This window comes from Chionomys nivalis, chromosome 5 (genome assembly GCF_950005125.1).
Source record: "Chionomys nivalis chromosome 5, mChiNiv1.1, whole genome shotgun sequence".
Lineage (NCBI taxonomy): Eukaryota > Metazoa > Chordata > Mammalia > Rodentia > Cricetidae > Chionomys > Chionomys nivalis.
In genome coordinates, this window is record NC_080090.1 from 5,898,349 (window position 1) to 6,186,706 (window position 288,358).

The window sequence follows — 288,358 nt, forward strand, 5'->3', positions numbered from 1 at the left end:
TCTCAAGTGTCCATTTCCATGAACCTCTGTTGGAGGCCAGCAAGCATAAATTTCCAATAGCTAAAGCGCTTATCCATTCAGAAAGCCAGCCTTGCGAGTAGAGGCGGGGTAGAACTCAGACTCAGCTACTGAAGTTACCTTCGCCTGAAACCTTAGCTCAGGCCTCCAACAGCTTACAACGAAAATCCTTCAAAACTAAGAGTCATAAGGTTTGCAGCTGATAGACATTTTCCACACAGGAGATGAAAGAGCAGGTACAGCCAGGGCTTCCTTCAAACAGGAGGAATGGCAATTGGCTGTGGTTGTAGGCGAGGGGAGAGGGATAAATGCGCTCTAAAAACTTAAATTGTACCGAGCAGATCTTTTTCTGACCCCCTCTCCCAATGGAACTGTAAAGTCTTCCCAGGCAAAGCCAGGCGGAGTGAAAGAAAGAGAACAAAGCCTGAAGTAGCACATGGATGAAGTTACAGGCTGATTCCAGCTCATGTGATGAGATTTTATTACTGCGGGAACAAGATGGAAAACATTTCTCTGCAGACATTATTTCCTGCCGCTGGATTACAGTGGGCTGTTTCTTTCTTTTAGACAATGTAGCCTGTCAGTGGGCTTCCCTCTGCTCACCTTGGTTAACCAGTCGTTCAGTGGTGTGACTCGGTCGCATTATCTGTAGGCTTGCCTTCTGGCGTGTTCTTGCTGCAGGGGGTTTGCTGTCATTTGCAGAATTTGGAGAGCATTCCCTGAGAGTTTGTTTAAAGATAATATGGGAAGGATAATAAGGATTGTTTAGTAGAATTTTTTCAGTAGGAAAGCTGGAGATAGTCTCAAGAGAGGAAGCACTACCTGTGTTCAGATGAAGCATTTCCTGTGTCCACATGAAGTACTTCCTGTGTCCAGGCAAGTGCCAGCTTGGGGTCAAATGAGGAAGCCCTTGAGTGAGTCTTGAGAGCTTATTACTGCGAATATGAAGTGACACAGAAGGCTGTAGACAAGTCTGGCACTTAAGGACTGATGGTATAGCTCCTCTCATGTGAAAGTTTAGACAATTCTCTCAATTATTCAAACCAAAGAAAGACGACTGGGGAAAGAAAGCCTTCATGGTGGTTTCCTTCAGGGCACACCTAGTTACTCGTTTGATGAGATTGAATTCAAAATGCTACAGAGCATCTTAGTTGTGTGGCTCATAGTTCCCTGGCGAATGAATGAATTGGAGAAATGGTAGGATTCTATTTTGTTGTACTCTTTGGCTGAGTCCACAAACCCTTAGCACCTAAAATGAGAGCCATTGTAATGAACATTTCTCCCCAAAATATTTTACACAAAACTTCAAGAGTCCCCAGCTCTTTGGAGACTCCCGGCCTGCTTTCATGGCAGAAAGGTTTTGCAGAAACAAAGCCATTTCTTGGCGTGATGGTGGAGCCAAAAGGTCACCTACTCTTCGTTTATAAACACTGTCAAAACTGGGGGGGGGTCCCCTGAGAATTAAGATGATCTCTAAGAGAAACACACTGGATGAGCATCAGATGAAGATTAACTAAAGGAGAGGCATTAGCATCAAGTCAAAGAGAGCGCTGGAAGAAGCTATATAGCGGCCTATAAAATCATAATAAATTAATCACTGCTTTTAAATATTTTATCATCGTTGCCTCGAATGATGGCGGTCTGAACTAGCTTTCCATTACTATAACAAATACTGAGAGAATCTAGGAAAGGAAACGCTTGTTCCGGCTCACACTTTCTGGCTTTTCCTTTTGGCTGTGGTTAGGCAACATCTGATGGAGGTGGTGGTGGAGGAAGCCACTCACCTCAGGGCCTGGACAGGAGGAAAGAGGGGACGACACCGAGATCGTTCTATCCCCTGAAGGCCATACTCCCGCAACTTCAGTCCTCCCTTTGGGTCCCCGCCTCTTAGAATTCCCATCCCTTCCCAGTCACACCTTAGGTCCTTCCTCTTAAAGTTCCCACCGCCTTCCAATCCCGCCACTCTGAGGTGTGATTGCACAAAGCAGCTTCGGATGAATGGGCATTTGGTAGATGTGCGCAATCAAGTCTGATACAGTGGTAATCTAGCTACGGCAGCCTGGTTTTTCTATATTTTATTTTCTCCATTTAGAAGCCAAAGTTCTTGGAGCTTTGTGTTCCTAGAGCAATGTATACAAGGGGAAATGGGGACTGTACAAGGATCAAGAGGCAGGTGGTTTTGTATAACTTTTCTTAAGGTTGCCTAAAGATATTTGTTCTCCCCACTGCTGTCGGGCGTTCTGACCCATGTATCTCCTGCATTAGTATAATTTTCCCAAATTATGTGTAAATAAAGGACAAACTCCCTCCTATTTGTAACCTAATTGAAATCAATATGTTTTCAGTTAACTGAGTCTGAGGCATGTTAAATCCAACCACAAAGGCCAGAACCAGGTGAGAGCCCACTGGTGGGGAATGCCAAGGTTCCCAGAAGATGACTGTCTAACCCAAGTGACCTGAGGAATTTGCCTGGCCGGTCAATTATAGTGGGTAAAGTGATACCGTGTTTGTACAGATTTAGAGAAAAATCAAGAAGGTAGATTTTCTTTTGTTTGTTCTTAAATTATGGTAAAACTCACCATCTTAACCAATGCTAAGCATGCCATCCCATGGTGTTAAAAATTTCACAGTATTATGCAACACTCTAGAACTTTTCCTCATCATTGAACACTGACCATTTTGACCTGTATCCTAGGCTTGTGGCAACCTCAACTCTTCTCTCTACGTCTGCGACTATAGCTAGTTTGGGTTGCTCATATAAGTAGACCACACAATATTTGCTTTTTTTGTGACTCTGTGTACATGGTTTCAAGATTCACGTGTACTGTGCTGCATATCACGATCCCTTCCTCTTTAAGGCTGAATGACATGCAGGCATATGTCCATACTACATTTTGTTAGTCATTCACCAGCTGATGGCCTTTGAGTTGAAACTGATCTGTTGACGGGCAAGTGGGCGAGTTCATGCATGGCTGTCATGAAGACTACCTCTAGGAATGTGAGTGTGAAAATGTCTGTTTGAGCCCCAGCTTTCCATTCCTTTAGCCATCTCCCCAGAAGTACCCTGATGTTATATGGTGGCATTACATTTAATTTCTGAGAAATCTTCAAACCATTTTCCCCAGAATTGACAACACTGCCATGAAAATATACTGTCCTTATATTTTACATCAGAAAGGGCAAATTGGAAATAAGTAGCCATACTGAATTTTCTAAGAAATGACTTGGCATGGCCCAACTAATATGTGTAAATACTTTGACTTTTCAAAACTTCAGATATCTACTTCATTAAATTCTATTCCCCAACTGTATGAAAATGAAATGAGTAGAACCCTGTTTGTAGGCCAAATTCAAGGTCCACGCATCTACAAATCCAGCTTATAATACTAGAGAGCTAGTGTTTAGGCAGAAAGTTGTGAAAAGAATGTGCCTTTTATATGTTTTAACTCTGCTCTGGATCACTTCGGCCTTTCCTCCTCTGTGTTCCCTTCCAAAAAGCCTAAGAAATTTTGCAAGTTCTTTATTCTCCATACATAATCTGTTATCCCAAATACATCCTAATTAGCATAAGAGGTCGGGGTGTGGAAAGGCACTAAAGAACTCAAAACTCACAAAGTTGCCAGCACCATGCATGGCACCTAGTTAAACTGAATTTTAGATAACAACAACAACAAAAAGTATATTGGGTTAAGTATGCTTCCTGCAACAGTAGAGACATATTTATGCTAAAACATTCTATAATGTTGATCTAAACTCAAATTTAACTATGTATTCTGTTTTCGTTTTTGTTCGCTAACACACCTAGGTATTTCGCAACCAAATGGAAATGTGTCGTCACTAGGGGACGCTGTGAGAAGTTAGCGTGAGGCCATTCTGGAATTGAAGAAAACCTCCAACCCTCCACCACACTACAGAGAGTGAAGACCACAGGGAGATGTGCCAGAGGCTCAATCAGAGCCCCAGAAGTAGTGGGGACCAGCAAGCACCCAGGGCTATGGCATATAGTCAGGTTCGAGTTCGACAGCCCAATCCACAAAAGCAGACGCTATAGCTGGCTGTTTGGACACCGACCACAACAACCACAAGGAGAGTATGACAAGCTTCCAAGGACATTGAGCTTTCCCGGTACCCTGCCAAAGAAAGAAACGGTGGATATTTGAAAGCGAAGGATCTAACAGTTCAGGCCAGAGCCTCGTTTAATCTCATTGCTACGGCTCATTTGTTGCCCGACCACCAGAATGCATACATACACAAACACATACACCGATTCCCAGGGAACATTCCAGGTGAACTGGGATTCTCTAGGACAGAAAACACACTGCTCATGTGCTCTCTTCAACTTCCCAAAGTAACTGGCCACATGTTCGACGGTCTTCTTTACAGTTTGCTTTCTAACCCAGACATCATTGACTTGGGCATCTCCCTGAGAACCCCCAGTCTTCCTGGTATCAAAGGAAATACTTCAAAGTTAAAGACATCACTTATCCCAAAACAATAAACCCAGTCAGTGCCAAAATCTAAAGTACAGATAAGTCTTGATAAACACCGAGTATCCATTCTGAACCAATGTGGTAGTTTCTGGAATTTCCCTCTGTATTCTTTTTTTTGTTTTGTTTTGTTTTTTGAGACAGGGTTTCTCTGTGGTTTTGGAGCCTGTCCTGGAACTAGCTCTTGTAGACCAGGCTGGTCTCGAACTCACAGAGATCCGCCTGCCTCTGCCTCCCGAGTGCTGTGATTAAAGGTGTGCGCCACCACCGCCCGGCTCCCTCTGTATTCTTAAGAGAAGTAAGAAACTTGAAAAGCTAATGATCGCTTCACATCTGGCTTCTGGCTACAAACTTCATTCATTTTCTCCCCCAAGAAGCTCCATGGCTTGGAAATGGGGTACAGGAGGTCTGAGACATTGTTTACCAACTACACCTACATTTCCTCACACAACAGAAAACCCACCGGAAGTCAGGGTGACATGATTAAGCAGGCCAAACCCTTTCTGCACTGGGGTCTCTCTCATTAGAGGAAGAAAACATAAAAACACAAAATCATAGGCTTATGGAGTGATCTGAGCCACATGCTGGGCACAAAACCCCAGGCTTTGGGTTTATCCGGCAGAGGACAAACGCTGGCTGCCTACTGTGAAAATGGCTCGCAGTGCATTGCTCAAATTTATTATTCTTGGGAACAAAACCAGAAAGTGCACGCTGAAATGGGCTTAAAAAAATATTTAAGACTGATTCAACTCTCCACTGAGAGGGCTGAGAATTTATGGTAATAGAGCAGACAACAGTTGTCCAGAGAGGTTTTATAACCCTGTCCATGTGCGGTGATTGCCGATATGATGGGATTTGGGGACAGCTTCCACTAGTGAGCCACTTGTGCCAGATGTTGAATTAACAAAGACATATATGAAATTTTATGAGGAAAAGAAAACACACACGCACTTAAATGTGCCATGTCATTGCAATTTGTCTCTTAGTTCAGAAGTCTCGCTGTACTGCAATGTTAGTCAATAAGATAACCAGGAAATGGTTCTGTTTAAAAATCCTCTGTGCTGTTGGAAAAGAGACCCAATTCTTTAGGCAACCCCGGAGCAAAGCTGGTTAACTTTTGGGCAGTGGATTTGTCATTAGAAACTGACCCATGTGTGTCACATCCTTCACAGCTTGGACCTGGAATCCTGACTGGGTTGACAAAGGACTGAGGAAAGGACAGACATTAGTACAGAAAAGCTAGGGTTAGCTGGGGCACATTCACTGGGATGGTGCAACAGCAACTGTGCAAACACCCAACCCGGAACCTCAGCCTACTTCTTCCGTTCAGCCCAGGGGAAGGGGTTAGCTCTTCTCCGTAGAGGGTCTCTGCAGGGGAGCAGTCTCAGGCTGCAGACATCCAGGAGGAGGAAGCTGCAACTGCTAGTTTTTGCACACACTGATCATACATGTTTAAACACTCACACCTAAGCTGGCCTGAGGAATGCTTTGCTGATTCCCATGTGTCTGAAGCAGCGGTCCTTGTCAATGGTATAGATTCACCCAGGGCCTCATCCATTCCTTACACTTCCTTTGAGGTTTCCCGAGTTCCCCACAATTGTCCACATTTCTTCTCTGAGTCTCAGGATATACATTTTGAGGAGGACATCATTTTTGCTATTTTGTGTTTGAAGCAACAAAACAACTCTCTCTCCAGACCCATTCCCACCTCATTAGTCGGATCTCAGTTGCCCAGTTTCTCTATCCAACTCTTCTCCCTTACACTAAAACTAAACAAACAAATAAAAACCCCTGAAATTCTCTAATTTGAGTGATGTGATCTGGCTAAGTTCCCTCCTAGTGGAGGGCTTGTTCCCCATGGAGTTCTTGAACCTGTTAAGTCTCAACTAGAAGTGTGAGGAAACTTTATCTGACCTTTCAGAACACATGCATCTTCTTTTCTACACCAGCATGAGTTCCTTCCTGTGTGTCCCCTAAAATAGCATTATTGCACTTGGCGGTAATAACTTCCTCTGTGGTCTGTCTTCCCTGCTAAGTTTTGGGTCCCAAGAAGGAAGAAATCATGTCCAGTGCTGAAAAGATGTAGGTGCTTAAGACATATCTGTGAAGGGGATGAACAGGGTGACTTCCTAGGCTCGCAGAGGGCAACTGTTACACATGGAACTCAAGTCCTTGCCTCAATAAAGGGTCATTTATTGGTAGGGCTGACTAACATATGTGTTAAGGTGAAAAGGAGTAATAGCCATGTTAGTGGCCATGAAGAAGTCTCAGGAAAATCATTAGTCAATAAAAGGCTAAGTTCATTAGATAAAGTTGGTACGGGCCATCATACTGCTCACAATACACTAAAGTCACACTTTTAACCTCATCCCTGTGTAAATGCATCTCTGACATGGAAAACACATCATGCAATCCAAACATCAGCTACCACCCACTTTAACAGGCACCAGACTGAGCTTGGGTTCCATCTCTTTCCTCAATTAAATATTGTGCGCAAACATAAAAACCACACGGCTGCTTCACACACCAAATTCCGTGCAGTCTGAACACGTGTGCTCATCCTCCAACAGGGAGACAAGTGTTCTGATGTGGTCTCCTCGTGCAGGTCCTACCAAATTAGCCGACAGTTTCTAGTAAGATTAAAGGTGTCTTTAACGTGAGACTTTTTCTGTAGCTATGATACCATCTCTTTCGATATGTCTCCTCTGTGTTGTTCCATGTTCGCCTAAATTGATGTCCTCCTCTCGAACAAGGGTCCTGACTGATTGTCCCTTATTCTCCCTAATGAAATGGAAATATGATTTTTCTTTAGCCTTATCCTTCTCTTTGGTTTTATGTCCCGTTCAGTAACTAGCTTCCCTTTGTCCCAGTTACATTCATGTTGCTGAGATAAAAACACCCTGACACAAAGCAGCTTAGGGAAGAGAGGATTTATTTTAGGTCACAATCCCAGGTTATATTCTCTCTTATAGGGAAGTCAAGGCATCAGGGATTTGCAAGAGTTGGTGATCCCACATCCACAGTCAAGAGCAGAGAGAGAGAGACTAATGCACACGGGCTCACCTACCTAACTTGACTTCTCTGCTATTACACAGTTCAGGGCTCCCTGCCTAAAGGATGGTGCTATCCAAGTGGGCTGGGTCTTCTCACACTGGTTAACTTAAGCCTATCTCCCATAGACTGCACACAAGCCAACCCAACTGAGACAATTCTTTATTAAGACTCTTCCTTGGTGATGCTACGTGTGTCAAGTTGAGAAGTAAAATAGTCAATATTTCACTTGCTGATAGCATGGAGTTGTCTCCCTTTGAGCAAACGGGCCCACATCTATTTGGCTTTCATGGGTAGCTGACCTACTTCTAACCACAAGATCCCCCACCTAAAACAAGCCCATCAGCCAGACAGGATTCTACATCTCCCCTTCAAATCTGAAACAGAGAGTTCCGAGAATGCAGTTTCTCTCTTTCGTAGGAAACAAATGCTAAATCTCCTGGTGTCCTTGAAAGGGAGAAGCATTCCATTATACTCCTAAGGAAGTAAAAATAGGAGGGAAAATGGCTTTTCTGTCCTTCCCTCATTTCTTAAACCCTGGAGAGTGAAGTAGCGGACTGGCAAGAATGGAGGAAGGAGCTCAACACCACAGCTCTGACCTTTCAGCGGATTCTGGTCACCTCCATGGCTGCTCAGCTCTTCTCCATGCTCAGTAAACTTGGTCCTGAGCGCAGCCAGGCAGCCTCCTGGTGCTGTCTGCAGCTGGGTGAGGAAATTAGCTCCACCCATGGAGAAGCAGCTTGAAATCTTGATTGCAGCCAATCTCTCAGCCATGTTTTCCAGTAGGGGCAGGGAAAGGACCTGATTGCTCATTTATCTTACCCCACTGTCCATCTGGCTTGGAATTCAAAAGGAAACAGAGTATGATTAATTACCAAATTTCAACAAATGTCTAATGTTCTGCTTCTTCTCAAGGCCTTTGGCTGGTTACACAGCCTACATCTTAATAAGCCTTTGAAAATATTAGAACGGAGCATGTAGGCATTGGTAACACCGCACAGCATAGTATTAATTCTGTTTACAAGGCTGGCATCAAGCTAAGCAAATTAATTTCCTTTTGCATCTGTTCTCTCCTTTCAGACCAGAGTCCCAAATTGCTACTCCATTGTATCTCCTCGAGAACATAGTGAGTTTTTTCCAGGCAGCTTCCAGCATGAGATCTGATGTAGCTAGATGGATCTTTTACTTCTGTCACTAACAAGCTTGGCTATGACCTCTCCAAGTACCCATAAAGATGGAGCCAATGAGAGAACAGAGTATATTCCTGCAAAACCATGCAGCGTTTTCCCAGTAGAGAATGTTATTGTCTTAAGGAAACACGCTAGGTGGTTCAGATTCCCCAAACATGGCTCAGCCTCATCTGTCTTTCCTCCTGGGGTCTGCTTCCATGATAATACCAAGGAAACTGTTAATCTCACCTTTTTATTTTATTTTAAGGAAAATGAAGTAACACAACTCCCAAGCCACCTGTCCCAAAAGTAAATGCACCAAGAGTGTGTGACCATCCCCCAGGCTACAGTGGGAGTCTCTTGAAAACACCACAAGTCCTACCTCGGTGATTTTCAGCTCCCCCTGACAAACCTAAGGGCTCTCTGGAGCCTAGATAAAGAAGAAACTCTGCCCACGTGAGGTCCCTTGTGTTTGAACAGCCACCTTCAAAAGGCAGAAGTGTCCCTGGCATATTTTCTCCTCCTAGAAACTGAGCTGACGAGTATGCGGGATTTTTTTTATTCTGCCTCTTGTGCGAGTTCCTCTCTGCTTGTCATCACTCCGTGTCCTACAGACGGTAAAAGCGCTCCTTTGTTCCTACTATTTTGAGCTCTCCCTTATCTCGAGACTGATATTTGTTCCTTCCTTGCTCTGTAGTCTTAGCATCAAGTTTGAAATCCCTAGACACCCTGGAGCCAACCTGTTGAATCCCAGGAGCGCTAAAAGGGTCCTTTCTCTTTCTTGCTGCTGCTTTCTGTTGCTCTTTTGAAGTTCAAATACTGAAGACAAAGGAATTATTTCCTCTAGAAGAGCTCAAAGAACATTTTTACCCTAACCAAAATGCTATATCCTGTGAAAGGAACCGGCTGGGCATTGTAAAGCATCAACATTAAGAAATAGGAGTTTCAGGGCTGGAGAACCAGCTCAGTGATTTTTGAAGAGGATCCAGACTCAGTTCCCAGCAGACACAAACACCTCTAACTTCAGTTTCAAATTCTATGCCCTCTTCTGGCCCCCTTGGGCTCCGGGCACAAACAGAGTGCACAGACATATGTCCAGATAAAACATTCATGTGCATACAATAAAAATAATAAAATTAAAATGAAAAATAGTAATCTCAGTATTCTTTGAATGTAGAACTAATTTCATCTGCACGTGCAGTTCTACATTCAAAGAATACTGAGGATGAGTAATCTTTCTCACTTCTTTCTTACTTAGTCTTTTCTTACTTATCTTAATGATGCCTGCCATTATCTAGGTAGAGACGGGAGTCTTTCCATCCCCAGTTCTCAATAAGATTTTCCATGAAAGTACAGCTAAAGTCACACCTTGACGAAGTTAGCGTTTCCCCACCTAGCGTCTGTTTCCACCAGACACACCCACAGAGAACACCAGCCACACAATTTCATCAAGTCAAAGTTCATTGTACCATGGCAACTTGCCTGGCATGTCTGTGTAGAGCATTCAAATCACCAGCTTTCCTGCATCAAGCTTTCATTTTGTATTGATACTAAAGATCAGCAGGGCCTTGTGCCGGATAGCCAAGTGCTCTACCGTGAAGCTGCATCCCCAACACTCCATATCTACCCCTAAGTGAATCTTGTGAAGCCACCCCTGGCTTGGCAGATGCATGAACTAGTTTTCTTTGCAGAGGATGGAGACCCCAGAAGCGTACTTCTTAGAATCTGCACTGAAGAGATAAGAAGTTACAAAGTGGGAACCTAGGCATCTTTCTACAAGAAATACTGGGTGCCCCACACTGAAGAGGGATTTTTACTTGAATACATTCTTAGACATTCTTGGTGAAGATTCAGTGTATTGTTTTCTGCAAAACAGAGGCTTAGTTTGCTTAAACAATGTGATCTCCTAAAGTTCTTAGTTCTTGTCCAATATCCTTTACCCCTTGTTTTTCCAGTCCTAGAAATAAAATGTGCAATAGGCACAAACGATGCCCAGCTCCTGGTCAGATGAATGGTTCCAGCTAGAGAGTGCTACATCTTAACCTGAAGGCAACAGGAAGTGGTCTGAGGGGCACACTGAGCAGAGCTTGAGCAAAAGACCTTAGAGCCCCCTCCCACAGTGACACACATGCTCCTTTGAGGCCACGCCCACTCCAACCAAGCCACACCTCCTAATGGTACCACTCCTTCTGAGCTTATTACATTCAAACTACCACAAGTCCTTTTCACGTATAGTTTTGTAATGACTGGGAGCCCCATTGTGTCAGGGACACATGATAGCAGACATGGCAGCAGGAACGAGAAACAGAGAAAGAACATCTTCAGCTGCAAAGATGAAGCAGAAAAAGCCAACTGGAGTAGGCCGAGGCTACGAGCTCTCAAGGTCTTGCCCCAGTGACATACATCCTCCAGCAAAACTGTGCCACCTCCCCACACAGGGCCCCCAACTGTGAACCAATCGGTCAAATACCCAAGCCTATGCGAGGACATTCCTCGCCCAAACCACTACACATGGTGACTCTAAATCCCATCCAGTTCACAATGGAGATTAACCGTCCCAGCCCCACAGATGGAGGAGAAGGCTCCGTTTTTTGGCATGAGTCGCCTTCAGAAGCTTGAAGTTCAACGTTATCTTTTCTGTCAATCAGCCAAAGGAAAAGCTGGATTTCGAGGGCAGATTTGATGAGTGATTTTCTACGTGTAATCCTCGGAACAGCAGCAACACCACCTAAACACGTACAAGAAATGAAACTCCAGACCTACCGAACCAATTACTCTTCTGACAGAGCAATTCTAAGGCACACTACTGTTTAAGAACCACTCAGTTTCAACTCCATTAACCTGAGGATTCCAGCTCTTACTAGTCCAATCAGTTATTGAGGTCACAAGGTCTGAGTTGTTAACCACAATATTAAACTTTGTAGGAAAGCAGAAAAACCTTCTCCATTCTTAGGCAGTTAGACACAGACAGCAATCACTGGCCAGTTTGAATTCGCATGCAATACCCTGCCTCACTGCAGAGTCCAGGCACATGCAGAGTACCACATGGCCATTCCATATGGTTCACAGATATCAGCCCATTATAATTCAGGTGCGCAGAGAAAATGCATATTCAAACACCACTTCAAACTGCGCAAAAGATCAATGGATTGCTGAACAGCTATGGCAGCCAACAGCTGACCTGATGCTAATCCCTTAGAAAGAGAGTAGAGAGGCATAGAGGACACAGAATGAAACCCAGACTCACAAACAACTCCAGATTCTCCACGTAATAGCCCTTTGGCTGCAAACCAAAGGCTTGCGTGCTCAGTGTGGGAAGTACTTTAGGTCATGAATCAAGCCATATTTGTGCCCAGAGATACTGATCTCCACATTAAAAGATTCCAGCCATGGGGTTTGGGCAGAGAACACCACGGGCCAGAGGGTGCAGCAGATAAGAGCTGCATCTTGGACATGGCATGGGCAGAAATGGTTAAAGGTTCCACTTGGTCCCCAGGACACTGGTTGTCAACTAGCCAACTGTTGAGTGGCTTCTGTGCATACCAAACTTCGGAAAACTCAGGGTGACTAAAGCAGCCCTTCTTTTGAGAAGCCCCAAAAGAAGATGCCAAGAGCAGCAAATAAGCAATCAGCAAGCACAAAAGACAGAAACATGTAAATACGGATGAAAATGTCTTAATGAGCAGAGTTCTCCAAGAAGTGACTGAAACCAGAGCATGGTAACAAAAGAAAACACAAGGAAGTTGGGAAATCCACCGAGGGTGAAGGATGAAATACTGCGGAGAGGAAAAGAGAGTGGAGATCGCTGGAGGCCAAAAGGACAAAGGGCTTAACGACCAATAAAACATGGCATAAACAGCTGAGAAAGTATGGGGGTGGTTAGTGAATCAGGGTTGGGGCTCAGGAGCTTTATCTTCCTTTTGCAGGCATTCGGAAGTCAGGGAGAATTCTGGATAGAATGGGGCCCAGGTGCAAAGGGTGGCAGCACATGATTTCCTGTTGTAAGGTCCTGTAGGAAGAACTAGAGGAGACCCCAGCTCTGCGGGAGGGTCTCCCCTCTCCCCCCTCATGCCAAAAGCCAGATCTCACCTTCTTGCTTTGTGGTTGAGGAGTGGAGACAGGGAGACTGAGGAAATAGGCCAGAGGAGAGGAAACAGGCAGATGGGGAAGTGTCAACAGTATCAGGATTGATGGGTTTTCCCAGCCCTTCTTACACAGGCGTCACTAATAATAAGGAGCCCAGATCAATTGCAGTTCAATCTCACCCAGGTAACAGGATATTAGGTCCTTGCCAAAAGTTCCTCAAACACCTCACTGAGCAACCAGTCACCAACAATACCGGCACCAGAAAAACCACAAGGATCGCCGAGGGGCTAAGAGTCTTGGAATGGGTACAGTTAGTGAGCTGGAAGCAAGTTCCTTCAAAGCCTACTTTCTGTAGGGAGAAAGAAACATGGAGATTTAGGACAAGAGACAGCCATCAGCATTTAACACACAAAGTGTCTGCAAAACTGTGTGAGCAAGTGTGTTTCCAAGAGCCTGCAGCTTCAAACAACAAAATGGAGATCTGGGTAATGTTGCTTTCGTGATTTCTAAGAACTGAATGAGCTGTGGCTCAAAGAACTGGATGGTCAGTGAACCAGGATGAAAAGGCTGAGGTGGCCCCTGGCCAACATGGAACCTTGCCTCTTGTTTTCCTTCCCTGTCTTTCTGGTGAGCTGAGCTTTACCTTCCAGACTTTTCACACCCACATTTTCTGGTCTAACTTAAAGCTTGCAAGTCGTGTTTTTCTCTGCCTTTGCTCTACTTTAGACCAGATGCATCCTCCTGTCTTGTTCCCAATGACTGCATAGACAGCTCAAGTCTGGCTTGCCCAATGCAATACACGACAAACACCTGGTGAGGTTGGTGGCGCCAGTTATGGGAGGTGGTGCAGTCTTGTTGGAGGAAGTGCACCACTGGGAGAAGGCTTTGAGAGTTCATAACCTGATGGCACTTCCCGTCCACTCTCTCTGTTTTATGTTTGTGACTGAAGATGGTACCTCCCAGCTGTCTTCTCAGACTGCCTGTACCATACTTCATCCGCCATCTGGACTCTCCCTTTGGAACTGTAAGTCCAAATAAACCCTCTGTAGACTGCTTTGTCTCGTGATATTTATCACAGCAGCAGACAAGCAACCGTTATACCTGGGATAATTTTTAACCACTAAAACGATTAGATTTGTATTCACTAAACACAATAAACTGAACCTATCCTGGATTTAATAGACAAGGTGAAATTTATCTTGGTGAATCATGTCTTCCTTTCAGCATTGAGGCAGAATTCTCAAAGGCTGAAGATCTTGAAGTAAGACCCTCTCCTATATTCATCTCTTAAATTCTATTTAACTGTTCTTAACTCCAGACATCCTTAAAGAAATAAGCAGTAAGAGGAAGAGATTGCATTGGTGGGTTAAGATTTACGCTGGGCAGTGGGGAAAGCGGTGGCTCATCAACTACAGTGGTGGCTGTGGTGAGCCTCTCAGATACTCCTGGTCTAGACCATGCTTGATGGGGCAGGTCTCCAAGGTCGCCTTCACTGACTTCATAAAGCTCTTTAGATTTTACAAGCCTCATTTCTCTCAGTATTTCTAAGGGATCATCAACATCCAGGAGTTAGTAATACAAAGTGGGCTTAGATGGGCACGTATAGAAGATGTGAGACACAGAAGCTGAAGTTACTGTGTGGAGAAAAAATGGGGACCCCCCAGGTCACTTCTGCATGTCTTCAGTTCATTGGGGAATACATGTGCCTATTGATCACCCTGGCCTCCCACCATTAGGGAATACATGTGGCTATTAATCACCCTGGCTTCCATCATTAGGGAATATGTGTGCATATTGATAGCCCTGGCCTCCTGTCATAAGGGAATATGTGTACCTATTGATCACTCTGGCTTCCCGTCAAAATCATGTGGCTTTTGCAAACCATGCTGTCATTTCTGGTAGAAAATAAGATACTACTTTGTCTTATATATTTTAATATTTTCACGTATACATATATAATTAGTTCTCTAGCTGATTTCTTCAAGTATATCTTTCTAGTACGATATCTGCTTGAAACAAAACACATGAGTCTTTTGAGATAAAGTACTGATCAAACAATCACCTTGCCTACACACATCAATGGCCTCCCATTGCTTGTAGGACAAAAACATACAAAGTCAACATGTGGCCGACATCTGTTGCCTGATATCATCCATCTTCCTCTTAATAGTCCAGAATTTGGAGATGCCTCTGAAATAATTTTTTTCGCTCTAGTACCTATTTTATTTTTTTAGAAAATATTTATTTTATTATTGCTTGAGGCTAAAAGATGGGTCAGTGATTAAGAAAGCTTGCTGTTCTTTCAGAGGAACGAAGTTCAGTTCCCAGCACCTGCATCAGGCAGCTCACATCTGCCTGTAACTCCAGCTCCAGGAAATCTGATGCCCTTTTCCAGCTTCAGGAGACCCCTGCACGCATTATACATATTGAAACATGATTATTTTTCTTATTTTACTTTGTGTGTGTGTGTGTGTGGTTTATGTATGTGGTATATGTGTATGTGTATATATGTGTATTGTAGTGTATGTGTGTATATGTGTGTGTGGTGTATGTATGTGTGTATGTGTGTGTGTATGTGGTGTGTGTGTGTGTGTGTGTATGCAGCATGGATGTGATCATGTGTTGTTGTGTGGTTCCATTACTCTGTGGAAACAGCCGGAAAGCAAGGACTTGTCTTCTATTTATTACCATGTTTATGGCATGTCATGTGGGGTCAGAAAAGTCACATATCCTCAGGGAACCCCTGCTGAGTGAATGCATGAGATTTGTATTCTAACCTCTTCCAAACCTTGTTGACGTTTCTGCTCTCCTGAAATGGTCACAATTGCACGTCTCTAGTTAGGGTAATTCCCACAGCCATCCATGCTTAGATGTATGTCCTCACAATGGGTGACTTTCTGAATGGGCTCTAACAAACACACTTGGCCTTCTGTGTGCGCCTGGTTTTCCTCCGCTCGAGAAGCTGTAACGAAATAGCACAAACTGAGTGTAACGGAAATTCGATTCTTGCTTTGGAGGCCAAGAAATCCACAATTCAGGCAGCAGTGAGTCTGGTGCACGGTGCAGGCCTGCTTCACAGCTCAGAGCCAGAACCCTCTCATTCTGTCTGCTCCTGGTGAGAGGGGCGAGGCCGCTTAGGCCTCTGATAAAAGCTCTGATCCAATTAGGAGAGGTCAGCTGTCAATCACCTCATCACATACCGAAGACCTGCCTCCCCAAAGCATCACATTGATAGCTCAATTTCAACAACAGATTCTGGTCCTAACGAGACAAGTATTTCGTCCTTAGCAATGTCTTAAAGCAAGCTTCAATACTGCTCTGTGCGTTCTTATCTCTGGTGCGAGATCAGTGTCCTAAAAGCCAAAAGAATAAAAGTCATCATGAACGAACATAGCAGCTCTCTGTGTGGAAGAGTGTCTGGAATATTCTTACCCTAGACTTTGTAATGTCCTCATTTCGACTCCTCTTTTCCAAGACTAATGACAAGCCCAGAATATTCATTTGCTTCACTAAACAACCCCAGCTGTTTAACTTCAAAACTGGCATTCTACAGTTTCCTGATAATAAATTATGGTGATGGTGGTGATGATGATGGTGGTGATGGTGGTGGTGATGGTGACCATAGTGATGGTGATGGTGGTGTTGATAACGATGGTGGTTGGTGGTGATAATGATGGTGGTAATGGTGATGATTGTGGTAATGACAGTGATAGTGGTGGTAATGATGGTGATGGTGGTGGTGGTGGTAGTGGTTATAATGATGGTGATAATGAAGGTGGTGGTGATGATGTTGGTGGTAGTGATAATGATGGTGGTTGATGATAATGGTGGTGGAAATGATGGTGATGGTAGTAGTGTGGTGATAATGGTGGTGGCGGTGGTGATAATGAAGGTAGTGGTGATTATGGTGATGGTGATGTCCATGGTGATGGTGGTGATGGTGATAATCATGGTGATGGTGGTGGTGGTGGTAATAATTCAGATAGTGGTAATGATGGTAAGGAGGAGGAAAATAACAATGATAAGCACTGAGATCATACTATCTCTCTGGTGGATACCTGAACTATCAATCAGAAGATTTATTTACAAGTGTGGGTTGTAAATGCTCTGACAGTGGGGAGTCAGTCAATATGTGCTGATTAGTTTAATATTAGTTTGTGCCTTCACTATGTTCTTCAGCTCTTCTTTGAAATCTTATTCTAAGTCCAAAGCACATTTCATAAAAATTTTTATTACAATCTCATGAAAATATTTAATGTCACAAATCAGGAATTTTAAAAACAGATAATAAAAGAAGCACAGTAACACTTCAAAGTTTAAAGGAACTGGGAAATTGGTTTACTCTACTGAAAAGAACATCTGTGTCCACTTCAACACAGAAAGGTAAAAAGCCATCCAGTAAATCTCTGCAACCAGCAGTCTCTTTGGACTTTGTTAATTCCAAGAAGCCTGACTGGAGTGGTTTTGTCCAACGTATTTTGAGTGGATGATATAAATGACGGTTTGAGCCATGAAGGGGTTGTGGCTGCCCACTGGCTCCATTCCCATTCTCTCATTCCTCACTACTGCACCCAGACTTTGTCTAAGGCAGAAGCAATATTCACCTTTCCAGAATCGCTCTCCCCTCGATGGGGCTTTGTTGAAGGAGGCAACAAAATGACAATGACAGCCCACAGGATAATTTTTTTAATACAAAAGCCAAATTCACTTCGCCTTTGCATTACCCTTAGCCCTTCCTTTCCCATCTGGAATATGCACACGATATAATGCCACATGGAGAAAATGACAGGCTGAGAAGATGGAGGAGGACCGTGCCCTTAGGAGCATCCTCTTATGGTTCATGAGCTCTGAACTACCAATTCAGGCACCCCCACACTGCTGCAATTGCTTGTGCAGTCTAACATGTGTCTAACCAATATTGAAAGCTTCCAATGCCTCTTTTATGTGTAATTTGATATAAATGTCATTGACAGATTATAAGTGTAAGCAGAGATTTCACATTCATTTCCTGGCTGCCCAGATCCAAATACTAACACAAAAACTATATTAATTACAACACTGTTTGGCCAATGGTTCAGGCATAGTTTTAGCTAGCTCTTACATCTTAAATTAGCCCATTTCTATCCATCTATGTATCACCACAAGGGTGTGGCCCACAGGTAAGGTTCCATTATCTTTCTCCTTTGGAAGCTACATAGCATTTCTCTGACTCTGCCTTCTTTCTTTCTGTATTCAGTTTAGTTTTCCCCACATACCTCTATTCTGCCCTGCCATAAATCAAAGCAGCTTCTTTATTAACCAATGGTAATAAAACCATATTCACAGCATGCAGAGGGGAATCCCACAACATATAAGTAATAATTTTTTTCTAGGTAGTTGTATATTCTAGGCTTTACCCCTCTAATTTGTTAGCATGGTTATTATTAACTTTAAATTTTTCTTAAAATTTGCATAATGCCATATCTTTACTGGTATAGGCCACATGAATACAGTTGTAGCATCCCTTTCATCATCTTATAATCTAGACACTATTGACAGGCTTCCTATTAAATATGATGGATAGATTAGAGACAATTGCTTGTCTCCATTTGTTCATCTATAATTATGTGGGGACATCGGGATCTCCTGTCCCATTGAGGTTGCTAACTACTATGAGACAGTATGTAGGAAGTGATTTGGACAATGTTTTATCTAGTAAGATTTCAGCACTGACAGCAGGGATACTGTTAACTGCCGTGTCTCCATCCATGCCTAGAGCAGCTCCTTTTCAGTGCTGTCTTCATTCACCCTGTCTGTCCATCCCTGAAGCAGTGACTATCTCCAGGCAGCCTAGGGCTTACTGTTTCAGAGCAGCTTCCCCTGCAGCTACCGGGTGAAACATCATCTCTTCTCTCCCTTTTCTGCAGGTACCACTTTTCACATCGAGGCTTTAAGCATATGTGGCCCATAACTTTGTGACACTAATGTAGGCGGTATCAGCGTAAACTATGGGATTCTGCATCTCTATACACCGCCTAGTCCCTAGAGTCCCCAGCAGTTGGAATGGAGAGGACAGAAGCCAAGTGTAAGGACCATAATGATTTCTAGCTCCTATGACTGCTTTGGCTCACCCTGGGTCTGAATGCCTCTGAGTAGCCTCTTGCATTCCCCCTGCCTGGCAGAAAAGTGAACCAGAGACTAGCAGACACATGGCCTTCCCACCTGAGTTGTGATGCCGTACTACGTTGGTGAAGCCATCTCCAGTTAGTCACTCAGTTGCCCTGGCAGTCGCTTTACAGTCCCCTTTCTTGTCTCCCAATTTTCATCTCCTTTACAGTTTGTGTCACATGTAGACCACTGATGAGTTGCATTTCAGAATTACATATTTATTTGTGATCTCCTCTAGTTGGTAGGTAGTGGGCTAGATGTTGGGAATTCTCCCTTAAGACACTACCCTAATTTTAAAATGTTCACAGGACTGTTGTGAAGAAATATAAGTAAGTTAACAATTAGAGTGTGGTGTAGGGTGATGGGCTGTGATGACTGTGTGAGGAGGTTGGGGGAGACACCTGAGAAGTTGACATATCCAGGGTCATAGAGTTTCTAAGAGTGGGGAAAGGAGCCTTGACTGGCTTCCAAGACAGTGAAGTTTATGTAGTTAGAAAATAAGATACATTCCTGTTTCTTTGGCTGTGTACTTTATAGTATTATTATATATATTATTTATTAACAATGTGGGAAGTCCTTCAGTCTATGTGTTGTTTTTATTGGTTAATAAAAAAAGAAGCTGTCTGTGCCTGTGATAGGGCACAGTAGACCTAGGTGGGAAAACTAAACTGAATGCTGGGAGAAAGAAGGTGGAGTCAGTGGGATGCCATGTAGCTGCAGGAGAAGAGAGGCATTGGAAACTTGTCAGTAGGCCACAATCTAGTGCTGACCCACAGATAAATAGAGATCGGTTTATTAAAGATGTAAGAGCTATAAATATGCATAAGCTAATTGGCTAAGAAGTGTTGTAATTAATATAGTTTCTGAGTGATTATTTTGGGTCTGAGTGGCTGGGCAACAAACGAGCATGTCTCCGCCTAGAGAATGATGCTCACAGTTTGGGGGGTGGGCATAGATACACATAAGACCTGAAAAAAGCTTTAAAAAAAGAAAAAAGAGGGCTTCTAAACCCAGAGAAATGGGAGTCAATTGGAGCTTGTTGGGAGCCACATATTTTTAAATATGCTTTGTTTGTTGATGGCAGGCAGAGGCATGGCTCCTTTAAGAGGTTTCCTGACTCAGCTTTAGTGGCAAAAGCTGAGTAGCTTCTTTAAGGGAAGGCTTCCTGATTCATGCTGGCAGCATGAACTCTGGCTCTTTAAAGAGGTACTGTACTTAAATGGGGTTTGTGAGCAGAGTGCTACAACTTGCTTAATGGCAATATAGACCAGCTGTGTGCCTGAAAATGGGGATGTGAGCATGACTCGCAGAGCTGGCACTGAATGGCCCTCTGCCATTTTTGACTGGGCAGAGCCAAAAGGCAAAACAGCCTTAGTCCTAGCCACACTGCTTAGCATTTTAAGAAGCACTCTTGGACAGAAAAGGATTACAGATACACAGTAGGACAGATTCAGACATAAAAGACCCCTAAACGAGGCATAGTGTGTTCAAAAAATGTATGTAGGCTTGAGAGAGAAAAAGAATATATAAGGTTAAAAAAAGTAAATGCTTTTAAAAAATAAAACAAAACCTTTAAAGAGACAGAATACAGACAGTCATAGATTAAAGGAGTTAACAAAATAAGCCATGTAAAGATGGAAAATACACAGAGGATCTGGATTATGTATATTTTTCTGTTTTCTTTTAATTTTTTGACTGTGGATGAGCTAAGTATAGAGAGACATTTCATTTTACAGGCTGCTAAGCTAAACCAACATATATACTTTAAAGGTTTCTTAACTTCAAAATTTGCATCTATATGTTGCTTTCTGCCAGATGAAGCAGAACATGTCAGATGGGGGACAGTGAATAAAGGAATCCCACATTAGTTCTGAATAGGGTATGCTAAGGTTTTCTTTATTAAAAGGAAAACTCACAAATCACAATGAGGAGACAGAAATGGAAGCCAACATCCAGGTGTGGTGAGTGGGAAAAGGCCAAGAGGGTGGTCCCACTGACCTTTTGGTACCCAAAGTCATGCCCCACCTGGTCCAACCTCCCAAAGACCACTGGCTGAAGGAGGTTTCCCATCACATTAATAATGTTATTTGTCCCTTCCAAACACATCCATAGGCTAATAAGATGCAAGTAAATCCTCCCCAGTTGAAGTTCTTTCTTCTTAAGTACAACAAATTGGCAATCGAGATTAGCCATCACGTACACAGAGATATATTATATACATTGTCATTCCAATATATATATACATATTCATACATACACAAGTCATGATGCACACATAAATATGTTGTCATGTACACATACAACATATACTCACATATGCACATGTATGTTTACACCTACTCGGATAGGTACCACTGTATATAGCACAGTTACACTCACACTCCACATATAATCATCTATGCACAAGACAAAGCTTGGGCTGGTCACACAGAGACATTCCCCATGTTCTTGCTGATGTGATAGAGTACCTTGTTCCCTCCAATGCCATATTTTCATGGCCCATCCTCTTCTTTTCCCTCCAACTCCACAAAACAGCCCTTGGAGATAGCCATGACCTTTACTTTACAATGTATTTGCTTAATGTAAATTGCTTAAATACATTGTAAAGGGGGCTCCAAATGGTTTTTCAGCACACTAGGTGATATTTCTGTGCGGAGATCTTTAAATGACAAACCTGACACCTGTCGATGAGCCTCCTGAAAGCATTTTTTTGAGCCAGGACAGTTGCTCATCTAATTCAGAGGTTCTTAGCATGTGGGTCACAACTCCTTGGAAAGCCTCCATCTTCAAAAATATTATTATGATTCATAACAGTAGCCAAATTATAGTTACAGAGTAGGAATGAAAATAATAGTTGGGGGTCACCACAGCATAAAGAATGGAATGGTGCCAGTGTTAAGGAAAGTTTAGAACCACTGCTCTAATGGGTCTTTAATGGGAATCAATAATATATAGGCAAAAGAGTGGCCTTTTATTTCAGGATTTTTTTAAAAAGATAAACCACTGTGAAGGACAGACCCCATGCCCAGCACGAGATTGCCAACACTAGACAAGCTCAACGGCGTTTTGGAAGGATCCTTATCTCATAAAACTTTGGGCATACTTTTGGGGTCTTGATATTTTGTTTTGCTTTTGTTTGTTTGTTTGTTTTGCTTTGTTTTTCCTTACAGGTCTCTTGTTTATATATGTTGGTTTCTGGAGTTGTGTTGTTATGAAATTTCTCTCTGTGTGTGTATGTGTGTGAATATGTGTGTCTCTGCTTCCACATGTGTGTGAACAAGTGTGTCTCTGTTTCTACACATGTGTAAACATGTACATCTCTGCTTCTACAAGTGTGTGAACATGTGTGTCTCTGCTTCTATGCATGTGAACACGTGTGTCCATGTTTCTACACATGTGTGAACATATGTGTCCTGGCTTCTACATGTGTTTCCAGGGCTTTTTCCTTCATTCTTTTCATTTTGGAAACTAGTTCACTTCATCCTATTCCTATTCTGTCTGTTTTTATTTTATGTTTTATTGTTTTATTATTTTTTAGATGCCTGTTTATATTCTAATGGGAGAGAGTGTATATATATATATATATATATTTCGGTGGGTGGGGAATTGGGGAAGATCTGGAAGGACTTGGGGGAGAGGAAACTCTAATCAGAATATATTGTGTGAAAATCTATTTTCAATTTTTAAAAATTTGAAAAAAGATTGGATAAAAGATAAAATAAACATCCTATTTTGTGCGCTTCTCCACCAAGTAGCTCCTACTCCCTCTTTTGTTACACCTCATATCTCAGACAGCTGGCAAGCGATCCCTTACCATCCCCTGCTTGAAGCGGGCCAGCTAAACGCTGAGCACTGTGCTCTGTACCCTTCCTCACATTCTGGTTGTTCCCACTTTTTTTTTCTTTCCCACGGCCAACACGAGGAAAATGAACTTTGGGTCAGGTAGTGTAAGCAACAGAACACAAGATGATTGCCAAATATGTAACCATCCAATCCGCTCCACAGGAAAAACTTCATTAACGTTAACGTCGAGTGCAGAATGCTTGTTTGGACGTCCAGATGTTGGAAAGTGCCGTATCCTGAGTAGCTGAGATCGCTAGGCTCTTTCCCATCGTCCTTCCTGATTCTGACTGCAAGTTAAGTTTCGGGGAAATTCTTTCCCATTACTGTCTACTGATCACATCACGAAAGCATTTAAAAATCCAACTGGTTTCCTATACGAAGAAAGAGAAGGCACAACCACAAAGATTTGTGTAAATGTCGCCGCCGTTTGTTATTGGAAGCTGTGCTCGGCCGGTTGGAGGATTACTGCAGCAAGTCGCTTCCTCCACAGACCACGGACACCCAGACACGCCCACACACTCACACCCTCTCAGGTCTCTAGAAATAAAAATGATTTTCCACCATTTCTCTCTCTCTTTTTACTTCTGTCTGTGGGTTTACGTTCTTGAGCGTTTTCTAGTCCTGGAAAGCACAAAGGCAGGAGAACTATCCTCTCCATAGAAGGCTGAAAGGGAAGGCCAGAGTCAGGAGGCACCCCACCCCCCAGCCAGCCCCCAAATGCAGCAAGTTTAAGCTCCTGTCCCAAACTGTGGCTCACTGAAAAGAAAGAAAAGGGTGAGGCCACAATGCTTAGCTTTAACTCTTTCCTGCCAAGAGCTGGACCAGATGCCCATGGTTGCATTTTTATGGACTTAGGTCATAAATGGGACACGGCTCACTCTTTAGTCACTTGTCACTAAAGAGAAGGAATGTGGTGTCCTCACATGGAAAGAATGCCATGCCCTAAACATTTATTTCTGGCCATGTCTTTCCCAGCCTTGAGATCAAAACTTGAACTAACAGATAAGCCTAGGTCCTGGGCCCTTGCACTAATCCACTCCTTCCCACCCGCGGCAGCATGGTGCTTGCCCAGCTTGGCCTTCCTCATGCTTTGCCCCAGCTGGAGCTCGAGCAATCTTTAATTTCTGTCTAGGTTCAAAATCTCCACGTTTTCTCACACCTACTCATTTCTCTGGTAGGATTGGGGTTCCTTTACCATCTCCCTCTGCTTTGCCTGGGTTTCTAATGAGACAATTCTGCTGATTAAGGATCTGGCATTCCCACAACACTGCCTCTCATCCATGGTTGTTTCTGTATGAGGAGTGTGTGTGTGTGTGTGTGTGTGTGTGTGTGTGTTGGCAGATCGCATCCGAGTAGGTGAATCCTGTGCATTTTCTAAGCTAGTAGATGCTAAACCAGCATCCTTGGGCAGCATCCCTGTTGGAATTGGCCTTTCCCCGTGAGATCTGAGCACAAAGGATGGTCACCACATCAAAGCCAACAATTTCTTATCCAATAAGCAAATCCTCTGGTGCCTGCAGAGTTCATTCTGTATCAAGGGGACAATAATTTTTATATGCAGATAAGAATCTAGATTGGCAGTTTCTCTACATTCTGTCGAGGCACACTGACCTCTTTCTCTGCTCAGGCCTGCCATTGGTCCCAGGGTCACACAGCAAGAATGCAGTGTATGTATTCAAAACCAGATTTTCCCAAACTTAGAAAACAAAAACACACTGAAATGCTTAATGATAGAAAAGAAAATGTGCCAACATCAAGGGCTGGAGATTCAAAGTAAGGGTTAATACACTCATTTTAGCCATATGTTAACTGCCCCAAACTATTTATACAGATGTTGCTTTGTGTCTGTTGGGGAAAGGTGGGTACAGGGCTAGCCTGTGTAAAAACACTCTCCAGTTCCATATCTTAATAAATGTATGACTTGGGGAAGTTGTCAAGCTTTTTAAAACCCCAGTTTCTGAGAAGTGTGGCCCAGGGGTGGTACCTTCTTCCTACACCAGAGACTTAGATGAGAACCAAATGAGTTTTAGAAAGACAAAAATCACATGTCTCTCATTTATCAGTTCAAGCTTTTAGAGATACGTAGAATCAGATCTGAGCAGATGACATGAAAGCAGAGCCAAGCTGTCTAGAGGAAAGAAGGAAAATACTGGCTGGGCGAGGGAAAAGACAGAGGAGGGAATCGAGGCATGGAGGGATGGGCTCACAGGGCATCATATATTTTCATGGCACTGGCTTTCCACAATCCTGTTTAAAAATCTTTTCAAAGAAGGGAAAAGCTTGCGGCAAAATAAATAAATAAATTTTCTTGTTCAAATGAACTATTTCATACATAAACCTTAGCTCCATAGCTAGCACAATGGAAAATGTTTACAGATAATTACTGTAATTGATACTACACAGCAAATTCAATTATAAGGAGTCAATGAACTTGCTATTTCATTCATTTATGGGATTTTTGAGAATCATTTTGCAAAGGAAAAATTGTCATCAAAGTAATAAATTGTAAGTCTATGGAGTTGGGGGTGGGGCAAAATATCTTTGTACCATACCAAGTTTCCATAAGTTGTATGAACTATTTACACACATGTGTGTTTATATTCATACGTAGAGACATTTGTAGGTATTGTGTGAGTTGGAGACATCTTTGCCTTCTTTCTCTTGGATCGAATTTCAGTGTTCCACAGATCAGAGGACCTTGTAAAGATACACACCAACATTTTCTCCTTCTTTTAACACCACAAGAGGTGGGGCAGGGGAGGGGAGGGCACTAATTACCAGCAGACCTGCAAACCGCAGTGCTTGGGAGAATATATTTTGTCATTAGTCTTTCTCTGCCTCAGCCTCCAGCTCCCTTCAAGGAGACTTGGCCTCCCAGGGTTACAGAGAGATGCATGGAATTCAGCTGCCTGAAAGTTCTGGGTATAAGTCATCCCTGATGTTGGCTGAAACTGACTCACCCTGCTTAGCACTTCTTCCTTGCTGAGTATCAGTCCTTCAAAGGACTGAATGAGGTCATCTCCTCTTCACTTCCTTCTCTTTTAAAATGCAGAGGCAGGGATCCTTTTCAAGCTCCAGGATCCTGCAATGGTTTTTAAACACACTTTGTCTCATCTCGTTCTACCCTAACCAAAGCATATCAAATTGTTTTCTAAGTCCCCCACCCAAAAAGGAGGTAGAGGTATGTGAAAGGCAAAAGGGAAAATTATAGAAAATTTATAGAATATTTTTTTAAAATACCTTTTCAGCACCAATTACAACTTGGCTGGTTTGAGTTTCACTCAACTCTCATCTTCTTTTCAAGATGATTGGTGCTGACTATGAGATAGAAGATATTTCTGAGTATCATTCTGCTGCCCCTTTCAGGTCTGGAGGCAGGGATCCACTCTGTATCCCAGTCTAGCCTTGGACTTGTATTCTTTCTGATTTTTCCAACTTCCTGGTGCTGGGATTCCAGGAGTGTGCCACTCTGCCCGGCTTTGTTTTTTAAGTATTCTTTTATTTTCTATTTTTTTTTAATGTTTCTATCTGTATGTGCATGCCAATATATGGGAAGGTAGGTGCCCCTGCCATGACACACGTGTGAAGTTAGAAGACCACCTTACATGTCGGTCCTTGTCTTCTACCTTTTTGAGACAGGATCTACTGTTCACTACAGGATATGCCAGACTAGCTAGCCTGTGAGCTTCTGGGGATGCCCCGTCTGTCTCCATCTTCCTTTTGTCTCCACAGTAACTCTTAGTTCTTAGGTGTGCCTTGTCTAGTCTTCCGTGGGATCGGAGGTCACAGGCCAGGTCCTCATGCTTGCACTGCATTTGATTTATCCAGTGAACCATCTCCCCAGCCATGTTTTTAAGTATTTTTTAAAGTCCCCAGGTCTGAGAGAATTGCAGGGTTCCGTGACTCAGGACACGTGGTTGTCAGCATTGGTGTCCTTTGGCAATAAAGCGGTTTCAGAGGAACAGAGGTGGTCAGGCCCTGTAACCTCTGGGGACACAGAGAATGCAATAATACAAGCAGAAATGGGCATGAAATAAAGTAAACTAACAGTTTTTAACATGACTGATGATGTCTCAATAAGATGGTAGCTTAAGAGGGAGAAATAATAATAATGCATACACAAAAGAGAAACTATGTTAAACACATTATCAATCATTGTGTGTTGAAGGGATTGACAAAGCACGGATGAGGGACAATGGTGACAAGGTCACTAATACCCCACCCCAGGCTTACAGCCCACGTGACTAGAAGGAGGAAATAAACCAATGGCAAACCTTTCTTCTGTTACTATGGTAACTGGGGTAACCTTTCCCTGTTACTATGGTAAGACACCATGACCAAAAGCAACACAGAGAAGAGAGGGTTTACTTAGCCTTGCAATTTCAAAAGAAAGAATCTGTCTGTAATAGGAAGATACAGAAACAGACCGGGAAGGCATGGTGGGAAAAGCAGGAAGCTGACTGACCCTATTTGCATTAGCACACAGGAAACAGAACAAGAGGACAGGAAGTGGGGTTATGAACACTCCCACTGTGCGTCACTGATGTTCTTCCTTCAGCACTGCTCCACCTCCTAAAGGTCTCTTAACTTTCCCAAACAGCACCACCCACTGGGGACCACAGGTTAGAATTCCTAAGCCTGGTGGGGACTTTCTTTATTCAAACCACCATACCTAGAAAGAAACTGTGGGGGCAGACAACATGAAACTCCCACACATTCCACCTGTTGTCACTCACCACCCTGCTGGGGTAACAGGATGTCTGATAGTCACGGTTTCTCCATCGCTCCGTATCTCCTGCTCACTGGACTAGAACGTATTCAGAGTGGGAAGATCTCCCTGAATGTCACAGGGGTCACCTGCCTTGTTCTCTGTCCTATCATCACACCTGACACGTAGAAGTGGCCCTGCAAAAGTCACTGGATGAATTTGCACACTGTATAGGCATATAGTCATTTTTCATCTTTTGTCTTCATCCATTTCTTCACTATTCATTCCTGCAAACTCAGGACACTGGGGGAGCGCCCACTCTGCTCCAGCAAAAGACACAAGCATTAAACAGATACCTCAGTGCATAGAGCAGTAAAATGATGGTGCCGTGGAGAACAGGGGAGCCAGATGAGGAGAAGCTCTGATTCCGTGCTGGTTGTATTATGGCCTGTTCTGGAAGTTTCTGTGAAGCCACGACTGCTGAACTGGTATCTAAATGATGTATCTGAGCAAACATGGCAAAGATGAGGGAAAGCCATGCAGATGTATGGAACAGTGAGTGGTCCGGAGTGACTGCAATGGATTAGAGCAAGAAACGCTAGAAATGTTAACAGAAGCTGGATCACTAAGCTGCTGACTGCTCAGCAGAGCCAGTATGCCGGACGCTTTTCTATCAGTCAAGTGTAGCCAGCCAACTCAGCTCAACCAAACATAACTATGGTCTGCGAGCATTGGAGGTTTTTGCATTACTTTAAAAATGGTTAAGAAAGCCCCTTCTGCTGGGGCCAAGTGAGTGGGTCTCAGACATGGAGAGCAGTGAAAGTTCTCTGGAGGCCATCCCAGAAGAAGAAGGGCTTGACCCAGACACGTGGAGAAGACTGGGCCTACCTAACACAGGTTCCAAATGAAAAGATCCAAACCGGCAAGGACATTCTTAGGCAGCTTTCCAGGTGCCTTGACACCATCCGCCTGATGTGCAAAGTCACACTGAGATTGAGATTCAGATAAAACTCTCACAGATGTCCGCCCACACCGAAGGCCAGAAAGAGTGACTGCACCTGAGGTTTCCGGTGCATTCCTTCAGATCAGAACAGATGGCATGCTAGTCATTTGCTCCCTGTGTGTGCTCCGAAAATATTCTTAAGCAAAGGCACAGGCAGCCTCTTCCATCTGGCACAGAGAGCCACTGTGTCTATTCATACCAAGTGGCTCAAGATTCAGCAGAATGAACCAGAAAAGGAGGGCAATAAACTTGATCGCTTCTTACATACATTCCAGATGAACTGTTCACACATTCCCGACTCTTACATTACCTACAGTCAAGTTTTCCCAACACAATTACCCTCCCACCATGCAATTCTATAAAGGGTTGAGTTTCTGGACAGTTCTGGTTACTTAAATCCTTATTAATTCACACTACTGTTGTTTCATGGTCGAGAAAACTGAGACGCACACACAGGGAGAGAGAGCGAGAGCGAGAGAGCGAGAGCGAGAGCGAGAGAGAGAGAGAGAGAGAGAGAGAGAGAGAGAGCGAGAGCGAGAGCGAGAGGAGGTGACTTAGCCAGCGCCTCAGTTGGATTTGAACCTGAGGTATCTGACTGCAGAGTACTCTCACACCTGTACGTTGTTCTGCCCTCTAAGGTATACAATAACCCAGGACTCACTGACTTATATCCTGGGAGATATCAATGTGTTCCTCTTCATAGGGTGGGCACCATCTCTGTGTGAGCTTACCCCTCTGGGTCATTGCAATACAAAAGTTGACACAGTCTATAAAGAGCAGAGACAACAATTGGATTTGACCTGACCCACCCCTGATCTCAGCTGTCAGTTGCATATAAAAAGAAGCTCACTTGCCCCAGAATTACCATGAAAAGCAGCTTGTTGACTGGTGTATTTTAGTTTCTATTCATACACATTAATTGATCAATTCGACAAGTGTGGATTGAGCCCTTATTCCATTAGGCATGAAAGACTGCCATCAGGAAACCAGGTCCTTCCTATTGTTCTTGAAGTCACAGACTAGTGAAAGAGACAGATGAGAGGTGTTAGAGATAGACTTGGTATCTAAAGGACAATCAGGTAGTGGCACGTGTTATATGAATGAAAGAAAAACAAAGAAAAAAAAACAGGACATCCCTAGGTATGGTGGAGGAGAAGGTTTATTGTAGATGAGGGAGACAAGAGAGGCATCTGGAAGGGTCCAGACTGAACTAAGACATGAGAGGAGGAGAGGAGATGGGGAAGAGATGAACAGAAGAGGGCAGAGCAAGAGACAAAGAGAAGTACAAGGGGAGCAAGTGGACCAAGAAAGGAGCCGAGAACCAGTGGCCAAGAGACGGCATAGTCCAAATGGCTGAGGATATATAGGGAAGAGAAGCTGGGGGAAGGAAAGGAGGAGCCTAGACCCTGGGAGGGAGAGGTTTGGGGTGGGGTCAAGGTGACAGGTTCTGAGAGGAGCCACAGGTACTAGGTGAGGCTTGGCCTGGGTTTTTTTTTTTGAGCTTGTGTGTGTGTGTGTGTGTGTGTTAAAGGGACAATGAAATCTCTTGTGAAACTACTTTCTGCTGAAATTGGGGTGTCCCTGTCAGGGTGCAGGAAGGCAGGAATGATGGTCAAAGAAGGGAAGGGAGGAGCACTAGGCAAAAGATCCCCAGGATTCTATTTTTACATATAAAACGAACTAACTAACAAGACAGCTATAGTCTTGAGGAAGGAGCTGGTTTGCTTGTCTCTGTTAACATAAAGTCCCAATTAGCCATCAACATCACCAGAGATCTGAGAAGGATAAATCATAGCAGGAAGTATAATTCAAATGGCCTTGTGTCCATCAAAAAGGCAGAGACAGAACCCTAGGCTCTCATGGTCTCCACGACTGTGTTAGGGGTCAGAGGTCATATAGGCCTTCCGCTCTCATATAGGACAGCATTAGATTTTCAGCTCTTGCACAGGACAGCAACTGCCTTCGGCTGCCAGACCCAGAAAGCCTGAGAGAGTTTCCCGTGAAGGAGGAACCTGGAAAAACTGAGCTGCTGTGGCAAGGCAGAGCAGGATCGTCAACCCAACAGTGTGTCCATGTTGTAGGCAGGGCCATGGTGGCAGGTGAGGCATAGGGTAGTTCTTTCTTCCCAGTGGCTGGTGTTACCATGATTCAGATGGAGTTGTTTGTGCCCCATAGTCTTCGGAGACCTTATGCTCACCACCAGGAGCTGGCATTTCTGCCTATCATGAGAAGCTTTTTATTAAACATTTTAAATGTCATATTCAGCAGATCTATGAAGAGTTTGAGGACTATCATTTTTAAGAATACCTTATTTTGAAATAAACTTGACTTGTTTTTAGTTACTAGCTTTAGGTTTAAACTTGGAGAGACATACAGGAGGCTCAATAAAGTTCGTGCCTGTAAATGAATTACATTTGCACTTAGCATGACTGTGAGCCTCGTTCTGAGTGAATTAATGAATTTGGTCTTGTGTGAGGTGACTGGCCATTAACTTGCATGTCTTAATCATCTTTAACAGTTTACAATGGTAGTAGCTTTTATAGGACTTTACAGCTTTATCCCTGTTAAGTTTGAGCCTTAAAACTATGAGTTGAAGATTTAACTGAAGATCCTTTAGTATCAAAATAAATTTGAACCATAAATACAGTCCCTAGGGAGACTTGGAACTTTCCCAATCTCTTTTATAGTGCACCATTACAGAATATCAGTTTCTTGTAAATATCTGTGTTTTTCAATAGTTGTAGGTGACCCTGTGAAAAGTCATTTGACCCCATATGAGTCTCTGCCCACAGGTTGAGAACCACTGATCTTAAGATATTTTTGTTTGGTTTGGTTGTTGTTGGTGGTGGTGTGGAGAGCAGAGAAATCATAGAGATAAAATGTCTTCTTAAGAGTGAAAAGTAGAGAGGCCTTAGACATAAGAGAACTTTGGAAGTGTAGAGCAGAGAAAGTTGAACTATGAAAGATTTGGGGTCATTTGTTTGTACAGTGGCCGAGGTTGTTACGATATGAGGGAATCTGAAAAGCCAGTGTGTCATCCTCAACCAATGATTGAGCTGCACTGAGGCCAAGCCATTTGTGGCAGGACAATGAGGCTATAAGAACATCTCTGAGTCCAGGCAAGAGAAGTCTGTAAAATGACTTCTGCCCGAGGGAGGGTTTCTCAAAGAGGGAGCTGAGAGACAGAGCAGCTCAGGAAGGCTGAAAGCAGCTGCAGGACTTTCAGGAGGGAGATGATGGGGATCAGGAGAGCGAAGAGTAGGAGCTCCACCTGGAAGAATTTCAATATTGTAGGGCCCAGAAGGATTTGAGGAAATGGCAGGAACAGGCACCTCCTAGTGGGAGGACAGGTTAGGCCCAGGAAGGCACAGGAGAGCTAGAGCAGGTGGCTCTGAGAAGAGCTTGCAGGCCTGGAAGGAGTTTCCGGGAGGGAGCTGCGAGAGGCAGAGGAGAAAGTAAGTGCCATGGTAAGTAGAGAGTTACCCATGAGTTGGGGGCTCCAAAGGGCACAGTAGGCTTCAAGAGCCAGAGCTATATGCTCAGGCAGGCCTAGCAGGCTGCAGAAGCCAGAGAGACACCTACAGAGAAGATGAGGAGAGACCAAGAGTTAGAAAGGTGCTGAAGAGGCAGACTCTAGAACTTGGAGTCAAATTCGATGGGTAGCAGAAGCCAGAAGAAACAAATGATCTGTACATACCCTAGCAAAGTCAAATCAGCAGCTTGGTTCAGAGAGGCCAAATCCCTTGGAAGGGAACTCATTGATGCCAATCTTGTGGTTTCCACATTAGATGAGAGAGAGAAAAAAAAAATGAGGTCATGACACTCTTAGGTACGGTGGAGGAGAAGGTTTATTGTAGATATGAGGGAGAAAATAGCTAGAAACATCTGGAAGGATCCAGACCAAATGAGGCCATGGTGGGGGGCAGCATGAGAAGAAGAGAAGATGGGGAGAAGAAGAGAAAAGAGAGAAGGTCAAGAGGACCAAAAGAGGAGCCACGGACCAAGAGACTGCATAGCCAAAATAGCTGAAGTTGTATAGGAAAGAGAAGCTGGGGGGAAGGGAAGCAGAAACCCAGCCCCTGAGAGGGAGAGGGTTAAGGTAGGGGACGGGTGAGAAGCACTGGGAGGAACCACAGAAACTGAGTGAGATTTGTCCTGGGTTTCTTGGAGACACCTAACACCGTGAAGAGAAAAGCAGGACAGACAAGCAGTCAGAGGCTTGTGGAACAGGCACAATGAGAACAAGGTCACCTAGAGTGTGTGCACATGGTGGGAAGACAGAAGCGTGAACGCCTCCAGCACTGAGGTGGACTCAGGCAGCACTGAGCTGGGGAAGGAAGGTGAAACCAGCTGCAACGGATGCTGCCCACCTTCCCAGGGAATGCCCAGCTGACCTGGCAATGAGGGCATTCTCATTGGCAATCCCAAGGGTATTTTCAGAAGGAGAAAATAGGACTGGAGAGTTAACAGCAAGGGGAGAACACGAGAAAGCAAGGCAATGAGTGTGGGGAAAATAAGAACAAACGAAACCTGTTAAGGAATTTTCTATAATGGAATAGGATACATGGAAGCTTTCAGGGCTGACTTTATTTCTTGGTTTGTTTTTGTTTTCGTTTTCTGAATAGAAAGGCATCAAACCACATGTTTTTATATTACAAGAAACAGTCAAGTAGAAGAGAGAGGACAGATAACATGAAACAAGAAATGGTCTTATGTTTGAAGGTGATGCTCATTTGTATGAACGCAGTCAACATAATTAAGGTAGGAGACATAATGCTGACATTCACCTGCGTAAGGCGTGTCAGTTCTGCAGAAAACAGACCAACAAGTGCACCATGGGTGCAACTCGGCTGCCAATACGTGCCAAGGCCAACACAGCAGTTGTATGCGGTCAGTGGTCACTCTGAATACTTCGTGCGATTCCAGAAAAGGACTTTGATTGTCATCCCGGGTCAGAATTCTTTACTAAATACTCAAGTTTAAATTTCCCCCAAATCTTTGATTTTTCTACCAAAGTCATCTCAAAGAATGATATTTAAAGAGGCTTGGAAGTTGCTCAGTTGGTAAAATAGTCAACACATAAGGAGAAAGACTTGAGCTAAAAGTTCAAAATTCACATAGAAAGCAGACTATACTCTCAGCTCTGGGAAGGAGGAGAAAGGCAGGTCCATAGAGCTTACAGTCCAGTCAATCTAGCTGAATCAGTGAGCCATAGGCCAATGAGAAACCCTGTCTCAAAACACAAGATGGAGAGCAACTGAGGAGAATGCCCAAGGTTGATCTCTGACCTCCACATGCACGTATATACACACAAAATAAAATAAATAACATAAAAATCATACAGAGTATGGGCTACACATTTTCTGATAGGTAGATAGGTTTAGCTAGAACAGACACCTCTCAAAGTCTACCTACATTTTGGATATTATTTCAAATTGCTTCTTCTGGGCATATTTACCCCTCCCTAACCACTCAATAAAGAAAGACATCTCATATCCAAAGCACCGTGGTTGTGGGTTTTCTTAACTGATCTGAGAGTAAGGCAGGCACAGAGCAAATCAGCTTCTACCCATGTAAGAACTGACTAGGAGCCTTGAATATGCCTGGTCCCTGTGAAGATTCCTGCTTGTAGCATGAGAGCTACTGGAGAGATGGTCCCCACTCAGCTCACTCCTGAGACGCACACTTACCTCAGGAGGAAAGCCAGAGTCAGTTCCAAATGTGCAGTCTGTAGCAGGAGGGGGTGCTTGTTGGGGTTTCTGTCCTGCAAGTTCCCACAGTCATTAGGTCCCAAAGAAAATCACACAGAGGTCTCCATAAGGTTATAAACTGATTGGCCCATTAACACAGGCTTCTTATTAGCTCTTGTAGCTTATATTAACCCATTATTCTTATCTATGTTAGCCACGTGGCTCGGTACCTCTTTCAGCAGGGCAGGTCACATTTTGCTTCTTCCGTGGTCTGGGCAGGACTGCCGAGGGTAGATGATTCTCCCACACTACCAGTCGGGGAACAAAATTATAAATGAAGGGGACAGAGTCCTCAAACTCTTTAAGAACACTAAAACATCAATGCCAACTTGATGAAAACACTTTTGCATTCATCATGTTCTCATCTTGCTTTATGAAACAGAGTGCACAGATTTAGGGTAAGAGAAGAGAAATAGCTAAATGTATTGGCAGTAGTTTTCTGACTTCCTTAAAAGTTGATTTGTTGCTGTAGCCTAGCAAATGACACTAATATAAGTATTATATGAATAAATAAGAGAAATAAAAAAATGAATGAATGAATGAGCAGACACATGGCAAAGAGGCATGGGGAGATCATGTCTGTCTCACATGTGCTCTCCTGTGCTCTGTTTCTTCCACGGTGTAATTCATTCATCTTCCCCTTGGTTTGTTTTGGTTTGTTTTGTTTTTAATATCTAAGTCCAATTGCTCAAGCCACGCTAGTTCACTGTGCCTAATGATACCTCATATGTTTATAATTCAATATCAGAAGTGTGTGTTAATATCTGCATTTTGTTTTGTTGTTTGTGCCCCTGGCCCTTTGTCCTTAGCCTCTGTTCTCCCATCAGACTATTGATTTATCCAGCACACATGCAGAAATAGGTTCTAGAGAGGGCTACTCTTTCTGGAGATGGCATATGGAAGCAGGGACTCAACATCTCTGAGCTCACTGAAGAAGCTGGGATGGGATGAAGGATACGGCAGTGTGAAATCAGCTCCCTTATCCATAACCCTTCTGGGATATGCCTGATGGTCATCTTCAAAGCATTCAGTTCGAGTCAGCATCTGAATCATTCACCTATTTCTTTAGTTTTTTGTTTGTTTGGTTTGCTTGCTTTGGTTTGGTTTGGTTTGATTTTTTGAGACAGGGTTTCTCTGGGTAGCCTTGGAGCATGTCCTGGCACTCAATCTCTAGACCAGGCTGGCCTCGAACTCACAGAGATCTGCCTGCTTCTTCCCCACGCCCCCGAGTGCTAGGGTCAAAGGCGTGCACCACCACCACCCAGCCTTCTTTAGTCTTCTGTGCTTACCCGCCCATGGGAGTGTCACTAGCACAAAACCCTCATCAGGACAGGACCCAGGAATCCTTCATTTCCTCTGGCTTTTCCCCATAGGTGATAATAACTCCACGCCATCTTGGAGGAGTTTCTCCTCTTGCTGCTGATGGTAACAGTGACTTAAGAAACTCATGGCCTTGACATTGGGGGTTGGCACACACACCTGTAATGTCAGGAAGCAGAGGCTAAAGGGTCCCAAGTTCAAAGCCAGATCAGGCAACATAGTGAGGTGCTGTAGAAAATAAAAAAAAAAAAGTGGGGCTGGGGGAGAGGAGAGAAGGAAGGAGAAGAAAAACAACAGCAGCACCATGGCCTCTTTAAGATTTTGTTTCCTTGAATGTTGAATAAGATCCCTGGGGTTGATAGTGGTAAGATGGAGTCATTCCCTGGCAAGGAAATGGTTTTTCACAACTAGAAGGACACTCCAACCCTTCCCGGGTAGAACAAGGAAACTATTAGTGATGAAATCTGAAGACTGAAGTGCCCTGGAGAGTTCAGGACCTACCTTCAGATGCAAACCTCAACTTTAATGCTCGCCAGCAACAGTGAGCGCTCCCGGAAAGATTCACAACCAAGAGAAAAGCAAAAGGCACCAGCTGGCACTGCTTCAACTTCTCTCAAACCAGGTGTAAGTGAGGATGGGAATCTGGCCACAACAGTTTAGTTTTGTGTTTTAATATATACTCTTACTTTTAATAATAAAAGATCAAAGAAGGGAATGTCCTGGGACAATAAAGGCATTATATCAAAGAGATTCGGGACACGCTGTCAAGCCTCTCCCCACCCCCTGTGTTAGCAGTAACATTTGGGGACCACCAACCAATCCCTCATGACTCTTATTTCTTTACCTTGTGTCAGAGATGCTGCAAACAGTATAAAAGTTTACTAAATTTACATGGGCTGCTCACGACACCTTCACAAACAAGCTTTGCATTAGATTTCACAACTGCAGGCCCATATAAGTGCTCTTTGGGACACTTAATACATGCCAGAGAACCTGTGGTGCTCAGTGGATTAGAAGCCAAGACACAGTAAATTCTTTCTTTTTGTTTTCATTAACCAGAGTCTTTCTGTACAACACTCCCTGGCCCTGAATTTGTGGCAATCCTCTCAGCTCAGCCTACAGAATCCCGAGATTAAATGTATTTTAAACTTCAAATAATTTCAATTTATGGTATTTTTATTGGGATGGAAACCCATCAGAAATTGAATATTATCCATACCAACTTCATAAGACTCTTTAAGGACAAAGTAGCTAATTCACTCTCGAATTTGATAAAAATGCTTTCCAAGTAGCAGGGAAGAGGCTTTGGTAAAGACTCATTGGTATTATTCTATTATTATTATTATTATGCTTTTTATGCTCTCTAAACAGAGATTTAATGAAAATGGAGGTTAATGAATTCTCTTTGACTTATCAGGGACAGGGAAGGAGAGAGGAGGGAAGGAGGGAAGAAGGAGAAGAAAGAGGGAGAGAGAGAAGAGTAAAGAGGAGAGAACAGAGAGAATGTCAACATCCAAGCAAATGGACCAATAGAACTGCTCCCCCTCGTGCCCACCAAATAAAAACAACCAGAGTTCCTGTCATCCACGTAACCAGGACTGCTTCCATGGCATTGGTGCTTTTGAAATAGAGCTTTATTCTCTAGCTTAAGCTGACCTTGAACTCATGATCTTCCTGCCTTGGCCTCAAGAGAGCTGGAATTGAAGGTTCATGCTATCACACCCAGTTTTTGGCTGCTCTCAGTAGCTCTTGGCTGCACTTCATCTTTCTCATCCTACTCAAAGGTGGCACTTGAGAGGCTGCTCACCAATCAGCCCATCACCATGAGTGACCACATGAATGTGACTTGAGTGACTGACTGCTCATTGACCAACCCATCCCCATGAGTGACCATGTGGGTGTGGCTTGAGCAACTGCTCACCAACCAACCCATCACCATGAGTGATCACATGGATGTGGCTTGAGCAGCTTCTCACCGACCAACCCATCACCATGAGTGGTCACCTGCACCTATTTTTGCCTCCATTTGTCCTTCGGCCCAGGAGGTGGTATGCAGGGGTCATAGAACTGGTGCTTCAGAGAATTTCCCAAGATGCCAAAAGGAAGCAGTATTCTTCCTTTAGGGACTACTTGCATGACAATGCTCACTTCAAGAGTTAAAATAGAAGCTTGGTTTGTTGTAAACTAAAGTGACCAAAATGAAATATTGCCTTTTGTGCTGTGACTTTTCATAAACTACTCTTTGTTATCCATTCTTACAAAAGAGGCATTCCTGTCATTAGTGTTGGCGAGTTTTCCAGCTTTCCTCCAAACTGTTTTATTAACCCCCATTTACCTAAAGGGGAAGCCGGGACATTTTATCTCCATTTTAACTCTTCATCCCCTTATTCTATCCTTCCTCCTAATCTCTCACCTAATAAGAAATATTGCATAGACATAAAGGGTTATCAAGTGGTAAAATAAATCCACGGATGTGTTTAAATGAGATCCACATATTTGCATATAAACCCACACAGACAAATATTTAGATGAATTATACAGCTCTATGTTTAAATTTTGCTTTCTTGAATCAACAGATAAATGTTTATAGAGATTAAAAAAACCTATTATTAATCCTATTATCATTACAGTAGGACAAGGCAGTACAAGAGCCAAGAAGGGATTATAAGGGGCCTCCCTGCTTATCTTCCTAATCGTTTCTCCAGAACATCCCCTTTGGAGCAAAAACAAAATGTCCAAGCTTTCCTTGGGAGCCATGGGTTTCTCTGGGTACATTTATTTTGGAGTTATTCTGGAGGCAAAAGCATCAGAGACACATGTCTATCTGGTTGCTATTAGTGTTTTGGAAACTCCAAATGAAATGCTTCAGGCTAGCAACTAGAGGTGTTGATCAAACAATAGTTTCCCAGCCAACGTCCAAACTGGGTGTACCCAGATGACTTTGCACTTAAGCAGTGGAATTTGGAATATGTGGGTAAAGCTTGACTAATTATAGTGTTGACCACAGTAAAACCATGAAGCATCCTGGCTTATTATGCAGAAAAACACATATAGAAATGTTTATGCTGAATGCACAGTGCTCCTGAGACAGCCATTCCACATGCAATTACCAACTTCATATTCCAAAGAAACCCTGGACCAATAAGTACACTAAATCATTAGAGTTCATGGTGGCCTGCTAGACTACCTCATAGCTTCTCACACTGCTTTATACAAACTAAGAGCATATTCTAGGCATGAAGATATGGGGGAAGCATCCAGATATGAATTACTGAAATAATTACCAGAAGATTCTGCTGCACACATCCAAGGTCTGTTGACATGGTCGAATATCTGCCCATCAGCCTGAGTAAGCTATTACATAACAGCTAAGCTATAATAAAATCCTGATTCCAAATCAAATAAGTCTCCCAGACTTCTAAAATGAGTCACCAACAGCTCTATAAACATACAAAGTACTTGACAAGGAAGTCTCTGATAATTTTTTAGTAATTATGTCTGCAAATTGTTCCTTGCTGACATCACCAGCAGCAATGGTTTCCCATAAGGTTTGCTTCCCTCCTCACATCTGCTTGTTAATCACCGAGGCTTTGACTATTTCTATCATTATTAGGTCATTTACAAGGTCTATGTGATTATCCAGGACTCTCCTTAGTGGAGTTCTTAATTAGTGGAATCTGGGTGATCAAAGCTAGGATAATTAGGGGCTTATCGTTCCTTGCAGTCCTTGTTGGGTGCACACTCACAGAATCGTCATACCTGGATCGTAAAAGCACATTACTCTCTCTCTCTCTCTCTCTCTCTCTCTCTCTCTCTCTCTCTCTCTCTCTCTCTCACACACACACACACACACACACACACACGACACTTTGCAAACATCTTCAAATAAAAGCAATGGAGAGAGAGCGGGGTAGGGTTGAGGGGTCACTGAGTTGACCAATCTTGTGTTTAAAGACATTCCCAAGCACTGGCATCATCCTTATTTGTGTTGGACATGAGATTTCACGTTCTGCTGACATGTGATCCATAAACCAGCTCCGAGCCAAACACAAGTGTCAGCTGCTGGGTCCTGCCCTCCGTGCTATTTGGTGATAAGTACAGGAGAGCCAGGAAAATGGTGAAGAGCGAGCGGGTCTGCTGATCAGAAGAAAGGAGCCGACACGGACAGGGCTCTCAAGTTCATCCCAGGAAAGAGGTGGCCCAACAGGAAAAGTTAGTCAAAGGCCTAAAAAAGTGGTTGACAAAGGGACTACTTGGCTTAAGCTGTGCCATTACAATGGACATGACCCAGAATCAACCAAGCCCTTGATCTCTCTATAACTGTACTCATCTAGTGATAAACACTGGCTCTGTGGAACCCTGAGAAAGTGCAATGTTTAAAGTCATTCAGAATGTGTCTAGAGTCTGGATTTCTCCCGGAATGACCTGTGGAGCTGGCGGGCCAGAAACTTTACCACTGGAATGCAGGTGGCTGAATAAGCAGAGGACTTCCCACTGAAAACAAAATCTCTGTCGGCACAGTGTTGAAGTCTTCAGCAGAACACTTAGAGTGCACACACACAGAGAGGAAGGTGTGTTTCGTGGGAGAAGGGAGTTCTGGAGATACTGTCCAATTGATCGCGGAAGAAACGCTTTGTACCAGTCGAGCACCTAAGCGAGCAATGAGCTGACTCAAAGGCCTACTGTGCGTGCAGTGAGAGACAGCCAAGCAGAGGCTGCACGCTAAGTGATTCTCTTCACTCATCCAAGCGTTTGTGAGACTCTATGGTGGAGCGCCTGCCAAGCACAGGGTACTGAGGAGGCAAAGATGAACAGAATTGAGTCCTTTGTGTCCAGGAGTTCATAAAACAATGGATAAAGTACACCTCAAAGTGGAAATTCAGAATCTAATGCAACGATCACATCACCCAGCTGTGGACAGACATCAGGCCTACCCTCGAAAGGAGCTGGAGCAATGGCTTCTCCCACTGGGGCCATTCAGTTGCCTTTCTAGGCTTCTGAGGGAACAGAGCTTCAGACTCGTTGACTGTATTCCTAGAAAAGAGGAGGAGGCCTGCTTCTTTATCTTAAAAACAAGCAATGGAAGAATGGGTAGGAAACAAAAGAAAGAATGATTTTGTTAAAGAAAGTGAGTCAGTAAGGGAGGAAAAAGTAAAGGAAAAACAAAGTGACCCTCAGAAACGGCACTTTCTACAGGAGACAGGGTGTTTTCTCTCCGCCTCCTCAGGAAGTAAGAATTTTGGCATTATACTTATCACAAGAGTGCACACGCGCTCGTGCATACACCCCCCCACACACACACACACACATACTGGATTCTGTTTCCATAAGATAATTTTTTAAACTAAAGAGTTAAGCTATTTAATCCATTCCAGAAGATTTGTGAAGTGACTTCGGCTGCTTTACACAGAGTCCACACAGACAAACAGGATCAGTATCGAACTAGGAGGAAGGTAGGCGCCTCCTCGTACCCCAAGACCCCTTTGGGATGAGGAAATCAAGTGATGAGAAGCAGGAACCCTGTCAGTTATGCTGAGGAGCTATGAAGGGTATGCAAGGTGAGAGAAACCTGAGAAAGAAACATGTGGCCCTGAACCAAGTCCGCTCTGGGCTCACTGAATTCAGCGAGAAATGTTAAGCTTGCTTCCTGTTCTGACAGTTGAGAACTTGACTGGACAGGACGGCTGACAAGGTGAGTCACGATGCCCTGTGGAGCAGGCGAGGAAATGTGAGCTACAGTGACCCCCTCAGTGGGTGACGGTGACCTACATGGGACGACTCTGGAGGATCCAGACTCTTAAAGGGCTGTCCAAGCAAGCCGAGACTCTAGACTGCCCCACGTTAGATTGACATACTTATCCCAGAACGAAATGGAATATTGGTGCTATGCTAATCTCATACATGGTAACAGCAAGCTACTGGGGAGAATTTTATTCCAAAGGGGATTTTGTCCCTTAAGACATGGCCCAACTAGTTGAGTGAAACACCATCGCTCAAAATAGACTATTCTGGAGCTAATTTTTTAAATACAGTGAAAGTAAAGAGTAGAGAAATATTTCAAGAAAAAAAATTCTTAAAAAGGCAAAAATAAGAGGTAGGCTATGAGGGAAGGGGAAGAAGATTGAGGAATGGTATCCGAGGGGAAGGCTGGAGATGATATTGGGGATATGCTAATCATGATATCTCTGTGTGGCATGTCACAGCAAAACACACTAACTTGTACAACCAATATGGCTGGAAAATAATTTCTGATTTTTACAAAGGAAAAGGATGCCAATAGCCATTATCACAGAGACCCACAACTGCTCAGTATGCAGAGAATAAGACTGTGCAATCCATCCTTACAAATATGACAACTTCTCACACTCCCTCCTCCCACGGTAGGCAAATGTAGCAGCTTCTCCTTGGAACCTCTTTATGCCCAGGCTGCTGTTGGAAGGTGACATCTATTCCAGGGGAGGGTCTTCCCCTCTCCACTCGTCCTTTTTGGAATACCCTTATAGTTCTGCCCTGAGGCAAGACTTGTATTTGAATCCAGACCCAATGGAGTCAATGGCCAAGACTAACCATCGCAGAGGTTGGGTAAAAGCAAGGGGGCATAAATTGTGATTTTGGTGCAATACAAGGAAGAGCTTCTGGTATCAATAGCTATTGAAACATGTTGGATCTCTGGCGGCTCAGAGGATCTCGGAATGAGTATGGTTTTAAGCCTATATAAAACTATGCTGGTCAACCCAAGAGCCACCACCACTGTGTGGTAAGCAAGTGCATGGAGTGTGTTTATCTCAAATTTCAACTCTTCCTTTTCTCTCTGTTCATTTTTCATGTATCTGTATATGTGAAATGCCTGTGTGTGTGCATGTGAGTAGATGCATGTATATGTGGAATACCTGTGTGTGTGCACTTGTATGTACATGACTGTGCATGCAGAGTCCCAAGACTAATGCTAGGAATTCATCCCTCTTCCACCTTATTCACTGAAACCGTGTCTCTCAACCAAACCCAGAGCTTGACAGCATAGCTCATCTCCTGAACCAGCAGGCTCTGGGATTCCTTGTCTGTACCTTCTGAGACTAGAGGCACAGTTAGGGATGTCACATTTGCCTGGCATTTCTGTGGGCTATGGGAGTGGAAGCTCCCCCGACCTTGCATGTATACAGTAAAAGCTTTAACTACTGAGCCCTCTCCCCAACCCTTGTTTTATTTTCTTAATGTGGCCACTAGAAGTTTTGGTCACATTTCCGGCTCGCATCCTCTCCCTGGTGGTCAGCAGCAACATGGTAGCAGGCTGACAATCACTGGCAGTCTACGACTGAGGGCTGGACTTCACCTCCTCAGACTCCAGTTTTCCTACTGTAGGGAGAAGAATTTCCAAGTGGAACTCCAAAATAATGTCTTCATTGTTAGATACAAATGCCTGTTTAGGGCCCACACCACTGTTGTTTGAAAAGGTCTGCCTAGGTTAAGACCATTTATGGAAGGAGCTGAACAGCAGCGATTCATCACACAAGCGTTTCTGGAATTTTCTGACAGTACCATCATGTCCGTCCACACTGACTAACATGGATTCTTTGTTTTGTTTTGGATTGGGATGTTTGTTTGTTTTGATTTATTTGAGCTCAGGCTGGCCCCAAACTCAAAATGTAACTGAAGATAACCTCGAACTCTTGATCTTCTGCCTCCTCCTCTAGCGTTCTAGGATTACAGGCACGTGCTCTCTTACCCAGTTTAATACAGAATCTTAAATTAACTCATCATGTTCCTCAGAAATACGTACTTAATAACGGTGCTCAAGAATATTTTAAATGAGGAGATAGTTCTTCAGCACCATCATCGCAGGTGAATGCCCTAATTTTTATTTCTTACAGCATTATAGCTATAGATATATGCAGATAGATATATATAGATACAGAGTGTGTGTTTAGAATTTCAATAAGGAAAAACAAGCTTTAAGGTTTCAAACAAGAGCAAACCAACTCAACTCTGTATGCTAAGGAAAACTAAAGGGGTTAAACACAATCTGTGTTCATAAAATCTTGACAATGAATGATCAAATCATCTCTTTGAACCCTATGACCACAATCACCCTGAGGTCAGCACACTGGTCATTACCTGTGAAGTGAGATCTTTATAGGAAAAGAAAATTCTTGGGTAGCAGGTATATGCAGCCTGCATCCACGGGCTACCATACAGTGCATTCTTTTCATAGAGGAATGGCTCTGTAGGCAATCCCTACAGAAGAGAAACCACTTAACACTGCATATTATAACCCTCTCTTTCTCCTTCCAGAAGTCCTGTACCATTCAAAGGGGGTAACACCAGTAGCCAAGTTTGCAGTCTTTAATATTAGGATACAATAACTGGTTAAGCACCCTGAAATCATCCCTGACTCTAGCCCCAACCTCTCCCCTGTCCCTTACTATCTAGAAATCTTACATCACCTGAAGAGTTTAGTCATGGGGAAACAGAGTGCTGAGGGGGTGAAGGCAATCGGGGCTGAAAATAAAGCTTGGGCTGGGAATGGACTGCACTACAGTGATGTCGGTGACTAAGGAGCTAGGAATTCTGATGAAATTCCAGGGTTCCAACATTCTGCTGAGACCATCTATGTCCTGACTAGAGCTACTGTTTTGACAGCTTGTGGCTTGATAGAATGCTGGTGATGGGCCTGTAAGAGTCAAAGGATACAAGTAATTAATACCAGTCAGGAAGGATGATGTCAGGGCATCTCCATTTCAGACGGGGGAAGAACATAGCACGGCTCTGCCTCATGGATCACGAACAAAAATAGCTGCCATCTGCTGGTGCCAGGTACTTTTCATGATTCCCTCAGTGAGTGCTCACAGCCAATTTTACAAGGCCGTGCTAGATTGTTCTCCATTCGTGCTTGGGGAACCCAAGGCCACATGTGGTTTCGTCACTTGTCAGGGATTGGTGTTGCTGAGGTTGGAACTCGGTCCCACTTTGATCTGATTCCAAAGCCTCTTTCCTGCAGTGTGGTGCTGACTTCAAGGACACTGCTTTTCCCAGGAAGCACTGCTACCATCTCAGGTGAGGTTTGCTTAGACCTCATGACACTGTTCAATAACGGTGGCCTCCGAGGGGAAAGTAGATGCTTCTCACAGAGCACAGGTGGGAGGGGAAGGGTGAATGGCCAGGTCAAGGCTCCATGTGCTGCTAGAGCACAAAGTGGCCCTGGTGATAAAGTAGCTCGCTTTAAAGAATTCTGTGGGAGTCACAGTTGCGTGCCCACTCAGTATTGCAACTAAGGAAAAAGACACCTAAAGTCAGACCTGAGCACTATTCAGTAACAGCCCACTCTCTGATCCCTGCAAGAAATAGGTAAAGCGATGCCCCTTATTTCTCACAAAGCCTTGGACTCTTAATCACCATTTCACTTCAGTGGAGCTTGCTATGACATAATATCCCTTATGAACTCACTGTCTTTGTTTTCTGATCTCAGTTCAGTCCCAAATCTAGGCTCATTTAGAGGGCAAGAAAAGCGACAAATACACGCACACAGTTACTAAACCTGAGCATCTTATCCCAATGGTGTTGGGGATGGGGGGGGGAATAACAGAAACCAAGAAAAGATCTTGCAGTAGCAATTCTCTATCAGAGATGATCAGGGAATGTGCTGGAAAAGTGGACTGACCTTAATTTGCCTGTAGAGGGGAAAGAAAGTAGACTGATCCTCTCGGAAGGAGGCGGGGAAGAGAATGTAGCGTGGCTCGGAAAGCCAAAGAAAAGCAAGAGCAAAGCTGGGGGAACATCAGGGCATTGGCTGTCAGCTCCACAGACCACCCACAGACATCAGCCTCAGCTGGGATGGAAAGGAATGGGACGAAGGAAGAGATACACTGTTGGGTTGCAACCAAATGTGAACAAGAATTGGCCATGCAAAAAAGTGACATTCCATGTCCATGAGAGGATGGAATGTTACCTTAGAAAATGACTACAGACTGTTAAAAAGGAAAAAGGCCATGGACATTCTGTGAAATGTATATGGTTTTATATGTATAGTTTTATATATATAGTTATATGTAGTTATAGGCACTATTATGGGGAAAATACAGGGGCAAAGAGGGAAGGTAAGAACAGGCTGATGACTGGATGAAAAGAAAATTTGCTCCCCTAATTTTGAAGCATTTATGCTGGTCTAACTTTTACTCACTAGTTTATTGGCAATTGCCAAACAATTAAAGTTGTAATAAACATAAGACTGTTCTGCGTGGCTAAATTATACGGTGGTTAAAGAAGAGGTGAGGGAGTGCTGTGATGGTCGGTTTGGATCTTCCACCAGACCTTATAAAGATTCATCAGGAGAGCTGGGATGCACACATCTCAGTGTGTCCATGAGGGGATTTCCAGAGACTGACAGGTGGCTCAGAGCACCGAGTGGATGAGTCCTCCTATGAGAGGAGTTCCATCCAGTAAGCTCGCAGCCCAGCTGATTTGACACAGTAGAGAAGGGAAGCCAGCTCTGGCTTCTGTTTCTTCCCCTTGGATGTGGTCTTCTGCTGCTGATTCAGGGAGACATCAGACCCTAGGGTTTTTGACCTTGAACACAGACTCGCAGCAGTGGATTGCAAGGACCTTTAAGGCCTTCGCCCTCAGGCTGGGTCTACGACCACTGGCTCCTCAATCTGTGCTTTCAAAGCTTCTTGTTCTGAGTTTCCTCGCTGACTCCCCAACTCCCCAACCTGCAGAGGATCATTGTGGAGTCAAAGAGTACTCCAGGCTATTAAGTTCCTCTTGTAACCATATACATTCCTTTCCCTGAATAGTCCCAAGGCAAGAAGGAATTATCCCTTTTCTCAAATCCATCACAGTCTGTCCAATAACAAATCACGGAGCCTGAAAGAGAACCATTTTTATAAGAATAGGCAATTAACCCCAAAGGTAGGGATTGCTTAGTGAGCCTGTGCAGGACTGTGCAATTATCACCTTCTACTGAGTTAAACTCCATGCCTGCTCTTGCCAATAAGGAGGCAAAATCTAACAAATCAGGCAGGTGTTAATAAGAAAGAGAAAATGATTCCACATTTAAGGTCGTGTAATGATAATGGTTTTATTACAAGAATATTAATCAACCTTGTTACAACTGTTTATTAATAGTGGCAGGGTGGAACCCAGGTCCACGGTGGCAGAGGTCAGTCTTAAAGGGATGACTCATGCCCAGGACCGATCTACATAAATAGCATGTGCTAAGATTACCATCTGGTAGAACAATCTACATCACAAGACTCCACGTTTCCTGTTACCCAGGGTAAGTACATTTCAAGCATGAGGGAAAACTTTATCAAGTTTCTCCAAGTCCCTCTACTTTGAGGCTAAAGCGGGAGCCTCACACAGGGAGGAGGGGAAGGGAAATTATGAGACATGGGTCACTCTCTCATTCCCCCAGATTTCCTCTTCACATGAGAAGAGAAAAACCACCTTGGATATCACACCTATTGCACCGTCAAATTTGCCTAATGGCTCTTTAACAAAGCTCTTGGGGCAAGAAAACAGGAATTTGAGATAACCTTAAAAATGAATGTGTTCATTTGAAAGACTTTGTCCCATCCCTGCTTCCTACTTCCCCTCTCTTTCTCTTCTTTTCTTTTTTCCCTTTTTCATGTCTTCATGGAAGACATGAATGTATGTCATGAAGTCTACACGAGGTCCACCCTGAGCATAACCCTGCTTTGCACAGCCACTAAGGACATGACATCTGACATAACTCTAATATAAAACTGTTAGATTCAAAGTTTTGCCCCTGTCCTAAGTAGAACCTGCACTAAATCCTATCACGGGCAGAGAAGGACCTGCTGCTCCCATGTCTGCCTGCAGGAAGCAGCCTGGTGCACCATGGCAACTCCATTTCTCTGTGGGGGGTGGGAGTTGGGCTCCAGGTCCACCCATCATCAAGTCCTCCAAAGGGATTTTCTGCGCTCTGGATAAACAAGCATTTTTACACTTGGTCCAGAGTACTTTCTGATGTTTTATCTTCTTCAGATTTTTACAAATTTGGAATTTTGCAATTCAGATTTTTAAAAAATATTTTGGACTATAAGATTTGTATTGTTATTTGGCCTCATAGCAGACAGATATCACCAACTATTTCTTTCTACTTATAAGAGCCTTGTGCTATACACATTTAACTAGGGAACCAAAGATGTTTTCCTGTAACAGGCAGAGCAAACTACTTGTAGTAACTTCACTAATTAACAATGACTGTGCTTTCTACTAGAAATGCAATGCCCTTAGTGCACCACCTTAAGCACCACCTATGTGAAAATTCAGATATGTTAAGCAAAGAGGCAAAGGAAAGGACAGGATTTGGGAGTTTGTTTATATATAAGAGGAAAGAGAAGACGGGGTATGGCCTGAGGGTAGAGTTGCTTAGCATTCATAAGGACCTGAGTTGGACTCTTGGCACCAATCTTCGTTAAAATAGGCTAAAAATGGTGAGGAAGAGAAATAAAAATAAATAAAAATGGTGAGAAAGAGAAGGAGGAGGAAGAGAGAATGAGGCAGCAGCCCAGGCTTAGACATATTGGCCTACAACCCATTTAAAGCTGCGGTATATGTTTGGCATTGTGGGATTATAGGAGCTAAGTGACCTGTTGCTGCATCTGAGGTCAAATCTGAAGACAGAATGGCAGGCTGTCACCTCCAGTGTCGCGTGCTCTCTTCAGAGGAGCCACTATGCTTTACCATGGTGGCGCACTTAAACTTGTCCAGATGGCATTGTCTACTTCATGTGAATGAAATTATTATCGTGTCCACTTCCGTGGAAACTAAGACCTCTAGACCAACAAAGTAGAGACAGGAAGCAGATTTCCGTAGTTAATTGCTTATTACTAAATTTGATAGAAGAGAAGCTAATTGCATAGTTTCTTCTTACGTGTGTGCGCGCGCATGCATATACTTGCATGTAGGTGCCTGTGGAGGCCACAGATTGATGTTGAGGGTTTCTGTGTTGTTCTCCATCTTATTTTTCCAAGACATGGTCTTTTTCAGAACCTGGAGCTCATCGGTTGGCTAGAATGGAAGGGCAGCAAGTCCCAGGAATCCTCCTGACTCTGCCTTCTAGCATATGGACTATAGGTATGAGCTGCCACCCCCAGCCTTCACCACAGATGCTGTGGTTCTGAACTCAAATTCTCTTTCTTGCACAGCACCTTACCCTTCTGTCATCCCCCCAGTCACTTCATTTGTACCTCTTGAATTCTAGACTAGAAAATCCCACCAATTGGAAAAGATACTGCACATAAGTTGGTGATTTAAAGTGTGTTACTCCGGTCTTCCCAAGCAGTTACATCTAGCTGACACTGGAACTGAATCTTCAAAGGCCTTCTCACTGAACTATAAGGACAACTGCTTCAGAGAGATGAGGAAACCAGAAAGACCAGTGAATTCCATGAGCACCAGCCCCTGCTGCACTTAATTTTCTGTACAATGCTGGCTTTGTAACAAGTGAAGAGACTGTAGCGTTCTGCAGGTCCTGAGATGCCAGCCATAGCAGAAGCACTACAGGAAGTTAGGGGAAACCCGCAGCTGGAATTGATGCCCATTCCAATGATTGCAAAGTGTTGATGCCATCCCTCAGGATGAAGCAAAGTAACTCTAGTGCAATCACCCTGTCACCAAGTGACCATTCAGTAGTACATGGGGAGTTGGAGCCACGCTGAGGGCTCGAGGTTGCTCAGTATTGTGGGCAGCCTGAGTCCTTAGCATAGATAAATCAAGCTAGCCTTGATGGGTGGAAATGAATATAACCGAGTTCATTTATGGCATTTGCCTCTACTTTTGTGTCCACTGTATATGTGTGCACTAGAGAACAGGTTAAGCTGGAGTGAGAAACTGACTGAAGTCCCTGTTACAAACCATCCTGTATGCCCTGATCCTTAGATCCTCGTTCCTGAGGTGGCTCAGCTGGTGCACATTCAGAGAGGACCATTCAAAAATCCCTTCTTCATACATAATCATCATTAATTTTCCAATATGGGTCCTTCTAAATCCTGACCATCTAGACAACCTGCTCACTGCAGCTTAAGAATGACCACACTCTGACATTCCAAGTGAAGAGCATGATCTGGTACACTGCTTGAAGTTTTAGCCATTTGTGAGTATTTACCCTTGAATGGGACTTTAGTGTTTTGCCTGTTGGGTTTGCGGAAATACTATCATAACATGAAGACCTATCCACAAACTATGACCAGTGGATTCTTTCCAGAGCCAAGAGATAATTCTCCCTGCCTCCTGCAATAAGGCCATGTATTTGTGTCAAAACGGAAGAGGCTATGAAGCAGGATGAAGGACCAGGAATGTCAGTGTGTTTACACATCCCACACACAACTCCCTTTTGCCTCCAGGAATCTACCACAACCCAATCTCACATATATGACTTCCATCTCATCACCGCGTACCTCTGTCCATGGACAACATTAGGAACCAAATGCAGCTCTCTTTCTCCTATAACTGGAACTATGGTGTCACAATGAAATGAGAGCTCAGAGCAAACAGAAGCCATTGCATTCCCGTAGAGGGAAATAGCAAGTGACCATCATCCACACCAGGTCTACGGGCACATGGTATTGTCCAACAGCCTTGATCTCAAGAATAGTGTGGGTTTGATGAAAGAACTGTGACCTGTGCAGCTCCGGAGAAAATGACAATGCAGGGGATACCTGATATATGCCTCTGGAGATAATAACCTGTGACTGGTAAAAAGCTCTCCCAAATTACATATAATTTACACTGTGTGTAATTTAAGTAAATAGGTACTTCCCAATTTTTTTTCTGTTCATGGTGCATTCATATCGTAAAAACAAAGATCATCCTCTTTGTTGGTTCTTTGTTTTCTCAAGATTTAGAAAAGATATGAAATAAATGATGATAACTACTTAAAGCTGTAGAACCATTTATCCCACCATCAACCTGGAAGGATTCTGCATCATGTTTTGAACAATGTTATAAGTCATAGGTGTACCTCATCATAACTGCTCCTTGATTTAGGAGGAGTCAATTCTTGGATCTATAAAGAGAGAAATTTATAAAGAAAATCAAAGAAGAAAGCATATTTGTTTCATCAACTATAGGAAAATGGGTTTTACTGAAGGAAACAGTGTGGTGTAGCTTCAGAAAAGCCTTGTTTAGATGGGAGTGTCACCATTTCATCCATCATGAACTAAAAAAGAAAATCTCCTCCTAAGGAGCCCTCCCTCCAAGTATTGAATTGACAGTGCTCTAATTTTTAAAAGTAGGTTTAGTGTATAATTTCTCTCACCCTCTATTCATTCTCTCTCTCTCTCTCTCTCTCTCTCTCTCTGTGTGTGTGTGTGTGTGTGTGTGTGTGTGTGTGTGTGTATGTGTGCACATGGAGACCAGAGGTCAACATCAAGTGTTTCCCTCAGTCAGTCCCCATCTTATTCTTTGAGGGTCTCATATTCTTTGATAAAGGTCTCTCACTGAACATCCAGCTCATTGACTCTGCTAGAACTAGAAGCTGGCTGGCCTGAGAACCACCCAAACCTTCCCAAGCACTGGGGTCACAGATGAGTGCCATTGCACGTGGCTTTCTACATCCGTGCCAGAAAGCCAAACTCAGGTCAGAGCTGCTCGTGCAGCAGCTTCAAGAACCTTCTTTCCAGTCTATCAGGTGACTTTCAGTCTCTGTATTCTCAATGGCCTACAAATTCTTACCATTATTGCCTGAACTTCTAAAAACTTCTTGTTTTTCTCATAATGGACATACACTGTGACTTAACAAATGACCAATGGAAATGAAAGAATACAGCCACTTTCAAGGCAGCAGTAAAAGGAGGTGACAGTGACAAGGGCCATCACAGAGCTGTCATTAACATCAACTACGGAGATAGTCCCATCACACAGTAAGTGTGGTTTCAGGGCCTATTTCAAAATTCAGAAGTTCACCTAGCACAGCAGTGCTACCACCAGAGCTCTGAGAAGCCAGCCTACATGTCATGTTTCCCTTCAGCTGACTATAAAGTAGAGGAGCCCACTGATCACTGAAGAATCAATTGTGTGTGTCACACATGGAGCAAGGGCAGCAGGGGAAAGGGAGACAAGGAGCTGGTGCAGGAGAATTGTCTGTATTCTGACAATCATATTTGGAATAAACGCTGATTGGCCAGGCTGGAAGTATAGGTGAGTCAATCAGACAGGAAGTAGAGGTGGAGCAAAAAGAACAGGAGTATTCTGGGAAGCATGAAGCTCCCTCGGCCATTCCAGCCCAGACCACCGAGAAGCAAGATGTAACCTGCCTCACTGAAAGGTATTGAGCCATGTGGCTAACATAGATAAGAATAATGGGTTAGCTGGGCGAAGGTGGTGCACGCCTTTAATCCCAGCACTCGGGAGGCAGAGGCAGGCGGATCTCTGTGAGTTTGAGACCAGCCTGGTCTACAGAGCTAGTTCCAGGCTCCAAAGAAACCCTGTCTCGAAAAACCAAAAAAAAAAAAAAAAAAAAAGAATAATGGGTTAAAATAAGCTACAAGAGTTAACAAGAAGCCTGAGCTAATGGGCCAATCAGTTTATAATCTAATGTAGACTTTCCATGTGATTTTCTTTGGGGCTTGCTGGCTGTGTGGTACTGGGTGGCTGTGGGGTACCCCAACAAGCAGGCCCCTCATGTTGCAAGGAGTGACAGAGCAAGGGGGAGGCTCATTTCACAAGCAACTAGGCCACCATGGCCCATCATCAGATTTGTAATTCTGTCATCCACATTGTAGAGGACACTTATGGTAGACATGGGTCAACACGCAAAACCCTCCATTCCCGCGGCAAGCTGAGCTCGGAAAGAGAAGCTCTGTGCAATTAAGGCTTGCTGGGATTTTTATTTTCTTTTCACATATGGCAATATTTATCTTCAAAGTTCTCCTCTCTGGCTCCCAGGCTTCCTTGTGAAGGGCTGGTCCTGTGTGACCTCACTGTGACATGACTCGTGTGATTCGGTAGCTTATGTGTCCGGTGGTTGGGGGGAACTTATAAACTGCATGCTATGTCCTAAACTGTTTTCTTTTTTAGTAAGAAGCCACGCTTCCTCCAGTGGTCATGCCTGGGATTGGAATTAGGTGGAGCACTCGAGATATTTCTATCCTCACTTCCTCTGCTCAGCAATGACATTAAACAAAACAAATTCTTGCAGTTAAACAGAGAGATGGCAACAGGGCCTAGACAGACAAGCGGGGTGGGGAATTAAGACATGATTAGTCTTTGTTTCATGTAGGAGAGCTCGCTAACAAATGCTCACATCTGACTACTCTGAGCCGCAAGCCTCCTCTAATTAGTCCTGGCTGTGCTCTGGAAAACAGAAAAAAATATGGAGTCTCTTTAAAAAAAAAAAAAAGACCTCTTTGGCTAATTTTGGTCTGTCTCTGGACAGACATTAATAAATGGTCTCCGTTGTGACACTTTCTTTTAATGATGAAATGTCTACAGAGCTGCCAGACCTATTAAAGAACAAAATAAAACTCTAAAAGCAATTTATATCCTCATTTTTTTCTTTTATTAAAAAGAAGTTCCTCGTATGTTTTCTTGTCATTGCCGTTGTCTCCCAATAATAATATTTCTGAAGGGTAAATGGAACTTTCAAAGTACCTGGGAGGAAATAAAAACCCCGATAAATCTAGAATCTTGGATAGGGCTTGAAGTTTCGAATGTTGAGCAATGTGGGGGCTGGAGAGAGGGTTTGGCAGCTAAGAGCGAGTACTGCCCTTACAGAGGACCTGAGTAGAGTTCCCACACACGTGTCCACCTGTAACTTTGGTTCCAGGAAATCTGGCCCCCTCTTCTTGCCTTTGCATGTGAACAAATGCACACAGAGAGCTGGAGAGAAAGGCCTGGGGAGAAACGGGGCAATGGTGAAGAGTCAACATACTAGCTCCATCCAAGCAGTTTCCGTTTAATATTATGTAAATCCCTCACCATTGCTAAACTTCATTCCCAAGGAAAATTTAAACAACCACCTATGACCCAACAGCAACATTAAGAACAAAAGTTTTGATATTGGTCCAAATTTTGGCCTAAGACTCTACAGTCTTCACACGGGTACCAACTAATCACAGGCTCCACCCTGTCACCAAGACTCCAAACAAGCCTTCCAGTCCTTGCTCCAATCCATTTCTTTCTTAGGACATCAGGGTTTGTACACTAGCCAGCAAAGACCACTTCCTGCATGCCCAGTTCTCTTAACAAGGCCCACCCTTCTTTTGCTGCTTTTTAATTCTAATATTCATGGGACCTCAGCTGGAGATAAGCATATGTCCCTAAAGGCTCATGAGCCAATCCACCAGGGATTCCTATCGCCTTTGTCCCTAGGAGGGGAGGGTGGTTGTGTTGTCTCCCAGCTTCTTCAATCTCTCATCTGATTGATTCCATCTTATCCCACGGCCCACAGCTTCACAAGCCAGGGCTCCCTCTGCTTATCTGAAAGTCTCCCACCGCTCCAACAGCTCTGGGCTGCATAGTCTCTGATTACCTGGTCTCCAGCACCAGTCTATTTTAAGACCTCCATCAATATACTGGATCATAGACCTTCCATTTCTCTACATTAGAGGTGGGACCTGAGGAGTATGTGCGGTCACTTCCGCATCTCTGCCTGACTCCTCCCATAAGATCCAGGTCTGCTAGTCCCAGAAGGAGCTCTTGTATTACCGGGTTAATCTGGGTCTTCTTCCTCTAGTGAATCCCTAGCAATAAAAAGAGCAGGTCCACACCTCTATTTCTCCGTGTCTTTTATTCCATTTTCTCTGCTAAGTTGGAGGCCAATACTGAACAAGCCGGCCACACGGCCCTCTCTTGCTGCATTTACCCATTTTTACCTGTTCTCCCCAGGCTCTCCTATAGAGGTCTCCTTCCCCATGTGCTAACTCCTACAGAGACAGACCACGGCATCACAACAACCTCTGCAAACACCACACTCATGCCGTTTCATTTTAGTTGTCCACTTCATTGTCCACCCACACTCCAATACTTATCTTCTGCAGGCTACACCAAGGGTTGCTAAAATCCCTTCTCTGGGGGAGACATAAAAAAAAAATGTTTACTGCCCCCCGCCCCCATTCTAAAGTCTCAACAACAAATCAGTTCTATGAAAGTTCACTCTGGGAAGTCAGTGAATTTATTGGGCTTCCTTACAGAGCACAGGTAAGGGGTAACTTACTGGAGTTGTGGATCCTTTCCCCCATAAGAAAGTCTTTACCTAGCAGAGATGATGACTTTTTCTCATAGCTGCATAAATGGAGGCTCCCCTTTCTTCACCTTCCCTGGTCTCTATACTCCAGCCTCTCTCAAAGGCCATGACAGTCAACTGAGGTCTTTGGCCCTTCCTGCCAGCATGAGGTCGACATGCTAATTCACGTGAACAGTTTTTGAGCTCAGCTGGGACCACCTTTGGCAAGTGGACACAGCTGAACTCTGAAAGATGGTGGCCGTTTAGCTCAAAGAACCGTCCTTTTTCAACACTCATAAACCAAAGTTTGACACTCAGAATTTGAAGTTGGGCACATGGATCTTATCAATAACCCCACATGTGATCTGAATCTTGAGGTGACACGGAGTAAGCTCATGGGAATTTAAGGGTGTAACCCAAAACATTGTCCAATGCCCTGAATCTCACCGCTCTGGTCCAAGCCACTGCTCTCCAAGCACTGTTGGAACCGTTTCCATCTGCCCAGCTGAGCAGCTGAGTCACTCATGTGAACGCTGTCCACTGGCATAGAACTCCAACACGTAGATGGGAAATGTCTCCACGATCATGTCATCCGAGTCACGACAGGATGCCATGAAGTTCCCAACCTCTCGCAGAGAACGGCGCTCCAGAGGCGCCTTTAGTGTCCAGCGCAGGCCCTTTCAACCCTTAAGACTGAGCCTCAGCCGTCGTTCTGACATTCTTTTCTCTCTATGCTGCAAGACTTGCTTTAGAGAGATCTGGAATACTGTCAATAAACATCAGATGAAAGACATGCTGTTCCCTCCCAGTATATGCCTGCTATTTGAGAAGCCTTCTTACCTTTCTCTCTAAATCAATCAGGGAAGCTTGGCCATTACCCTAGTGTGTCATCATCCAGCTTCAGTGAATGATTTCATTGACTGGAATGCACCGAGTGAGTGTGTGCTAAGGCATAGCATGAGGTTGAATACAATTAAAGACACAATAATGAAGGGCAAATACCGAAGGCTCAGGGAACGAGTCACATATACAAATTAAAAAGAGCAATCCCCGACAGTGTGTGATTTAATGACAAATACACAGAGGAGTTAAAGATGGGCGTAAACAGAATAGGTCAGAGAAAGTCTAATAGAAGCTGTGACGTTTAGAAAAAAACCCACGTGGGGCTGGAGAGATGGCTCAGAGGTTAAGAGCATTGCCTGCTCTTCCAAAGGTCCTGAGTTCAATTCCCAGCAACCACATGGTGGGTCACAACCATCTGTAAAGAAGTCTGGCGCCCTCTTCTGGCCTTCAGGCATACACACAGACAGAATATTGTATACATAATAAATAAATAAATAAAAAAAAAAAAAAAGAAAAAAAGAAAAAAACCCACGTGTGTTCCACCTTGGTAAAGGCAGGATTTCTTTTCTAGGCATTATGGACGGAATTGTCAGTGTAATCTTAAGAACCGTGAGATGTCTCGTATCATCTCACCACCAAGTTAGAAAACCAAAAATCGTCCCGTAAAGAACAAGTGGGTAACAATGATAATCACCAGAGTGACTTTCTCGGTTGAGCTTTAGAGAGAGAGGGCCAGACAGCCAAGCATGCATGCGGAGTGCACGCACAAGAATGCACGATGGAAGCGATGGACAGATAACAGCCAGGAGCTGTGTGTGGGGAAATCTAAGAGAAGAGGCGGGCCTGGGGCCAGACGTAACACAACACGTAATTAGATCTAGTTTTGTTTCTGGGCTGATGTCTTGAATGTAAATAAAGTGCTCCCATCTTTAAAGTCGAGGGTTTAGAAAAGTAGGTTGTTTGAAATTCTTCCAAATAAAGGGAGCAGATGGCAGAACTAATTATCACAGGAGACCTGCAAATCTCTTTGCAGACATCCTCAGGTCCTATAGGAGTGAATATAATAACAGGTGTGGAATCGGAGTTCCTTCTTTACCATGGTAGATTTTGCCTATGGAAGCTAACCAGAGTGCCCGGAATATATTGCTAGATGGTACATTTCAAAACAGCAATGTTTTCACAGTTCATCATAAAATCTGTTCCCAGAAGGCTTTTTTTCCCCAGCATGGTTTCGTGTGGGTAAAATCCCAGCACTGCCACTCACAGTCTCTGGTTCCCGCTGAGTGCCCAGGGGAGCAGATCAGCTTAGAGGAGAGACTGCTGCCTACAAACACTTTGTCACTCTGAGTGTGACTCTGGAGGTAGGGACACGAAAGGGCACTACTGAGGGCTGACGCCATAGGGCCTCATCTGTATCCACAAAGGGACAGCTCCAGCAGGCTCTGTGTCTCCCAGATTCCTTCTGTAATGGTTCTGAGAGGCCGCGGGCAACCCAGTGAGTCATGCAGAAACAAAGAAGGACGAAAGAACCCTACTTGACCTCCACAAGTTGTCGAGAAGTAAGCCGCTTCCTGCTTTTGCTTGTTTTCAAGTCTCCAGGCAGACAGGTACTGAGAGGAAAAGGGGGTGTCAGTCAAGGTCACCCATTATAAGGGCATTCCAGGAGCTGAAAACGGGGCTGTGGGCTGTGGGCGGCTGGCCAGTCTCGTTGAATTTGTTCCTTTTTTTTTTTTTTTTTTTTGGATTGGCCTCCAGCCCCAGAGAAGCAGCAGGGCAGAAACAATACTGATTCAGAAAGTCTAGGAGCCAGATGCCCTGCTGGAAAGAGAGGGAGAAAGGGGGTTCTGGCTGCATTGGGTGGTTGGCGGGACACGACTTCAGGGGGTTCTGGCTGCGTTGGTTGTTTGGCGGGACACGACTTCAGCCCTCTAGTTTCACTTGTACAGGAAAAAAAAAATAGCAGAATCTTCCCAAGGGCAGGGAACCCGGATTACTCTTAGGGATGATGAGGGAGGGGGACTTGATGGGGGAGGGGAGGGAAATGGGAGGTGGTGGCGGGGAGAAGGCAGAAATCTTAAATAAATAAATAAATAAATAAATAACAAAAAAAATAAAATATCCAAGTGTTTAGTTAAAAAAAAAAAGAAATAAGAAGGGGAAAATAAAATCAGAGTTTTAGAAGCTTTTGAAAGGGAGTGTTCCTTTTCTTGTGATTTCCAGAGTCTTCTGGTAGCCTCCAATTTGACATGTCATAAGGTAAAATAGTCTTAAGAGATTTTTCCTTTCCTCTCTTGTGAGATGAGACCATTCTGATCCATGGATTGGGCAAGGATACTGATCAATGTTAAGGATTTTGATTCATGATGTCTTTGAAGTTATTAATCAATATTAGGGATGATTTTGCTTTTACTTTGCTTTCAAAGGCACTTGCTTTTTAAAACGACAACAGCAACAATGTGAAGCCCTTTCCTCGGGGCCCACAGTTGACTCCTCCAGGACTATTCTTAGGTTGATATATGAGGAATTCACTCACCACTCCCTGCAGGATTAAGGAGCACTGACCTTTGGAATGAACGCGCTCTTTATGTGCTTGACAGAGTATTTTTAAGAATGGGAAAACCCGGATACAGATAAACAACAACCAGTTCCAATGAGAGTTCATTTCAGACCTTAGATTTCAGAGTCTCTAAAACCACAGACACCCGAGTGGTTCTCACCCCCAATCACATGCCTTCCGGTCTCTTCTGTAGCCTCTCTACCCTTTTAGCATGTGCTCACACTCATGGACGGACACACACACACACACACACAGAAATCTTTGGATCTTTTTGATATAGTCTAACTATATAGTCAAGGATAGCTTTAAACTCACTGAAATCTTTTTTGGTGTGTGTGTGTGTGTGTGTGTGTGTGTGTGTGTGTGTGTGTGTCAAAGGTGAGAATGAAAATCACACACAAACATGTCCCTTTGGAGGCTTAAATTTGTATACGGTTCCTCCGGAGCTGTTTACTTTTATTTTTGAGACAGGGTCTCTCACTAAGTCTAGAGTTCAAATTGATAGGCTGGCTAGCCAGTGAGCAGCCGGGATTCTCTTGCTTTTCCCTCCTGAAAGCTGGCATTACAAATGTATGCCACTATTAGAAGAGGATGTCCACAGTATTGGACAAAGAAACACACAAACAAAGCAAAAGGAACTTAGTAAGGCAATTCTTTCTGTAAAATGGGGGAGCCAGAACCCAAACCGAGCTAGCAACACCCTGGGGCCAAGATGACTCCCATCTTTGGTCTTCGACATAAGTGGCAACCTCATCTCATTGCATTGGTGGGAGGTCAACTCCACAATCCAATGTGATTTGCTACTTAGAGGAAAGAGGAGTGTGTGTGCACGCACGTGTGTGGGGTGTGTTGGAGGGGCGTTCAAGAAACATGAGTCCTTGCCAGGCTAACTGCCTTTGATAAACAACAACTACAACAGGAAAACAGAAGTGTTTCTCATTCCACTATGCCTGACTTGGAGCTGGGGATGAATCCAGATCCTCACATTTTACCAACTAGTTCTTTCTTAAGCCTGGATCCTCTTGCCTCTGCCTCCTGGGTGCTAGGATTACAGGCATGCACTAACATACCTGGCTAATGTCTAGTTTTGATAAGAACTCAATCCACAGGGAGGAGTCAAATTCTATGTTTTCTTTTGATGAAAGCCCCATCTTCAGGAGACTTTCCCACAAACCTTCTGCAAACATGGCCGACTGGCAGCAAGCTCTCCTGTAAGCACTCAAATCTGGCTATTTCTCCTAGCAAGTCTTGACAGAATGGGAAAGTTTGGCAGATGCTGTCCCTTCTGATGCTGTTATTGTTGTCCAGCCTCTGAAAACGTGTCAGACGGCCATTGAGAAGACTGGAGATTCCTTACATGATATGGCTTATGCAATCTATAGTGGAGGGGAAAGTAAGAGCTCTGGAGAGTTTCGCTCACTGGTGCTGACCCAGAGCACTCTACAGAGGCACGCGCGTGTCTTCCCACGCCCTGAGTCCAGCTAAGTACAAAGTGCCGGCTAACAGGTCTCCCACGTCACCCTACAAGAGGACATCTGCTGCCCCTACAGAGCTAATGGACTCTAAAGATAGCATGGACTCCAGCCCACGCTGGAAGGAGCCGCGGGCAGATGGCTCTGGCTCTCGGAAGAAGCTGGTTTCTCTCGCCACCTCTATTCTAGTCATCTTGGTGTGGCTATGCTGCAGAAACGGCATCCTACCCATTAAAAAAAAATCCTGGTCAATTAATAAAAATATCTGGTATTTCTTTCAAAATAACCCAGTGGAAAGAAAGGGACTGTAAGCAGAGATACAGGCCAGTCATAGCTGAGTGGAGCAGGGAGCGGTTTCTGTACCTTTCTTATTCCTTTGGTGTATGTTTGAAATTTGTCATAATAATAAATTTCAAAACTCTTCATGGAGCTATTCATTTATTTTGAGTCCCAATTCTAAGAGTGTTCTCTTTCAAAAAAGGAATATTTTCTTTCTTAAGATACTGCCTCTCTGTGTGTTTACTTTAACAGACAAAGTAATGGATTTCATTATGGCATTTTTATACATAAATGTCATTATACTCCATCCTAATCCATCCCCTCCCCAACTGCTTTCCTTTAGCTCCCCCATATGTAGTTTCTGCTTTCATGTCTCATGCATTCCACGACTCTCTCATTTGAAAATACATTGTCTAAGGCAGGCATGGTGACCAACACCTGTAATTCTGCTGTCCCGGCCCCGAGGGGGTGGATGCGGGAAGCCTGAGTCTGAACTCTCAGAGCTACGCTGAGATACCCTGAGTACAACAGCAATAGACAAATGCGCCGTTTCCTAGTTAAATTCACAACTGAGTTTGGGGAACCTGAAGGAGAGCCTAAACAAGAAGAGACACAAGTGTTAGCTTTACCAGGTACAGAGAGATCTTAGAGAGCTTCTCTTAGCGCCCCTAGATTCAGCCATTTCATATGTAACCAGTGATAGTCATGCCCACTGTACCATACAGCTATGGAAGCTAAGGAATCCAAAATGGAGACCAAGGGCCCCCATACAGTAGGTGCTCAGCAACAAACCTGAGGCTCATTTCTCATACACCCACACACAAAAAAAAGAATCCGTAGAATACACAAGGTGAGTTCCAGGACACGCAGGTTTACACAGAGAAATTCTGTCTCAAAAAAGAAAACAAAACAAACAAAAAAGTTGAATTATATAAAACAATCATATCCTATATCTCCTCCCCTACCAAAAATAAAATAAAGAAAATCAAAACTGAATAGATATTCGCTTAGATATGTATTTGTCCTACATCTATTGAGCACCATTTGTATGCATTTAATGGTGCTGGGTGCAATACAGACTAATAGATTATCATTGTTCTAGGGTTCTGTAATCTAGTGGTAGACATATAAATTTGTGTCCCCTTGGGGAAGAGCTAAAATAGGGATAAGTGTGTAGAAGCCCTGGTGTTCTGGGAGGAAACTGTGAGTTCGGCTGGGAAGGGGTCAGTGAGTGGCTAATCAAACACTCAACTAGGACATCCCACTGGCACATAAGCCCTTCTCCATAGCCTCGCTGGGCTCTCAACCTGTCTTCTGCCTCCTTTGGCCATATCCTAGGTAACCGATGGGAAGCCACTGAAACATATCATCCACAGTGGAAGAAAACCAGAATAGCTTCTGGCTTGCCCATTCGTTTCAAGACAGTTCATCTGAACTGCTAATAAACAGAGAGAAAAGCTGTGGTGAGACACAGGGCAGCCTGGAGAGTTCAACTGAGGGGCCCCGGGAGGCAGCAGAGTAGGGGAGCCCTGGCAAGCCTCCCTGGACATCAGGAGACTGTCTCTTGCAGTTTCTGCCTTCAGTCAGGGGACAAAGAAGGCTTGGAAACTGACAGAGAGAGCTAGCTGGCAGGAAAGCAAGGGTGCGGAGAAAGGCAAGACTCCAAGTCACTGGCCCCTCCTATTTTCTATTGGCACTATAAATACCATTCTAAAATGTTACGGTAACTTAAGGAGTCTCTTTTAGGAAGCATTTGGTAGTGAGTCACCAGATAGCTATGTGTGCACCCCGCTGTGACTCCAGAGCTCTGCCCCAGGCTCTCAGGACAGTTTGTTTTAAAACAGCCCCCCACCCACCCCTCCGGTGACAAGGAAGAACATTTACCTTTGGCATACGAGGTCACCTTTGCTGTCGTGGCCGCACAACTTGCTCTTCCTTCCTTCTGGCTCTGGGAACTTCTAGGAGAGGAAGAGACAGGTCATAAACCTGGATGACCTGAGTGGAATCCACGTTTAGGAAGAGAAGGCTGAAACTAAAAGCAGTGACTGGACAGTTTCCGGAGCAAGACTGCTCTGGCTAGTCTTGTGTGTCAACTTGACACAAGCTAGAGTCCTCAGAGACGAAGGAGCCTCAGTTGAGGAAATGCCTCCATGAGATCCAGCTGTAGGGCTTTTTCTCCATCAGTGATCAATTGGGGAGGGGCCAGGCCACAGTGGGCGGTGCTATCTCTGGGCTGGTGGTTCTGGGTTCTATAAGAAAACAGGCTAAACAAGCAAGGGGAAGTAAGTTAGTAAGAAGCATCCCTCTATGGCCTCTGCATCAGCTTCTGCCTCCAGTTCCTGCCCTGTTTGAATTCCTGTCCTGGCTTCCTTCAGTGATGAATAGCAGTGTTGAAGTTTAAGCCAAATAAACCCTGTCCTCCCCAACTTGTTTTTTAGGTCATGGAATTTTGTCACATCAGTAGAAACCCTAATGAAGACAAAGACCCCCTTTTGGGTCACAAAAAGGAAACTGGGTGCTGGCCTCAGGGCAAGGAAGCTAAGGACCATTCGTTCCCAAATATGCTTGGTGTCGCTCTTACAGCTGTGGCCAAGCCACCATGCTGGCCACATGCCCATGTCAGTTCTGCACACTTCCCCCCGGGAGCCCTCCCCTTAAGAAAGTCCTCCAGTCAGTAGCTACCACCAAGGGTCTGTACTGCAGACACACGTTAGCACCCAAATGACAAAGGAAGGACCTTTGAGTTATATTTAGTCCTGCCAAGCCTGGTGCATTGCTCACTGGTCTTAGGTTGCTACCTTTTAAATAAGATGAGCTATTGTCTACCAGCGACCCATCTACTGCATGGACATTACACAGAAACGGTAATTTATAAGCATGGCTGCTCCATGTCCTCACAGACATGGGGGAGACCAGTCACGTTCAGCACATTGTCGTGCTGACTTAAACAGTGCATAAAGACACAGATCCAAAGGACCATTGCCTGCCTCTTTGTGTGTGCTTTGTTTCTCCTAAGACCTATGTGGCTTAAGCCCTTGACTCGTGATTTTTCTTTGTTTGGCTTGGGACAGAGTCTAGCCTGGAACATTCTGTGTAATTCAAACTTACCTTGAATCTACAGGGCTCTTAGTTTGCTTCTCAATTGTTGTGATAGATACCATGACCCAGAACAACTTGGGGAGGAAAAGTCCCTTTCTGCACTCCCCTCTGGGTCACAGTTCATCCCTGAGGGAAGTCAGGGCAGGGAGCCCCAGAAGAGGCCGCTGACTTGCCTGATTTGCTTCCTTTGGTTTGCTCAACCTGTTTCTTATACAACCCGAGATGGTCTGCCCAGCGGTGGCACCACACACAGTGGGCTTGGCTGTGCACGTCAATCACTAATACAGAAAATGCTCCGCAGACTTGCCTGTGAACCAATATAATGGAAGCAATTATTTAATTGTGGTTCCCTCGGCTCGGATGACCTTAGATTGTCTCAGGTTGTCAAAAATTCTAACAAGCGTAGTCAGCTCAGAATGTTTTCCTTCCTCGCCAATATTTCTATGTAACTGTTCTCTGTGTGAGGAGTAGCAGTACTAGCTCAGCCATTAGCCCTCAGCCATACGTGGTGGCAGGCATAAGCCCACGTGAGTTGTGACGTGTGGAGCACACACCAGATCTTAAAGACAGGACTCTGAAAAGCAAAGGGATGATTTCTCAATAATCAAGATTTACATATAGCTTGTTTTAAAGCAATAATTATTTTTGATGTGCCATATCTAAAATTATTTTTTCTGTGCTTTTTAATAAGGATGCTGGAATGTTTGAAATAGACATGCAGCAGGCTTCCTGTAGGATTTGAGGGCTGAATCTGTAGAGCTCATGCGTCTGTTGAAGCAGCTCAGCCAAAGTCAGGATATAGGTGGCCTCTTCTGGTTTGGGGGCTAGAACCTCTCTGGCTACATCCCTAGGAAAGAGGAATCAACGTCCCCGCACTGTCTTTCCGAGTGGGCTACTGTTTACCGAGACTCTTTCCCATGGTATCCAGGCACTGTGCTAGCTATTCTATAGACGCCTGGATGTAGTCCAGACTATGGCTTTTTGGGTTTTTCTTTTCTTGTTTGACAGCTGTAGGAATCAAACCCAACCTTGCCCTTCTACATACAGAGGTTGTCTTACATCTCATATCCCAAGACTCGCTAACTTCATATCGGTGTTTGTGGGCATGAAAGTGAATGAGTGTACAAGTGTGTACCCTATGTAGGAACACACACATGTAGAGGTCAGGGGTCAGTGTTAGCTCTCTTCCCCAGTCAATCACTCTCTACATTATTATTGTTGTTGTTTGAATATTTGGGGTTTTTTGTTTGATTTTCTTTGCTTTTTTTTTTTTTTTTTGAGATAAGTTCTCTCTCTGAACCTGAGTGGTATTGATTCAGGTATGAGCAAGCAAGCCTTGGGGATCCTCCTATCTAGAATGACAGGTACACAATGCTTCACTTAGATTTCTTTTCTTCATGTTCTGGGGATCTGAACTCAGGTCCTTACTCTTGCACACTGAGTGTTTTCCCGAGTGAACTGTCTCTTCGGTTCGGAATTGTTCATTTTCATAATTGTGTTACTCCTTGAAAGATGAGTCTGGAAAAGAATAGGTAAAGTAAAATTGTGGGACAGGAAGTATAAAAGTGTCAGGAGCCATGTCCCCCCCAAAAAAAAAATTATTATAGGGAGCATTGCCCTGAGAAGTTTGCAGAGGGCTCCACTTCCCAATTGTATTGAGAATTGTTTTATTGACAAAGCCTATCCCACACCCAAATTGTCTGTTAATAGAGAGCTATCTGTTAGCGGAACCCGCCTCACACTCTAACTATCTAGAGAACTAAGTTTGTCAACTTGTGACTTCCTGACCAAGGAATCGTGACCTTACCGATCATAACCTCCTGGCCAAGGACCTCATGACCGGCTTGGACCACGCGGCAAGATCCCGTGCCCCAGCCCCACAAGCTCCTCATCCAGGGGCTATATAAGCTGCAACCATGACTCTAATAAACGGAGGCTTCGACAAATCTGCCTAGCCTCCTTCCTCTCACCAGCCCATGTCTTTCAGGTGGTACCTCTCCATGACCCTGGAATAACTGACCAGTCAGGCGGGTTACAGACCCTAGACAGAGTAACTCGCCAAGGCGGTCGACATAAAAGGGATTATGAATAGGTAAAACTAAAACCTAACTTTTTAGTAGGAATATCTAGTTCGGAAATCGTAATTATTCATGGGAAGGGCCGAGCTATGTACCGCATTCCTCGACAATGGTTTTATCTTCCTTTCATTGGCTTTATTTTCATGCCTTCCCTCCCCTCAGGGAGGGCAGTTGGCAGTGAAGCAGAGTGACAGAACTGGCCCTGATGACAGCGGAGGAGGAAGAAGAAGAGAATTGTTCTGGCCCAAGGAGACTCAGAACATGCTCAGGGGGCTTCAAAATTCAGCCCCGAAGAAGCCAAGATCAGCTATGGGCCACATCCCCCTAGTCTCATTAAAGAAAGTCTCCTACTGTGTCAGGGAAAAAAAAGTATTTTATTTAGTAGTTGACTATAAAAGGAATGATTGTATGGTCTTTTGTACATGAGAGCACAGAGAACACACAAAGACACAGATGCTCTCCTCATATACATTCCTCATCTCTTGTTCATGCTGTCCACACAAAATATTATTTGCTTTCAAATTTGAATATTATCTTTAAGCAATAACAAACTTAAGAAGCTCCCATCCCAGCCTTCCAAGATCTAGGATTACAGGGGTGTACCAGCTTTCCTGTCCATGATGTACATTTTTTAACTGATTCTTTCTTCAGAAAGGGTCCCTGTGCTCTGCAGGTGCAGCTTCAATGGGCCGTGACTATATTGCCCCACTGCCATCAATCACAAGGCAACCCACAGCCCCCGACAAACCACCACCTCCCACCCAGACTCGTGGGCTGGGGGTTAAGCAAAGGGAACAGTGAAGACAGTGGAGGGTCCCAGCGAGACAAATCACTGTGAACCTCTAACCATGCCTCCGGTGGATTCCTTTCTCTGGTAAAGTTTTCCTTTGTGGGTTTCTTTGAGCACTTGACCCATAGCCCATGGAATGTGTCAGCTTTAATTGCCTGTGTGGATTGGCACAAGTCATGCCTCAAAATTGGAATGTTGTCACATATAATGTAGTTTTTCAGAGGGATAGATGTGGAAAATGTTTTACTCGTGCATTCCTTAGAAGCAACTGTGCTCTGCCGTGGAAAGGACTGAGGACCTGGACAGAACCTAATGAGTACATTCCCGAGGTACCCAGGTTTTATTGGCTTTCAGGATGCTGCTGCCTTACCCTATTCCTAGAAAAATGGGGACCCCCTCTCCCCAACCCCATGGACATCATACAGTGGTAATTGCCTACTGGAGTATTCTGACACTGTGGTAGCCTGAGCAGCTTTCCACGAGAAGGGGGTGACTGAGAGCTGAGGGTGCATGAGGGGTCTGAGGGCCTGGGATCCCTTTGTGTGAGACTCTTTTTTTTTTCATTTTTTTTATTCTTTTTTAATTAAAATTTCCAACTGCTCCCCGTTTCCCATTTCCCTCCCCCTCCTCCCACATATTGCCCCCTCCCCCCGCTCCCCTCCCCCTATACCCACTCCTCTTCTCCTCCCCCAGTCCATTCCCCCTCCCTCTTGATACTGAAGAGCAGTCCAAATGAAGAACAAGTCATGCAAGTGTTGCCTGAGGACCAGATAATAGCTGCTAAGGCAATCTCCTTGTGACAGGGTGCAGAATATATGAAATCTGTCTTTAGTGGGTAATTCACTACTAAGAATAATGCGATGAGGTTGGCATCTGAGAAAAAGAAAAGACACTGGCATTGGTCGGGCACCTTTTCTGTGCCAGACATTGTGAACTTAATCTTGGCTTCTAGCAGTCAAGCCCTCATTGTGTATTCATCTAAGGTTTGTTTTCTGGGGGGATCGATTGTGGTCCTCTTAATCAATACAGGACTCTTCAGACAGATCAGTTCTTTGCTCCCTTTCTCTACCGCTGTCCTTATCAGACAGCTAGACACCAGCTAGACACCGGGAGAAGAACAGGTTTGAAACAAACAGCAAGGTAGAGCAAAGATCATTTCATATGTCATAAGTTCAGATAACTTTCTTCATTCTACAGAAACAATCCTCATCCAAGGTATACAGTAAAACATGAACATGCCGTTACAAAAGATTCAAAATATTATTCAGGGACCTGAAGCTAATACAAGTTTCTGTTCAGTTTTGGAGGTAAAATTAGCCAAGTGTAAGTGGTTTCAACCAGAGATTGAGTTAACTGATCACAAGACCAGAACTTTCCATCAGCAGGGAGGGGCAATTAATAACTGCCTCCAGGGAAGGAAGGTCTCTCTTCAAGAGAAGCCAGCATGAAAATTCCCATAGGAAGCGAAGGACCACAGGAAACGTCTAGTTGAGATGATAAATCACAGATGGCCCTGCTTGTCAAACTTCCATTCCCGTCTCTTGCAGGCGCCATCATGTGAAGAAACTGCTTTCAACCTAGGGTACATCTTTTTGGGAAAATAACGGTCTGTGAGCTTCTAAATATCTTGTGATTGATAGTTGACATTTTCCCAAGAGATCGGGCCAGGCTCCCGCCATGCAATGGGATGGAGGCAAAGGATGTTCTTCTTAGATCGGAAAATTGCATTTGGAGAGCTAGGCAGACATACAAGAATCTCCTACTTGAAACTCGAAGCCAGGGAGCCAGACCAACCATCCATCCCAAAGAACATTTATAAGTAAAGATGGATGGACTAAAGGCTATCCCGTGTGATTCACTGGGCTACACGACAGCTTCCATGCCAAGATAGTGTGTATGTTTTGTTGGCTATATTTTCAAATTATGTTTTGTTTCGGGGGGGATTACAAGGGCAGAGGGTGGACATGGAGATGATCGGAATCGGGATGCATGATGTGAAATCCACAAAGAATCAATAAAAAGTTAAAAAAAATAAGCAAACAAAACAAAAAAGAACATAAAGCCAAGATGATTGGGGTTCTTGAACAAACGAACATAAGCCTGCTACCATGAGGTATTATGGATATCCATCATGAGGCATTTGTGGGTATCTGTCTTCAATTTGAGAGCTTTGAGAGTCTTTCAAAGACTAATAGCTGTGGAAACCACCTCTCATTGAAATGGTGCCATTTTGTGAATGTGTTTTGTGGCACAGGACTGCATTGGATTGTACATAAATATGTATAGATACATATAATTTGGGAAAACAAAGAATTTTCAATAAAGATATATAAATGTATACATGTACATGCATATATGTACATACATATATGTATACATTTATATATCTTTATTGAAAGCTCCTTCTGTTTTATTAATTCAACAGGACTAGGTTAGACCCAAGAAGCTGTCATTCCAAAGATATCCCCAGGACTACCAATTACCTTGAGTTTGGAACTGGGAACATTACCCCGTGGCAGACAGTGAGGGTTTTGCCCCTTTCCATAGCTGCAGATATTTTTGGTAGATTGGTTAATGGTGTGGTCTAATTGATTCTGATGTTTACTTATTGAAAGTAGAACTATCTGATTATTAGGAGGTTTGTAAAAACCCATTTTTTAAAAAAAAAAAACAGAATATTATTCCTTGAAAGTCTCTAGAAATAACTAGCCACTCTCCTCGGCATTTCTGGGTTACATTGACAGGGGTGAATGGTATACCCTGCCGTCCTAGCCCATAGAACCTCAGAATATAAACAGCGACAGGCTTGGAGGGATGGCTCAGTGGGTGGAGGCATGTGCCACCAAACCTGGCAACCTGAGTCCAACCCCAAGGACCCACATGGGTTTGAGTGAGAAGAGAGACAAGTGGTACAAGTTGCTCTTTGACCTCAACACACAGCAACTAAAATTGTAAAAACAAACCACCCACCATAACCATGGTTTTTCATCATTATTCCTCTTTGCAGTTCTTGACTTTGGCTGGGCTAAGAAAGGCCGTTTTCACCTCAAGTCCTTTGAGCTGTTCCTGGAAGGGGACCGCTGTGATGTAGGACATGTAAAGTTCTCCCCATCCATTCCACATCTACTGATTCTGGCTTTGATGTGATTGTCCTCTTGGACATCGACTGAGGGATGCTGCCTGGAGTCATGAAACGTGGTTTCTTCGCAGGGCTTGGGTTTCCCATAGCACAGCAGTCAGTTCCTTGAATGCAAGAGAAGCTGGTGAAAACTATATTATCTTTAATGGCTTAACCCTAGGAACCAAGGAGTGTTGCTTCCACTAATTTCTCAAGCCCATTGCATATGGAATGAACCGTCAATGCCATGTAAGATGAGCAAGCAGGGTAAGATAGACACGGAGGCCAACTTTCAAATCATGGTCTATAGGCTTTCCTGCAACTTCAAAAATGTGTCTTCCCCGTCTTCTAGATGCTACAAACACCTGCACTTTCCTTCACGACCTCCTCTTTTTATGCTATAGACCTTAGGACCAGATGGTGTCACCTGTATCAGACACAGGAACAGAAGAGGTGCAAGTGAAATTACATGGGCACATCTCCCACGAGCGAGCAGTGTTTCTGACCCGGAGACCAGGAAGGCACCTCCCCTCCCTGCTGAATGCCCAATCTGGTACGGGAAAAATGTGTTCATCCTGAAAATCAAGTGAAGCTTCCCAAATGAGCATGGAAAGAGGGTTAAAGGCAATTGGGTGCTCTTAGCCAGCTGGTTTCTCTGTCGCTGTGGCCAAACACCCAAGAGAAAGGGGTTGAAGGGGGGGGAAATCATCCTGACTCACAGGTTTAGAGGCATCCGGTACTGCAGGGAGGGGCGGGGCAGAGCAGAACCGTTCACATCTTAAGGTGGTCAGGAAGGAGAGGGAGGGAGAGAGGGGAAAAGGAGGAAATGGGGGGAGAAGGGAGAAAAATGGGACCAATGTGAGCAGGGAGAGGGAGTGAGAACATTCATGTGCCTAGTGTAAGGCTTTCTTCTTTGTTCCCTTTTCACTCCAACCGGGTCATAGTGTATGGGATAGTGTCCCCTATATCAGATATCTTCTCCCAAGGGCAAACCCCCTGAAAGCCCCTCGGTGATACACCCACGAGGTGTGCCTTACTCATTCCCGAGGTGAGTCTGAATCCAATCACACTCATAATCAAAATTAACCACCACAGGAAACAAGGGCTCTCTCATGGGGTAAGTAGGAGGGAGTCCCAACTTCCTCAGCATTTCGGGATATACCCAGTAATTCTATATTTTGCAAGTGAACCAATAGAGGGATGTTTCCTGCTCATTGGTACAATCAGAGAAAGACACAGAAGGGCAACCTAAGAGTCATAAAAACCAAAGCAGCTGTGAAGGACTTTGCTGGTGTCCTCACCCAATGCTTTTCTTTACTGAAAAAGCCTCTTGAGAAGTCAGTTCCAAGGTGATATCACAGCCCCACCTGTGCTTCTCCCCATTTTAACTAAGAGGTTTTTAATATATTTAATTTGCTTATTTTTATGTGCATAGGTGTCTGTGTGTATGTATGTGCACCCCATGCTTGTAGTGCCCCCCCCCGGGGGGGGGACTTGGAAGATGGTGTCAGAACCCAGGAACTGGAGTTACAGATGACTATGAGCCACTGTGTAGGCACCGGGAGTCTGCCCTGGATCCCGTGGAAGAGCAGCCAGTACTCTTAACTACTGAACCATTCCTCTAGCTCCAACAAACATAGGGATGGGAACCTACGTTAAAGAAGCAGGTGTTCAGAGTCAGCAGCACAGAGCAGCCAGGCTTACTACTCCTAGGACGGAGATGTGCCATCCTGGAGACCCAGGACAGCAGGGCAGAGGAAGGGCAGGAGTCACACACACGGCATTTCCGCAAGCATTCCTTTTCCAGACTTCTACTGAAAGCAGTGGTACAGCGGGGCCCCTTCCTGGCTCCCCTGTTTGAACTTAGGCCTCCTTGACCCATTTGTTGTTTGTCTTTCAATACTTTGTCCTGGTTTTTGCTTGCTTGCTATTTGAGACAGTGTCTCACTCACTGATCAGTTGAGACTGGCTTGGAACTCACTATGTGCACCAGTCTGGTCTTGAACCTATGGTGATCTAATCTGCGTCACCGACTGAGTGCTGAGGTTACAGGCATGTGGCACCACGTTCCACACAGGCACCATAGTCGTCGTTAAAGATGCTGGTCACATGGTAGATATTCAGTATCTCTCCTCCCTCTCTTGTCCACCTCCCTTCATCTCTTCTGCCCTTCCATCCATCCTGCCTTGAGGTCGTCCTTTGTCTCATTAGTATAGGTTCCCAAAGGGGAGTGAACAGTTGGTATCAATTTTTAAATCCTTGGATTATAATTATTTCTTATGCTGCACCCTTTAGGACATTAAACATATACACATATATGTGTGTGTTGATACCCATACACATATGGACACATATAGTATATAGTAGATAGTAGATTAATATATACTTATAATCATGCAATAATACATATATACATAAGTGTGTGTATGTATCCTCATACTTTCTATAGTAATTATATCTTCACTGCTTCAAATATTTATAGTAGGCTGTTAGATCTATAAGAAGAAAGTAAATTTCAAAGGTTGCTGGGCCTCCTGAAGGCTCCTCAAAGCTTCCCAATCAGCTTCTTTCTCTGCGTCCTCTCTGTAGGAATCTGAATGTAACCCAAGTTTCCTTGAAATACCAAACCATGAACAAGGGGAAGACACACACATGGCAGTGGGAAACTTGATCCAGCACTGCCATTTGGTTGAAAGTTCTGTTCAGCTTTCTTTGCTGTTTAATTTTGTTTCAAATGAAGAAATACGTGTTCCACCCATACTTGAGATCGAGCCAGGTTGCATGACTTCACACTGCCTTTAGGACAGCCTTGGATTGCATAACTGCTTAGCTTGTTTGCTCCCAACATCCTGATTTGGAGGAGCTGCTATATGATTCCAAATGGAGCACTGGGCCTATGAAGAGGGTCCCTGTCACCACGGCTGGCTGGGTTTGGGGATGTTAAGCAAGAGGCATACATCTATGTTCTTCAGTTGAGCTGGCATCTGCAGCAGAGACAATCCTTCTCTGAGGGAGAAAGCCTGGAACATCATATTGGGCCTTTTTCTTTACCACTGGTTTTTTCTTTGTGTAATTATGTCTGTTCTCTTCGGGTGGACCACTCCTCTACTTGTGATCACACAACACAGAGTGTCCCTTGGTACATTCTGTTCCTTTTATTAGGTCTCTACCCAGTTACAGGAACACACTCAACTCTTCTCCAAACAGCCATTACTTGCTGAAATAAATAAATAAAAAAAAAAAAGCATTTCAGGGAAATAAAGGCTCACTCGGGGAGAAGCCTAAAATCTTTTAAAAATAAGTTCACTGGAAAACCTTTTCTTTGCAGTCTCACATAAAGTTAGATAAGTAAGAGGTAGGTGATAAATAGACAGACAGAAAGATATAATAGGTAAATTTGATGGATGAGAAAGAGATAAATAATGATGATCTATAAACGCCAGAAGATATGGTAATATATAGAGCATGATGATAATTATATGATAGAGTTAAGTGATAGATGTTTACACAAATGATTGAAAATAAATGTACATAGATGGTACGGGACAGATACATAACAGATGATAGATAAATAGCTACCATGATATAATATTTCTATTAATTACTCCAATTTCATAGTATCTCGTAAATACAGCTTCAAACGAGATCTTTCCTCTGTTGCCCTTCACCTGGAATGTTAGTAACTCAGGGTCTTATTTTCCTTCATCGCAGGATGAGACTGTAGAGTCAAGGGAAGCAATGGAGTACAGAGAGGGTGGTTTTGGAGATAAGGAAAGAAAATATGAAGTCGGAATTTTGCTAGAAGTCCAGTTACAATCTTTGATAGAATCAAAGGAACCAGTTGCTAACGATGAGTTTTCCAGGACAGTCTTGCAGGCTTCGTGTCCTGGCTTTTCGTGTCTGTGTGTACCTTGTAATTTCTAGCTTTAATTTGCGAGTTAAGTACCCCAGGGACAGGAAACCTGACTCTGCCCTTTGACAGCCCAATAGATACAGTCATGTTGCTTATCTTCTTTCATGGGAAACTGACGTTGTCTCATGACCGGTGACTTAAGCAAGCACAGTAAGTATTTGGGTTTTTGTTTTTCCCTTGAGGAAGGTAGGAACCATTGCCACTGGAACATTAATGAAGCCTTTATGGGTAGAAGAATTCGGCTCAATAGCTCAGTGTGCCCAGAAAAAGGCTGAGCTGCCCATTCCATTGCAAATAGACAACTACCAATTACAAGGGACTTGGACACTGAGGACATGCTGTTAGGTTGACCCCTAAAGTGTGACTGACCAAAGCTTCCCTTCCACAGGGTAGGTCCTAACACTGTTCAATCACACATCAATTATAAAAACAAAGGCTGATAATACAGTTTATGGGAGTAGCTTAGCCTTTGCTTCCAGACGGAGCTGCTTTCAAATTCTACAGCAGTGCTGGGGGAGTGAGTGGCACACACCTATAAGCCCAACACCAGGGGGCTGAGCCAGCCTGGGACCCATTTCACAAACCAGAGACAATGGAGAATAGAAAAACAAAAACCTACACCAGAATTGTCTTACAGAATGGAACTCAGCTCAAAATACATAATACATGTATGTATTTTAGTAATTATATAAAATAATTTTAAAGAAAACCAGGTGAAAATAATTTTAACCAATGCTTTATTTAAATTGATGCATATCCAAGAATGTTTAGATATGCAAAAAGGATAAAAATGATTATATTGAGACATTTTAAATTTTGCACATGTTCCTACCTAAGTCTTTAAAATTCTAGTGGGTATCTTATACCTGTAGCCTGTCTCAAGTCAGATTGGCTATTTTTAACTTCCCAGGACCCACACATGACTCGTGTATTGGTGATAGATAAGGTTCTAGACCCCCCAGTTGCTAAATATTTGGCTGTGGAGGAAGTGATCAACCCACCGTGAGCTCCCGCTTACTCTCCCATGACACGGTGCTGTATATAATATCATTAGGGGGTAGAGAGCATGCTCAGTGCTTAGAAAAGCAGAGCATACTACCCTTGTAGAGGACCTGAATTCCCTTGGGACTACATACAGTTCCAGGAGGCTCAACACCCTCTTTGGGCTTCTGCACACATTTTACTCACATGTGCTCATACCCATACACACACACACCACGTAATTAAAAATCAAATAAATCTTTTAAAAAAATACATCAACATGAAGGTTAAGTGTGAGAGCAAATCAGCTGAGCACAGACAGGGTCTGACGACACACTGCCGTTACTATTGCTAGGCGGTGACGTTCATTCAACTAGCTACTTTCCAATAATTCTGGACCTGTCATGCCACCAAAAGGTTAGTCTACAGAACTAAGAAATACCCTCAGGGATGACTGATGGCTTGATCCATTTGAGAGGTACGGGTCTGGAGAGTTTTACACATCGATCACCACGATGGAGATGTGTGGTCCCAAGCTACAGTCTGGAAATGAAGAGAAGTTCATGACCGCAAGGCCCGCCATGCCCCCAGCGCAGAACAGGAGTAAGACTGTTGTGCTATGAACTGGGGTGGGTGACAGATTTTGGCTAGCTCACTCTACACAGAACCCAGGACTCAAGTCAGAGAGGAATGAGTCCTCCACTTGAGATCAAACAAGATGTGATGGCAAAAACAAGTGACAAGATGGCAGAGAAGGACCCATTCTCTAGTCTGCTTCCACGCTCAAACTGAGGGCTTGCTTCTGACACGTGGACCACACAGCAGGCACCAGCTAAGTTTTTGCCTTAGACAAACTGAGAAGAACAGACCGAGTCTCAACTACTTTTTCCTTAGTTCTATTTATTAAGAGGCTGGCAACTCACTTGAGAAGTGGGGTCCCATAGGTAAAAACTGAGGAGATCTGAGGGAACAGCAGTGTGTGTGTGTGTGTGTGTGTGTGTGTGTGTGTGTGCACAGTGCTATGGGTAAAACTGGGACAGGCGCAACTGCTCCCAAGCAACGACCCCAAAGTGCACATGGCTTTTGTTATATCTGGCCGGCTCAGTAACTATCCAAGTTATGGGGCGACAGGGGATCCTGTCTAGACCAGTTCTTTTGGCCTTGGGATTGGCAGAACATAGAACCAGAAAGCCTAATCATGGCCCAAATATCTCTGCATATTTTTTTTTTCTGGTAGACAGTCAAGCTGGGTGGAAACTAAATCCCAAACAATCACCAAACAGTAATAAATGAGAAAATAAAAAGACAGTAAAGCCTTTCTCCGGCCCTTGATAGCTATGCTGGCTCTGAAGCTGTGGTGTGGTATTTCTGAAGAGAGCAGCTGAGGGATAAGAGCACAGAAGACAGCTTGAAGCACAGCTTTTCCCATGGACCAGTCATCTTGTGATGTCACATGCGCTTTCTGGGTCTCAAACACGATTCTTTGACAGGAAGAACACAGCAACATACAACTGAAATAATTTATTTACCACTAGGAGCACCACAAAAACCAGACATACATTGTGTTAAAATACAGCATAGTTGGTCATCAAAACACAGAACAGCTATTCTTGTAGTCCATTATTTAAAAAACCATGCCAGCCGTAAAATTGTACTGTTGCTTAACACTTACAACCTGCTGCCCCTCCCATATGCTAATGCACCCCCCTCCTACCACCCTTCCCATGGCAATATTCACTAATGGGAAATAAAGACCTGTAGACCCCACAGACTTTTAAAAAAATGAGAGAAAAAGATTCAAGAAATCTTTAAAAAAGAAAAAAGCAGTCAGTGCATTCAAGGAGAGACAAACTCATACAGAATAAAAACATCATTTTATCTGAGAGGAAAATATCTGTAGAACTAGGGAATTTATATAGAAATAACAGAAAAGTGGAGGGGGAAGGAAAATGAGCACACACAGGCAGAGCTGGGCTTGCGCTGCACCTGTCACATGGGCCGTTCACCAGCGCTTGCTCTGTCTTTCGGCTTGCGAATCCCGTTCTTCATCTTAATGAATATGGAGGAAAACTCCCCCCAAAGTATGTCATATCAAAGAAATTCTCTTTGTATTCACACCTCACCGTGTTGCCCTTCAGGTAAGACCATAAATAATCCATGGTTTTCTGGACTAGTTTGTATTTTGAAGTACGAAACAAGGATGCCCTGCAACGCCCCGTGTCAGGTACTGGCTCTGCAAGAGAGGACAACCTAGCTCCTCAAGCCACAGCCAACCTCAGCTGTAGACCATTCTCACTCAGGTGAAAGGAAGAAGATTTTTACAAGGGAGAATTTAGTTTGTGCTCTTTGAAGTAATTTCTTTCCAAACCTGAACTTCAGGGAAGTTAATGAAGTGATGAATGTGACCTGGGCCTTTCCCCCTTGGGAAAACTCAAAATGGGCATCTCTCAATTCTTCCCCTGAAACCAAAGCCTGACTAAAGAAAGGGGTGCCTTTGCTTTTCAGCTGTCCACTTTTTAACAGTAATAAGATTCCACAAATATATGAATTAAAGGAAGCTACAGAATTTTTTTCCTAGCCCAGTCACGGAGATTCTGAGTTCAGATTCTTAAACCCTCTCTAAAACGACAGCTGTGCTCACACACCTGTCTTCTCAGGAGAAACTTCATCATCTGGTCTACTTAGTACTGACCCAGAAAGATGGAGGGCAAATATAGACCTTAAACATATCTTTTTGGTTCTCTTTGTTTGTTTTTGTTTTATGTCTTTTGGAAAAGAAAAGGAAAGGGGGAAAAATGGACCCAGGTATCTTATGCCATTAAATGGACAAAACATAAAAGCCGAGCAGAGAAGATAATATTTAAAACAATGAATTTGTACTGCGAGCCAAAATCTAGGGGTTTTATTCGAAAGTACTGGCCAGCTAAAGGAAACAAACATACAATCTGAATGATCATTAAAAAAAATTCAAATTTAAGTTCAATCTAAATCACAATCATTATTACAGAATATCAAAAATATGGTAAGGATCTACATTATTACATATAAAGTAGTTAATGTTTTGATTTAATAGTTTGTAAAACAGATCTGCAGGTGTGTTTTCAATTATGCTGGCTTCTAGATCCATCTATTTTAATATTATCAGTGTGATTACATATACCAAGACAAAGGAAAAAAACCTGTATCGGAGCTCTACAGCCACTTCACGGTCCAAAGTCTGACAATACACGTCAAAACAGGTCAACATTTCACTGGCTTGCTTAAACTGGCAAAGAATCATTTACAATAAAAAGAGATTTAAGAAAAAAATCTTCCAGATTCCCACTGACTCCAAGTCTTTTTGTTAACAGGCCTTTTCAGTGTATGGCCACCCGTGAAGCTTCCGTAGCAGTTGGCACACAGCACGTGCTCTGGGGGCGTCTATACTTTTTCAGACTTGCTCGGTCATAGAAGGACTCACGGGGGTCCCATCCCGGCATGAGCTCCTGTATCTCCAGCTGGTTTGAGTTCAAATTCTCTAAGCCGTCCATGAGTTTGTGGCAAAGCATTTGGTCTCCACTTTATACACCTGTTTTGTTTTCCAAGGGCAATGAAAGGTTCATTATATAGTAACACAATAAATAAGCCACTGTTAGCTCAGAGGAAGGGACAGGGAAGTGCCCAATGCAGAGCGATACAGAGGAACCAGGAGAAGCTCGGGGAGAAGTGTGGGGTGGAAACAATACGTACAACTCCACTAAACGGGTTTTCCTGTTTTGTTTTGTTTTTCTTTCACATAATTAATACTAACAAATTCTTCCAGTGTTTATTTTTTCCTTTAAAAAAAAAAGATGTTTTCTTTTTGTGTCTCTCACGAAGTAGGTGAAATGCAGACTGAAGCCTTCCATGGTTTTTTGTTGTTGCTGTAATCTCAGATGCCAGTTTTAACAAACAGAACACAAGCTTGCAAAATGTTTGAACTAGTACCGCTTTTTCTCCAACTTTTATTTTTAAACAGTGATGAATCCAAACTCCCTCGCATCACAGACATCATCATCGTCATTGTGGTTGTCATGTGTCATTGTCACCGTGATTTTCGTGTCGTGGCTTTTCTGAGGATCTTAGCTGCACTTACAAGACTTGACGATCATGTTGGAAAGTTGTTCGATCTTGGGTGTGTTGCCAATATAGTAGAGGATGGTCAGTGGCTCCAGATCTTGGGACACACAGCAAGGGGAAGCAGAAGCTTCAGGATTTATGGTATTGTACAAACTGAGGACCTGAGTGACACAAGACAGGGACACATACAAAAGCAAGTGATGAGTTTCATTTGTTTTTACATTTTTTACTTGTCTGTGTGTGTGTGTGTGTGTGTGTGTGTGTGTGCAGCTACAAGCAAGGTCCAGGGATTGATGGTGGGTGTCCTCCTCAGTCTCTCTTCACTTATCTATCTATCTATCTATCTATCTATCTATCTATCTATCTATCTATCTATCTATCTTACTTAGTCTGGGTCTCTCATTGAACCTACAGATTGTTGATTTGGCTTGGTTGCAGATTGTAGGTTGGCTTGGTCAGCAAGCTCCAGGCATCCTCCTGTCTCTGTCCCTCTCAGCTCTGAGGTTATGAGCCCATCACCACATCCAGCTTTTATGTGGTCAATGGGGCTATGAACTCAGGTCTTTATACTCACAGCATCTTACGCACTGAGTCATCTCCCCAGCTCAGGGCCACTGATTAGGCCATCTTAATTATTGTTTTTCTTACTCTAAATTATGGTCAGATTGGCTTGTGTTCTTAGCAACGATAAATTTAGACTTTTCCCACAAGTTGCCTTGTGTTCTTTTTGCACATATTAAACAAATGATTCCTTAAAAAGCCAGATAACACCAAATTGTTCAGTTAGATTATCTTAATTTTTTTCCCCATAAATTTACTGGCTTTTGCTACACAGAGACCCCGGGCATCCTTCTATTTGGTCTTATTTCTGTATAAATTTGGAACCAAGGTTTCATGAATACCCATTTCATATTCCCACACATTTTAAGAGCTCCTTGGCCTTGGGGACTCTGGTCTCTTTGTTTGCCCTGTACCTCTAGGAAGCCTTGTCTGGACAGTGTGTGACTCATGTGCCAGGGGACAGAATGACAAAAGAGGAATAAAATATTCCATTGACATTCTTGTAAGAACTGTAATCTACCCTCAGGTATAAAAAGGATGCCTGCCTGCGGCAGGATATCTTCCTGTTAAATGTTTTCAGGCTAACTAAATGTCATTTTCATTTTTTACAAAATCCTTTTACTGACCATGCCTTATAATTACAGAGATGTGAAGAATGGAGGAAAAGGCAACATGGAAGCCTCGTGGATTCTGTGTTTTGTTTCACTCAGATACAAAATCTTCCTTGGTAGCCCACACTATATAACAGACCAGGCTGGCCTTGAACTCACCATATAGCTGAGGTTGGTCTTAAACTCACAATCCTCCTGCCTCACTTGAGTTCTGGAATCACAGGCGTGTACTACCCCACCCACCTAGCTAATCTCTGGTTCCAATCATTCACTTTATTCTATTTTGCTTAAAGCAACACTGCTAACTGACCCTGTTAACATTCCTCATGTTGGATGGGGATGAGTAAGTTCAAGAACTAAATACCAAGTCCCACAATAGAAGAGAAAGTGCTGCACAGAGTTCTGCAGTTTTATCCCAGCCTCCATCACAGGAGTGTGCGACTTTTACTGATGGAAGCGTGTAGGTTACCCCGTGATGACAGAGACATTTCCAAGGATGCCATTAATGTGTTAGTCAAACAAGTGACCTTTTCCTCGAGATTCCCTGGGATGTTTTCAGCTGAGGACAAGAGACCTGTTGAGCGCAGCAACACTGGCTACTTTATTAGGCTACCCCTGGCTTCTTGGGGAACTGTCCAAACCACATATTTGTGACCATGACAGTTAGTCTTCCTTCTCCTTGGAAAACAAGCCTGGCCTCAGCCTTCACACACTCCCTCTGTGTATCAGGGAGGAGAATTACGTTTCGACTTGGCAACCGGGCCCTGCCCGCGTTACAGCTACTGCTGCTACAGTCCAGATGAAGCAGGCTGGCCAGAGAGCTCAGACAAAGGGACAGGCATGAGCCAGCTTCCCTCACATGGCCAAGCACGTGGTCAGCCCTGAGTGCCAAGCCTACAGGGGCACTGGGAAGGTGACTGGAGGAGGGGAAGCCATGTTTGTCCATTTCAGTTCAGTCCAGGCAGGCATATACCAGCAAATAGTTCTCATATTCCACTAATACATAATTTTTCATAAGCAGGAAAGAGCCATTTTTAATAACACAGATTGTCTAAAATAATTGATAACGTCCCAGCTCCCGAATTCAGCCAAATGCGATCTCTCTGGCAGCAGATTCGTTTTCCTACCCTGCAGTGAAGGCGATGTTTCTAATCCTTTTTAATAAGGAGATTTACAGAAGCATAAAGAGCAGAACAGAAACCTCTACTTGCTGCCACATTTGAGGAATTAAGCTCAGAAAGATGGAGCAGTGGGGACCAGGTTATAAAACAAACAGGGCTATAATCCAAGCTCTGGGTTGTCACTGGTTTCTCTTTCATCTTGGGCAAGGCACCCACACATTCTAAAACTAACTTCTGTTTTTTAGAAAACTTCTGTTTGAACAAGACCATGTCTGAAGTCCTTCCCATCTCGAAAATCCTACACCATGAGCCACAAAGAGGAAGTCCATGGATGACTATATCAGAAGGTAGAAAAAGTTTATGCTCATTTGGGCTGGGATACACGGCATCTACTCTTGGGTCTTCTTGCTGAGTTATCCTGCTGTCCTCATTGAAAAACTTGATAACATATTTAGCTCTGTGTTCACTTTGGGTTCTAGTCATAAAGATTTAGAGAGACAGATGTGGTAGTGTATACTTGTAATTTCAACACTTGGAGATAGGAGCAGGATTGCCAAAAACTCAAGGCCAGCCCGATCTACATAGGGAGTTTCAGGACAGCTAAGGCTATACAATGAGATCCTGTATCAAAAAAAGTAACCACTAACAAATGGAGTTTTAGAGATAGTCATCTTAAATATATAGGTTATATTTCACAACACCATTGAGGTTGGCATTGTTACTATTATTATTATGACGAACTGAGGCAAGAGTAGAAGATACTTACCTTGGTATGCTGAGTGTCTGAGCTCCATAGATATGGGCATGCCCCAGCACAGAAGTTGGCATTGTACCCTTTGGGCTCATGGATCCATTTCCACCCAAGATCCCGCTTGAAATCAATGTAAAGAGGGCGAAGGCAGCAATTATCCTGCACATTTCTGTTAAAAGAAGAAGCAGTGGGGATTTGGGAGTTGATTTCACATGCATCTTACCCTGTGTCAGAAAAGTGACTCACTCCACTCACGGCAAACACCATGAGACTGGCCTTGCCGGCTCTCGCCATTTCACACAATGCCAACAGTGAGATGCCACAGTGAGTCCCTGAACTACTTTCCTGTATGTACTCTATACCCTGGCCTTCCTGTCTGTGACCTGACAACATTCATCTTCAGGGAACTAAGAGTAAGCAAGAAGACAGGTGAAAGGGGCCGAGTCCTTCCTGCTGAAGAGCTGCCGTCCAGCTGCTGCTGCTGTGGTGTGCACACAATGAATAAAATCTAACAGATATTTTCAGAGAGCCCCTGGAGGCATTCCCCTTCGAGACCGTATCCTGTGCTTTGCCACCTGTTGCTAGATCAAGGAATGAATCAGAGTTCAAGAACTATGGAGTCTTGTTGCCATAATCACTGGCTCTGTCAACCAAAATAGCCTCCTCCATTAGTGACCTATGAGGTGGTGAGTACCTCGTAAGGAGGATCCTGCCCCTGATCCAACATCAATTGACACACCAGAATGAATGGGTAAATGGGATAAGAGGGAGGAGTTGGAAGGACAAAGTGATGTATCGTAATTATGTTTTAATAAAAAAATAAAATAAAATAGTTTTAGAAAGCCTTGGGGAGAATGTCATTACGAGATACAAAATCTTTTCTGTCTATACCTGTCCTTGAGCAATGACTTCAATCCAGGTCAATATACGGAGGGGAAGCAAAGACAACGCTAGGGTTAGCAGAGGCAAACATTCGTTTTTATTTTCATTTCTTTACCTAAAGCAATAGGCGGCATCCAGAGCACGCTTCTTCCGCCGGGTAGACTGTTGTGACTCCAGTCTGTAGGAGGGCAACAACATTAGCAGGAGATGTGGGGTCTTCCCACTGTTTTTTTTCCTAGTGGACTTTATAGTTTTCTGATCACCACTGGTATATGTGGAGGTGCCATCAATACCTTGAAAAAACGCATTTGGGTAATAAACATTTAGCTTTACCTTTGTCAAATATAAGCAGCAATATTTATATAATATAGTTCCCCACGCCTACGGTCACGAACGACAGTGATGAACACCGCGGCTGCCTCGCCTGGCTATCATCATTTCCCACAGACACAGACAGGGCACAATGGGCCTCCCACAAGTGACAATGAACACATCTAAATGGGCCTCTTGTCCAAGGCAGTTTTGGGTTGAAGGCAGGGCTGTTACTGGGGAAAGTCACTACAGAAGAAGTCTTTGACCTATGGTCCAAGGGCAATCTAGGCAGTTTATTTTAATCCATCCTCAGTGTGGGCTGTGTTCAAGCCCTCAGCAACAGAACCCACAGCCATAGAGCACGCCTTGTCGCCTGCTGGTTCACTCTTTCCCTGAGACCATCAACCCAGAAGGCTTTCCTAATGAGCAGAACTTGAGCTGCAGAGAAATGGCCGTGAACTAGGTTCAAGGAAACAGAAGTCACCCTTACCTAATGCTATTTTGGGAAGCTGTACAGAAAGAGCTTTTTCATTCATTTTATGGCATCCTCAACACTTTTCTGATTCCATCTGAGATTTAGAAACCTGAGCTTCCCAAAGCATGCACAAGAGACTGCCAGTTTAAGCATTTAATCTCCACTCAAGAGAATCGTGGCTAGGTTGGAGACCAAAATAAATCTCTACACCTTCGGGGAGTGTTTTTCCATGTCCAAGGGCCACTGAGGATTTCTAAAAGTGGATTGAGGTCCCAGGTGAGGTTAGAAGGGAAGGCTGGCAGATGCCACAACAGCGCGCGGCATGGACTTCCCTTTCACCTCTTCTCCCAACAGTCCACTGTCTCTTAAGTCAAGTGACTTGAACCCTTGGCATCCTTATTTACTCTGTGTGTTGATGAATTCAGCTCAAAGGCGAGCAGGGGAAAGGAGAGCCTACTTCTGCGTTTGTTAGCAGTTACAGAAATCTGGTAGAGTTGCACATAGTGGATGCAGGCTAGAAAAAGGTGGTGTGTCCCAACACCTGGAAGGTGAGTTACAGAAACTGAGACACGAGACCATTCTTTTCTTTGGTGAAATGCATTTGTTGGTGCTTGAAACTTTGCTTATTGGGTTAGAAATGGATTTCCTCAGCTTCTATGATGAAATTTTTAATGTTTTCCCCCTTTTTTCTCTTAAATTTTGTTTTATTTTGAAGGGATATAGGAGTGGAGGGTAGATACAAAGGGACAGGGAGATGAATGAAAGACACATAGAATAAATAAAAAGAAAGATAAAAGTATATTTCCTTGAATCCTTGCTATCTACTTCAATAATCTCAGCAGATAGAAAGCTGATTTGGTTAGGTGAGGAGTAAAGGAACAATTAACAGAGCTGTTGTTCACAGGGTTACAGAGCCGGCTTCATCACTAGGTGTGAGGCAGGGAAAGTCTGGAGTTTACTCCATTCTTCCAATCCTTTCCATTTAAAAGAAAATACCTTTATTTTATTTTTCAGTAATGTTTATTTGTGTGTGCACTCAAGTGCAGGTACCCTTGGAGGCCAAGAGGGGTCGCCAGGTTCCCCTGAAGCAGGAGTTAGAAGCAGTTGCCAGCTCCCTGGTGCGGGTTCTGGGACTTGAACTCAGATCCTTGGAAAGAGCAGGACCTGCTCTTAGTCACTGAGCCCTGTCTCGAGGCGCACTTCCTTCTCCCTCCCACCGAGCAGATCATCGCCCAGATACATGAAAGTGCCCACCCTTCACCAAGCAATGCCATTTTCACATGCAAACTGACTTCAGCCCTCAGAAGAGATTTTCCCAGTAAGGATAAAGCTTCAGTTACCTGCAAATCTCGCTTCAAGCTCTTCACTTTTATTCGGGATAATGTAATTATTAGATGGTACAAAGGTACAGCAGGGGCAGTGTAAACTGATCTTAAATCCCAGGTTCCTGTCTGGAAAACAGCAAGTTAAGGAAGTCATTTGTATGTGTGTCTATGTCTGGAGTCAGCTCACAGGCTGTTGGGGCCACATCTAGGGAGACACAAAGGAGGAGCTTTGTAACCTTTATGGTGAAGCCACTCGTGCACGGCGTCGGTCACGTCGAAGGAGAGCCACTCGCCTTCTGCTCTCGTTTTTACAACCTTGCTGTCGATGTAGCGCTGGGTTGGAGACGTTAAGTCTTTGGATTTGAGGATCTGGAGAGGGGAAAGAGCAGGAGGAATCGCTCAGATGGATGCTGGCAGCATGACCAAACCCAAAACAACCACGCTCTTCCAAGTCATTATTGACACTAGCTCCAAGTCTGTATTCGTGCAATGTCATCCCGGTAGTGCGGTTCCATGCGTGAGAATGCGACACCAGGCCATTTGCTCGGAAAGGTATAGCTAGGAAATCTGCTGTGTGTTCTGATAAAGAACCATAAAGCCACCATAAAGGCCAATGGTGAAAGAAAAGTGACAGCCATTCTGATTTTACTTTGCTGACAGAAACTCTGTAAGAATCCACCATAATTTTTTTCTTTTTTAATATATGAAGCTTGTGGCTTTGTTGCTCTGTCTCCTTGTTTCTTTAATTTGGGGATCTGGAAGATGAGGGCGCAGTTCAGAAAACCCACACCCTCCCTTGCAAGTCCTCAGATTATAAATAGAGGGAGGACGGCTTGCCCCCGTTTCCTTAATCTGCTGGCGTTAAAATATGGGTCCTGCTTTTGAGGTAAACCTCTGGCTGGGATTTTGACTCTGAGCATGATTTGTGATTTATGATGAAATCCTGCATGCTAACATCAAGGAAGGACTCTGGGCAGGAGCGGTCTAGTGCAGTGTGCCATTGAGAGCCTGGAAACGGATCCGCCTGGCACCAAGACGTCAGGAAGATAGTGAAGGAGCTGTGATAACAGGCCACTCTGGGGTTTCATCAGGAAGTGCAGCTCTCTGGTACAGACTTCTACAAGTCTGTTTTTAAACGATCGAGTTTTATGAACTAAACTGTGATCCTAAATCTCCCGGAGCTTTGGTGAATCCTATGTCCCGCTCGTTGCTTGCCTTTCAGCAGTACTGAGGGGCTCAAGCCATACTGTTTTATGCAGATCTTCCTGATTCTCAGTCTAATTTTTGAGGGTATTTCTTACATAGGGATTTGGTCCCTCCAGATCATGGAGTCATGCCATCAACTGGACAACATTTCAAAGAGTAACTCTCCACTGGTTCAAGAGCTACTAAATGACTCTCTAGATATCTAGTAGACATATTTGTTCCCTGGTTACCTGCAAAACCAAAACATGTTACTTTCTAACTAGTTGTTAATGCATCCTCCAACACACACACACACACACACGCGCACGCACACACACACACACATCTTCACAGTTTGCTTGAGCTAATGTGGCAACCAGTGCTTCCTGGGATAGTTGGGGTTAGAGCAGATTCACCGCAGGATTGACCAAGTACTATGGAGAAGGAAGAAGCAAGAGTTGGGTTTGTAGCTCAGGTGAAGAGTGCTTGCCTAGCACCCACCAGGCCCTGATTAGATCTCCAGACTGGAGAAGGAAGGAAAGGAGGGGATAAGGGATGGGAGGAGGGAGGGAGGAAGGAAAAAAAGGAGAGGGGAGGGAAGGACAAAGAGAGGGGGAAGGAGAAAGGAATAAAGAAAGGGAGGAAGGGATGGGGGAAAAGGATGGTACAAGAGGAAATAAAAACTAAGTAATAAAGGAGAGTGGGAAGGAAAGAAGGACAAAGGGATGGGAAAGGAGGAAGGATGAAGAAGGGGAGAAAAACTAAAAAAAAGGAAGGGAAGGAATGAAAAAAACATATTCATTCATTTACATGCTTAGGTATCCTCATGAACTTTAGGCAAATGTAGTCCACAGGCCTGCCCCCATGGACAAAACCCACTAAACGGAAGAATGTAGGGGTGACCATGATCCTGTCATGGGAAGAAGTTTTTTTTACTTGTTAAAGAAAACCAATGAATATGACTTGAGGGCTGGGTACAATGGACTCTGGGCTTAACACACACTTTTGGTGACAATCCGAGTGGGACCATGAGGTCAAGACCTTTTCCATAGGGTAGAAAGAATTCAATAATTAAAGCAAAAGTCTTTGAAGAAGATTGTACTAAACCTTGACGCAGGCGGAATGCACACCTAGCCAAGGCTGACATGAAACATTAAAGACTGTGAGTCCTCTAGGGGTAAGACCTGTCTTGGGCAACTAAGAGACGGCTTAGCTAACTGAGGATAAATGGTGCAATGTGCTCGAAATGGGGTAAGAATGGTAAAAACAATAGTGGAAGTGCGATTCCACCCACTTCCCCTCCAGACCAATGGTTCAGAGCACACCCAGATTCGTCTGCTGGCTGTGGATTTTTCTCCTAATAGGGTTTTCTGTGAGGTAAGACGTTGTCATGTGGTAACTTGAATATTTTCTATGCTCTTAGTAGCATATTCATCTTGGGGATACCCAGTACAAAAACTCATTTTTATAGCTCAAATAATTATATCTAAATTACATATTATATAATCACTTGATACTATGATAGAACAATTTATATGATTATAAATTTTGCATGTAAAATTAAATGAATATCCAAATGTCTATGATATACATGTTACAAGTATATGACTCCATCTCCACACATACACATGCATATACCTAATATCCAATCTCACTAAAGACAAGACTATCATGACCACATTAATCAAATGGATGAAAAATACATATGGGCAAACTGATAGAAAAAATTTTATTCTTATTACATTTCTGTACATGTGTGAGCATGTGGTGTGCTGTGGTAGGTATGGTAGTCAGGGCACAGCTTACAGGAGTTATGTCTCACTACCACGGTGTGGGTCTCAGGGATTGAACTCACGTCAGCAGGCTTGGGGGCAGACATCTTTGCTGAGCCACCTAACCAGCCCATTGATGGTATTCTTTTCCTTACATAGGAGTAAATCTATATTATTCTGATATCAAAAGGGGGGATACAGGCTAGCAAAGGACTCTGGCTTTTTCTGTTGTGAAGCCACTGAAGAGTTAGGGGTTGGGGCTTCCTCAGCCACAGAGCACTGGGGGGCTCAGTCAATGGACAACTCACCTCTTTTGAAACCAGGAAAGGGCCTACTGGATTGCTTCTCATATAGATTTAAGAGTCATGAAAAGGCCACGTGTCAACAACACCATGAAAGACAGGAGGCCACATCATTCTGAGACAGAGAAATGATCACTTCTCTTTCTGCTTCTGTGTCTAGAACTCTCTGGACTACGACTTCTTAAACTTACTTGCAGTCTTAACTCCACTCTTCTCCCGTCCTCAGCAGAGGCAGGAAACAGCTGTTTCTCATCACTCAGTGAACAGCCCTCCTGCTCCTGAAGACTGTAACTAAGTCCCCTCACCATGCATGTTTTCCCTCTCTCTAAGCTAAATAAACGGAGTTCCTTTAGACCGTGTTTAGAGGGGCAGACTCCCAAACCTTTAATCATTTGAGTGGCTAACAAGGACGAATGATGGTTTTTAAAAGGATTCCTCCACAGAATTCAGGATTCCTCCTCAGAACCGTCTACAAAAGTGTCTAGCCACACCTCGCCACGGAATCTTCACTTCAATGCTGTAGGTGCCGCTCCTCCATTCCTGTTTCTTCCCATTTATCAGCATGCTAAGTCAAGTCCAAGGGAAGATGTCTGGGCTGTCAGCCTGCTGCCCTGCTCACTGGTCCCTTTGAGCCGTTGCAAAGGGTGCTAGGGAGGGAGTTCCATCAGTAAAGAGCCTGTCCTGCAAACATGGGGATCTGAGTTCAGAACCCCAGTGCTCATGTAAAAAGTCGGGCATGGTGGCATGTATCTTGTAACTACAGTTTCAGAGTAGACACAGGAGGGTTTCAGAAGTCCACCAGTCGGTCAGCCCAGCCGAATGGATAAGCTCCAGGGTCACTGAGAGATCGATTAAAAGGCAGAAAGCAATAAAAGAACACATCCAATATTGATCTCTGGCTTCCACATATATGTACACACATGCGCATGCATGCGTGTACACACACACACACAGACGTCATACAAAAAGGACTAGACCAGTCAACTTCCCATTATATTTTAACCTTTGCTATCGAGTCTGTCCATAGTTGTCTATGAACCAGGGCATCTAATGGGATCAGCTGCTACTTCCTTCTGGATCCAAAGCCGTTTGTTGCTGTGTTTCTTTCTACAACGTATCACGGCAGAGGTAATTTGGTGGATGTCACAGTTAACCAAGGCTGCCCATTCAGTTCAGAGTCTATCTCAGCTGGCCCAAATCTGCAACATGCTGGCTCTTCTAGGACATTGCTTTCTAACCACTTCTGGCCTTGCCTGGTGAACTGCACGCTTAGCAAATGCCCATTGTGCATGCTTCCCAGCTGGCTAAGGACACCTGGACTTGGTATTGCAATTATGCAAGTTAATTAAATGGCTAGAAGCTGATAATGCACAAGACCAAAAGAAAAGGGAGCGAGTACATCCATGAAAAATCAAAGCCTTCCAGAGGGTCTTCAGAATGATGACTTGCTGTAAGGAAAAAGTGTGTTTTTGAAAACAGTAGGGCAGTTCCCAAAAGAGATCCAGAAAACCCACTCCCACCTGTTACCCAAAAGAATTGAGAACCCAGATGCAAACAGATAACGGAGAGACCAATTGTCTTTGTTACTCTTCTTTTGCTGTGAAGAGAGACCATGACCAGGGCAGCTTATAGAAGAATGCATTTAATTGGGAGTTGGCTTACAGTTGCAGAGGGTTAGCGCATGTCCATCATGGTGCGTAGCATATTGCAGTAGCTATAGCTGAGAGCTTACATCCTAATGCACAGGAGGTAGAGAGGGCGAGAGACCGGACCTGGCATGGACTTTTCAAACCTCAAGGCGCAGCTCCTGTGACACACCTCGTCCAACAAGACCACATCTACTAATTCTTCCTAAACATTCTACCAACTGGAAACCAAATTTGCAACTCTATGAGCCTGCGGTGAGGGGAGGGGGCCATCCACATTCACATCACACCAATGTCCACAGCAACATTGTACACAGAGCCAAGGGGCAGAGAAAGACCAAATGCCCATCAATTGATGCATGGATAAGGGAAATGTAATAAATGCACACAGTGGACTATTGTGTGCAGCCAGGGAGAGAGAGGAAATTCTGACATCTGCTGCCACATGGGTGATCTTGACATTAGACTAAAGAAAGAAGCTGACACAAAATCAAAAGTATCTCACTCACATGAAAAGGAAGACTAGGAAAATTTAAACAGAAAGAAAGTAGGATACTTGTTGCAGGGGTGGAGGGGCTGGGTAATGTCATCATGGATAAACGGATGCAGTTTTGGTTTTGGATGATTAATAACATCACCAAATCTGGGCGAGTGAGACAGCTCAGTGGGCAAAGGCACTTTCTGCCATGGTTGACCTCCATGGTGGAGCACCAACTCCCCAAAGTTGTCCTCTGATCTCAAGTCATTGCACACTATTGCACACTCATGCATTCACGCAGGAACACACTCACAATAACTTCAGCTAAAAACGAAAGGAGGGGTTAAAATGCTGCCAGTGCTCAGTGGTTGCTGACCTTACAGGATGCCCATGGCAGTAAATCGGGACAGCCAAAAGGTGAATTTATATATATATAGAATCATAATAATTATTTCCTGATTTTAGGTGTGAGAGAGACAGCTATAAAACAAATAACAAAATGAAAATTATACTAAAAATCTACAAGGATCCTGATCTTTGGTTTTCAGTGAGTTTCTTGAAACGTCCCTATTTCAAAGAAAGTAAAAATTAAGAATTAAAGACAACAAAAGCTGATATGATTTATGGAAGAATATAACACATATTAGCAATGAGCATAGCTATAGAATGACACCCTTCCACTTCATAACAAATAGCCACAACATGCTAATGTTGCATGTGCTCACATTTCTTCATTTCAAGTTAAGATAAAGTTTCTCTCGTTTTTATAATCCTGTGCATGTGTATGTCTGTGTGTGAGTACATGTGTGTGTGCTCACTCGTGAGTGATACAGTAAACACACAGAGGTCAGAGGACAGCCCTCACAAACCTGACTCTCCTTCCAACATGTGAGTTGTAGGGATCAAACCCGAGTCTTCAGGTTTGACAGCGAGCATCTTTACACACTGAGCCATCTCACAGGCCCTATTTTTGTTTTCCTTTAAAGAGCTGACCAACCAGAGTTCCTCACGGAATCCGTATCGGGGGGGTTCCCAAGAGCTTGAAGATGAAACTTCTCTGTCTCGGGCTTAGCTGCCACCCACAGTGCTGCCTTCGTTACCTGCTATTATGGACGAGTTATATACAACGTGTGCAAAACCCTCACGTCTCACCTTTGGCAAGGCTTTAAGTTCCTCACTGAGTTACAAAACCCCTACACAAAAGGATTCATTCATCCCTCCACCCCTGGAGAGCAGCCAGCTGGGAGTGACTAGAGGTGAAAGTCACCCTGTTACCGAATAGTTTAGGGGCTTACAAAAAAGTAAAAGTATAGTTGAAGATTGCAGCAGAGAAAAATCTTCACTGTGAAAGAACAGGACTGTAAATCAACTTCGGAATTTGGCCCCGTGCCAAGGGTGACATCTCTCCATGACATACCACAGCATCGCAAGAAGGTTGTGGGAATTGGACATTACCATCCACATCCGGACATTAATGACCCTGCCTGAGAACTGAGGGGTCGATTCAAGCAGTCTTCTAAGGGAAAGCAGGCTTTACAACAGGGCTATAGAGAAAACCTGCTCTGGCCTAACGGCTGCCAACCCATCTTGCTGTGACAGTCATAATGTTTCCAGTGTTCCAAGTGTCATTAATGTCTAAGAGTGTTTAAATATGATTAGGGTCTCCAATATTATTAACGAATACCGATTTAAGTGTGTACTCTGTTGGCTGTGACCACGAACCTCTTGGATGTGCTTGACACCAGTCTATGCCCTTCTGAATCCTAAAGCTCAAGACTGGAGAGGCACTTCAGAGACCGGCTGCTCCAGCCCGGCCAGCTCACTCCCATCTCTCCTTTCTTTGTGACTTTACAAGAAAGGCCACCTGCCACCTCTAGACATTTCAAATGCTCCAGATTCTGCCTCATCTGAACATTTCCACCAAGCAGGCTCAGGAAATCATAGTCCCTCTGTCTTGTGGCTGTGCAGTCAAGGGAGCTCTACAAAGGTTTCCGAGTTTGTTTTGAGTCCAACAAAACCCCTGTGCAATAGACAGCATGGCCCTGAATTTCCCATTCTCTAGCTAAACGGGGAAAGCCTGAAGGACTCTGCGCATTGGCAAAGCCTGGGAGGAGGAGCCTGGATGCATAGGGAAGTCGGTTTTCTGATATTGCAATTTGTTTGCTCTAGTAAAATGTGACGTTCTCTCTCTTCTCCCAAGACAGGATAACCCCAGTCACAAGAAGCAGTTTCCTTCAACAGCTTCCTCCAGGTCAAGTTCAAGATGCTTCCCTGTTAATGCCCCACCCCCACCCCTAGTCCTGGGTACTGACCCAGCCTTGTCCTTGTTAGATAAGTGCTCATCACTGAGCTGTCGGTCCCTCTTCTTATCTTTAACTTTAGCACCGGGTCTCACTAGGTTGCTTGTGCTGGCATTGAGTTCCTTTTGGAGGCCAGGCTGACTTTGAACTTGCAAGCCTCCTCCCTCTACCTCCCCTCTTGGGTAGCTGTAGTTTAGCTCTGTGATACCAGGCAAAGCTGTCTTTTTCATGTCTCTCTGATGATTAGTTCTTCAATCAAGTCCATATGTGATCTAGAGCATGGGAAGGACAGAGCATGGTGAACATGGTCTGGGGGGCATCTACATTCCTTGACTGGGGCACACTTTTAATGAAAATGACTTTACTTGGGCAGTAGCCACATTCATCGTCCATTGAGTCAGTAATTTCTATCTCTGTCTTTATCTCTGTCTGTTTGTCTGTCTTTCTCTTTAGCCCCAGCCTCAGCATTTGCAGTTTCATAGGATGAGAACCTAAGAGCCTGTATTTGCATCACATTCCCGCATGACCCAGGAGCATGGGAGCAGGGAACACTCTGGACCTCCCTGCTGTAGTCTACTGTTTTTTTTTTTTTTTTTTTTTTTTTTTTTTTTTTTTTCAAGACAGGGTTTCTCTGTAGCTTTTTTGGTTCCTGTCCTGGAACTAGCTCTTGTAGACCAGGCTGGCCTCGAACTCACAGAGATCCGCCTGCCTCTGCCTCCCGAGTGCTGGGATTAAAGGCGTGCGCTGCCACCGCCCGGCTTGTAGTCTACTCTTATGGAATTTATATTTTGATCACAAATACAGATGTCTTCCTTTCAGCTTTGAACTTGATTATTCTATCCAGGTTTTTAGCTCACTGGATTCTCTCTGAATGCTGTGTGCCACTCACTCACTCACTCAATCAATCAATCAATCAATCTGTCTGTCTGTCTGTACACACACACACACACACACCACACACTCATATATGAGTATATATCAACACATCTTCCTTTTGGCATTGTATCTTCTATTTACTGCTTACCCAATGTCTTCATCATGTTGGTATCAACGCTAACCATCATGACACCCAAACCAGAATTTGTTGCTAGATATACTTCCTTCCTTCCTGGCTGGGTGTCTCTGAAATCACACTTTATGGCGCATTGTCTACAGCAAAGAGAGTGGGATCTCAACAACTGAGAGAGCCGTAAGGCCCTTTTAGTCTCGCTCGCCTGGGTGAAAGGACCCCTTCCTCCCCCACTCTGTAGCCCTGGAGGTTCTCCATACACAGTGCCCTTGAGGGTCCTCAGTGCTGGGATGGCTTCAGGGACTTTCGGAGTTAGGCACCACCAAGCTCTCACTCTCTAGAACTGTGAGGTTTCAAAACCTCATAATAAGTTTCAAAAACTTACATATTAGCTAAAATGTCATGAGCTGTAATTCTTCTGGTGCCTCGGTGATTTTATGTGACCATCTTGTTACGAACACTAGTCAGACGACTATTGGAGACCTGACCTCTTCCATGCGGTCCCATCTTACCTAATCATCCCCGCAGTGAACAACTTGAAAACCAGATCATAGTTTAGGAATTAGTGCTTCAGTATGTCCGGGGCAGGTGGGAACAAACTCACAGCAACAGTGAGATCACACACCATGCTGTGGAGGGAACTCTGAAAGGTGTGACCACACTGTACAATCCTCCAGAGAAAGACTGTGCTTTCTGAGACCTTTTTATTGTCCTACACAGCCTTCCCCTGGCGCCTTACGCAGCCCTGTCCTGTGTAGATTCCCATCACCAACAACCCTAGAAACACTTGGTCAAGTGATAAGTAAGTCCCTGAACAATCAGTCTTTGAAAGTGGCAGATGAAAACTCCCTAGGGTTTTACATACAGTTTCAGACCAACCACAGAGGTGACAAATATCCCAGAAACAGAATCGCTAGGGTCTGTGATAGGATACTGGATGAGGCCCTTTCTGCTGTTACCCATTACTGGGAGAACACGATCAGGGGGAAAGCAGAAAACAGAATTGCCAAGTGATGGAAAGTGGAACTTTCTAGAGAAGCAGAACTAGGCAAAACGAGTTTTTCTTCGTCAGAAGAAAAGCAGTTCTCTTCCTGGCCACACTGGGCCACTTTAGGGGTGACTGACAAAGCAACATTGGCATTATTAACCTTCTGGGGTGGCTTAGCAGACCTGGTACATACTACTACTGCTAACACCATGTCCTGTAATTGTACGGCTCCTTTGTAATTGTACACTTCCAAGAAGTCCTAAGTAATGGATGCCTGGCAAGGACATCTCTGGAGTCAGCAGTCAGCCTGCCACAGGCATCAGCTCTGCAAGAAAGAAGAGAGAGAAGACAGACTCTCTTTGGAGCGCAAGTAACCTGGCCATAGGAGTGCTTTCTCTTTATAGTAGCTCAGCCCTTGACAGACATCTATGGTCTGTAGAATCAAGTGTACCTGAGATCAAGAAGAACACAGAGAATCTATTTTTACACTAATGTCACCAGATTTGTGTTCAGATCCCCCCCCCCACCACTCCTCCTCTGTGATGGAAACACCTTACAATTCTCATTGTTTCTCCTCCTTTCGTTCATTCTAAAGATGGGCCTTTGTGCTGTGACTGCACACACATAGGCATAAAGGAATAAATTCACTTCTCCAGGTCTAAGGGGTGAAAGAGACCTCTGTCACTTGAAATCATCAATGCTGCTGCTCAGGGGTACATGTGAGGCCATCACAGACATCACACAGTTTAGAAGGGATTCTGCCAGACTAAATCACACCAGTTCTGGAGAGACAGATTGTGCAGAGCAGCACTGGACGGTTCAAGGCCACATGTCCTTTGGTTAGCTGAACTTCCTTACTCCCTAAGGCTGTACTACACAGCCCAGTACCTTGCCAGAGAGGTGGATGAGTCTGAGATAGGCCTATGGACTCCCTGGGGCTGTCTTCTGATTTTCTTTTCTGATTCTCTGATCTGACACTGACTAACACACCAGGTTTGGAGAACACATTTCTAACAACGTCTTTCTATTTACTGGTGCTTACTTATGTGTGGCCCGGACTATAATTTATGCACATATTTACATTCAGCTGAGTGTTTTTCATTAGTGGTTGGGGCTATTTAGTCCTAAGCTTAAATAAGTCAAGAATCAGACTGTGTTTTGTTTTAAAAAAATAGAGAGAGTTTAGGGGTTAGCTTCTTAACTGGCTTCCTGTTGCAATGACAAATCCCGGAGACTGTGTTCTTTGTAAAGCAAAGAGCTTTATGTGGTTCATAGTTTGGGGGGCGGAAAGTGAAAGCTTAGGCAGTCAAATCTGTTTGGGTTCTGCCGAGGGCATGTGAGTTACATCACAGCATGGTGACAGTATGTGCCAACGTGGCATGAATGCCCGGAGAAAGGCCAACATAAGGTAGTCTTGCTTCACAGTGTACGAAAGCCACCCCAGAAGTGGCTGCTCCATGATTGGGGGGTGTTGCAGATGAGAGAGAGAGAGAATCCAGAGGGGCCTGGAAGAGTTCAGAGTCTAGATAAAGAGAAACAGACTGGGTATGGCTGGAGCAAGGGAAGTGGGGAGAATAGCAAGGAATAGCAAGAGAGAAAATATCTGGAAAGAAAATAGTAGGGAAAGGTAGAAGAGTGGGGGGGGGTTGCCCTTATAAATAAAAGAGGGGGCAGTCGGGAACAGCCTGGGGATATCATAGTAGAGCGGGAGGTGGAAGGACCATGAAGTTAGTGTGGGTGCTTTGCAAAGTATAACAAGTAAGGATGAGTAGGGACTGAGGAGGCCTGGAGGCCAGCATGGGCTTTGATATGCCAGTAGGTGCCAGAGGTATGTGTCAATGGAGAGCCCCATGGGAAATGACTCCCTTTCTCACATTCCTGAAGGAACGCTGGTTTTCATCTAACCACCAGAAATCCTTCTGTAGTCCAGCTTGAATTGAGCTTAAACTCAATTTTGGGCCAAGTCAGTAGACCTGCCCTTTGGGGGGAAGTTGGGGTACCCATTGGACCTGACACATAACAAGTCACTTTTGGGTAAAGAGTAATTCAATCTTACTAGACCTAATCCCCACTACACCATGGAAATTAACCACTGTCAAGGATCTTCCTTCAAGGCACTCATTTCCCACTCTGCCTCATTTCTTCAGTGCCCCACTTGTCAACACCCTTCCACTGGAGATCATGTCTTAAGTGCATGGGCCATTAAGGGACAAACCATTCCTAAACCCAAGAGTATCAATTCCATTAACTTGTTATAGAATCTTATTTTTTTAAGCATACATTGTTATTATCTACTTTGCCAGTTGCTAAAGAAATAACAGAAAATGGGTAGGTAAGTCCATTTCTTTCTCCATAAATATTTGGAGAGAGATCTTTAAAACCATTGCAGGACATTTTCCAAAGCTAAAGAAGTGAGTAATGGTTCTTAAAGAGCCCTTTATGATGTCACACATTTATTTTAACAATGATCTTGTTATGAAACTTTTCTTGCCTTCATTCAAAAGCACCTATGAAGTATTCATGCAGGCAAGCATAGTGGGGCCAGGAAAAAAACACCTGAAGATGGAGGGACCACACGATCGAGTTCATTTGGTGATTTAGAGCATCAAAGAGGAAAGCACAGTTGAGAGGTGGCTCTGATGGAAAGTTGACCCTGAGGGGACAGACAGGGTAGGTCCCAGCAAGTCATAGACGTGCAAAGACCTAAGGTACCAAAAAAAGCTGGGCACATAGATAGTTCTAGAAGTGCATTGTGGGTAGAGAGAAGAGTAGATGCAAGCCTTGCCAGCGAGTGAGTGGAGAGTGGGTAAGAAAGTCTAGGGACCAGAAGATGGGAAGTTCAGAGCAGTCAAGGCAGAAAGCAGCACGATTCAGACAAGCACAGCCACAGAAGGAGGCTGGAGGGGCCCAACTTCGTATCTAATTGAAAACTGGGACCATCACCGTCTGTCTCATTGTCTAAACTCTCCATGAGAACTGTGGCAGTTGTCAAGGAAAGAGAAGTCAGTAGCACCTTTCAACCATCCAGATTCGCCCTTGAGGAGGCGGCCTCCAAAGCTGTGATCTGAGCCTTCTTCTAGACCAGATGTTCCATCAGCAAGACTACTTTGAACTTTCTCTAAATGCCAGGGTCACAGCGGAAGCACGTGTTCTCCCTTAGAAGAGACTTTGGGCTCGAGGAGGTTATAGAAAAGTCGAGATACTAAACATTTGCAGCAAGGTAAAGAGAACTTTACTGAAAATCAGTTCAGAAGGGGGCTGGAGAGATAGCTCAGCGGCTAGGATCTCTTCCAGGGGACCATGCACTGTTCACAGCATCCACAATGGGAGGTTTACAAACGTCTTTAACTCCAGTTCGGAAACTCTGATTCCTCATCAGGCTTCCACGGGCACCAGGCATATGTGATGGTATACACACATGTAGGCACACACTCATACACACAGATTAAAAGATTAAAGATCAATCCGAAATAGAAAATCTCTGTGTCTGATGATGCAAATAAAATAACATTTGATGGCCAACCCCGTTACCTTACCCTGCTCTACTCATGACAGGAAACAGGTCAGACCAAGTCCAACCAGACAGCATCACAGTGATTTTCTAATTGCATGTTAGTTGGAGAAGAAATATGGCCCCAGGGGGCCAGTAAAACCAGATAATGGCCCACCTCTGCCTCAGATTTGCCACACCTGGAAGGCACATTACCTCTGAGACTCTTTCAAGAAAACCTTTCCCTCTAGTTCCCAAGGTAGAGGCTCAGGGAGAAGAGGTGTTGAACCCAAAAGTTAATATGGAGAAAGTCAGGAAGCAGTAGCAAAGCCAGGCCTGACTGGTTGCGAAGCTCTTCTCTCTGGCTCGTGAGCAGACAGTGTGGGAAATGTTTGTTAGGGAAGCCTTGAGGCAAACTCAAGGGGGAGCAACCCGGAACCAGACTGTGTGCAATAGGGACCACAGGCTCAAGCTTTTGTTATCACACATGGGAACCGACTGTAAAGTAAAGACATTGTTCTGCAAATGTTCAAGAGAATGCTGGGGATTCTACAGTGGTAATTGCTAGGGAGAGGGAGCCTCAGCAAGGCTTCCACGCATGAGCCCTGGCCCATTTCTGACAAGAAAGGTGGTTGTATTTGTATTGTACCAACTTATAATAGTTCTAGCTGCAGGACTGTCTGGGGATCCCCAAAGATCAAAGCTCGGCCTTCAGCACACGGGGTCCCAATGCCACAGCCATATGCTTTCTGCTGATAAGGTGAAAAGGCTGAGAATCTGGCTCCTGTGTGGGAATCCAGGCATGGCTCCTCTAGCCCAGTGGCCAACAAAGTCACTGAAGTTCACCAGGCTCCACTGTCCCTGTTTATACAGGAGATGACATTACCTACCTTTTCTAGGGTTTTTATAAAGAGTGAATGACTCTTTTTAGACACACGCATGCACACACACACACACACACACATACACACTAGGAGAGAGAGAGCACTTATGCAACATGGTGAATACTGTATGTGTTAACAATAATTATCAATACTGTTCTCTTGTCCCTGGGCTATATTATGATAAAGGAATAATAGCACTATTAATAGAAATAGTTACTTTTGCATGATCAGGGATTTTTTTTTAACCCGGTCAAGAAGGATTGGCATCTGTGTGACTCTCTGAGCCCCATCTACTTATGAGGCTAGCTGACGCCGAGTAGCATCGTGACTTAATGGAAATGACAACAATTCAATGTTTTTAGGAGGCAGGCATGCCATTTGATCACTCTGGAAACCCTGAGATACTGATGGCCTTGTGTGGAGAGTATTTTTTTATACATCATGGCTGTTTTGTTTGTTTATTTGTTTTGGAGGGGGGTTGAAATGGTTACTATGCTGTGTATGTCTCCAACGTGGCGCCAGAGGTGAGGTCAGTCTTAAGGGGATTGTGTGCTGTAAAATTTCATACAACAGGAGCACAGTATAACTTTTTTTTTCAGTAGCATATTTTGCAAGTCTAATTTACCAGACAGTCAGGTTTTCTGGCTGACCTCTTTTTTATTTTATATCCCCTTGGGCAATATGAGAAATGAAAGCCGAGAGCTCTCTCTCCCTTTCTCTCTCTCTCTTACAAACACACACCTCTCTCTGTCTGCCTGTCTTACACATACACACACACAGGATGAGAAGGAAAGAAAGAGGCAGTTTTCAAGAACTCCATTAGCACTGTCTCCCTACAGTAGCCAGGAGCCCCCTCTTTCACATCTGAAGAACCCAGGTCTCTCCAAATGCAGGTCTAGGCCATCCAATGTCTGACCTAGCTTTCAACCTAAAGCCTCAGAGTTGCACATTTCAGAATCTTGCATAGATATGTAGACCATCTGCTTAGATAGGGATGACTTCTTCTCACTACTAAAATGGTTCAATTATTTTGATCCATAAACATCAATTCTCCATTTCATCCTCAAATATAAAAGTTTAATACCGTCTACAGTTTGAAGCGAAAATTCAATGGATATAAATGATTTATGGTTGCGCCACTGTTTCATGGCTTTACCACTGCTTTCCTTCAGCAATGAGAGTCCAAGCTGCGGAGAGCTGGATCCCTTTAGGAACTATATTGAACAGAGAAGGAAGGAGGCCAGAGAAAGAGAGGGGGCAGCTTTGGTTTTCCTCTTGTCTAGGTTCTGATGGAGTACACTGGGGAAGGGCACTCTCATGGTACGTCCGTAGAGACAGCAAAACTGTGTGTCTTTGTTCCCCAGAAACATAAATGGTGCCAGGGCCTTGGATGTCCATGATCAAGAATCTCCACTCCTCTTAAACCCACTGTGTTTATTTTATCTCAACACATCCACCACCTGCTGGCTCACACAGGTCTGTCATTAGGCTACCTGGCAGCACCACTGGCCACCTCACACCAGCTCCATGTGAGGAGGTGGCATTTTGGCGGTTTCTCCTCTGCACTCTATTTGATAGGAGCACAGCACATCACCCTGTGGTCTGGCTCCTGCTCCACTAGTCTGCAGCTAATGAGCTAATGTAAAACAAGCTGCTTCCCAAGTGAGACTGGGAAGTGCCTGGTTCCAAGCTCTAGGCTCTCACATTTCAGCCAGCGGGAGAGCTCTGGGAAACCACCTGGGTCCAGAAGCAATTGCCCTTTTCTTTCCCAGGAAGAAGCAGAGTCTCCAAGAAGGGAATCATGGGTACTCCTTCTACAGAGGTCTCAAGGGACTACACACTAGGGAAATGACTGGATCTACATGCAAATTTACACGCAGGTATACATTAGTGGGTGTATGAGCGTGTGGACACATACACAGACACTCACACAGCGCCCTGAGGAATCCCGATATATTGTAATGCATCTTCCAGAAATCAATCTCAGCTGACTCGGAGCTGCTACAAAATTCTCTAGGGAGCAAAATATCAGAAGACCCAGAGGTCAAAGGGCATCCAGAAACTTTAGGGCTTGCTCCCTGAATAACTGAATTTTACAAATAGTTTAAGATTTCCCCATTTAAGCACAACAATTTTGTTTTTTTTAAAAATGATATTTCAATGAGTTTGGATATAAAAGTCATAAACCTATTATATGTGTTCAATTCTGTTTTTGTAAGTTAGTCTCATTGCTGCAGCTCAAGGCCATTGTCATAAACATCAGGGGCTGTGCTAGGCTAGAAATTATATGACCAAAGGCTGCAAAGATACCACCGCCCTCTCCACCCCAGTGACAACTAAAGTGGATGAAAAAACAAAAAACAGGGCTTCCCATAAAGGGTCCAGAAGCAGAAGTCAGAGGGCAGCCAGAGAGTCAAAGGGAAAAAACACGGGTGGGCTTCATACAGGGTAGGTTTTGAATAAATGGTCCTCTGCAGGCCTTGATTCCCTGGCTGGCTGGGCTTTCTGGTCAGCATCCCTGTTACACTGGTAAAAATCCAAATGGCCATCATAGTTGCTGGGACTTCACCCATGCTCCTCCTTGTCTAATTCCGCGTTTCTCATGTATGTTCTTAACTAGCTACTCAGAATCCAAATGAATAATGGCCAAGGCCTCCTTCTGATGATCTGGCTAGTCATGGAGGGGTTTATCTTCTTATTGGGGTTCTGGGTCTCTTTGTTTTCTGGACCTTGGCAGTTTTGGAAGGCAAGAGTTGAGTTCCTGACAGGTTAAGGGTTGCTTCTGTTCCTTACTTCTCTGCTAGAAATGTCTTCTCTGGGATTCCCATGTGCAGTGACTCTAAGGTAACTGTACACCCCACTCACAGTCCTCCCAACAGGAAGCTTCAACTCCCTTCTTGAGCTGTTCCTTTCTATTCAAGAGACATGATGTATTTGCATTGTTCTTCATGTCATGAGCAGCCGATGGTGTGGGAATCTCTGAGAAGGGACACACCCATCAAGAACTTGCTAAGGTCTTCCACATGACCAGCTTCATGGGACATGTCCCTTCATAGAGATGGGATGACCCCTGAGAGAAAAAGAAGTTCTCAGCAAGCCCATTGGCAGAAGCCGTTCTTCAAAGCATGAGGCCTGGGGACCAAAGAATAAATAGCTCAGCAGCTTCTACTGCAGGCAACAAGACATTAAAGAGTGCAACGTCAAGTGGCTGAACAGTATCAAAGAGAATGGTCCAGGATTCCATCCTCAGCACAGCAGAACATCAGAGTGATATAATTGAAAAAAAAAAATAAGGAAGAAAAGAGATGCTAAGAGTATAAATGTATTTGTTTCTTTGAGTCACATTGAAATGCATCTGATGCCTTTAGCGACCTGGCTGCTTTTCACAGACACCAGTATTTGCTGATCTCCTAACGCTCACTCTACTTTCTAGACCAGTTTTCCTTGTTTTGTTTTTTTTTTTCCTCTTCTGGCTCTCCAGTTGTATTAGCTTGATTTCTTTCACTGTGATAAAGACCATGACCAAAAAGAACTTGGAGGAGGAAAGAGTTTATTTCATCTTACACTTCCAGGTCACACTCAATTGAGGGGAACCTAGGCAGGAACTCAAGAACCTGGAGACAGGAACTGAAGTGGAGGCCAGAGGGGAACATTACTTACTGGCTTGCTTTCCATGACTTGCTCAGTCTGCTTCCTTATACCATCCAGGACTACATGATCAGGAGGTGGTACCACCCACACCCATCACTAAGTAAGAAAACACCCCACGGGCTTCCCACAGGCCAATCTTCCAGAGGCATTTTCTCAGTTGTGTCCTCTCTTCTCAGATAATTCCAACTTGTGTCAAGTTGACAAAATCAAAGCAAACAAACCAAATAACCCATCCAGGACACAAGGGAAAGAACAAATCTTTAGGATTTGCCTTGAGCAGAATAGAAAAGACCAGGAGTCTTGAGAGTCAGAACCAGATTCTTGTCTCATGCCAGCTGCTTCTGCCCTTGTACTCTGACTTGTCACTTAATCTCTGTTGTGGAATATTAGTTAAAGATGTGTTACATTTGTTTATGCTGTAGAATATTTGTTTAACGATGCAAAGATGTGTTTCATTCTTTCATGTTGCATTTGTTTAACTCTGTGAAGCTGTGTGCCTTTGCCTGTCTAAAACACCTGATTGGTTTAATAAAGAGCTGGGAGGCCAATAGCTAGGCAGGAAAAAGGCTAGATGGGGCTGACAGGCTGAGAGAATAAACAGAAGGAGAAATCTAGGAGGAGATCTAGGAGCAAAAGAAAGAGGAGGAGAGGAAGACTCCAGGGGCCAGCCACCCAGTTACACAGCAAGCTAGACAGAAAGAGGTAAAGAAAGGTATACAGAAAAAAAGAAAGATAAAAGGCCAGAGGGAAAAGATAGATGGGATAATTTAAGTTATCAATTAACTTAAATTAATTAGAATCAAGCCAAGCTAAAGCCAGGCATTCATAAGAATAAGCCTCCATGTGATTTATTTGGGATTTGGGTAAAGAGTAAAAGAAACAACCAACTACAAATCTGAAATTCAAATTAGTATCTTTCTCTCTAAGGTGGAGAAAGGAAGTAGAAACAATACTAGACAAGGCAAGGGTCACAGTCCAGAGGAGTCACACGACTCGCCTCTGCTGAAGTGGCCACAGTACAGGTGGGACACAGACACAGACATGACCCCTTCCGACGCTGGGCTGGCTCAGTACTGTCTACGAGGCATGAGCTGCGCAGAGTGAGCTCTCAGAACCCATGTGAAGACTCAAACACCCATTCTAACAAAAGGGTCCAGCCTAGCAAATAAGAAAACGCCCTGCCTGCCCACTCCACAGCTAGTTCCTGAGCCCTCGAGAGCTGTTTATACACCCTCATGAACTCACAGACAGCAGCACGTCCAAGTACAGTAGTTTCTCACTTTCATAATGAATATGAGGAAGAATCCTCATCTTGATTATCCAATTTTCCAAATAATTAAAACCCAGGAAGATGAGAGCTTTGCATCTAGATATCAATTGCTTTCTTTCTTCAAGTAAACTCACCGGTGAACCACACTGCTAAACCCTAAGCAGGGATCTGTTCTTAAACTCCTTCCGCCTCTCTGTTAGGTCTCTACTGTGCCTGGAGGTCACCTTCTCCTGGTTTTTCCTTACCGAAACACCTATCCTGGGTACATGCAATAAGCCCACCAAGCATCTGACAGTTTAGCTTAGTGGGAGAGTACTTGCCCAACATACACAAGGCACCGAACCTGATTCCTGACGAAATCAATAATACAAACTGAATTGAAGTGCCCATCCCTACAATGCTCTGGACGACCCCTCACCTTGTTTTAATACACTCTAAGATGGTTTTGGAAGCCTGTGTGAGCACCAGTTCCTTGCGGGGAGTTCCCGGCCTCTGCCCTTTACACCTGCACATGCTCTTCACCTGGCATGATGTCATTTAACTGTGAATTTGCACATCTGCCTTACCCACCAGATGCCAGGCTCGAATGAACAGCTTCATAGTGCATACAGATAACCTGGGGACCTCCTTAAAATGGGCCAGGTCAGGAAGGAGCATCTGCAAGTCTCATAGCTCCTAGGTCACTCGAGCCTCAGCCCCACACACTTCACTTGAGCCACCAGATTCAGAGTAGGTGTCTGAAATTTCAGGGACCCCGTCCCTCGTCTGTGTTTCAATCAGCTGCCCCAGCAGCTCCCTGACAAGATGAGAGGGCAGACGTTGGGGAGGCTGGCAGAATGCAGAACAGCACACACACATGTGGGCTAGATGGCAGTACACTGGGGGTCAGCTTGTCAGAGGGAAAGCAAGCAGTGAGGCGAGAGACAAGACTTACAGCGAATAGGATATGGGAAAGAATGGCAGAGGCACAAGGGAAGAAGACAAGAGAAAGATGAAAGAGATGCAAAGGAGACGGAGGAGAGCCCTCGTTAGCAGCCCTGTGGACTAAAGTCTCCCGAGATGGGTAATCTAGTCCTTACACCATTGAGGGAGGATATGTAGTGTTGGCGCTCCCTTCTATGTCTCTTCCTGGACGAGCAATGAAGGACCAGCTGTTTCAGTGAGACTAATGACAGAGTGGGACTCATGTCACAGGTGTGCAGAAGACAATCCCGGCAGTAGACAGTATTTCAGCCACCATGCAACCCAAACAAAGGTTACCTGATACAGTTCGATCCGTTGTTCAGGCACTCGGGCTTTGGGGTTCTGCAAACGAAAGACCCTGAATTCTGCCTTCACCAGATTCGAAGCATTCTTCTCCATTGTCGAGACGTCAAAGCGTACAATTCTGAAGTAGGGTCTGTAGAAAGTGGGCGGGATGGTATCTGTAAAATATTAGGGCAACGGTTGAGAAAGATTAAACCATCGTGCGCTCGAGAAAGACCACAGTGTGAGATAGTCCCAGGGAGCCATGTGGGAGATGTCTACGGAATTTCATTTCCAATGGCCAATTTAATATCATTAACAATTTAACCAGGAACGAAACAAAAATCAACATGTGTGTTTAGTTCCAGAGAAGCAGATTAGGAACGATTAACAAACCATTTTCAACCACGTCTGAAAGCAGGCAGTTAACCCTGTCTTTTGAAGGCTGATGGACCAGTGGAAAGCCCTAGATGGTTATGAACTGGAACAAGTTTGTGACAGTTGATGGCTGGAGAGAGCTGCCGGGCTTGCATACACTTTAATCAGATATGCCAAGAAAATCGCTCCTAAATAGCAAGCCTCTGCCCATGTGTTTTTTTTCCTTGAAAGTTTGGCTCCAAACACTCCACTCCTATTCAGCCTCATGGACTGAGTTATTTCTTACTTTCAAAGCTTGAGTTTTCGCGCATATGACCAAGTTATGATAAGGCAATCTGAAAGGTAAAAATAGACCCACAAGTTACCCACACCTGGTCCAGCCCTTAAATTCTGGAGGGGGGGTAACATAATCAGCAGGTGGGTGGAAAGTGATCCTTGCTATGAAAGAAGAAGAAAGCATCAATTTTTTTATTTTGGAGCCTTGTGGAAGACAGCATTTGTGGTTGTACACAGTAATTTCAAGATCATTGCTTAGAATTCAGCTATTGTTGCTTTTGAATATGAAAGTGAGGTTACCCTAAGATCCAAGCTGGTTGTCCTGCCTCTCTGATCTCACCTCAAACATTCATTGAGCACCAACACTGGGACAACAGGCCATTGGATTTTGGGTATGTTTCTATAACCTTCCAAAATTTTCCGGTGGATTGACCTTCCCCATCCCACAGCATTCCCTCCAATCTAGAAGCGCTACTTCATTTTGCCCTTTGTATGCTCACAAGGACTTATTACAATGTAATCATTCACACTTGATATTTCTCTTTGAATATGCTGAGTGTTTCTGTCTTGTGTTTGTTTATTTTGCTTTCCCCTGTGAAATTTTAAAAATCTGGAAGGTAGAGATTACCTGTAAGGAATCCCCCTCCCAAATGCTACATATTCAGGGCAGGGTTCTAAATGCAAGGAATTCCCCAGAGATCTGTTCGCATAGTTGATCATCAATGGGGCCTTGAATGAGTCAGGTATGGGCTATTGGTAACACTAACTTATTAAAGAAGTTTCTGTGCCGATCTTGAAGCAGATATAAATATGTCTCATGAGTCTGTGACAATTATACTGGAGCCCAAGGGCTGCTGAAAACAAACCCAAGTTCCTCATCTTTAGGGGGTCTGCAGTTTTCGCCTCGTAGGTGCCTTTTCTTATCTCTCCCCATGTCCTTGAGACTGGGAATTCAGGCTCATGAATTCCAAGTCATTTGCCCTATGAATTCAGGCTTTGTAGCTGGCAAACCAGAACTCTCAGAAACAAACAAACAAACAGCCCCACCAATCCAAAATAAGCTGACTTTGGAGAAATGAAAGTATTCACTGAGACACTGAGATGGCCCTCTGTGGAAGAGATGGTGGAAGCCTTCAGAGCAGCAGGAGAGTCTTTGGAGTCCTCTAGCATAGCAATTCTGTAAGGCAGCTGCTGAGACAACATCATCTTTTTCTTTGCTTGGAATATAACCATTTCAGCAATCATGATTCCTAGCCCCATCCTAAGCAGCCCAGCTGAAAACAGCTCCGTTGCCCTGGTAGAGCCTGCCAGGCAGAGAGATCAGGCCAGGCTCCCTGGCTTTCCACACCATCTTGGCCAGAACCTTCCACAGGAGACATGGCCACATTCATCTTTGCTTATCCTCTATGTTAGACAGCAGAGGCTTCAAACATCCTTTGAAAGGCCATCCTGGAAGAGCAAGACCAATTTTGTGTGTTTCCTGTCATTAGTCAGTGTAAACATCTTCTTTTCTCCCCTCTTCTTCCATGCAGCCCCTGCGGACCCATTCGACTTCCACAAAGCAGCCATCTTTCACATCCCTCTGCCACAATCCTCTCCTTCATGGAGTTTGTAAATAAGTGCTTTCCAGATTTATTTTTATTCTCTTTTGTGTTTATTAAACTTTGAACAATTTTTCCCCCTTTCTGGTCTTCTGCCCATATACACGCGCTTCCTTTTTATGGCTGCCTCAGCCCGTGAGGTTAATTTTGTTTCTACTTCTTCTAAGCAATCTCCAAATGATCCTGTCCCAGGCTTTTGAGCTCCGATGGAGCTTTGGCAAATATTTACAAGAGTCGCTTGATGGCTAAGTGCGGTCCCTCGACTGTGTTCCCTGCGTCCCAGGCAAAACGGTCCTTTCTGCTGGCTCGCAGAATCATTTAGACAGTCTATATTTCAACTGGCTGATAATGCCAACCTGCATTGAGGTTCCTGATTCGTAAATAAAAGCAGTTTAATGTGCCAGGTGGAAGGCTAGCTGAGCACCTCCGACCAGCATCTCTGGTCAGGTCTTGGAACCAAGAGAAGCAACCAGGCCTGGAGGAGGATGTGATCAAAGAACTCAATAAAAGTTGCTGACCCAGGAACCACTGCTTTTAAGGGAGCATCCCAGCTGCCCCTACTGTCATTTGCTTACTGATCACAAGCCCCCTGACCTGGATGAGGGACTCGAGCAGTTTGCCAAATGTCCTCTCATTTGGGGAATATATAGCTATAAACTGCTCCACCAACCAGAACCAGAACAAGGCAAGCTCACTCCTTCAGCTCAGGGTGCCGAGCAGCGGGGTAGAGGACTAAAGGCTTGAGCAGCCCAGATCCACCCGCTTAGCTTTGGAGGAGGAATGAGCTGTTTGCTCTGCCTGCCCCCTCCGGGATGGGTTCTTGCTATGATCCTCTGGTAATTCCAAACCCAGTTTCCATCCTCTCGCCAGGCCAGGTACTCTTGCTTGACGGGCACCAGCTTGTCCACACTGACAGCCTCATCTACCCCACCCCTCTCCATCTCTGACCCACGTTTCCAACTCAGGCAAACCGATTTTCCTCCAACTGTTTGGCTTTCACACCAGCCGCTGACTCTGTTGGTTTCCCACGTGCCTTGCACTCAGAGGAAACCGTGTGCTTCGAAGAATCCATGTGTCATGGATTGAGCGATCTCCCCTTCACCTTGCTCTGACTATACATCTTTGCTAAACCAAATATGAGAAATTGGAGAGCTGGGGGACAGGGATTTAACTCTTCGATAATTTTGCAAAGTTATACAGAAAGCTAAATGTAGCATTTAATCACATACTACTTCATAAATACTACAGACTGACGTCGGTCTGTTCCAAATATCTATATCTATATCTATATCTATATAATGTATTCTCTCTCTATAAGCACCTTCTTGGGTGTCTTTTATTTACAGTTATTTATTTCTTCCTAGCCCAGAGCTGACTTCTTGAGATGGTGACCAGAGCATACACACAGGGTCCCTGTGCTTGGAAAGGTACCACACTCCAGCTGAATGCGCTACAGTGGCATCTTGAAATCCTTAACTTTTTAATTCATGTTTTGTGAGAAAAGTCCTACCTGACAATGGGGTATGAGACTTGGATCCTCAGCTCACGCACTGACAATCCTCCCAGAATTCTTTGCCTCTGCTTTCGCTCTCTGGTGGCCCCATCCTCATTCAGTGTTCTTAGATCACCTAGTGACCACTGTTGGTCTCTACACCTAGAAGGGGTTAGGTGCACAACCCAAGCCATTTCATGGTGGCAACTCTCACATCCCTGCTGGCAGTGCTATGGTGCAATGAGAGGAACATTCAGCAGGACCACACCTCGGCCCGCTCTAGGTACCAAGCCCAGGCCACTGTGGAGTTTACCATACCTTGGGATAGAGTGAAAGATTTATGGGATGAATATACTAGCTTGGTAGGGCATCAGTGGCAGGTAGGTAATCTTTCTTTCCTTCTTTCCTTCCTGTCTGTGTCCTTTCTTCTTTCCTGGTGCTTTCTTCCCGGTGATACTAGGGATCTAACACAAGGTCTCGTGCATGTTACACAATTGCTCCACAACTGAGCTATTTCCCCAGCTGTTCTAGAATTTCCTGCAGTCCCTCTTTTTTCTGACTGTTTGTGCAAGAGACCCCATAGTTTCCCTTTGAAAAAAGATCCTCTGCCTTGCTTCCCTATCCCCGCTACAGCCACACAGAACAAGAAGCTCTTGGGGCAGGAAAGACCTCAGTGGGGATCTCAGTTCTAATACCAAGTCAAGCAGAGCTTGGCTGAATGGGCAGCAAGGACACAATCCGGCTTTTCTGAGCTTGTCTCTTTATCTGTACAGCCAGGCAAAGAGATAGTGAATGGTGCTGCTAGGATCACACGAGCAAGCAGAAGGGAAGTTGGAGCCCTGGATCCTGCACATATCTCTACCCAGGTCCGTTGCAAAGATGCCAAGTGGCCATTGGGCCTTTGTAAATGCGCCCAGGAGGGAAGCTCTTGCTGCCCAACAGAATTCATTAGAGGCAAAGAGAAGGAACCAAAACAGCAGCAGCCCCAGGGCACTGTATAAAGGGCTCTGTGTCTCCTAATTTCTGTCCTCTTTTTGGGGAGGAGCTAGTCACCAGAGTCTTCACCGTTCCCACCATCTTCCACTTGCCGTACTGGCCACTCCAAAGGGTGACGAGATGATTCTGTCTTCCCACCCTCACCAAGAATGCTTAAATGAGGTGCGCCACCCCCCGCCAAAAAAAAAAAAAAAAAGGCCAGGTGTAACAGCACCTGCTTGCTCATAATCTCAGCATTTGGAGGCTGAGGTGGGAAGACTCATGGGTGAAGCTAGCTACACAAGTACTATTCTAATTCTAAGCTAGCCAGGGATACATAGGAAGACAAAACAAAACAAACAGCAATAACAACAACCACCACAAAAATCCCACAAAGAAAGCAAGGTGAAGAAAGGTCTTACATAGGTGTCCTGAAAAAGAACAAAGAAATAGAAACTGTAACAAATACCCCAGAATATCTAGAGCTTAGCCCTTAAGCCAGGTAAGACTTCGGTCATAGTTAAGTGGAGTGGTTCTCAACCTGTGGATTGTGACCCCAGGGTTGAATGACCCTTTCAGAGGAAAACACAGATATTTACATTATGATTCATAACAGTAGCAAAATTATGGTTATGAAGTAGTAACGAAAATAATTTATGGTTGGGGGGGGTCACCACAACACAAGGAACTTTGTTAAACAGCCACAAGCATTAGAAAGGTTGAGAATCAGCGATCTGGTGTTTATGCCCTAATTCAGTTAGATACACCACAAAATTGACAAGGAAAAGACAAAGGACCTGTCAAACTCTTGGGTCAAGGATCTACAGGTGTTTGCTGTATTTGTTAAAACATGGGTTCTCAAAGTGAGGTTCTGGGTCCACAGCATTGAGCCTGGGACTTGAGACAAATGACAGTCATTGAGGTGGGGGGGTCTGAGAAACCCTCCCCTTCCTGCTGATACAACTACTGCCACACTGATTTCTAAGTGGTCAAATCAGTGCTGTTAAACAAAAAGATCATTAAGGACCAGGAGAGGCTCTTGGTGTGGTGTTCTGGTGTTCAACAGTAGCAGTTACCTAAGGGGAACCCAGCAGTCTTTGTCTTTTGGGAATTTCCAAGATAAGCAAGAAAGGTCAGTGGGTCAAAGTGAAGGAGAGATGGTGTGGGTTTCCAAGGGATTGCTAGTGGTCTGGGGAGGCTTTGTGTGTTCTCCTCCCTGAAGGAGCCATAAGCTGTCTGTACTTCAAATCCAAGATAACTCCCTCCTAAAGTCATAAGAGACTTCCAAATCGCTGCGGGTTCCTTCTGACAGGAGTGGAGATGGAACTCCCGATGCAGGTTCCTTCTGACAGAAGTGGAGATGGGACTCCCAGGGTAGGGAAGATTAGGAAAACATGGGAAGGGAAAGAAACCCCTCACTCTGATATCTTGCTTGGGTTTCCTGTTGGCTGAGAGTTGAGAGTTGAAAAACGTGTGCACAACTGATAAAACTTAAACTGCCCACAAAGGCATCTCTAGCGAAGACATTAAAACCAGTCTCTTAGGCCAGAAGGTTTGTGGCCTCAAGCTTAACTGTCAAACATTCCCCTCTCATTAAATCTAAACAACACACCTCATAAAACCAGTTTACAGTTTCGTCTGCCAAAGGAAATTCTTTAAGATAAGATAAATACATAAACCAGCTCATATATTCTTAGTTAATTGTTAAACCGTGTAATCTTTAAATTTTGTTGAAAATTACACTCTTTGAGCGATGTGACTTAATTATACAGTGTAGTGACAGCAAAAAGCGAGTCTTTCAGGAAGCCAGCGTGCGTATCTTGGCCTCTCCTTAAGTCTCCCCCTCTAGATATCCGACCTTAATTTTCCCTGCACCCCCTCCCCATATCCTTCCTTCAGTCTGAGGTGTACACTATCTCTTGTCTTGTCTTAGTAGACTTGCTTACTTCACTGCATTTTGACTCATCCTGAAAACCTTTCCTGCAGGGTAGGTGAGGGTCTGCTTTCTTGGAATGGAGATCCCTAAGTGGGGAGCACCGCATGGTCGGATCACCGTGATGGGCTACCACAATGCCATGAGTTCTTGGCGACTAAGGACAATGGTCAGTGTTCGCTGTTTCTTGGGTAATTCTTGTACCTTATATTTTGAGAACCACTGACAGAAGGGAAAAAAGGTCATAAATAAAAACAGATGCACAAGGAACACCTAAGTTTTAATAAGGCATTACACATATTTTAAAAATACAGAGGAAATAGGAGATTACAGCAATACAAGATCTCTAAAGGTCTTCAGACAAAAAACAATAAAAGCCCCCTGTGAATTGTTCACTGCTAGTCTGGAGGAACTTTGAAGACAATGATGCCTGGGTATCTGAGCCCCCCCCCCCCAAGTGTTGGGAACTGGATCAGGACGGACTTTCCTAGAGTCCTTGGGTGGCTCTAACACACAACCAGGATGGAGGACTGCTGAGGGAAGCGAGATGCTTAGACTAGAGAAGAGAGGACTTAGGGGCTTCAAATCCCTCAGGGGTTTCAAACATTCCATGAGCTGGAAAACACCTTTCTGTAGATCAAGGGAGTCACAGTTAGGCTCAATATATAAGACTGCTGTTTGCTGTGCGAGTGTGTGTGCACACATGTGTGTGTAGTATATACATACATGTATGGATGTTTATATATATCTGTACACACACACACACACACACCTTGTGTGTTTTCCTCTGTAATTCTCATTATGCACTTTTACCTTATGCACTGAGGCAGAGTTTCTCACTGAACTCAGAACTTTTGGATTCAGCTAGTCTGCCCAGCTTGGGCCAGGGATCCCCGACTCTGTGTACCAGGTGATGAGATCACAAGCATGCCTACTAAACATTTACATGATTGCTGAGGACCTGAACTCAAGTACTCACGTTTACATGACGAGGGCTTTTTCCTCTGAGCTATGTTCCTGATCCCATTAATGTGTAAGGAATTTTCTAATGGTTCAGAAGAGTTTGAAAAGTAAGTAGAAGTACCCACCTGTCTTCCAGGACATTAAGTTCCAATGCTACTGGAAGAATCCATGTCCTTGCAGACATCTGGTATACCAAATCTGGTGGCCCTTCACACCATTCTCATTTTAATGGACTCTACATTGTTTTTGTCCTCTGAATCCCACTGTTAGAGAATGTTCACTCAACTCGAGGGTTTGATGAGTATCCTAGACCTACTGGGTGAATGACAGGCAATTCTTCTCATAGTCACCCTGGAGAACTCATGTCGTAGACTACACCGGTCTGATCACATTGAGTTTGACCAGCCTTCCCTTCTAGCTCCTCAATTAATGAACTAGGTAGTGATGAGTAAAGTGTGCCCATCCCACCCCTTCCTTCTAATAAAAAGAAGGGACTCACCATGCTGCATTCTCTGCAGAGAAGATCATCCCACTTCAGAGACAAAGGAGTGTGAGGAATGTCAGAGTTCTTGCTAACGTCCAGCTGAGGTAGTACTTTCAGTCAAAAATAGTTTAATTCTACACTCTGCCTTTTGTGAGAAGAGAGCCCCAGAGTGGACGGCATGAACACCACCCAGTACCAATGCTGGCATTTGATGGGCTCATGCGAGGAGAGCACAAAGAAACTGGTCCCCTTCACTAAAAGTCAGCCTGAGGAAGTATGATGCCAGGAACTATACCTTCACTCCCTAACAGACCACCCTCCCACCCCCGTGCACTGGTTGGAGGAACTGAGGCTGAACACTGCAACTGTCCCCAGGGAGAGGGGCATGGCTAACTCCAGTATGGCTCCTGGTTTTTGGACTTCCACCACATGTGCCTACTGCCCAGACCCTAGCAGCATCTACACACCACTCCACTGGAAACTTCCAATGAGCAGAAGAGAATTTTCGTTTCCTTTCCCATGACAGACTCCACCACCCTGCAGCACAGCGGTGATTGGCAGGGACTTGTGACATGGTTAATGAGTATAATGGTCCCTCATTCCTGACATCTTGTGTGTGGGGGGGAAGTAGTGTGGGGGTTTATTAGACAGCCCCCCAGAATGCAACAAGACAGTCAACCCACCCAACAGTTGGAGGGCAATAAATCAGCTCCTATTTGTGTGTGCACGGGCGCAGCCAGCAAGAAACCAAGACAATTGTGTTTTGGGGTTTTCTGAAATTTGTCTTGGCACACTGGCTATAGATCCAGTTTCACTACCACATCCCAACCCTGCTGACATTCAAGTCACAGCAATTTAACGTAAAATGACTGAGAAATAAACAGCACATCGGCCGTGGTTTCTGATTTTCTCTCCGGCCATCCCACCTATTAAATGTAACAGGGCACCACAGCATCTGTAATTTACAGCAGAGTCTCCGAGAGGGGAACGGTGTCAGACTTGACACGCCGCTGGCAGTGGGGAGCCTAATTGTGCCAGCATCAGCTTGTGTGACTTGGCCTTCATCAAGCTGCTATTTGAGACCAGGCATACTGTCAGCAGGAGTGTTTGGGCCCCTTCTTACACAGTGGAAAAAAAAATGTAAAAGTAAAATAACAGTGATGCTGGCCCATGGTGTTTGGTTTTTCTTGCACTGTGACAGACATGGAGTTTCTACTTTCTATCCCAAAGTTTCCATTAGCCCCATAAACCCCACCTCTTTGGAGACACCCATGGCCCTTACAGTTCCAGGCTTCTCAGCCACCTCTGGCTGGCTGGGAGTTTCTAGGCTTCACAGTAAAAGCTCTGGGCACTAAAAAGCAGGCCAATAGTGTCTGCAAAAGGCTACTGGCTGACTTAGAAACAATCCAGAAAAGATAATCATGGAAAGAACATGGCTGCACCCACATTCGAACAGCTAGATGGTGGAGGTTTCATATTCTCCCACCATAATCTTCCAGCGGCAGGCTGCCCTGGCTCTTGGGATAGGTTACTTCTTGTCTTTTGCTTGTTTTTTTTTTTTTTTTAGATAGGATCTAGCTATGTGTCACAGGCTGGCTTTGAACTTGTGAGTCTGCTACCTCAGCCTCCCAAGTGCTAAGACTGTATGCATAGGGCTACCATTGTTCAGCTCGGTACTGGGATCAAATGTTTGGAGTCAGTTTTACATGGGACAATTTCATTCTTCACAATATGTAAATCTTTTCCCCTTCCTTCCTCAGTTCTTCCTTCATCCACATCTCCCTTTCTTCTCCCCTCCTTTCTTTTCCCTCTTTTCTTTTCCCCCTTCTTTTTCCTTCATCCCTCCCTTCCCGCCTCTCTCTCCAGCTCTCTTCTATTCCATTCTCTTTCTTCCCTTCAAGCTACGCTTTTGGGAGCTGAAGAGATGACTCAAGGGTGAAGAGCACTAGATTTTGCTCTTGCATAGGATCTGAGTTCAATTCTCAGCACCCACGTGCTGAGTGCAACTCCAGTTTCCAGGGATCTGATATCCTCTTCTGCCCTTCATGGGTACTGCATGAACATGGTACACAAACACACACACACCAGGCAAAACAACCATACATGGATGGATGGATGGATGGATGGATGGATGGATGGATGGATAGATAGATAGATAGATAGACAGACAGATATAAATAGATATACAGACAGATAGATAAAACAGCTGTGCATTTTGCCCTCTGTTGTCTAGGAGACAACTCATACCAGTTACCGTTTTGAACAACCAATGACATCTAAAGAAGTTGAGACCTCACAATATCATTGTCTATACGAGTACCCCAGAGACTAGCAATGGCTCCAAACAAGTCCAAATAAGAACCATATTCCATTCTCCTTTCTCTTTACAGATCAAGAACCTGGGGGATTAAGATCTTTTTATGGGGCAATCTCACGTTTCTGTGCTGCAAACAACACAGATAAATAAAGACTGGCATTCTCTCGGCTAGTGCGATGCACGTTCTTGGAGCTCGTAGCCATCACTGTGGACTTTTGCCACACATCACAGGCAGAGCAGCTCCTTACTAGCCTACAAATATTGCCCAGATCTTAAAAACAAACAAGCAAACAAACACACAAAAACACCTAACAGCCAGGGTTCTAGTTTGCTTTCTATTAGGGTGATAAAACTCCATGACCAAAACCAAGTTAAGGCGGACCAGGTTTCTGTCAGCGTCCAGCTCCCAGGTCACAGCCCATCATGAAGGGAAGTCAGGGCTGGAACTCAAAGCAGGAACTGAAGCAGAAACATGGAGGCATGCCGCTTACTTCTTGCTCCTCAGGCTCATGTTCAGCCACCTTTCCTATATTCCTCAGGACCACCTGCCCAGGGACGACACCGCCCAAGGGGGCTGCTCCCTTCCACATAAATCATTAATCAAGAAAATTGTCCCCAGACTTGCCTACAGGCCAGTCAGATAGTATCTTCTCAACTGAGGCTCCCTTCTCCTGCTGACCCTAGTTTGAATCAAGTTGACAAAACACGAAGCAGCACAGCCAGTGTGGGTTCTTCACGTTTTCTTTATCCTTCTTGCTTATGGCCTGTTTCTTTTCTTTTTTCTTTTTCTTTTTTTGAAAGGCAGTCACTTTGTTACTCTGAGACACTGTGCTGAGGCTCTGCTCTGCCTTAAAGCTCAAGTTAACAAGTGGCAGGGCACACCCTGCTAGAATTGCAAGCTATTTACCAACTGAACCAAGTGGCATGGGCTGTTATTAGGAACATCTTAAAGCCATGGCGTGGCAGAGAACAAGGAACAGAGGATCCTGCTTACCCAGGTGATGGAAGGAAAGCAAGAACTGTGATGCTCTATCTCTGAGACCTTCGGTGTCACGTGAGTGTGTGTGGAGGAACGGCCTGTGTCCTGCAAGGGTGCTCAGTGTTAGTGATGTCCAACCTCTCTGACTGTCAAAGACAAGACCCTCAGAACTCAGGCTCAGCACGGCACTGCCTCTGGAAGACAAGACCCTCAGAACTCAGGCTCAGCATGGCACTGCCTCTGGAAGCTCCCACTGTACAAATGTTCTTCCCAGTTAGAGGCCAAGCCCAGGGCTCCGGGGAAGGCTCAGGTCTGATCCCGAAGACAAAGGCTCCTGATTCCCTCAGCTCTGTTTCAGAATTCTGAGGCCAGTTTCATCATGCCTTCCACCTCATCGTGCCTTTTCTGCACAAGCAATCCCGTGTCCTTTCACCACTTCTCATATTCACTTTTCCTGCTTGTTCCTTCTGCTTCCATCTTAAACTTACTCCCTTAGCCTGAACATAATCGGAGAGGCCCTGTAGAGGACTGTTACCTGCCCTGAACTTACACTGTTTCCCCCAGACACCCCTCTCATATTGTGGATACCTTTTTTTTTTTTTTTTTTTTGATATAGAGTCTCACTGAATAGTCCTGGCTAGTCTGGAGCCTGCTATGTAGATCAGGCTGGCTTGGAATGCACCGATCTGTCAGCTTCACAAGCGCTGGAATTAAAGGTGCGGCCCCTACACCTGGCCAAGACACCGTCCACCTACACTGACGCTTGAGGTGTCTACTGAATGCAAGATTCGCCATTTATCACTATCTCGCCCGGGTTTAATTTGCTGAAGCTGATTTTGCAGTAGAATACACTCAGAGGAATTCAAAGGTGGACACAGGGGACCTGAGAATCAATCAGCTTGTTAAATGATGCTTCAGGGGCTTGGGATCAAGTCAGAACAACAGTCTTGTTTATTTCTCTACATAACCTAAATTCACAGATAAGGACGAAAGCGTTGAAGTGGTACAGACCTCGATCTGCACTAACTCCCTCCTTCTCCAGGCCGTGAGTGCTGTGGTGCTAGACTCCGGGCGGAGCTGCCAAGTCTGAAACTACCCTATCACCTGTCACCATGACAGGGCTTCTGATTTACCCAGCAGCACGCCTCAAAGTGGGTCAGCAGGCCAGCTGCACGCCTCCTCCAGAGAACAGCCAATAGGACAGGGCCAAGGAAAGTTCTGGAACCCACTTAATCCCACTTTATACACGACCTGTACTAACCAGCAGCGAGACTAGCTTCCAGATGCACATTCTCCAGCAGCTGAATGACTAGTTTGGAGTTTTCTTCATACTAAATGGTAGCTCTCCGTCTGAACTGTAAAGCTGAGGTGTCTAAACTGCTGCAAGGAGCCTTAGTTCCCCACAGTCTACACGGGCATTTTAATAGATAGTCACCTGGTGCCTCATGGAAAACTCTACAGGCTTCCAGGATGGAGCACTCTTACTGGGTGTGTGCACAGGGTGTGTGCTCTTCCCTCATCCTGTTTGTCCTGGCGACACAGCTATGGGCAATTAAGATAGGGGAGCATATAGGAATTGCAAGAATCCAGATGAACTCTACCGTGGAGGAACTCTGGAGCACAGCCAGGGGTGCGATGCTTGTTTTAGGAATCTGTTCATTTGGGCACCGAGGAGCTTTCTGTGCTTCAAGGTCAGGCTGCCATTTATAAGAGAGGAAATGAGTATCTAAACCTAGAGTCTTCATTGAAGGAGCAGCCCATGGCAACATTCCCCAAATGTTCAATGATTTCGTTACCGAACTAGGCGAGAGCAAGCTCTCCAGCTGAGCTGCAATCTCCTTACCTCCGTGGGTAGAGGCCACAGAATGTCCAGGTTTTAATACACTCCAAGGGATGCTGGGAAGGGAAACTGGGTGAAGACAACAGCCAGAGAGTACAAAGTGTTAATTCTACTAGTTCCAATGTGTTTGAGACTCCAGCAACGTGGGACAGTAATTGTTGTGATTGTAAGAATGGAAAGAGATTTCTTAAGAAATGAGTTTCTCAATTAATAAATGGGACCTCCTGAAACTGAAAAGCTTCTGTGAAGCAAAGGACATGGTCAACAAGACAAAATGGCAGCCTTCAGAATGGGAAAAGATCTTTACCAACCCCACATCAGACAGAGATCTGATCTCCAATATATACAAAGAACTCAAGAAATCGGTCATCAAAAGAACAAATAACCCAATAAAAAACGTGGTACAGACCTAAACAGAGAAGTCTCAACAGAGGAATTTGAACTGTCTGAAAGATACTTAAGGAAATGCTCAACATCCTTAGTCATCAAAGAAAGGCAAATCAAAGCAACTCTGAGATTCCATCTTACACCTGTAAGAATAGCCAAGATCAAAAACACTGATGACAATTTAGGCTGGAGAGGTTTGGGGTAAAGGAAACACTCCTGCATTGCTGGTGGGAGTGCAAGCTGGTACATCCCCTTTGGATATCAGTGTGGCAATTTCTCAGAAAATTAGGAAACAACCTTCCTCAAGACCCAGTAATACCACTTTTGGGTATATATCCAAAGGATGCTCAATCGTGCCACAAGGACATGTGTTCAACTATGTTCATAGCAGCTTTGTTTGTCATAGTCAGAACCTGGAAACAACCTAAATGCCCCTCGACTAAAGAATGGATAAGAAAAATGTGACACATTTACTCAATGGAGTACTACACAGCAGAGAAAAATTATGACATCTTGAATTTTGCAGGCAAATGGAGGGATCTAGAAAACATCATATTGACCGAGGTAATCCAGACCCAGAAAGACAATTATCATATGTACATACTCATAAGTGGTTTTAAAACTTAAAACAAAGAAAAACAGCCTACAAATCGCAATCCCAGAGAACCTAGACAACAATGAGGACCCTAAGAGAGACATACATGGATCTAATCTACAAGAGAAGTAGAAAAAGACAAGATCTCCTGAGAAAATTGGGAGCACAGGAACCATGGGAGAGAGTTAGAGGGAAGGGGAGAAGCAGGGAGGGGATCAGAAAAAAATGTATAGCTCAATAAAATCAATAAAGAAAAGAAATAATGAGTTTCCTTTTGGGGCAATTTTGGGAGCTATTCTGCCTGCTTTAGGAGGCTTGGAGAAAGCTTTGTGATGGGGGTCAAAACTTGAGAAGCCCCCTCAGCCTTGGTTCCTCACAGGTAGCTGGGTAGATGGGATGGCATAAAAGATTAGTTAATTTCATCAATGGCTTACCTCTATGTCTTGACGGGATTTATTAAATCATCTTTTAAAAGGTGTTTTGCAAAAGACAGGCCATTACTTTGCCAAAGGGCTAGGGTGTAAGTGAGCGGAGAGTTTCCTGAGTACCACTGTGGAGTATGTATACACACCAATGTAACTGGGGCAAAGCTAACAGTACACGAAGGTGTGGAGGTGGGGTTTTCACAAGGGAGACTTCATCTTCTTGTTCACCTATACCCTGGAGTCAGTGGGATCCCCGTTGCATCAGGGGATGTGTGTTGTGTCATAGAAGACACCCACTTCTTGTCATATTGCAATGGTCTCATGAGATCCCTTTTAAAGAGCAAACAGCATGACAGAAACATGTTTGAAAGGTGAGGAACTGGGCGGCTCCACAGCTCCCTCCAGATCAATTGATGTAGCATTTGCGTGTAGAACATGCAAGTCTGTGATCCAGAATCGGTACTCCTTACATGACTGACTTGTACACCTCATTCTGTACTGCAGGCTGCCCACGTGATTCTGCCCTGAGTGCACTGGCCTCCACTGCCCAGAGCCACTTGTTACCTCTCCTGATTTTCTGCAGTGCCCTTCACACCTGGGACTTCTCTGAGTGGCCAGGAGGAGGGGGACTCACACATCTACTCTGCCATCGCTGCAAACTCTCTTTCACCCTCCCGACCCAGATGCTCATGGGCAAGGTCTCGGGAGCTCAGGCTGGCTGAAGCTCCCATAGTTCCCATCCTATGACAGAGCCCCAAGCCCAGGAAAGACCTCTTAGTATATATAATATGTGTTAAGCAAAAACACAAAATACAAGCAAATTCATCCTTTTTGTCAAACACTTAGACTATAGGATGCCGATGAATGCTAACCACAGTCGCTTGGGTCATCCTGGGTCTCCATCTTTCTTATTGCATATGAGTCTGGTACCTCTGCATACTGATCAGTAATATCTCCTCTTTCTATTGAGGAAGCCATCGTCCAGAGAATTCCCAAATGGTTGATTGACTCCCTACACTTCTTACTGCTGACTCAATGCTGGCTTTTTGACCCCCAAGGTGGTGGTTTGAATGAGGACTGCCCTCATAGACTCCTATATTTCAAAGTTTAGTCACCAGGGAGTGGAACTCTTTGAGAGGATTAGAAGGATTAAGAGGTGTGGCCTTGTTAGAGGAAGTGGTCACTAGGGGTAAAGTCTCAACACATTTAAAATACTCAAAGAGACAACTTCATCACATTTATCTGTGTACCCTGTGAGGATGCAGGAGTGTTCTATCACCTCCTTGCCACTCCCTTGCTGCCCCTACACTGTTCTTTCTTTGATACTCTAAGCACACCCTATCGTTCCCAATCTCCAGACAGGTCAAGAGTTTCTGGCATGCCAACATACCCATCATGCTTCACCTAGAAAGCCTTCACAAGGGAGAAATTCTGTTCGCAGTAATAACACCTCGCCCTTTTTATCATTTGGAATTTACCAAGCTACTTACTCTCCTGAGCACAGCCACTGGCTATTTGGATCTAACTAAAGTTTTGTAAAAATGTCCCCTCAGTTCATAGACACAGGAGGACATGGGTCTTCCTCGAGGGAACATGACTTCAGTGGCAAGTGGGAATTCCCACTGAGAAACAGCTGCCCTGCATGGAAATCCTGGGTCGTCTGGGCCATGAAACTCTTTTTTTTTTAAAAAAAAGATTTATTTATTTATTTATTTATTTATTTATTTATTTATTTATTTATTGTGTATACAACATTCTGCCTCCATGTATGCCTACACACCAGAAGAGGGCTCCAGATCTCATTACAGATGGTTTTGAGCCACCATGTGGTTGCTGGGAATTGAACTCAGGACCTCTGGAAGAGCAGCCAGTGCTCTTAACCACTGAGCCATCTCTCCAGCCCCGCCATGAAACTTTTTAACATGACCACGTGTTAGAATGAAAACCAGTCTCTTCCCTGAGCTGCAGCAGACAGCCATGAGTCAGGGGCAGAAAACGACAATGTATCTAGATCACACCCTAACTGCACTCACAGCTAAGAACAACTGTAAGAATGACAAGAGGCAAGAAATGTGAGCATAGTGAACACTCAATAAATGTAAAGCCATATTATCAATGCTATTCTGGGAGCAAAAAGAAGGGTTATGCACACTCTGCACTGAAGTCTATGTCTTTCCCATAAATGAGTATCGGAGATGTCACAAGTCTCAATATGGGAAACCTTGTGGACAGGAGCCACCCTTTTCCCTGACTCAAGGACCCGTGGAAACAGCATGGCTCGTGGGGCCACCCCTGCACCACCACTGGTAACTACCGTTGTCAGGAACCTGCGACAGAGCTGACCCTAACTCAGTAGGACAGGTCTTAGGAAACCACCTGCTCTTGGGGGCCGCAAGAGTTGCTGGTGTGGGTAGGTGACATAGCTCTGCCTGTGAAAATACCTGCTAGGCCTGATGACCTACTTGTCTGGTCCCCCAGGGACCACAAGGTAGGAAGGAGAAAAGTACCTATTCCATGTTGTCCTCTGCTTTCCACGTGTGCGTTGTGGCATGTGAGCACGTGTGCACACATGTGCATGCACAGTAAATGTAAAAAGAGGTTTTGTTTGTTTTTATAAAAGACTGTGGACCGATTAGATCCCCAAAAGCCAGGTATACAAGGAAACTTGCAGCAAATGGAATTGCCATCAGCACTTCCCACAGCTCTACACAATGGACAAGGTGCTTTCTTGGACAGAATCGTCTCATTAGTAACCTTGGTCTCTTCTGGCTACCTCACATACCTGCCAGGGCCTGGGTAGTGCAGACTGTGGACTGAACAATTTCTCCTCCCCACCCTTCTGGCGAATGAGGAACTGGGTTTACCAGTCGGCAAGGCACTGTGCAACTACGCGAAGCTGGAACAGAAAATCGGCTGAAACCTCTGACCCACGTCGGCCTGATTCCAAGCCCACGGTCTTTCCACTGTTCCCTGCCTCTGTCTCATAAAGATTTGTTCTGTAGTCTTTCAAGGGATGAGAATGGGAAAAGAAAAATGAAAGAGCAACCCAAGCTTGGTACTGGGAAGGGCTTTCTGAAAGAGTTAGGCACAGAAGAGACCAAAGCCACCCAGGGAGCAGACAGAGACTCAGTTAGGCACAGAAGGGACCAGAGCCACCCAGGGAGCAGACAGAGTCTCCTGTGATGACGTCCAAGGAGAGAACTGGATGACATGTCATATTGGACCGTGACACAGTAGTCTGGGCTACTTCTAATTGCTCCAACAGTCAATTTCCCAAAGAGAAAAGACGGAAAGGAGCCAGGCAGCATCACAGTAGAACTGTGCTCATAAAAAGGGAATCTATGTTTTGAAAGTGATGACCTGGGACCCACATCACTGCCCCTTCTGCAGGCCTTCTCTGGCCAGGACTTAGGCCATTTCCTACTCAGAGCTGTCTGCTGAAGCTCAGGGAAGAAGAAACTTGGGTCTTGGTTCTAACATGTGGATGTTAAACCCTTGTTAAGTCCTTCATGGAAAATCGTCCAAGTCTCATAACCAAGGGATCAAGGGCTTTGACCAAAGATGCTGCCACTGGCCTCTGCAGTCATATGATTTGAAGAAGACTCAACCTTGGGCTTGTGAAGTAGGGGTCACTTCATAGGGCTCTAACCAGACCCAAATAGATCCGTCCTCCTGGAAAGAAGTAGTCTTGCTAATTTGTATTGAGTAAGAGTGTGCAGTGCAGATAGTCTTAGAAGCCATCTTCAGAGAGTGAGCATCTGATTATGTGTTCTTTTCTGATCCTCTGGCCCCTAAATATCTTTTGAGCTTCATCTTCCAGTCTGCAGAGAAGGCAATTGAGGTTCAGAGACAGCCACCACAAAGTACCCGTAGGAGGACAAAAGAGTGAAACCCAGGTCTTGAACTCCTAGGGAGTCCCCTTCCATGCACCACATCTGCCTTAAGCTCGGAAGGGCTCCCTCAGGCTTCAGTGTGTAAACCCCGGCTCCTCTTGGGAGAGAGATCAGGTGACTCCATCACTGGTTCTATGAATTACAGTGGTATGGGGGGTGCAGAGTGCTCGCTGGAGATCTCTCAAGTACCTGCACTCCATCGTCAACATCCTAGTCTTGTGGATCCTCCCCACAGGTCATTCTCAAGTGCATGCTCACAGTAGTTTTTAATGTGGTTGAGTTTCACCTTCTGCCCTTTTTTGGTCAGGACCTATGGTATGTGTGAACTGTCCTTGAAATTTACACTTAGATGAATCAAATGAGTGTTGAGTCAGTGCCTGGGAGGCCCATCTCAGTAGGTCAAGGGCCAATCATGGTAGCTGAGTCTGACCTCATGACATCAGTGCTACCTATAAGTTCCTCCAGGGCAACCTCCTTTTTCGGTCTCATTTTTCAGGTGAGTAGACTAAGGCTTAGGAGCGGGAGGCAGTTCTGTTAGCCTACACTGAGAGAGTCGCGTGACAAACCACAGGACACCATTTTATCAACTGCCAAAGGCCTGGAGCCACCTTTTCCTCTGTCCTGCTACCTCATAGCCTCTGAGGTCACAGCCTTTACCAGGACCCCTTTTGATTGCCCTCCCTCCTGTCCTGCATGGGTTTTATTGGCTCAGAAGTCCTTGTTTCCAGGGCAGCACCACCCTGCCTAAATGGAACACATTAGAGACCACACAACTAGTTGGTGAAGCCAGAGAGGAGTTGGCTTCCAGCACACCTTCAGGTTTTCATTTCAAGATCAGTGGCATTTGTTACCCCAAACTGTTTCTATCTACAGAACAGAAAGGGGCTTGGTAGTTCAAACTCCTTGCTGTTCTTCCAGAAGACCCGGGTTCCAAGCACCCACACCTGCCAGATCATAACCACCCGTAATTCCAGTTCCATGGGATCTGACGCCCTCTTCTGGCCTCCATGGGCACTGTACTCAATTACACACAGTCACAAATACACCCAAAATTAAACATTTAAAAATCTTTTAAAAAGAGAGCGAGAATAGAGTGCATTTAGTGTGCTTGCATTTCTATTACTTTCAGATATCCCAAGAACCTGCTAATGCTTTTCTACCATGCTGTTTTCGGTGTTCTGAATCTACATCAATACACATAGTTACTTGGATTAATTACTTACTAAAGAAAAGACCCACTAGTCCTATAAAGCAATGAATTATAAAAAGTATCCGCTAACAATAGGATACACACCCAATGATTTAAGCATTCGAAACACTTATGACGTTCAATGTCATCCTCCCTCTGGTACCTCTCCATCTCCCCCTGCTGCTAGGAATGGATCTCATCAGGGCTCTGTCTGTGCTGGTCAAGAGCTATCGTGGAGCCACATCCCCAACCCTTCCTTTGATTCTCTGTAATGATCAAGATGTTCTGGAAGGGAATGAGTGAAATGCTTTATGTGGTTTAAATAACCTTAGAATAAACTTTGTGTGCCTCATTTCTAGAGAACTGTTCAAATAACCACACAATCTTTACAAATGGTAAACTCTGTGCTGTGGAAAGAAGTACAGGGGCAGAAGGCAAGCAAGCCTGGGTCACTGCACAGTGACTCTGAGATTCAGAATGTGGTGCTTTCTGCCAGTACACGTCCACACTCCACCTTTCCTGAAGGGGAAACCCAAAGGCCACGCCTCCTACGTGCAATACCCTCCACGGAAAGTTCTTCAGAAGTCTCTGGCTGATTCTGCTGAACCCTTCTAACTTTATTATCCCTGACCATGGCCTGTGTCCCACACTTTGTGAGACCGTGACACAATAGCTGTGGTTACACAGAAACACTCCCCACACTCATGACTGACAAGTGGATAACATTCTCCTACAAGCAGTGTCAGCTCATGGGAATTCTTACCAAGATACACAATTCTCTCTCTCTCTCTCTCTCTCTCTCTCTCTCTCTCTCTCTCTCTCTCTCTCTCTCACACACACACACACACACACACACACTCACACACACACACACACATGCATTTCAGAAAGTTCTAGTGTATGCTAACCAGCAGAGATTTCAGAATCTGCCTGAATGCGGGCCCATTATTGTAGTAGGGTTGGGTTGGGGAAGCAACTCCTTGCTCTCACAGATATCTGTTTTCTAACGTTGAGATGAGTAGGTAAAGAGAAACAGCACGCCCTATGCCATACCCTCCCAGGGGTTGCAAAGGAATGCTCCCAGAAGAGTAGCAAATACATGTGCACCTGAGTATGACCTTAACCTTGGAATAGGAATAGGGAGCCATCGTTTTAAGAGCTCATCCTCTCAAACCAGACTCCTCTGCTCCGAGGGTGGCCAGCTCATTTCAAGCTAGTCACTCTGCCTCTCTACCTGAACATCTGCAACTCTGCAAAGTCATCCTTTGGGTTTGGCCTCCGTACCCCAGTGCTCTTGGGACACAGTCATATTGTGAGGCCGGCAGAGAAAAACCCTGACTTTACGAAAGAAGCGCAAGCCGTGGCTTGGAAAGAGTCACCGAGGCAGGGGTGAGACATGAGCACCTCTGTGAATACAGCCCTGCTGAAATACATCCCTGCTCAGCCTAGATGTGTGTCTTGGAGCACAACTCATCCATGCTAGGGATGACTGCTCTTCCACAGACAACACTCACCAAAAAGCTTCACTTCACACCTTTGCCGCTAGAATTTTCCACCTCTAGCTAAAAATATTGCTTTTGGGGTGAGATTCAATCAAAGCAGAATCTTTCAAGGCAAAAGGACCGGTAGCTGAATAGGGATCCTGCAAAGGGGCCTAGGGGAGAGAGGTCCTTCTGTTTTTATTTCCACCTCCTTGGAAGACAGCCCTGGCCCTGCAGGGGGTGGAGGAGCACAGGGCCTTGTCCAACACTGAGGCTGTATTTCACAAAAGCCCTTCAAAGTGAACTCAGGGTTTATTTTGTGGATGTATTAAGGATAATAATGGCAACCTGACCTTTGGGGGTCCCCTCAACCTTGACTCATCAGGTAAGGGATGAGAGTTAACAGAAGACAAGGGACAAGGTATGTGCTCTTCTCTGCCACCTAGTGATTTCTTCAATTTGAAAATAGTTCTTCCCTGCTGTCATCCCAAATGCCCCCTGCACATGTATGTAGCGGTTTACATGCATTCGGGCACATGAATGTATAGACACATACATGTACACACACACACACCTACCTAAAAAGGTCTCATCTGGCAGCTCTTACAGACTCAGTGGTCAATACAAACTTTTCTTTCTTTTTTGGTGGGGGGCCTCGATCAGAAGGACTCTGGCCCTCAATACAAACTTTTAAAAGTGTCTTAATCCCACAATCCCTTAAAAAAAAGTCATTTTGTGTGTGTGTGCATTGTGTGTAAATATGTGTGCATTATGTGTGTGCATTGCATATAAGTGTGTGTGCATTGTGTATAAGTGTGTGTGCATGGTGTGTAAGTGTATATGTACATTGTGTGTGTATTGTGTATTAGTGAGTGAATGTGTTGCATTGTGTGTGCATTGTGTATAAGTGTGTGTGTGCATTGTGTACAGGTGTGTTTGCATTGTGTATAAGTGTATGTGCATTGTATATTAGTGAGTGAGAGTGTGCACATGCACATGTCCATGTGTGTATCTGTAGGTAGGATGACAACATGCAGGCGTGGTTGTCACTTTCCATCCTCCTTGTGGGGCCTGGGATGGAACTCAGGTGTGCAGGCTTTGCAGCGCGTGCTTTTACCCACGGAGCCATCTTCAGTTCCAACACTTGCTCTCCTGTCATAGAGTCAGGCTGGCCCAGATGCCCAGGGTTTTCCTGTGAGCTTGTCATTGGTGTCAATGAAGACGTTGTATGTTAAGGTAAAGAGATTTATGGTTTGAGATTCAGTACACACGATTCTGTGCCCAGCTTGACCACACACCGGAGTGGCCCTTAGCAAATAGCTTGTCCTTTTCCTCAGTTTCCAGAAATGTAAGACTTAAACAACACCTAACGCCTAGGGCAAATGGGAAGATTCGAGAAAGGAAAACAAAGGTCCGTTTGGCTCTGATTGATGCATTAGATATTAGTGTTGCTGGCCAATACCAATTGTGCTGCCGTATAACTGGGGACATTAGAACAGCACAGGGTTAACGGGGGTCACACGTGACTGTGCTGCGCTTTCTCCATGTACTGAGGAGGATTTAGCAAAGTCTACCTTAGAGACAGCGAGGGTAAAACAGAATCATCAAAGCAAAATATTGAACACCGTATCCGGCACATGGCAAGCACCCCAAGTGGTTCGCCTCTGTTATCTCCTAGAATCCGAATTGTGGGCGAAGGGATGGTTTGTGGCAAATCTGTTTGCCTTCCAAGGTAAGTCTCCCACTCAAACATCCCTCCCTCTGACCACGGAAGCCCCCGAGCCAGCAGTCCAAGCAGCCCCTATCCTATTGAGCTCTGCTCTTCATCTCAGAAAAGGAAAAAACAATCTGTTAAATATTCCACTCACAAGGTAACAGGCCTGGAATGCTCGGCATCTCAGGCGGAGCTCAGCTGTGTCTTGGCACCAGACACACACACACACACACACACACACACACACACACACGCTACAGCCTGGGGCCAAACTACATTTGGCCACTTCGTGCGATTCAAATAAAGATAACGAAAATCTTGCAGCTTAGAAGCATTTGTGCTGCTGAGCCCTTACACCTTCAGCTTCAGGCCGCAGCCTATGCAGTGCACTTGGGTTTGAAATCTTAGGTCAAGTGGAGTCGATTTCTAGAGGGGAATCTCTTTTCTCAAATGTTCAGACCTGGGCCATTTTCTTCTCAGGGTTATGCTCTGATCCATAAATGACACTGAAGCTTTGGGTGACAGGACTGGTTATGGACTTGACCTTCCCCTTAATGGGAGTGAATGACGGCGGCATCTTTGGAGCTTGGGTGTCATGGTTCTGCCACTTAACCACCTGACAAAGAGTAGCTTAGCCTCGCTCTGCCTTGGTTTCTTTAAAAGAGAAATAAGAAAATGGAAGTCTTCTGATCGCCAGCATCAAGTAAATCAAATACTCAAGTTACTGGGCACAGGAGGTACTCCATGAGTATTTTCATTACTGCTGAGCAAATACCAAGTGTGGATAAAAGGAACACAGCAGGTTCTCAGCCAAAGGGAACCGGTTCCTCAAGTAAAAGGTTTCAGATGCAGTAGAATGTTACCAGGTGAAGTAAATGCACAGAAAGGAAGGTGTAGGCGCTATTGTAGAGAGCCCATGAGCCTAGAGCCTGGTCTTCCCCAGATCAGATGTCAGATGTCAGGACACTCTCTCTCCCTCTCTCTCTCTCTCTCTCTCTCTCTCTCTCTCTCTCTCTCTCTCTCTCTCTCTCTCTCTCACACACACACACACACACACACACACACACCACAGACACATAACACACACACACACACACACTTGGAAGCAGAAGACCCTTCCTTAGATCTCCAGTTGCCTTCTGGATATTAACCCCAGAAGCTTAAAGAGGGAGGGATAGTGGGAGGGAGAGAGGGTGGGAGGGAAGGAGGGAGGAAAGAGGACCCATCTCACAAGGCTGCAGAACATACATCCCTTCTCTGCTTTTACAGTGCCAGGTACCAGTGCAGACAGCTGTCCCCTGTGGGTGGCAGGAGGTCACACTTCGATGACTGCTGGGTGACAACTGGACTCCAGCAGACATCCCTCTGGACTGGCTGGGAAGAGACTTCCTTCCCAGGAGGGTGGCAACAACACACAACAAAGAAACAGGTGAAGGTCTTTCCATGGCTCTCCTTGCTTGCCTTCCCTTCCCTTCTGCCTCACCCATTCCTCCCCAGGTAATCATAATCTGTTCCATAACAGGTAAGGAAACAATAACAGAACTAAATGCATTGCTAATGACTGGAAAGAGAGGAGGTGGTGGCCAGCGGGTGTCTTAGCTCAGCACTTACTTTAATGGTGATGTGGGGAAGAGGGCAGAGCAGCAACAGTTAGAGAAGAGATGCTTTTAACTCAGTGACACCTCAGGGACAGCAGAAGACATCTTCCCACCCTGTTATCCCAGGATCTGAGTAGAGCTCTCCCCAGCCACAGCCACCCATGTCCTGAGCAGCTTTTGGTTTCCCAGGGGTGCCAAAAAAGAGGAAGATCTTTGTTCTTTCCTTGAAGAAGGGTAAGTGCCTCCCAGTGTGAAGTATTCTAGAACAAGAGCACAGGACCGAATGAATCACAGCTGACATGGGGGTGGGGGTGGGGAGGGATGTCCTGTGGTTAACCACATTTTACTGGGGATTTTTATTGATTGCTGTTGTATTGAAAGAGACATGACTCAAAGGTACCATAACCACAGTCTTGCAAAGCACTGGGTTCTAGTGGAATTCAGCGGCTGGGGATGTCGCGAGGCACAGTGTGGGGTGGGAAATGGTTTGCTGACATCATAGATATCTGCTTCTCTCCTCTGCCTGCTGATGAACTAGCAGGCTTCTCCCCCATTTCAGGCCGTGGCGGATCTCAGATCTCTGAGCAGGCAGATCCTGGGCTCTCTCTGAACGTTTGGGGTGTTTTCTCTTACCAGCTGAATTTATCTACCAGTCATCTTTCCTGTATGTTCACATTGTGCTGTGCCTACAAATCCACTTATTTAAAAAAAAAAAAATATCTGCATTGTACAAATAGCTCTTTTACAAGTCTATCTCCACAAAAAGGATATGTGCTACTGAGGGCAGGGGTAATGAGATTGTGAGGTCAGAAAGAATAAAGAATACTGCAGTTGGTTAAGCCAGTCAAGTTCCAGGGCCTGGGGTGCAGTGGACACTAACAGCAGCCTCCTTGGGAATGTGCACAGCCTCTTGCCCTTATGGATGGCTCTAAGGGGCCTTGAAGACATTTTTCCGGTGGATAGTGATGTCTCTGATCTCAGGGGCAGGCATGTAAGGTATGGAGGTGCCTTAGGAAAGCCCCAGGGTTCACAGAATTCACCTTGGCCAGGTCATCCTGTCCATCCACTGCACTAAGCTGCAGAATAAGGAACATGCAATTGAGGCCCTGCACAAAGCCAAGTTCAAGTTCCCTGGCTGCCAGAAGATCAACACCTCAAGGAAGAGAGGCTTCCCGCAACTGTGATGCAGATGAACGGAGCTTTGCACCCCTTCAGGCTTCACTGTGTTCTCATACACCGCACCAAATCATATTCAGTAATAAATCCCACACCCTAAAAAGAATAATAGCAGCAGCAGCGACTGCACAAGTGACCGGAAGCACAGCGTCTGAGAGGGGCCTTGCCCACTGTCTTGTCGACAGCAGTGGGGACACCTGTGCTTTAAGCCCAGGAGGTGGGACTTTGTACTTTTCTGCCTGAGGCCTGTGTTCCCCTTTCGAGCAAGTGGTCTTCCCACGACACAGCGCCTACAGGTGAAAATGAACTGGATAAATGAGATCAAATCCCCCAGGTTGACACTTTCAGGGACAGTCCAGACAGAACTTAAAATGAGGTTGAAGGAGCGAGAAGGTTAATGTGCCATGCACTCAGGGGCAGGGAGGAGGTGGCTCCGGAAGTGAGTGCCATGGCTTATAAGCTTCTGGACCTGAGTTCAGTCCCTGGTCCCTGGAAAAGCTGGGTGTGACTGAGCAGACCTGTAACCCTAATGCCACAGGGAAGCGGAAACAGGAGAGTAGGCTCCAGGTTCAGTGAAAGATGCTATCTCAAGGGGAAAAGGTAGTGGGCGACAGAACAAAACACCCAGTGTCCTCCTCTGGCCTCTATACAGATCCTCAGAGCATATGCACGGAAATCATACCGCACACACACGCGCGCACACACACACACACACACACCCGCACGTGCACACCCGTGCACACACACGCACACCCGCACACACACACACACACACACACAATTTAAAAACATGGGCCATCTACTTCGAGAAAATTGGCTTTGACCATTTTTCTAAGAAGTTGGGAAACAGGAAAAGTCTCATTTTCTATCCTCTCTTGACTGGCATACTTTTAACCGGACATGGTCCTACTGCTGACTAGCTACCACACTGTTGTACGGAGGCGTTTCAAGAACTCACTCTCCTGGCTTCACTGAAAGTCTAAAAACTCCACTCTTAGAAGCTCTCCACCCACCAACCCAGGTCCCTGTAGCCACCATGTCTCTTGGAACCTATGAATGTGACGAACTTTAGATACCTCATATTTATTATAGATGGTATCTGGGACCTTCTTTCCATCTCACAGGAACCTGGACCCTCTTCAGCTTTTCTATACTTTGAGACAGCATCGGCCATTCCTTTCGATGCATGTCAACTTGATGCTAAAGACATGGGCCGTACCGCCTACTTTTTCAACTGAATTCTCACAACAGAAAAGCAAGAAAGTTAAGAGCTTCAACAGTGACCAGGAAACGAATGAGAAGGGCAAGTTCTTCAGCCCTTATGAGGCATGAACCATTTTTGCCTGTTAGATCATTTTCTTCTTCAAAAGTCATTGAAGAGTGAGGTTTTAAAAAACAATAAACAAACCAAATCCTCATTTTAGCGAAAAGCAAAGTAGAGTTGAGAGCACAGTAGGCCTGCTGGGTTGTAGCCTGATCTCCTCTATGCAAAACCTGTATTTCTTGCTACTGGTTCCTAACTTGATTGTCACATGTGAGATCAGAGTTGGTCCATGGGTGGGTGAATCCCCTTCTTGGCTCATTGACAGGTCGGGGGTCAACAAACAAAACATCAGCATCCTCAAAGTTGAAAGGGAAGGTCCACCTTCTGTTCCACAAAAAAAAAAAAAAAAAAAAAAAAGAATCAGACTCCCATTACAGACACTCATCTGTCTAGACAGACGGCTAAACAGGGTCCCTCCAGGGTTAGACTTCAGTTCCCTCTGTTCAGCCTGTTGGATATTTAGCAATTAAAAAAAAAATCAGAAAGAAAGAGGGGGAAAAAAAAACGTTTAAAGACTGAAGTTCTGAGCCAACCCCTCCCCCACTACCCAGAGAGTAGTTTAAAAGTCATTTCAACACAGGCTACATGTGGTAAAAGTCTCAAGCAGAAATCAGATTGAGACAAAGGGGCCCTAAAAATACTAGTGAAGTCTGGCTACAGATACAAGAACACAGGCCTAAGAGTCCCTTTATAGCCCTTGTGACAGCAATTTGAACTCGCTGAGGGAGCAGGGTCCTCACCCAGGTATTCCTGCAGCTGGGGATGAGAAGCCACCAAAGTCCAGCTTCCCACTTTTCATGTGGGCTGCAAAGATGCTTCTCTCTGTTCCTTCCATGCCCTGGGGATGCTGAACTTTCTCTAACTTATAATAAGAAAAATACTATGTATTTTTCTTCTTTGAAGAGTGGCATGGGGGTTTTGGTTGAGATTGCACTCAATCCATGAGGCACGTTTGGTGGGATGGACATTTGACAATATTAACCAGTTCATGAGCAGGGGAGGAGGAAGCCTTTCCCTCTTCAACTATCTTCCTTAAGTTCTTTCTTGGGAGTTTTAAAGTTTGCATTGTAGAGATCCTTTGCCTCCTTAGTTAGGTTTCCTCGAGGGTAATTTCTTAAAGCTATTATGTACAGGAGTGTCCCCCAATTTCTTCTCAGTGAGTTTATCATCGGTATATAGAAAGTCTACTGATTTCTTACATGATAAGCGTGTATCCTGCCTTTTGCTGAAATTATTACTCTCATGCAATGTCAAACTGCATTTATGTTTAAACTTATAGACAATTTTACTCTCAGCCTTAAACAGAACCATTTATGTCCACTGGGCAGGATGCATACAGAGACTTGGACGATACCAGGTGCTAAGAATAAATGATCAAGTGATGGCTGAAAGGTCAGCCCTAAACAAGACATTTTTACCATCCCCTCTTAGGCTCAGAGATGTGTCAGGAGAGGGCGCGGAATAAATGTAAGACCCTAAAGATAGGGAGAGCTAAGAAATGTCTCCTGGGCAAGACACTGCCATTACAGCCATGCACTGGCCGGGTGGGTGGATCTACCTTAAAACAGGCTCACAATCAAGAATCAGGCATAGACAGGGGGAAAGGGGAAGGGGAGGGGGCATAATTCCCAGGGCTGAGCTATCTGCTGCAGATGAACTCAGAATGGGGAAGTCATGGACTTCAGTTGTGTACCCACTGCCAACTCCACTGGGCTCTCTCAGGTTGTTCCTATTCGATGGTCACAAGGATGATGGCCTTGGGTACACTGAGTACACACACATCAATAAAACACAATCAAAAGCATGGATGTGGGAGAGGGACCGGTAGGGATGAAGGAGGAGCCTCGATAGGGATGGGAGGGAGGTTCTGGGGCAGAGAATTAGAATACATTCTATTCATGTATAAAACTGCAAATATCAAAACTAATAATAGAAGGGAAAATACTACAAGGAGCGGAAAGGAAGTCAGTATGCCTTTATCAAGGTGGAGAGAGAGACAGGCTTGTGGTGGTGAGATTTCTTTTAAGCCTATTAATACTGCTACACTTGGTGGACACAGCATTCTTCCAGGTAGGCAATTGGAAGCTGGCCAGCCTACCATGTGTGGAGAGATGAAAGCGTCATGTGACTAAAACCAGACCTCACTGTCCTTTCTCCAGAAGTCCTCAGCATGACACACAGTACCTTTTCTATTACTGTGCATATTTACAAAATCCAGTCCCTGTCTCATTTCACAGATATTTATTGGATGCCCAAATCTGCCACATTCTTCCCTGTGTGTGTGTGGATTGACAGGTGGGGCAGGGGCTACTATGCAGATTTTTGAGTCCTGCTGGTTGATGGGTGCCAGTAAGACCCCAATCTTTTAGCAGGCATTAGAAAATCAGTGCGCTTTAAGCAAATAAATAGTGATGGTTGAAATTCACCAGGCTGAAAACAAAATGAGTAGAAAAAACAAACAACACACAATTGCCGAGACAAACGGAAGGATTTTGTATTGTATGCCAGAATTATTAACCACATCAGGTAGGAAAACAACAAGAGCACACTCAGCCTGCATCTAATGTGTAGAAAAAAAAAATAGTTTTGCTCTTCAAAGACCATGTATGAGCCCTCGCTTCACTCTGATGGCAATGTTTGAACCAGAACAAGAGAGAGAGAGAGAGAGAGAGAGAGAGAGAGAGAGAGAGAGAAGAGAAGAGAAGAGAAGAGAAGAGAAGAGAAGAGAAGAGAAGAGAAGAGAAGAGAAGAGAAGAGAGAAGAGTCCACATCTTTCTCTTTGTTGGAAAAGAATGATTTCCGTGTATATGAGGCACAGATGGTTCCTGGCCCCTGGGGTCCCTTTCTGTCATCTCTCTACTACAGATAAAATCTCACTTAAATTTGAAGTTTATCCCTTCAGGGAGCAGCTAATAGGATGACTCTGGGGTCAGGGAGCCCACGTTCACGTTCTGTTCTCCGTCTCTCATCTGTGTGACAATGGGGGAACAGCACGCGATGGGAGCCTCTCCTTCCTGTCTATAAGACAGAATAATGGTCCTCTAAGGGGCCAATACAGATATTAGCCCAGAGCCCAACTATTCAGCCTCTAACTGTTGGCTGTATTGTTCATATTTTTGTTTGTTGTGTGTATTGGTGTGTGCATAGGTGTTGATGTTCATGTATCTATGGTGCACATGTATGAGTATACATGCAGAGACCAGAGGAAACCCAGGTGTCATTCCACATATGCTGTCCACGCTTTTCATCTGACACAAACAATCTCTCATTGGCCTGAAACTTACCTAGTAGGCTACGTTGGTTACAGTAAGTCTAGGGGTCTGCTTCCCTCCCACCCCTGTCTCTAGAGCTAGGATTCCAAGCACATACCACAGGCCTGGCTTTTTTATGTAGGTTCTGGAGATCAAACTCAAGCCCCCTGCAGCCAGTACCCTTATATCATTAGTAAAAACAGAGTCCATTCTTCCCGTCCATCAACACTCCCACCCTAGATGCCTTTCTCCATGCAAATATTCCCCCAAGATAAAACACGGTCAGGCAGAACTGCACAGTTTTATCAGAAGCAGTAGGCATTCATCCGAAACAGAAGTTCCCAGACCACCTGGGCAGCCTTTTAAAAGCTAAAGATGCCGGGTCCCTCCACAGACAATGGGCTCAGAACTTATCCAGGTCAGCACAGACAATGTAGGTTTGCCAGCTGATTTGGATGCACCACGCAGATGAGAACTCCCGAACTAGCACTACCGTGCCAGGTGAGTGATTTTTACATGTAGAGCTCAGTCACCGCATACCTGCAGGTCAGCCATGCTGGTGATTCACCTTGTTCCGTTTCTGAAAAACAAACTTCCCTCTCCCGAACAACACTACTAAGGTTAATGATCCTTGAAGTCACCATGGTTTCCCCGAATAGGGACAATGGATGCAGAAAGTAGCAGTCTTGGGAAAACAATCAACATGGACTAGAAAAAGACCCCTGCTGCCTGTGTGAGCACACAGAGAGTCAGCTCCGCTTCACAGCAGAGGCACAATCCAACTGAATATTAGAAAAATGTGCTCTGACCACTTAGAGTTCAGAAGGATCCAAAACCAATTTGGACTCCGGTTGGTGGACAAAGTTCACACTCAGCAAAACAAGCCCAGCAGTTGCATCATGCACACAACAGGGCGATTCAGAAATACAGATGTCCAGCCATGTGCACAACAATGCCTTCGTTTGTTCCCTCCCCTTCCCACCACTGACCCTGGGAGCAGGCTGGAAGAGCTCAGCATCTGTTGCTACTAAGAATAGGCTGTGCCGATGATTATCTATGAAGCGGTAAGCCGCGTCCTACCTTGCAGGTTCAGGGGTCCTCACAGTGCAGAGCTGTCACTGCAACAGGGGCCACACAGCCAGAGTTACTTTCCAGTCTATTCACTGGGTACAGGGGGAAGAGTCTGGCTCTGAGATCTGTAGCCAAAGTGTAACTATCAGGAGACCAAAGTTCTAGACTCTAGAATCAGGAGGGATGCCATGATATGAAGGCTGAAGTCAGCACGGAGTTCACATGAGACATACGAAGAGCAAGAGATCTGGCTCCCTCTTGTAAACTGCTAGGCACCTAAGGACTCCGAGCTTCCAAGACAATTAGCCAGATTCCTTGCTGAAGACAAGCAACCTCTACAGACACCTCCAGGCATGTTAGGGCCAGGAGGGCAATCTAAGACCCACGGCAAGGGAGGTAAGCCTGTTTCAGCATTTGCTGACAAACACACACTTCACACACCACATCAAGACATGCCTCAGAACCCTGGTACTTCCAGCCATGCCTCTGCTACCGGAAAAACTTGTCCTGATCGGAGGAACAAGTCATTAAAAAAAAAAAGGAAGGGAAAAGACATGTATGTCTATCCTCCTAGCATTAACCCACTCAGCATTCAGGCAGTCTCCACTGACAAGCTCTTCAGAACTGTAGACTAGGCCACAGTGTGGGCTTAGTCCACGTCCACAATATAAAAGTCTTCCACACTGGTGGAAACGGTCTCTCTTTCCCAGCTCCTCTACCAACCCCATGACAGACAGCATCATTTGCTGAAAATGCTGGCTGTCCTCTTCTGTAGGCCAGTCCTACTGCATCCTCATCTCCTGGTGCCCTCTTCTGACCCTTCTAAAATCAGGCATGGCCATGTGATTTGTGGGATACGGGTGGGGACTGTCACCACGCCTAAGTTAGGGTTACTGATTGGAGATCTCCCAGAGCACAATATAGTCAGCTCAGAAGGCGGACTATGACAATATGAGTGAGAGAGCCGTCTTTGTTGCTGGCCATTGTGATTGGCAGCAGGGCTTTTGAGGCTGACCTTGAGTTTACAGAACACAACACTACATTTCCCAGAGTCCCAACTATCACGGCACACCATTACATCCATGTGTCTACACTCAATGGGCTAAATGTATCTTCTCAATGAACCAACCTTAAAAAAGTAAGCACTTCATATAACTCTACAATTCTATTCTCCAGCTTCAGTCTTAAAAAAGAGGTCCCTTGTGGACACCTCAAATTTTCAAAGACCTTCCTGGCTGCTTCACAACTCAACACGGCAGTCGCACACGCCCACCTGAAAAGATAAGTCTGCTTCTGGAAAGCACACAACACTCCCTGCTGCTGCCAGGCGGCCAACTATAGTCTCAAAGGTCATCTTTCAGGTTGCAAATGCCATCTCCTCTCCAAGTCATGCTAAGCAATTCTTTTGGCCTCTAGGATGGCGCTAGAAAACAACCATATAGTGTTGACTTTTGTTTTGGTTGTTTGCTTTGGTCTGCCTGACTTCCTCGCTAAGTTCTAGATTCCCTGAAAGTGGGGTGTGTCCTAGTTAGCTATCATTTAACTCGGTACAGCCTAGGGTCGCTTGAGAGGAGTTCAGCTGAAGAACTGCCTAGACCAGACAGGAATGTCTGTCAGATACTGCCTTGACGGTTGACTGGCATAGTAGAGGCCAGTTCACCGTGGATGAGACTATCTATATAAGACTAGCTAAACACGAGCCCGGGAGGGAGCTGGGAAGGCGCATTCCTCCGTAGTGTCTGCCTTGAGTTCTTGCCTTGGGTTTTTGCCCTGGCGGCCGTTGATAAAGGACTACAACATAGAAGCCAAATAAAACCTCTCTTCCCCTGGCTTTTTTGGCCACGGCACTCATTACAGCAATAGCAAAGAAACTAGAATAGAGTCTATGCTATATTCCTACACGCGCCATCTGTAGACTCAATTGATATTTCTTGTTCAGATAAAGAAAGTGTAAAGTCTTGCTGTTCAAACCCTATAAATTAGAAAGCAAAATCTGGCCCAACAGAATTTTTTTTTTTTTGAGTGATAAGAGACATGGCTTTACACACTCCCTGGCTTAAATGCTGACTTTAATATTTAATCTAAGGCATTTCCATTTCATTTTCTTAGACTGGGCTCGGTTGCACAGACCCAAAGATTTGAGAAATCAGCTTTCTGCTTTGCACAGAATGTGTCAGGGAGGGACTCAAGCCGTAATGAGGATGTCAGTGCTTTAACCAAACACTACTCCACGGACTTATACATTAACTTCCGCCATAACTCCAGTTCCAAGACTCAAGACCATCTTCTGAGGGCACCGCATGCACACTGTGCACATGTGTGCACACAGACAAAAACCTCATACATGTAACATAAAAACGAGCCTCTTTCAGAGCCCACAGTTGCCTAGTTGAAGGCACCTGAGTGAAGGGATTACCCTTTTGTCTGATGCCAAGATGCTACTCACCCATGTGCCCAATTCACTTCCCTGGACTCTCAAGGAAGTCCCTTCCCTGTGGCGGACAGGGAGCAGGGCTTTGCATGGTGCTATCATTAAGAGGTCTACCTCAAAGTTTGTAGGTACTTTGGAAAAGGGGAGGCACACAGTGAGAACTCTGACTGGCCTGTGCACTCAACGGCCCTCTCTGGAGGCACCAGCTAATCAAACAGAGGCTCTGCTGGGTCTGAAGTCTTCCCCATGGGCGTCTGTGAGTAAACAGACCAGCAGCAGCATCATCGCTGGCATCCACTGGCTCTCCCAGCTGCAAACACCAGTGACTCAGGGACCTCAGGAGCACCTGCAGGCTGTTTAAAGCATGCACCCTTCCAGTAGCCCCCACCCCATGCTTCTGACTCCACAGGTCTGGGACAGGCCCAAGGAAGCTGCTCTGTAGGATGTCCTGGCTATACAAACACAGGCCGTGCTTGGAATGCCACCTTGAAATTTCTGCTTTTTAAGATTTATTTATTTGATTTTATGTGTTTGACTGTATTGCCCACATGTATGTTTCTGCCCTATACCATGCCCAGTACCATGGAGGCCAGAAGAGGCACCAGATCTCCTGGAACTAAAGTCACTAAGAGTTGCGAGTTACAAGGTGGTTCCTGGGAACCAAAACTGGGACCTCTGAAAGAGCAGAAAGGGCTCTTAATCCTGAGCCACTGCTCCAGGCACCATCTTTAAACCTTAATGGAGCCACTGGAAAGCCTTGTACTAAGTCCTTACATAATGAGTTCATCTTTGCGACTGTTGATCTAGGCATCTGTAGAGAGACTATCTGCTGTCTCTCCTGCTTATCCAGCTCTGAAACTCCAGCTCCTCTCTCCCTCCTTTCCTTCCTCCCCCACCCCCACCTCCTTCTTTTAGACAGACTCTAGCCCAGGGTAGCCTCAAACTCGTGATTCTCCTGCTTCCGTCTCCCCAGTGCCAGGATGATTGACATGGGCCCTCCATACCCAGCCACCTCTCCAATTAGGCTCATCCAGCCTTTTGATATTGCAAAAAGATGTTGTTGTCCTCTTCAAAGTTCACGCTTGGGAAACACACAATTGGGTTTTTAAAAATTGCAAAAAAAAAAAAATTCATAAAATTTTAAGTGAGTCTGTGTTGCACCGCACACACAGCCGTCCTCGGCCATGTGCAGTCTGAGTGCTGGGCAGATCTGTGGGAAGCCAGCTGTCGGCTTAGGCAGGTTAACCTCACCTTTATGTATTATTTGGGATGAAGAACTTAACAGGAGAAGATGGTTCTTCAAGATCACAGCCTGTGACAGCGTGGGAAGAACACAGAGTGCCTGAGGGAGCATCAGGGAGCAGTCCCGCAGACAGACACCTGCACGGCACCAGCACTCACAATACCTGCTAAAGAGAGGAAGAGGCGCCTCACCCCGCTGCCGCTAGCTGCTCACTCGCCCAGCATCTCCTTGGAATGGAGGGATAACTCAAACAGTGACAGGGATGGCTCTTGAGCTGCTAGACTCAGGCTCACTTCACTGAATGAGTGTTTGAATCACAGGCATGGAGAGAAATTCACCCAGATTCTGGACGCTTGCACCTGGCCGACACTCACTTACTTATGTTTTTACTCAGTTACTATTTCTAAGACAAAAACAAACAACAACAACAACAAAAAGCAGGGGCCCAGTACATAGGAATCTGTCCATTCCACCCCCTTCTCTCTCTCTCTCTCTCTCTCTCTCTGTCTCTCTCTCTGTCTCTCTGTCTGTGTCTGTCTCTTTATCTCTCTCTCTCTTTCTCTGTCTCTCTCTGTCTCTCTGTGTCTGTCTCTCTATCTATCTATCTATCTATCTATCTATCTATCTATCTATCTATCTATCTATCTCATGACCAGTCTTTTGAGACAGGTCTCTCACTTGTCTGGAGCTCACCTGTTCGACCAGATGAGCTGGCCAGTGAGGCTCAAGGATCCTCCTGTCTCCAACTCCCTGAGTTACAACTGTGTGCCATCATGGCTGGCACTGTTCCATAGGTTCTGGGGATTAAACTCAAGTCCCCCTGAGTACTTTATTGACTGAACCATTTCCTGGCACCCTGTTAAGCGGTCTTTCCTGGAAGACCTCAGAGGGGTCTGCCACAAGGGGTGGAAAAGCCTCCAGTATATAAGAACCTAGCAAAGTCTGAGCCCGCATCTCCTTCTTCACCCTCAGAGATAGTCAGATCAAATCCAGGTTCCCCAGGGAGTGCTAGAGTTTCGTGTGTCTTATTCACTAAAGGAAGAGGAAAGCTCTCGGCAACCACTAACTGAGAAACACCTCAACAAAACAGGGGGATCAAAGAAAAAAACTACCAGGAACCAGGAAAGGGGCTCAGCCTGCTTACTGGGCAGAGGGGGAAGAGGAAATTCACCTAAGGTAGTAGGTAAGAGAGTTACAAAATGATTGGGCCTGGGTTCCCGAAGGAGAGGAGAAGCAGGAAGAAGTGAGTTTAGAGCCTGTGGGTAGGGTGGAGCAAAGCCAGGTCACACCTGAATTCCAATGTCAGCTCTGCTACCAGCCAATTCTGGGACAAGGACAAGGAACTCACTTCTCCAAACCACAATTTCCTGAAGAAAGAAAGGAAAAGAAAGAGAGAGAGAGAGAGAGAGAGAGAGAGAGAGAGAGAGAGAGGCTGTCCTCCTGGCCTCTGTCACTAACTCAGGTCTGAAGGATGGTGGTGCGGCCTGGGTAACAGGGATGTGGAGGGGAATTGACAAAGCTCTGCCTTTACTCATTTGTTTCCATTTTCCCTTCCAAAACACTGGTCAGCGAATGGCAAGAAATAACACATTTAACTCTTTGGTTTAAAGAGAAATAAAATAAAAATCCATAACTTAGAAACCAAATGCAACCTGTCTGACACAAGAGCTGGGCCAGCAGAGATCCAACATTTTACTGTTTTGACTCCCATTGTTCCCTCCAGCCACTGTGAGGCCTTCTATACCAAAATAAAATGACCAGCATATACTCTTCACAGAACTGGGGCTATTGCTTTGCCTTGTGCTAGAAAAAAATCAGTTTCGGCCACTCTAGTTCCCAAGAAGTCACAGTAGTTCCCAAGAAGTGAGGCCGGGCATCGCAGGTTGCAACATGGGATATCCAAAGAATCAGGCTTCAGCCAGGGCGGTAAAACCATCCTGTCTGTGCCTATGTAGGACCTCCATGTAGGCATCAAGAGTCCTCACCAACTTGGTCTGTTTCTTTCTTCCTGTGTATGGCTCAGAGACAACTCAGTCACTGAATTCCTTGAGTGTTGGCTTGCTCAACTCTTATTTCTGCAGACTCACTGCCCAGGACACAGTAGGCATTCAATCACTGCGAATAAAACCAACTGATGTTCCAAATCAGAAGGTAGTGGACGCTGGCTGTTCTCTGACCCTCATTCTAACACCTAGAACGGAGGGGCTCACAGTTGGTCTCTAGGCTCAGCTGGTTGACAGTCTAGCTTATGGTAATTCATTTTCTCATGCAACACAGACATGTCCACAATGATGGCTAGAGATGATGGGTCAACAGGGCTCTCCCAGGAACCTCCCTCTGTCACTTTAAAGGGGCAAGGATCACCTTTCAGTGTGGTTCACTACAAGAGGCATTAATTCAACAGTTTCAGTGTATCAAAAAATAGGAATGCAGACACAAACAAACTCTGCAAAAGGGGGCTCCCATTAATACGCCTTACTCTAGGGCCCCCCAGATAAATGACCTCTGTGGGAATTAATGGCTCAGTACTTTAAATCCCTCTGTGATCCCTAACACAGAGCTCACACCTGGTAGTCATTCTTGCACGTGGGGCAGCATGTCACTTCCGGGCTAGTCATCAGCTCTCTGGAAACCGACTAGAAAATCCAGGCACTTTTGGGACTGCTCACCAACAAGCTGTCTATCAAAATCCTGGCTCGCCTCTGACCAGTTGCCCACTGGAGACAGACACAAAAGACTCGGTATCGCCACGCCAAAGGAGGAAGAAAGTGGATGAGTATACTCACCAAGGTACCCACAGAGCACCTGGGACTGTCTGGAGCAAAAGCTGCCCACTGAGCCAGAGGGTGTTGTAACAACTGGGCAGACAGCTAGGGGTTTTAAAAAGCATGTATTAGCTATTTTACTGAAGACATGCCCAGCCCAGAACTACACTAAGATTCCAAGTAGGAAAGGGACTTGTTGGCTAGTCTTACCATCCACCCCACCCCACCCCTCAAGATAGCAGACATCTGATAACCAGGGCAGGACAATAAACCCTCAAAACTCTTGGCTCCCACCCTGATTTCTAGTCCCTGATCTCCTGCTGTGCTGTACCCAGCAGCCCACATTGCTCAAGGCAACTGTCCCTTTGACATGCTCTAATAAAAAAACAACAACTTACAATTTATACTGAACTGGGGAAAAGTAATACCTTGAATTATACTAAAGATGAATAAGAGAGGTCTTGACCCCCTTGGACAAAAGAGTCTATTGTTAAGAACAAAGCTTGAGTTTTTGTTTGGCCGGCCTAGGTTTCGCTGTTCTTAAAAACCACCTGTCCTCATTTTTCACCCACATATCAAAACCCTTTCACATTTGGGTAAGAAATCCAAAGGCCTGTTGATTTAGAGCTATGGGCCTGCAATTTCAAAGTTAGCACATTGTGAAAGAAATTAAACATGTCTTCCTTGGAGCTGGGCTATTCGGACACCCCCAGGCTTTTATATTTAACGGACAGCAACCGGATTTAAAGGTTGCTGCCTTATTCTCAGAGAAAGAAAATACACTGAAAAACAAAAACAAAAAAAAAAAATCACACATGAACATTTGTATATCAAAGGGAGGAAAAAACATTGCTGTGTGTTCGAAGAAACAGCTTTCTTCTCTCCAACAGGTTTTTGCATGAGAAGATGGGGATTAAAATCCACTGATTTTTCCACGAACTTACCCATATTTTTGTATGTACAAGACAAACATATTAGCCCCCACCTCCCAAAAAAGATGGCAGATTTAAAAGCCTAGCAAATACAAGGCATTTGAGTGACACATGCCTTCCAGTTATCTGGTTTGCTGGTGACAGAAGCTATGTCTACATCCAGGTCAGGCAAGAACACAGGTTCTCCAGCTCTTCATATTGGTTTAGAATCTGTGTGCCTTCCGTCTGCGTGCTTGGATGGGTGTATCTTCTACAGGTAACCAAGGCCCTTCAGAATGGACTGGAACCTTCCTTTAATGAGACAAAGGCTTCCTGGACTCCTCCACACATGTCATTTTAGACAGGGACAGCCCTTCCTATGCTCTATATAACTGACCATCTCCAAAGTCCACCCCACTAGCAAGACCCCAGTGACACATGCTCATGCACGTGTGGATCAGATTTTCAAGCCAGAACACTCTTTGGTTCTGAAATGGGGCCCCGCGTGGCCAGTGTGGCAGGGAAGGTGAAGGTTACTGATGGCCCTGTCGCCGCACATGCTGCTACCATATGCTGCCTCGAGCCGACATCTGCGCCCATATGTTCCCCCCAGGAAGCAACTGTGCTGTTTACTTTTAGAGTTTCTCCACAGTCTGATAGGGAGAGGGGATCCCTCACCCTGAGGATAAACTGTTTGTCACAAGATTAGCAAGTCTTCTCTTTCATATCTGACCTTCAGAGAGCCGTGCTGAAAGTTATCCTAAATAAAAATCACAAGGAATATAATCAGAGATGCAGAGGGAGCTGCTGGCTCAGCAGCACGTGTTCTTCTGTGTGATGGCCCTATGCATTTCTTGGGGGGAAACCTAAGGCCTTTCCCTGGGAAACAGCACCTTCTTCAGGCCAGTACAAGCTCTGATACAGCAGAGATACCAGTCATTCTGCTCATTGAATTCAGATGGCTGACCCTGCCCACAGTCATCCAGACCTCAGGGACACAGGTGAGAACGAAGGGAGGGAAGGAAGTGCTGCCCTTGAATCCTTAAGTATGCACCTTTGGTTTGCCTCTGCTCCACTAGGAAGCTGAAATATCAATATCCTTCCTTTTTCCTTTTCTTTCTGTCCTGTTCTGTTGCCTTTGCCTGTTGTTTGGTTTTTAAGCAGGGCCACAGGAAAGGGATCTCTGGTGGGAGCTGACACCACAGAGAGTAAGATCACAAACTGTGTGGGGCTATGACGGGGACAACAGAGACTTCTCGGGCCACAGAAAGAAGTCCTCACTGTTTAAGCAGCCAACAGTCAGCTTACACACAATTGTGTAAGTGGTGAGGCGGATGCACAGGTTTTTGTTTTCAGGTGACTGAAGCTCTGGGTATCTGTGACACTTTGTGAGATAAGAAAGACAGGGAAATCCAGACACATTCAGAGAGGAAACTGTTCAGAGGATCTGGATGCTCATAAACTGGGAAAGAAGATTGCACTTACACAGATTGTAAGATGGAGACAGAGTGTTTTGCGCAGATATTTTACAAAGTAACTAAAAACTATGCTGTAAATGATGGGAGTCCTGGGTGCTGTTTTAGCCTAAGACTGGGAGGACAGAAAGCAAGACAATGAATCCACAACTCACAAAAGAATACTTTTTCTTTATTCTAGCTGGTGCTTAATCTTGAAGGACCCTGGGGTTTAGCAAAAGGCCTTTCTTGGTTCTAAGTGGCAAAGAGTCGGACTGGTAGTTTTTAAATTTGACTACACCCAAGAGTCCCCTCTGATGCTGATTATGAATGCAAATTACAAAGCCTTTGTCATGCCCCTCCTGGTTATCACCCACAGCTGTCAAAGGGGTCCCAGAAACCCTTATCTGGGCAAAGAGGCCACGGGCACCTACTTTACAAACCATCCAGGAATACTGTGTGCAATTTGTTGAGTGTAATTAATGGCATCTAAAACTCTCAATCAGGGCCGAAGGGATGGCTTGGTAGTTAAGAGCGCTGGCTACTCTTGCAGAGGATCTGACCTATGTAATGGCACAAAACGGTTTGTAACTTCAGTTGCAGGGAATCCTATATGCTCCTCTGGTCTCCAAGGGCACTGCATACACATGGTACACACATGTACATACAGGCATGCTCATACACATAAAATAAATACATCTTTTTCAAAGTCTCAACAAACTTCATGTCAAATTAGCTCCTGAAAAAAAAATCCTCCCATATAGACACCCAAGTATCTCTCTTTCAATAAGAATATTTATACAACCGGCGCTACCATTTCCTCATAATACTGAACTGCTATGCCTTTCAACTGCTCTTAGGATGTTCTACATACTCGGGGCTTCACTCAAGGCCCTCCTTCCGTGCCGTGAACACTTGTGAAAACAGAGCTGGCTCCTCACGCTGTTTCATCACTGTGATATTTTCTGACAGTGGGATGCATTCTTCTGGACTGTGCCCCCCTCCAACACAGACTGTGCCCACCACTGCAGCCCACAGAAACAGAAAGCACGGTTTCCACGGAAGAAAAGTGACGTTCAGGGCACAGTTCCCTTAGGCCCGCCTAGTGACTTCAGCTAACACATTTAACAACTTGATGAGAAGGTAGAAGAGCTGACTCTGCTCAAATCAGCAAGGTCTGCTGTTGTGGTTGTTTGTTTTGTTTTCATGCTTCAAGATGTCTCAGATATAAACAAGATGGTGAGAGAAAGGAACAACTAACCCAGGGGGTTCACAGTCATCTCTAAATGTGGTACCTGCTGTTTCAGCGCCGGGAACGCAGGCTATAACTCAGCTTTTGTGCTGCCCCACCACTTTGGGACCAGGCAGGTGTTTGGTAGCATCCTCTGTCCCTATTCTCAACTTCCAGAGCTTCAAATGTCAAGGGATGAACTTGGATGTGGCAAGATAGACTAACAGACAGACATCCCAGGGGACGGTTTCTTCAATAAATCCTCCTCCTCTACAGAGAAACAGCCTTTATCTGGACTGCTCTTTTCTTCTGGCCTAGGGTCAGAGTACACCGTCAACACTTTTCAGGATTTTCTGAGCTAGTTAGTTGCTCAATTACAGAACTCCGTTATAAATCAAGTAGGAACAGTTTCAGTACGACCATGAAGATGTCAAAGCAGAAGTGAAAATGAGATTGAAGTGGTGGGTGAACTATGAATGGCCCCCTAAAAAAAGAATTTCCCCAAATGGAGAAATTGCAAAGTCCTACCACATCTGGTGCAGACAGAATAATCGGTGATAAACTTGATCTAAGAAGCACTGACATTACCAACAATGAAACCAGTCCAAAGCTTAAAGATTAAACTGCATTTCCCAGAATATTCCCACTGACACTTTGGCGATAAGAAACACATCCCTGTGCTGTTAAAAATCCACCAAGCAAACCACCTGATGGCTCTGCTGTTGCAGCTTTCAGGTGGAGGGACTGCAGAGCTCGCCAGTCCTGTGGTCATGTCAGCTCGGATCTTGGAGCCAAATGGAGCATTCTTGTTCACAAGAATGAAGGAATGAGGGTTCCTACGGCAGCCCGAGGTTATAGGATGGTGATCTGTGAACTAGCCTGTTGAGACATATGTGGTGTTTGTCAGTGTGCTGTGGGCAAGATAGGGAAAGCCACGTGAACAGAGCCAGGATCCAAGTCGTGGCATTTTTTCTTTTTTCTTTCATGAGATTGGAAAGATCCTGCAGAATTTCCTGAAAGTAACATCACCAGAGAGCAGTTCTCACATAGCTACTCCATGACTGTGCCTTCAGATATGTGGAGTGTCCTCTGCAGGAAGAACCTGACTCCTAATTACCAGGGTGGAAAGAGCCAGGAAAGCCTGAGGCAACAGAGGAGACACTCTCCCTGGGAACGGAGATGCACGGAGCCCGCTAGAGTGAAGGAAAACAGCTGCCTGCCGAGGGTTGGAAATGCATCCGAACTATTTTCAGACGGCTTGGGCTTCACAACATCCACAGAGTATTTTCCATCTGCCTTTGGTTTCTCAAGTCATTGTGGCTAAAGAAAAATCTAAGCCAAACATTTCTAACTTATCAGGCCTAACGAATCCAAGTGCTGTTTGAGAGGACGAAGGGATGGTAACAGTCCACGGGACAGGGTTTGCTCGGCTCTATGAAACTCTCTCCTCTTTCTAAAAGACCTAACTCAGTCAGTTTCCTCCTGAATAGCGGTGTTCTGGCACCAGTGAGCAGTGTTCTTAGGTTGTCCTAAGAAATCCAGGGTACAGGTCCATTGAGGAACACCATACAGTACACTATTAGCCAAGACCAGAGGGCTCAGAGTAGGTGCAAGATTGGTGTGGGTTCCTTTTCCTCCGCAGATCATCTGGAGAACTCCTGAGAAGTCCCTTCCGGCCCTCTCAGCCAGCTTCCTCTTTGAGACTTTCACTCTCTAAGCTCCTTCACTGGCTGTGGTTGTATCTGACCATTCAGGGCTAGGCCAGAGGTGGTCTCGGTAAAAGTGCATCTACCCTGCTTGACCATGACTGTCTGACCTGGCTCCTCACTCTCTCCAAATGGCTGGCTTCCTGCTTCTCACTGGGGGAGTTGGGACAGGCTGCTGTGAGGAGGTGAGACCAGGCCTAAGGTGAACCAGTTGTGGAAGCTCTCCTCATCACACTTGCTACGCCCACGCTTCACAACCCTCGGAACAGCTGTTATTTTCTTCATGCTTACACACTGAGAAACTAAGGCCCAGGCTTCAGAAGAAGTGTGTCGGGTAACAGCAAAGCCAGACTTTGACATCACTGTCACAGCTCTGAAAGCCTATACCAAGAAGGCCACATTGTAAGTCAAGATAGGACCACTTCCCTTTCTTCTCGCTGCAGTCTCCTTCCAAGTATTCTCTTGCTTCTACTTACTGGATCTGTTTAGCTCTAAAACTCAGACTCATTTTGCCTTCCCAAATCAATTAATTCCCTGCAAGCATCATAAAGTGTTTGGGAGGGGTTGCTGTACAGGTCCAAACCAAGGACTTGATAAATCATAACTTTACTATCAACCAAGTGCACAGATCAAAGTTGAACATGTTGAAGGAAAAAAAAAACCTTCCAATTTTGTGTAATCTTCAGAGATATATTTGCTTTTCTAATTCTCCACAGGACAGAGTCATCCTCAAATGGACTGACCAGTGATGTCAGATCAAGAAAAGCCATACTAAGCTACTCATGGTGGCACATGACTATAATTCCTAGCACTCGCGAGGATGAAGCAGTAAGATAAAGAGTTCAAGGTAGCCTGGATTGCATATTCCAAGGTCTGGCCTGCAGGTTAAGACCCTATATTTACCAAACAAACAAGAAAAGTAATGGTGTTAGAGCTGTTATTATCATCAGTGAGCAAACCCTTTATGTATAGAACATAGTACTGATACACTAATATCTGGATCCTCAGTTGTCAAAATGGAATACACTAATATCCTCAGCTGTCAAAATGGAAATGCTAGGGTCAACTTCAGTGGGTGACTTACGAAGATGAAATGAGGCCTGTGTAAATATTTAAAGCCAGGCCTGGCACACAGAAGTGCCCGGTAAAGGTTTAGTTTCTTCTTGTCCATGTCAGTATAATTCTCTAAAAATGCAGAACCAGGAAAGGAACTTGTGCTGCCTCAGTACAGAGACACTGAGTCCTTTAATCCCTGATGTTTAAGGGGAACAGGTTTACCTCTAGGTTTCCTGGCGCAGGTCATTTTGGAGGCTTGGTCTTACTCAAGAGGCAATGTTCACTCATTGAACATTTACCGAGCAAGGACAACATGCTAGGTTCTATAAGAACAGAGAGGATTCAGGGCATCTCGAACCCAACTAAGCAAAACAGTGAAAGGAGGCAGAAATAAGAAATTAACAGCAGGGCCAAGACCTTGGGGTGCAGAAGGAGCCAATTACATGTATTCAGAGAAACCAGAGATGGTCTCTTATGGAGGAGCCATCTTCATAAGTCTACAAGAATCTTCAAAAATAGTTCAAGACACTTCACCCAGTAGAAACAACATAAACAGGTCCCGGAGACATGAAAATGTCTGGATAAAGGGCGAAAGGAAAAGGTTGACAGAATCTAGTGTTCAGGCATAGATTTGGTCAGGGGACGGGCTGAACACGAAGAAAGCAGAGCTGACCTCTGGTCTAGAATGCTAAGAGCTTAAAAGAGCTGAGGCCTAAAGGCCGCCTGAGAAACAGCCACAGTGAACAAGGGAACTGGATTCACTGGGTGAAGCGTCTACAGAATGATGTGGGTATGTATGCCAAGACATCCCAAGACAGCAGAAGTGGTCCCCGGGGCATCACATCTGAATACCGCTGAGATCCATGCTAACCAGTCAAGCACTAGAACGAACTGGAGTCGTCTTCCCCTTCTAGTGGCAGATAATGCAGTGGTACCTTTTATTTATTTATTTTTTTAAAATATTTATTTATTTATTAGGTATACAATATTCATTCTGTGTGTATGCCTGAAGGCCAGAAGAGGACACCAGACCTCATTACAGATGGTTGTGAGCCACCATGTGGTTGCTGGGAACTGAACTCAGGACCTTTGGAAGAGCAGGCAATGCTCTTAACCGCTGAGCCATCTCTCCAGCTCTCTCTTACCTTTTAAAGTCAATGAATAATGACCGGCTTGCAAAGGCCTACTACATGTAGAAGCTGCCTAGGGCCCCTTTACACCCAAACCTCTCCAATCTGCTGGATGAAACAGGTGGCTCAGTGGGGGAAATTTGAGGTCTGCCAAATCTCAAAAACACAGCAGGGTACTAGGTAGGGAAGGGCACAACAACAGTCTGACCACCCTACAGACGAATACCCATCACCTTGAAGGGCAAGGGGCAATTTGGATTGGGAGCCAGGGGTCAAGGAGGGCATGATGTGGAGTCTGGGTCATCCAGCCAACACAGGAGGCATGGCGGTGAGACAGTAGGGTCAAACACCCACTTCTGGCTATCAGAGGTTAGAAAAGAAACAACCACCTACCCGAGGCAGCTCTAGAGTTTCTTCTAAACAAAGGGCAGAAGTAAACCTTTTGGTCTAAACAAGCCCGTCCCAGAATTCCTAACATGTTATTAAATGTAAAATAAAATACCCAGAGAACAATGAATTCCTGGGTTAAATACTATCTCTGTTTAAAATACATTAAAGAGCAGAACACAGGCACACCAGATGCTTTTAAAAATGACAACAGAAACATCTGTTTATCTCAGCCAAAGCCACATTTCGTCAGGCTGTCGGGAAACTGCGAAGTGGGTTCCTTGCTGAGGCTGAAGGACAGACCGGAAAAGCGAGGAGACCGCGGAAAGAGGTGCTCCGGGTAGGAACCTGCTTGCTGCCCACTTCACTTGGGGGCTTGTGAAGGACATGGCAGAAGCAAGGGGGAACGACCTGGGCCAGAAACCTATCATTGCACCCTTCTCCCAGGCGCCTCCGCCCTGCCTTCCCGAACCTTCTAAAACTGCAGCCTGGAGTGTGTTGTAATCTCTGGGCAAAGGCCCCGGAGTCACTGACCTCCTTGATTCTAACCCAGATTTGATGTGGGTTCAGCAGTGAGTCACTAGCCCCTTTTTCACATCTCCATTTCCTCTAGGAAAAACCATTTGTCATTCTTTCATATCTTCACACGGAAGGTGCCTGAGGAGGTTACATCAGCATCTTTCCAAGATGCAACTTTCAACACCTGCACCTCCTCACCTTGACCACGGGGGGGGGGGCGCTGTGGAGACCTAGAGGTGTGGTTAAGTGGACCACACCTACTCTTTAATCTTGGGGAACCCCCTAGCCTTTAAAACATGGAGGTCTACTCAGGAGCGGCAAGAGCCTCATGGGGCAGCAAAAACTACCTACCTGTCTCAGCTATTAACCGTGTTTTAATTTGAGGCTTCTCTCACCTAGTCCACTCTTGAAGGAGGGAATGCAGAGGAACTCAAGTGTAACCACAGCTAGGCATTAGGAGTGTTGGCCACAATGCAATAAAAAGAGGGAATTAAAGTCTGGTCTGTTGTGCATTAATGACATTATGGAAGCCAAGAGGTCCAAGCCAGTCTTTATTCTCCAACCCCCCTTCCTCTCTCTGACACATAATTCATATACACACATACACAGAGACTCTTTCAGGAGAGAAGAGAAGAACACATTTCAATGCAAAGCTACTGCTAATTGTCCCCTTCGTTGGGCAGTTGGCCCAAGAGACCAGCAATCTGTACGCTGAAAGACAGACGCATAATTTGAATACCAAGTCATGTTTCTCAAAACCATCACGTCATTGGTAGTCATTCTACATCCCACAATTTCGCCTGGAAAATTAGTGGGCTACCAGAAAAGGAGAATTGTTTAGTATTAAATGTTTATCCTTCCTGTGAAAAAATTACAAAGGATATCTAACTGTGATATTTCCAGGCTATATACTTACATTCACTTAATTCTAAGAAATATAAGCCAACATGGCTACCTACTTCCTTGGCTTGCTCAGGTTACAGATTCCACTCCTCATTAACACAGACTGAAAAGTCCAAGATAATTCCTCTGTTCTTTGTTCTTATGTGCTGACTGGCATATGTCTGATATTGACTGGCATTCCTAGTAAACAAGAGCCCAACCCTGTTGCTGAAGGTCAGTGAATGGGAAACTTGATTGTCTCTAATATAGGAGTTTCAATATTATAGTCATACAGTATATGCCATACAAAATACCCTAATCCATATTCTATTCTGATTATTCTCTATTTGATGATTTTATTTTAATATCTTTTGATCGTAAAGATATTCTATTGTTGCTATTGCTTTTAAAACAGTACCCAAGCTAACCACCAGGGAGTTGTGGCTTCCCACCATGGGAAGCTAGATAATTCTCTGGTATATGATAAGGCTGCCCTCTTCGTTATGATAGGATGGAAAACCAGCAGCAGTACCCCACCTCCAGAGGAAGAAAGCTATTTTCAGAAGTTGCCACAGCAGAAGCATGTGGAGTAGGGAGAGGAAAGGGACCAAAGTTACCACAGTTAGACCCATAACATGGGCCGACTTTCTTGAGAAGAAAGTAGAGAGAAGAAGCCAAGCACGTGGTGAACTCCTGTAGTTCCAGCTCTGGGGACCATGAGGCCAGAGAGTCATGAGTTTGAGGATATCCTAGACTATATGACAAGTTTAAAGGCAGCTTGAGCTATATCATGAGACCCATATTAACAAAACAGGGCTTGGGATATAGCACAGGAATTGCTTCTTTGCCATAGGAAAGCCTCAAACTTAAACCAACCAACCAACAAATAAAAATAGACAAAAGGCTCGTGGGCAACGGCGGCGGTGGCAGCGGTGGTGTTAGCGGTGGTGGTGTTAGCGGCGGCTGCAGCAAAGCATCTGACGAGATGTCTCACACCATTTTGCTGGTACAGCCTACCAAGAGGCCAGAAGGCAGGACTTATGCAGCCTATGAGTCTGTGAATGAGTGCATGGAAGGTGTTTGTAAGATGTATGAAGAACATCTGAAAAGAATGAATCCCAACAGCCCCTCTGTCACATATGATATCAGTCAGTTGTTTGATTTTATTGATGATCTGGCAGATCTCAGCTGTCTTGTTTACCGAGCTGATACACAGACATACCTGCCTTATAACAAAGACTGGATCAAAGAGAAGATCTACGTGCTCCTTCGTCGACAGGCCCAACAAGCTGGGAAGTAGTTGAGTTGGAAGCATTAGGGGCTGTGGGTGGGCTTGGAACAGGTGCATACAGCATGCTGTAGTGAACATTTTGTATGATAGTAATCCTGTTTCCATTTTGTTACGCTAGAGCCAAGATTGAATGTATGACATAGAACATGAATGATATTTTCATTCTGAAAACCACCATTATTGTCCCTTTACTCTTTTTCTTTTTTTTTTAACTTAAACATTTTTATGATAATTCAGAGAGAGTGTTCTTTGCCATTTAAGGTTGGTTCCAGTTCTTGAAACTGTTGGTGTCTGCTTTACAGCAGTGAGTGTACTAACCCCTTGTGAGGGGTGGGGTGGTGACAAGCTTAGTTATGTCGTCTGGGAAAGTCTTAGTGAAAATAAAGAAATGTTCTGTAGTTGTATTTCTCATTGAGTTTTTTGGTTTTGTCTCTAAGCATTGAATTGTCTAGAAAAGCCTTAACAGTTTAAAATCAGTAGGTTGCTACACAAAGAACTTGAAAGTTTATGTATTTGGACCCATTTTGTTGTGATTTACTTATATGAAACTAATGAGCTTTTACCTCAATTTTCCAGCAATCAATAAATCTCAGTTGTAGTGACAAAAAAAAATAGACAAAAAAAAACAAAAAAACAAAAAACAAAGAAAGAAAAGAAAATGACTTCCTCTTTCCCCACCACATCTCCACGGGGTTTAATATCAATTTAGATTCTTCTTAGACATAATAGAGTCACTTTTTCAGAATTTCTAAAGTCCTGCACAGCATCTTCTGAATAGCTGCACCTTGAACTTCAAAGGGAATAGTCAAAGTGTTTGACATCCACTAACTACTGCTGGGCAAGCTATCAGTAAACTCCAACATAGCTCCACTTTGAGTCTTAAACTAACAGAATGTGAAAAGATCAATATGAAGAAATGCAAAACTAATCAGATCCCTTCTTTAAATGTTGACATAGTATTATTTATACCCCATAAATACATTCTTGGCTAAAATTCATACTAGGAGCTTGGCATCTGGCCAGTTCTATTAATATCTACTTTATTTATACAGCACACTTGGCCAAGGATAATATTTAAGACAAAGTATGCCTGAGGGCATATACAATATCTCTTATATTTTCACTTTTAAATCTCCACATTGCTAAAAATATTGAGTTTGAACTTTATAAAATGTGCCGCAAAGGGCTATCAACCATCTGTAGTGATATATAGTCACCAAGTACAATTAGGGCATATTTGTAATGCTTGAGTTGAAGTCACTCCCTGAACACTAATAAGATGGTGGGGAAAAGGGAAAGAAAGAAGAAGCAGTGATCTTTCCCATGCCTTCCTCTGTGCACTTGTGGCCCTCTTCAGATTCACTGCACGGCACAGCAGGCACACGCCCTCCTTTCGGGCACCACAGCGACAGCTCAGTCCCAAGCCAGGCAGAAAGTGCTGAGGAGGGAGAGAGGGAAAGCTGGCATGGGAGCCGCTCTGCTCGTGGCTATACTTTCAGTTTTCTTTTCTTTAAAAATACAACGGAATGATTTTCTTCTTTCTTTCTTTCTTTCTTTCTTTCTTTCTTTCTTTCTTTCTTTCTTTCTTTCTTTCTTTCTTTCTTTCCTTTTTGTAAGCTCTCACTACATCCCAGGACTTTTCAGCCCTGGAAAGTCGGTTAACCTACTTTCTATAAAATTATCCACAGTGCCTGCACAGTTGTGTTGAATCCACTATTAATATGACATTCCACTTCTAAGTGTCTACACTAAACACAGGTTTCTTAAATCTCTATTTTTTTCTGTGAAAATATGATAGCACATGTGTGTGTGTGTGTATAGTGTGTGTGTGTGGTGTGTGCTTGCGCGCGCGCGTATGCAGTTTTTATGTTTTCGTTTATTTGGAGGTTCAGGGATGGGATAAAGATGAGAATCCACACATTAATCTTAGATGATGCTCTCAAATCTTCCTGATAAACCAGGAACGTTTCTAATTTGCCCATGACCGTGGTCCTGGGTTGTCCTGTCTTGGCTCACCTTCATTCATCAGACTTAAGTGCTTGCTTGGCAAGTCCTTCCACACCTATGCAATATGGTCTTGGCAAACATCCTGGCAGCTAATCTGAGTGTTTGTATGTAAACACTGACGGAGGAGCTATTTGGCCCCTATATAACATACTTGACTATCAGCCCAAATATCGGTAGAATCGGCACACACATGCAGGAGAAAGCTAACTGACTCAACCTTTTGCACAGCCTCAATGGTTCTAGACTAATTACAATGAACTCTCTTCCCTAGCCTGGCTGTGACTCCACCCCAAATAAAAGCCTTACTTCCCAAGGGGGAACCAGGGCCAGGGCGGAGTGTGAGTGTCACCACTGTAGTGGGTTAGGACCATAATTATGATAATAAAATCATGCTGCCGGGCAGGGTTCCCTAGGTCGGTTACGCCATGAAAGAACAAGAAATGCTCCAGGATAAGAAAAGTGACCAGAGAGAGTGTGGTAGACACATGGGTAGACACTCTGAGGACACCAAGTACAAGACAAGGCAAGTTGAAGAGCCATGGCTCGTCAAACTAAAAATAAATATTAGAAGAGAAAAGCACCACCCTGCAATTCTAACTTCTGGGATAAGATTACCAAGATGGCTGCATTATCTATTTAGGCAAGACACCGAGGCTTCAGAGAGGCAGCCAGCAAGGATATAGGGCATGAAAAGGGGAGGAGAGAAAGGGCCGGCCAATGAAAAGTTTATGACGGACTTGGAACACAGCGATGGTGAAGCTTTTATTTTTTCTTTTAGGGTTTCTTCCTGGTGTTTAACCCTCTCAGGTAACCACTCAATGCTGTCGCTGCTGAGATCGCAATCTTCCCCCCTCACTGTTTTAAAGAACTCTGAAATAAAAACCACATTAACGGTACTTCTTCCCTTCCCCCCAAAGAGTTCCACAATAAATCATTGCTACTGTATGCCAGCTGTTTTGAGGATACTGATCGCAGGGAAACAGGATAAAAAATAATTTTTTTTAAATCCAGCTGTCTTTCCTAGATTCGATTTCAGAATGCAAAAGAGTCCCCCCTGCTTACGAAAGTGCTGGAGCAGACGAGTTCAGGTTGAAAAAGATACAGGAGAAGCCCCTAAGAAAAACGACCTGCTCTCAGCCTAGCGAGGGCTAGCTAGAAAAACAGACCGGGAAGTGAAAGCTACTTCAGGCCAGTTAGAACCGTATTTTTTATCCTTTCTGTTCTCCACGTGAGGTCAGAAGGGGACTTGGCTACACGGTTTTGCGAGGGGAGGGGGTGTGAAAACACCTACAGACAGCAATAGAAGATCGAGGATTTAAGGGGTTTTCGGTGCCCTCCCCAACACTCCGCGCGCGTTTGGTGTTGGTGATGCTGACATTCTTAGGGCAGTGAGAAACAATAGCAAAGACTTGGGGAACCCCCAAATATGTCACTATGGAAAGGGGGTGCCTTTGGGAAAGCTACTTTGGAGGTACTTTTTTTTAACTCTTTGTGCACCGGTTGGAGGACACCCCACCCCCACCCCAGGCCAACCCAGCAAAGAAAACAAGTCTATCACGATCCCCCTAGCCTAAAGTCATGGGGAAAGAGCTTTCCTTTTGACAGAAGGGAGCTGACTCCCTAGTTTGTGGACCAGAGACTAGGGAGAAATCCAAACGCCTTTTAAAAAAGGACTGGGGCGTTTGGGGGAAAGGGATTATAGAGAGAAAAAAAATAAAATAAAACGTTAAGATGAAGTTGCAAACCTTCGGATCTCTATCCTACAACAGGAAAGGAGGTGAAAGGAGCGAAGGACAGAATGGAAAGGGGACAATTGGGACCTGGGGACCTGGAAAGGAAAGGGCGAACGCCTGGGGCTGCTGTGGGTCTGTGGAGCTCCGGGCCAACCTTAGACTCGGGGATGGAAAAGGCGAAAACCATGGAAACTGTACTTACTTTCGGAGGGAAAGTGGGAAGGCATATCGATTTTATAAACCTCCTTGGCGTAGTACTCTTCGTCGCTCCGCTCGCGCTCGCAGGCGGCTGCCCTCCGGCTTGCCTTTTCCTGCAGTAAGTCCCTGGTACTGTTGTATATGGAAATCACCTCCGGGGGGACCTCGTCCGGCTCAGGATAGTCTTCCGGGGGGCTGGTGAGCTTCAGCTTGCTCAGAATCTGCCCGCGGATGGCCTCGATCCTCTTGCGCATAAACTGGTCCATGTCGAGGGTGCTGCAGGTAGACAGGCTGAGCGCTACCGGGACCAGATGCAGGAGCAAAAAGGTTCTCAGCACACAGTAGTGCATGTTTTTAAAAGGTGGAACTGTTGCTGCTGTTGTTGTTTAAAGTAAGAAAAAAAATATAAAAAGAAACCAATAACTCTCAGAGCGGATCAGGTAACGTTTTGTGTTTTGTTTTGTTTTGTTTTGTTTTTTAATGCGAAACTTCTGCAAAGCAATCGAAAGTCAATGCCCAATAGAAAAACGTCTCTGGCTGGAATTCCTTTTAAAAAAGAAAATGCAGCGCGTTCCCAACGTGGAGATATTAATATGCGATGCTCAAGGGGAGGGGGCTTTAAGGAGTAAGAAAGGTTTGTTTTTTTCCCCTGGAAGGGAGGGGGTGAATGGCTCTGAAGTAGAAATAAACTTAAAAGGAAGAAATGGAGTTCAGTGTGTCAGGCTCGGGTGCGGAGTGGCGGATCTGAACTCGGATCCTTAGGCCAAAAGGGAAGAGTCCAGAAGGTCCGGGGGCTGGCAGGAGGCGCTCAGGGCCGCAGGGAGCGCAGAGCGGCGGCCGGGGCTGCTCCGGGCTCTAACTGAGATGTTCAAAGACCGAGCGGCTCGGCCCTGCCTTCCACACGTGTGTGGATGAGTGTGCGTGCGTGTGGATGTGCGCGCGCGTGCGTGTGCGCGCGCCGAGGGCGAGCCTGGCGAGCCGTGGGGAGGCAGATGCGCCCTGGCGCGGCTCTCTCGGGGACTCGGTGGGGGTACTGTCTGTCCCGGAGATCCGCCGAGGCCGGAGCAGGCAGCGACGATCCTGCTCCTGTGGCCGCGCTGTGGCCTACACCCGACTGGGTCGCTCCACGTTGCAGCCGCCGCTGATGCCTGCAAAGGGGGTTAGCCTCCAGCTCCGTCCTGCAGATCCTCCTCCTCTTGCTCCAGGCGGCCACGGGGCGACAGAGATCGGTCACCTCCTTCACCCACTGTGGAACAACACCGCCTCCTGGGCGCCTTGGCTGCGGGAGGCCTCGGGGACTCGCACCCTTTCCCAGCCTCTCCTGGCTCCCCGCAAGCTTGCACTTTCTCGGTTAGGGTAAGACCGTACTTGCGACCCTAAAATAGACCTCTGCTGATACCTATTCCTCTCTGCAGCCGGGTTGCTCCAGAACGGCGGTTCCTTAAACCCTAATGCTTCTTTCTGCTCCTCATCCCTGCCGCCTGCCCTAAGGCTCAGAGCTCCCTGCTTGTTCTCTCACTCTCTCGCTCTGGCTCTCTGGCCGGCAGCTTCGGCAACTCCGCTCCCAGCAAACCTTCTGCTGCCAGCAGATAACATCACGATCCTGCCCTGAGCAGAGATTTATAAGTGCTCCCCAAACCACGTGTTTGCCTTCAACAAAGTGACGCGCTAGGATTACAGTCAGAAGTCCTCTGTTACTAAGACCACGAGCACTCGACCGTTGAGGGGGTGTGGAAAAGGGGACGGCCCGTGGAGGAGGGCGACTGGCAAGGGAGATCTGCAGCAGTCACCGCGATCACTGAGGACTGTGGAGGGGCAGGCAGCTAAGCACCTCGTTTCTCCACGGCGGGGTTCATTCATTCACAGCCTCCCCAATCTTTATAAGTCTGTTTACATCCTAGCCTTGTTTGTGAACTAGCAGAAGGCAGATGCACCTATGCCACCCAAAGCCTGCTGTTTCACTGCTCTGAATAAGGGGATCATCACCTTCGCGTGAACTCGCTTCTTGTATGGCTTTCTCCTTTCTTCCTAGATGGGCATTCTCTACCATCTTCATTCTGCCCACAGCACACACCTGGGAAACCTGGATTTTCAGTGTTTGCTGTCTACTGTTACATAGTGCTCCTAGCCTGACATTTTCTACACCAACCTGTCCAAACTAGACAGAGACCGGGATGTTCTTGCCACTGTTCCTTCTTTTCACCTTTAGTCAAAGTCAACATTTCAATTTTAGCAATGACTCTGTGGCCACACTGACTAGACAGATAATTTAAACTGGAAACTGTTGATCATTCCCCCAAAGTCAAGATCTCTGTATCATTTCCTGATTCAGTCATTTCCTAGTTCAAAACAACCCAAGCCTTTAGGGATGTATGCAGGAGATGTGTGTGGGAGGGGCTACATTATTAATAGAGGGAACTGGAGAAATAGTAATGATAGCTGGCATATATTACATACAGCAATGAAGTGTATTATTTATATTCCTCAGACAAGGAAACAGAGGCTATAGGAAGTGACATCTGTTATGGCAGAGAACAGGAAGTGGTAGGCTGGACATTGCAGGGAAGGCCCATTGCCAGGTTGCCTGAGTTCTCTCTCACTATGCAATTCAAAGAAACACCAGTCCCAGAACGTCTGACAAACAGGGATTCCAAGGTCCAGTCAGTGAGCGATGCAGAATAGTCTACTGCCCTCTTACAGAACCAAGATTCCCACCGTCACCATCTATGTTCTAAGAATCCTGGGGAAAAGTTCCTCTTATCACCTGCCCACCCACCTTGAACACAAAATTCCTCTACTCCACTGACCCTGTAAAACCCTGGAATGAATGGATTGTTCCAATATGTACCTAAATGATCCTGAAAACTATATAAAAAACACCATCATTGGCAGGCTTCTTTCTTCAAGGTCAGCTTCAGATGCAAACAGTTTGTCAGGGTTTGACAGCCATCTATGACCCTGTAAACTGAAGCTAACCGGATCAAGGGCTTCTGTGTGGCTGATGGTTTCATCAGTGGGAGTCATCCTGTGAGTCCCTTCTTAACCCGGCTGCACAGAGAAGACAGGAGTGCGAGCTAGGGCTACAGAGGTACCGAGGGCCAATGTTATTTTGGAATGCAGTGGTTTGGGTGTGGGAGCTAGAGCTACCTAGGGCCAATGGCACTTTGGAATGCAGTGGTTTGTTGGGGGTGCTGCCAAGATAATCTGCTGAGCACCTAGGTAGGGCCTCCCCTGAAGCCAGAGAGCATCTCACCACATGCTGACACTGGCAGCGGAGCAGGTGTAGGTGCATCTTCAGATGAGTGGATGCGGATAAGGGCACGGGCAGAACAGCAGCAAGTGCCTGTTAACGTATGTGCCTATTCACAGAGACATGAACCCTACCATCAATACCCACTCTCGTCCATGGCAGCTGGCTGAGCACTTACAGCTCTATCTCCCGTAGGCCTGAGACAGGACCTCTTCCTAAGAGGCTCCTTACATTTCCCCAAAGCCCAGGAGGTGACAGACATCTTCTGGGCAGGCCAAGCATAGTGATACAAGTCAGCAGCAGAAAAGGAACCCTTTCTGCCTCACGGCAGAACAGTTCTCAAGAGCTGTGCTGGTCACCACAAATGAATACCGTCTTAGCAGCTCTAAGGCCTCTGTATCCCCACACACAGAAAACAAAGCCACATCTATTAAGGCTGGTGTGTACTCAGGGCTCCATGGGCTGTCTGGTAAGAGCACACTGTGTATAGCATTGCGACTCCTCGGTGCTCAGACGGACCACACGTTCCTGTCACTGTGGCTTGTGAACCTGAATTACTCAGAGGCTCTGCTCATTTTAGGCCTGTGGGAATGGGACACATGCACATGACTATAGGGGGAGTCGTTATATGGGGCTTAGAGAATGTCAACAACAAAGATGGAGCCTGGTGTCTGCTCGTTAGACTTTAGCTGCCTTGTCTTAGCCTGTGTCCAGGGCAGTCAGGGGTCATTGTCAGGCACATCTACGGTCTCCATTCTTCATCAGGAAGAAGCAAAGAATGGGTCAGGGAAGGAGTCGTATGAATCTGCTACATGGACACACACACACACACACCTTGTTTTATGGCATTTGCCCCTCTGTAATTGTGGACTGAACAGCTAAAATCACACTTTTGATGGAATACAAACTTGAAATCAGAGTTCAGTTAGGCATTCGACATTAAAGGTTTGGCTTCTAGGCAGAGAGGTTGAGGGGTGAGGAAGCAGCTGTTTCAAGCCGGAGCCCTGACTACTCACTAATGGGTCTGTTATTCACGTCAGTGATGTGGAGTGCCTACAAAACAAAGCTGCTCGTGCCTGTCCTGGAGTCCGTCTCTCGTTTCATAGCAACAGTCCAACCTGGGGGCTCTTCTCACCAAAACAAGAGGAAAAAATTATTCTGAAAGCTTCCCCAACGCCTTCTAGCATTAGAAAACAAAAACAGGCAGTGTGTGTGGGGGGGTATATGAAGTTGCAAAACATTTTTTAAAAATTATCAAATTGTGACAACAAGTGTAAGGATAATCCTTTTCCATTGTTACCTGTAACTTTTATCTCTACAGTTCTTTATGTGTCTGCATGCATGGCACACCTGTGAAGGTTAAAACATAGCTCTCCTACTGTGTTATTTTCCTTCTACCATTTGGATTCTGGGAATGGAACTCAGGTCACCATGCCTTTACCCCTGCAGCCATTTTACCGCTCTATGAGTTAATCTTTGATTCCACAATTTAAAAACAATGCTTGATCTGCATTAGTCCCCTCCCTCTCAGGATCCATGTACCTCTTAATAAACAAGTTTAACTGTGGCCTAACGAGTTCTCTGTAGAAACAAAAAATAATAAAAGTAGTCAAGAGGCTCAGTCAGTAAAGTCCTTACAAACTTCAGGACTTCAGCTGGATTCCCAGTACCGACATAAAAGCTGCATACTGTAGGGTGCGTGTGTAGCATCATCATGGGGAGACAAGACAGGAGGCTCCCTGGGGCTTGCTGGCCAGCTGACTGTACCAGTAAGCTTCAGGTGCAGTGAACGAACCTAGGTTAAAAAATAAAATGGAGAGTTGGGGGGGCATCATAGAAGACATCTGACACCAACCTCTGGCCTGCACACACACACACAGGGTGGGGGTGGGGGAAGGATACCAATAATCTATTGCTATTTTATCTAGCACCTGTAGGTTGATCTCAGTAAGAAGTGATGAGCCAATGGCAGGAAACACGAAGAGGCCTTAAAGAGACCTGTGGTGGAAGGAGAAATGGCTAGGTTAAAGAGGTAAAAACAGAGACGGGAAGAGCCCAGACAGCCTTAAAGATTGTCAGTCTGTGCTGCCAATGCTCATGACCCAGGCCACTGGCATCGACCAGCCTGGAGATAGCTCATCAAGGGTGCAGGTACCGGGTAGCTGGGGCTGTCTCCCTCTCCAGACTTCTCTAACGCTTAACTATGCCTCTAGTTTCTTGACTCTGGTGAAATCCATCCACTGTGATAGCATTTAGCAAGTGGTGTAAGCACACAATGCTAATCCCGAGATGCAGGGCCTGCAGCAGAATTCCCACTCCTGCTTCCAGGGCACTGTGGAAGATAAGCCAAGTATTGGGGCCAGACAGAAATTAAAAATGAAAGAAGAGAAGGCACATGGCAGAGAATAGGGTTAAGGTCATCATAAGTTCATCTGGTAGAACACAAATGGAAGTGTTCTTGATTGTGTTTGTGTGTGCGTGCACACACATATACATGTGCATACTGGGGACTTGTGTGTGGAAGTCAGAGGATAGCCTCTGGTGTCATCCCTTAGGCTCCACCCACCCTTTCTGGAGACTGGGTAGGTGACTGGCCTTGAACTCACTGTACAGTAGGTTAGGCTGACTGCTGACTGGCCAGTAAGCCCCAGGGATCCTCCTGCCTTCACATCTGCAGAGCTCAGATTATAAACACATCTACCATGAAGGACTATTTTTTTTTTTTTAATGTGGGCTTAAGGGGATCAAACTTAGGTCCTCTTGCTTGCAAGGCAAGAACTTTACTGACTGAGCCATCTCCACAGAGCCCACATGGAAGCATTTTCAAGATGTGTAAGTTGCAGATGAATTTGTCATTCTTCACCTCAGGGAGCTTCAGACTGTGAAATTCCAAATATGTACAATTCTACTAGCAAAATCACCAGACAATATTTCAAGCAACTTTGCCATTCTACTGCCTCACTCTGCAATTTAAAAACATGAAAATAAAGCAGAAGGCACAGGACAGCAGTAATTGCATAAAAAGAAAACCTCTTTGTGGCTTTTATGACTGGTGGAAAAACTGGTAAATAGGTGTTTTAAGAAGTAAAAGCATATGTTAATAAGTATTTGTGGAAGCACAGCTAGATAGATGGCTCTCAGAGTCCTGACCACAGCTCAGTGATTGCTTCAACTCAGAAAAGAAAGTTCAAGAACTCGCAGACAATGAAGTTCTAATTAATGAAATTAATCACACATTTATCATACAAATTCAAGCATTCTGGGAGGAGGATGCAATCTGTAAATGCATCGGTGCAAGGAGGCAGGGTGTCACAAGGCTGTTCCAGATGCCCGTGAGCAGGAAGCCACTCTCAAACACCCATCTGTAGGAATGGCTCCGGCTTTCACCTTTTCCGGTTACACTCCATGTCCCCAGGCCTTGTCTTTGCATAAACAGTGGATTCTCAACATCATTTTACTGTTCCATTTAGAAAATATTTGCTCTACAATTTTAGCAATTCATATCAAACTACAGCATCGCTAAGGCAAAGTCTCCAAGAAGTGTGGGGCTGTAGGCAACTGATCTCCTATGTGAGAAAAAAAAATGGATAATTAATACAGATGAGGAGGCCAGCAAAATGCTTCCGTGGACAAAGGTGCTGGCTCTAGAAGCTGGTGACCTGAGTTTAGTCCCCAAAACTCATGCAAAGGTGGAAAGGACAGATTCTACGATGTTGTCCACATTGTCCCCTGACCTTAACACACTCACATCCTCCACCACTAATAACATAAGGAAGATGGAGGTTAGCAGGCATCTTATGAACTCAGTGTAACCATAAAAACACTTTGGAAAATGAACAATGATAATCCTAGAAGTGAGAAACAAGGGCTGTGCCTTCCCAGTGAGGGCCAGTACAGAAGACAGGAAGTACAGAGTGCAAGGAAAGAAGCAGCTCCTGTAAGTTACTCTCTGCCCTCCACATGCTCAATTCACATAATACTAACTTTTCAGGTCGATCTTTCCTGTTTACTAAAAGCCGTTGTTCCCACAAACCGGGGACTTCTGGAAAGTTAACATTATGTACCTGAAAGAGTTGAACATGAAAACGTGTTTTGTGATCAATATTTCTACAATTTATGGTCTGTATGTCTTTTAAAAACAAAGGCATCTTTACCATTCCTAAAAACTGACAAGCTATCCATCAACTAAAGGAAGAAATCAAACAGTATGTCATGGTGACCCAAGCCTCAGTGACTCGGAAAGGACCTTACAGATGACCAGCTTTATTTGCTCCTTGGAGAAATCTCTGTCCTAGGCTTTCATGTTGAGTAGGCTCATTAGTGAACACACTGTTCTAGGGTCAGTCTGGCCAGCTGTAACAATTTAATCAATGCCAGTTACACTCACGTAGAAAGCAACTCCTCAAATTGTGGGGGAAAGAAATTCCATCAGAGGACTCCATGACAGCAGAAACTCTGCCACCTGGGGGACAGTAGTGGTATTTTACAAGTTCCAATATTAAGTTCTCAATCTACTTAATATTTTCCTCATAGCTAACTACATCGCTTGATATGAAATCATATTTAAAAACAGCACTCTTAATCCTTTCAATTCGAGGATATTTTTGTATTACTGCACATAAAATACAAATTTCAGTTTTTAAAGTGTGGCATTTTAGAAAAAGCCCCTGAGTCAGGGGCTGGGGATGCGGCTCAGTTGGACTACCACTTGCTTAGCATTTGGAAGCCCTAGGTTTGACGCCTGGAGGAGGGTAAGAAGGTTGTGCTGGTGCACATGGGTCATTGTAGCACTCAAGAGACAGAGGCAGGAGGGTCAAAATTTCAAGGTCATCCTCCTGTTGAGACTAGCCTGGGCTACAAGAAACCCTGCTTCAAAATAAACAACAAAAAATCCTTGGTCAACGGCGGGACATCCTCAATTACGCTCGAGTCAGCTGTGATGGGCTAGATGCTAACATCCTAAGCTAAAATCTTCTTTATAACACATTACAAAAACTGCCAGACACTGTGTTAGGCAAAAGCCAACAGTCCAAGGCATCTCAGTACTAAGTACTTAGTACATCTCAGTACTAAGGTGCCAGACTGCACCCGGATAATCAAAATATAAACTTTTAATTATCAGACATGCTCATGCAAGAAACATAATGGCCTCTCCAGCAACACACTGTGCAATAAACTGACCTCAATGACCAAAACGCACACTGGGGGCGACAGAACTCAGGGCTGCCACTGTTAGGGGGAACGGCATCTCTTGTCTGAGTGTGTCTCCCTCACACTGTCCTGCATGCTCGTGTCACACAAGACCACTGACTTACAACACACTCTGTTCTCTAGAACCTAATTTACAAGACATTGGTAGCGGCTAGCCCAGTAGGCATCCTTTCCCAACAGGCGACATTTAAAGACGCCTGGAGGGCTGTCTTGGAACTGGAAAGTAGCAGGCCCTGTTTATACTATCTTTCTTCTTCTGTATACTTACCTATGGTTACTGGGTATAATTAGGTTCAGCATCTAATTAAAAATAATTACTAAAATACACTGCAATAAAATAAATGTGCACTCTAAAAGTAGCCCACCGTACTGCCCATCTTCTTGCAACCTCTGCTATTTTCCTAAGTCAACAATTTCACCTTTTCATTTAAAGGAAGCCTTTCCACAGCTGGCCTTCGGCACCAACCGCCAGTACTTGCTGTGTTTGCCATTGTTGGGTTATTTAAATACAAGCACTGCAATACAATGACCAACATGGCTGCTCCTGGCCTGGTTAGTATACACCAAGTAGATACGGTGGACAAAAAGCTAACTCATTTTCAGGCAGGGCAGTGACCATTCTCTCAAGCTGCTTAGAACAGCATACAGCATAAAGCACATACGTTATTCCTGAAATTTTCCTGTTAGTATTTTTGAAACATGGTGTCTACGGGTAACTGAAATTTCAGAGGGCACAATCACGTTGAAGAGGACAACAATAAACCAAGAACACAGGTGCCCACTTAAAAATCAGCTTTTACTCATCAGGAGGCACAGGGAAGCAGGAAGAGAAAGGAAGGAGTCAGGCTTCCATGATCTCCTGGGGTAACTGGCCAACCTGCTGAAACGAACTCTCCTTCCTTTTTCTCACTAAGGAAGAGACGAAGTTTTTTGGTATTTCATCTATTATTGGTATTTCTCAATGTAAGGCTTATCTCTTGGACTCTGAAAAATCAGTTTTACAAAAGCTCTCACTATATTTATCTATCTCTAATATATCTGACATTTAAATTTCTCCTATTCTATCCATGACAGTTGCTGTGACATCGTTGGTATGTTTCCATGTCTTCAGTGATCATTCTGATGGGAGAAATAGAGAATCTTCAGGTAATGTTAACATCCTCAAACCACCACATTTGCATGTGGTTTTTGATCTATGAAAAACAATCCCAGAACACAGCATTTCCTGTGAGATCTTGACCTGAAAGGGGCTTCCAAGGTGAATCAGTGGACCGCTGAGCAGCGAGTGACCATGCTGGCATTTCTGAAAATATCCTCTGCAGATATGTCACTGCTGTGAAGTCAGGCACTCAAGGGTCAAGGTACCCTGTGCTGCCCAGCTGCTCCTCGCATGGCTGCCCTTGTGAAGGATAACAACACACCGACCCTCTTGGACCTACGCCTTGGTTACACACTCAGAGAACCCAGCGCTATTGTACAAAGACAAATATTATTGTGCAGAGGTTATGCCTCCGCTACCCAGTATTTGGGATAACTGCTGCGTCTGGCTGTCGACCTGCTGTTTTCACTGCTGATGTCAACTCACTGTTTATGTCCTTTTCATGGCGGGGTATGCTTTCTGCCTAAGACCAGTCTGGTTCTACAAAGGCAAAGAGGCAACTGTCTAGTAGCCTGACCAACAGCTGCAAGGCCACCCACGCACACACAGGGACACAGCTCTCAGCTGTCTACGACGAGCCCAGTTAGTCTTGACCCCATACAAATTTGGTGTTCCCACTTTGATGTTTATGAACTGATTGCACTAAAAATGCAGTATAATGATTCCAGGGTTAGAGAAACTGTTATTTATACAAAATGTGGTTAACACCTCATCATTTAAACCGGCTGGGCTAATAACACCCACTGTGTTGTTTTCTATTTCCCCTCAAGTCTTAAACGTTTGCTCTGGCAGCAGGTCCAGTGTGCACTGGGGCAGGAAGGAACCCTCAGATAGCTAAAGGCATTTTCTAAGGAATCTGCTAATGAGGGACGCAGACCCAGATAGACCTCTGCAACAGGGAAGCTCATCACTTAAATGGCGCCCAATGTCAGCGCTGGGAAGTTCCTCGGGGTGCACCAGAACGTACTCATGCGTACATGGAGATAAGACTTAAAGTACATCTTTTTCTAAAGCTTTACTGGACAGCTCAATTACTATTAAAGCAGTACTTATATATACGGGCTAAGTTCCATTCAGGAAAGTTGGGAGATGATGAACACGGACTCGCTTGCACGTGCCTGGCTTTTCTGCTGCTGTAATGTAACATTGCCAAGGAAACGTACAGAATGAATCTGTCTGGGCCTGTTGCTCCAGAGGGATAGGATTCCATGATGGCTGAGCGAGGGGAACAGAAAGCTGAACATTTACTTGAGTTGCAAGCACTAAGCAGAATGAAGCCCGAGTCCCATCCTTCCCTCAGCAAGGCCGCACCTCCTAAGTCTCCCCAATCAGCACCACCAGCTGGGACCAGTGGCATTTGGGTAATTTTTTACTCAAACGAACACTGAATATAATGTCAAAATTCACTGCAGTTTGAACCAGATAATATATATATATATATATATATATATATATATATATATATATAGTGTAACTTCATTATCTTCAGAGTCAAGACATGCTGAGTAGCTACATGCTAAAAATATTAATGCAAAATTAAAAATGTATTTCTTCTGTTATTTCTACCCACAGTTAAAATGGTCACCAGCCACCTATCTGTGTCCGTGGCTACCACAGTGCAGAGGGCAGACATACACTGTGTCTGTCACCAGAAGGTGCTATGCTCACTCTGCTCGGATTAGAAAGGAAGAGAGGGTACCTCAGGAAACACCACACTAGAGGTTCACCCCTACCTACATAAAAAGCCACCAATGGTAAATCCCAATTATGCTCAGTAAACTAGATGGAAAATTCTGAGACCCTCTAAGATAGAACACACGTACTGGCTCACAGGATTAAGGATTATTTAAGAACAGCTAGTGAATATTTTTCATCTGTGGAACTGTGACTCCATTGGCACTGTCTTGTGTCCCAACACACCACCATTCTAAGCACACTACTGCTGACCGATGGAGCCTCCCCTTCCTTAATCTGTGCTCAGGACCCCAGCAGGGTATGTTTAACAGGGCTTCAGAAAGGCCTCCCAGTCCAGCTCTGCTGTAGCCATCAGTGAGAGGCACCTGCCCTGCTGGCTTCAGGACTCCTGCTTGCTTCAGGAAGGAATGGAGGGCGGGTGTAGGCATGGAGAGATTCATCATGAAGGAGTGAGGGGGGTGCAGGCATGGAGTAGTTTGTCATGGAGGAATGGGGAGTGCAGGCATGGAGTAATTCACTCATGGGAGGAATGAGGGGTGCAGGCATGGAGTAGTTCACTCATATTTCCAAAATTATTTTTTTTTGTATGCTCAAATAGTCCTTGTCTTATAAGTAGGGCTTAGATTCCTCTGCATCCTGACACCCCAGAAGTGACAAGGAGGATCATCTCTGTGGATGACGTGGGGAATGGACGGGGTGCATCCTGTCAGGTGGAAAAGTGACGCAAGGAAAACAGAGCTAACACACAGCACCAAGAGATGATCTGCACAGCTTTGTACAGGCCTCTGATTCGAAGGCCCTCAGTACTGGACAACCTAGATGCCACCATAGCACTTCTTGTGGTTGGGAGTGTGTGAGGACCGGCTGACTTCAAGCACTGTCCTCAGGAGCCACTCACCCTGTCTCCAGACAGGGTCTCCAGCTTGGTCCTGGGACCACTGGCTCGGCTAGGTTCCCTCCTGTCTCCTTCTACAACAGGAATCACAAAGGTTTGCCATGACACTGGCTTTTTACATGCATTCTAAGAAATCAAACTCAGGTCCCCCATGCGAGCCCTTGAGCATTTACTGTGGAATTTAACTTAATGTGAAAACGGAGATTCAACTTCAACATTACAGTTTTAAAAAACTCCTTATTATGCTGGAAACAAAATACATAAACTTACAGCATAGCACCTAAAACAAGCTGTCCAATCAATGCTATCAAGATGTGTGAGCCCACTTTCAAATTATATTAGCTATACAAGACAATAAATGTCAGTAGCTAAAACTTCTAAGTTAAAACCCGGTGGCTGGAGCGATGGCCCAGCCGTTAAGGGCACTTGTTGCTCTTGCAGAGGACCTGGGTTTGGTCACCAGTACCCATACGCTGGTACGTAAGTGATGGGATTCAAGACTTTCAGCCTCTGAGGACGTCAGGCATACACATGATGCACAAACATACATGCAGGCAAAATACCCAGTCAAAAATAAGTAAAAATTCATTAACACACACACATACACATCACTGGTTACCTGTCAATATGTTTCCTAAGAAACACCAATGTTAGCCGGGCGGTGGTGGCGCACGCCTTTAGCACTCAGGAGGCAGAGGCAGGCGCATCTCTGGGAGTTCAAGGCCAGCCTGGTCTACAAGAGCTAGTTCCAGGACAGGCTCCGTAGCTACAGAGAAACCCTGTCTCGAAAAACCAAAAAAAAAAGAAAAGAAAAGAAACACCAATGTTGTCTGGTGCAGGTGGATGCACCCTGAGTCCTGGTTACCAAGAAAGCCGAGGCAAGAGGACTCCCTGAGCACCGGAGGCTAAGGCCAGCCTAGGCAACGCAGCAATGCTATTTCTTAAAGTTTATTCAAAAATAAAAAGAATTATGTCTCTGTCTCTCTCTGTGAGGGAGCATATGTAAGCCCTTGTTTAGAAGTGGAATTCATGGGGCACGGCACACTGATACACCAAGCACATTTCATGGTACTCCAGTTATGAAATGGTCCTTCCTATCTCACTCATGACTCTTTTACATAATGCAAACAACTAAAAATTACACAAGGGAAAACAGCTGCCCAAAGCCTGCAATGGCTAGCTTACTTACACGCTTTCCTACTCGCCTATCTTTTTTATAGAAATGTTCACATTCTTTCAAGATTCTACTTGAGGCATTTTCTCAAACCTTACAATTTCTCAGTCTCTGCGGCAGAACATACTTTCTGCATGTTTGCTGTTTCCATCTACACTTCCATCTTGAGCGACACAGTGACTACACCTGCCTTTGCTGGACATCCATAAACTGCTTTATATTAATGTAGCCTAAAGACCCCCACAGACAGCACGATTAGTTGATGGCCACTAGATATTCACTTGTACAGAACACATTTATCAAAAAGCCCTACAGCATCCCTAAAATTTAAACATCCCCTTCTTCACGAATCTATTTTCTAAAGATTTTTAATAACTGATTTTTATGTAAATTGGTGTTTTGCCTACATGTGTGACTGTGTGATGGTGTGAGCTGCCATGCGGGTGCTGAGTCGAGTCCTCTGGAAGAACATCCAGTGTTCTTAACTACTGAGCCATCTCTAGCCCTATTCATCTGCTTGCTTTTCAATAACTCATTCTTGGCTCGCCTGGGGACCAAAGATAGCTCAGAGCTATTCTATTCAAGGAGGTTGTTTTTAAAAAAATAAAATAATAATAAAGATTTATTTATTTTGTATACAACATTCTGCCTCCATGTATGCCTGCACACCAGAAGAGGGCACCTGATCTCACTATAGATGGCTGTGAACCACCATGTGGTTGCTGGGAAATGAACTCAGGACCTCTGGAAGAGCAGTCAGTGCTCTTAACCTCTGAGCCATCTTTCTAGCCCTATTCAAGGAGTTTTGAAAATCTGTTAAATAGTTCTTGAGTAAGGAAGACTATGTATTCTGAAAATGAGTCAGTACTCCAATTCCATGCTAAAACGCTAACCTATCACAATAACTCCAAATGATTCTCACTCTGAAAATGGCTTCTGACTTTCAAACAATAACAAAGGAGAAACCATGCTTTAAACAGAACAATCATCGCAACTGTCCAGAAAGGGAGTAAGATGTCACCACACTGTTGGCTACTGGACTCCATAGCTCTTCCTAGATAAAGAAAATGACTTCTTGCACTGGGAAGACAGTTCATCGATAGTGTTTACCATGCAGTTATGAGCACCTGAATTCAATGCCCACAACTGTCTAAAAGGAAGGCATGTCAATGTTCAACCACAATTCCAGCCGGTGAGTCTAGCCAGATCTGCAATTTCCAGGTCTAATGCGAGGCCCTGCCTAAAATAAGGTGACGAGCAACTGAGTCAAACATTCGTATTCACCCCTGGCCTACACATGGGCACATAAACACGTACTCCTCATGTATGCACATACAAACCTCCCATGTATGTATGTACATATGTATGTATGTACGTGTGTGTGTGTGTGTGTGTGTAGGTATTTGATTAGGATGAATGAGGTTGTAGGTTCAATCACTGTTATTTTAAACAACCTACCCTAAAGACTTACTTACTTAATTACTTTATTAATCTAGTTACAAAACAAACAGACCTCTGAGGCTAGAGAGATGACTCCAGATGGGTCAGAGCACCGGCTGCTCTCCCACAAGTTCCCAGCCTAAGTCCAGCTCTGGGAGATCTGACTACATATATTTTCTAACACAAATGCCACCAATCACTCCCCACAACAGATACAGGACATCACCTCCCACAGCTGAGCACAGACACAAAGACTCTGACATCAACCTCACTTTAATTACAGGTAGGACTGCACTTGGAAACCCTGGTGCGTGATCAGTGTGTGCTCACATGGAGGGTCCTGGAGAAGCGCACATCACTGCTAAGAAAAGCAGAAGATGGCTTTGTACAAATATTTTGGAAAATCCTCAAAGTTACGTAAGTAGTACCAACACAATTTTAATACAGTTTGCACCTCAGGAGGCACTGAAGCAGGGGTTCTCAGGAATCTGGGTACTTCATAACGGCCTCCTGGCTCCCAACAGTCAGAGGCCGCGTCTTTGGAGTAGAGTTGTAGGCTCCCAGTCTGCTCAGTCAAGGGTCCCTGCCCTGCCGCCAGCAGGTTCATCGCTCTCTTTGTCCCAGTCCTTCATACTGGCTCCCATCATGAAATCATCTCGCAGAATCTTCCACCCTGGGCCCTCTTCTGATTTCGCTTCAGTCTGAGAAAATGTACAGAACCAAGATTTTCACATATCCATTTAAACATAAGGAAAAAATTGAAACTTATATACTTCAAAACAAACTTTTCAATGTGTAGTTTTAAATGAGAGTAAACCAAGGTAACATAAAACTGATTTTATGTAATATGCTCATGTATATACAAACACAGAGCAAAGTGAAAAAATTTTATTTCACCAATGAAATATGAAAGCAAAATAATGTGGAGTTGGGAGAAATGCAGTAAAATATAGACTTGGGAACAATTCTTAACCACTTGGACAACATTAATTAACCTCCAGAGATAATTTATTAGAAAATCCTTGGCAATTATTTTAACAGAAGTCTAACAAATGTGTTTAACCCCAACTGCACCAAACAGAGAAGAGGGCTGCAGGGTGTTCAAGGTGGTGCCACGTCCAGATTTTGTAAAATGTGAACAAAATACCCAATACCCCTCATTCTGGTCACGGTCTCACTACCTGACACAAGCATGGAATCAGAGACTAAATAACACGCCAAGACAAGATTATAAATAACTGAAGCAGGCAACAAACTAAGTAGCCGGTTCACTTCATCCTGACACAGGATTGACTCCTTGGAGCTAAGGACACAAGCCTTCCTTTCACGGTAAAACAGCACCATCTTGTGGCACTAAGTAAGTAATGCAACACATTTCTCTGATAAACCACCCTTGTCCAGCACCACTGTGGCAGGAGTCCTATTCTCATGAAGGCAGCCAGGCTGTGCAAATCTATCACATTTGGAACCATATCTATGTATGTGGTAAGCATTTTAAAAGAAAAAAGACCCCCGAATGTTCGCAAGGTTTCACAAGCTAATTACCTAACTCTGCTGAAGCTTCCCCATTGCATATCAAGGGGAAAATATCCTACTGCATCACTTCTAGAGCTGTGTGATGAAAACTAAAACACGGCTTGAACCAAGAGGCAAGGCATCGTTCAGACTTGGACCAAGAGGCAAGGCATCATTCAGACTCGGCAGACGGGAACTTACTTCGTATTGGACAGGTATCGGACTGACAAGTATCAGACACCCAGCTGCAGTGATCCCAGTGCAGAGAACCAGAAACCCTGTGCTGTTTGAGGACACCACGGGGCAAGGTTTGCCATGCTGCAGACAGGAGGCAGACCTCTCCTGGTGTGCAGCCAGGCCCTCTTACCCCAGGCTTTCTCTAGCCCACATTCCCCCTGCTGGTCTCCTTAAGAATAGCTGCTCCTGAGAGGCACCTGGGACCAATAGTCACAGCCAAGTTAATTTCTCAATGCTTTCAATTAAAGAGAAAAAAGGGATTTAAACTAGGGTCTCATACTACAACCCAAGTTACACTGTAGCCCGAGTATAACTGTCCTCCAACTCATAGCAATTCTCCTGCCTTAGTGCTAGGATTACAAGCACAAGCCACCACTCTCTAGTTTCAATTCAATATTTTAAATTTATCAACAACTTAGAATTATAAAACGCAGCAAAAAAACAAAGTTCTTGGTGATTTCGAGTTCCTGGTGTGTTACCCTTTGAGAGTCAATAACAATAGACTGGTAACCTAGATAGTCTTGGGGGTTTCAAAATTGTGTTATTTTAAACAGACTTCATAGTCTGTAATTTGAATAACTAAAATTCATGTTTAAAGAATAAAATATAGCAAGCTACAGGAACAGGCAACAAAAACTTAAATTCAGATTCACTCGGTTTTAAAGTGCCCATTAGAGAGATATGAAGGGTAACCAAGGCTGGCTTGAAGCTAAAACACATGATATGGGGAAGCGTGAGAAGAAAACTCAGAAATCATATACAAAAGGAGGCAAACAGAAGAAAAAGAAAGGCAGAAACCAGTAGAGGAGGCTACAGAACAACAGTGCAAAGAGAAGATCAGAACGGAGGCTACAATCCATGCTTTAGAGTCCAATGCTCACACACATCATTCCTCAAGTGTAAGGAGGGAACCGGGCACAAAGGTACTTCCCTGCATTCCTTGTCAGAAGGAACTCCAGAGAACAGAAACTAAAATAGGATGTCATCAGTGCAGCCAAGGAAGAAGAAAGTCTCCAGGCTCCAAGTGAAGGAAAGTTCTAGAACAACTTGACATCAGGTCTAAGGGATGCCTGCAGCAGTAACTTCAAGGGACAGAAGCATGACAAAGATTCTATCACTCAGCCACCAGCCTTTCTGTCAGCACTGGACAAAGCCTGGAGGAGTCTTCACTAGTAAGAGGGAATGGAGTCAAGAGGCAAGAACCAGAAGATGCAGGACCCAACATGGGAGCAACTCCAGATGGCACAGCAAATTATTTAAATAGCAGAAAGGTAACCAGAGAACTACCTGAGAGATCCCAAAGGAGAATGAGGGCTTCCAGAGAGGATATTCCAGTAGGAACACAGGGAAGTATGGAGGCTCCTGGCTTAGAAGCTGCAGAGTGGGCAAAGGACACCCAAACCCAGCTTTATATTAAAATAAATGAGTTTGGGTGGGGGGACGTGACTTCCAAAACTACATACACACACAAAGAAACCTTAAAAGCTAAACAAAGTGAAAACACCTGCACCACTTCTCCAGCTCCCAGGTCTCCTCTAGGTTCGTCCTGCCAAGGACGATGGGATCTTTTAACCATGATTCCACCTCACTTTAACTTTATTCCCCGTGCTGTCAAGTCGGCACGTGTGGCTAGATGCTTCATAGCACACTTCCAACTCCCTCGCCAGGTAGCAATCACCACTCTCATCTTATGCTCCAAGGAAACTGAGGCTCCAGGACGCAAAGCAGTTTAGTCAAGTCCAGGAGTTGATGGATAAGTCAGCCCTGGAGCACAGGAAAGACGCTCCCAAGTCCCCACCTCTGCACAATCCACAGGAACGCACTAGAATGGTGCAGTCTCTAAGACGCTCTGTTCTACCACCCGTGACCACAGCAGCCGCACAGCAGAATCAATGCTAAAATATGCAGGAAATGCCTGACTAGGTTTAAGTTCTTGAAGTGGGTGTGTTGCACGGGGATCCACATGGCTCGTGTATATGGCTGGGCTCAAACTTGACTATGTAAGGCAGGGATGACCCTGAACATAGGATCTTCCTGCTTCTACCCCTGACTGCAGCGATTACAAGCATGTGCCACCACACACGGCTTCTGACATTCTGGGACTAAAATCAAGACCTTTGTGTATACTGGTCAAGTACTCTGCCAGCTAAGCTACAGCCCCAGCCCCTGTTTACAATAACCTCTATACAAATTCCAATCTGAGCAAATTACATTACTCTTATGAACATTTCATAAACAATCTTAACACTGAGCACACTACTTAGAGTATCCACAATGAAAAGATAAACCGGATGATCACAAGTTAACACAAGAACAGGACCAGGCACACGCTAGAACTTGCCCTTCTATAATCCCTGGGAGTTTGAATGAGGTCAGGATCGACTGCGTAGTGAGACTCTTATCTCAAATAAACAAACAAAATAGCCACAGGAGAAAGGCTGAGATGAATTCCAGGTGTGAAGCTATCAGAGGCTGGCAAGATGGCTTAGCAGGCAAAGGGAAATAAGATGATGGCTGCCAAGCCTGATGACCTGAGTTCAATCCCAGGCTCCACATGGTAGGAGTACTACTGACCCTACAAGTTGTCCTCTGACCTCTACACATGTGCAGGGCATGTATATACAACTAGTAAATAAATCCATGTGATTAAAAAAATGTAAAGACACAACAAAGAGCTTGGTTTCTTTGTAATAAAGAAGTAGCAACAATTTATTATTTTTAAGACAAGAACAAAAATCAAGCGACTTCTGTACTTCCTTGAAGAAATGATCAATTCTTTAACTGTAGTAAGATGGGGTTTTGCTGCTGTTAGAAACCAACAAACACCTTAAAGGGAAGGATTTACTCAACGATGGCTTCAGCTCATCATGGCTGACACCAAGGTAAAAATAACGGACTCTAGAGTCAGTCACATTACACATGTCCAGCTGATTTAATCTTAGCAGGAGCTACACGAGCTTTGTATTGCTGTGGACAAACAATGCCAAGGAAGGGAAGGTTAACTAAGCTCGTGGTTTGAGCCTGCATCCACGGTCAGTAGCTTCCATTAGATGGTAAGGTAGATCTCCACAGTGAGGCCAAAGAGCAGGATGGGAGTACAGGATGAAGAAAAAGAAAAGGGTATGAGGGTCTCAACAGCTCATGAAGGTCACACCACCAGCATCCCAGTTCTCCTCAAATAAGCTCAACCTCTTAGAGGCTCCACCACCTTCTGAGAGCTCTACAGGGTGCAGCTCAAAGCTTTAACTTTGGACCTTTGGGGACAGAAGGTGGGATACAGTGCTGTAGTTTAGACCTCAAATGGCCAACTGTGATGGCATGGTGACACATGCCATGTTTCTAACCGCTGGAAAGCTAAAACAGCGAGATCACAAATTCAAAGCCAACCTGAGCTGTAAAGGGAAAGTCCATCTCAAACAAGCAAACAAATGTGTGCAATTTCCACACTCAAGTAATGGATAAGCCCAAGAAACTAGACAGATATGATAAGGAACTAGAGTTGGGAGAGTGAGTTAAAGTCCAAGTCAAATGTACAGAGTTCTCAAAGAAAATCCAATTCCCCTTTCAGAGCTGTTCCTCCTGAAGCACAAGCTCTGCTCCAAGCTCGAGCCCACTGCACTACAGCTACTGGGGCTCCTTTCTGTCCCGTCACCGCAGCGGTCCTTCCTCAGGTCTGTTTGGTGATTTCTATCCCAAACCACTGCTCGCATGTCTAGTTCCATAGCACTGTGTCTCAGGTAATACTCACACACTACTAATATCCCTCACCACTCAGTGTCTTAGAATGATGGCTAAGTTCAAGTTCACCAGCATAACCAAAGACATCAAATGTGCCCTGGATACCTTCACACCAAACTAGGAGGCTGAAATACCTAATAGTCTCTGTCAACTGATCATAAAGTATTCAAGCACATCCCTATTTATAGTAACACAACAGAAACAAAAAACCCGGGTTTACAACTGAAACCACACAGGGAATAAGCTGATCCAGTGTCTAAGGGGACAAGTTTGCTGAGTAAGAAAATCTTTGGGAAACAGCTCTTTTCCAATGCTGAGTCCAAATAAGGAATATGAATGTATCTATACATCAAACTCAACAAAAGACTTAACAGTACACTGAAGGTCCTATCAGAATTCCTTGGAGAAGAATGAGATTTTAGGGGACAAGACAATGAAAGCAAATATTTGAGCTGGATACCTTGTCCCAGAACATGAAGCCCTGAAATAAAAACTGTAGATGGATTTTTCTTTGGGCTACCAACCAGCTCCCCAATAGACACAGAGACTTATTATTAATTATGAATGCTTAGCCTTAGCTTAGCTCGTTCCACTAGCTCTTTTAATTTAACCTGTTGTTATTCCTTTATGTTTTGTCTCAGGGTTTTTACTTTCCTTCATTCTGTATGTCCTACTTTCCTGCTTCCTCGGTGCCTGTCTGTCTATCTGGCCCCCAGCTGGCTGGCCAGCTTTACTTTTCTCTCTCCTGCCAGCCCTACTATCCCTATTCTGCCTAGCTATTGGCCATTCAGATTTTTATTAGACCAATCAGGTACCTTAGGCAGGCAAGGTGAAACAGCAACACATCTTTACAAAGTTAAACAAATGCAGCATAAACAAAAAAAAAAAATGTATATTCTATACCACAATAAAAAACTAGGCCATCCCTAAAGGGTACAGGGACCAGGTTACTGGCATTCCTACTGCCGCATTTGCAAAGTTCAGCATTAAAATATGAAGGTAACTGACTGAAAATAATAAATGACTCATAAGTCCCATATCTGTGACATTTGAAAAGATGGACAAAAGTCAAAGGGAAGGGAGGCTCCCTTACCATGTGATGGAGGAAGGTTATTGGCTAATAAAGAAACTGCCTTGGCCCATCTGATAGGGCAGAATTTAGATAGGCGGAGTAAACAGAATAGAATGCTGGGAGGAAGAGGAAGTGAGTTCAGACTCGACAGCTCTGCTCTCTGGAGCAGACGCCATGCTCCCCTCTCCCCGGCAGACGCGATAAAGCTCCGACCCAGGATGGACGTAGGCTAGAATCTTCCCGGTAAGCGCTCCTTGGGGTGCTACACACATGAATAGAAATGGGTCAAGCAGTGTTTAAAAGAATACAGTTTATGTGTTGTTATTTCGGGGCATAAGCTAGCTAGGCGACCATGAGCCGGGCTGTGGGAAGAGGCCCACAGCCCCTACTACAAATGGCGCCCAACGTGGATAACTGAATCTACAGAAAGCTTGAGAAAGCTTGGGAAAGAATAGAGTAAAGCATGTTTTCTTGGTAGCAACAATTTCTCGGGTCTGCTCTGCTTGCTAGAGGCAAGCAAGTGCTCTCATCTAAGAGAGGCTTCCTGACTCAGCTTCAGCTGTGAAACCTTGCAGCTCATTTAAGAGGTCCTGCCACGAAACACTTAAAACGGTGTTGGTAAAAAGCTGAAGGTATACTTTTCGGTTTTCGGCCGTAGCAGGAAAAAAGTTGTGCTGTTTTAAAATGCCGGCTTTGTGGGCCATCCTGCCAGGGCAAACTCTTGACTGTTTGAGGCAGGAGGGCCGACTACAGAGAGAGGACTTGATTGTTGTCTGTGGATGTAATGCTGCAGTTTGCTTGTTGGCAAAGACCTTGAAACGCCACAGAGTTGTGATAAACTTGGCTACAGCCGCTATCTCCGCCATGAGGCTGGAAAGCTAAGGAATGGCACGGCTTTCGTCCTACTGATATTGCTTGGTAAATTAAAGACTCATGTGGTCAGAAAAAGAGAGAGAGATATACAGTAAAGAGAGATTCAAAGACAAAGAAAACCTTTAAATGATTTACAGTGTACTTAAAAATATATGCAGGCTAAATGTTAAAGTTCTTAAAAAAAATAAGGAAGAAAGAGAGTAGTTGGGTGTGGTAGTACACACCTTTAATCCCAACACTTGGAGGCAGAGGGAGATTGACCTCTGTGACTTCAAGGTGTGGTAGCACACGCCTTTAATCCCCGATGCCTGGGAGGCAGAGACAGATCTCTGAGAGTTCAAGGACAGCCTGGTCTAAAGAGTTATTCCAGGACAAAGATATACAGGAAATATAAAACAAAAGTAAAAATAAACAAAATAGAGTTAAAATAAAGCCGCACAAAGATGGAAAGTACACAGAAAATCTTGATACTGTATGCTATTATGCTCTCTTTGAATTGTTTGAATGCTGAGAAAAGAGCAACAGCTGCTAAAAGATATTTGTTTATAAATGCTGTTGAACTAATCCAAGATAGGTATTTTCAAAATACCTTGACTTCAGAATTTGGATCTAAGGATATGATACTTTGGAAAAGAGTTTCTTCTTTTGTTTTCACAGAGGATGAGACTCTTTGGATTGCTTCTTCGATCCCAATATGGTATGATAGACCACGTCCTCCTGAAGGGTTGCTGTGAACACCTTCAAAAAATTACTTTGCTCAACTGCCGACTGAGAGGAACCTAGCACACAGGTTATACCATGAAAGACTTGATTAACAGCGCCCCCATTCAGCAGGAAGCAGTTTGGAGAGAAAAAACTGCGCCCATGTTCCCATATATTGTTTATAAATGTTCTTTTACATTTAAAGGGGGAGATGATATAGATGTGAATAATTTGCATTGATATGAATCTTGGTTTACTGATATTAATTTAAGGTCAATTTTATTATATGTGTATGTATTTCTGATATTGATTAAGGTATTGTGATTGTATAGTTCATTTCAAAATGTAATGTATATAGGTTGTTAATGGATAATTATTAATAATAGTCAAGTTTGTAGTCATGTTAGTTAGATTTTCTAGATGTGCATGCATATATTTCAGATAGGCATTCATCATATCTTTCAAAGGCTAGAGAATATGGTATTTTAAATGTTTTAATAACTTAGGGTTTTTCAAGACAATGAGACACTCTGCTCCTGGCAGCACCAATCTACTTCAAGAAGAAGAAGATGGGCATCGAAGAGGATCCTTATGGAGTTTGATAGCTATTTGGGCAAGAAACTGCTCTTGCCTGGACTATTGTATAAACTGGACACAAAGAACCCGCAGAGAGAGGACTGCTGAACTTGCCTAAAGGTGAGATGATCTTTTGGGGTTCCTGATTCATGAAAGAGACATGAATTCATGCGAGACATTCTGCAGGACACAGCAGATAGTGACTGAACTGCCTTTGAAATTTTCTGCTTCATGGAAATGTCTGCTGGAAACTATGGGCCTGTAGGCCGAAGATGGATGCCCCAACGGTACAGAGAAACTTTGGGTGACTGTCAAGGCAGCGAGATGTCTCTGTCATTTCTAGAGTTAGAAAGTTGCTTATTTTTTGTTTGCTTAGGTAATATTATATCCTTCTGGAGTCTTTGATGGAGTTGAAGAATAGATAGTTATAGTTTTCCTTAGTTATGATAAAGATAAAGTAGATGTAAATATTGTAACTGTAATTCTTATTTGATAACTGTTTTGTTATATGTAATTTTGCTATGTTAACATTAAAGCCTTCCTTTTTTTTTTTTTGTTTAAACAGAAAAGGGGAAATGATGGAGGAAGGTTATTGGCTAATAAAGAAACTGCCTTGGCCCATTTGATTGGCCAGCCTTTAGGTGGGTGGAGTAAACAGAATAGAATGCTCGGAGGAAGAGGAAGTGAGCTCAGATGCAGGGCAGTTCCTCTGAGAGACAGATGCCATGCTCCCCTCTCCCTGGCAGATGCAATGAAGCTCCAACCCAGGATGGACGTAGGCTAGAATCTTCCCGGTAAGCACTCCTTGGGGTGCTACACACATGAATAGAAATGGGTCAAGCAGTGTTTAAAAGAATACAGTTTATGTGTTGTTATTTCGGGGCATAAGCTAGCTAGGCGACCATGAGCCGGGCTGTGGGAAGAGGCCCACAGCCCCTACTACAACCATGGATGGAGGTGACCAAATGGAGAGATATAGATTCCCATCTTTAGATACTTCAGCACATCTCAAAATGCTTGCTAGTAAGCTGGACTGGAAGGAGGTGATTAACCTCCAATGCCCACTCGTGTTTCATGCAGTATCAGTAATCAACGCAGTACAAGAGGCAGACGACCTAACTATCTCCTCCCCAAGTTTGCATCCCCCAAACCATGCCCTCCCTACCTGCTCAGGGTACATACCTCTATCAAAAGAAACTAACCAATTAATTTCCCCTTTAACCTGGGAAGCTACATCACTCCATGGAACCGTCTGGCCACATACCCAATGTGGTTCAGCACAGCATCAAAGAGGCACATCCGAGAATTAACTGTGCCAAAAAGTCTGACATACATCCCATCAGCATCTTAGCTCCTGCATTCTGGCTTACAAATGAAAAGGCACAATGATAAACAAACATGGATAAGTGAAACCCATGCATTCATTATTAATTCTTCAAAACAACCACCTTGTTTCTTTTAAAGTCAGTGATATTTTTGTCTGTTTTTGTTTTTTCAGTTGTTTTACTGGGCTAGAAGAAATGACAAGATAAAACCAACAAATCTATTATGTTAACCATGACTGGATTTTGGTACTCAAAGTTATAAAGGAATCTTCTGAATTTTATGGTACGTGAAATATCTCAAAATCCTATTTTTAAAAGATAATCTTTGGTGCTAGGCAGTGCTGTGGCACAGACATTTAATCCCAGCACTTGGGAGGCAGAGGCAGGGGAATATCTTTGAGTTCAAGGCCAGCCTGGTCTGCAGAATGAGTTCTGTAAATGGAGACTGTGCTTTCCTTTCCTGGCCACCCAGCCCTGAATAATCACACAAACCTTTACTACACTGTTTGTCAATGGCTCAGGCCCATTCCTAGCTAACTCTTACATCTTAAATGAACCCATTTTATTATTTTATAGTTTACCACGAGGCTTGTGGTTTGTCACCTCACATCTTGTTTCTTGGGCAGCTACCTGGCACCTGCCTGACTCCACCTTCTTTCTCCCTGCATTCAGTTTAGTTTTCCTGCCTAGCTATATTCTGCCCTGCCATAGGCCAAACCTTCTTTATTAGCCAATGGTAGTAAAACATATCCATAGCATACAGGGGGAAATCCTACATCAGAGTTCCAGGATAGGCTCCAAAGATACAAAGGAACCCTGTCTCAAAAAAAAAAAAGGAAAAAAAAAAAAAAAACCCAAGTAATAATAAGAAGAATCATTGGTGCACACATAGCTACAGTCTTCAATTAATCAGTAACCAGAATTTAAATGAGAAGAAATATGGGCAAGCAAAACATAAACAAAACAAAGAAGGGTCAATGACTTACAGACCCAATAAGAGAATCAGGCACCCCTCACACTATTAGTTAGATTCCCTTCCTACTTTGGAGTTTTCATACACCGTGTAAGGAGGTAGTCTACATTTTGTATTCAGTGCACAACGCATAAATAAAAAATATATGTGCTTTCTAGAAAAATCCTAATCTCTTGTAAAAAACAACTAAAAAGTAGATTCTAACAGGTAAGTTTACAAAGACTTTTCTACAGGCATTCTATTATCTTCTACATTAAAAGCAGGGATGAGAGACCTAGGGAAAAATCCAGGCTGCAGCTGCCTGTCTGTCCATCTTTCTAGTCTGTCTCTGGTCCCACAGCTTCAATCAGGTCTGTGCAGGCCGCGGCATGGACAGCTGCCTGCCTGTCCATCTTTCTAGTCTGTCTGTGGTCCACAGCTTCAATCAGGTCTGTGCAGGCCGCGGCATGGACAGCTGCCTCCCCATCCCTCTTTCTAGTCTGTCTGTGGTCCACAGCTTCACTCAGGTCTGTGTGGCAGCGGCACCAGCAGCTGTCTGCACAATGACTGCAGCAGGGACGGAGTCATGTTGCATCTGAGTCCAGACTCCACTGAGCGCTATCAGGGTGAAACAACTCAACTGTCTCAACTGGTTCTGATTTAGGCTTTTCAACTCTAAGAGGAGTCTCTACGTTTAACAGCAGCTGCAAGAAAGGACCCTGTACACCACCTAGCACACAGAGACACTTTCCCACCCAGTCCCACTGCTCTTACTGAGGTTCTGAGTCATATACCCATGTGTGATCCTCTGATGAGATCTGGTCACATTCTTAAAGTGAGACCCTGATTTAAACAGTATGACAGTCTCCACACACCTTTATCCCAGCACTCAGGAAGCAGAGGCAGTCAGAGCTCTGTGAGTCCGAAACCCTGTCTGGCAACACCCCCTCACCCCGTACTGTGTTTCTTGTTAAGGAAGCCTTCTAAGCAGTAGTTAAATAATAGCAAGACAAAGCAGACAAACTTCTAGCTTCTTCAAACTCTATTCTTTATTAAGAATTATTGTTAAAGATTCCACATGTAAAATGAGTAAGAATGTTCCAAATCTAATTTTTGCTGAAGCATTTTAGAAACCTCTGAATTTACAATACCCAGATAAGACGTTATAATAGCCCCTTTAATGCTGGCTGCAGGTGTCAGTTCATTTTGTCTGTTATTTCTAGGAAGACAATACGTACAATGGAAAGAGCCTTCACTCCTGACAGGTCAAAGTAGCAACAGCCCTAACAGAGCAGTGAGGGCACACAAACACCTTCCTGCACACTTGCTGCTGCGACTCTCCTCATCCTCAGGAAGCAGGCTGTGCACAAAATACAACTTTTGAATCTCATTAGATTCCAGGATCTGTGGCCTTGGTCACTATATACAGTATATAACATCCCCATAAGACTCTTAACCGTCTGGTGCTCAAAATGATGATTTTTAGGAAAAAACAAGAAAATACTTAGCAGATTTTACAGTATGTGCTACAGGCACAAAGACGGGTGCAGACTTCACAGAACGGATAGGGCTCAGCCTCAGACAAGACATCGTTCATTTCAAGTTAAAGACAGAATCTTCACAACAGCCCTACGATGACCAGTTCTTCCTCTACATGCAGCCCATATTCCCATCCCAAACACAACTCCTTCCAGTTAAAGCTGCTGTTCATGTCAGATAGTACCCTACACCATAACTACAGTGTTTCTGTGAGTGACTACAAGGAGAAACCGACTTTAAGCTGTTCCCATTCACAGTAATGTAGAGGACGCTGCTCTTTCATTTTAAGCTTGAGTCTTGCTTGGTCTAAACTCTACTGTTTAGGCATTTTCGGTAAACAAACATTAAGCTGGATTATTTACAAAGTTGGCATTCCACACATTCCATTTGCAGATCCTAAGGGGGAGTAGAGCCCCGATGACTGCAGGGCAAGAGGCAATCTAAGGACAGTACCTCCGCTACCCATTCCCAGGCTTCTATGCCTCCAGACCAACTGGAAATGCCCTGAGAACGCTGAGGCCACCTGGAGACCCCTGTGACCTCCCTTCTAGGTGCTCTTCTCAGGGGCAAGGATTCATCAGGTTTAAGCATCAGAGAAGCACATAGCTTTAAAAGTATCTACCCGGGCAAGGTCTGGGCTGTAAGACAGCAAGTATGCCTGTTTCTTCAAAGGCATTCTCAACACTGAATGCCTGGTTATATTCCGGGGCTGCATGTAAGAGAGAAGGGATAAGCAGCAGCAACCCCCCATCTCTGTTCAACAGTTAAAGACCTCACATAGAAAGATCAGCAGCCGTGCCTCGGCAAATGACTGCTTTCTGTATGAATGTGCACCGGGCCTTGTCCGGCACAAATCCTGTAACTCTCCCACAGAAAGCGGCCAGCTCTCACTTTTCCCCTCCACAAAATCATCTGAAACTGACGGAATGTCAATTTCCGGGGGCTGAAAATCCTGTAGAAGTCTGTAACTAAGGGCAGAAGTCAACAGAGCAATGCCTTCTTAATGGCAGCCGACAGTCTCCTTGGAAACTCAGGTTTAATGTACAGCATATGCGCTCCTGGCTTTGGGAGAACTACAATCCACAAGACCTAAGCACAGTTTACCGGGCTTTTGAAGAAATAATCACAATGTTTAAAGATAAGTAAAATAAAATAAGCAATCTTCATACAGTCTTAAAAAAAATCGACTATTTTATCATCTGAGAGAAAACAAATCCTTCCAGAAGGTGCATATGTGGACTGAAAAAACCACCATCATATGACTCTCTACAAGTTAACTTTGTAAACACTGCACTCCCTGCTTCCTCATACAGCACCCTACACAAAGTACCCAGCCACATGAGCCCACATGAGGCATGACTTACCTAGTCCAGAGAAGGCAGTATGATCTAGGGAAAACCAGTTCACGGAACCTAGGAACTTTTCAATTTACACACCAGAAACACTTCCTAAGATGCTATGCATCCTGCCTGAACATTCAGGGGTTCCACTGAGACACCCGGAGTCCATCAGCTCCTGCCACAAGCGGCCTTACCACACATACACAGCTGCAGCCATGCTGGTGCCTACAACCAGAAAATGTTTCTCTCCACGCCTGCTTCAATGTGTCATTACTGCCCTGTCTCCTTTCTGATTACAACTGGGAGCAAATACCACCTCCCAAAGTCTCCACCTCCCAAACATGGTACACTTGTTATCTTCTCAATTATGGTTAAAAACAAAAAAACTATCAGTTTTGAGTCTCCCTGCTGTGAATCAGTCCTTCTGATTCACAATCCTTCTGATGCACTGAAGGTAAACTGGTCCAACCTCCAATTTGCCTCTGCAATCTGGTTCTTCTTTGGGTACCAATACACCCCTTCCAACCCACATGGTCTTCGTTGAGCTTCTCCCCTCTTGCTGATTCTAGCAGTGGCCTCCCACAAGCTGACCTTCTGAAACTACCTTTCCACCTCTACCTCCTTTGTTTTCCTTGAAAACAATCAAATCTGGCCAGAGTACATACTTGGAGAAATCAGACCCTAAGAACTCAAGTCCAAATCCCTAAACAGAAGGATGAGATTGACAATCTGATCCTATCCATGTCCTCAAAATCCCTTATGACCCATCAGCAAGCACGTTCCACGCCAACTTCTACGGAGAAGAAAACAAAAAGGAAAGAACTTGGTGTTTGTCCTATTTGCCTGTGGGTTCAACAACCATCAGTCAAAAACACCACAGGTGGGGAGAAAATGTCCAGCAGCTATACACCACTGTCCCTGAAAAGCACAGCCAAGCACAGCAGGCCTAAGAGCACCCCAAGTAAATACCCAAGGGGTATTTAAAATGTACATACTTTAGAGTCTAACACCACCGCTGCGGGGGCCTTCAGGAGCCCTGCCCACACACCAACACACTGCTACACGGTGTACATACTACAGTCTTAACACCATGATGTGGGTGCCTGCAGAAGCCCTGTCTGCACACTGACATACCACTACATGGGGTATGGAACACCAGCGAACTGGCAAACTGGCAGGCACTGCTCTCTATGGGGCATCTGCTTCACAACAGCTTTAAACCCAGGCTGGGTCCTGATACTCTGAGCACAGCACTCACGACAGTCACTATTCCTGTTGACATCCTCACATTTTCCCAGCTGAGTCTTTCCATCTTCATGAACACATCCAGCTTGCTGAATGATGGTGCAAAGGCTCCTCTTCCTGTTTGTAAATGAAGTACTGGGTAGCAAACCGCCATCAAATCGACCTTCAATCCTTTACTCAGAACTTCTCTTTGGGAGTTAGGAACATTCTTTGCTTACATCTTCTCTTCTCACTTCAACTAATCTGTTTTTCCATAAGCCTATCTAAACAAACCAACAAAAAGTGAACTTGGTAAAGGAAGTCCTTAATATCACCTACCAAGATTATTCCAACAATGGAGGAGCAGATGCTGGGTGGTTCATTCAACAATGGAAATTTCTAAAAAGGAAAGCAAAGACTGTGAAATCAGTGAAGGCCAAAGGTGTACTGTGCTGCAATGGGTTCCCATCGCCTGCATCCTCTGCCGACTGACAGAGCTTCAGCTGGTTTGGGAAGAAGCAAAAAACGGTCAGTGAAGCAGCAGCCACACAAGCGTGAGGATCTGCACTTGGTCCCCAGTCACAGAGAGGACGCATGTAAATCCCAGGGCTAAGGAAGCAGACACAGGAGGGTCCCTGGGAACTGTGGGGAGCTGTTTAGCCAAACCAGCAAGCTCCAGATTCTGTGAGAGACTTTGCCTCAGAAGGGAAGGGAGGCAATGCAGGAAGACACTTGAGGTCAGCCTCTGTGCCCCTCCCCCATGGAGTGAAGACAGACATTATCAATGTTAAACTAAACACATATAACAGTAAACAGCTAATTTTACACATGACAAGTAAGTTTCCTAAACTGAAGCTGCTGTCCTCCCGAGATGAGTCCATAAAGCACCTTCAAGTTTACCTTTCAGACTCTAGCTCCAAGGACCGAACTGTAACTAGTGACGCAAATGACTTATTGCTTGGCACCGCTAAAAATCTTCTGAAAAATATTTCCCTAAAGTGACCTTTGGGAGTGGCTGATCTGTTTCTCCTGAGAAAGCTTCTAACTATTTCACAGATAATAACACATGACTGTAAAATAAAACTAAGAAACAGTCCCACATATGGCCTGGAATGTTAACATGTCCACACAACACGGCAGTTTATACAGTGTGATCTTTACGGAGACAATAACAGCAAACAAACAAGGACATGCTTTCACCACAAAGACTCCAAAAGCCAAAGCGTCAGTCCCTGACTCCAACACACTGAAGAGTGGCAATGATGAGAACAGAAAGCCAGTTCTGTCTAAGCCAACTGATGTTCGGAAAGAGTCTTGCTACAGTGACCTGGAGACCATCAGCAGGTGGCACAGCAACCCACAGCTGGGGAGGGGGCTGTCTGCCCACCAGCCACCCGACAGAAGATTAACACAGAAACTTAATAATAAGAGAACAAGTAGTTTGCATTCTTGAAAAATGGGCAATTGACTTAAACAGAAACTCTTTGAAACAAATACAAACATCTAGTAATTATATGAAAAATGTCCAACACTGTGAGCCATTAAGGAAGTACAAGTTAAAACTACACTGAGGACATGGGTCTGGTGGCACCTCCAATTCCAGTGCTCAGAAGGCAGGGACAGGAAGAATGCTGTGATTTTTGAAGCCAGCCTGTTGTACATAGCAAACTCCAGTCAAGTCAGGGCTACACAGTAAAACCCTAGTTGATAAAGTTAAAATAAACCTGCCCTGAAATTGTAACTCACCCCAGTCAGAATGGCTATTACCCAAAAGACAAAAAAATAACAAATTCTGGTGACAATGTGGAGAAAAGGAGTTTTTCTGTGCATCTAGGGGAATAGACATTGGTACAGCTACTGTTGAAGTATGAGGTTCCTAAAAAGACAACTGTCAGATGATCCAGCTTGTGGTCATTTACCCAAAGAAAAAGAAATCAATCAGCTGAACACACACACACACACACCCCAAAAAGTAGGTAGACGGGTGAGCCACACAGCAATTACTGAAGTGCTGCTCCCAACAGAGTGCCAAATCCCTCAGTCTTATCAAGAAATAAATGCATGAATAAAACACAGTATATGTATGCTTTGCAGCATTATTTAGCCTTAAATAAAATGATGCCAGCTGTAGGTAGCAGACAAACCTAACAACCGTCACGTTGAATGAAATCAAGCAGAGTCAGAGGCATAGGCATTACATAGGATTTCTCTCACATGCAGAAAACAAAAAACAAAAACAAAAACAAAAGTGACAATGACCTGAAGGCAAAAGAAAGAAAGACTAAGAAAAATGGGAGGGGAAGGGAAAGAGAGGGTGAAGGGAGAACAGTCGTGGGCAATGCACACAACACATACATATGAAAAGTACCAGAAGCCCAAGAATGTGTACAGCTAATGTACATTAATAATCATAACTTTAAAATGCACTGGGCAAAAGTGTGGCAATGAAGCCAGTGGGTAAAGGTGATGTCGAAGTGAGACTCAAGTCAAATTCTGGAAGTGAGTGGGATAAGGAGAGACTGGGGTGATAGGTCTACCAGGAGGAGCGGTGGCTGCCAGTCTACACAGGGACACCGGAACAAAGACTCCTGCCCCAAATGCAGTGGACAGCAGACCTGGTTCCTTAGAGATAGAGGGTTCAAAGAGGAACCTATACAAACTGTCATGTGGGCAACCTTTTAAAAAACCAGCTTTCCCTTTAGCCTACAGCCTGGCCCACCACCAACAAGTTCTGAGCTCACATGTAAGCTCTTGCCACTCCTCAGTGCGCTGAGACAGGAGCAGTGAAAATCATCACCATTCATTTGAAGACCTGTAACAGGAAAAACACGGACCAAAGCAAACAGCAAAACTGAGCCCATAAAATAGGACAATATAAAGCCCCCCCTTTAATTTAAAGCAAATTAAAACAAATTCGTCTTTTAAAGAGAGAAATGTGTACCATACCTGTGAAATAAAATTAGCACTCTCAGAAAGAAACACTAAAAACATCAAAAGCTCCTCAAACTAAAACTATGACAGCAGGTTTATTTTCCCACTCAGGCATAAGGGCTAGACGTCAAAGACCTTGCCCAGAAAAGAGAGAGAGTGACAGGAAATAAACAGAAACGTTACAAAAGCCCACAGGATAAAGCAGAGGGAAAGAAAGAACAAAACCAAAAGGCAATGGGGATGAACAGTATGGCCTATGGAACAAAGAACAAAGAAGCCACACCAGGGCATCCATTGCCAAACTCAGAATGAGAGAGAGAAAGAGAAGATCCTTAAAGCTCAGAAGAATAAAGAACCAGAAGTCAGAACAGCACCTGCCATCTCAGCAGCAGAAACAAGATAGCAGGAAATGGAGCAATTCACGTCAGCTTTCCAATAGAAAACACCCAACACAGACGCCCGCTATGGTACATGCTTCCCGGTGGCTGCCACGAAGTCTTGTTCAAAGAGCAGCATCCTCCTCTCATAGCAGTCTGTTCAGAAAGGAGATAGGGACTATAAACGATGAAAGAATTGAATAGTTATTAAGTAAGCAGAGAAAAACATTTACTTAGTGTAAGACTTAAAAAGAATAACACAGTACCAACTCAGCATACATGAATGTTTGCTATCACAAGCAGCATAGCTCCTTGGTAATTAGATTCAAACTCAAGTACAACATTCAGAAACAGGATTCTGTGTCCACAGTAAGAAACCAGAACAGAATAACAAAACAGTGAGAAGAAAATGTGCTGGGATACTGGTGGCATGCAGCCGCTTCAGAGCAAACTGCTTCTAGAGCACGGTCTCTGGGTTCCCTCCTACTCCAGATTACACTGTGTCTGCCGGAGGAAAAAGGTCAAAAGCAAGTCCAAATGGTGGAAAAGGAGCCTGCATGTCTCAGTTCACAGACAACCATCTATAGAAAATTACTTTGAAACTAAAAAAAAAAAAAGAAAAAGCAAGTATTTACTTTCCACTGCCCAGGAGTTCAACCCACTAATGCTAACTCTATCTTGGGCACTTAGAGGACAAAGTTCCCAGGGTGACTATAGCCTAAGACTTAAAATAAGTATCAACTCCCCAATATGGGGTCCATGTCACTAGACCTACTTCTGACAGACACTACAAAATAAGAGCCCGAGTAAGAACCATCTTCCATACATGCACTATTTGGGTTCTTTACTACTAGACAGACAAACACAATCGTTATGCTAATGACAACAATGTGCTATCCCAAGAGCATGCTCATTTCAGAACCAGCTTTTCTCTTTGTGATAAGGCCATCCTAATGGGATAGAGGTTAATCACCAACCACAACACTCCATCAATCTCAGTCTTCAACATCCACTCGAGGAGAATGAGATCAGGGGCTGGGAGTGCAGGTAGTGGTAGAGTGCTTGCCCAGTGTGCATGCAGAAGTCCTAGGTTTAACCCTTAGCAGAAGACTAAGGAAGGCAAGAAGAGTGGTTGGAGGGAGACAGGAAATGACTTGAAATTCGCCTGTCAACAACATCTTACCTCACCACATGTATTGCAACATTACAGAACTAGGATATACAGTAAACCTAAATATCATCAACAGACAATGGATAAAGACAACATGATGCATTTATAAACGTGTTACATCAGTATTTTGACTTAACTTCTATTGCAATGGAGTACTATTCAAACACAGCAAAGGATGAGTACCAACATTTGTGACAGGATAAAGGCACCTAGAGGACACTGTTCTATGATATAATCAAGCCAGGCACAGAAGACACAGCACACAATAGCTTGTGGAATTGTTAAGTATCTCACAGAAGTTGGGAGTAAAGTAATTACTGGAGACTGAGGAGACTATGGGGAAGGCTGGCTAACAGCTACAATGGCAGGGGGACAAAGTTTTGGTTTAAGGCAGTGGCTATGACCTGACCATTACCATTTATACACAAACCAAAAAAACCGGCATCACATTGTAGTTCATAATATGTATGACTATCATGTGTCTATCAAAGCTACAGATAAAACTAGGCAAAATAGCGACTTAGTCAAGGACACTGAACCGTACCACAAGCCTGAGCAATGGGAAGCTCCTCACGTCCTACTGCTTTCCCCACTCACTCACCTCTCCTCCTCCTCGTCCAGCCCTTATGAGATGAAAGCACATTTCAGAACTTTCCCTGGACATTTGGAAATCCACTGAGGTCCACCATACGTAGGACTGGAGCAGCAAAGTCATCACTCCAAAGACCACAGAGGTGCTTACAACCTCTCTTTTCCCTGAGACTGGGTAGTACTATGCAGCCCTGGCTGACCTAGAACTCACAGATCCAGCTACCTCTGCCTCCTGAATGCTGCAATTAAAGTGTACACCTCCACACCTTGCTAAGCTGGTGCTTAGAATCTTAACTCACCAAAGCTGCCTCAGTGTAGACGCTATTGTATTTTAATAAATAAAGCTGACCTGAAGATCAGAGAGTAAAACAGCCCTACTGGTCAGCATCACAGACCAGGCAGTGGTGACACACATCTTTAATCCCAGTAGCCACACTAGTTGCCATAGAAACCAGGCGGTGCATGCCTTTAATTCCAGTCCTAGAGAGGAATATAAGACGGGAGGAAACAGCTCACATACAGTCTCATTCGGGGATTCTTGGAGGCAGGATTGCCATTTTTGAACTGAGGTAAAGGTAAGAAGAGTTAGTGGCTGGCTGCTTCGTTGCTATAGAAAAACACTCCACTCCTTCAGCCAATATCATTTAAGATACGGTGCTGTGTGAGCTCCTTCTGCTCCTTCAGCCAATAGCCTTTAAGATACCAGCCCGCTTGGGCATGGTCTTATACTATCAATGCAGCTGTAAAGCCTGTGGTCGGCTCTTGCTTCAGGCTCTCACTTGCAGCTGCTAGACTCTGTTCCTATTTTCCACTCCTGCAGAGAACTCTTATCTAGGACAGTGATCTGAAAGTCTCCCCTAAATAAATAACTCTTTATTATTCATCTGAACAAGTATGAGATTATTATTATTTCGTAATTTCTGCCATCACTTTGTTTTACTAACCTTCAGGATGAACCCCAATTTCTGTCTCTGAGTTTTTATTAATCATGTTTCAGGCTATCCACCCTTGCTCCTCAAGGTCCTGACACCACACATTACAAGCTACATCCCATCATAGCCATTTCTGTGGACCAAATTTTGAACTGTCATCATCACCTGGACTTCCACTTTCCAAGATGCAGAAATGATAGGTTTAAGATAGGAATGATTCAAACCCCCTTCCACACTACTTTTATGACTTCACTTGGCCCCTGAGTTCTATCAACAGGGTTATGATAGCAATAACTGGTAACTTCCATATAGAATATCATTATGAAACTAAAGAATTCAAACCTTTAGTTAGGTTGTGGGAAAACAGGAATTGTAACAGGATCTGAAAGAATTCTTAATTCTACAGGGTGTTCTTTCTCCATCTCAGTATTTTAACAGCCTGTTAGATTTTAAGTGTCCGATGTAGTGACTCTTCCCATGCAGTCCTACCTGTCTGTCGCATTTAACCAAGTTGTCTGATGCAGTGATTCCCTGCCGTGCAGAGTCTTACCTGTCTGGCTTTGGGGTTCTTCCCAGCAGAACTGTTCTCATTTGTACCATCCATTCCTCGAAGAACACTGATGAAATCCTTCTTGGAAACAGTTGACATCAACTTAGCTTGCTTCCTGATGGAGCCTCCTGCTTCCTTAACCTTTTCACCAACATTCTTTTGGTGTTTCTGAACAGCATTGAATAACTGCACCACACCCCTGGAATGCAAAATATCGGAGCAATGTAACACAGACAAGCATAGCAGAATACCGTCTATGATAGTTTAGGAAAAGGCAAGCGCTCTCAGGAAGCAAATATTCTAATTTACTCTCGAAAGCTAACACTGAGCTGAACTGACTCATCGGTCTGCTTGGTCAACAACGAAGTCTTTCAGGTAGGAAGCTGGCTTTACTTCTACTTTAAGGCACATTGAATCCACAAGTGAATGGTCTTAATATGTCAATAAGCTGAATTTTCACATAGCTATTTTAAAATAACAATGGTCAAGGAGCTATTGAAAACTGAGGTTTTTTTTTCCCCAAACCAAAAGAGCAGTGTCTTAATTTCCAGGGATCCTCACAGGCTGGGAATAACAGATAAGTCAAGCCGGGCGATGGTGGCGCATGCCTTTAATCCCAGCACTCGGGAGGCAGAGGCAGGCGGATCTCTGTGAGTTCGAGACCAGCCTGGTCTACAGAACTAGTTCCAGGACAGGCTCCAAAGCCAAAGAGAAACCCTGTCTAGAAAAACCAAAAAAAAAAAAAAAAAAATTATTAACAGATAAGTCAAGGCAGACTCTGCACCTCACTGTGTAACCCCCACAGACAAGAAAATGACCAGAGAAACCCATCAACTAGAAGTTGACTATCACTCCACTAAACAGAACCGCTATGTATTCTAAGGAGCAACTCAATGCTGCTTCCTGTAAAGCCGTCCCCAATTCTCCAACCCCCACAGTTGCCACTATAGCAGAAAACATCCCATTCTCCAAGGACTCATCTCTGCAGACGACACGTGATCACACAGAAGACACCATCTCCTCTTCAGCTCTAGATATGCAAAGTGGCAAATGCTTGGTGCTCATGCTGGGGTGAGGGATTAGAGGGGAAAGGCCAAGGTAAAGCTGGCATAATGTGTGGCACATCATCCTGTTCATACAATGTAAGAAAACAAACCCAGCACCACGCATTCAGACAAGCACTAGAGAAAGACGCAACCAGCGGTCTGAAAACACAATCTCCACAACTATAAAAATGAGGACCTGAGCAGATGCAGACCAAATACACACTTAGCATACTACAGTTCTGCCTCACTTTGGATACCTCCAAAGTCTTTGGTGAAATTTAGTGTCCAAGAGCAGCCTTGGATGCGTGTCACTCGGCTCAGGGAAGGCAGAGCTTGGGAATCAGTCTGAAAGGTGGATCACTAGCAAAGCTTTTGCTTTTGTGGAGCTGTTTTAAAGGCAGAAGCACTGTCTTACCTCGTTGCAATCCTCTGAAGGTTCCTCTCTGTCTCTTTGTCTTGGACAACATCTGGCTTCACTCTGCACAGCATCTCCCACTCCCGCTTCTTATCGAGCTGTGTTATAAATACAGTTATGTGAAAGGATATTAGGCATTTTTGAAAGAGCAGGCAACTTTGATATGCCATTCTGTGAAAGGAGAAAGGTAATCAATCACCCAACTCTGTGTGTTGTGTTTTTCACCAGTTTTAGGGGCTCAGCTCTGACGGCCTGTGGTCAGCACTCAGCATGTCATGTGAGAAGCAGTCTTTAAGAGGACCCCTGGAGCCAGGCTCTGGAGAACTGCCAACACATACAGCCAGGCAGTGCAAGGCAGGATGAGCCAGCCACCCTGATGCCACAGCCCATCATCAGTGGGATGCAAAAAACCACACTGCCCACTCCAGTAAGGGTAAGAAGCTTCCTGTTCCCTTTAGAGTGGACTCACCAACTAGATATTCACATGTTGTCTCACGATTGTCTCTTTCTTTTTGTATAAAAAGCACTTAAATCTATTTCTCCTCCCCAGGCACAGCCAACAATGCTCTCATCATATACAGTCATTTAGTCCCAAACTCAAACGAGCTCATTTCCTACCACCATGCAAATACAGAGGGGAGCTGGAGAAAGGAAGCTCCACAGACAACCCTCAGGCTAGGGTAAAGTGGCCTCTGAGCAATGTCCTGGTCCTGCATGCTTGATTTGACAAACTGACTGTTCAGGTCTGTTTCCCAAGATGATATATACTGACCAGATGAACTACTTGCCTGGGGACCACTAAGCATCTACACTGAGAACAGTGGAAGATTCTGGCTTTTCTCTACCCCCCTCTTCTTCTGAAGTAAGCACATGGCTAAGGCTAGGTGATGGTGACACATATTTTTTAATCCCAGTACTCAGGAGGTGGGGACAGGCAGATCTCTATGAGTTCAAGGACAGCCTATCTACAAGGTGAGCCTCAGAAAAACAACACAAAAAAAAAAAGTAACAGAACTTGGCTGCTAACACTCCAGATCTGACAACACATTAGAAAAGGCATTCTTCCCATGGTGCATTTCAAAGTTAGCAGGCTCATTACCACACTAAGTGAGAAGCAAAACCTTAGCAAGTCACAGGACATTGCACCTGACTTCTCCAGGGGGGCAGTCCCGCCACTGCTGCCACAGCAAGTGTGCTTCCATGCACTCCGTGCCCAGCACATCTCTAGCACTCAGAGCTGACCTATGCGCTCCCCTTAGCCTGAAATTCTCGCCCTCCCTGGAATCTGGAGACTGGAGGTAATTACATTTGTAAAACCACTTCCAACCTTTGCCAGTTAATAAGCGAATATCCCAATTTCAATGAAGAAGCTTTCCTAAGGTTTAGAGACAAAGCTTCTCTTCAGTATAAAGGATTCTCAGAGCACAGTTGTCTGTCAAGAGCAAGGTCACAAGAGTCCAGCTTTTAAGTGGAGTAACCTACAGGAACAAGGAGTGCCAGACACAAAAACAACGTTAACTCACGCGTCCTTCTTTCATCTGTATGGAAACTACTCTTGAAAAGTACTTCCATACTTCAGTACAAATATGGAAAGGTTTTTCTTCATTCGAAACTACTTATTTTTATAACCAAATATTTTTGACATACTGATACTTATAGTACAAAGAATACAAAAACCTCACAACATAGCTTCTTTTATACTGTATAACAGCTAACTTATGTGCAAATTTAGGTTTTTAGTCAAGATTAGACTAACTTTATCAGCATTGATTGACTAGAGCAAGAATTCAGTTTGTCAGCAGAAAACCATTTCGGAAGTACACACAATTCAGTACTCAGATTTACACAGTAGAGCTTGCTCCATGGCCCACACAAGACTGTGTTTCTGACTTAACCCTGCTTACCCACCCCACTCAAGAAGCCCTTAAAGCTGAATGCTTCCAAAGCCAGCACAGACAAGCGGGTGAACAGACCTGCTTCCTTTTCTCCAACCTCTCCTGCTTTAGTTTCTCCTTCTCCTTCTCCAGCTCTTTGTTTTTGGTGAGGATGGTGGGTTTATTTTTAGGAGTCTTTTTGTTAAGGATTTTGGCCATGGCATCTGCCCAGCCAGAATTAGTCCCAGCACTTGGCTCTGCAGCGTCTTCATTTTCCTCCTCACAGGACTCCACATTGTCCTCGCTGTCGGCTTCTGCTGCGCCATCATCTGAGGACTGGTCCATTTCTGTGTCACAGCTTTCCACCGAGCCTAAAAGTAAAAGGAAGTTGAGCTTTAGTGCCCCGGGCAGAGCACTGGCAGGCCCTCTGAAGGCCCGTGTCTGCAGCTCTATGAGGAGCACCAGGATCCCCAATGCTGCTAACAGCAGCAGACAGCAGCCCACAGCGCTGACAGGGAGGTCAGAGTGCCTTCAGGAGCAGGTGGCGAAGACAAATCCAACAGTTGCTCACTTCACACCAGTGGGAGAGGTGGGAGACCAGGAGGTCCAATGCCGAGTGCTCTCAAGACAGATCCCAGCTGAGCTCTAAACTATTGAAGAGACTAACAAAGGTTATTTTTAAGAACTGAAGTATTAGTTGGGCAGTGGTGGTGCACGCCTCTAATCCCAGTAGCAGGTGGATCTCTGAGTTTCAAGGCCAGTCTGGTCTACAGAACAAGTTCCAGGACAGCCAGGACTGTACACATCCTGTCTCAAAAAAGGGGTCAAGATTAAGAGAAAAAAAAAAAAAGAGAAAACAACTAAAATATTAATTCGTTAAGAAAAACATGTTAGTGCAGATTCCATTTTTCTAAAAAATTTGCCGCACACATTAAAATTCTGAACTTTTGTCCAGAAAAATACTAAAAACACCTGATTTTTTTAAAAGGAGGATATAGCAATAAAACTTTGACTCTCACATTTTGGTGGCTGGGGAGACCAGCAGTGCTGAGCAACAGTGGACACATCAGCGTCCGAGGAGACTGACCACATTCCTAGGGGTGTAGCAGAATTCACCAGAACACAGACTGCGGGCAAACTAGCTCCTCAGAGAGCCCAGGCAGCAGGGGTCAGAGTGTCAGAGGACTAGCAGCAACAGCAGCACAAAAGGGCTTGGTTGGGAAAGCTTGCCGAGCAGCTGAGGTACTGGAAGCTTAGCAGGCAGCAACAAGGCCCAGAGCACTTCATAGAGTTCCAGTGTCTTCTTCCAGAGTCCCATGGAATCCACTGGAAAACACTTCAAAGGGACCTGTGACGTTTTCTAATAAGAGCTAATAAAGGCAGCTAAGAATTCTCAGAGAGGAAACTCAGTGACTGCAGCTGCCTTAGAGAAACATGAGCTTCCCACTGCTCCCCTTAATACCATCTGACACTCCTCAAGGAGGCAGAGCCTTCCAACCTCAGAGTGTAAGCTACAAATCAGCCAAACAGCTGACTAGATCTTTTACCCAGGGACTGACTATAATACACGGTCTTTAGGTACTAATTTTAAATAATACAGGTTAGGCATCCAAAAATCCAAAATCCTAAACACTGCAATATGAAATTTTAAAGTGCCATATTGATGAACTGAATTGGATTTGGGAGCATTTCCTTGGATTGCTCAATTACAGACGAGGACGATCCGCCAGCAAAGTCTACATAGGGCAGTAAAATCAGTACAGTGAAAACTACACAGTCAAGCGCCAGACAACTTCTCCCCAGAAGCATCTATCTCTCCCTCCCTCCCTCCCTCCCTCCCTCCCTCCCTCCCTCCCTCCCTCCCTCCCTCCCTCCCTCCCTCCCTCCCTCCCTCCCTCCCTCTCTCTCCCCAGCTTTAACCAACACTATCTGGGACATTAGAATTTTAAAAAAGGGGCCAACTCCTAGAAAATAGCCAAAATAACCAAACTACAGCACTGACATCTAGTGTTCGTTCTGATGAATCTGTGCAAAGGCAGTAATGAGCCACACTGTGAAAGGCAGAAAGAAGTCTTTCCATGATGCAAGCCATTGCAGCTCACTACTTGCTCAGAGTAATACAGGACGGACAGACACACACACAAACCTGTAAAAAGTCTATAGCAATATTTTATACAACCTGAACTCACTCTACCAATGAAAAGAATTCCAGAAGAATTTGGAAAAGTGGTGTTTTTGTTTTTCAGCACTTGAAAGCCTTTATTGGGGGTGAGGAAAATCGCATGCAGCAGACACACAGAAAAAAACAGGGAACACAGGAAGCCAAGAAATTCCTATTTTATTTTTTTTAAGAAGCTCAAATTCAGCAAATGAGTCCAGCATTTGGTACTAACGGAAATAACATTCTGTATAAATAAAAATATAACAATGTAGTAAGATCTGCCAACACACACACACGACATAATTTCCTTATAGGATACTGAAGAGCAATTATTATGAGAACTAGAACTAAACAAATAAACCAACAAACTCTTCATTTTCAACTGCATCCTGACACAGATTCTGCTAATTTTTCACTAACCAATCTTTGGCAGCAGAAAGTAAACACAGCTGTCTAACGCATGACTAGAAATCACTAGACATGTATAAAATTCTCTCCATGTCCTATATTACTTTTAAAAGTGACTACTGAGTTTTACTTTAAAATTATGAAAACAAGAAAGACCTTTCTTTCACCAAAGAACTCAAGTTCCGCAGATAAAGAAATGTCCGATAAAAGCTGTGAGTGTTGAAGAGAAAAGAACGAATGCTGGTGACTGGTGGCTGGGGAAGTCCCACACAGACAGCACTGCTGTGAACCGTTCACCACTCACACGGGGCTGCTAGACACTTCGTCTCTTAGGTGTGCTGCTTTGCTATTTTAAGTAATTTTAACAAAAAAGACGGCTGCAGTTTGATGAAAACACACGTTCTGCTAGGTTATTAGGTCTTAAATGCAGCTTTGTAGTTCATCAAAAATGAAGGGCTAGATTGTTATGAAGTCCGGTGTAAGAAGCGGACAGATATTTTTTACACATGTAACCAAGATAATTTAGGGGTTTTCACTGTCTAGAATGACATTATATTTTTGGTTGTGAGCCTAGCCTTTAACGGCTGAGCCATCTCCCCAGCCCTAGAATGACATTATCACCCACCTTATGACACAGTCAAAGGACACTTTCTCTCAGGAAGTGTCTCTCCTCATCCTGGCTATGGAGGGAGGCCAAGGACTTGGTCACCTGGGTTGACTGGAGTATAAGAGCTTTTCCCTAAGAGTACAAATAGCATTGTGCCTGAACCTCCTGCACTGACTCGACAATCTGAGTAATAAATCAGTTAGTCCAACCTTCCTCAGCTAATAGTATCTGTTTTAATGTTTTAACCAAAGCTTAACAGAACTGATTTTTTAGGTTTTGTTGAAGAACCAAGTATATATTGTATCTGAAGCAATAAACTATCCACTTAATCTAGGCAGTTCAAGGAAAACTCTATAGGGATGTCATCCTCCTTCCCTCTTACAGCAGCTGACATTCATATATTGTTTAAGATGCATAGTGTAGCTGAGTCAAGCTGCATAATAAGGCTGAGGCAGGAGGACTGTCAAGTCAAAGCCACGGTGCTAAAGGAGCAAACAGGCCCTCAAATGAACTATGCAGTCACTCTTCAAGTGAAAAAGTACAAATAACCCAAAACCCAGAAAATATGCTTACCGTCTTTAGCCATGAAGGGAACACGAATCAAAACTACAGTAAGATTCCATGTCACTCCAATCGGAATATCATCAAAACAAAAGGAACCACAGATGCTGGCACTGGAGAGGCCAGAGGTGGGAGGGGACATGGTCTGACACAGGAGGACCTTCAGTTAGAAGCCTTTGTGACACGCTGCAAGTCTAGGCTCATGAGATCCCATCTAAAACTATCAGTAGAGATAAAATTGGTTAACACCTATAAAAAATTAATATGAGGGTCCTTCAAAAAATTAAAAATTTTGCTTAAAAATTTTTAAAGCCCTGACCATAAAAGGATGATTATTAATTCTCTACTGCTAGAGATGTTACATCCTAAATAAAAGCAGGTATTTTAATAACAAAAACTGAAAATTGAACTGTGATTTAATTACATGACTTCTAGCACTCCCCAGAGGAACCAACGTCAGAGAGGAATGCACACACGTGTTTACCACAGTGCCACTCAGCCAAGTTCTGGTATCAGCCGAGGTGTCCATTGGTGGAAGAACAGAGATCTTTCCAATGTACTGAATGAATAAAAGTCTCCTGAGCACCACACATGCATCCGGTCTACGCTAAATCCTCAGATACTGCTGCTATCAAAGTCAACAATGTCTCCGTCTCAAGAGATCAGGAAGTTTTTGCAACCCACCACATTTCCTAAAAGCACAGCTTTCTACCTTTCTTGTACAGCATGTCAAAAGAAATCACAACCAGAAGATAAAAATGTACAGCTCAAAACACATAAGCCACACCCGTGCTATCTGTGAGGCAATGCCACACAATTAAAAGAGGTTGCTTCAGATCCTCCCAGTAAGGTCCACCCTTAACCACTGTCATGCTCAGCTGAAAAGTCAAATATGTTTGATCCAGGTTCCTAACAGATGGGCCGGCACAACTTAACCATGTGCCTGGAACCTGCTCACCCACTCCTGAGGCCTCAGCCTTTATAGCTTTTCAGTTATTGTCATCTGAAATCTTGGCGAGAGTTCTATAAAAATCTTTCCAGAAAGACTGAATTCACAAGACGAAAACAACCATTTCTTAGGTTAAATATCAAATTCCGAGTCACACCAAAGAAGGTGCATTAACCAATAACTATTTATTACCAAATTTATAAGACGAAAGGCCCTTTATTATTCTTTACCATTGTCACAGAGATGGCTTAAATGCCAAAAAAGAACTCGATGGAGAGCAGTAAACTCTGAGGGAGAGCTCTTAGCTAGCACTCATGGAGGTTTAATACCAAACATCACACACAGAAAAGTTGAGGTTTTTTGGGGGGGAGGGTAGAGGGTTAAGTACATTTTCTGCTCTTCAGAGGACCTGAGTTCAGTTCCCTGTAACTGCAGCTCCAAGGAATCTAATGCCTCTGGCCTCCATGTTTGTACACATAACTACATATTGGCATACACACACATAAGTAAAAATATTGAAAAAGCATGTAATGCCGGGCGATGGTGGCGCACGCCTTTAATCCCAGCACTTGGGAGGCAGAGGCAGGCGGATCTCTGTGAGTTCGAGACCAGCCTGGTCTACAAGAGCTAGTTCCAGGACAGGCTCCAAAGCCACAGAGAAACCCTGTCTCGAAAAAAAAAGAAAGAAAAGAAAGAAAAGAAAAAACAAGTAATTTAAAAATGAGAAGGACAAATCTAAAGAAAGCGGAGTATTAAGCCACCAAGCGAACGTGACAAGGAGCACAGTGATGTATTAGAAACATAAAGAGAAATATCCAGTGGCTCCGAGACTCAAGCCAATGATAAAGCAGGTGGACATGCAAGCGTTTGAAGAGTACTGTAGGCAGGACAGACAAAAGGCGGAGAAACTCCAGCATGCGGGTACATCCCATGTGTCAAGCAACCAGTATGAATAGAAAACAGTAATTACCAAGCAGCAGAAAGGCAGATGAGGAGAAGAGACCAGTCACATCGTGCAAGTTGAAAATGCGGGAAGTTACTCTCGGATGTGAAGCCATTCCCGATGACTGACACGAACAGACACACGTGGGATTGTGAGTTATCAGTTACTACACAGGAGCAGTAACTAGGGCGTAGGAAACAAATGTCTGCTCTTCCTTCTAAACTCAGAAGCTGGTGACAACGCCGGAAGGTTAAACGCGACAGCTAGGGCAGACACATAATGGTGAAAGACCTCCCAAAGCACAGCTTCCTTTCATTCTCAAACTGGTACTTCTGTTTCTCTCCTTACCATTTACTCTTCTTCACTGAATACTATCTTGTCTCCAACTCCCAAAGGCTTCCTTCCATGCCCCCGCTACACAGTAATAGTACTTCTTCCGTCTTGGGGCCTTGTGCTCCTCGCTCGCTGAGCTTATCCCACCCCTGCTGCTTCAACTGAGAGCCTGCCTTTCCCGCTTTCCTCCTGTTAAGTTTCTCATTGGTACAAGCAGTTCCTTCCATCTTAGCAACAGCTGCCTGAGTGGAAACACAAAACTAAACATGACAGCAAGGCGTCTCTGAACAGCAGGGCTCCTCACCCAACTTCACCCGCCCCACACACGCAACGCGAAGAAATGCAGCCCTTGCCTTGGGGAGTTCAGCCGCCAAAGCTCCGCCCGACCGTGTTACCTTCCCCGTCGGAAGAGTCTTTGAGCTCATCTTCCAGATTCGAGATTTCAGCCTTGGCTACCAGCTTCATCTTTCGCTTCTTCTTTAGGGAACGCTTCAGCTTTTTCCCCGCGCTCACACGTGAGTCTTGAATGGTCGCAGCCATCTTGACCCGCCGGAAGTGCCGTCTGATAATTCAGTACGGGTTGCAACGAACGGAACTTCCTCCCTAGTCCCGGTGTTAGAAAGTTCCGGAACACTGATGTCCAGCCTGAAGTTCCGGGATTGGAGCCTCGGGTGTAGACGGAGAAATGTCTCGATCCGCAGGTGTTTTCAGGCAAAGGCGAAGTCGGTTCTAGCTCTCACCCCTGCCCCACGGGCGGCCTGCTGAAGTCGGACTCGATCCTGCCCGTCCCCCTTCCGGGCGGCTCCTCCAGCCCGCTCCGATTTCTCTCCTTGGGCTTCCTGAGTTAGAAACCGCATTCCCAGTCTTGAGACCAGCCGTGAATGAATGAGTCACAATGCAATTACAGAATCAGAAGGCAAACTTGACTTTCACGCGTTTAGCTTTTTTTTTTTTTTACGTACCAAGCATGTTCTAATAAGTGTTCCAAAGCTCGGTGTTCTTGCTGCCCGGGTACAAGGGATGAGCCACGCCCTAGTTCTACCTAGCACCTTCCATAAACTGCAAAACAGCTTTGTAGTGCGTGATGTAGGAGCGACAGTAGGAGTATCCTCCTAAATTAAGTCTCTTTTTTCTTTTTATTGAGCTATATATTTTTCTCTGCTCCCCTCCCTTTCTCGCCCCACCTTCTGTCCTCTCCCATGATCCCCACGCTCCCAATTTACTCAGGAGATCTTGTCTTTTTTTCTATTTCCCATATAGATTAGACTCATGTATGTCTCTTTTAGGGTCCTAGGTTCTCTGGGATTGTGAATTGTAGGCTGATTTTTCTTTGCTTTATGTCTAAAAGCCACTTATGAGTAAATACACATTATATTTGTCTTTCTGGGCATGGGTTACCTCACTCAATATGATGTTTTCTAGATCCATCCATTTGCCAGCAAATTTCAAGATGTCATTAATTTTTTCCCCCGCTGTGTAGTGCTCCATAGTGTAAATGTACTACATCTTCCTTATCCATTCTTCGGTCAAGGGGCATTTATGTTGTTTCCAAGTTCTGACTATGACAAACAATGCTGCTATGAGCATAGTTGAACACATGTCCTTGGGGGATGATTGAGCATCCTTTGGGTACATACCCAAAAGTGGTATTGCTGGCTCTTGATGTAGGTTGTTTCCTAATTTTCTGAGAACTCGCCATGCTGATTTCCAAAGTGGCTATATCAGTTTGTATTCCCACCAGCCATGCAGGAGTGTTCCCTTTACCCCACATCCTCTCCAGCATAAGCTGTCATCAATGTTTTTGATCTTGGCCATTCTTACAGGCCATTCTTATTGGATCTCTTAAATCCTATCTAATACATCCATTAAACTAAACTCAGTCTCCACCCTTTCTTCCAAAGTCTAAACTGTAAGGAATTTGTTTTGTGAGTTATTGGATATCTACCATATCCCAATCCCTACCCCAAAACTTGCCAGTGTTATTAAAGGACACCCCAGCCCCTGCCTATAATGAACTAGTACTCCATCCAGGTTTTCCTTCCTCAGCTTATGTTTTTTCGCACCCAAATTTTCTTTAAAAAAAAAAAGAAAGAAAGAAAAGCAGGCTGGGTGGTGGTGGTGCATGCCTTTAATCCCACAACTTGGGAGGCAGAGGCAGGCGAATCTCTGTAAGTTCGAGGCCAACCTGGTCTAGTTCCAGGACAGCTAGGACTGTAACACAGAGAGACCTTGTCTCAAAATGACAACAACAACCAAAAAAAAATCAAAAAACAAAAAAGAAAAGCAACAGAAATTATGAATCTTCATTTTGATGTATGTTTTTTGGTGCCTATGCAGGGAAAAAATATATATTTTAAGATTACATATATATATGTACATATATATATATATAACAAGACATTTCAAAAGCAATGCAGGAAATATGGCATTGTAAATACAGTTTAGGACTAGGTCAGATTCCAGCATAAGCCTCTGAAGAGAACAATTCCAGATCAACTTAAAGGAGTTTCCCAAGTCATTACTAATTCCTGAGATCTTCTTGCCACTACAGCACTGTAATACTTGCATTCAAATGTCACACTGGCCCCGAGGCTTCTTTCTATGTCTCATATTTAGCACCTGTTCTTTTTTTGAATACTTACTTTCATTTTTCCATACAATACAGTTCAATCATATTTTTCTCCCCTCCCCTAACTCCTCCAACATCCTACCCACCTCCCTACCAACCCAACTTCATATTCTTTCTCTCTCCCCTCCACCCAAAAAATAGGGGAAATATCAACAAAAATATTAGAACAGAGAAACCAATTTTTAAAGATTTATTTCTTATTTTTGTAAGCCTAGATAAGTTTATGTAGGCCCCATGAGGCAATGCATGTGGGGGTCGGGAGAGAGTGTGGTATCCCCTGAACTGGAATTCACTTGAGAACCATCTAACATGGGAACCTAACCTGGGTTCTTTGCAAGAGTAGTTAACATTCTTAAGCACTGAACCATCTCTTCAGCCCCAGCCTCTCTCTTTTTTTTATTCATCCTTTGTCAAATCCATGCATGCATTCAGTGTATCTTGGTAACAGTCATCCCGAAATCTTCTCCCACTACCCCACACCCACACAAATCATGTACCCCTCCTATCTTCATGTCTTTTTTCCCCTGTAACTTATTGAATCCAGTTGGTACTGATGCTGCTCATAGACTGTAGCATGATTAATAAAAACCCAGAGACAGATATTGGGGTCAGAAAAGCAAAACAACCAGTCACTGGCTCTTACCTCTACCTCAGTCTGAAATGGCGATCCTGCCTCCAGGAATCTCAGAATGAGACTGAAGGAGAGCTGTCTCCTCCCGTTTTATAATCCTCTCTAGGGCTGGGATTAAAGGCGTGCACTATTACTGCCCGGTTTCTGACAAACTAATGTGGCTACTGGTATTAAAGGTGTGTGTCACCACTGCCTGGTCTGTAAGGCTGACCATTGGGGCTGTTTTACTCTCTGATCTTCAGGCAAGCTTTATTTATTAAAATACAAATGAGATATCACTACAATGGACAACCTACCATCGGCCATAACCTTGAGGAAAAATGTCTCCCCACCCAGTCATCAGTTAGCAAAAGCTCCTCATCTGAGGACAGGGCCTCATTAGTTCCTCCCCTATCCATGAACTGAACCCACTTCTTTTTTACTTTAGTCTTGAGGCAGTGTCTCACGAAGTTTCCCAGATTAGCCTTGAATTAGCTCTGTAGCTCAGGCAGGTCTTGATTTGTACTGTGTTCCTGCTTCAGCCTTTACAGTAGTTAAGATTTCAAGCCTGTGCCATTCAACCATAGTTTCTTCTTCTTCTTTTTTTTTTTTTTTTTGGAGCCTGTCCTGGAACTAGCTCTTGTAGACCAGGCTGGTCTCGAACTCACAGAGATCCGCCTGCCTCTGCCTCCCAAGTGCTGGGATTAAAGGCGTGCGCCACCACCGCCCGGCTTCAACCATAGTTTCTATATAAGAATTGTTATGGGTTTGGTTACAGTTTAAATTACTTGCAAGAGAAAAAAAGAGTTGGTTACACATTCAAATTTTTCTTCATTAAGGCAATATAAAGTGGAATACAGGTTTTGTGTGTGAAAATCTGATTATCAGAAACGGATATAGTGGGAAGTAGCTGTATTACTTCCTTTAATTGTCATAATAAATTAACGAGCTAGTTGCTTTTACTATTTCTGTTTCATAGATGAGGAAACCAAAGTTGAAAAGAAGTAATTGTAGCAAATGGTAGGATCTACTCAGACTTAAGCCCTCTGTCCCAGAGTCAGTTTGGCCATTGAACTGCACAGCCTACTTACATTGTTGTGTCTCAACACTTAGGAAGCATGGAATTTAAAAAAGTAATGAAAATTTCAGATAGCACTGGAATTTACAAATTAGAAAAAAAAAAACCTCTTACAATGAAAAGCCTCAAGTATAAATTTCTGTCACTGGGACTACAAACACAATTAAGGGTGGACCCCGTTAGTAGATGACCAACACAAAACCAACTCAACTGCATTTTTAGAGTTTTTTCCTTTACAGCTCCTTTGTGTATATATTCTGGTTTCTAATTTTGTGCTTTTTGAGATTTCTGTGTGTGAAGGTGGGTGTCTCTTCATTTACATGTGTGTGTGGGGGGGTGGGTGTCTCTTCATCTACATGTGTACGTGGAGGTGGGTGTCTCTTCATCTGCATATGTGTGCGGAGGCGGGTGTTTCTTCATCTACATGTGTGTGCGGAGGAGGGTGTCTCTTCATCTGCATATGTGTGCGGAGGCGGGTGTCTCTTCATCTACATGTGTGTGCGGAGGAGGGTGTCTCTTCATCTGCATGTGTGTGTGGAGGTGGGTATCTCTTCATCTACATGTATGTGCGAAGGTGGGAGTCTCTTCATCTACATGTGTGTGTGGGGTCGTTGTCTCTTCATCTACATGTGAAGGTGGGTGTCTCTTCATCTACATATTTGTGGAGGTGGGTGTCTCTTCATCTTCATGTGTATATGAAGGTGGGTGTCTCTTCATCTACATGTGTGTGGGGAGGCGGGTGTCTCTTTATCTGCATGTGTTTCTTGTGTTTTTTCTTTGGCTCTTTTTCTTCTGTTTGTTTGTTTTGTCCTATTTCGATGAATTTGTTTTCATTTTCTCTCATTTTCTCATTATGTTTTAGATGTCTGTTTTCTAATGAGAGAAAGAAAGAGTGTGGATTCGGGTAGGAGGAGAGGTGGGGAGGAGACGGGGAGGGAAAACTGTAATCAGAATATATTGTATGAAAAAGTCTATTTTAAAAATCTATTCTGTCCCAGAAACAGCTGGTGTCATCTGAAGACTGGGATAAACAAATGTATCATCAGTGATTGGCCCTGAGCATGGACTCTCCCTCAGGAACCTAAGCTCTTGGTCATGGTGTTGTATTACAGCAACAGATAATGAGAAACTAATATGGTGTTTCCCTTAAGGTTCTGAGATCCACTAAGGAGTAACTAGAACTCCACCTTCATAAGTCAGATGATTTTTTTTTTAAAGAAAAAGTGAGCTATTTCTAAAGTCTGTATTTGATGGGGAATCTCAACCAATCACCTTGTTTGTGGGGTGTGTTCCCCCGGGGCCTCAAATAGCCTTTATTACCATCGATGTGCGCTTGTTTTCCCTCTTTGTTTTCCTGTGCTTCGTGGGAACTCTGGCTTTGTAAGTTCCTCTTTTCTTACCCTTATTAAAGCTGAATATTTTATATTAAAGTTAGTCTGGTTAATCCTATCGACCACTCGCCAACATGTATTTCAAATCCTGTTTGTAAATCTCCTTCCGAGTCCTTGAACTTCATTTTGTTTTCTTTCGGTAAACAAGGTCTCATGCACCCCAGACTAACTAACCTCAAGCTTTCTGAGTAGCCAAAGATGATCTTGGATGTCAGATTTAGAACTCTGATTTTCCTGCCTTTACCTCCCAAGAGGTGAGATCACAGGCCTCTGTGTGACACTATGCCCAGTGTATACAGTTCTGGGAGTGGAACCCAGGGCTTCATCCATGCTAGGTGGGTGCTCTACCAACTGAGCCACATCCCTAGACAAATTTCTTTTTACAAGATACCAGGTTCCAAATCCTTTGAATCTTTACCAAAGATTACCTCCTATCATCATTAGTCTCTTTTTGTTGCTTTGGTTTTTTTTTTAAAGATTTATTTAAGTTTTATTGTGTGCATGTGTTTGTACACATGAGTATGGTGCCCTCAGAGGCCAGAGGATGGTGTTGGGATCCCTGTAGCTGGAGTTATGGGCAGCTATGAGCCACCCAACATAGGTACTGGGAACTGAAGTCAGGTTTTTCGCGAGAGCAGTACTTGCTGTTAACCATGAGCCGTCTCTGCTTACATCCATGTCTTTTTGTTTGATACTTGTGCTTGTGATGTGACTAAGACCGACCCACTCAAGGCTCCCTTCTCGATTCCTAACCAGCCTGAGCCCTCAGTGTGCTGTCAGCCTTCTGAAAACCTCAACACCGGGAAAGGACAGACTCTGCTGGCTGGCAGGAAGCAAAAGAGCAAGTGAAAACTGGGAGAGCAGCAGGTTTTATTTCGTGTGAACAAACTATTCTTGGATCCCTGGTGTCACAGCCCACATCAGTGATCTGGGCACCATCACGCGTCAAGGAGACACATTCCACCCTGCAGAAAACTTACCCACTAACACCCACTCCACTAGGGGAGTGGGTAGGTAGTGGTCATCAGCCATAATGAGATTTCCCCAGTATTTCTGAAGTCAGACTAACAAAAGAAAGTGAGTTGGGGAATCCTGCTACACTCTCTAAGCTGCAGTTCAGCTGGTGGGAAAAACATCACCAGCTACATCTGAGGAGCTGTGACTTCCTTCCCTAATGTGTCCCCAGTGGGTCGCACAGCCAAAAGAAGCCTCCCAGAACTCAGTCATTTTCAAGTCTAGCTAGATGCCACCTCCTAGAGTTTCCACAAACTCCCAGAATAACCCCTAAGTGTTATCTAACTCAAGAACCTGTGGGGGACTCCGCACTCCAGACACAAGACTGCAGAAGCAGCCAGTTACCATTCCGCATCCACAAAGAAAGTTGCTTAAGCTGTGGCCCAGCTTAGCAGTACCGTGTTTGCTTAGCACACGCAAATCCCTGAGTTCCATCTGTAGCAACAGGATATATGTGTGGGGGTGGGGTGGGGCATGGGGATCATCACCATGAAAACAGGAAACAGTGAATCCATAAACCAAGTGGTTCCCAGAGACTCAAGGCAAGAGGTAGATATCTTAGTAATATCTTAGACTCCAGTGCTAGGCTGAGCTAGTACTAATTTTGCATATGTAAGTGTGTATGTATGTATATGCATGTATGTATATCCCCTCAGATCTTTCTGAGAGTGAGAAATCATAGAATAATGGTCTATTTCCCAAAGTGCCTTGATCCAGCTCAGGTTGAGACACAGAAAATAGAAAACCCTGAACCTCTGATGGCATGTGCATTATTTTTTAGGTATGCCCCCCTCCAATCTGCTAATCTAGCTACTGAACCCCCACAAATTAAAAGTTTAGAGTAGAAAATTATTACCACCAGGCTAACCCAGTAACCTTCAGACTGACAAGGCCCCATGGGTGGCAGGCTTAGTTACATTTCTTTTGCTGTGATACCATGACCAAGGCAAGTTATAAAGGAAGACATTGACTAAGGGCCAGCTTGCAGTTTCAGAAGGTTAGTCCATGATCATCATGGCGGGGAGCATGGTGGCAGCAAACAGGCATGGAGCTGGAGCAGTAGCTGAGAGCTGGCATCTGATCCCCAAGATGGAGATGAACAGACAGGCAGGCAGGCAGAAACACACACACACACACACACACACACACACACACACGAAAGAGAGAGAGAGAGAGAGAGAGAGAGAGAGAGAGAGAGAGAGAGAGAGAGAGAGAGAGAGGGAGGGAGGGACGGTGGGAGGGAGGGAGGGAGGGAGGGAGGGAGGGAGCTCTAGTGAACCACCTCCTTCAATAAGACCACACCTCCTAATTTTCTTAAATTGTTCATCCATGAGCCTATGGAGCTCATTCTTATGTAAACCATCACAGAGGCTTTAACATCAGCCAGAAGTAAAACAGAAGCAAACCCACACAGGGGCTTGTTAAGAAAGTGCAGTAGGAAAGAGAAGATAACCAGGGTAGCCTCCTGATGGCTCAGCCAGTGAGGAGAGGGAGGGAAGGAGGGAGGGACCTGACTTCAGGGCAGGAAGACTGATCCTTGCACTCAACAGCTCACCTGCTTTCTTGACTGGCACCCAGCTTTGAAAACTTGTAAAATAAACTGCCTCATGTTTGCAGCTCTGAACCCCTAGTGCTTTTATTTCCAAGTCTGTGTATTTGCGGGGGGGGGGGGGTTAACATTATCAGAACATTGTTAGCTTTAAAGAAAACTTAATGTCCCTGCTGACAGACTTTTCACCTCAATGTCAGTATTTCCTGAGTTTGTCATGGCATGGGATTCACTGATAGCTAATTTTCTTTTGCTAATAGCTCAACCCCATAGGCTGGTATATAAAAGAAAGAAGTGTAGTTTTGGCTTGGAGCTCTGTCTTAAGGTAAGGGGCACCATCCTGTGGTGGACTGCTTGCTGGTAGAATCCCAAGCTAGTACATGGATTTCTCCCAAGGCAAGTGGGAGACAGAAGATGGAGTACCCATGCATTTCGGTCTCACCTCTCCTTTCTGCTTTTTATTTATGATGTTGGGCACTGACTCCAGAATTCCAGGTATGCTAAGTATAAGCTTGACTACTAAACCATATGCTCAGCCACATCTCCTTCTTGTGAAGGCACCAGGATCCAATCACAAGGTCTCTGTTCTGACCTCCTCCCAAAGGCCCAACCTCTAAGTAGCATCGATTACATTTCTATCCTCTGACATCTCACAATAGAAATTCCATTTCAGTCTGAATTTTAGAAGGAACAAAACTCTATTCAAACAATGGCAACCATCCCAAGGCTATTAATAGCTACTGAGGTTGACTTTTGATTCAGAGGCCATCCTAAACAGCTATTTGGCCAAGAAGGTCCTTTTAAATATGAGGAATATTAACTGAATCTCCGGGAATGGAAGCTCATATTTAGAAAACCCACTGGTAATACCCATGTTACTCTTTGAACATCTATTAATGGTCTGCACATCACTCACAAGAAAACCAATAGGAGTGAAACCATATTTTTCTTTTTGTAGGATTCAGTAATGGCCCAATTACATTCGCTACTAAAGGGTCTCTCTAATTAGTGGTTGGAGCTTGCAGGGAAGCTCTGACCTTTTGTTCCTCCTCCTACTAATGAAAAAGGCCTTGTGCCATGTGAGGGTGGGCATAATGAGGCTGGGCTGAAAGGTGCTGAATAACTTCATAAATATATTCTGACAGTTGTTGATTTTTCCATGGGGCAACCGTAAGATGATTCTGTTGACTTCAGCAGATACACCGGGTGGGGCAGATTCCATAGGATCTTCTCCTTTAAACATGTCATTTATTCCTGAGTATTGCTTTTCAAGTAAGATCAGTGGAGTGATAGGTGCTGTTTTGATTTCATTTTAACAAACTACACAGGGGAAAAAGTAAATCTAAAGGGCATATGCAGCCCAGGGTCCACTAAGGAAGGCAATGCACACAACACCCTTCAGATCACAGAAGTCCGAGGCCAGTCTAAATAAAAAACAATTCAGATACAGAAATTACTCCTTCTACACAGAAAGCAGAAGAGGTTTCAGAAGCTGGGGTAGAAGTAAAACCAGTAGAAGTCAGTAGTTGATAACAAACAGGAGCCAAGCTCAAGGTCCAGGGAGGAACCAGTAGATGAGGCACAACTGAAATGGTGATCAGATCCAAAGTTAACAACCTTTCTCCACTTGCACTACTGCCTCAGACCAGACCTCTAGAACCCTCCAGGAGACTCCTGTTGTCACCCTGCATGCACATTAGGGACTTAGAGGAACTTGGTGAGTTTGCAAAATGCCTAGGACAAAGAAAGTGGGCTTTGGGGGTTCTAGTGTTTTGCATTCTATTATTATTGTATTACTGAGGGAGGGGACCCTATCATTTCGAACACAAATGGTGTGTATCATCAACACAAGAAACACAACGGTCTCCTCAAAGAGGATTGTTTACTCTAGAGACAAATATGAGTGAACATGACCCAGGAACACAAATTCAGGTCACCTCAATTGCTATGTTCAAACGTGGCAGCCATTTTATGAACAAAGAAAATCTTCATCAACAGATTCTTCAAATACATTGGTAGAAATGTCAGATGGGCAGGTTACTGCAAATTGGGGAAAAGTTCTGCTTAAGGCCCCAAATGCCCCCTGCAAACATTCTCAGTCTTGGGGTTGGTAGGCTATAGAGGTCTGTTCATAGATTCCCTAAGATTTACCCAATTGTCATAAGGAAATTAGGTCACACACAGAGGTGGGCACGGTGGTTTGATTGCATTGACAACTTGACACAATTCAGGATTATCCTGTTAATTGATGTTGGAAGACCCTGCCCACTGTGGGCAGCACTATTCCTTACGTTTGGATGCTGGACTTTATGTGAATGGAGAAAGTGAGCAGAGTACTAGGTATGTATGGATTCATTCATTCTCTCTGAGTAGCTGCCTTGATTTCCCCACAACGATGGGTAATAACCTGGAATTGTGAGTCAAATGGACTCCCCCAACCAAGGTTGCTTTTGTCAATGTATTTTATGGCAGTCATAGGAAACAAAACTTGGCAGTGGGCATTAAGCGACTTAAGTTAGTCCATACTGTGGCTCTGCACTTGAGCTATTCTGACCTCTCCACACCACTTACACATTCTGTATCCTTTTGAATTATACTGTGATTTGTATAATATAGCTGTGCTCTGTATGTAAATGTTCTTACTGAATGATCTTTTTTTTTTAAGTCTCGATTTTGAAGAGAAGTTTTCGGTACTGGTATATGAAACATGCAACTAAAATAAAATTATTCACCATACGCTGTTTGCAGATAGTAAAAAGCAGGTAAAAAGCCTCCGGTTCATCACCGTCATCCTATTGCAATGACAGCTGACATTTTTATTGTGTTTGGCGTTTTTTTGTCTTTTTGACACCAGCTCTTGCTGTGCGTTCTGACTGGCCCGAAAGTTACAACAGTCTTCTTTCTGCTACTTCCCCCCATACTGGGCTTGCACTACCATGCTTAGCTTAAAGTTTTTTATTTTAATAAATACATACATACATAAATAAGTGTTTGAGACAGGGTCTTATTATGTAGCCCTGGCTGACCTGGAAGTCACTATGCAGGCCATGCTGGCCTCAAACTCACAAAGATTTGGTTGCCTCTGCCTCCTGAGTGCTGGGATAAAGTCATTTGACACTGCACCCAGCAATATATTTTGTTAAAGAGAATAACATCTGTGAATGTTTCTTATGTGGCCTGAATTTCTAGACTTTGGGAATGCTCTTCTTCTAAGCCTTTGCTGAGGATCTGAAGGAGGGAGAACCGGAGTGGCCACATTGCACGTGGTACAGAGGTGCCTTGCGAACATTTGAGACTTCAGGACAGGAACTGGAGATAGAAGGCAATCAGGTCAGGCATGGACTCCAGACCAGCAATTTGAAAAGTGTCCTTATAGATGCAAAAATGCCAGAAGAGTTTCCCTTTTGTCGCTCCTAAATGAGCACCTCTTCCTAGATGCTGTAGGGGAGAAAATGACTGAAGCAGAGAGAAGGCATCTGGGTGCCTGTGGTCTGGCCAGCTGGACTGACCAGCTCAACCCACCCCCATGACACCCCAGTGGCTGCCAGGAGTCCCAAGGGTAGAAGTTCCATGGTAACCGTCTTCCTGGGACCACTGCTGCTGTACCCTGCCTTTCCTAGTCTGTCCCCTGACACTCTCACCTGGGAACCTATAACAGACATCTATCTACAACTCGCCCTCTGTGACCCATCAATTTCATTCTTTGAATCGCCTACACAAGAACCCAAAGCCAGCGGCTAGAGCAGCTCTGGTACCCTTGAAGTTTCCTGAGACCTGGCTCCACAAGCCAAGCTCAGGAAGAGCCAGCAAAAGCTCCATCACTGTCAAAGGTGCCGCACCATTGGCATACCATTCCCTGACTCTTCATCTGGTTTGTGTTGCCTCTCCTCCAGTGCAGATGGATTTTTCTTTGGACCATCAGCTCACAAAAAATGACATGGAGGCTTATTATTAATTATAAAAACTTGGCTTTAGCTTAAGTTTGTCCCTAACTGGCTCTTTTAATTTATATTAACCCACATCTTTTAATCTAGCTCTTTTATGTGGTTCTCCTCCTCATCCTGTTTTGTCTATCTGGCTGGCGACTCCGCCTTTCCTCCGCCCAGAGCTCTTTCTGTCTGGAAGTCGCACCTATACCTCCTACCTAGCTATTAGCCATTAAACATTTTATTAAACCAATCACAATGGCACATACTCCCACAGTGTAAATGGATATTCCACAGCACTCCAGGCCCTCTGGTCTCTACAACACACAAGCACGCACACGTTTTCCCTAGGAAGTTCACATGCTTTTGCCGTTACACAGAATAATTCCAGGCTTATATTCCTGAGTACGTCAGGGCTCCTTCAGACTCTGTACAGCAAAAAATTAAGACCTGTCTGAAATTTGAAAGGGTGTGGTTTGGGGGAGTACCTACTCTCTCTAGAGGACTAGAGTCTCCAGTCTCCTTACACTCTCCCTTCTTTACTTGTACCGGCCACCCTTTTCATTGCAAATAATCTTGTTTCAGAAACGGGTATTACATGGCGTGAGCTTGAATGGGGGAGGGACTATCGCTAATGTCAGTTCTGAAAACCTGATTGTGTTTTCGCTTGCTTTATGCCCCTTTCTAGGGGGCTCTGAAGTCAATATTCAAAGATGAAGTTTGGATGAAGACATAAACACTGTCACATTATTTCATGGTAGGAAAGATTTCTTCCTTATATTGTTTCTCTAATAACTCCTAAAAATATGTAGCCCCTGGAGGGGAATAAGGGTGCAGAGCAGGGATGGGGTCAAGGGAGTGTATTCTTTCATATCTACCCACATGCCTCTGCTTTTCCTTCATCCCATGTCATTACTTTTAAATTTTAAAAATTGCTATCCCTCTGGTAAATATGGCAATGAGCAAAATGACAAAGATCGCTCCATTTCAGCTCTCAACATGAATTCACTTCATTGTTTATAAATTAAACCTTGTATGTTCTTATCAGTTGCTTTGTCTACCAAAGAGGTATGAGATAAACAGATGAAACTTTGTGCTTTTTGTAGGGGTAGCCCCAGCCAATCACCTTACTTGTAGGGCAAGGTCGCCTGAGGATATTTTTTACTAACAAATATTGCTGGTGTGCTCTACCCCGCCCCTTCTGCTTTCCTGTTCTCTGCTGCAAACATGGGTTCTGTGAGCCTTTCCCTAATCAAAGTTGAATATATTCTTATAATTTCTGTCTCCCTTCATTTACACCATTACAGCTTTTCAAAGACTGATTATTTGCTTACTTCTCTATTGGTTGATTATTTATTTGTTTATTTCTTGGTTAATGGCCACCATTGATTGATTATTGATTAATTGATTGCTTACCTATTGTGTGTGTGGTCTGTGCACACTTATGTGCAGTAGTGTGTATCCATGTATGGAAGATAGGAAAAGTCTTCAACCCCTGTCCATCACTCTCCATCATGGTCCCTTGAGACAGGGTCTCTCACTGAACCTAAAAGTAGGCTGGCAACCAGCAAGACCCAGCCATCCTCCTGACTCCATCGCCACAGTGCTGAAGTTACAGGCACTTGTGCACATACCCGTCTCTTCATGTGCTGGCTGAGGATTTGAGCTCAGGCCTTCACGCTCGCACCGCAAACACTCAATCCACGGAGCCATCTCTGCAGGCTTCCCATGTCTTTACTGTTCGTGGACCCAACGTTAAGATTGTTGATGTGTTTTTGATCTTGGCCATTCTTACAGGTGTAAGATGGAATCTCAGAGTTGTTTTAATTTGTATTTCTCTGATGACTAAGGATGTTGAACATTTCCTGAAGTGTCTTTCAGCCATTATAGATTCCTCTGTTAGGAACACTTCTGCATTGCTGGTAGGAATGCAAGCTGGTACAGCCCCTTTGGATGTCAGTGTGGTGATTTCTCAGAAAATTAGGAAACAACCTACTTCAAGAGCCAGCAATACCACTTTTGGATATATATCCAAAGGATGCTCGATGGTACCACAAGGACATGTGCTCAACTATGTTCATAGCAGCATTGTTTGCTATAGCTGGAACCTGGAAACAACCTAAATGCCCCTCGACTGAAGAATGGATAAGGAAAATGTGGTACATTTACACAATGAAGTACTACACAGCAGAAAAAAAAAACATCTTGAAATTTGCAGGCAAATGCATGGAGCTAGAAAACATTATTTTGAGTGAGGCAAGCCAGACACAGAAAGACAATTATCACAGGTACTCACTCATAAGTGGTTTTAAAACATAAAGCAAAAAAACAAAACAAAACAAAACAAAAAAACCAGCTTACAAATCACAACCTCAAAGAACTTAGACAACAATGAGGACACTAAGAAAGACTTACATAGATCTAATCTACATGGGAAGTAGAAAAAGACAAGATCTCCTGAGTAAATTGGGAGCATGGGGACCTTGGGGGAGGGCTGAAGGGGGAGGGGAGAGGCAGGGAGGGGAGCAGAGAGAAAAATGTAGAGGTCAATAAAAATCAATGAAAAAGAAAAAAATTAAAAAAGGAAAAAAAAGATTGCTGATGCGTAGTTACTAATTTAACGTCTCCGCAAAGCCAATGTTTGAACCTCTCAGAGCAGTGTGTGTGGAAATGTCAACGTAGGGGCTACTCTTACTGCATTGCCTGAGCTGTAGGTAATCACACCCAGAGCTGTGCTCTTCATTTCTCAGTACTCGAAGAGAAGGAAAAGAGAAAGCAGGACAGGTGCTTCTGCTTCCTGTAGATATCTAGGCTTCGCTGTCTATATTTTATAACCCCATTGCTATATCAGCACAAAGGAGAACGTCTTCTGCCCAGGAGGCTAACAGCCATACAGTGATGGTGGTGGTGGGAGAGCATCTTGAAATAACCACTGTTTAGCTCAGCGTCTGAAAACAGTGAGTGGTCAAGGCCCCACTTCCTGGCGAGCCACTGCCATGTTTTCCCCTCCTGACAATGCAGATGCTGTTCTTTAGCTCTTCCTGCAGACCCAAAGGACCTCTGCCCCCTCCCGTCACCTAGCCCTTCTCTGCGGAGTCACGTCTAATTGAATGTTAAGATCAAAGTTTAAGTTTATAAGAAAGAAAAACAAGCGCAGATAAATAGTTATTATCTGACATCCTTATGAAAATTCATGACCTGCCATTTTATCAGAGGCCTTGTAAGAATTCTAATTGTGAAGTATGCCGGGCTATTAAATACCCAGTGCACCTCCGTCTCTTGATAAGAAGTGAGTTAAGTAATTGTCCTGTTTAACTTCTGCTTGTTAACCTTTAAGGTCAACTAGTTTGAACATACGTTTAATGAAATCCTAGAGCCAGAATTTATGATATTGCCACTGAATGTTAAATTGGACAATTTACATAAGCAGGACATTAACCTTCTGAGCATTGAATAGCATTTTAGCACTCAGCCGCTGGGGACAATAAGGAGCATGTTCTATATATTTGTGATTAGCTTGCCTGGAAACGCGCAGGATGACCAATTGGCCTACCAAGTTTAGCAGCATAATTAAATGAATGGACTCAGCCTAAGTAAATTATCAGTGCGGTGTACAGTATATCATTACAGTCCAAAGGAAAAAAGATATGAATAATTTAATAATACATTACTAATTTATCAATGCTAAGTGACTTCGAGGAGGCTCATTGTAGTTCATTGTTTTAAATTTGATACTTGATTTACTGCGCACGTGATCAAACGGGGACAGATGTCTCCTCTTCACAAAGATATATTGAAGCAGCAGGCTTTGTGTTTTTTGTTTTTTTTTTTTTTGAGGGAAAAAAAGCTATTTTTCTGCTTTGGTGATATTACAAAATACCTACTACTGTGCGCTGATTACCGGTCCCCTAGTAATTTATCACAATCAGATGTGTGGAGTTCCCACTAGCAAGGCAGCCTTAGTGAGGGGAGGGCGCTAACCCCTGAGTTGTTCAGAAGCCCAGCTGGCGACACTGCAGCAATTATCATCATGGTTTGGAGGGGTCAAGCACCAGGGACACCAATTTGTGGGGCGCCTGGGAATGCTCCTGCTGCCGGGGACCATCGGTCCTCTCCGGGCGCCTGTCTCGGAGTTGCATTCTGCAAACTCTGCCTAATATTGAGGCCTATGGAGCTCCAGTGCTTATGAACCCAGCTGGTGAAATAGTGTGTTGTTAGGAAGCCAGATGGGACCTCTGGGCCTTGGATTTGTAGAGTAAACCAGACCAGATTGCACCATGTTAGCCAAGGTCCCTAGCGCTTCCTTTCAGATCCTTTTCCGTGTTTTCTAAAGTTCTGGTTCTTGTTTTTGCTCCTCTCAGTTTCACTGTAACACTCCTGTCTCCTTTTGTGTTTAGTCTTTTAATGGGTCCTTGTGCAGGAAGTCCACACATTTCACTATGGTCGTGTGTGTGTGTGTGTGTGTGTGTGTGTGTGTGTGTACCTGTGGAAGCTAGGGTCACCATCTGGTGTCTTCCACCTTTGTTTTTGAGACAGGGTCTCTTCCTGAACTTGGAGCTCGCTGTCCAGGCTACTGGCTCACCATCTCCTCCTGGGATCCATGACAGTAATGAGGTACCCAGTAAGCTGATGAGAACTAACCTGGTCAGGAAGAAGCTTAGCCTTATAAGGCTGTCTGGCTGATTATAGCTTCCGTGATCATGGAGCGGCTGGGATACTGTAGACCCAAAGCCGAATTACGGTGTATCTTGGACTACCTTCACCTCCTTCAAATAGTTAGTATCCACCTCCATGTAAGATACATAAACATTAAAATATCATAATTAGAAAAACACTATTTTATGTGCTAAATTAATAACAATAATAGTCACCATCAACTACTAGCATTATTTTATTGACTTATTTACTAGCTGCTTTTTTCTTTCTTTCTTGAGACATGCAGTTCTGGCTGGTTTCAAACTCTGTGTGTAACCCAGGATGGCCTTGAACTCTGATCTACCTTTCTCTTCCTCTCAGTTGCTGAGATTATGAGCACATGCCAGAACACCAGACCCAACTAACTGGCATTTTTAAAACATCCCTAAATAATTGATTGGATAGCTAAATTAACCATGGCTAAAACTTGGTTGTTTATTTTTAATTTTTAACTTATTGACACTGAGTTATTAAATGGCAGTTATCAATTGATTACAGTACTTTCGGATGACTTTTGTAAATAACTATGTCCCCAAAGGTTAGTATTATGGCATATACATTATTGAGAAATAACATTTGGCTTTTCAGACAAGGATTTTCAGGTAAGATCTTGAAATATTTATGTATTTATTTAATGTGTATGAGTATTTGCCTGCTGGCATGTATGGGCATCCTGTGTGTGCCTGATGTCTAGGAGGCCAGAAGGTGGTACCCCATCCCTTGAAACGAGTTACAGCCAGTTATAGTCCACCATGTGGGTGCTGGGAACCAGCTCAGGTCCCACGGAAGACCTGCCAATGCTCTTACCTGCTGAGCCATTTTCCAGCTCTGGGATCTTAAAATAATATTTTAAGAGTGTTAATTTTTATTGTTTTCTTTCTCAGTCTCTGTTTCATCATTAATATTTCATTGTAAAGGTATTTAAAAAGAATATTTGGCCTTTGATATGTTAAGACCACTCCTGTCATTTTTTTGTGTGTAGCTGGAAGAAAGGAAAGGAAAGACGGGATTGAAGCTGTTTGCCCCTTGAGGTTCAGACTGACTGTAGGAGATTGGAATCGTCTGTTAGAAATTTCTTCTAGGGACTGCTCTAGTGAATTGCCTCCTGGGATATTTGGTTCCCACCTGGACTAGCCCAGGTCTCCTCAGAGTCTTTGCCTCTAAATATTCCAACAAGTAACACAGACGAGCAACCTAACAAGGCTTAGAGAGCACTTGAATTGGGAGTCAGGAAAACTGAGTATTTTGCACCTTGTGAATGGCAGAGGTGAAGTCAGCTGTTGAAGTACTGAGCTCGCTTAACCCACAGAAACAGCTGGATTGAGGGTGACACCTGTTGAGTAAGAGAACATAGGGGGATTTTCATGATTTTTGTCACTTTGTAACTGTAGTAAATAGTGTTTTGTGACCATGAACAGATGCCTAGTAAAAACGAAATGCTTATTTATTCCAGCTCAGGGTTTCAGAGAGGTCAGGACATCACAGACAGTGGAGTATCTCCGCTCAGTGTAACAGACCAAGAAGGAGGGGTTGAGACCAGAATCAACATAGGATAATATGTCTCCAAGGACCATAAACAGTGACCCCTTTCCTCCAGTCTAACCCCAGACACTAAGCATCTAGGACCATCCCCAAACAGTACTGCCATCTGGGCACTGAAGAGGCTCAGGGCTAGGGCTGGGGTTAGGTGCCAAGTATTCAAATAATATAGGGATCAAGTATTCAAATAAGAAGTCTATGATTATTGTATAATCAAGCGATAGCAATAACTACTACTGTTCAGAGTCCAAGATAGAATCAGGGCCAGCAAAAGGAGCCTTTGTCAGCACTGTAGGAAAAACCTTTTGTCCTCAAAATGATCAGGTCTAAGTATTTCCACTCCACTATGCCAACTCCCAGTCATTGTTCTTGGCCACTATGATGGCTTCTTCTCTTGCTCCAGGGTCTGTAATTGTACATATATATGTGTAGGCAGTATGAATAGGTGCTTTTCTCAGCTTTTCCCCTGTGCTTCAAGCACTTCAGCCCCAACTGTGAAGTTTCTATTTCTCATTCAGTCTTACCACACTCTCCCCCCCAACCCCTTTCTCTGGAGCCGCCAGCAAGTCACCAGACAAGCAACTAGCTCATGGGAGCAATAGTCAGATCAAAATGAGAAAGGGCCACAGGGGGTACTGGTGACACACACCTCCTTCCTAGCACTTCAGAGATGGAGGCAGGAAGATAAGGAATCGCAGGCTAGCCAGGCTACAAGGCCCACTCTCAAACAAACAAAACAGTAATAAAAAAAGATGACTTGAGTCAGCATCCGTAGGAGCCTTGTGCTTTTGAAGCCAGTGGATGTGGCTTATGGATTAGCAGGTGCTTTGGATTGGCCAAACCTACATTTCTCTCTGGAGTGCTTGACACTCCAGAGCTAATTCCTAGCTGAATATGGAGGTGCATACCCATCAGTCCAGCTCTTAGGAGGATGAAGCAGAATCATGCATCTTAGGCCACCTCAGGCTACAATAAGATCCTGTCTCAAGAAAAAAAAAGTTTAATTTTTATAAAATGCCTAGCTACTTTGAGCAAGGTAGTATTTTCCCCTTCCCTCCCATTTTTTCTAGCATCCATTAATTGTACAGAGTACTAGCTTTCATTCTGACCTTCTTTCTTGTCCTGGCAGATAACGTACTTCATTCTTAACCACCTGCCATCTCTTCATTTTTCCTCCCACCTGTCCGACTGGTCCCTACCTTTTCTCAAATCGTCCCATTTTTCTTTCATTTCCCCAATGTTTTTTTAAAAAATAGGTTAAATTTTTAGTTACTTTTAGTTTATTTGTGTAAGTATTTTGCTTTCCTGCATGCATGTGCACAAGATGTATGCAGGGCCCACGGATGTCAGGTGGGTGTTGGGTCCCCTGGAACTGGGTTACAGATAGTTGTGAGCTGTCATGTGGGTGCTGGGAACCGAAACCAGATCCTCTGTAAGACCTGTAATCACTGAGCTATCTCTCCAACCACCTACCCTTACTCTCAAAACTACATCTAATGTAAGGGGAAAGGCATACTTTTGCCTTTTTGAGTCTGTTATTGCACTTAAGACTGTGGTCTCTATTTCCATCCTTTCTGTTCAGATGAGATAATGCCATCCTTTGTGTCTAAATTAAATCCCATTGTGTGTATGCGCCTGGTCCCTTTACATAGGTCCCCTGAACTTGCTCTTTGTAGTAGTGCTGCAATGGACCTGTAAATGCCACATTTTACTTCACGGCGGTGCACATTTCTTTTCTTTTTTGGTGGCATTGGGATATACCGAGGGTCTTACACAGGCTAAGCAAGCACTGTATCTCTCTGAGTTAAATACCCAGACTTTGATTTTGAGACAGAGTCTAATATGGCTTCAGACTCTTGACCCTCCTACCTCTGCCTCCTGAGTGCTGGGGTTACAGGCCTATGCCACGGCACCTGGCTAAGATACAGGGCAGAACACATCTCTAAGCTAACATTTTGTGACTGGCTTTAAAGAACAACAGACGTTGGAGCCCAGGGCCCATCAGTACCCACAGTACTCCCTAATTCATTAGCTTGGAGTTGATGCACTTTTCCCACATAACTTCTCAGAAAGAGTAGGAGCACAACTTTTAAAGCAGTTTTTGGAAAGGATTGCAAATACTCTTGCAGCCCTCCCCCCTCCCCCTCTCTTTCTCTCATCTTTCCTTTTGCCCATTATAATCATAGCTAGAGATGTTTTTTTGACAGGCATGCCGTGTCTCAGTGATTCAGCTCTCCTTGTCTTTAGCTGTGGCTTTTTCTTTCCCGGTATTCTTGATCTTCCCTTTGATTGGAATACATTACTTCTGTGGGCAAGGCTTAGCCTTCCTAGGGCTCTAATCACCACTTGGTGGGAAATATATAGAGTGTTTTCATGTTCCATCTAACAGGAAAAACTCAAGGAATATGAAAACTGAGGCATCCTTTGAAGTTTGTTGTTAACCCTCACCCACTTTGCCAGGACACCCTTCCTCTACCCGAAAAGAGCAGAGATTTCCCTGACATGTTTTCCATCCAGCCCTCTTCACAAGGCTTCTTTTCATTGCTTTGGTGAGTCAATCACGCTAACAGGTACTAGTTATTCTATGTCTGCCTTGGGCTAAATAGAGCAGGTGACAGGGATTGATGTAAAATACCCACAGCCCTCCCGGCGTATCCTCGTCATCGAGTTGACTAATGCTGTTACCGTGCCGTTACATGTTGGTAAATTAGAGGAACCTTCTCGACAGTTCAGTCAACAGTTTACTGAAATGTACCTCATTAGTGAGGTGCAGCTGTCATAGTGGTGTAATTTAATCCTATTAAATTATCACTCAAAAAAAATGCCTGAGTGCCTGGTTTTTATATAGCGGACAGAGGGTTTGCTACTAACACTGTCACAGCGCTAGCTGTTGAGAAAGAAAAGAAGCAAAAAATGCAGGGCCTGTCTGTCCCCACCTGCTCCCTCCCTCAGAGTACTTATGTCAGCTCCTGAACAGAAGATTTCATTTCAGTGCAGATCCAACACATCCCTGTGGATCATTTTCTTCTCCAATCTAAGATTGAAAGGTGGGGGTGTGGGGGTGCCAAGTACTTGCTTTCTTTCCCTCTTCCTCCATTTACAAGAAAAAAAGAAAAGAAAAAAATGCCTTGTTGGTACAAAAACCAATCTGAGAAAGAAGTTCAGTGTCTCAAATGTCATGGGAACTCTTTGTTGTAGGGAATTTGTGAACGGCCTTAGGTAGCGCTACACTTTGTCAATGGCAAAACTAGCACGTGAGATTCTCTCCTAATAGCTGTGCCCTTGCTGGGCTAGCCACGGGATTTGCAGGAGAGCTGAGTCGGGGAAGGAGGAGAACTTCGGCACACTGTTGAGTAGAGACACTGCGGCTTCCTACCTCTAATTTCTAGGACGTGTGTGTAACTGTCTCCCTGTTCAATCAGATAATTATGATGATGTTGTCAAAGTATGAGTTTTGACGTCTTCATGATTTCCAAGCTGATCAGCCCAGTAAGAAAATGGAGTTATTTTTATATTAGCAAATCAGACAAAAAGGATATAGCTAAATCTTAAAAAAATTCTCAGCCCAAGTGGTGAAGAGTAAGTACTCGCTGCTCTTAGAGAGGACCTGAGTTCTGCTCCTAACACCTGCATCAAGTGGCTCACAGCTGCCTGTTATTCCAACTCTCTTCCAGCTTCTTTTTTAAGCTTTATTTTATATGGACTGGGTTTTGCCTGCCTGTGTCTGTGCATCCCATGCATGGGGTACAGAAAGTTGTGAGTTGCCACATGGATGCTAGGAATTGAACCTGGGTCCTCTGAAAGAGTAGTCAGTGCTCTTAACCATCTCTTTAGCCCTCTACTGGGGCTTCTTTAGGCACCCACACTCCATGTATAAATAGCAGCCCTTACACAAAATTAAAAATAAAATAAATTTTAGGAAGCTTATTCTCAGGAGTTGCCGAGATGGTTCAGTGGTTAAGAACACTTGCTGCTCTTGCAGAGAACTTGAGTTCAGTTCCCAGTACCCACATGGCAGCTCACAAGCACCTGCAACCCATATATCTGGTACCCTCTTGTGCTGTCTGTAGGCACTACATACACAATGTATACATACATTCATGCAGACAGAATGCTAATATACATAAAATAAAAATAAATACATCCAAAAATGAAAATAAAATAAATGAATTATTCGGACATCATAGATGAGTTTCTGGTGATCTACCATCATCACAAGAGCCAATATTTCACATGTGTCTGATATCTGTCAACCTCTGTCTGGCATATGTTACATGAATAATTTTTCCTTTTGATGTCTCTCAAGAAGTCTAAGATTTGGCTTTATCTTGATCAATGATTTTTCTAGCTGAAGAAAGCTGAAACTCAATTCAAGATGATCCAGCTGACAAAAGGTAAGAGTAGTACCCACACACACAACTTGTGTACATCACCCTTCTTGGCCACACGGGTCACAGCTATGAAGTCATAGAGTCAGTAACAGGCCCAGAGTTCTAGATATGTGCACACGCCGTTGCTGCTTTCTAATTGCATGCCTGACATGATTGTATTGCTGCTGTCATGTTCTCCTCTACGGTCATGGCAGATTAACGATGGTGCTGGAGAGGCATGCCGGTGCATTGTGCTGTATGCAGGTCACGTGATAGTGGACAGGTTGTCTAGCATCTGGAGGCCTGACTGACGTCCCCATGACAGCATATCTGACCTTGCCTGCTTGCTGTGCTTTTATGAACACGAGCCTTGTAAATTACATGGCTGTACTCATAGTGCTCTTAAGTCCCTCCAGCCTCCCTCTGCTGACCCTCCGAGCACCTGTCAGGCCTCACTAAAGAAACACTAAATTTTAAATGGTGCAAAGCTGACTCTGCATAATGGCTGGATAAAAACGGGCAATGGAGCTTCATGGTCCCATTCAGATGGCAGATGGCAGCCAGGCCAACTCAAAAATGAAAATAGACCAACCTGGGCGCAAAAACTTGGGAAGCACCCCTGTTTGTATTCCTCTTTACTTCTGTAGGGGAAAAAAGGAATTGCCATCAGACACTGACGTGTTGTTCATCTCTGTGTCCTTCAATGAAACGAAGCCCAACAAGCAGCTCCAAGCTTGCTCTGGATGCAGAATGCTTCGTGATCTCAACGTTTACTTAAAGATTTGTTTTCTGCTGATGTGTCTCTGTCAGTGTCCACAGAAGACAGAAGAAGAGGTGTCAGATTCCCTAGAGCAGGGGCTACAGGTGCTTGTGAGTTGCCCAGTGTAGGTTCTGGGCCATGAGCTCAGGTCCTCTGGAAGGACAGCAAGGACTTTTATCCACTGAGCCATTTCTCCAGCCATTCAACATTTATTTTCCACGAGAGATACAAACATAGGACACCTCTGTCACTTTAACTGGGTCTGGGCAACCTCATTTGGGAAGTAATAAAGATGGCGGAGACGCTAGCCCGGGAGTCTATATTCTAGTCCCTGACACAATGACTGAGAGAAAAATGTGATTTAACATCCATGTCCACTGATCCACTGACACAAAAATGTCTGCGATGCCCTGGGAAAGGGTTGCAGTTGTCAATGCTTTTCAGTGTGTCACTACCTGTGACAGTCAACAGCACCAAGTACAGTGTAGTGAGGCTTTAGATAAATAAACACAAGCTCCATCAGTGTGGATACAACAGACATGGTGGGGTAAGATGTCTATGCAGAGAAACCACAGAGACTTCATAGCATTTCCTCCCTGCAGAGTCCATTAAGCTAATCCACACACAGCAGGGAAGCAGCTGAAATATCCAAGTCATACCCTGTACTCTGTAGCAAAAGTGTGTGCTCTTTCTTTAACTTTGTAAAAAGGCACAAGAATAAAGGACACCGTATATTCTAGATGCCTTTAGAATTAGAGTTCAGTGCTGTTTCTCTGAGTGTCTTCATGAGCTTTTACGATAGACTCCACAGAAGTCACAAGTTCACTGCCATCTACTCATCCTTATTATCAAGAGGACATTTCTGGCCCCACTCTGGACCTCGGCAGGATTGTCCCTAGTTATTCATAGCAGTCACCATCCATGTTCTCATCTTGGGTGTGCACCAAGTCAGACTGTTCATCTGCTCTTGGGATTTCCAGATTTCTTTTTTTATTTTTTTATTTTTTTTTTGGTTTTTCGAGACAGGGTTTCTCTGTAGCTTTGGAGCCTGTCCTGGAACTAGCTCTTGTAGTCCAGGCTGGTCTCGCAGATTTCTTTTATTACAAGTCTGACAGAATTGTAGAACTCTTTACCTGGATAGGGAACATTGGAAGTGGTTGGAATCGGAGAGTCTGTGAGAGGAAAGAAGAGTTTGAGACACAACTTCATTTGAGATGCCAACAAAAGGAACAAAGGGAATGCAATTTCCACTGTGCAGCTATCTCAGTGAATCTGTGCTTACAGAGAAGCTTCATATAAAACAAAAATGCCTCCAATAGCCAAAATCCCAAGGGGTAGGAGAGACCTCTAAAAGAAGAAGAAAGGGAAAATGGGAACTGAGCACACAGTGGGGACTGAGCACACAGTGGGGACTGAGCGCACAGTGGGGACTGAGCACACAGTGGGAACTGAGCACACAGTGGGAACTAAGCATATGGTGTGAGCTGAGCACATGGTGGGAGCTGAGCACATGGTGGGAACTGAGCACAGGGTGGGAACTGAGCACACGATGGGAACAGTATACAGTGAGAACTCAGAACACAATGGGAACTGAGCACACGGTGGGAACTAAGCACATGGTGGGAGCTGAGCACATGGTGGGAACTGAGCACATGGTGGGAGCTGAGCACATGGTGGGAGCTGAGCACATGGTGGGAACTGGGCACAGGGTGGGAACTGAGCACACGATGGGAACTGAGCACACAATGGGAACAGAGAGCACAGTGGGAGCTGAACGCACGGTGGGAACTGAGCACATGGTGGGGACTCAGTATACCGTGGGAGCTGAGCACAGGGTCGGAACTGAGTATATGGTGGGAACTGAGCACACAGTGGGAACTGAGCACACGATGGGAAGTGAGCACATGGTGGGAGCTGAGCACAAGGTGGGAGCTGAGCACACGATGGGAACTGAGCACACAATGGGAACAGAGAGCACAGTGGGAGCTGAATGCACGGTGGGAACTGAGCACATGGTGGGGACTGAGTATACAGTGAAAACTGAGCACACAATGGGAACTGAGCACACGGTGCGGACTGAGCTCACGGTGGGAACTGAGCACACAGTGACAACTGAGTGTGCAGCGGGTGGTAAACCCTACAGTGAGTACTCAATGAATATTTGCTATCCCTGAGTACATCTGTCACACTGATCATCACCCAATCCTTTGAAATTGTAGAATACTTCACTCTTTCTGTTCACCATGGATCGGAACTCCACTTCAAAATACCCTTAAAGAGAGCTATCCCTGGAGATGTTCTCCTAGACAATCAATGGCAGGTCAGCAGATGGAGAACCTCCCAGAAGGAATGTTTAAGATTTAAAGCGATTATCTACTGGCCCATCTTCCCTGCCAATGAATCCTTTCAAGACACTCTCCTGTGGGATTCTCTCCATGCCAAATTCAGAAAACCAGAGAACTGGAAAGGCATGACAATCGGACTATTTTTGACTTATCAATAGGACAATGTCTTTTTCTTTTCATATAAAACCAAATGGGATCACATTAAACTTGAAAATTTCCTAGGAAGGGCTGCTGTAAATAAAAGGTCTCCCTGCGGGCCATCCTCACGGAGCTGTTTTCACTTAAGATCCTTCTGCAGCGGCCTCCTCCTTTGCTGTGTCATGAACAGGTTCGGACCCTGTCTTATTTAGAAGTCCTTTCCCAGCATCGCGTTCCCCCAGCACGGTGTTCCCCCAGCACCGTTTTGGGCTTCTACCCCTTTTCAGTGCTACCAGGCATGACCTTGCTTGCGGAACTGCTGCTCCTTCTGCACCCTCTCGCGTTTATCTCTTTACACACACTCGATGAATTGTCCACACTTGACTAACAGCGGCGGGTGTTCTATCAACCTCTGGATTTATTCTAAGAATGTCACCCAAGGGGCTGGGGAGATGGCTCAGCAGATAAACTGGCCAAGCAAGTGTGAAAACCTGAGTTCAGGTCCCCAGAACCCACATAGACCTAGATGGAGTGTGACATGTCTGTAACCCCAACTCTCCTATGATAAGATGGAAGGGAAATGTAGACAGGAGAATCCCCCAGCTAACCTGGGGTGCCCAGCATCAAACAGCAAGGAGACCTGTCTGAAACAAAGCAGATGAGGTTGTCCTCTGCCTCCCCCTGCCCCCGTGCACAACAGCATGTGTACATCCATACTCACGCTCACCATTATGAACACATGCATACTCAATTACACACACAGAGGTTATTTTTAAAGTGTAGCACAGATATTCTATAACCTTCCAGATAAAAGTTGATTCAAAGAATAAAAACCAGCACACATTCAACCCAATCGCATACCTGCGTAGTTGATTTCCAAACACTGTTTGCACATTCTTATCAATGCCTTCTTAGCTGAGAGCATTAAGCCTGATTATGAACACACTGCAGTTTAGAATTTATCTATAATTAACACTGTATCTTCGAGGAAATCTAAGTTTCTTAGCCATTGGGAGGATCTTGGAATAAATATTATTAAATGTTTTTGTCTGTCTTGAGCTTCTTACGGCCCACGAATACTCTATAGCCTTATATCTTTGGTAGATATGAAATGAATTCAAGCAAAGCCTTAATTGTAAATCAAAGAAATCATTGCATTAGCCCCGCTAATTCTTCGCATAGATTCACACCATACAGATTGACCTAAAAATTCCTTGGCAAATATTGAATTTTATAGTGTGCTGTCAAAATGTGAGCGTTGAAGATAACTTTCAAATGAGTGCTAGAAATGAAATCTGAGACAGAAGACCAGACTAACTTTTAAGCAAAAAGGATTTGTTGAAAAGCTAGGATGTGTTGGACACTATTCTAGGTACTAGGGACATAGCAGTGGCCAAGAATCTGTCCTTAAAACTTAAATAAGTTCCAAATTTTCAACAGGAATAATTCAGAAGGAATGGCAGCTTGCTTCCTTTATACATTGTTAAATACGTTGTATTTTTGATACAATTAATAATATGATTCATGTTAAAGAATTAACTTGGAAAGTGAAGGATATGTGTATAATTTTTGTTTTATTTTTTTATTTTGGAATCATTGGGATGGACGAGTTTGAAGCCTGCATCCCACAAGGTCTGTGACACTTAGGTGATTCCAACTGAGATAATTTCCAGCCCACTTTCTGGCCTCTTAGTTTGCTTCTGTAGCACTGCTTTTCAAGATCTTGTAAATGTGCAGCAAGTAGCTGGGCGGTGGTGGCGCACGCCTTTAATCCCAGCACTCGGGAGGCAGAGGCAGGCGGATCTCTGTGAGTTCGAGGCCAGCCTGGTCTACAAGAGCTAGTTTCAGGACAGGAACCAAAAGCTACGGAGAAACCCTGTCTCGAAAAATCCAAAAAAAAAAAAAAAATGTGCAGCAAATAGTTTCATGTAGCTTCATATTTATGTGGCACATTTAAATTTTAATATTCTGTTTTGCAACAAATAAGACTTGAGGAGAGAGAAAAAGAAGCAGTAAAGCCAAGCGGCCCTACCTGTGGTCGTGAGTGGAGATCCAGCTGTCCCCACATTACAGGGAATTAGTCGCTTTTCAGAAGGAGCTTTTAATTGCTTAATCTAAGTAATGTGGGCAATGGCATACGTGTTTTATTTTAGGACCTATCTAGCCCACTCAGAGAATGTAATAGACCTAATTTTCATTTAGTATAGGTCTGTGCAGTTCCTAAAACATCTAAATGGCTATTAATTTAATCAGGTAATTTAACTATAGCTCTAGAAAAGGCCACCAGCTAGTTGTCAACGCAATGATTAGGAGGATGACATTTCTATCCCATGATGCCAGAGGCAGACTTTGATACATCATTTTCTTTTTGAAGGTTAAACTCAGATAACCTGCCTTTGGCATTTAATTAGCTACATATTAAACACTCTTTTAATAATAAAATGATTAAAATTTTTATTGCTTCTCAAATGAGCCCCCTTTAGACAGATTTAATGGCTTGGTTAGATCACCGTAGTTTGTGAACCAAACCTCACTCAGGCCAGTGTGTGGTAATGATATGGTTTATAGCTTGCACAACGTGTATTTCATTCAAATGGCGGCCATAATCATTTTGGATAAAACTGATAATGCTTTCTTCTGTATTTTTAAGTCTCACTGTTAAATGTCATCAGAAAATAACTAGAAACACATTGGTTCAAATTTTCCAGAAATGACCACATTCAAGACTAATAAAGAGATGATGAAGTTTGTGTAATGTACTGAATCGCATACACTAATTGTTTACTCTTTGAAAAATTGTTTCTCGCTAGTAAAAAAAATCCTAAACCGACTCTAGAGAGCAGAGGGAGAGGCATCAGTGAACCGCAAAGCCTCACCGCAGCCTTGGCCCTCATGAACTCCTTGGTGAAAATGACCACCAAGAGACTGTTGGTTGCTCAGTCTTAGTAAGTTTGGGACAGAGAGGGGGTCAGTAAAATGCTGTAAAGTGGGATCAAAGAAACGGATTCTCTCCTTAAGAACAAGGAGCAGATATTGCCCAAGTGTCTATGAATGGTCATTCTACCTTTACGTTTAAACAACTTAGTTTTTATTCAGTTTTGAACTTATCGCTAAAACACACACAGGTTTTCCAGCTTGCATGTTAAGGCCCCTGTGTTAAGGCCCGGTCCTTGGCTCGAGAGGAATGGAGTCCTCAGGAGGTGGAGCCTAGGACTGGACTGCACGTCACTGAAGCACACACTCGAAGCAGATAATGGGAGCCTCTCTCTTCCTTTCTTTTCACTTTCTTGGTGGGAGCTGAGTGACCTTGCCATCCTGTGCTGCTTTGCCACAGACCTTGAAAGCAGCACAATCATCTGATCATGGACTCGAACTCCCAGAGAGACAGGAAGACTCATCTCTTAGGGAGTTCCTCATGTGCTTGCTCTGCTAATGGGAAGTGTATTACTACAAAATGATCAGTTCAAGGAGAACTGAGCAAAAGCTCACTATACAGCTGCCACCCATCCAAGCCACAGTCTACCACTAGGAGTAGTTTGGTTTCCCAGTGAGACTCCCTTGAAGGAAACTAAACTTTTATCTGCAAGTGGTTCTATACTGGACATTATTCCTGGGTTAGGGATGGGGGAACTGTTGGTTTGTGGACAACAACCTATAGTCTTGGCAACAGGCTAGGTTGTTTGGGGATTCTCATTGGACCTTTTTGGTCAACAATTCACCCAATCTCAGTACTGGAAACAGCATTTGATGACAAGAGATGGCCAATTGGAGCTCTGTCTCCCCCATTATTTGGCAATTTCATTTATATCAATTTCATATATGAATATATTTTAGGAAGCTTTTACTGTATCAGGTTTCCATTCTCCCCTCAAGTGGCCCTCAGTTTTAGCTGTCTTTCCTCCTGTTCCTGCTCTTGTCCTCCTCATCCCTTTCCCACCCCAACTGATTTTTCTGTTCAAACCCCTCCCCCACTTCTATCCATTAGGACAGTTGTCTTAAGGTACTGAAATCTGAACATCTGGGAGCAAACTGCCGGCATGGTCATGTTCTTGGCAAAAAGCCTTCTTCCTGGGCTGTAGGTCACTAGCTTCTCTTAGTATTCTTATTTATTTATTTATTTATTTATTTATTTATTTATTTATTTATTTATTAAAGATTTCTGCCTTCTCCCTGCCACCACCTCCCATTTCCCTCCCCCTCCCCCATCAAGTCCCCCTCCCTCATCATCCCTAAGAGTAATCCGGGTTCCCTGCCCTGTGGGAAGTCCAAGGACCACCCTCCTCCATCCAGGTCTAGTAAGGTGAGCATCCAAACTGCCTAGGCTCCCATAAAGCCAGTACGTGCAGTAGGATAAAAAACCCATTGCCATTGTTCTTGAGTTCTCAGTAGTCCTCATTGTCCATTATGTTCAGCAAGTCCAGTTTTATCCCATGCTTTTTCAGACCCAGGCCAGCTGGCCTTGGTGAGTTCCTGAGAGAACATCCCCATTGTCTCAGTGTGTGGGTGCACCCCTCGCGGTCCTGAGTTCCTTGCTCGTGCTCTGTCTCCTGCTCTTGATTTGGACCTTGAGATTTCAGTCCGGTGCTCCAATGTGGGTCTTTGTCTCTGTCTCCTTTCATCGCCTAAATGTTTTTCTTTGGGTTCACCTTCTTAATTAGCTTCTCTAGGATCATGCATAATAGGCTCAACGTCCCCTATTCATGGCTAGAAACCAAATATGAGTGAGTACATCCCATGTTCTCTTAGTATTCTTACTTAGCAGTGAGGAGAGGGAGAAAAGGAGAAGATGGTGAGGAAAGGGGAGAAAGGGTGAGGAAGAAGGGAAGGGAGAGGGGGAGAGGAAGAAAGGGAGGGAGAGGGGAGATGGAAGATGAGGAAGGAAAGGGGAGGGGGAGAGAGATACCCTAGTTCTTCTCATAAGGCTTCTAATCTCCCTGGCAAGGGCTTCTGACTGACTCCCAAACTCTATCTTCTGATACCAACTGATTAGAGACAAGGTCTTCAACATACACATTTTGAAAAGACACAGATGTTTAGTCCGTAACACAATCTAGTGATGGTTTCAGGAAAAAAGTAATAAAAATGATTAAGGAGACGAGACAATTATTGTAGAAGAAAAATGTGAAGTTTTTTCCCTGATAAGAAGCACAAAGACATGACTAAGATGGATAAATCGTTAATGCATCCCCATTGTTCACGTAGAAAACGAGGGCTGAAACCATTAACATCACAAAGCTTCTAGAAGGATTAAATGAAGAATCCATGCAGAATCCTTAGCATGTGGCTTGTATTGAGTAAGGGCTCAACTGGCAGTAATAATGATCATTTTCGACAATGTAGCTGTTAGTGTCTATGTTGGTGGCTGTACTTGAGTGGAGAGGTCATAAGTTGGGTAAGTACAACAATTTCTGTCTTTATGATTTTACAGTTGTGAAACTGACAAGATAAACCATATAATTTATTATGAGGGAAATATAATAGATTCCCCTGTGGTGAAAAGCTTCATCAAAATACAGCTATTTCTATAAGGGGAACGTAGATAATGGTACACGGGGTTTGTCCAGGAAACGGAATGAGGGTAATAATAATTCTCACTGTTATTTATTGAAGTTCTGCTATGGTCCAGTCACTGCAAGTAGCTGTGTGTGTGTGTGTGTGTGTGTGTGTGTTATCTTATTTTTGTTCCTTACAAGTCTTTTGGAATACTCTGTCATTTGTAGCTTACTGAGGCTTAGATAGTCCTATTACTGACACAGAGACAGCATAGGAAAAAAACCAGATTCTAGTTTACTACAGATCGAGTTAGTTGTTGATATGATGATCTACTTAAAGTAAGAATTCTGCAATATGACCAATATTAACTCCTCATGTATTTATGGAAATTATAAGGCAATGAGTGTGGCCCTACTTGGTCACTTTGTCAATAAAAACTTCCAATGTATACTTTCAACTGAAGAGTTTATATAGCATTTTATTTTGGTTGTTGTTATTATTTGTGTGTGCATGGTATGGATGGGGAAATAGCTACCATAGTGCATATGTGCGGAGGTCAGAGGACAGGTCATGGGATCAGTTCTCTCCTCCCACCTTTACCTGGGTTCCAGGGATTGAACTCAGGTCTCCAGGCTTTCACAGCAAGTGCCTTTATACACTAAGCCATCTCCTAGGTCTTTGCATTTCACCTTTTGTGGCTTGTGTTTGTTACTTTTCTAATTACTGTGATAAAATACCATACGCAGGAATTTAAGGAAAAAAGAGTTTGTTTCGGTTCATGGCTTCAGAGTATGGACCTTCATGGCATAGCAGACATGACAGTAGTGTGTGAGGTCACATCTAGTCACATCTGTCTGCAGGAAGCAGAGAAAGATGAGTTAGTACTCACTTGATTTTCTCTCTCTTTTTTTTCTTTTTCCCCCCCTTTTTTATTCAGCTCAGGACTTCTATCTGATGATTCTGTGTACACTCATGGTGGGTCTTCACTCTTTAGCTGGCTCTCTCAGGAAACTTCCATGGCCCTACTAAGTGTTGTGTATCCTAGGTGATTCCAAATTGAGTTAAGTTGCTTGGAAGACAAACCATCACATGGGGTTATCCTTTATACTCGGAAAGACGAACCTCCACCCAGAGTCATCCTTTATCCCAGGGAAGACTGACCAGCACCCAGGGTCATCCTATTATCCCAGGGAAGACTAGCCATCACCCAGGGTTATCTTATTATCCCAGGGAAGACTAACCATCACCTGGGGTTATTCTGTTATCCTAGGGAAGACTGACCATCACCCAGGGTTATTCTATTATCCTAGGGAAGACTGACCATCATCCAGGGTTATTCTATTTTTCTTGCTTCTGGCTGATTCTCATTCTTAACCGATGAGAGCTATTGGCGTGGAATATCCCCACAACTCTGACATAAACCGACTTCTTTCTTCCTTTTTGCTCCCCTGCAGTGGAATCCTCTTCACCCCAATTTTATGATTTGGGAGACCGCCTTTGGTTCTTTTGAGTCTGTATACATTCTCAGTTCTCCAGGAGGTAGCACAAAATCTTATTATCTTGGCCATTCCTTGGCATAGATGGAAATCCAAGGATAGAGGGGAAAAAAATGAGATTTTCTACATCTCTTTGCCCCTTCTATATATGTTTTTCCCAACAGAAAAAAGCCCTCCCATGTTTGGAGGACAACATACACATGTTATTAGACCAAATACTACAGGAAAATAGCATGCTGGAGAAAGACATTCCAAATGGAAGACTGAGCTGGTACCTAAAGTCACTTTCCTTGGTGTTATCTCAAATATCTTCAAACCTGAGCAAAGTCCTCCAAGATAGGAAGGCTGAAATCCCTTCCCAGCTGTGGCTACACCAGAAACATCAGTGCTCATCTCTTCCCACCACGGAAGCCTACACTGTGCATTAGGAACACACAGTGCCAGATCATTTAAAATACTTTTATTTAAAATAATTCAGGAGATGGAGAGACAGTGAGGCAGTTAAGAGCACTTACTGCTCTTGTAGAGGGCTGGAGTTTAGTTCCCAGCACCCAAGTTAAGGAGCAGCTGCCTATACCTGTGACTCCAGAAATCAGTCCTGTTTTTCTGGCTTTGGCAGGCACCCATACGCTTGTACATTCACACACACACACACACACACACACACACACACACACACACAAAGTAAATAAGTAAAATAAATCTAAAAACAAGAGTTCAGAGTCTATTAAAAATCTACAATTGTTTGAATGCTTCTGTGTAGAACTCACTGATTCTGGGAGACTAAATGCGAACATTTTAAATCATTACAGGGCAATATCCAAAAAGGAAAGAGGTCTCAGCATTGAAATAGCTTTTGATTTAACTGGGAATTTCAGAATTCTAAATAGCAAGTAGACAGATTAAACACTAGATGTGCATATGTAAGTGCTACTGTGTAAAACAGTTTACTGTTTCTAGCTTTCCTTCAAAGAGACCACTCGCCACGGATTTGCAATGACATGCGTGCCACCATTCATTTGTAAGAGATCGTAACCCAAAGGCGCTGAAAAGAAATTCCAAGTTGCTCTTTCTAACACGAATAGCATGGCTAGCAGCATGTTTATATGGGATTTTTCACAGCCCTTTGAGTGTGTGCTTGTTATCCGGGAGAGCTTCGCTTTGAGTCCTGGCTCTTTGCAGCCCAGCCGTCTTCTCCTGATTCTGGTTGGCTCACCCCTGGCATACAGTGCTCATGCCACATGATCCTCCAGTCCCTACTCATTCTCCCTTTTCTGAGTCTTTCTGAACGGACAATCAAAAGCAAATGATGAAACAGCAACTGTTCCAGAAGACTTATGGTTAGGTCTACGCAAAGCCTTGGTGCACCTCAGTAAACTAAGAAACACTGTGTGTATGTTTACGTGTGTGTGTGTGCGTGTGTGTGTGCATGTGCGCACAAGTGCATCCATGCATGTGGAGGCCAGAGGTTGATGTCAGGTGTCTTCTGCAATTGACCCCACCTTATTTTTTGAAATAGGATATCTTACTGACCTGAAGCTAGCCAATTTGTCTTGACTGACTTACCAAAGAGTAACAGGAATTCTTTTCCCTCTGTCTCCCCAGAGCTGGGATGACAAGTGCACCCACACTGCCCCTGGTCTTTTTCTTTTTTTAATTCATGTGGATGATAGGGATCTAAACTCAGGTTCCCATGCTTGTATGGCAAGCATTCTACAGACTGCTCCATTTCTTTAGCCCTGTGAGGTTTTTTTGTTTATCTTGCTTTAAGTAATAGAGTACCATTGAGTTTTATTTTGACTTATACTACAGCGTGGCAGCTTAGCACAGAGAATTCTACATGACAGAACATTATAAAACTTAATTTTTAAATTTTAAAATTATTATTATAGTTGTGTGTGTATGTGTGTGTATGTGTATGTGTTTGTGCGTGCTGACTACTTCACTTAACATTATAAGCCAAGTAGTATTGTCATTCTCAAAATCAAGACAGAGAATATGAATATCAAAGGATTAAGTCGTTTGCCTAAGCTTCATCATGAAAATAGTAAAGCTGAGATTTTTTTTTCAATCTTCTAAAATATTTTATCAATTCTTTGAGAATTTCATACAATATATTTTGGTCATATTAATCTCCAACTCCTTTCCAACTTCTCTCTAATTTACTCCATCTTCCTACTCCCATAGCTATATGCACCTCTGTATGAAAATAGCTCATTGAATCCGAAGAGGAAGACCCATACGCTCCCTGGTTTAGGCCCATCCGCTGGAGTGCGATTGACCTACAGGAGCATGCCCTTAAAGAAAACTCAGTCTCTCTCTCCCAGAAGCCATCAGCTGTCCATAGCTCTTCAGTGAGGGGTCAGGGCTCCTGAAGCCCTGCCTATTCCATGGACAAATGTCCCTTGGCTTGATCTTGTTCTGATCTTGTGCAGGCCAATGCAGCTGCCATGAGGTCATCTGTGCAGCTGTCCTGTCATGCCCCCCCAAAACTGTTTCATTCTAGTTCTTGACACCTAGTGCTTGCATTCCTTCCTGCTCCTCTTTCTCACAAGGCCCTGAGCTCTATGTGGAGGGAGTGTGAAGTAGACAGCCCATTATAGGCTGAACACACTACTGGCGCTTGTTCTCTGCACTGTGACCATAAATCAGAAACTGTAAACCAGTATTCATCCCTTGGCACGTGTGTACTCCCACCACACGATGTGATGTTTTCTTTCTAGAAAACAGATTTTTTTTTCAAGTTGCTTTGAATAAAATTACTTTCTGTGGAAGGTGAGAAGGAGGATGGGGTGGAGGTTGGAGGTGAGAGAAGTGCTAAGGTTTTCATGATGTTAGCTGTGTCGCTATCATAAACAACCTGACAGAAACAAGTCAAGGGTGCAAGGGTCAAGGCCGACTTATAGTTCAAGGGAATCCTTTCGTCATACTGGGGAAGACATGGTGAGAGTTGGGAAGACATAGTGGTGGTAGCAAGAGTCAGCTCGTCACTCCCATCCACAGTCAGGAAGCAGAGAGTTAATGAACCCTGTGCCCAGATCGCTTTCTCCTGTTTAGTCAGGCTAGTGCCTAAGCCAATTGAATGGGGTGGCCTATATTTAAGGTGGATCTCCCACCTTATTAGCCTAATCTCAGAGGGATTTGTGTCCACAGTGATTCTAAACGCCATCCAGTAGGCCAGATGAACAGCCACAGGACTCGATTTAAGTCTTACTAGGAGCTTTGACAGGTGTGCATCGTGTTAGCAACATCATTGAGGCAGAGAAGTGGGTGTGAGGCTGGGAGCACACCATCCCTACAAATATGTTGTGGGCACTTTTGGGCTGGGATCTAAACAGTAGCCATTTCATTGCTTAACTGCCTGATCCTTAACCTTGTATGAAACACTGTTGAGAACTCTGCTTTTGATTCTGTGAAATGCCAGCAAATCTCTAAGCTACATCTAAATCAATGGTCCTTAATAATTTATGCCCAAATTTCCCCTTCAATGTTGTTAAAAATAACTAGAGAACCCACACTCTCAGAAAAATGCAACAGACCATTGATGATTCTCATCCTTGGTTTTGGTCATTTGAGATATACTACAGAGCATCAGTTTTATGCCTTAGTGGGAATTTCTTTGAAGGCATTCCAATTGCATGGCTGCTCCATCTATGTTTTGGCTTAAAAGAGAAAATGTATCTTTCATTGCAGGCCTATGCTCTTGTATGCAAATTCCTTGCTGGGGGTTTTCCTGGGTTTTCTATTAGTTCTTAGGGCTCAATTCATTACCCCATGTTCATTATTCAATTTGTTGGACTTTGAGCACCTGAATAATTGAAAGCTATGCAAGTGTTATAAATTATATTGTCCACATTCATAATCTCCATTTTAGTGTTTATAGCTTTGCTGTAAAAATTCACTGTATTGGAACCTTACATACAAGGTCTTATACTGAAAACAAATTAGTTTGCAAATACCTTTTTTATACTCTGAACTCTTTTATCAAATTTTACACTTTTTCAGATATGGCTCTTATGGCTTTTGGTGCCCAACATCAGTGAGCAGTTGTCTGTCTCACAGACTGCTTTATCCATTTTCTATGATAGATATTTATTAGCTTACACCGGACTGTGGCAGCTAGGTCAGTGTATTCCACTCAAGAAGAATGAGAGGGAACTAAGGATTTAAGAGTTATAATCTCCATTTTTTGATACCTCCCCTGTATTAGATACCTTTCTATTGCTATGATAAAAGAGTTACCAAGGGAACTTATAAAAAGAAAGCATTTAGTTGTGTTTATGGCTCTAAAGGGTTAGAGTCCATGATGGTCAAGTGAAGGCTTGATAGCAGGAACAGCTGAGAGCTCACATCTTGAGCCACAAGAAGAGGTAGAGAAAACATTGAGAATAAGTAAACCTAAAAGCCTTCCCTCAGTGACACATCTCATCTAGCAAGGTCACACCTACTAATCCTTCCCAAACAGTTCCACCAACTGTTGATCGAATAGTCAGACATTTGAGCCTATGGGGGCTTTCTCACTCAAACCACCACTCCTCAAAGCAAGCATAAGCAAAATAAAAGCAAAGTATGATGTCCTCATGGTCTCTTCCATTTGATGCTTCCCAATCTTATCAGGGCCACAAGGAGTAGAAGGTTCCTCAATGTCCTGCAAACAAATACTTCCGCTCTACAAACACATAGTGAAACTGATTACTCAATGGGAACAGTTTTTTGCTTTAAAACTGAAAAAAGAAAGGAGGAATGAAAAGTAACAGAAGGGAAGAGAAGGTAAGGAAAGGGCAAGGAGAGGAGAAAAGGAAACAGAAAGAAAAGAATGTGTGAGTGGCATTTTCAAGGTTGGCATTGAACTAAGTCTTACAGACTCAAATCTGGTAGAGTTGTAGCCTCATCAGCGCCACCTCTGTTTGCTGCAGAGACTGACGACTTGATCTTACCACAATGAAAATAGCTTCCACCAGGTGATAGGATTTCTGGGAAAACTTCCATTGATTTCTATAGTGGCCACACCAATTTACATTCCTGCTCACAATGTGTCATGAACTGTATTGATGACAAGTGTCGAAACAAACTGCCATTCCTGTGATCGCTCCAGCGGACACACCCACCAGCCATGGGAAAGAGGTTTTACATCATTAAAAAAATAATGAACTAGGGAAAGCAGACAGCTGCCTAGTATCTAAATAAAGGGCCTGTGCTGTGGTTTGGAGACAGGTGAGAGAACTAAAAGGAAGTCTCTGGTATCTCTGGGTAATGGGATTTGGGTGCACAGTGACATATTTTGCAGGCACCTACTTTTGCTAGCTTATACAATCTGGGTACTGTCTCAGGCTGAAGGAATGGTAAGGTGAATGACAGACCAGGTGAAGAAGCTCTCTCAGTCCTCAGAGAAAGGGAAGGTTTTTCTCCACCTTCCCTGGGTGAGGGATGGGGTAAGGCAAGGCGTGACCTGGAAGGAGAGGGAAGAGGTAACGAGCAGCAAAAAGAGGAAAGGTTGTGAGTGGGTCTTCGCTCCCCCCACGCCGTCTCTCCTTTTTTTGTTATCAGTAGCAAATATATACACATGGATGAATTTTCCAATTACTAGGGAAGACAACTCTGAAACATATATTTTATAGATATAAATGGTTTATTGTGTGGAATTTTTTTTTTACCATTATTGATACCATTCCATATCTGAGACAAAATATGCATTTAAGTAAATTTGCATTTTATTATTTTAAATGCACGTTGGGACACTCTGGCTTTCTATGCAGACACTGTGGTTTGCTAGGGAACCAGGATTGTTATAAGAAGACATAAAAGCGACTTGTACATAAATCTTACACCTATAACATGATCGAGTGGCATGAATTTCCGGGGCTTGTTTTTGTGTCTCCGGCTGGGGGACTCCGTGTTTTCTCCAGCAATAGCCAGGAGTGGAATTGAGCTACTTGCTGGGGTCATAAATAAGGAAGGATGTCATGGCTGTTTTCATTTGACTGAGCAGTAATGGAGTTAATTATACTTTCCATCTCTTTGTTTTTGATCTGTGTTTCCAAAGTCATCTAAGCTTTAGGGCGTTTTCTTTTTAACCCTTCCCTCCTCTGACTAGTTTGTGGAATTTCACACCAACGAGTTCTTAGCGTCTTTTCAAACGCCCCATTTTCATTTGTGATTTTTCAAATTGTGTTTTGTCATAATTCTCCAAAGAAATATGGACAACAGAAGCATTATTTTGTACTTAATTTTTAAGATTTATGACAAGCATTTTACAAAAATTATGTGTATTGGGAAGTTTTCTCTTCCAGTACTAAAATATACTAGGCAGACACTCTACCGCTGAACTACAGCCAGACTTAATCTATGTTATATTTATGCGCACTCGCACATATGTGTTTGTGTGCGTATGTGTACGTTTATTTTCACATGGAAGGGAGAGTATACATGCCACAGCCTGTGTGTAGAGACCAGAGGACAGCTTTGTGAATTTGAATCTCTCCTGGCATCTTTGTATCACTCTGGGACCAAGTTCAGATCTTTAAACTTGTGACACTGACGTCTTGACTTATGCAGTCAGCTCACCAGCCAAAAACACTTTTAAAAAAATATTTTAATTTTGTATTTTGAGGACAGGGTCTCAGTAAGTTTCCTAGGTTGACTTTAAATCAGTTATGTAGGCCTAGGCAGTCCTTGAGTTTACTTTACAGTCAGTCTGCCTGCCTCAGCCTCCCGAGTGGCTGAGAATATACACGTATGCATATATGTGCACTAACAGCCAGAGGGAAGGAAGTACTTTAGATCAATATTCCACATAAGCAAAAATGAAAAGGAAAAGTGAGTTCCCGAGCAGACCTAGTCAGGCATAGCTGAGAATTCCCATCATTATGTTGCTGATACTAAGAACCTTCACAGAGAAATGGGCTTTTATGAGTTTTCTGCTTGACCATTAGTTATTGATTGGACTGGATGGACTAGAGATAGATAAACACATACACATATTTATATAAACACACATAGAAACATTTGGAACTATCAAATTAATTTTTCATCCTTATTGATATGATTTATTTGTATATTTATAAATAGGAAAACTCAAATTACTGGTCAAGGCAGAGAATTTAGCTTTAAGTGCTTATCTTCAATATTTCATTTAATAGATGCTGTCTTGTTTATCATGCACAAAGCTCCTCAAGAAGATGATCGGAAAATTATTTGCATCTTTTCATATCATGTATGTTATGATGATTGGGAATAAAGGGATTCTTAATATTGTTCTCTCTTACCAGTGGTTGGACAATCGGAACAAATGCAACAGAAAAGGCAGCATATACTGTTCTCATGTATTTACACACACACACACACACAGACATAATGGTCATTAAAAGCAAACTAAATACGCTCTGTGACCTGCTTTCATTGAGAGCATGTCTTTAGCAGACACATCCTCTGTGGTGCTCCCTTGGTCATGAGTAGCGTCCCACGAATTTTATAATATCTTAGAGCTCTTATTTGTGGGGCTCTGTTTTTTATAAATAACTCCATCACTTGCCTGTTTATTTTGATTCAAATTAAAACTGTGTTGGGGATTCTGTGAATGAAATGACCTAACACTGTCATTTATTTCTGGTACAAATGAGTTTTACTATGATTCTTGCCATAATTGAATACTGTTGTTTTTATGAAAAATCCACAAGTTGATTATGTCATTGTTTGTGTGTTTGATACAGGGTTTTGCTATGTATCACAGTACCTAAAACACACAATCCTCTTACTTCAGCCTCCAAAGTTCTGGGATTAATCACAGATTAACCTCTCTGTTGGGTTGAGTGGGCTACTTTTTTTTTTTATCACACACTGAGGTAAGTTTAATGTAGGAATGTCACACTCAAAACAGGTTCAGAAACCATCAAGGGATTTGGCCGAGATCTAAGAAAGAGAAGCAGGGTAACCTGTAAGGCAGAAAAAGAGGCTTAACTTTCAGCTTTAGGTTCACATGGAAAGTTCTCAGAGAAGGGTGTAGGGGAAATCAGGATGGTATTCACTGTCAAGGGTTTCTATATGCCTACCCAGGGTCACTTTGCTGTCACTGGACACCAAGCTATGACCCCTCAATGACTTCTTCAATCCTTTAGGACACTGGATGAGAACACTGTGTGTATGTGTGTGTGTGTGGACTCAGGTTAACCCTGAACCCATGCTAACAGGCCCAAGTGAAGCCATGACAAGATCCTGGAAACTGGCAGGTCTCCCGTTAAGATTCATCTGCTCCTTGTCAAGAATCCCCCCCCCCAAAAAAAAAACAACCAAAAAAACCCATGTTCTATTAGAAAATGAATCATGTAGGTACATGGTGAACCAACATTTTTATTCTAATTTAGCGATTTAATTTTTATAAGATCATGGTTAAGTTGGATCTGATTTTTATAAGTCAAGGAATAAAGCACACTTACCCACAACAATTCTAAGTGTGGAATCAAAGGAAATAAACAAAACTCAGGCAGCAATAGCTGCTGAAGGTCCCCTCCCCGGCTGTCTGTCACATGATTGACAGGGAAGAAAAGAGGGTGTTCTGCTATGTCCTGTGTTCTTTAACAGGTACTCATTTGTACCTTGGTTCCCCATAAAGTGAATTTTAACCCATTTTGACATTGAATGCAATATGTCATTGAACACATCTTTAGCATTTAGAAACAAGAGTACAAACAAGAATTCCTCCTTGTGGATTTTTCTAGGATCCACAAGGGAAATGGACATAATTCCACCATGATTTTTGAACACGACAGAAATCTCATTTCCAGTGAATCTAACAGTCACATCTTCCCAGGGCTACATTTCCTTATCTCTTAGGTTTCCACGCTGGTTTGCATACCATGGACTGTTATTTTCTCCTACCAAGGGCAGCTGAGCCTGAAGCACACAGTTGTCCTGTATTTACCTACAAATTGATAGGCAAATTGGCTCCAGAGGTCCTTGGAGGAGGGGTGCCCTCCTTAAGACTAGGGTGCTTCTTGCTGATGAGGTTTGATCAGGTTTATGTGTCAAACACTCCAGCGCTCAACTCCGTGAAGGAGCAGTGCAACCTGATTGTGAAAGGCAGCGCCATTTCAACCAAATGGCGCAGATGGATTGTTTTCTGCACAGGTGCCTTTCATCTCTCCTCCATCAGGGGCTGAGAATGTGATCCACGTTCACATTCACACGATCTGTGCAAAGGGGGGTTTCCACTCAGGTCCTGGGAAGGTCGGTGATGAGGTCAGTAAACTCTGATTTTCCTAATCTGTAACAAAACCATAAATGTGCGCCTTGAAGTCATTGAAAATAACTCGGTGACATTAGCGTCATGGCAAACCCCAAACAGCTAAAATGAAACTCAGTCAGCTTTCACATTTGCTTCCACCAATCAGCTGGCTTTTTATGAGTCTGACATTGCTTTCTCCCCCAACTCTGTCATGTTTGATTAAAATTTACCTACATGGTACAGACATCTAGTCATGGAGATGTTATTTTTCAATATTACAATCGATTAGGATAAAGTAATTTTGTGTCCTATAAAATACTTTCATCTGAAAGGAAGATGCTGAATGACCAATAAAACAGGTATTACTGTACTATAGACTGAGTATTTAATTTATTATCAGTGTGTGTGTGCATGTGTGACATATTTATGTGTGCATTTGTGGATTGGGGGATGCACATACCTGTGTGTTTGTAGGTCAGAGGTCATTATCGGGCACCAGGTGTCTTCCTCTAACACTCTTCTCCTTTCCTGAGACAAGGTCTTTCAATGGAATTTAGGCCTCTCTGATTGGCTAACCCACTGATTTCTGCCTCCCCATCACTGGGGTCTCAGATGCCTCAGTGCCCAGCTTTTCTTGTGCTGGAGTTGGGGTTCCAACTCAGATCCTTGTGCTTGTACAATGCTAACACACCAAACTGTCCTCCCCAGCCCCTAGAAACCATTAGAAATACAATGTAGCAGGGAGAAAGAACAGAAGCAGCTCAGGATTTTTGACTTAGTCTGTAGGGAGGGAGTGGCATTGAGTCTATATGTACTAGTAGCACACACACACACACACACACACACACACACAGAGAGAGAGAGAGAGAGAGAGAGAGAGAGAGAGAGAGAGAGAGAGAGAGGAAATAGAAGAAAAGTCACCTTAGAAGAAAGGTGGATTTATGGATTTAAAGTTTTATGTATTACTTGTGAGGAGTCTTGAGATTCCCAGGTGGACTATTCCTATATTGTTTGCAAAGATTAGAGAAGTACTGGCCTCTCATCCCTTTCTTCCAGGACTTGCTTGCTTCATTCACAATGCTTTGTGGAGCCGATGTCATCTAGGAGTGCTGTGGAACAGTGGTCTTGTACCGTGTAAAGATTTGTCACTCTTATTGGTTTAATAAAATGCTGATTGGCCAGTAGCCAGGCAGGAAGTAAAGGCGGGGTGACCAGACTAAGAGTATTCTGGGAAGAGGAAAGGCAGTCACCAGCCAGACGCAGAGGAAGCAAGATGAGAATGCCTTACTGAGAAAAGGTACCAAAGCATGCGGCTAAACATAGACAAGAATTATGGGTTAATTTAAGTTGTAAGAGCTAGTTAATAATAAGCATGTGCTAAAAGGCCAAACAGTTTATAATTAATATAAGTCTCTCTGTGTGTATTTGGGACTGAATGATGCGGGACCAGACAGGACAGAAACTTCTGCTACAGAAACCTTTATGTTTATGTTTCCTGTATGCTTATGTTTCCTCTAATTTTTTTTATCTATTTAGTATTTATGTCTTCAAGCTTTCTTAGAGCCCAATGAAGTCCGCACAACTACACTGTTTTATAAGAAAAAATATGAACAGTAGCTGACAGCAGAGACTAACCAGGCACTTCTGAGGTGGAATTCCAGTTTTTTGCTTTGTGTCCCCCACTTCTGTGCAGTTCTGAGTGCACATATGTACACATGCATATGGATGTCAACCTCAGCTATTATTTCTCAGGGCAACCCACCATTCTGATGGGCGTGGTCGATTGATAAATAACCAGACCAGCTCAATTCAAAAGATTTTAATAATTGAGGGAAAACTTACATGACCAAAGATCCCGTGAAAGCCAGGAGCACAGGAAGCCAAAGAGGAAGAACAAGCACACATGGATGTTTTTATAGGCTATTTTTGGGCCCAGGGGGACACACCTTATACAGTACGTGATTGGCTGAAGTCCCCCATCACATTGGCCTACAGCTTCCTGAGTAGGCTAGACAGGATGGTTAGTGAGCCCCAGGGATCTGCGTATCTCAGATTCCCCAGTGCTGGGATTATAAGCCAATATATTTCTCTGCCTACTTTTAAACTTACTTTCTAGCAGTGAGAGCTGGACAACCCACTTTGCCTCTCCTCATCTGTTTCTTTACCTTGAAAAAGTGGGATGTCACTAGCTGAGATAAAGAGTTACTGCAAATATTAGGTGAAATAATACATAACACTTCCAATCCACTCCAGATCCAGGGGATACAGCATCCTCTCTAGTCTTGTGGGAACCAGGCATGTATGCAGTTCATATAAATACAAGCAGTCAAGAGACTCATACACATAAACATGAATAAAAAACACCTGTAATATGTTGAATTCCTACATGAAACAGGTATCATTGAGAGCATTCTAATACAGTCATTGCTCCATTGTCCTGGACTAACCAGTTAATCCATGTTTTTATTATTTTAGTTTCATAAAGACATAATTTTTAATGTACAAAAATTCTTCCATCATTTTCTACTTTTCCTCTGCTGACTTTTGTAAATAGATAGACTTTTGTATCTCTATATATGAGATAACTGATGGTGGATAGGTAGATGGATGATAGATAATAGATCAATTATAAGATAAATTATAGATCAATCTATAGATAGATAGATAGACACGTTGTTATGTAGACTCCCCCCTACCCACAAGATGATTTTTAACTTACTTATTCTTCATGAAAAACACAGTTATGGGACAAAGGCACAAAATAAATTCATGAAATTTTGAAAGGATTTGTAATGATCCACAAATTGATTCAAGACAAACTCTCAGATCTTATTTGGTAGAACTAAACCCAGTGCTTTTACATCCTCATCTATACCCCCTGGGGATTGCACACCCTCGTCTATACCCCCTGGAGATTGCACACCCTCATCTATAACCCCTGGGGATTGCACACCCTCATCTATGCTCCCTGGGGATTTCACACCCTCATCTATACCCCCTGCAGATTTCACACCCTCATCTATACCCCCTGGAGATTGCACACCCTCATCTATACCCCCTGGAGATTGCACACCCTCATCTATACCCCCTGGAGATTTCACACCCTCAACTGTACTCCCTGGAGATTGCACACCCCCATCTATAACCCCTGGGGATTACACACACTCCTCTGTACACCTGGGGATTGCACACCCTCATTTTAACCCCTGTGGATTGCACACCCTCATCTATACTCCCTGGGGAGTCTTTTTAATTTCCTTCACAGAGATTTGCATTCTTAAATTTCTAAAAGTTTTATTTAATTTTGTCTTTTGTATTGTATTTAATTTCAATTTTGTTGTATGCATCTGTTGCATATGCAAATAGAATAATTTTTACATTTTCTGATATATGCTCTTCTATAAAGCTAATTTTAAAATCTTTTAAATATGCTAATTTAAATAAATATTTTTTCATATTGTCAGATTTGGGTGGGGTATAATCTATCAGTTAGATTTTGTATTTTTAACTTCTTAAGAAGGAAGTGAAGTAATTATTTTAGCTGTTTATGGATTATTGCTTTAAAACACAATTGAAGTCCTCTGGTACATAAGTTTTTAAAATAAAGTCAAGTGGATAGTTTATTACAAAAATTTGAAAGTGTTGAATTAATGAAATAAGATGACTTATGGGTCTCAAAGAAATTCTATTCATTTTTATGATTCAATGTGGCTTACCTAGTATTTTTCCTTAATTTAAGAATGCTATCTATCATATTTTGCTCCTTAAATGAGAAGCTGAGAAGGTTATTAAATGATACACATGTGTCACAGGATATCTATGCATGTTCGCAGCACAGAAAATTCATAAGCTACTTAAGGTATTACGATGTGTTTTGCAGTTACTTTGTAAACCATTTACATGTTTTTTAATGTGTACTTTGGAGATGACAAGAGTTGTGTTATAGCATCAAAAGTTTGGACACACTTTGTATATGTGAACGTCTGACAAGAGTTGTGTTACAGCATTGAAAGGTTGGCCACACCATGTATATGTGAACGTCTGACAAGAGTTGTGTTATAGCATCGAAAGTTTGGACACACCTTGTATATGTGAACATCTGCTGTGTGGCTGCTTACTGAGTATGGACAGTGGCAAACTCAAGCCTGACTAATACTGGCACCGACTGATTCATACAAAAAAGTGACACTGACCTAGGAAACTGTAGCGCTTCAATGGCGTGAATATTCAACTTGTCCCCAAACAGAAGCTCCATTAGTAAAGAGAATTAGAGCAGACCCACACTTCCTATATAGCTCAGTATGGCCTTAAGCTCTGATCCACTTACCTCCTATCTCCCAAGTGTAAGGATCACACTAGAGGACTCCTACACTTAGCTGGAAAACATCTTTTGAGCTGAAAATATAACATCTCTCTCAGTAAAGGTAAACACATGCCATATTTGTATACCACAGACACAATCTAAACACTGCTTGGGTAGTAAATAAATAAAAAAAAGCAAAATTCCAAATGACAAGCATATAAAAAACAGAAACACAACCATGCCCCTGTGCTTTAAAAAATACTCATTCTCCTTTTTTCCTGAAAGAGAAATAAAAAGGTTGTGTAATTTCTGATAACATGACCATAAAAATAAACACATAAAAAGTCTTAGAGACTTAACTCTTTAGCAATAAATCTCTACTTTCTGTTAGTCGCTGTGTCTGTTTTATGAGCATTGACTAAGCCACAAATACTGCAGCAGCATAAAACCCTCATGTAGTAGAAGACGCCAATGACAGAATTGTGTTCTACATTCCACAGGGAATGAGACCTTGTGGCAGGTAAAGGGATTAGGGTGCTTGCATGCTTTTCTTTCCACTAACATCAAACCCTCCCAAGTGAACAGTCAGAGATGCAATAAATTACACATATTCACTGAAGAAAATAAAATATTTGCTCCTGCAGTTTCTACCATACATGTCACTTTTCAATGTCCATTGTGATTACAGGCTCAAATGGCAGCAGTATACAATGAATATGTTGTTTTTCAAAGGAATCAGGATAAGTATAGATACAAATTAGAGGAATTAGGATGAGTATGAATTACTTAGAGGAACAAACATGAACATGGACATCATTAGAGTAATTAAAGTGAATCCAGAAATAAGTTCAGAAACCAGGCTAAGCATGAACATGATAAGAGGATGCAGGATGAGCATGAACTTGAGTAGAAGAATCGGGATGTATATTAGAGGAATAAGGATTGGCGTGGTCATGACGAGAGGGGTCAAGATGTGTATGATAAGATTGGAGGAGCTAGGGTGGGCACGGTCATGGTTAGAATAATCAGGATGGGTATAAATAGAGGAGCCAGTATGGAGATGAACATGAGTAGAACATGATTGGAGGAATTAGTCTAAATCTGCTGCCTCTAGTCTTAAGGCAGCTATAGACTTCCCGGTACATTTTTTCTGGCTAAGGACTCCTCATCTGCCCTTCATACACACTTAGTCTTACTCCCTTGAGAAGTGAGTAAATATGATTACCAAAGAAAAAACATTAAAGTTTTTTATTAAGCCTTGGATTAAGTGCAGAAATACCAACATTGAAACCAGGAGAAGGAAATGGTTAGAGAGAGGACAGCCAGCACAATAGAGTTTGGTTCAAAGAGAGAAATAAAGACCAGATACTGTAGAGGAATTTGATAAGATGCCAATTCAGACTTGGCAGTAAGAGGCGACAAACACATCAGCCTGTGCAATTGGTTGACAGAAGTCAGACATGCAATGAATTGAGTTGAGTGTTGAAAATATGAAATGAAACTACACGATAAAGGAATTTTGATTCCAAAACGGGATGGTAATGAGTTAAGTTTGGTTGTTCCCTTTTTGTCTGAGAGAAGTGAGGCTTTTAGGGGGAAATCAATAAACCAGAAAAGAGGGAAAAAGAACTGAAGACAAAAGGAAAAGAAGAAAGGAGATGATTGAGAAGTCAAGGCCATAAAGTTGGCTGGGGAGGGCTGCTTGCTAAGGACACAGATAGCACTGAAGAGAAGAAACCCAAAGCAAGAGTGGGGAAGGACATGATGCTTAAGACAGAGGGGCATGGGAGGTGGAAAGAGAGTGGAAGGACAGTGGTGGGAGGCTGAAATATGTTGAAAGAAAGGAGAGAACAGATGGGTGGGTGAGAAGGAAAGGTTTGATCCAGAGTGATAATAAAGTCAGAGATTTTCAAGAGTTAAATGATTTCTTGCTTTTTTTCTCTAAAAGCCCAAGGCTTGGGTTTAGGTGGTTGGCCAATGAAGGTCCACATCTCACCAGATGAAGAGGCTGGTGGGAAAGCAAGAGCGCTAGGGTTCTTGTGATCCACCATGGGTCCAGGAGGGCTTTAGTGGAGAGAGACCAGGAACAGTTCATAGCACTGGGGACTCCTGGGATAGAGCAGAAGGAAGGGAAGGTTGGAGCGCTGTAGAGTTTCAGCACAGAGTTTAAGATTTCTGAGGCTGTGAATCAGCTGGAAAGAATACACAAATATGCCATGATGTAACCCTGGAGCCAAAGATGGGTCGAGGTGAAGGCCATGAGGGTTTTGAAGAGTGGGTCAGGCAAGGATGAAGAATATGGATGTGTATGTGTGCCTGGCAGTAGCTCAGAGTTGGAGGGAGTTCAGATTCCTACCTGGAAGGACAGCTGAGTGGTGGTGGGCTTTACCAGCTACCCCATGGGCTTTAGCAGCTGATGACAGCCAGCCAGCAAAAAACCAGAAATCAGAACTTATGGGAGTCAAATGGTTGCTTAAGGCACTGTTCAGTTTTCTGGTATATTCTATTTTCTCTGTTCTCTCCTTTGAAGTTCCTTGTGAATGAGTCTCCATCACTGACTTGTCTTCTCCTTTTTAATCTATGCTATTTTCTCCTCCTCAGTGCTAGCAGCCAAGAGGGCTTCCCACTTCCTATTCACTGGCACGTTTAACGTGCTTGCTCAAGGAATGGGTAGGGAGGACATTTCCATCCTCTCCCCAAGGTTCTCTGTGCTGCACTGGCTTGTGTGTTCATTTCCAGTCTTTGTGAAGCTGATCTTTCATTTGGAAAGTTCTAGTTTTCATTCACAGTGCTCATTCATCTTCTGTCGCTGGCTCACTCTCAGAGAAGCCTGTTCTTTTGTGAATCACAGTTTTGCTTCTGAGGTCTCTGAGAGGTTTAATTGGAAATTTAATTATGTTTCAACTTGTCTCTGTGTCCTATGGTTTTGTGCAGCATCTGTATGTGCGGTTTTGTTTCTTTGTCATAGTTTTTGGGTCTCTTTATACATTTTTTGAATAAAGGGATTGAATCTGTGCATAAGTGTCTTCTTCAAACTTGTCTTAAAACTTTTTGAGAGAGAGAGAAAGACAGAAAGAGAGAGAAACAGAGAGAGAAAGACACACAGAGAGATACAGAAAGAAAGACAGAGAGACAGAGGGAGAAAGACAGAGAGAGAGAAAGAGGGAGAGCGAGAGAGAGAGAGAGAGGGAGAGAAAGAGAGAGAGGGAGGGAGAGAAAGAGAGAGAGAGAGAGAGAGAGAGAGAGAGTTTGCATGTACTCTAATGGCACAGCTTGCCTCTGGAGGTCAGAGGACAGTTTGCAGAAGTTGGTTCTGGGGACCAAATGGTTCACCAGGCTTGTCTGTCGACTGTTTTCACCCTCTGAACCATCTCACTGGCCCACAAACATGTATTACATGAGAAACACTTGGCTGAGCACTTAGCAGACAGAAAGAGTGAGCATGAGCAGAGTGTGCCACAAGTTTTCCTAGGAGTGCGTATGATCCTGGAATCTTGTAATAACTATGAGGATTCTGGCATCTGAGGCAGCCTGCAGGCTCCTGGGTCCTCAAGCTGTGGTCTGGATACCACCCTTTGGGTATTGCAGCCTGAGAAACCCTTGATTGCTATGGTGCTTGGGAGGAGGGTTCCTTAAAACAACGATGTCATTTTAATTCATTTGTAAATATAGGGTTTGTTTTGGATTATGGTTGGACATCATCTACATGAGTAGTTTAATTGTGGCCACAGCACAGCACAATAGCCACTGACCAGATAACGAAGTTGATTTAGATGGGTGGATACATAGTATAAAAATCTTTATAGATGTTTCCACAGAGGAATGATAAACCTTGCCAACAAATTCTTCTTGGGATGGCAAGATGGCCTAGCACGTAAAAGGGCTTGCCACCAATCCCAGGAATCTACACTGGGGTGAGTTCAATCCCAGGAACCTACATGGTGGAAGCAGAGAACTTACTCCTATGAGCTGTTACCTGTATATGTCCTATGGCCCAAATGCCCCCCCCCCTAAATAAATACAAACAAAGCAAGTCCTTGTCTCTGGAGAAGAAAAATATCCCAGAGTAATAAAGAAACATAGACTGAAAGGCAACCATATCCATGTTCAACTGGAAAGTCATCATTTTATATAAAGAGAATGCAGACTGCTTAGCGTTCACATATGGGGAAACCCCAGGCAGGTCCATACAGGGTTAAAACTGAGTATGGGAGGCTGAAGTGCATGCCACTTTGAGAATAAAAATAGTGTGTACCTTATTAAAAAGCCGCCTGACAGGGTCACCAGCCCAGTCGCAGAATACCTACCAAGAACAATTTCAATTTTAATAGGTTTTACTATGTATTTCATAAGCATGCCCATTGAAATAGAGTCATCAAAGCCTTCCAGCTCCTCCAAGACAGATTTTAGCCCGAGAGCTTGGAGTAATTATCCAAGTGCATGTTAGCCTGTGTAGCCATTTCAGCCTCGTTCATCATTTCAAACAGCTACAGACTCTGCCTGCTAATTTCTTCCGATGGATTAGCCGCTCTCACTTGTCTATCTTTTCTTTTCTTTCCTTTTTTTTTTTTTTATTTCTGGGGGGTGAAATATTGCCTTCTCCCCACGTTTTAATAAGCTGAGCAGGCATGCACCACTGCACAATGGCTCACTCCCATTTCTTTCAGCTCAGAGAATGATGTTCTGGGCGAAGAGCGCGGTATAAATGTGAAGGTGAAACGTAGCCACAGCGTCCCACAGTCAGCAACCAGTCGCTCGGAAACAAGGGCTGCAAGCGCCATCTTGGGCTGCTCTGCCCTTCTTTGCTCCCAGTCTGGAATCAGCGGCTCTTCCTGCACTATTTCTGTTTCTCTGGGGCTCAGATCGCCCTCCCCCCAGTCTCACCTCTGCCTCTCCTGTCTCTGTGCCTCCTTCCCATTAAGGAGCCACAATTCCCAGGGCTATTCATTTCTAGTCGGAACTTCCTCCGTCCCTCAGTTCCTCCCTGTAATGACCCTGTGTGAGGCTTTTAATTCAGGGGTTCAATGATTTCTTTATTTTCTGACCTCCCAGTGAGAACACACAGCTTCACATGCTGGGATCACCCCCTCCTTAGGCAGGTGACATGAAAATCAGAGATCCCAGCAGCCCAGGAAACAAAGTTTGCATCTTAACTCTGCTACTTAGACGCTCTGTGACCTTGGAGGACTTATTTCACCTCTCTGGGCTGTTTCCTCGGTCTTATCAAAAGAATAAGAAGGCTGTGTGGGAAATCAGCAAGCGATACCTGGGAGTGAGGCTCAGTGGTAGAAAGCATGAGGTCCTGGGGTTAGGACCTAGGGTGGGGTGGGGATGGTGAGACCACCTGTATTCACCGTATGGTAGAGATCTCCGCGCATGCGACCGACATCTTTTGTCCTTGGTAATTGAGCCGCTGGGCTTTCTATCCTGCTCGCCCTTGCTTCTAATGTCCATTAGCGCTCTGACGTGATGACTTTACAGAGGGTTTTACAAAAAGGGCTGAAATGAAGGTAAGGCTTAGAGGTTCGCTAGCTTGCTCACTTCACACATCCCTAGCACCCACAGCCACCTCTGCTCAGAAGATATCTGAAGGTTCACAGCGTAGTTTTAGACAGTGTCTCCCTGACACCTTCCCATGACTCCACTTAGTGTCCTGAGGTTAGTTTGAAAGACATGCATTCAAAACAGAAGATTGACCCTGGTACCCAGAGTCACAGGAACAGCAGGTGGACTGCTTCCTCAGATAAAATCTTCAAACAAAGACCAAGGTAGATTTTTCCAGCCTTTAGAAAAGAGGCCACTACCCTGGAGTTGATGGTTTAAGGAAAAACTCCTTTGACTCTCAGCTCCAGAGTTATAACGTATTTTCTGATAAGTTCGAGATGGGTAGCTTTTATCCAGTTCAGGAGGAAGTATAAAAGACAGTAATTGGTAATTCAGAGGGAGAGAGGCTGTTCTGAGGTCACTCTCGAGAGAGATATTGGAGATGTGCTGTGATTTGGAATTACATTGAGAAGAACACTGTCTCGGAGCAGAAACTTGAAAATGGTGGGTTTTTTTTTTTTTGTCTCCCTTTCTTTCAGACATGTCAAGTATCCATACTCTTCATTTACACATAAATTATGTAGGTGGATAAAATTCCATCATTAGAGAATGACCTTGGTGTTAGGACACATTGATATTATGGGTGATGTTCTTTGAATTTTTGCAAATTTTTGACATTAGTTCTGGTTCAGCGCCAGTATCAAGATCATTAGTATCGAGTCAAGTACTTCTGTGCTCACCAGGTACTAATTAAAATGATGTGTCCTTCTATTTATGTATATTTCATCCCATGAGATAATATATACCTATAAAATATGTTTAAGCTTCAATTTCCTCCTCTTTCTGAATTATTATTTCTTTACCCTATTTATGTTTTTGGCAATAGCCATTTAACACTGGAAACAAAAGGCATAATCCTCAACCTCACTGGAGAGAGTCCTGCTCCCCTGGACGTTTTGTGGAGCCCGTTCAGAGAAATCCCATATTGTGTGTTGCCTTCTCTCCTGTTTCTCCTCCCACTGCAGAAGAGCAAGCCATCTTAGAACAGGCTTCCTGTCCTTGACCCCTTCTGTGTTGAGGACCTCATGCAAACGAAGCGACTCGGCCTCCAAGCCACCTTCCCTGCTAATCATCTTAAGTGAAGAAAGAGAGTCAGGTGTCTAAAAGCCTCATTTATAACAGGAGTAGCTTAGCTTGTTTTGTAGAGCTTAGATTCTGTCCTGGAGAAGGATGCTTGATAAAGGCGTAACCATGCATCATTAGGATGGTGATGGAGGAAGGTCATTGGCTAAAAAATAGAGAAACTGCTTGGCCCTAGTAGGTTAGAACATAGGTGGGTGGAGTAAACAGAACAGAATGCTGGGAGGAAGAAGAAGTAAGCTCAGACTCGACAGCTCTCCTTTCTGGAGCAGATGCGATGAAGCTCCGACCCAGGATGGACGTAGGCTAGAATCTTCCCGGTAAGCGCATCTTGGGGTGATACACAGATTATTAGAAATGGGCTATATTAATACGTGAGAATTAGCCAAGAAGAGGCTAGACATAATGGGCCAAGCAGTGTTTAAAAGAATACAGTTTGTGTGTTGTTATTTCAGGGCATAAGCTAGCCAGGCAACTAGGAACTGGGGTGGCAGGAACGCAGCCCGCAGCTCCCTACAACAGAATGGCGCCCGAGGAGGTAGCAGCAATTTCTTGGGTCTGCTCTGCTTGCTAGAGGCAAGCAAGCGCTCTCATCTAAGAGAGGCTTCCTGACTCAGCTTTAGCTGCAAAACCCTGCAGCTCATTAAGAGGTCCTGCCACGAAACACTTAAATGGTATTGATAAAAGCTGACTGCATGCTTGTTTGTTCTCATCCGTAGCAGGAAAAAAGTTGTGCTGTTTTATTTAAAATGCTGGCTTTCTGGTCTGTCCTGCCAGGGCAAACTCTGACTCTTTCAGACAGTCGGTCCGAAAATGAGTGTGATCTGTGAGCAGAATGCTGCAACTTGCTTGCTGGCAAGGACCTTGAAACGCCACAGAGTTGTGGCAATAAAAATGGCTCCAGCAGTACCTCAGCCATGAGGCTGGAAAGCTAAGGAATGGCCACGGCTTTAATCCTACCTATATTGCTTGGTAAATTAAAGACTCATGTGGTCAGAAAAACAGAGAGAGATGCAGTAAAGAGAGTGTCAAAAAACAAAGAAAACTTCTAAATGATTTACAGTGTGTTAAAAATATATGCAGGCTAAAAGTTAAAGTTTTTAAAAGTAAAAAAAAAAGGAAGAAAGTAGTTGGGTGTGGTAGTACACACCTTTAATCCCAACACTTGGGAGGCAGAGGGAGATTGACCTCTGTGACTTCAAGGTGTGGTAGCACATGCCTTTAATCCCAGTGCCTAAAAGGCAGAGACAAACAGATCTCTGTGAGTTCAAGGTGTGATAGCATACACCTTTAATCCCAATGCCTGGGAGACAGAGACAGGTGGATCTCTGAGAGGTCAAGGACAGCCTGGTCTACAGAGTTATTCCAGGTCAAAGATACAGAGAACCTGTCTCAAAAAGCAAAAAATAAAAGTAAAAATAAACAAAATAGAGGTTAAAATAAAGCGCACAAAGATGGAAAATACACAGAGAATTTTGATACTGGATGCTATTATGCTCTGTTTGAATTGCTTGAATGCTGAGGAAGGAGCAACAGCTGCTAAAATATATTTATTTATAAATGCTACTGAACTAATCCAACATAGATATTTTGAAAATACCTTGACTTCAGAATTTGGATCTCAGGATATGATACTTTGGAAAAGAGATTCTTCTTTAGTTTTCACGGATGATGACACCCTGCGGATTGCTTCCATCCCAATATGGTATGATAGACCACGCCCTCCTGAAAGGTTGCTGTGAACACCCTCAAAAAATTACTTTGCTCAACTGCTGCCTGAGATGAACCTAGCAGACAGGTTATCCCATAAAAGACCTGAATAACAGCGCCCCCATTCAGCAGGAAGCAGTTTGGAGAGAAAAAAACTGGGCCCATATTCCCAAATATTGTTTATAAATGCTCTTTTACATTTAAAGGGGGAGATGATATAGGTATGAATAATTTGCATTGCTATAGATTTTAAGGTCAATTTTGTTATATGTATATGTATTTTTGGTCTTGATTAAGGTATTGTGATTGTGTAGTCATGTAAAAATGTAATGTATATAGGTTGTTAATAGATAATCATAATAGTCAAGTTTGTAGTCATGTTAGTTAGATTTTCTAGATGTGCATGAATATATTTCAGATAGGCATTCTTCATATCTTTCAAAGATTATAGAATATGGCATTTTAAATGTTTTAATAACTTAGGGTTTTTCATGACAATGAGACACGTCTGCTCCTGGCAGCACCAATCTACTTCAAGAAGAAAGAAGATGGGCATCGAAGAGGCACCTTATGGAGTTTGATAGCCATTTGGGCAAGAAACTGCTCTTGCCTGGACTGTTGCATAAACTGGACACGAAGAACCCACAGAGAGAGGACTGCTGAACTTGCCTAAAGGTGAAATGATCTTTCGGGGTTCCTGATTCATGAAAGAGTCTGCGAGACATTCTTCAGAACACAGCAGATAGTGACTGAACTGCCTTTGAAATTTCCTGCTTCATGGAAATGTCTGCTGGAAACTATGGGCCTGTAGTCTGAAGATGGATGCCCCAATGGTACAGAGAAACTTTGGATGACTGTCAAGGCAGTGAGATGTCTCTGTCATTTCTAGAGTTTGAAAGTTGCTTATTTCTTGTTTGCTTAGGTAATATTTTATCTTTCTGGAGTCTTTGATGGAGTTGAAGAATAGTTAGTTATAGTTATAGTTTTCCTTAGTTATGATAAAGATAAAATAGATGTAAATATTGTAATTTTTACTTGATAACTGTTTTGTTATATGTAATTTTGCTATGTTAAAGTTAAAGCCTTCCTTTTTTGTTGTTTAAACAGAAAAAGGGGAAGTGATGGAGGAAGGTCATTGGTTAAAAAATAAAGAAACTGCTTGGCCCTGGTAGGTTAGAACATAGGTGGGTGGAGTAAACAGAACAGAATGCTGGGGGGAAGAAGAAATAAGCTCAGACTCGACAGCTCTCCTCTCTGGAGCAGATGCGATGAAGCTCCGACCCAGGATGGACGTAGGCTAGAATCTTCCCAGTAAGCGCACCTTGGGGTGCTACACAGATTATTAGAAATGGGCTATATTAATACGTGAGAATTAGCTAAGAAGAGGCTAGATATAATGGGCCAAGCAGTGTTTAAAAGAATACAGTTTGTGTGTTGTTATTTCGGGGCATAAACTAGCCAGGCAACCAGGAGCTGGGGTGGCAGGGATGCAGCCTGCAGCTCCTACAACAGGATGGTGTCCAAGAGGGACTCTCATGAAAGTCAACCTAGAACCTTATTTACACAGTGCTGAGCCTGTGTCCTAGAGCGTGTGTGCCACATATATTCACATATATGTATAACACGCACACATTTTGAGACAGGGTTGCTCTGTGTATCCCTGGCTGTTCTAGAACTTGCTCTGTAGACCTGGCTGGCCTGGAACTCAGAGATCTGCCTGCTTCAGCCCCTCCAAGTGCTGGGATTAAAGGAGCGTGCCACCACAGCCCAACTCATGTAACATGTAGTTTGAGTTGCTATTATAAAAGATGTTGTCTTTTAAAGAAATAATTTTAATATTTTTATATTTATCTATTTATGCACATGTGGGTACACATACATGTGTAAGCATGTGAGTATGAACACATGTCACAACATGAGTGTGGAGGTCAGAGGACAAATTGCAGGAATCAGTTCTCTTCTACTGTGTGGGTCCCAGGGATTGAACTCAGGTCATTAGACTTGTGTGAAGTTCCTCTGCTGACCAGTCTCACTGGCCCTAAAGAGCTCAGGATTTTAAGTATATTTATCCTGTCCCAAACAATCTGTTGTTTGTCATCCATAAATCAGACATCTTCTGGCTTGGAGGATCCCTGCAAAGGAGAGATCCTCAGACACAGGGAAAGTGACACTCTTTCCAGAGGAAAATGAGTTTTGGAAGGGATGCTATTCACACACGCTTCCCAAAGGGTTGAGTAACTGAGTCTCACTAATTCAATAACCCCCAAGCTCACAGTTAAATGCTGCCATGCTTAAAACTAGATTTCGGATCCGGGTTCCTACAAATAACCCGTCATAAAGAAGAACAACTAGGCAAGGAGGCATGTGGCTTTTCATCTCAGCACTGGGGAGGTAGGGGTAGGTGGATCTCTGTGAGTTCAAGGCCAGCCTGGTCTACATAGTGAGTTTCAGGATGGCTAGAGCTACATAGTGAGACTTTGTCTCAAAAACAAAGAAAGAAGGAAGGAAGGAAGGAAGGAAGGAAGGAAGGAAGGAAGGAAGGAAGGAAGGATAAAAAGAAAGACATTTCATGTTGATTCTGTGTTCTTTTTGTTTTGTTGTTTTGTTTGTTTGTTTTTGAGACATGGTCTCAATGACTTGCTAATTATTCTTCCTTGATTGAGGCATTTGTTTTTTAAATACATCTTATTATAAAGAAGAAGCTAGGTATATAAGGAGGTCTAATAAGAAAGGTTTTTTAAAGTTAGTTCATCACTGAAGATGGAAGAAGAGACCCTCAGTGTTCAAGTCTTCTTCTAATGGTTCATGTGGGAATCTATTAGTGGACTGTTGACAACATTGCACACCACTGACAAGATTATTCACATCCTCTCATTCTTGCATTACAGTCATTGGTCTACAGGAAAGCACTACGCTCTAGAGAAGATGTACCAGTCACCCCTGTTACCCCAGTGGGTATTGCTGTTCTTGCACATTTCAGGACCACAAACAAGGCTGTGTAAATTTTCCAGCGCCTAATGCATTTGGGATTAAATAGAAGTTTTTGTGAAGTGGTACTTTCCTAAATGATTATAAATCTGATTTTTTTTGAGATGGGATTTTATTGCATACCCCATGTTGGCTTCAAACTTATTACACAACCCATGCTGTCTTTGGACTAGCAATCCTCTTGCCTATACTTCTCAAGTGCTGAGACTATGGGTGCATGCCACTGTATGTTTAGATATGTCCATTTCATTCACCTGAAAGCCCATTCCATTAATTTCAGGACTTCTGAAGTCTGTTCCTCATTCCTGTCATGAGACCCAAGCATTCAGATGGGCAGAGATAAATACTAGATTTGGTATGTGCCTTATTAAAAACTTTAGTATCTTTTTTTTTCTTGCTGATTTTTTTATTAATTAATTAATTTAATTATTAAAGATTTCTGCCTCTTCCCCGCCACCACCTCCCATTCCCTCCCCCTCCCCCAATCAAGTCTTCCTTCCTCCTCAGCCCAAAGAGTAAGCAGGTTTCTCTGCCCTGTGGGAGGTCCAAGGACCACCCACCTCCATCCAGGTCTATTAAGGTGAGCATCCAAACTACCTGGGCTCCCACAAAGCCATTACATGCAATAGGATCAAGAACCCATTGCCATTGTTCTTCAGTTCTCAGTAGTCCTCATTGTCCATTATGTCTTTAAAGATTTATTTTATCAGCAGGGTGTGCTGGTACACGCCTTTAATGCCAGCACTCAGGAGACAGAGATGGTTGATCTCTGTGAGTTTGAGGCCAACCCAATCTACAGAGGGAGTTCCAGGACAGCCAGAGCTATACAGAGACACTTTGTCTCGAGAAAAAAAAAAAAAAAAAAGATTTATTTTATCCATTCACCAACGTGGTTGACTGTATCCACGTTAAACCTGAGAGAGCTTGGAAAGGAGTTCTAAACACAAAAGAACAGAGTTAAACACCACTTAACACCATGGCTCCTTTAAGAGAGGTCTTCCTGATTCAGCGGTAGCAAAAACAAAACAAAACAAAACAAAAAAACCAAAACAAAAAATGCACAGTTTCCTGGACCACATTGCCAGCATGAACTCTGGTTCTTTCAGGAGACAGGGAATTTCAATGGGGGTTTGGGACCAACATGTTACAAACCGCTTAATAGCGTGACATAGACCCACCACATACTTGGAACTGGGGCAGTATGCATAGCTTACAGAAGCATTGAACATGCTTCTGACAACAGTTTGTGAGTGTGTGTGTGTACATGAATGTAGTGCCCATGGAGACCAGAAGCCATCAGATTTCCCTGGAACTTGAGTTACAGGCAGCTGTGAGCCTCCTGATCTGGGTTCCGGAAATCAAGCTTCAGTCCTCGGAAGAACAGTATACCCTGCTAACCACCGAGCCTTCTCTTTAGCCTCTGCTATTATTTTCAGAGAAGTTCAGCAAGAACACAATTCAACTTGTGTTTTAAGAACTTCCAATATTGTACATAGGTATTATGAAATAGCCCCACGACAGTAAGAATATTGTATGTAGTATTTTTTAAACATTTTTAGTGATGTGGAACTACCTAAACAAAAGTGATCCCCCTCAGGCAAGTGGCAGCGCTGGTAACTGTCCTTGGCATTTGCTTACTTAATGTCAGAGCTGTCACAGTATCACAAGGCACCAATCATAAGAAACGCTGGGGCTGAGGCGGTGGTGGCACCATTAGCACCTGCTGCTCTTGCAAGGTTCAGGCTCAGTTCCTAGCAGTCACGTGGTAACTTACAAGCATCCATAACTTCAGTCCAGGAATCCACATCCTCTTCTGACCTCCATGGGTACTGCACACAAGGGGTGTACATACATAACATGCAGGCAACATGTTCATATGCATAAAGTAAAATAAATCAATCTGAAAAAACACACATGGGTATATATTCACATCCTTTAAAATATCTCATGAGAGTCAATATAAAAAAGAATCTACATTATGATATTTTAAGCTGAAAAGCTTTACATTTAATGCACAACTTGATGTGTTTATATAAGCATTAGGATCTCCCCAAGCCAAGAGATCTTTTTAACAGCTGATAAGTATGGGTCAGCACTAGTTTGTTTCTGAAAGAAGGATCCCCTGATGAAAGATAGGGGATAATGATGTGGGAGTGATTTATTTCTAATCTGTTGCTTTCATTGGTTAATTAATAAAGAAATTGCCTAGGCCCATTTGATAGGCCAACCCATAGGTGGGTGGAGTAAACAGAACAGGATGCTGGGAGAAAGAAGCTGAGTCAGGGGGTCGCCATGATTCTCTCACTCCAGACAGACGCAGGTTAAGATCTTTCCTGGTAAGCCAGCTCGTGGTGCTACACAGAATATTAGAAATGGGTTAATCAAAGATGTGAGAATTAGCCAATAAGAGGCTAGAACTAATGGGCCAAGCAGTGTTTAAAAGAATACAGTTTCTGTGTAATTATTTCGGGTAAAGCTAGCCAGGTGGCAGGACGCAGCCCCGCCACTGCTCCTATTACAACAGGATCCCAAAAAAAAAAAAAAAAAAAAAAGGATGACAGACATATTAACTTTAGAATTTCCATAGATTTTGTTGTCAAAATTTTTATCAACCATAGTTAACTACTATACATGGTGTCTTTGGAAGTAAATATTATTAAGTCATTTTTAAATACAATTGAAAAAAAAGGGTAAGTAGTTTTCCTCAAGCTATAACTGGATTAAAAACTTTTAGTAAGGAAATATATAAAACTCTCTACTTGCAACATCTGGTGTATAATTTTGTAATAAATATATGTTGAATATTTTAATAATTGTAATATTAAAATAAAAATTTTAGTATACCTACAGTTTTTAATTCTACACACATACACAGAGATTTATATATATTTATTTATATTCTTATTAACTAGAAGAACTAGAGAAATTCTAATGTATGAATTTTAAAATTCTTTCATATGTTGTGTGTGTGTGACAGAGAGAGAGAGAGAGAGAGAGAGAGAGAGAGAGAGAGAGAGAGAGAGGAGAGAGAGAGAGAGAGAGAAGTTCTCCTGTTGCAGCCAAGACTATTCTCAAGGTTACCAGAAATTACATGTGGCCTCAAATTGGCGATCCTCTTTCTCACCCCAGTCTTCAGAGTACCTCGATTACAAGTCTGGGCTGCCACATCTGTCCCTTTTTCTCTCCTTCCCAGAATTTTAAAAGAAAAATTTACTCTTTATTCAATATAGAAAAGGACTTTTTAAAAATATATTTTGGAGATCAGCCCTCTGTCTGATGTGGGGTTAGTGACGATCTTTTCCCATTCTGTAGGCTGTCGTCTTGTCTTGTTGACCATGTCCTTTTGCTTTATAGAAATTTTTCAGTTTCAGGAGGTCCCATTTATTAATTGTTGCTCTCAGTGTCTGTGCTACAGGTGTTATATTTAGGAAGTGGTCTCCTATGCCAATGCACTCAAGTATATTTCCCACTTTCTCCTCTATGAAGTTCAGTGTGGTTGGTTTTATGTTGAGGTCTTTGATCCATTTGGACTTGAGTTTTGTGCATGGCAATTGATATAGATCTATTTTCATTCTTGTACATATTGATATCCAGTTATGCCAGCACCATTTGCTGAATATGTTTTCTTTTTTCCATTTTATATTTTTTGCTTCTTTGTCAAAAATCAGGTGTTTGTAAGTATGTGGATTGATATCTGGGTCTTTGATTCGGGTCCATTGATCTTCCTGTCTGTCCTTATGCCAATACCAGGCTGTTTTCAGTACTATAGCCCTGTAGTAGAGTTTGAAGTCAAGAAATTGGTCATCAAAAGAACAAATAATCCAATAAAAAATGGGGTACAGATCTAAATGGAGAACTCTCAACAGATGAATCTGAAATGGCTGAAAGACACTTAAAGAAATGTTCAACATCCTTAGCCATCAGAGAAATGCAAATCAAAACAACTCTGAGATTCCATCTTCCACCTGTAAGAATGGCCAAGATCAAAAACACTGTTGACAATTTATGATGCAATGAGCGATGCAGGGAACACTCCTGCATTGCTGGTGTGAGTGTAAGCTTGTACAACCCCTTTGAATGTCAGTACCGTGATTTCTCAGGAAACAAGCTTCCGCGAGACCCAGCAATACCACTTTTCGCTTTATACCCAAAGGATGCTCAATAATCCCCCAAAGACATGTGCTCAACTCTGCTCATAGCAGCATTGCTTGTCATAGTCAGAACCTGGAAACAACTTAAATGCCCCTTGACCAAATAATTGATAAAGAAGATGTGATACATTTACACAATGGAGTACTACACAGCAGAAAAAAATAATGACATCTTGAAATTTATGGGCAAATGGTTGGGTCTAGAAAACATCATATTGAGTGAGGTAACTCATACCCAGAAAGACAAAAATAATATGTACTCACTCATTAGTGACTTTTAGACATAAAGCAAAGACAAAGCAGCCTACAATTCACAATCCCAGAGAACCTAGACAACAATGAGAACCTTAAGAGAGACATACATGGATCTAAACTACATGGGAAGTAGAAAAAGACAAGACCTGAGTAAATTGGAAACGTGGGGAATCATGGGAAAGGGTAGAAGGGAAGGGGGCAGGAAAGGAAAGGAGTGGAAAAGATATATAGTTCAATAAAAACAATAAAAATAACCAAAAACAAAAAGGAGAAAAGTCCTTTTTCCTGTTTATTTTGTTTTGCTTTTACAGTGATGAAGACCAAATCCTGGGCATTAAAAATTAATTCACTTTTCTTTTATGTGTGTGGGTGTTTTAACTGTATGTACGTTTGTGTACCATGTGCATGCCTGGTGCCCACGGAGACCAGAAAGAGGCTTCAGATCCCCTGGGACTGGATTTATAGATGGTTATGAGCTGCCATGGAAGTGCTGAGAATCAAACCCAGGTTCCCTGAAGAGCAGCCAGTATCTTAACCACTCAGCCTTCTCTTTGGCCCCAAACTTAGAGCTTGGCACATGCCAGGAATGGTGGTCTCTCCACTCTGAATTACACCCTTAGTCCTCACTGTTGTATAAACAATGTTTAGACATCATTGTGGAGAGAGAGCTCTGAGAACCTGATGACACTCCTTTTGGTATCAAATTGTGCTGTATATTTAATCATGTCAATAAACTATTAAGTTAATTGGTAACAGGTGTGTCAACTCTTATGCTCTCCCCACCCAGCACGTATAAACAACCCAATAGACCTCAGTTTAACGCTAACATCAACATGTAATCGTCTACTGAAATATTCTCTATGTCAGTTTGTTCTCTTAAACACTAAGCTGATTTAAAAAGTTGTGTGCTCTGGTGTGTTGTACACATTTCTGAGAACAAGGGTCGCCAATCTCGAGTAGAATAGTGCACAGATATCTATCAGCTGGAATAGTGCAGGGATACCCAGCAGTTACACAGTTAAATCACCTCCCATTTCACCTTTCCATGTGTTTGCACAGGGTGGTGTTCTGATTCCTTCCTGCCTTTCTTCAACATAAACAAAGATTGTTGCCAACTGTCATGCAGGAAACAACGAAAGCATGTCAGTTCTGAGGGAACAAGGTCCCTTTGTCTAATTCTTTTCCACCTCCATGTCTGGCAGTAACATTGGCTTGAGGTAAGTATAAACACGTGCAAATTATTCTTAGGTTGTTTGGGTTCGGGCTTTCATTGGATACATGGTATTGGCAGAAGGCAAACTGATTAGCTATGGTACTATAGAGTTCAAGGCTAAGCTGTGCTGGATCTGGAAGCTTCATGTAGCTCAGTCAAATACTGGCACTGAATTATCAGAAATCAGGAAAGCTATGCCCAGGAACCAACTCCCCAGGGTTAAGAGAAAGAAGGAGGCTGCAGAGAGGCCACATCTCGGTGGTCTAGAGATCAGCAGAGGTGGGAAGATTGCTGTAAAAACTGGGGCATGGGTTTTTACATTCATAGCAAGTTTATTATCACTTAGGTACAGTTATATAGACAAGTCAGTTTTGAATACCAATCTGAGTATTTTCTATTACTTAACATCAACACATGCTCTGACATGCTTCTTATTTTTTCTCTGCTGCAGGGAAAATATTGAATGGTAGCGGTGCCAATGTTAGAGTTGTCATGAAAGACAGAGGAGGCAACACAATGAAGACCCCAAAATAATATCTGCACATATGGCCTTATAATACATTTAACCGATGATGGTTATAATTATAATGGTGGTGATATTTTTTTTATCTGTAGTTTAGAAAAGGATCAAGTGAGTAATTCAAGTTTGATGCTTATGGTTACCCAACTCCAGTGTAAACACTGAATTTCTAAGCATGAGTGAGCTTGCGACATGATAGTGTCATCTAAGCAGCTCCCCAGTACGGATGTACAACGATGAAGTTCATAAAATTAGAGTAGTTTGTTAAGTCCCGTCAGATGCATGTAAGTCCTGTAAGATGCCTGTAAGTCCTGTCAGACACATGTAAGTCTTGTCAGATGCATGTAAGTCCCATAAGATGCATGTAAGTCCCATAAGATGCATGTAAGTCTTGTCAGATGTGTGTTAGTCCTGTCAGATGCATGTAAGTCCCGTAAGATGCATGTAAGTCCCATAAGATGCATGTAAGTCCCATAAGATGCATGTAAGTCCCATAAGATGCATGTAAGTCCTGTCAGATGTGTGTTAGTCCTGTCAGATGCATGTAAGTCCCGTAAGATGCATGTAAGTCCCATAAGATGCATGTAAGTCCCATAAGATGCATGTAAGTCCTGTCAGATGTGTGTTAGTCCTGTCAGATGCATGTAAGTCCCGTAAGATGCATGTAAGTCCCATAAGATGCGTGTAAGTCCCATAAGATGCGTGTAAGTCCCATAAGATGCATGTAAGTCCCGTAAGATGCATGTAAGTCCCGTAAGATGCATGTAAGTCCCATAAGATGCATGTAAGTCCCATAAGATGCATGTAAGTCCCATAAGATGCATGTAAGTCCCATAAGATGCATGTAAGTCCTGTCAGATGTGTGTTAGTCCTGTCAGATGCATGTAAGTCCCGTAAGATGCATGTAAGTCCCATAAGATGCATGTAAGTCCCATAAGATGCATATAAGTCCCATAAGATGCATGTAAGTCCCGTAAGATGCATGTAAGTCCCATAAGATGCATGTAAGTCCCATAAGATGCGTGTAAGTCCCATAAGATGCCTGTAAGTCCCATAAGATGCATGTAAGTCCCGTAAGATGCCTGTAAGCCCCATAAGATGCATGTAAGTCCCGTAAGATGCCTGTAAGTCCTATCAGATGGTCACCTGAAAAGCCGGTTTTCTTCCTTTCTTGTTGCTTTCCCTCTGTGCTGGAAAATACACAATTCTGGCTCCCTGATACCGGATAAACTTCACAATAATATTTTTGGTATAAAGCTGCTGCAATTTGTACCAAAGATTGGGTCCAGAGACTAAATTACAAAGACATACATCCTATAACAATTAAAATTATAGCTGTATCTAAAGACAAATGAATTGCAATGTAAGACTGGGTGCATGTTGTCTCCCAGCGAATAAATAGTTAAAAACAGCTATGGCATTAGTGATAAACACATTCATGGAAACAGCCGAATGAACCATTGACAGAAACTGTTGCATCAAAAGAAATTGTTGGACATCACAGTACAGCAACACCATACTGGTATCAAGAGGCCAATTCCCACAATGTGCTCAGGAGGATGAGCTCCCTATGGGTCACCAGTGGAGGGAAATAGCTGTTTTTAGATCCAAGCTGGTGACACCAAGATTTTCATTCTTTTCTGGTCCCTTTTTTGTTTACAGGATTAAAAAATGATATATTATTAAATGAATTTTTGATAGTCTATTCCAGAAACTTTAAATTAATAGCTAAGTTTAAAGACATGTACAATGAAAAACACAATATGTCGAACCTAACTTCTACAAGTAGCATGTTGCTATGCTCTTGGGGGGCACATTTTCAAGTTAGGCACAGACATTCTTACATGTTGACATGCTAAGCTTGCTTGAAATGTATATATCGTGGTGCTAGAGCACCAGGAAAATATTCATTCTAGAACACAGTGGAAGCAAAAGGAGACTTTTCCTGGTTGTTGTCGCCTACACTGAGGTAGTGTGCCTCAGGGTTAGAATGTGAGTATGGCACATGGTATAATGTTAGACTGAGAATCTGACAGAGCATTGGAAAGAATTCATATTGAGGTACTATCTCTCATTGTCTTAGCTCAAGCTTAACAATAATGCCCATAACTACCTGGTAGTGTCAGTAGTTTCAATTCCAATTTGATTCATTATTATTTAGTAGGTTTTGGTTTAGGAAAAAAAATGATTGCAATATTTTTAAATTAAGAGATGAAGCCCACCCTCTGTGGTAAATCTAAGGTATACCCAGCCATTAAGAAATTAATCAAAGACTACCAATAATTCAATGGTTCCTGGTGATATGAAACAATAAAAATATAATTTAATTGTGCATTTCATGTATAGCTCTTGTAATAGAGTTCTAAATAAATCCCTGAAGGTGTGCAAATGACCTCAGGTCCTTTGACGCAGCGTGCACTACATCTGAGACTCTCCACAGCCAAAGATTTTACATCTTCAGATCTCACTAACATTAGGTCAACATCTTATTGGAATCCTTCTCTAACCTGAGAGCACTAGAACAAAACAAGGAAACTAATCGACCCATGACTGATCAAGCCACAGATGTGAAATCTGAAGAACAGAGGGACTTGAGCATCCAGGGATTTGTGGTACCATGGGAGGGGTGGAGATGCCCTGAAGTTACTGAAGAATGTTCTGCATACCATATGAAAGACAGGCTTCATTATCTGTATCTTATATGTACACATATTTTCACATACATCTTTAAATCCAATACTATTTTCCAATAATTGTCTTTGCAATACTATGGATAATCATTTCAATCTATTACTTTGCAATGAAGTTGGCTACATGGGCAAGTTACTAAATGCTCCGTAGGTGGGTTAGCATGGCTAGCATTAACTGTCAACTTGGCATAGCCTAGAATCACCTGAAAACAGTCTCACCTGAAGAACTGTCCTATCAGATTGACCTGTGTGCAGCACCGTTCCCAGGCAGGTGGTCCAGGGCTGTATGAGAAAGCGACCTAAGCATGAGCCTGGGCCAGGCAGCAAGCAGCGTTCTTCTTTAGGTTCCTACTTGAGTCCGTGCCCTTGACTTCTCTCAATGATAGACAGTGACCTAGAATTATAAACCCAATAAATCCTTCCCTCCCCTAAGCTGCTTTTGGGGGAAGTGTTTTTATCACAGGAACATGAAGGAAACCAGAACTGTGACTCAGAGAATATATTATATTACATATATACATTTACATACATGTGTGCGTGCGTGTGTGTGTACTTATGCGATTGCATCCGCTACAGGTGGAACGTTTTTTACTTTAGAGGAGTGATGGAATCAGAGGAGAGACAGACAAAGGGAAGGGAAACCTTAAATTTGCTGCAAGTGAAGATCCTCACTCACGCAACATTTCAAGAGTGATTTAACTTTCAGCTTCACAGCTCTCTCTTGTGCCCCTTGACCAGCACAGACGGTAGGCAAATGGAGACATGTGTGGTTGGATTTCGCCCTTCTTAAAAGTAAGGTGTGTCCTTTGTCTTTTAATACAAGCATATGGGTATCCTTTTTTAAGTGTTAATTTTTTTAAGACTAATTTTATTTTTACTTGTGTGTGGACGTGTGTTCCTGCACACGCATGGGGCAGTGCCTGGTGAGTCTGTGGTTGTGAGCTGTCTGCATGGGTGCTGGGAACTGAACTCCCTCGATTCCTCTGCAAGAGCAGCACGTGCTCTGAACCACAGAGCCATCTTCCCAGTCCCTACACAAATATCTTAACAACCGTGAAATTGCCAAATTCTGCCAATGTTTAGCTTCCTTTGGGATATTATATTATATATCAATCCTCATATAAAAGTAAAATATTATATGCCATAAGCTTCTCCAAATCTTTGTACAAAAAAGATAAGAATCACAGTTTCAACAAAGTATTCCAAGGGTTAAATTAATAGCAGAGATGATCAAATCCTTGCTTAAAATATGCTCCATCATAGGGAGAGAAAAAGAAGAGAAATGATGGGTATTCACATGATTGACAGCCTTTCCAAATAGAAGTGTTGCTATAATTAAGCAATAATGTATGAGCGAGTGTGCGTTATGACAAATTGGAAGCTTGGTTGATTAGATTGAGCATATAAGCTGTCAGTATAATTATCATATTTTAATCATTTTTCTCCATTTTTTTACAACAGCATTGTCTTCAGCCTCATTTGGTGCTTATTAGATTGATGTTCTTAGAGGAACTGTACAACATAAAACATGTCCTCCAACAGGATGAACTTTAGATAAGGCTGCAGCTATGTCTATAAACATCTGTAACAGTCACTGCCACGTCTCTGCTTGCTTCCCCTGCTGTGTCTCTTGCATTGGAAAAAAAACAAAGTTTCTCTTTTAGGATAAAAATGTGTAAAGCTGAACACATATGCCTCCATGGAGTGCTGCTACTTTTCCAGAAAATACATAGAATGTTTATTCGAAAAGATCTTCAGGATGTCATTCATTGCTTTGGTTCTCCTTAATTACAATTTTTGAATTTGCTGGTCACACAGAAGGGGAGTCTGGGGGCAGTTAGAGGGGTGACAACCAGGTTTCTACTCAACTGAGTAACCACCGAGGAGACACTACAGGAAGGCCATGCACCTGGCCATTGATCAGCCATGTTTTCATGGCAGAAGCTGGGCTAGACTGTAAAGGGCCTTGTATATTACTTCTCATTTCTCTGCCTTAGATTGGGATTATAGCCATGATGGTCCCAGCCTTTCATTCCCCCAACAAGGAAAGAAAGTCCTCATCAGGTCCCTTAAGTCCACACGCTATCTTCGTGAGCCCCAGGAACTGGGGTGTTATAAAATACAGGGTTCAGAGTGTAGAACAATCACACCTAAAGAAGCTGGAATAAGCTCTGTTTCTAACCTATAAACCACTTTAGGATTGGGAATGTAGCTTAGTGGTGCAGCAGTTGGCTACATGCTTAGAGACATAAGTTCAAGTCCCAGCACCAATGGAAGAAAAAAAAGCAAAACCGAAAACCTCAGCTGAGGGTCAGCTCAGCTGGTATTGCTGCTTGCAGAGCGAGCATAGCTGGAATTTAATCCCTTGGGATGGAGGTCGAAGTGGAGCTGGTACAGCAGCGCACACTTGTACTCTCAGCACTAGGGAAGCAGATCCTTAGACCTCGCTGGCCTCTCAGTATCCTACTCCGTGAATTCTGGGAGCATTAGCGACCCCATCTCACAAAGCCAAGTGGGAGATGATGAGGAGCGTCCAAGGCTGTCCTCTGGCTTCCATACCTGTGAAAGTGTATGCCTGTGCCTGCACCCTGCATCTGCACACACAAGAACGCACATAAACACACACGTAGAGTAAATAAACACCACTGCAGATATTCACAGACGGCAATGTGACTGGCCTGTGACAGCATCTTTTCCTCTAGGCCACCAGTCTCCTGTCTCTTTTCTGCAATCACATGGCATCCCGGCTGTGATACAGGATTACTCCTTGAGTTCTCTCTCTCTCTCTCTCTTTTTTTTTTTTTTTTTGAGACAGGGTTTCTCTGTGTGATCCTAGCTGTCCTGGAACCCACTTTGTAGACCAGGCTGGTCTCAAATTCACACAGATCCACCTGCCTCTGCCTCCCGAGTGCTGGGATAAAACGGTGCACCACTAGTGCCTGGCCTTAGTTGTCTTACGTACCTACACACAGACAGTGGTACCTCTTTCTCACTTAAGTTACCCTAACTCAGCTTTCAAAACTTGGAGTACAGGATCTTTTTTTCTGAGTCACTTTCCACTTCCTTCACAGGAAATGAAATACTACAGTGACATTTTTGATTCCGTGGACTTTTACAGTCTCAAAAATCCGGTATAACAGCAGGAGTTTAATCTTCCTCACATGGGTAAAAGAAAGCAAGGCAGAGGGAGGGGTGGCCTCCAAGGCGGCAGAGGTTCCAGAGAGTCCTGCGGGAAGAGTCCCTTGCCTCTGCTAATGTTTTATTAAAGTTCTACAAACAGCAGAGGGCTGTGCCTGGGCCACGTTTTGAAACATGCCAGAATGTTTACATTCTCTACTTCAATTCGTTCCTTAAAAAAGTAGTATTAATTGATTCCAAATGGCACTTATTTAAAGATTTCAAAGCCTTTAATTTTTAAAATGTGTCTTGTCTATTGCTTATATTCTAGCCTATACCTACACGGGTGCACGGAGCTGAGTCTAGTTTGTTTACGTGAACATCCAAGCAGTGATGAGGCGGTTTGGTTCTTTAAATCTAACGAGAGTTAGCCAATTCCTTGTGGGTTTGGCAGTGCCAGATCACTTAGCCAAGTGTCATTATAAGCGTTTTTGAGTTTGAGGTCTCAATTGTTGTGTGGCTTGGTTGATGGATGAAATGGCCTCAAGAAAAGGAAGAGGGGAGGCACAAAGAACAATGTTTGTCGTGTAGCCCAGAGTGACAGCGCAGATCACCGCTCTTAAATCCCCTGTCCATACAGCATTGTGAGCAGGGTGACTGATGAAGAATCCTATCAGTTCTGAGCTGTTCAGGTGTCAGACTGAAGTGATATCCCAGGATCCCCCGGGGCAGCGGGAGAGGTACACAGCTAGCCCAGGCAGCTCCCGCCCTGGCTTCCCTCCTTTCCAGGTTCTGGACTGAGGGTCAGGTCATATTTGCAGTGAGATTTTACAGTCTGTGGCTTTGTAAGTGCTTACCGTTCACAAGCAAATCTCTCAATGCTTTGTCTCCCCAAACTGTTTTCCAGGGTCTTAAATTTAGCCCTTTAAGGAAATATGGGATACCATCTTAAGGGTATCTTAAGTGCTCAATTATGGCTACTTAAGAAGTACAGCTGAGAACACATTCAGATGCTCCACTGCTCACTTGGTGTTGTGGGTCACATGACTACAGCAGGAGACGACAGTCCTGCTGCCTTTTAGTTTCAAAAATGCTCATCATGGAAGAATGTGTGGTTCTTTCTGGGAAGGTGGTCAGGTCCATGAAGTCCTTGCCTTGTATATAGTAGGACCCTGGTTCAAGCCCCAGAAGCCCCTCCCCTGCCACACACACAACCATATATAATGGCACATGCTTATAATCCAAGCACTGGGGAAGCAGAGAACCTGGACCTCAGTGGCCAGGTAGCATTGCCTACTTGGTGTGTTCCAGGCCAATGAGAATAGATGGTGCCTGAGGTATGGCACCGAGATTGCTCTGTTATCTCTACACACATACACATCAAATAAAATGAATAAATATTTTAAAAAATATACAGTGCTGAAGAGGTGGCTCGGGAGGTGAAGTGTTTGCTGCTCGGATCTGAGGATAAGAGCTGCTTCTCCGGAAGCCATGAGGGGCTCATCTCAGAACAATGTATATGCAGTTCCAGGACTCCCAGGCAGGGGTGAGAGGCAGACAGGAAGCTTCTAGGCAGGCTAGGCCTGGCTTATGCAGTGGCAAAAGATCCCCACCTCAGACAAGTTAGCAGGTAGAGACCTACACTCAAGGTTGCCCTCTGACCTCTACTTGTGTGATATGGCCTAGGTATCCTCCAACACGTGCATACACAGAGAGAGAGAGACAGAGACAGAGACAGAGACAGAGTCATAGAGAGAATGTATCAAATGTATCTCCTAGTAGCCTGCAAGGCCATAGTTAGCCCTTGAAATACAACCCTACAAAATTAAAAGCACCGTGTAATAAAAGGACTTTATCATTTATTTGAGGATTGAAAATTAAAAGTATTGATTCATGGAATATCCTTTATTCAACAGAAGATAGACTTTCTGATCTCAAAAGATAGACTTTCTGAAAGATCATCATCAACTCAATTACATACACTAGATATAACAAGACCACTGAGTTAGTAGATTTATAAATATTTCATAAGAATTTAAAGCAACACATTCTAGATTTGTGCCTTCATGAAGTTGGTTTTTTTTTTTTGTTTCTGTTTGTTTGTTTGTTTAGCCAAAGCAGTCCTTTCTTTAAAATTGCATGACTTTTGATGGAGCTAGAAAAAATTGATGACAATGTCATTGCTTTGATCTGAGACTGGAAGCTTCAAGTTTCATAAATTGGTTCTCTTTGACTTATGTTAGATGATATATCTGGACATCGTCAACAAGAACTAACTTCTTTTTAAAGAAATATTAAAGAGAACAGTGAGTTCCTTAAGAGTTAGTAGAGAGTGAACGTAGCTTGCAATCATGGTGGGTCTGGAGAGGTGGTTCAGTGGTTAAAAGCACTTCCTGCTCTTCCAGAAGACTGGAGTATGAGTCCCAGCACCCATGGCAAGTGGTTCACAGCCAACTGTAACTCCAATTCCATGGAGAACCAGTGCCTTTGCCTCCATGAATACCACACTTGTGTACATGCATGTGCACACACATGTGTGCACGCACATACATTAAATTGCAGTAAAAATAAACTTTAGAAAAAAGCACAGATTTTCTTACTATACACATTTCAGACAATACATTATGCGTATGTGCTGTTGCTATTTGATGATTTTTAGATCTTCTCAGTTAATTTTTTAAACATAGTAGTGATCTTTTATACTTCTTAAAAGAATCCTGATTATCTAATTCATATTATGTATGAGTCTTCCAAGTTACCTCATAGCTTTTGCCAATCAAGCAATAATTTTTTAAAGTTTTATTTTATTATTTATTTATGCGTATCTATGTGTATGTACAAGCCCCTGTGAATGTAAGTGTCAGCATAGGCAGAAGAGGGTGTCAGACCTCTGGAGCTAGAGTTGTAGGTGGCTGTGAGCCACCTAATGTAGGTGCTGAGAACCGAGCTCAGGGCCTCTGGAAGAGCAGTGTACACTCTAAACACAGACCCGTCTCTCCAGCCTTACGTGACAACCTGTTCTTATAAACTCTATTTTTAGATATAGCAGATTGTCTATGGAACATGCTTTCCCTGCTGAATTTGCCAGAAAAAGTTATTGTCAATTCCCTAAATTGCTTAGTAGTGGCTGACCTTTTTCCTTAGGATACTTTGGATTGGATCTCAATCATAATGCTTCTATTCTTAATCCTGATGGCTTATGGATATCGTGAGACATATTCTTGACCAATGAAATCTCAAGAGATGCATGCGGTTTTGCTCATCGCTGCATTTTAAGCGTCAGGAATGTCTTTTGACTCTTCCCAAGTGTTGAATAATAAATGCTGAATGAAAGAACATGAGATGCTAGAGGATTTCCCATTCTAAGTGAGAATAGCTCTTCCTGGACATTGTTTAGTTTGGATGTGATGTCAGCAACTGTAGCAGATGTTTGGTGTATGTGTGAAGTCAGTTCCCAAAGGAGCAGACCCAAGAGACTCAAAGGAGTCAAGTCTAAGCCTTGCCTACAGACCCCTGTGTTCTGAGCTCTGAGAAGTCTTTCTTGCTTAAGTTATTTTGGTTTGGGGGCTTCTGTCACTTTTTGCTAAAATGGACTTCACCAATACACACTGCTGAATATCAAGACTTTTGCATTTTTAATAACATCCAGTTTAATACATGAATAAGTCAAACACAAAGTCCTGGCTTTGAAAGACTCTTCTCTTGCCTTGTGACTCCGTTGAGGCAAGATTCATTACATGCTCACATCCAGGAGAGAATCACAAAACCAATGCTTCAATTTCTTTTTTGTCTTAAAGATTTTGTTTTTGTTTTTAAGTATGTGTGCCTGTGTGTAGGTCTGTGCACATGAGTGCAGGTGCCTTCAGAGGCCATAAGAGGGCGTTAGATCCCTTGGAGCTGCAGTTGCTTAGAAAGTGACTGAAAGGAGTACTGGGAACTGAACTGGCATTCTCTGCAAGCATAGAGTGACTCCTTAACCACTGAGCCGTCTCTCCAGTCCCACATATACAACACCAGGATTCTTTTCCTCTTCATTTTTTGCTGAGGATGACCTTAAACTTCTGATCATCCTGCCTTTAACTTCTAAGTGCTAGGACTACAGGCACATACCGACACGCCAGGATTACATAGTTCTGGAGCTCAAACCAACTGAGCCCTCTGAAGCATTTTAAAGTGATGCCCATTTCTGAGCAGAGGGTGAGGAAACAGACGATAAAAGGATGTCACGTGGTACACCCCTTTTAGAGTCAGCCTGGCTTGGATCTGCTTTTCTTCTGGACCAGGATTCACTCTGATTCCTTTTGATCTTCTATTTCCCATTCAAGCCCTGTGCTTAACATATGTTATGAACCTAATGTGTTTAATTATCTGTCTCTCCTGTTCGACTATGCGGACACGACGCCGGGGTTGTTTCTGTCTAGAGCACTTAGCAGAGCAAATGAGCGATGTCAGCAGTGCTCAGTTTCGAGAGTGAAAATAACTGTGTGTATGAACATACTGGAGGAGCAATTAGGTACTGACTGTCTTGTTTTTGAGTTCACAGAATAAGACTGGGATTTGTGGCAACAAGTCATGCTTTATTGTAACAAAAAAAAAAGGACATTTTAAATCACATCTTACCAGCCTCGACTCAGACCCCTCTGAGTGTGGTGGGTCTCCTGCCATAAACACACAAGCAGAGGCTCTATGAATCTCTCCCAAGGATGCTACTCTGCAGACCCCTGTTCTGCGCGGACAGCAAGATTAAATGGACTCTTTATTCGCCTTTACACTGTGAAGCCAATCCATGTCAGATTCTGATTCTAAATGAGGTAGATAAGGGAAAACGAACTGTGGAAAGCTCCTCTTGATGTTGGCCATTGGGGATAATAACAACAAACAAATAGAAAAGTCCTTTTCCTCTTAGTGCCAAGATTCTAGCGAAGGCAATAGCTCTCAAGCAAGTAAAGAATAAACAAAGCAATTTTAGGCAGCAGCAAATACTATGAAATATAGGTTAATAGACAGAGAATGGCTGGCATTGGGTCCAAATGAGGTTAGATGAGCAGGCCCAACAAGAGCAGACACTGACGTTTTTGTAGCCTTTGTACAGAAATAAATATTCAGGAAATATTTACTCCTGGAACATGAGAAGTTAGTGCTATCTCTGGAAACCCTGGTTCTCTGCATCTCGCAGATGCTGGAGAGTGAAGATGACATGTTGATTGGAGGAATTACAGACATTTTGGGGAAGACAACTATGGAATTAGCAAAGAGTAATATAGAAAACAAGAGGCTAGGGGTAAATATTGGAGCCCACAACAGAAGGAGGCAGCAGAGCGGTTAGGAGTGACCAGGGAAGATGTGGGGGTTGAAGGAACTGTAAAAATGTGTCATTTTACAGTCACAGCATTAGAAAACCAAATGGTCACGATTGTCATCAATGTGACCATGGGATGCCTGCTAGAGGCCCTCATATTTGATCTGTTACAAATTTCTGACATGCTTCTATATGTAACATGTCATTGCAAGCTCAGGGCCCATTAATATGTGCACATGGCTCAGCAGCAGATGGCTCTCACTGTATAGACATTATCAGTGCAGATATTAGCCGCTCGGACCGCGCTCATTCCCCGCACCTACTTCTGGGGTTTGTCCTCCAGGGTTACTTAATTGTAAAGGTTTGTATTATGTGAGTCAGTCTCCCTCTCCCTCTCCCTCTCCCTCTCCCTCTCCCTCTCCCTCTCCCTCTCTCTCTCTCTCTCACACACACACACACACACCCTGGAGATCGAACTCACAGCCTCGCAAACGTGCCCTATGGCTGAACTACATTCTCAGCCTATGCCTTCTTTTAGGAAGAAGTGACTGAAAGTCTTTTGCATCCACCACCGACTTATTTATTCAGAAAATAGGCACCGTTGTGAAGCTGCACAGCCGACGCTGAGCAAAGGCATGTAAAAACGGCTCCACCCCTTTCCCTGGTTATTGCAAGCAGTGCAATTGCTCCCATCAGGGTAGGACAGACAGGCTGGTATAAGGGGAAGGCAGGACAGCCCTAGAAAGAGAGCCCACAAGTGTATATGCCAGAGTTAAAACATGTGAACGAAACCAGGCACTTTTTTTGGGGGGATGAGCATCTTCACTAACAGACACAGAGCGCTCTGATCCCTCTAAATGCCTCGACTCTGGCTTGTGTTACTGACCCGTAAGTCTTTGTCAAGAAAGAATTCTCATCTCCAAAGCAATTCTAGTTCTGAAACAGAGAGCAATCATATAAAATTTATTTAGGGAAACAAAATGTTGCTAAAGAAGGGGAAATAATTTTGTTATTATTTACTATTATTATCTGGTCATTCCTGGGATAATCTGATTAAGAACACAGCACACGAGGTTCTCTTCAGTTTGTGAGAGTTTCAACTTGTCATAAACAAATTAACAGAAACGATTTGGTGTCCTTGATTGCACTGTGCGAGGACAGCCTCTACCCTCTGCCAGGAGTCCTGGGCATCTGGAATGTCCTTCTGAAAGTGCACGCTGCAAATTCACAGAAGATTAGGGCCCTGCCTCCAACACCGTGTGACTGGCATAAACGAGGGACCGGAGCATAAACCCCGTATTAAAGCACAGCCCATTCACTGGTTCATCCTAAAGTCTGTAGAAAACAATGAGCAACCAGATGTTCATATACTTCACATCTGGTATCGCAAAAGGATTTTTGAGATGAAGAAGACAGGATTCATTTTTCCCTTCAGCAGCGTCTTCTTAAGGCTGCACACAGGCACCCCTGGGATAAAGATGTCAAACAGCCCCCAAAAGAAACAAACTCAGTGCCAGGTTGTGACCGTGTCAACGAACAAGATGGGAATTCAAGGCAATTACCAGGATGCATTTCAAAAATTGTCAACAGTTCTCGCACTGGTCAAATCTTTTAAGGAACATCAATTATGCAGCAGCCTTCCCCTCTGGCTACTTCACCGCACACGGAATGTGTAGAAGACATGAGATTTTGCAGACATTCTTAGTCTTTTATTTTGAAATTTAGGGTTTAAAGAAAACAACAACAGAATTCCCATTATTGTTATACCATCATATTTTAAAGAACTATTTGAGGAATGTATGAAAGTAAGATGAACTCTCTGAGAAAGCACATCTTACTAAACAATAGTGCTAATTTTAAAGAAGTGGTACAGGAACCTACCGTTACATCCCTTACGCAAGCCGAAGTTCAGCTAATACGGACAGACGCCGTTGTGCTATGCCCTCGTTTGCAGTAAATAATCTGAAATCTTTTCAGATCATCTTAATAAAAATAGTATTATAGGTTGAGAGCATAATTACTATTACCAATAGTTTTATTTTATGAATTATCTTCTTTAATATGTATAAGAAACCAGAATTGCCATTGATTTAAGGCTTGTGGCATTTTTATCTTATTTATTTATTGTCAAAATCCATTTTAAATCTCTTGATAGGTTTTTGAATTTTTAAATTTGTTTACCAGGAAGACTTAAGAACTGCTGGTTTTGCTTCCAAGAGAGTAACATAAAACTCATTTCCTATGGGTTAATTTTTATCAGCATTAAACTACTTCTAAATGAATATTTATGACCATTTAAAATATTTCCTCTCATTTTGAATCTCTTGAAAAAAAAATCAGTGTAAACAATGTTTAAGAAATATACCCCAAAATGGGCCTCAGATGGCAAGGAAACGGTGAGTGTGGCCAGCAAACTTTCTGCAGCATGGAAAAGAAAGAACTCCGCCTGAGCTTTAATTTGCTCTTTTATCTTACGAAGGCACCTTGAAATCCCCTTCCTCCCAGCCACCCTCTTCCTCTTGGCCACCAGATGTCAGGCTTTCATTGTGGATTAGCCACCCTCTTCCTCTTGGCCACCAGATGTCAGGCTTTCATTGTGGATTTGAATTCCTTCGCGCTGTAGCTGATGCAGGCATCTTTTTTATCAGTAAATGTTCGCTATTCTAAAATGATTTCTCCGTCTCAGTTCCAGCCCACAACTTGAGAACTTGATTTTGAATATGAAAATAAAGTCATTCATTTGAGCCGTTTTATGCGCGTATGTGTAGCTTCTGGTGGGAGCATTCTGATTTCAGTTTATTCTTGACTGAGTTTTATATTTAAGATTTCTTTACATTTATGATATACACCAGCAACCATTTCCTTTAATAAAACTGACATGCATCTATGCCCCAAAATATGACTACATTTTAAGCAAAATCTAGGAAATATTGGTAATTTTATTTTAAGAACATCAAATATGCTTTTTCATTTTTAGAAAATAAAAACCAGATCGAAAAGTATTGTGTTTTTCATATAAAGCCTGCCACAGGAATTTTATTTCCTCACTAACATCTACAACAGTTTTGTAAAAATTTCTAATGTTCTCATTGGATAAGTAAGCATCATTTAATTTAGTCTTTAACCTAATTTTATTGGGAAAAAAGCAGATATCAGGACACTTTGTTATTTTGCATATGCTATGATCTAAATGCATACATGTTGATAACATATACATTTATCCTTTCTCTGAGTTACACATAAGGTGTTATGGGTAGTGAATTAGTGTGGCTCTATTTTATACTTTTAAAGAATCATGACCTTTTGTGTTCAGGTACTGAAACGAATTGATAAAAGCACAGCCTAAGAAATGGCCTCCTACCATGGCTAAGGACAGTCTGCGGCACATCCTTTACGTGTCCTGAGACATTCATATCTGCTTACTTGATCTGATTCTATGATGTAGAAGTTCAATGGTGTCATGAAGGATATTACTGGAGCAAGATAAACTCAGCAAAAACTATTTTCTGTTTGAATCACTCGAAAGGTAGTTTTAAAAAGATGAAGCCTTTGCCCCATGAATTTAATATGTTTTAGTTATGGTAAACTGTAAAGTTACCAACTAGTTACACTGAATGAGAAGGAAGGAACACAAAGAAAACAGGGCTATGCCCTGCAAGAGCCTTCCTTAAGCTCTCTCTCCCGATCCTGTGCAAAGCTGCCTGTCTCTGGGCTGTGAATGAGAAGAACATGATCAACGTGGCTCTCTGTTCGCTCCTAAAACTCTATCTTTTATTGTTCTTCCCAGTTGAAAACTGTCCAATCCCAGACTTGCTTAGACTATCCTTGGTTCTGATTTCTTTTCTGAAGCTTTTTGATTATTGTTGGCTTTAGAGTTTCATTAAAAGAATGATGTAAGCATGAACTTCATTATTTCAGTCACGTTCATAGTTATTTCCCACTCCACTTTGTCGGTGTCTTTTGGGACTCTTCCACCTGGACAGATTTGTGGTTGACTCTTTGGCTGAAAAAAAAATCTCTTTTACGAGTAAACTTCCTTCCATGTGGCCTCTTTAAGAATCTGCATGTATGTCTTAGTAAGTAAATAAAACTTAGCCTTCACTTGCTAGTCAGGACTCCATCCTCACTACAGTGACTATCTGAAAACTTGAATACCTGTCAAAGGTTTGCTTTCTACTCCCGAGGCTGATTTGGTTTCTTGTGATTTTACACAGGTGCTCTGCTTACAATAATTGATTCACCAGTTACTTATAACTCATGGGCTGTGCTACAGTTGTAGGAAGACATTTTCACAGTGACAGGTAAACTTCTCCCTCCAAGAAAGAAAGAAAAAAAGAAAGGAGGGAGGGAGGAAGGAAGGAAGGAAGGAAAGAGAAAGGAAAGGAAAAGAAAAGAAAAGAAAAGAAAAGAAAAGAAAAGAAAAGAAAGAGGGAGGGAGGCAGGCAGGCAGGCAAGAGGCACCCCACACCCCACTTCATGTTTTTGAAACCCATGAAAGATCTAGGTCATATGGACCAAAATCTTGTTACCTTTCTGAAGAGATGCCAAAGGCCCTGACAATATGAAATCATGAAACATAGCCCATTTTGAGCAATATTTGCACAACTAAGAATAAAATTTTCTCCACTCTATTTTCTCCTGAACCTGCCTTCCATGGAGTTTACAGCTGTGACATAGCAAAGCACTGTTGAGCTGCAAACTCTGACATCTGAGTTCTCCTCCACAAAGCTCTCCAGTTTAGACTTACATGGAAGAAATGCAGCACAGAGCAAGCTTGCTGGGAGTACCGTGACACTCTTGCTTTAAAGGTATATAAAAACACACCTATGCTATAAAAAGAGATTCCATATATTATTCTAAAATAAAAACCACACCCTAATCGCATGAGAATGTACAGGAGGCTGACATGTGGAAACTGTGTTTTTGGAAGCTTACGTACAAAATAAGTGTAAGAGAGTTGTTTTTTTCCGTCCTAGTGTTTTGGGCACTTGGGAAAATAGAAAACGCCTTTTGCTTTCTTCTATTTTCTTTCTTTTTCTTTCAAGAGTGAAATGGTCCTTTTACTTTACAAATCAGTCAACAGCTATTTTAAAGAAAGCAGTCGCTTGCCTCCTCTGCCCATGTCCTTTCCATTTTTCTTGCAAATATTTTCTTAAAGCAATTCTTGGTTATGAACACGACCATTTTGTCCGTGGCAGAAAAAAAAGACACCTTCTGAAGGAAAAGTGATCCTTTGTCAAAAGGCATTTTCAAGTGCCTTTGACACTGGCGTGAAATAAATACAGCAGAATTTAGCGGCACCCACTTAAGGCTCTCTGCTTATGAAACATAACTCATTAAGCTCATGTGTCATTCCTCTCCACCCAGGCCTCAGCTCCGGGAGGGGCTTTCTCTGAAGGGAAAAAGAAACTTGGAGTTTTCCTGTCAACCTGATCTGGCCAGTGGGAGTCTTGATCTCCCCATCCTAATATCTTCAAGTGCTGGGAAATCCAATTCATTAACTTTTCCAAATGGTTTTAAAAGTTTTCTTTCATCAGGGACCATTTCGACCTTCTTTATCCATATGAGTGTAGAGATCAGAAATACAAATGACGATAGCTAGGAGCTATCAGCCAGTAGTATCCCGGAAGCCTGCCCTATGTGACTATCTGCTGTACAGACAAATTATCTTTGGGCAAAAAAAAAAAGTCCATATTTTAATGAATTGTTAGGAGCCCAAAGCCATGAAGACAAGCATTTTAAGATCATAATGATACCACTTAAATGTTTTGAACCTAAAAATGAAACACAAAATAATATTTTGAAATGTGCTCACTGTAGAATATATTTTAAAATATACCCAGAAAAAGGACTCAGCTCTTGTTTATTTATGTGCTTAACTGAAATACTAAAGTACACCGAATTCCTAAGAAATCTGCAAATTTTAGCATAAAATGATTGTTTGTCCTCAAAACTATGAGAGAAACATTTTAAAAAATGTATTTGCTTAAACAAAAATGAATAAAATTTGCATATATTTCTCTACTGAATAGATCCATTAATATTTAGAATAATATTATTATAGAACATACTTTGAGTGTAAAGGACAGTGGTCATTAACCAATAATGATTCTTAGATGGCATTTTTATTTATAACACATAAATACTTGTAGCCATTTGCAACAGAATTGTTTCATGAGTCAATATAAAATATTGTGTTCAAAGTGTCTTTTTCAGTTCAAATTTAGGATGCATTGGAGTTTTTAGGATATAATGAGTAGTCTGGAGATCTGTTAAATTGAGACAAATGAAGGTTTATTTTTAAAACTATGCTTATGGGTGATGACACTGAATTTTGCAGACTTGGAATTTATATTTTCTCAAGTTTCACATAGCTGTATTATATCTGTCAAAGGGGAGAGATGCATAAACTAGAAATATTTCAAATATTTTAAACAAAAGGCAAATCATTACCCTTTCTTTGTCTTAATCAAATATGACTTCATTGAGGTAGGACAAATTAGTAGGGCTCTATAGTTGACAGCTTTAAAAGAAAAAAAATTAAGTCTAAAATCGATTTGAATGACAGTTTAGTGAGAGTCATCATAAAAATTTATCAAATACTTTAAGACCTGATCTATAATTCCTAATGGTAGGATAAGATAAATTTCTTAGACGTCAACCCATTTCTATCAGCTTTGTTCGTATCTTTTGACACTTAGACGTCATAAATTCCACTATGTTATACATTTTCTGAAAGTAAAAATCTTACAAATGTCCTGAAACAAACAGAATAATATTCTAAGCAAACAGACATTCCAAACTATATCTATACATAGATTACCTTTGGGGGACCCGACAAAACAAATCAAAGCTATGGCTGGAAAGTTCTGTGTGACAGTAAGCTTCCCTTTGAGTGATGAAAAAAATATATCTTCCTTTACATGGATTTGTTCTCATTCTTTGCTTGATACAGAAAGCATCTACACATGGATGCTTATTAGTCTTGTAGAAAAAATATTCTCTCCAAGAATTACCAAGATCTTGAGATCTTGGCTCCCACTATTCCTATATGTGAGTGATTAATAAAGATGCATGAGGCATAAGCTCACTAAGGAGCACTTGGGAGAAATACGAACTTTCCAAACTCTGGGGTGTCTTCTATCTGCCCTCCTGTCCCTTTCTGTGACTGGAATGTCCCACCTTCCCATCTTTATTTTCTCAACCTTCCCTCACCCGACCAAAAGAATCAGTGTGGGTAAGTTAGCAACCCAGAAACTTTTGTATGACTAGTTTATAAGAATATTAATTTATTTGGAGTGTTAATTATGATAGTTCACTCTGTCTGATCTTGTTACATTTATAAATTTCTCTCTCTCTCTCTCTCTCTCTCTCTCTCTCTCTCTCTCTCTCTCTCTCTCTCTCTCTCCCTCCCTCCCTCCCTCCCTCCCTCCCTCCCTCTCTCTCTCCCCCCCTCCACACACACACACACACAGAGAGAGAGAGAAAAAGAAAGCGGGGGGGGGGGGGGGGGGGGGGGGGGGGGGGGGGGGAAAGAGAGAACCTTTTGAAGGACAACTTCAAAATCGTCTTCTGAACTCGCAACCATTAACTTTAAACACTGGCTTGTTTCTGGTGAATACATTGTAATTTTTTTTGGGGGGGGGGAGGGTGTTTTTTTTTTTTTCTTTGCCCAGGGCCCTAGGGTATGCTCCAGGTCTTGCTGTGTTTTCTTTCTCACTTCCCACCACAATGCTAGTAAAGTGGAACTTAATGTTTTGATAACTTTCAAGTCCAACATACTTGGTTTTAATGACCATCTCTTGATCAGAATTTTAAAGAAAAACAACATGCGGATAGTCACCCACCCCTAAAGACGGTTTAAAATTTTTCCCTCATTTGCATAGCGAGATTTAATTTCCATCTCTTAAATATGACGAATTGCTGAGATTTTCTTCAGTTAATGCCTTTAACAGCTCCCAATAAACTCCATTAATCAGGCAAGCTCCGGCCCAATGTGTAGCCTAGAAGCAGCTAATTTGCTTGATGAGACCCCGACTTTAGTGAATAAACAGGTGTATAATCTGAGGGCTTTATGGTCTTAATTACAGTCTAATCAGTTCAGCGGTTGGCGGGCAAAAGAGGAAGGAAAAAGGACTGGGGCGGCGGGGATCTTTTCCTAAAAGAGGAGGCAGCCGCACCCATCCTTCCACTTCAGCCACTGTCCTCCATGCCTCCTCTCTGCCTGTTTCCAGCCTTCCTTTCTCTCTTCTGTTTTTCACCAAGACCTTTCTTTCTGCGGCCCCTGCTGCAGCCGCTTCCCCTGCTCTCCCCCCAAAGCCCAGCTGGCTTCTCCCATCTCTGGCTGCGCACCTTCCGGAGCTGCAGGGTCACTTTGCTCCCGGCCTCCTAGGCTGCTCCCTCTTCCCCCCACCTCCCCTCCCCGGCTCTGCACCCTCCCTGTCACCCGTGGGCCGCCTACAAAATCACTTCAAGGGCAGTGGAACTTGGAAGGACAAGACAAAGCTTGGGCATATGGTCCGGTCCCCAGATGTTGCCTTTCTTCTTCCCAGGCCCACCTCCCCCTTGCCCGCTGAGGGTGCAGCCCCGCGCCCCTTCGGCCAAGTTCACCGCCGGGGAGAAGCGGCTTCATTCAGGTTAAGTCTTTTGTTTCTCTGGCCTCCCTTCCCAGCTGATTAGGGCCGCCAAGTCGAGATTTCCTGAGCCGAGTGATTGGTGTTTAACTCTGCAAGGAAGGGTCTCTTGTTCGTGAACAGGACTTGGGTGAAGAGGAGGGATGCGGAGAGGCGGGGTGCTGCCCCGGGACAGGCAGGATTCTGTGGGGTGGCCCGGGGCCCTGGCTGTCCCAAACTGTCGTCTCCAGGCGCTGGCACCCCCGTAGGGGCGCGGGCCTGGGTGGGTGGTATACCCGTGCTGCAGATCACAAGAATCACCCCCAAAGGAAAAACGGGACTCCTCTCAGATCGGCGTCTTGGGGACCTCAGCTTCCGCTAACTCGGGTGCTGGTGCGTCCTGGCACCTCCGGGCCCCGCCGAGAGGCCGCAAGTGCCTCTCGCCTGTTAGGTGACCCCAGTGGAGCAGGTGGGAACTTCGCGCCTTGGTGAAGTGACAGTCCTGCGAGAGCGCTCTTGGTGGGCATGGGAAAGAGCTGGACAGGCAGCGACCTAGCGCACCCCGGACATGGCAGGAGCATCCAATCTCCGCACTGTCAACCGGGTCCCGCTGGCTGGGTGGCCAGCTGCTTGGCTCCTCGGTTTCTGCCAGCCAGACGCCCCCACCCCCTCTGTGGTCAGCGCGTGACCCCTTGCTGAGCCAAACTGCTTTTGGTGGAGAGTCACACACATGCGGCCACAGCAGCTGGCTATTCCGCGCCCAGCCTCCACCCTCTTAGCGGTGATGGATCCATGAGCTCCCAGAGCCAGCGCCTCCCCCCACCCCAACCCTATCAGCTGCCTTGATCTCTGCAGAACCACCCAACTTTCCTGGAGACAGGTCAACAAAAGAGTGGGGAGCGTGGATCTTCCGCAGGCAAACAATGAAATAACCGAGAAGCCTGTTTGCATACACATTACCCTGAACCCGACTGCCCAAGAACAAGCCACCGCGCAGGCAGCCGCACTCCTCTTATTTTGTGTATTTTTTTTTTTTTTTTTTTTTTTTGCTTACGTTGAAGGACATTGGGAGAAAAAAATAATGCTGCGCAGGAAAAATAAAAGGGCAGCTCATTTTCTTTTTCTTAGAGGTGTGAGCATGCCCGGATGTCCTGTATAAAGTCATCCACAGTTAAACCAACAGTGCAGATTCTAGCCCCGGAAAGTGAGATTACACATGCAGACTTTGTTTTGTTATTGTGCTGCCCCCATTTCGGTGATTAGGCATCGTCGATGTTTCCGATTTTATTTAGACTTGATCTCAAATCTTCAAGTAGCTAGTGTTAGTATTTTTAAAAAGTATTTAGTCAGTTTAGGAATCTAAGCTCAAAGTATATGAACCACAGACACAACAAAATCCACTATCAAATATTGTATTCTTTTGCAATAGAAAACATAGTTCTATGACCAAATCAAAGGAAATATTGGCTGCTGTGGACAAGACATTTTACAACGTATTTTCTTTCACCTTACATATTTTCAGTAAGTGGTTGAATTAGCAGAAAATTATTTAAACTGTCCTTGTTACAACTGCAACTTCTTCAAAAGCAGATCATGGCAATAAATTAAACCATTTAAATATCTAGACTGCTATAGTAAATCAAAGGTTTCCAGAAAAAAAAACTAATAGGATAGAATTAAAAAATTAAAAATATTTTTTTTCTGCTTTTCTAAACTTAGTCATTTTGGACAATAGACGGTCCTTGGCCTTTTGTTCATTTTTTTCTTTCGTTGTGATCATAAAAGAATAAATGTATTGCGGCTGGGTGAGTGAGACATTTCCCGAAGAATGGCCACGCCAGCATCTTCTACTTATCTAAACTAAATTACGGCTTAATAAGATCCAGTCTTGCTGCGTGGATGATCTCATACACCTGAGCGGCCAGGGCATCTTACTGCCTAATTTCTTCTTTGTATTATGTCTTGATAATGAAAATACATTATTATTTCTCTTTTAAAATCCCTCTTTGCCCCCTCCCATGTCCAAGTTCTGAAAATTCTCAAACCAGCCCAGAGAAATACAAATGCAGAAAGCGCCAGGCGAAGCAGGCCCCGTGTTCAGCACTCAATCATCTCCTGTCACAGGTGCAACCACTATGCATTACCCCGCCATGATTGATAGAGTGGGTTTGCTTAGACTGGGGGAGCCGAGGAGGCTCAGATGGGGTCCTGTCATTTGGGCTCCATTTCGTGCTACCTGTGGGGAAAAGGAAATTCTTTG

General features: G+C 43.8%; 3 protein-coding genes and 1 pseudogene across 4 annotated transcripts; 2 read left to right on the forward strand and 2 right to left on the reverse strand.

The window, feature by feature from the left end:
* Positions 1 to 75,401: 75,401 nt before the first annotated feature.
* Positions 75,402 to 158,120, reverse strand: Tgfb2 (transforming growth factor beta 2). 2 transcript variants are annotated; one of them, XM_057770234.1, is made up of 8 exons: positions 156,542 to 158,120; positions 142,054 to 142,137; positions 104,267 to 104,430; positions 84,268 to 84,400; positions 84,047 to 84,157; positions 82,035 to 82,212; positions 81,053 to 81,206; positions 75,402 to 78,154 (listed from the first exon to the last, which is right to left on the reverse strand). In XM_057770234.1, the coding sequence occupies exons 1-8, from the start codon at positions 156,885 to 156,887 to the stop codon at positions 77,996 to 77,998; spliced, it is 1,329 nt and encodes a 442-aa protein (XP_057626217.1). In that variant the 5' UTR covers positions 156,888 to 158,120; the 3' UTR covers positions 75,402 to 77,995. The 2 variants fall into 2 exon arrangements, with proteins under 2 accessions (XP_057626217.1, XP_057626216.1); XM_057770233.1 differs by lacking the exon at positions 142,054 to 142,137.
* Positions 129,597 to 129,721, forward strand: LOC130875301 (small nucleolar RNA SNORA70; annotated as a pseudogene).
* On the forward strand, positions 152,256 to 152,608 carry LOC130874759 (enhancer of rudimentary homolog). The gene has a single exon (XM_057770236.1). It carries the CDS (start codon positions 152,294 to 152,296, stop codon positions 152,606 to 152,608), a length of 315 nt encoding a protein of 104 aa, XP_057626219.1. The 5' UTR covers positions 152,256 to 152,293.
* Positions 158,121 to 171,616: 13,496 nt separating the features above from the next.
* On the reverse strand, positions 171,617 to 202,853 carry Rrp15 (ribosomal RNA processing 15 homolog). The gene is made up of 5 exons (XM_057770116.1): positions 202,699 to 202,853; positions 196,441 to 196,712; positions 194,468 to 194,565; positions 193,007 to 193,205; positions 171,617 to 172,062 (listed from the first exon to the last, which is right to left on the reverse strand). Exons 1-5 carry the CDS (start codon positions 202,841 to 202,843, stop codon positions 171,931 to 171,933), a joined length of 846 nt encoding a protein of 281 aa, XP_057626099.1. The 5' UTR covers positions 202,844 to 202,853; the 3' UTR covers positions 171,617 to 171,930.
* Between the last annotated feature and the right edge of the window lie 85,505 nt (positions 202,854 to 288,358).

Excerpts from the sequence above, each read along its gene's own strand:
- LOC130874759 (XM_057770236.1), top strand. The coding sequence starts at position 152,294 with ATGTCTCACACCATTTTGCTGGTACAGCCTACCAAGAGGCCAGAAGGC.
- Tgfb2 (XM_057770234.1), bottom strand. The coding sequence starts at position 156,887 with ATGCACTACTGTGTGCTGAGAACCTTTTTGCTCCTGCATCTGGTCCCG. Across the intron at positions 84,158-84,267 it reads CGAGTGGCTTCACCATAAAG|ACAGGAACCTGGGATTTAAG; the intron begins GTTACAAAGCTC and ends GCTGTTTTCCAG. Across the intron at positions 82,213-84,046 it reads GCTTGAAGCGAGATTTGCAG|GTATTGATGGCACCTCCACA; the intron begins GTAACTGAAGCT and ends CGTTTTTTCAAG.
- Rrp15 (XM_057770116.1), bottom strand. The coding sequence starts at position 202,843 with ATGGCTGCGACCATTCAAGACTCACGTGTGAGCGCGGGGAAAAAGCTG. Across the intron at positions 194,566-196,440 it reads GGTTGGAGAAAAGGAAGCAG|CTCGATAAGAAGCGGGAGTG; the intron begins GTCTGTTCACCC and ends TTTATAACACAG. Across the intron at positions 193,206-194,467 it reads CTTCAGAGGATTGCAACGAG|GGGTGTGGTGCAGTTATTCA; the intron begins GTAAGACAGTGC and ends TTTGCATTCCAG.